This window comes from Durio zibethinus, chromosome 6 (genome assembly GCF_047325235.1).
Source record: "Durio zibethinus cultivar Kanyao isolate XHJ-2024 chromosome 6, ASM4732523v1, whole genome shotgun sequence".
Classification (NCBI taxonomy): domain Eukaryota; kingdom Viridiplantae; phylum Streptophyta; class Magnoliopsida; order Malvales; family Malvaceae; genus Durio; species Durio zibethinus.
In genome coordinates, this window is record NC_143167.1 from 31,290,956 (window position 1) to 31,572,011 (window position 281,056).

Genomic DNA, 281,056 nt, shown 5'->3' on the forward strand with positions numbered 1-281,056 from the left:
CTTACAAAAGAAGAATTCTAAGAGAAAAAAATTTTTTAATAGTCAAGTTTGACTCACAGAAAAAAAAATTTTAAGAAGAAAGTGATTTTTAATAGATAAATTTGTATAGTTATACATAGGTGAAGTCTTTTTAAGATTATATATGAGAAAAAAATGCAAAAGAGTTGTAAGATTTTATGAGATAAACATCATATAAGACTATTTAAGATTTACGTTTTATAGGTGTGTATGTTTGAATATTTGTGTGTGAACTAGAAGAGATTTTTCACATAAGTATGGTGCATGAGAGCAGATTAGAGGAGACGGGAAGGGTCTATATAGGTATGACGTATAAATGCATGTGGATATATGTTTGGTTGTATTGAAAGGGTGCACATAGGTATATGCTTGTTTGGATTGAGAATACTCTATAGAACTAGAGAAGATTGAGATGATCTATAGATATTGATTGTTGAGTGGTTGATACGTTTTGATGTATATTTATAATTCTTTATAATTAGTGAACTTATTTCTCATTTGTAGATATAAGTTGATTGGACCGAACCACGTTAAATTGTGTCTCTTATGTGTTTAATTAATTGTTTGATTATGTTTCCATTGGTTTGATTAGGTTGAGACTTTTTTTTGCCTAACAAGTGGTATTATAACTATGGTGATCTCTAATAAGTAGTATTAGAGCTAAAGGTTCAAGATGTAGGAAAAGCTTAAAGTTTAAGACTTTGAAAGAGTTGAAGGTTCAAGACATGAGAAGAGCTAGCAGGTTGAGTCATGAGAAGAGATAAGTTTAGAGGAGCTCAATTTAAGAGAAGAATTCGATTTTAAGTTTTGAGAATTGAGGATTAATTTATGTGAAGCGTGAAAATAAAAAAGAGAAGATAATTATAAGACTTTCATTATTGGTGGAGCTAAGTATATCTAGCATGAAATAGATGATTTGATAAAATTTGAGTTAAGGTGGAGATTATTAGGAATAATGACTCAAATCCCATAAAAGTTTTGTTTGGGATTGGTCAGATATTGCTTGATGGATAAAAAAAACTTGCAGAAGAAGAATTTAAAGAGAAAAAAATTTTTTAATAAGCAAGTTTGACTTGCAAAAGAATAATTCTAAAAGGAAATGGATTTTTAATATATAAATGAAGTTTTTATAGGGTTAGGTATGAGAAACAGATGTAATAGAGTTATAGGATTTTATGAGATAGATACCACCTAAGTCTATTTAAGATTTACGTCTTATAGATATGAACGTTTGAATGTTTGTAAGTAGATTAAAGGAGATTGAGAAGGTGTACATAAGTATGGTGCATGGGAGTGAACTAGAGGAGATTGAAAGTGTCCACATAAGTATGATGTATGGGTACATATGGGTATGTATTTGGTTGTATTGAAATGATACACATGAACATGTGCTTGTTTGTGTTAAGAATACTCCATAGGATTAGAGGAGATTGAGAGGGTCTATGGGTATTGATTGTTGAGTGATTGATACATTTTGATATATGTTTGTAATTTTTCACAACTAGTGAATCTTGTTTCTTATCCGTGGATGTAGATTAATTAGACCGAACCATGTTAAATTATTATCTTTTGTGTGTTTGATTAATTATTTTATTATGCTTTCGTTCGCTTGATTGGGTTAGGATTTTTTTGCTCAACAAATGGTATTATAACTACGGTGATCTCTAACACAACCCAAGTCAAGCAAAATTTTTCCTAATTTTAGCATATAAAGTGCAAACAATTGTTACATGAAAGCTTTTAGGATATTGAAAAATCAAAGGGTAACCCGTAACCATCATATTGAAGTTTTGAAAATTATATGTAACTGCATTGGCAAATCATTAAAAAATATTTCGGAAGTCGATTTGGTTGATCCACTTGTCCCAAGCTTCACTCTCGCATTCACGTCCCTCCACAAGCAAACGCTAGTGCTAGACAAACACAAAAAGGCCATCGTATAAAGTTCAAACACACCATGAATATTAAAATGTTGTCTTGAACAGTTACCCAATACTCTCATTTTTAACCTTAATTCCAATCAGATTGGACAACCCCTAATTCATTTTCAAATCAAATTTTCATTTAGATATGGCAGGCTTTCTATAGAGTTGACGCCCACCCACCCTTGTATGAAGAGCATTGCTACATTTCTGATAGCAGTAGCTAGTAGTATTAGTAGTGGCTGCTTCTATTTTAAATTCCCTAGATCATCTAAAGACTAAAAATTGTGTGTCACGGATAAACACAACAATCCAAAACTATAGACAAAAGAATTGTTCAAAAATTTCTTCTGACTATTAGTTATCTAGCCAGATGGTTGCTATATGTACTTGCCTTGACACTCTTGCTCGAAATCATTTATGACAAGCCCTCTAGCAACGATGGAAGGTTTCACTACATATTTTCAGCTCTCTTCTATTCTTATTGTTTTCTTAACCATGCTTACAAGATCTGTTGTCATGGCGTCGCCACCGTCTGTCAAAGCAACTTATTGGCCTTCGTGGACGACAACTTTCCCACCATCCGCCACAGGTACATCCTTGTTTACTCATATTTACTATGCTTTTCTTATGCCAAGCAACGTCACCTATAAATTTGAAATCTCAAGTCCAACAGCACTTCTCCTGTCAAATTTTACTGCCACCCTCCACCACAAGAATCCGCCGGCAAAAACTTTTTTCTCTATTGGTGGCGGAGGTGCTGATCCTCTTGTTTTTTCCCGCATGGCTTCAGAGAGAAAGTCACCTAAAGCTTTTATAACTTCAGCTATCGAGGTTTGCATGAAAATTTGGTTTTGATGGGATGGACCTTGTCTGGGAATTCCCTAAAAGCCCAAAAGACATGCAAGATTTGGGCCTTTTATTTATGGAATGGCAGCGAGCTATCAACTATGAGGCTAAGCCCACCCACCTAACGCCTCTACTTCTCACGGCGGCTGTTTACTTCTCAGTCGACTGTTTCTTCGATGAAGTCTACCGCAAATTCCCGGTAAGCTATATTAATCAAAATTTGGATTGGGTTAGTGCAATGTGCTTGGATTTACTTGGTGGATGGGATACTTCGAAGTCAGGAGCCCATGCAGCACTTTATGACCCAAACAGTAATGTGGCACGAGCTATGGGCGTAGGTCATGGATCAAAGCTGGGGCTCCTAGGAGCAAGTTGGTAACGGGGCTGCCACTTTATGGAGGACTCGGCTGCTAAAGGACCGAAATTTTCATGAGATTGGATCGGCTGCAGTAGCTGTAGGCCCAGGAGACCATGGGGTGCTGACATTTGTCCAGGTAGAGAAGTTCAACAAGAAGAATGGTGCCAAGGTAAAACATGACATGGATGCTATTTCAACATATGCTTATGTTGGTTCAACCTGGGTTGGGTATGATGATGCAATATCAGCAACGTTGAAGATTGGGTTTGCTCAGGCCCTTGGAATTCTTATTTGAGTAATTTGGAAAATGTTTTGATCATTAAGGCTCCGGTTACGGAAATGAGCTTCTAGAAAAAAAAATTTATTTTCAATGAAATTAATTTTCAGAAAAGAAATTAGTTTTCTCAATTTGGTAAACTTTTTGAAGTTATTTTCCCATGGTATTTCAATGAAAAATACCCAAAAATTTGTAATTTCGTCATGTCCAAAATTTCTTAATCCAGATTCAAGCTAATCAAATGTTAAATTTCATATATATATATATATATATATATATATATTGTTTTGGAAGCGGCGGAAAACCACCCATATTTTGGAAGAACTCGTCCACTCCTTTGGTTTTGGTTCAGGGTTGGTAACTTGACGGGTCTACTTAACGAAAATTGATGTTGTTTAGTAACTTCCTTAACTTGATAGCTTGCTTTTAGATAGCTTCCATAATAGAATATTGTTGCAAAGGGAAAAGCCCCAATGAAATAGAGTAAGAGAGTTTGTTTATTTAGAAATCACAATGAAATAGATATATATTCATATCTGGATTTATTTAATATTTATAATATTTAAATTCGTTTAAATAAGTATTATCCGTTTAAATATCTAAATTTATTAAAATATTTTTTTATTTAACATTTTTGTTAAAATATAAAATAAAATTTTAATTTAAAATTTAAATTAACTCTTAATTAATAATAAATAAAAATTATTTTTTAAGGTCCAAAACTTTTTACAAATAATCAAGTATAGAATTTTATATATTTTACATATATAAAAGAATAATTGATTCAGATATTTATTACTATTTATTAAAATTTAAACAAATTTATATATTAGATATTAAGAGATATTATCTATATCTATTTAAATATATCATGAAAAATAAATAGTCAAATTCATTAATTATTTATTTATAATTATCAAAATCCGACATAAATGAATAAAATAATAAATATCTATTCATTTACTATCTATGGTCACGCCCTTATTTACTTGCTTTTTTGTGTTTGGTTTTATGAGCTAATTGCTTTCAGGTAACATAAAGAGAGAGAAATCAAATGAAAAACGAAGAATAACATAAAGGGAAAGGAAGGTAAAAAAAATGAATTTGTTACTTTCGGTAATTCAAAGGAGACAGTTGCTAAAAAAGGGGAAAGAAGTTAACGGTTGACTGCTTGCTGGGTTTGGGTTGGGGTGTCGAGTTCATGACGGCTTGCAGTTGTTGGGTTCGAGTGTTGATGTGTTTTGTAAATTGTCTTTCGCCCAAGAGAAACGGAAGACAATTTTTGTGTTTTATCTTATGATTTTTTATTAATCGAAAGGTTTTTTTTGTTGCCTTTGTTAAATTAAGTCATCCAAAAAATTAAAATTAAAAAAATAAATTTGAGAAAATTATTTTTATGATTATCAAACGAAACCTAATTGAATTAAATTAAAATTGATATTTTTAATTGAAAAAATGTCCAAATTTTAGTTCTTGAACATTTAGACTAAATAAAATGGCTGACTATTCAACCAGTTAACTTATCTCAGACGTGAAAATTAAAGTGCACGTGTCATGTGGGGTGTACATTTGTCTTTATGCTTCTCTGTATTTTGTCAACAAACTTTACTTTTAATAGATCTAAATTCTAGTAGAAATCATCACCCCTGCAAGTTTCCTCCATGGCACATAAGTTTATCATAGTTTTTCTCCATATTTTTCTCTCTATAGTATTGCATCCGTCAATAGCACAAACCTGGATGCAAGCTGGTTACTGGTATTCAGGTAGTGAATTCTCCATTTCTGATATAAATTCTGCTCTCTTTACTCACCTTATTTGCGCCTTTGCAAACTTGAATTCCTCCTCCTATCAGCTCTCTATTTCGTATTCTGATGAGCAATACTTCTCCGTTTTCACTAACACTGTCAAACAGAAAAACCCATCAATAACCACGCTTCTATCCATAGGGGGTGGAAGTGCAAACCATTCGATCATACTTTCAATGGTAAGCAATTCCTCCCACAGGAAATCTTTCATTGATTCCTCAATAAAAACAGCTAGGCTATATGGTTTCCAGGGCTTAGACTTTAGCTGGGTTTCAGCCAACACCAGCTCTGATATGAGCAATATGGCTATTCTCTTTGAAGAATGGCGAGCTGCAATTGATTCAGAGGAGAGAAATTCTAGCCAGTCTGAGTTGATATTGACTGCAGCAGTTCCGTACTCGCGGTATTCACAGTCCTCAACTTATCCAGTTGAGGCATTGAAGAGAAACTTGAATTGGTTACATGTTATGGCTTATGACTTCTATAGTCCAACGTGGGAGAACTTTACAAGGGCTCATGCAGCTCTGTATGACCCAGCCAGTAATTTTAATACAGATTTTGGTATAGAGTCATGGATTAATGGAGGATTACCAGCCAGTAAGTTGGTTTTGGGCTTCCCTTTCTATGGCTATGCATGGACACTTGTGGACCCCAAGGATAACATCATTGGCGCACCAGCATCAGGACCAGCTATTTCAGAAGATGGGGATTTGATGTACAAGGACATCAGGAATTACATTCAAAGATATGGAGCCAATTCAGTGTATAATGGTACTTATGTAGTGAATTACTGCACTGTTGGAGCGACTTGGATTGGTTTTGATGATGTTGAGGTTGTCAAAATTAAAGTTTCCTATGCCAAGGAAAAGAAGTTGCTGGGTTACTTTGTTTGGCAAGTTTCCCATGATGACAACTGGATGCTTTCGCAAGCTGGTATGAAACGGATGCTTCACTCTTTCCAACCAATAAAATTTTCTTCTGCATAAGTATTAAGAATTCTATGTCTTGATAAGAAAGGAAAATAATATTGTTGAGCAGGGCATATACTAGAAATTTATCCAAAAAGTTAGCGAAAAAGTCTGGACAATGGATTAGTCCTTTCATAGGTTTTCCTTGAGATTTAGGATTTCTTAGGTCATTGTTTCTTTAATTCTTTGGCATATGAATGGGTGGGCTCACCAAGCCAGCATGATAAGGATAAAAAAATGAGTGAATTAAGAAAGATATAATCTAAAGAAGCCAAGACATAAACATCTTACAAATGACAATGTTTTCAAAGAATATTCTTGATATACCTTCTATATTTTTTTTGTCAGCATCTGGTTCTGCCAATGGTGATAATCCACAAAAGAAAGGGCGGTTAGTGCTGATTAGTATTTTGATTCCAATTGTTGTGCTCTTGCTTTTGGTTGGCGCGTTGGCATACTACTTGTTAAGGGTAAAGAGAAAGAGGAAAGGTAAATCTTTTGAGTTGGAACTTATCAGCATCATTGCCTAGGGAAATTTCATTTTATTGACACTTTTTTCTCATTTTTAGATCCCATTTCAAATGCAATTAACCAAAAGCTTTTTCATCATAGTCTTTTTTGTTTGGTTGATAGAGATGGTGCACGTATCTAAATATTCCAAGTCCAAAGCAAATCAGATGACAGCTGCTGTAGATTTTAATAGCAATGTTCCTAATCTGGTGGTCTATAGTTTCTCTGATATCGAGGTGGCTACTGATAGGTTCTCACGTGAAAATAAGCTGGGAGAGGGTGGATATGGTCCTGTTTACAAGGTAATGCGCTACACTAATTATCTAGCTAATTGGTGTAAAGTTTGGAATTCATATTGCATTTTGCCAGGACACTACCTATATGGGTCGAGACATGGGGCACTAACAATAATTGCTCATTTAATTGTTAGGGTGTATTATCAGATGGACAAGAAATAGCAGTAAAAAAACTCTCAAGGACATCTGCACAAGGATTTGAGGAGTTTAAAAATGAGGTTATGCTAACAGCAAAACTACAGCATGTAAATCTTGTTCAAGTTTTGGGATTCTGCGTTGATAGAGAAGAACATATGCTGGTCTATGAATATATGCCAAACAAGAGTTTGGACTACTACCTTTATGGTTGGCAGTTAACCTATCTTGCGTCCTATGACAATACATAAGCATTTTTTTGTTGATGATTAGCATTGAAATCTATGTGATCTTTGTTTTTTCTTTTGTTTATTTATTTTGGTTCAGAATGATTGTTTGTTTCATTGACTGCTCATAATCCACTGAGATGCATTGCAGACCCCATAAAACGATTCATGTTGGATTGGAAAAAGCGTGTCGATATCATTGAAGGGGTTACTCAAGGGCTTCTATATCTTCAAGAATACTCCAGATTGACAATTATTCACAGAGACATGAAAGCTAGCAACATTTTATTAGATGAAAACATGAAACCTAAGATATCAGATTTTGGCATGGCTAGAATTTTCACCAAAGATGGAGTTGAAGCAAACACAAACAGAATCGTGGGCACATAGTAAGTGCATTATTCAAATCATAGCTATTAATTTCATCTAATCATAAACTAGTGCTAAGCACTATTAGCCAATTTGTTGCAGTGGTTATGTTCCTCCTGAATATGTTAAGAACGGTTTATACTCCATCAAATCGGATGTGTATAGTTTTGGAGTCCTACTTCTTCAAATCATAAGTGGAAAGAGGAATGCACATTCATACGGGCTCCATGAAAATTTAAGTCTTCTCGATTTCGTAAGTTTCATTGCTAACATATCTCAACACCCTTTCTATTATATTGTGAAATTATTGGATTTTTCATTTAAATTAATCTCAGGCATATGAGCTATGGAGAGAGGGCAAAGGCATGGAATTTGTGGATCCCTCACTGGATGACACAAGTACATCCTATAAGTTATTGAGATGCATGCAAATAGCTCTATTGTGTGTGCAGGAAAGCGCAAATGACAGGCCTACCATGTTGGAAGTCTATTCAATGCTTACAAATGAAACTACACCAGTGGCCACTCCGAAGAGACCTGCTTTCTCAACTAAAAGCAATGAAGGTGTTGAGCAAAAAAATTCTCACTTGCAGCGAGAAATATATTCCATCGATAATTCACCGATTACAGAAATGGTCGTTCGTTGACACAGGTCACACTACAAGAAAATTGAAGATTAGTGACAATTTTGTAACAGTATTTCACTTACAAACGTCGCTAGCTTTTATGTTTTTATAAAACTTAAGTCATTTATTATCAAAACGACACTAAATATTCAAATAGTAGCGTTTCTACTTATAAACTCTACTAAAGACTTGATATTAACGACGTTTATGGACTAAAACGACTTGAATAATACTATTTTAAAATTTTGAATGAATACTAAAGACGTTTTTGACAGACAACGTCTTGAATAATTTTTTCATAAAAAAAAATATACGATTATTGAAGGTTTTTTATACAAAAGACACCTTTAATAATTTCATGAAAAAATTTCACAAGATTATTGAAGGCGTTTTTCTTCAAAAACGTTTTCAATAAATATTCTATCAAAATTTAAGGATCATACAGTTGTTAACCATAGAGTGATAGGTTTGATCCCTCCTTTTAACCTTTTTTTGGTTTTTGAATGGATTATTTGTAATTAATTATTCTAGGCGTTTTCTAGGCAAAAACGTCTTCACAAATCGTTTTAAAAAATTTTGGAAAGGGAATATTGAAGTCAGTTTTGACAGAAAAACGCCTTTAATAATCCATAAAAATAATATGAAACAGATTCTTGAAAGCGTTTTTGATCAAAAACGTCTTTAATAATCTAATCAATAAATTTTCATGAGCAATTAATGAAGGTAATTTTAGTCAAAAACGCTTTTAATAATTCATACAGAAAAGTTTGAGCGGATTCTTGAAAGCGTTTTTGGCGTAAAACACCTTTAATAATCCACACAATAAATTTTTAAGTTGGATTATTAAAGGCGATTTTGGTCAAAAACGCCTTCAATAACATTTTGTTAAAGATTATTCAAGGCGTTTTCTTGCTAAAAACGCCTTCAGTAATCTCATCAAAAAAACTTTGGTTTAATTATATATGTGAAGTCAGTTGTAGGTTTATACTCATAAAACATTTGAAGTCAGTTATAGGTTTATATCCAAAAAATATTTGGTTTATATATGTGATACTACGAATTACATTTTGAAATTTATATTATGAACATTGTTGTGTTTCAATAAATTGACCACACATCTAAATTTAAAATTGATAACGTTGTCATATTAATATATTTTTCTCAAATAATCGTACTCAATATATGTTTATTCATATAAAACAATATATAGCAATAATATTAAATCAATACCCCAATCTACAAACTTAAATTATCCATTCAACATGCCATGTTAAATACATTATAATAAATGATCTTCATATATTTACATTCAACCAGCAATGTCCAACCTTAAGGTTTATCAATAAATGATAATATATACTCACATCATTCTTTACAGACTTCATCAAATTCTTTTACCGTGAAGCTTTCTTTACTCTCCCACTAAAAAAAAAATCAAAAGTAAATGTTAATAAATGAGAACATAATTTAGCTTTTTATTTTTTTGAAGATATAATAACTTTATAAAATTTATACTAACCTTGAATGGTGTGATCATAAAATCATATAAAACTATCTTCCGTATAAAATGAAGGACATAATATCCACATTCAGTATTTTCAGGTTAACGAAATACCTGAAAATTAAATTGAGTGGGTTTAACAAATATTTATCAACACAATCTCAACATAAAAGAATAAATTTCATATTTACCGATAATGACATCCATTTTTTCTTTGCCTTCTTATTGAATGCATATATTACCCTAAATTGAAAAGAAAAAATTTACTTAATACATAAATAAAATTGCTTATGAAGAAATAGAAGATATATAATATAATAACATGTAATACCTCTTTATAAAAGTTTAAATTTCGGAGTTAGGCATCGCCGTTGGATTAGCTGAATTAAGTAAGTATGGCGTTAAGAATTTGGTGTCAATCACAATAAGCACCCAATTACGACTACAAAATAATAAGAATGATATACTCAAATTAGGTATCATATCAAAATTGGATAAGGTTGAAATAATTATTTGTATGAATATAACTTATTGTGCATTATACGAGAGCAAATAATAATCAGCTGATTTTTTCATGCATTCAATCACATGAGTAGCATGAAAAGTGACATGTCACTTTGCTCAATAATGAAGTTAGGGTCAATGAATCTAAATTTATGGGTCAACTGTCTCGCATTGAACTCTCTATATAGAAAGTTACGCGATAACAATCAATAATACTAGTTAGTATTACATCATAATATAGATTAATACATATTAAGTATGCATATTTGTGTTTATAAGCTAACCTCATATAAGAAATAATATCAACAGCTGATATTTCATCCAGTTCACAAAATTTTTTAACCTCATCCATATTAATGTAAGAAAATGATGGTTTATCAAATAATCCTTCCTCAGACTCAATGGTTATACAGTTTTCTTTGGATAAATGATTGAGCAAATAATTAGATAACTCATGTATGGTACCCTGAGCAAGGGTTCATACTTTGAGTCTCAACATCCTGCTACAATATATAATGAAATATAAGTATTAAAATTAAATCAATAAATATAATAAATTAATTAATATTAAACTTATTAATAAAATCATACTTCATAGCTGGTAACAGAAGTTGGGTTTCTTACTTGACTTGTAACGGAAGCTTGTCTTACGTGGACGATGCTATTCGATTAGCTTACAGGCATGCGATGCTGCATTGTTGCTAACATAACCTCCAAAGTAATGACTCTTTGCTGTTGGTCATTGATGCGTTGCTCCTAATCATCAAGTCATTGTTATTGTTGCTCAATAATTGCTTCATATTGTGCATTTATCATTCACTAAGTTTTTGGTTGATTACTAAAAAACTTTAATGGCAACACAAATTTACCAATCCCACAAACTTGACGAGGTATTTCTTTAGCTTTCAATGGTAAAGACAATGGATCTTCGCCATATTGGGTTGCAAGTTCATCGGATTTAACTTTGATAGCATAATTATCCTGAAAAACAATAATAAGATGGGCTGTAATAACAAATCTATATAAGCTAGTATAGAGTCATGCATACAACCACAATGCCAATCATACATGATATTAAACAAGTAGTTATACATACAATCTTTTTAGCCATTTCTTCAGTTACTTCATCTGCAAATGATCCATCATTCATCAAATATCTTTGTTTCCAAATATCCTATCTAGAAACTTTAGTTCTAGAGCTCATTGATTCTTATTAAATTATTATAATATAAGAATCAGAATCTATGAAATGAATGTTCATAAATATTCATTAATAAGTATAAAACAAGTGTGTGAATACTTACAAGCTCATACTTCACATTTGCATATCCCTTTCTTGCTGTCCGATGGTGATATATTTGTTTGGTGCTGTCCGATGGTGATATATTTGTTTGGCCCAAATGTTTCGTTGGTTTTCTTTGATTTTTTACAAAAAAAGAAATTACATCAATCACATATGAAGATGTTGAATATATTGTATAAAATCTTATAAATAATTTTTTTGTTAATGGGTTTACGTACTGAAAAATCTTTTGATAGTCGATCTAGAATAAAATTTATCCAATCTTTAACACTTATTATATATGCATATGACATAGGTGGAATAGCCAATACATTACCTTGATCAGCGAGTTGTAAAATATATTGGGTTGTCAATATGCTTTTAAAGTTTTTGAATGCTTTTTCAGTAGATTGTAACACAATTTTTTTATAATCAATTGGGATGTCAAACCGTTCCTAAATACTTTAACACAATTAGTATGAACACATTAAATTTCAATTAAATGATTATTTAACAAATTTTATAAAATAGTTGAATAAACATACCACAACCGATTGCCATATATCATCTTTTAGATCATCAAGAACTCGTCATCAATTGGTGTACATAATTGAAATGCTACTACGAACTACGGCACCAATATGAATAGCCAACTTGACAACTCTTTCAAACACAGGCTGTCCACTTTGATTGAAGTCAATTTGAATTTTTGTGTCACTCATTTTAATTTATTTATTTCATCTCCTTTCTTTTCTTTTTTGGTCTACAAGTGTCTTATGCATGTTCAGTAAAATGATAATTATATTGTTCGGAGTCTATAATACTTACGATTTTAATCATAACTATACGAAATATACTAAAATGACTGTCTAAATTTAACACTATACGTAATTAAATACAATCAAAACCATATTACCTACAGAATCACCATTCAGTAAACCAATCAGCAATGTGTTCAGAAACACCATTCAATAAACCATTTAGAAACACCATTCAAAAAACCATTCAAAAATACCATTTAGCAAACCATTTCGTAAACCATTAAGCAAACCATTCAGCATACCAATATCGTACAATACCATTCAACAAAATAATATCACACAATACCATTCAGTAAACCATAATATTTAAAAATAACTATACATAAATAGCATACATTCAATGACAGGTGCTTGGATGACTATGGTTACGGTGAAATGAATAAAAATATATATGCATTTATAAATAGTAAAGAACTGGAAAAAAATCTCTATCAAATAATATAAATAATATAGTATACAAAAAAATAAAGACATATCGGTAAACAGAAATGTGCGCATCGTTGAGTTGTTGAAGGTCAGTGGTGACGATAAAGATAAAAAAACTAAAAGTCTGATATAAATGTGTTTATGGGTTTGGTTTAATTGATTATTACAGCTTTTAATCATTCTCTGTACTAGCAGTTTGTGATTTCAATATTCAAGACAAGGGAATGAATATAAAAATTATAAGTGAAGGCATTTTTCTGGAAAAAAATACCTTCAATAATTCTCTTAAAATTTTTACTAGGAGATTATTGAAGGCATTTCTTACTAAAAGACACCTTTAATAATCTCAAAAAAAAAAATTCAAAGAAAATTATTAAAGCATTTTTCGTAAAAAAATGTCTTCAATAATTCAGTATAAAAATTATTAAAGGCATTTTTAGTATAAAATCGCCTTGACTAATATTCCCGTGATAAGAATGGAGGGAATTTATTAAAGGCATATTATGCAAAAAATATCATCAATAAATTCCTTGAAAAAATTAGAGCAAATTAGTGAAGGCATTTTTTTTCAAAAAAATACCTTCAATAATCTGATTAAAATTATTGAAGGCGTTTTATACTAAAAGACACGTTTAATTATCCCAAATAATTTTTTAAAGAAAATTAGTAAAGGCATTTTCCTTAAAAAAATACTTTCAATAATTTTGTACAAAAAATATTGAAGGTGCATGATGCTAAAAACACCTCCAATAATTTTGTATTAACAAAATGAGTGAATTATTGAAGGCATATTTTACAGAAAACACCTTCAATAAATTCTTTCAAAAAATTATAATGAATTAGTAAAGATATTTTTTGTGGAATAAACACCTTCAGTAATGCCTTCAATAAATTTCTTCAAAAATTATAATGAATTAGTGAATGCGTTTTTCTATAATAAACACCTTGAATAACCACTTAAAATTTTAGTAGTGAAATATTGAAAGCGTTTTCTACTAAAAGATGCATTTAATTATCCTAAACAATTTTTAAAAAGAAATTATTGAAGGAGTATAATGCAAAAAATGCCTTCAATAAATTCTTTCAAAAGTTAGAACGAATTAGTGATGGCATTTTTTTGGAATAAACGCATTCAATAACCCTTTTAAAATTTTAGTAGTGCAATATTGAAAGAATTTTCTACTAGAAGACACCTTTAATAATCTAAAATAATTTTTATAAGAAAATTATTGAAGGCGTTTTCTCTCAAAAAACATCTTTAATAATTATGTACAAAAATTATTGAAGGCGTATAATGCAATAAACCCCTTCAATAAATTCTTTAAAAAATTATAATGAATTAGTGAAAGTGTTTTTCTAGAATAAACTTTTTCAATAAGCCACTTAAAATTTAAACAGTGGAATATTGAAAGCATTTTTTACTAAAAGACGCCTTTGATAATCTCAAATAATTTTTTTTTAAAAATTATTGAAGGCGTTTTTTTCAAAAAAGATCTTCAATAATTATGTAAACAAATTATTGTAGGCGTATAATAAAGGAAATTGTTGAAAGCATTTTTAGTAAAAAACTGCCTTTACTGATATTCATTGATAAAAATGAAAGAAATTATTGAAGACGTATTATGTAAAAAATATCTTTAATAAATAAACCACAAAAATTAAAAAAAATTAGTGAAGACGTTTTTCGTGTATAAACGTCTTTAATAATCCCCTTAAAATTTTATTACAAGAATATTGAAGGTGCCTATAATATACCCAAAAAATATTTAAGAGAAAATTATTGAAGGCGTTTTTATTAGTAAATGGCTTCAATAATTCGGTCTAATTAAATTATCCCCAAACTTAGTGCATCCAATCACCAACTTCAAACTTCATCTTTATTATTCTACTATTTTTTTTTCAGACCAATTACAATTTACTTTCTTTTTCCTTTGTCTTTTAGCATTTGAGCTTTCTCTTTTAGAACCTATTTCGACTATTCATTAGTTATTTACTTTAGCTGTTGCTTCATTCTACTGTTCTTTTAGCTTTTGCAATTCGAGATATTCTTTTTAGTTTAAAAATTTTCTCCAAAAACCCATCTTCCTTAAATACCTATTTGGAACTCATCATCCACTTTCCTTTCCCTTTCCCTTTCATTTTTTTCTTTTTTTAGGTTTTCTCTGAACCTGTTTTACCTTATTATGGAACCACAACTACAAATATTCTAGGATAGTTAAGAAAATACTTCACAACAAAAAGTTCTGGTCTTCTTTAAGTACTTGTCTTGTTATTATCTTTTGTTTGAAACATAGTAAACTTAAGTATTTTACATGTTCGTTTTCATATAAATTATTTATCTACATTTGGTCTGATAATGTAGTAAGTACTAAATGGATAAAAGTTGGATGCAAAAATCAAGATTAAGTCAAGAGTACAGAGAAAGAGTGAATTTTTTTTTTTAATTTTACATTTGAGAATACAAGTGAAGATAATATGATATTATGCTCATATGTGAAGTGTGCTAATATTAATTGATAAATGCGTGAAGTTATTTTCGAACATTTAATTTGTATTGGATTTGTCTCTGGATAGATTAATTGGTATTTTCATGAAGAGTCTGTACTTTCAAGATCTTTCACTAAAGTTCATTCAACTTCAAGGGCTCCTCAATCCTAATATGATCTTTTTATAATATATGACATTAAAGGTATGTTATGAGATGTTTTTAATATTCATAACCAACATTTTCGTAATTCGTTTCTCTAAAATAATGGATTTAATCAATCTAATGTTGAAACGAATGAATATGGTGAACTTGGGATAGGTGTAGGTGACCAATAACCTAGAAAAAAAGCATCAAAGTTTTATAAGTTACTTGAAGATATGAATGAAAAATTTTATGAGAGATCGAAACATTCAAGGTTATCTTTCTGTGTTCATTTTTTTTTACTTTAAATACTTATGTGGATGGATGAGAAACTCTCTAACTTTATTATTAGAGTTTATAAAAAAAATATTTATTTTGACAAAAATCTCTGAATCTTGTAAGGAATCAAAGAAAATAATCAAGGGTTTGGGTCTCGGATATGAAAAAATTCATAGTTGTCCCAATGACTGCATGTTGTGTTAGGGTGATAGAAAAAATCAAGAATTTTATCATTTGTGTGGTATTGCTCGTTGGGTAGATAAAAACCCCGATGAATGGTTAAATGAGGATGGTGATGAAATCTACATAAAAAAAAAAAGTCTGTAAGGTTTTATGCTATTTTTCATTAATACCAAGACTTCAATGACTCTTCATGTCTTTCAAAACTGTAGATTCAATGAGGTGACGTTATAAGAGGCAGATGGATAATGGATCATTGAGGCATCCTGCAGATTCTTTGGCATGAAAATAATTTCATTTTAGGTTTTTCAGACTTTGCGTCTGATCCTCGAAATGTTATGCTTGGACTGGCATCTGATGGATTTAAATCATTTAAAATGATGAGTACTTCTTATAGTACTTGGCTAGTTATATTGATTCTTTAGAATTTACCACCATAGATTGCTATGAAGCAACAATCATTTATCTTATCTATGATAATTTTCACAGAAAAAAAAGAGATACTAATTTATAACTTTGTATAGTAGAATGAAATAATGAAAGTGTTTTATGCTTTAAGTTGATAATATTTGTATTTCTACCATATACGTAATTATTTTTTATGATAAAAAATAGAACATATTAGGATTGGTAGCAGAAAGCAACAAAAATATAGCTACACAAATTGATCAAAAAGTTTTGCAAAAAAGTAAAAAGAAATAGTAAGTTTATAATTTTAAACTTATTCTAATGAATGAACTTTTTGTGCTGTTAAAAAGTAAATATGTACATTAACAATTATTGTTCTATTTTAATAGTTTTAATAGTTTCAATACATGATATTAAACTTATCAAAAGTATTGAACTTAATTGCCACGGTTGATATGTATGAAAAAATTATTGTTTATGTCTATTTAGGTAAAAATACAATACTGTTGTTATTATTCTATTTTAATAGTTTGGATAGCTTCAATACTTGATATAAACTTGTCTGATTAATTGAATTTGATTTCTATGGTTGATATGTATGAAAAAGTTATCGTTTATATCTATTTGAGACTATTTTTGCCTTTAAAAGAAAAAAATACAAATTAAACTTTTAGATGGCTTTGACCAGTTTGGATGGCTTCAATCCATGAGGTGTAAACTTGTCTAAATAATTGAATTTAGTAACCATGATCGATATCTGTGAAAGACCAAAATGCTTTTATTGTTTGCGTCTGTTTAAGACTATTGTGTTGTTAAGGGGTCAAAATAAAATTTTACAATTATATTATATTTTAACAATTTAGATAGATTAAATACATAATAGTAAAATTATTCAAAAATTTTTAACTTGATTGACAAGCTTGATATACATGAATAAGTTACAGTTGATATGTATTTAACAATAACATATGTTTTTATATAGGAGATTGAGATGGGATAAAAAATTAGACGTGTGAAACTTTTTTACTTAACACACACAAAAAAATACAGATCTTACATGAATGTCAAAACACAAAAAATTGTGGTAATTTGTAATATGTATTTTAATAGAAAGTAAATATTTACTCTTTTTAACATATTGTCAATTAATCATTAAACTTTATAGTTGTATATGACTAATTTACAGGAGAAAACGAAAGTGAAAATGATTGCTGAAATTGAAGTAGCAGCTGATGGTTTTGTTAACATGCAAGAATTAAAAAAATCATATATTCATAAAAGTTGCTGAAAAAAAGAGGCATGGACGGGTCTGAAGCCTTGGATTGGGTCCAACACCATCTATCTATTATGGATATAGCTTTCAGCAATTTATATTCTCAGCAAGTCAGTCTTCGCGAGATATTTTGATATTGAGAGAAGAGTTGCAAACTATACTATAATGTTTTCAGCAAATGAAAGCAGAAAGAGAACAAGAGTATGCCAAAATTGAGGAAAACGTGTTAGAATGGAGCAAGAGTGTGCAAAATTTTCGTAGTTGTATAATCAATTCGATCATCTTACGAATTTTGTGCAATAATAATTTTCAAAAACTAATCTCGGTGGTCTACCAACTCAAGTATTATATTTAGTAAATATTTATATAATAAAGCTTATTATGAAGTGTTAAAAATTATATAGTATTATTCAGTAGGTTCTTGAACATACTAGTGACCAAGGTGAAAAAATTCTTTCATTAAATGGTAGTTTTTCAAATCCATGTAGTCATCAATTTCATACATTTTAATTTTTTTTGTTAATGTATTAAAAAAATTTGAATGTTATTATACTAATTATTAAACTTTGTGTTAATTATATGCATATTTGAATGTAATTAAGTATTTATTAATTTCAGTTTTCAAATTTAAGTTCGTTTTTATTTATTTTAACATTTCTTATTAATGAAAATAATAAATATTAACAGAATATTTTTAAAAAAAATTAAAATTTCTTAATTTTGCAGCGTTCACATTCTGAAACACCACTAAATGAATAATTTAATGGTGTTTTACCATACCATAAAATGCCACTAAATGTAGCGGTATTCTTATCAAAAAACACCACCAAATTAACGATATTTTTTTGATAAAAATATCACTAAATTAGCAGCGTTTTAAAGATACGAATGCCATTAAAATAGTAGTATTTTTTATATACAAATGCCACTAATACAGCGATATTTTATCATATAAATGTTACTATATTAGTGACGTTTTTATGATAAAAACACTACTAAATTAGAGGTATTTCAAATATACGAATGCCGTTAAAATAACGGTAATTTTCACATATAAACGCTACTAATATAATTGAATTTTATAGAAAACGTCGTTATTTTTTTCGACGCATGTATAGCTGGTACTCTGACTGACATTTTTTACAAATGCTGTAAATCTTTTAGTGGCATTTATAAATACCACTAAATGTTAAAAAAATATCACTAAAAACCTAAACCCCTATGATGTTACTAAAAAAATTTGTAATTTCTAAAATCAATAATATTATTATTTTTCACGCCATATTTATAAGGAATAGTTAAGAAAATAAATGAAAAAATTATTTTTAATAAAAATAAATAATACAAGAAGATTCAAAATTATAATTTAATTTTTTTTTTAAACTTTTCATACAATTAATTTTAAAATTATAGGATATAATTTGACATTATTGTTACATATTTTCATGAGATAAAAATTTCATAGCACGGATAGCTTATCATGCTCACAAACGTTTAATTAAAAAAAAATTATATTACATTATATTATATTATATTATATTTTATATATATATATATATATATTTACACACACACGTTAGGGTTCATCGTACTTATCGTGTTGTGTGCGCATCATCGGGCATTAAATGGAAAAAAAAGGTGTGCTTGCATCCGAGCCCTTGTCTGTTTAATCTGCATAGACTTCAAGGCACCTCTAACTTGAGGCTCGGTTAGTCCAAGTACAGCTCATAAATTGCCCGACTGGGCAGCGGTTTAAGTCTCGTTTACATTTCGCCGTATTTTGATTAGATGTGATTAAATTTATCGTAATATTAATTAAATTTAAATATTAATTTTAATAAAATTAAATTAAAATAATTTTTTTATTAAAATTTTTTAAACATAATTATAATAATTTTTTAATTTTAATTATAATAAAAAATTTTTATTTTTTTTAATTTAATCACAATCAATCCACCGTCCAAAAAAAACTTAAACCGAGTCCTTTCCACTCGGGCCGACAGCATTTAAACTGGTAATCTGCACTCCGCAGAATCCGCTAACTCAATCCCGCTCAGGTCAAAATCAAAGAAAAAGTCAAAGAACTTTGCAATTGCATTATTGACTTGTATTTCAGACTTTTGAGGTTGAAAAACGACGTGCAAACGAATATTGACGAGACATGAAAACACTGTTTGCTGAAAGAAACATATCAAACACGTTACGGGAGGGACTTCTCTTCCTGCCCCAACTCTCAAAAACGTCTACCCAGTGGTTTGAGGAGTTCAAGAATGAAGTTATGCTCACAGCAAAATTACAGCATGTAAATCTTGTTAAGAGTTTTGGGATTCTTCATAGATAAAGAAGAACATGTGCTGATATAAGAGTGCATGCCGAATAAGAGCCTGGACTGCTTGCTTTTTGGTCTGCCCTGATCTATTTTGCGTCAAATACAATAACTGATGAGTCAATATTGATTGGCAATTTGCATTGAAAATCATGTGCATTAGCTTGCAACTTGTGTTTTAAGTTAGATTCTTTGAATGGTTATTTAACTGATTGAGTATAACCTGTTATGATGTAGACCCCCTTAGAAAGCTTTTATTGGACTGGAGAAAACCGTGTTGAGATCATTTAAAGGGCTCTCTATCTCTCAAGAATACTTTAGCAACATTTTGCCGGACGCTGATATGAAGCCTAAAATATCAGATTTTGGTATGACAAGAATTTTAGCAAAATAAGGACTTGAAGCAAACACAAGTGGTATTGTTGGGCATAGTAAGTGCCAAGTCCATTCAAAACAAAGCTATTTGACAGTTGACCATTCAAAACAAGAACATTGTTAGTAAATGCTGAACCATTAAATTTTTTGACTAGTCAATTAATGCAGTGGTAACGTTCCTCTTGAATGTGTTGGAGAGAATAAAACATTACAGGAAGTTTTATAAATAGAATTCATAAAATTTATTATTAAAAATAAGTAAATAAAAATTTTAATAAAAAATTTGATTCAATAGATTGATAAAATTTAACGTGAAAATCAATAATATATAAAAAATTATTAAAAATATTATTTATAATTTAAATTTTATTAATATTTATTCGACAATTAAAATTCTATCAATATTTTTATTAAAAATATATATTTAATAAATATATCAAAATTTAATATTTTTATTAAAAATATCTATTTAATAAATACATCAAAATTTATAAAAAAAAATTTTTAATTTTGCACGTTTGATTTATGTGATAAGATATTTCTATCTATTAGTTTTGATTTTTTATTTTAATTCTTATTTACTAAGTTCTTATAAGGAAGTTCACAAACTTTATCTATAAAGTTTCGTTTATATATGGTACTCTCTCAAATCTGATATGTACCCATTTGAGGTTCTACTTTTGTAAGTTATAAGTGGAAAGAGGAATGCCATTGTATATGGGCTGGATAAATGTTTTAAGTCTGCTTGATTTTGTAAGTTTTATTGATTACATCTTCTTCTTCTTCTTCTTCTTTTTTTTTTTTGGGTTCAAGGGAGGGCGTAGCACTTATAAGGGGGAAAGATGAGGAGATCCAGCCTGTAGACCAAGAGGCGAAGGACTTGATTGCATCTATTTTTATACTAACATTGTGGTGAATGAATATATTCTGTATTTCTGTTAATTGAGCTGCAAGTTTCATGATATATGTCATGATTTGAGGCGTATGACCTGCCTGGAATTTATGGATCCCTCATTGGATGACAGAACTTCAGCCTGCAAACTCATGAGATGCATTCAAATAGCTGTACTGTGTGTCCAGGAAAATGCAAATGACAGGCCCTACTATGTTGGATGTCTCTTCAATGCTGAAAAATGAAAACACACAAATGGCGACTCCAAAGAGGCCTGCTTTCTCGGCAAAATGCAATGACGATGAGGAAAAGAGATCTGCATTGTAGGTAGAAATATGTTCAGTTGATGATTCTACACTTTCAGAAGTGGTTGCTGGGTGAGAGTTTAGGCTTTGCATGTGAAATTCATTAATAGAATTTGTTCCACAGTTCCAGTCTCTTTTCTCCTCAAAGGACTATGGTTTACACAGTTCGTCCAACTTGATAGATTAAAAAGGTTATGCCATCAATAACAATAAGACATTTTTGGCTATAGAGGGTTGAACAACACCATTCAAACCAATGATCTGGGTTCCATTTTTCTTTTTGGTGGAGGTGCTAAACTGCTAATAAGCAAGCTTATGCTTCCATGGTAGCTGGGCTGCTTCTCGTAAATCTTTTGGGCCAGAGACCTTGGGTTTTCATTTTCCAGACTGTTCCAACTTCCAAAAAAAACAACAGACCTTTCATGAATAATCGGCTTGAAAATAGAGCCCTAATGCCCAAGCATGAAACAAATTTTCTTTTCACTTTCAGCGTTTGGAAAAACTTACATGAAATTTCATTAGTAAAATTCGTAAAATTTTTTATTGAAAATAAATAAATTAAAATTAATAGATTAAAAGATTTTATTATATAAATCAACGTATAAATTTTAAAATTTTTTGAAATATTTATTAAATAAATATTTTAATAAAAATATTAATAAATTTTTATAGTTAAATAAATATCGATCAAATTTAAATTATAATTAATATTTTAAATAATATTTTATATATTATTATTTTTATAATAAATTTTATTAATTTATTAATTTAAATTTTTTATCAAAATTTTTATTTATTTATTTTTAATAAAAAATTTCACGAACTCCACTTATATAACTTCATATAGGTTTTATCCTCCATTTTTTACCGTTGTAAGCCAAAAGCCAATTACAAATGTTCAGACAGTAGAGGGTATGCTTTGGAACCAAGCAACGATCTTCATGTAGACTTGGAATGGAAAGCTTCATTAGTCAGTAGCCAATTCGGAAATTGGTAAGCCTTGAAAATGGCCGTTTCCGAACTGTTTTCCACGTTTATTTTCTATTTTCATCTAAGGTGAAGGGTTACACGAAACTTGATCCAATATGAAACCGAAGGCACATTGGTTTCTTATCAAATGGTTAAGAAATTCGATCCTGATCAATAAAAATCACAGCCTCTAGCATCTTTTTTTTTTTCCTTTCTCTCACGTACCATTCATCAAAACAGATGGGCAAAAGGCTTATTCCATCATAGGTTTTTCAGAGGTTTCAAACCCTTTAGTTTTGATTTGAGTTTCCACATGCTGCAAGTACCCATTACTCTAAGGGAAGAGAGAAAATAGGAACAATAAATTGCATAAAGAGGATTTTTTGTGATTTGAACGTAGGCCGGTTAAGTGTTTTAAGGGCTAGAGAAAGGGACCCAAGTGGTGGCACCTGTCAAATGGAATAGACAGCTATCCCTACCTAAAGTCTATCTGTATGAAAAGCTCTCTTTGGCTTCTAAAATTCAACTTAGTAACTCTTAAATCAGAGATTGGAAGACATTAACAAAAGTCTTTTTGAACACTTCCATTTTTCTGCAATACTCGACAGACATGTCCCGTGAAATTGCCATAAAAAATCTTCAATACATACCGTATATTGTCGGCCAACGACTGTCGCCAAAAGAATATTATTTTTCTTACGTAATCTACATGTAGTCAAGAGACATGTGCATCTTGCTTAACAAATTATAAAAACGTGTACTTTCTACTTTCTTGGCAAGACCTTGCTTCTTTCGATGGCTTCTAAACCCATCTTCTAAACCCATCTACTGTAATATCTAACTCAAATAATAATTGAGCTAGATTAATATAAAAATTTATTAATTTATTATGATATTATTTAATTAAAAAAATTAAAATATTATATAAAAAAGTTTAGTTATCGTGAAATAAAAAAATATATAGTTTTTTTTTCTCGTTTTTCTTAAGATTGGAGAGTATAAAAATCAAATATAAAATTCAAAATCAAATATAAAATTCAAAATCAAAAACTACAATCAAATTAATCTTCTAAAAATAAGTATATACTATCTTTTTGTTTAAGAGATATACCATATTGAATATTGGCCGCTATTATTTATGGTTGAAGTTCTAAGAGAAAAATCAAGAAAAATTATAAAATCTTTTATTAATCTTTATGATTTATTTGAGTAAATTATTGGGCTTTGTTTATTTCATGTTTTTAAGATTTATTGATGATTATTGAATGGAGTTTAAAAGCTGAAAATAGGGATTTAAGATTTTAAAGATTGAAGTAGAAATTTTATTTTTAGATGAAATGTTATGATCTATAATAGTGAATAAAATAAAATTTTATACTAATGAATAAATTATTGCTATGATTATTATATATCGTTGGAAAGCATGTTGAATATATTTTCTAATGAAATAAACGAAAGTCGAATCCAAGTTTTTTACGAAGAGTTGTCTAATTTTTACTTAAGGATATGCAGGCTGTAAGGTAACAGCATCAGAGTTGAATTTTAAAATTTGTCTTAATTTTTATACAAGGATTTACATATTAAGCCATATATGTTTGAAAAGCTAATTGAGTCCACTTTCCAACAAAAGAAGCAGAATCGAATTTGGAGTTTCCTATGAATAAATATGTAATTTTTATTAGAAGGTATACAGGCTGTCTGGCAATAGCATCTGATGTAGATTTCAAAAATTATTATAATTAATTCACAAGGAATCACGAGATGGTTAATATATGATTAGAAAGCTTATCGAGTCTAGTTTCTAAAACATTAAAAAGATTTTAATTTTAAGTTTGATATCTTGAGATATGATCGTTTTAATGAAAGTAGCATAGGCTACCGGAATTAGTTACTTGAGTTATTTCTTGTTTAACTTAGTTGTTTTAGTATAAGTGGTCTCAAATGAGTTGATTAATTACTATAATGTTGAAATGATTTTAAATAGGGCATTAATTATTTTGGGAGAAAAACTAAATGGTGAAAACGAAATGAGGCAAGTAGAATCTCATACACTTTGCTTGTTTTTTAATATATATAAGTAAGTTTTTAAATGAATAATGTTTTATTTCATTATTTTCAATGTATGAAAATAAGATCAAGCATATGATTATTTTGTATTTTTTTATGTAAATGCTGGATCACTCTAATGAATAAAATAAGAAAATGATTTATATTTAAAGAACGATTTTATAATAGCTACGCTTTTACAATTTTTGAAAAATGAGATCATCGACACCAGAATTAGTTTTATAATCTTAACTAACGGGTAATAGTAGTTTGCAAAGATATGATCATACGACTCTGGCTAACGGGTAATAGTAGTTAACGTAAGTGTCAGGTCCTGGAGTGAAGTCAAGAATCTCACATAAGCTGTGTACTAGACTTAGCTATGGAATACAAGGGTTCACACATTTTCTTTCTTATAAGGCGCCTTTTATGGGATAAAATCGTGAGGTCAGAGGGGTCAGAACGAAAAATACCTCACAAAGAAGTGAACCATGACTGATAAACTGATCTGAAAAGTTAGATGAATGGATACCCAGGTCCTAGAGTCACATAGGCTTGGAGGCTGAGTTTCAACTCGTAACAAGTGAAATCAAAGCCAGCTCTGGGAGTACTAGCGATGTGCCACCAAGGATGGTGGGCCTCCATTGGAGTGAAAGAGAATGTTACGATCATAGAGTGAAGTCAAAAATCCTACATCGACTATGTACTAGAGTTAGCTATGAAATATAAGGGTTCATACATTTCTCTCCTTATGAGGTACCTTTTATAAGACAAAACCATGAGGCCAAAGGGGTCAAAGCGGACAATACCTCAAAAGAGTATGAACCGTGACTGGTAAACTGATCTGAAACATAGGATGAGTGGATACCCGAGTTCTGAAGTCGCGCGGGCCTGGAGTTTGAGTTTCAGCTCGTGACATAAAACCTTGGCTAACGAGTTATAATAGTTAGCAATGATCACGATGATGAAATTATCGATACAGCCAATGTCATGAGTTATAGCAATGATCATAACTAACGATAAATGAATGATAATGATGATTTATGATGATGATGATTTACGATAATTTTTAATAATTGATCCATGATTTGGTTTGATTATGATATTCAAATGATAAAGTATTTTGCAATGATTTATAAATTGACATGTTTTTATATTGATTTATGATCGATGAAATGTTTGATAGAAAGATGATTTTTAAAATATTTTGATATTATAATTTGATGAATGTTTTGAATAGTTTATATAATATGTATGAAAAAAATACTTAATTCGATAAGGTGTATGAGCCTATACTTATTGAGCTGTGGTTTGCTCATTCACGTTTTACTTTTTCTTTTCAAACGATTGAAATAATAGGTTTGCTTAGTCTTAAGAGAGCTAGAGGATCAAATTAAAAAAATTACTTGGGCATTGGAGATATTGTTGGTCAATAAGATCTTATGAAACGATTTTGTATTTTTATATGGCTGGTATTTAGATATATAGAGATGCATCATTGTTAGATTAAATATATGTATTTTACTTGACAGACTATATCAGTTTATTGAAGAATTTTAGAATGATTAAGAAAAAAATTTCGTATTACTTTAAGGTTTTACTTCAAGATAATATGGTAGTGTTGCGTTTTGGTCTGAGGCATGACATCTACCTCCTTCTTCCCCTCATGTTTCTCTCGTTCAAACTGCAATGCTCAAGCTCACAAACATAGATCAAAGCTGGTTACTGGGATTCTTCTACTAACTTTTTTATTTTTGATATAAATTCTGCTATTTTCACTCATCTTTTTTACGCTTTTACTTTTATAAATTCTACTTCCTACCAATTTCAAATCAACTCCTCAAATGAACAACCCTTCTCTAACTTCACCAACATTCTAAAACTAAAAAATGCATCGATTACTACACTTCTATCCATTTTGGTTGGAAAAAGTGAGTCAACAACCTTTTCTTTGATGATTAATCAAACTTCCAATAAAAAATCTTTCATTAAATCTTTCGTAAAAATAGCCAGGCTTTATGGCTTTCATGGCCTGGACCTTTGTGGGGTTGTCCTTAGAAATAGCACCAACATGACCAGTTTGAGAGCTTTTTTGGATGAATGGCAAGCTGAGGTAGCTTTTGAGTTAAGAAACTCTGGTAAGACATAGTTGCTATTAACTATGTCGGCTCAAAGCATGCCAACTGTCAACTTAATGAGTTATCCTATTGATTCTACAAAGAAAAACCTAGATTGGGTAAATATTATAGCATATGACTACTATGTGCCAACAGTTGAAGCTTTACTAGTGTTCATGTCGCTTTATATGATCCGTTGAGTAGGACTAACACTGATGTGTTACACCTGAAGCAATAATCACAACAATATAGAAGTAATAGACAACAATCAATAATAAAAAAATGTAAGAAAAATAAAGCACACTAAGATTTACGTGGAAAACCCTCCAGTGTAGAAGGAAAAAATCATGGACCACCAGAAAAATCTTCACTATCAAATAATAGGTATACAAAGTTCTTCTCTAGCTAAAACTAGAGCTAAACAATAACTAGAGAAATAATTGAAGAAATTTCACCAAATAAGTGACTCAATAAATACACATTGGATTTGTTTCTAGAGAGCTTCAAACCCGATCTTCACCTTTCAGAATGTAGAACTTTGAATCATAAACCTCCTGATAAAGTACCAACTCAATCAAACCACAAATCGACTTTTGTTTAACCAACTCTCTCTTCTCTTTTTTCTCTCTGCTTTTTTTGGCTTTTCTTCTTTCTCTACTTGGTTTTTTACACACCTTTAAAACAGTTTCACTTTTTTTTCATTAAGTAGCTAGGGCTCTGTGTAAAATGAAAGATTAAGGCCCATGGCCTTTACTTGATCCAAAATCACTTACATGAGGCTGGACCCTATTTTTCTAACAATCTCCCTTTTCAACCTCATTAGGAGGAGATTCATCACCATAGTAGTTTCATTTGAAACTTACCTTGGCCAAGGAATTCATTCCGACCAAGTTACTACAAAATTCAAGTTTTTTCCTAAGAAGTATCTTAATCAACATATCTACTACATTCTTATCAGTATGAACTTTTTAACAACATCTGCTGTTCTTCAATTACTGAACATAACCAATGTATCTAACATCAATGTGTTTTGTTCTAGCATGGTACATGGTATTCTTACTCAAATCTAAAGCACTCTGACTATCATAAAATATCACATACTCTTTTTGATTCAACCTCAATTCAAGAAAAAAATATTGCATCCAAAGCATTCTTTACATACTTTGATTGTTGCAATATACTCAGCCTCTGTAGTTAATAAAGCAACACACTTCTGTAACTTAGATTACCAAGATACAGCTCTTTCTGTAAAAGTGAATAAATACCCTGAAGTAGATTTCTTACTATCAAGATCACCTGTCATGTCAACATCAGTAAATCCTTTTAGAACTGGTTGTGAAACTCCATAAGTCAAGCATAATTTTTGAGGTACCCCTCAAATATCTAAAAATTCATTTCACTACTTTTCAGTGAATTTTTTTCGGATTAGAAAAAAATCTGCTCACTACACTAACTGCATGAGCAATGTTAGGTATTGTATAAGCCATAAGATACATTAAAGAACTGACTACGAAAGAATAAAGAATATTAGACATAGCTAGTTGCTCTTCCTTAAACACTGTATAAGATTTCTTATTTAGATGAAAATGGTTGGCAAGTGGACTGCTAATTGAATTGGTATGTTGCATGTTGAATCTACCAAGCACTCGTTCAACATACTTTTCCTATGACAACCACAGCTTTCCAGCTCTTCTATCTTGGATAATTTTCATACCAAGAATCTGCTTTGCTGGACCTAAATCTTTCATATCAAAAGACTTAGATAATTATTCTTTCAACCTACAAATCATACTAGCATCTTATCCTATAATCAACATATCATTAAAATATAATAATAGGATAATGAAGTTACCATTAAAAAATTATTTAATATACACACAAGAATCCGTTGCTGTTTTTTTATAGCTATGACTCACCATAAAAGAATCAAACTTCTTGTACCACTGTCACGGAGCTTGTTTCAAGCCATACAAGCTTTTTTTTTAATTTACAAACTAAGTGCTCTTTTTCTTTCACTTCAAAACCCTCAGGTTGATTCATATAAATGTCTTCCTACAAATCACCATGTAAAAATATACTTTTAACATCAAGTTGCTCAAACTCAAGATTCAAACTAGCTGCTAATCTCAGTACCACTCGAATAGAACTCATCTTTACAACTGGAGTAAAAATCTCATCAAAATCGATGCCTGATTTCTGAGAAAAACTTTTTACTATCAATCGAGCTTTGTACATCACTAGTTTGTTACCATCTTTTTTTCAACTTGAACATCCATTTATTTTTTAATGACCTCTTCTCTTTTGAAAGCTTAACAAGATAATAAGTACCATTATTTCGTAATGATTTCATCTCTTCTTTCATTACTTTTAACCAGTGCTCTCTATCCGAAGTAGCCTGCACATCTTGAAAGCTTTTTAGCTCTATTTTACTAGTAACTAAAATAAAATATGAACTTGGATACCTGATAGATGACTTTCGCTCTTTAGTAGATCTCCTAGGCTGAGACTCTATATCACTTGATGTCGAAGGTAGCTCCCCTTGTTCAACATTCTCATGTAGAGAAGATTGCTTTTTCTACTCAAAATTAATTACATCTGACTCATCACCAACTGTGACTGGCTCATTCATATCCCTAAATTTTGTTTCTTGCTCATTTCCACCATCTGTGACTTTTTCTTGTAAAATCTCTGTCGATGTTGAAATATCACACTCAACAGTAACCCGTGTAGTCTTTTCATTTTTCTCAAAGTCTGCTATAGTTTTTTTTTCATGAAGACCACATCTCTGCTTCTGACTATCTTTCTCTTTACTGGATCTCATACCCTGTAGTCAAATTTTTCATCACTATATCTTACAAACACACACTGTGTGGCTTTACTGTCAAGCTTTGATCTCTGCTCTTTCGACACATACATGAATGCTTTACACCTAAAAACTTTCAAGTAAGAGTATGAAGTATCTTTCCCTGTCCACACTCTTTCTGAAATATCAAAGTCTAAAGAAACTGATAGTGACTTGTTAAGTAAGTAATAAGCTGTGTTGACTGTTTCACTTCAGAATGGCTTTGGTAATTTTGCCATCCTCAACATACATCTGACTTTTTTCATAATGGTATAATTCATTCTTTCAGCTATATCATTATGTTACGGTGTTTCAAATTCTATCATCTCATGCCTGATCCCATGTTTTGAACAATACTCTTCAAAGCCTTTAGATGTGTATTTTTCATCATTATCAGTTCGAATACACTTGAAAGGTAACCCTGTCATCTTTTCAACCATGGCATAAAATTTTTGAAAATACTGCAGTACTTGACTTTTGTATTTTAACATATATACCCAAGTCTTACGTGAAGTATCATCAATAAAAGTATAAAATATCTACTACTACCTAATGACTCAATCTTAATGAGACCACATACGTCAGAATAAATTATTTCCAATCTATTTTCTTTTTTCTAAGAACTTTTACGAAAAAAAACTTTATGATGCTTACCAAACAAATAATAATCACATGAATCGAGAAATATACCTTTGGTCAAGGGAATAAGAGACTACTTTGCCAAAACCTGTAACCTTTTTTCACTCATGTGTGCCAGCTTCCTATGCCACAAGTTTGCTGAAGCATCATCTTCAATGGCATTTACTTGGTTACCGTTCAATTGTATCCATCTTTTATACATTGTGCAGTATAATTTTTCTCTTGCAACTACCATAGATCCTTTGAGAAGCTTTCACTGTCCATTCTTTTATCGACTTTCATATCCCTCTTTATCAAAGATATTAATAACAAGCAAGTTCATTCTCATATCTAAAATATGTCTGACATCCCTCAAAGTCAACATGTAGCATGTATTCGTTTGTACAACAATATCATCAATCCCAATAATCTACGACACACTCTTGTTTTCCATCTTAGTACAACCAAAGTCTCCTGCTTTATAAGTTGTAAACAATTCTCTCTTAGGAATATAATGATATACCGATCCTGTGTGAACTATCCACTCAATGTCGGGATCACTAACATGATTACAATCACCATATGTACAAATCAAAGTAATTGAATCACTATTTAAACTCACTGCTATAACATTACCATCATCTGAACTCTTATCTTTCTCATATTTTCGCTCTTACTTCAAGATTTTACAGTTTTATTTTATATGACATGCCTTACCATAATAGAAATACTTCACTTTACCTCTAGACTTGAATCTATGTTTAGACTTACCACGGCCTTTTGAGTCCTGACCTCTGTCAATGTTTCTATCCCTGTTCTCTGTGATCAGAGCTTGATTTTCAGGGTCTATATCTTTTCGTCTTGCTTCTTCAATAAGTATATTATCCTTTACCATCTCCAATGTCACCTTATAATCAGGAGCTAAATTAAGAACAGTCACAACTAGAGTATTCAGTTGTTTGGCAATGAACTCAAAAGAAATAACACCTTCATTTCATCATCCATCTTAAGCACCATAGTAGTCATCCGATTAAATATATCTTAAAAATTACTCAAGTGCTCTGTAACAGATCGTCCATCCCTGTACTGTAAAGTTGTAAGCTTTTTAACAAGCATAACTTTATTCATACATGTTTTTCTCTCATACAATGCTGTCAATTTTTTTCAAACAATGCGAGCATCTGACTTCTGCGCTACATGATGGAACATGCTGATATCAACCCATTTTTTTATTGTAGCCAGTATTTTTCTACCTAGTTTTTTCCAACTTTCATATTTCATATCTGCGAGTTTAGTCGAATCACCCAATACTGGCTCATACAAATCTTTGCAATATAGATGATCCTCTATCATAGGCTTCCAAATTGAATAATTCGATGCTGTTAATTTTATCATGGAACATGTATCACGCTCCATGATCTCAAACAAAATTTACTTCTATCTTGGGTTGCTTTTGTATTGATGTCTTAAAATAACCATCGCTCTGATATCACTTGTTACTCCTGAAGTAATAATCACAACAATACAGAAGCAATAGACAACAATCAATAATAAAAAAACGTAAGAAAAATAAAGCACACCAAGATTTATGTGAAAAACCCTCAAGTGTAGAGGGAAAACATCACGGACCACCAAAAAAATTTTCACTATCAAATAATAGGTATACAAAGTTTTTTTCTACCTAAAACTAGAGCTAAACAACAACTAGAGAAACAATTGGAGAAATCTCACCAAATAAGTGACTCAACAAATACACATTGGATTTGTTCCTAGAGAGCTTCAAATCCGATCTTCACCGTTCAGAATGTAGAACTCTGAATCATAAACCTCCTGACAAGATTTCAACTCAATCGGACCATGGATTGACTTCCGTTCAACCAACTCTCTCTTCTCTTTTTTCTCTGCTTTTTTTGACTTTTTTTTCTCTACTTGGTTTTCGACACACCCTTAAAACAACCCCACCTCTTTTTTATTAAGTAGCTAGGGCTCTATGTAAAATAAAAGATTAAAGCTCATGACTTTTACTTGATCCAAAATCACTTACATGAGATTGGACCCCATTTTCTTAACATAATAATAGTATAAAGGAATGGTTACACAAAGGATTTTCTGCTGACAAACTAGTTTTAGGTTTGCCTTACCATGGCTTTGCATGGACACTTGTTAAATCTGGTGACAATGACATTGGTTCACCAGCTTCAGGGCCGGCTGTCATAATTGATGGTTCAATGGGCTTTAAGTCAATCAAATCATTCATTCAAAATTACGGTTATGGCGTTGAATCTTTGTATAATTCTACTTATGTGGTCAATTTTTGCAAAATTGGATCGATTTGGATCAATTTTGATGATGTGGAAGCCATTAAAGCTAAGGTTTCTTATGCCGAGGCGAGGGGGCTACTCGGTTACAATGCCTTTCAACTCTCCAATGACGATAATTGGGTGCTTTCTCAAGCTGGTAAGATGGTTATCTCCCTTTAATTCTGCGGGTTCTTTAGTTTTTTCTGTTTCATAGTTAAACCCTTTTTGAAAACAGGACTTGTAATAGTCAAAATCATTTCCTATCTGAAAGATATTTGAACTTAAACCAGTTTCTTTTACTCAAATTCCAACTAAGAGAGATACAATTCCACACTAGAAAAGAATCATACAACTGACACCAAATTAATAAAAAGATGTGGAAATGGAACATCATACCCTTTCGTTTTTCTTTCTAATTGTTTATTCGATTCCTTGACAAGACTGAAATTTCAAACATTGGCTTGAAAAAAATCTGTCTATTAACATCATTTACCTCAGTTGTTATATTCTGACTTTTGGGGCTTTCTCATGTAGTAAGCTGTTTCTTTTTTTGCTTCCACACAGAAAAATGCTATTGACTTAGGCCTTTCAATGTTCACAGCTTATGGAATAGGCACCAGTCACCGGGCAAAGCATCAATTATTGGTTATTGTTATGGTTACAATTGCAGCAGCGATTCTACTGATGTGGACTATCATTTGTTACCTGCAAACAAAAATATTCAAGTCACAAGGTAACTGATTGGACATTTTGAGAATTTGCAGTGATTAGAGGTGATAATCATAAATTAATTCCACAAGGTTTTGGCTGCAGGAGTTTTGGGTACTGTGAAAAAATCATCATCCTCGATAATAAACAAAATATCAGCTGAGGGAGAGCATGACAATGGTGCTCCTCATCTCCAAGTTTTCAGCTTTACTAGCATTAAAGCAGCCACAAATAACTTTTCAGATGAGAATAAGCTGGGGGAGGGTGGATATGGACCTGTCTACAAGGTAATACTATATATTAGTCTATATTCTTATACAAAATCTGAACATGGGTATTGGAAAAGTATCTTCATCTCTAATATTGTTATGTTCTAGACATGAAATTGAGATGACCAGGCAGATTCAGCCGTGGTTGAGGATTTGCTGCATTCTGCTTACCAGCAAGAGATTCTGAAATTCGAAGGACATCCAAAACAATGAAACTAGTCTTTTATTATTTACAAAATAATTTTTAATCAAACATTTGATTGGTTTTAAAGCCACAAACAGGCACAGAGTTATTGAAAAATACTACCAACCATACTAACGTGGACTATGACAGGGTAAGTTACCGAAGGGGCAGGAAATAGCAGTGAAGAGGCTTTCCAAACTTCTAATCAAGGGCTTGAGGAATTCAAAAATGAGGTCACACTTACGGCACAGCTTCAACATGTGAATCTAGTTCGAGTTGTTGGAATTTGTACCGAGAGAGAAGAAAAAATGCTGATTTATGAGTTCATGCCAAACAAAAGCTTGGATTTCTACCTCTATGGTAAGCAATACTTAATTTATTCTACCTAGTATGATTGTTAAGTACATTTCTATGGCATGTTATTCCATATTAATGTTTGGATTGACTTATCCTAAACTTTTAAGCCAAAAAGATTAAAATTGTTCATAAATTTAATTGATGCAGATCCTGTCAAAAAGCATCTCTTAGATTGGAGAAAACGTATTTCAATAATTGAAAGTGTTGCTCAAGGGATTCTATATCTCCAAGAATACTCAAATTTCACAATAATTCATCATGATATAAAGGCTAGCAACATTTTATTAGATGATGATATGAACCCAAAAATATCGGATTTTGGTATGGCAAGATTTTTCAAAAAGGACGAACTTGAAGCAAACACCAGCAGAATTGTTGGGACATAGTAAGTGAACCAGGTGCTCTCAAATGATACATATCATATCTTTTTCTTCCTTTGCCCTACATCCTTATTATTGTTATCAATTAATTCATTAAATGCAGTGGCTATGTTCCTCCAGAATATGTTAAGAAAGGAATATACTCTATGAAGTATGATGTTTATAGTTTTGGAGTTCTACTTCTGCAAATTGTAAGTGGGAAGAGGAATTCCAGTCTCTATGGCCGCAATGAATACTTGAATCTTCTTGAATATGTAAGTTACTTCGTCACACCCACTTTTTCCTCTTTGTAGTACAAATATGCTAAAATGGACAACATTGAACAATTTCAGTCGTACGAATTGTGGAAACAAGGTCGAGGGGCTGAGTTTTTTGATGCTTCACTGGATGATTCATCTTTGTCTTGTAAGCTCATTAGATGCATGCAAGTAGCACTGCTATGCGTGCAGGAAAACCCTGCAGATAGACCATCCATGGTGGAAGTTTTTAGACTCCTGAAGAATGAAACTACTGCAGCAATCTCTACCCCTAAGCAGCCTGCATTTTCAGTTACAAGAGATGAAGAGGAGGAAAGTAAAGACATTGGCAAGAAGAAAGTTCTTTCAGTCAATGATGCAACGATGACCCAAGTGGTACCTCGATGATTGACAGTATAGGCATGCATTTGGGAAACATAATGTAGAAGAATTATGGTTTACCATTCTTTTTATCATGCAAACGTGTAAAGATATTAATGAATCTATGACTTTCTTGGGAATTTTTTAAACACAATAAGCTATGTATAGCTTTCTTGGAAAATTGGATGGCTTGGAGGGATCGATTGAATTTCAAGGAAAGAAATTGAATAACTGCATGGCTAATTAATTATTTGGATGCATAAAACTAGTGTTTATATATATTTGGTTATGGCAAAAACATTCAAATTAATGTTAAAAAGTGTATTGCACACTAAATTCTTTCTGTTTTAAGCTACCTACAAAGGGTCTAAAACCCAGACCACGTAAAAGTTGCAACCAAATTTTGTATGTTCAAGCCTCATAAAATCATGAACTATCTTTATATTCATCTTGGAGCTCCTTGTTGTCCCCACCTCACAGGCCCATGCCCAACCCAAGTCAAGCAGAATATTTCCTAATTTTAGCATATTAAGTACAAACAATTGTTATATGAAAGCTTTCGGGATATTGAAAAATCAAAGGGTAACCCGTAACCATCGTAGTGAAGTTTTGAAAATTATGTATAACTGCATTGGCAAATCATTAAAAGATATTTCGGAAGTCGATTTTGCTGATCCACTTGTCCCAAGCTTCACTCTCGCATTCATGTCCCGCCACAAGCAAACGCTAGTGCTAGACAAACACAAAATGCCGTCATATAAAGCTCAAACACACCATGAGTATTAAAACGTTGTCTTGAACAGTTACCCAATACTCTCATTTTTAACCTTAATGCCAATCAGATTGGACAACCCCTAATTCATTTTTAAATCAAAATTTCAATTAGATATGTCAGGCTTTCTAGAGAGTTGACGCCCACCCACCATGATACGAAGAGCATTGTCACATTTTTTATAGCAGTAGCTAGTAGTATTAGTACTGGCTGCTTCTATTTTAAATTCCCTAGATCATCTAAAGACTAAAAATTATGTGTCATGGATAAACACAACCATCCAAAACTATAGACAAAAGAATTGTTCAAAATTTTCTTCTGACTATTAGTTATCTAGCCAGATGATTGCTATATGTACTTTCTCGACACTCTTGCTCGAAATCATTTATGACAAGCCCTCTAGCAACGACGGAAGGTTTCACCACATTTTCAGCTCTCTTCTATTCTTTTGTTTTCTTAACCATGCTTACAAGATCTGTTGTCATGGCGTCGCTACCGTCTGTCAAAGCAGCTTATTGGCCTTCGTGGACGACAACTTTCCCACCATCAGCCTTAGATACATCCTTGTTTACTCATATTTACTATGCTTTTCTCATGCAAAGCAACGTCACCTATAAATTTGAAATCTCAAGTCCAACAGCACTTCTTCTGTCGAATTTTACTGCCACCCTCCACCACAAGAATCCGCCGGCAAAAACCCTTTTCTCTATTGGTGGCGGTGGTGCTGATCCTCTTGTTTTTTCCCGCATGGCTTCAGAGGGAAAGTCGCGTAAAGCTTTTATAACTTCAGCTATCGAGGTTGCACGAAAATTTGGTTTTGATGCGATGGACCTAGACTGGGAATTCCCTAAAAGCCCAAAAGATATGCAAGATTTAGGCCTTTTATTTATGGAATGGCGGCGAGCTATCAACTATGAGGCTAGGGCCACCCACCGAACTCCTCTACTTCTCACGGCGGCTGCTTACTTCTCAGTCGACTTTTTCTTGGATGAAGTCTACATTTCTATGGCATGTTATTCCATATTAATGTTTGGATTAAATTATCCTAAACTTTTAAGTAAAAAAGACTAAAATTGTTCATAAATTTAATTGATTAAGATCATGTTAAAAAGCATCTCTTAGATTGGAGAAGACGTATTTCAATAATTGATTGTGTTACTCTAGGACTTCTATATCACCAAGAATACTCAAATTTCACAATAATTCATCGTGACATAAAGGCTAGCAACATTTTATTAGATGATGATATGAACCCAAAAATATCGGATTTTGGTATGGCAAGATTTTTCAAAAAGGATGAACTTGAAGCAAACACCAGCAGAATTGTTGGGACATAGTAAGTGAACCAGGTGCTCTCAAATGATACATATCTTTTTCTTCCTTTGCCCTGCATCCATATTTATTGTTATTAATTAATTCTTTAAATGCAGTGGCTATGTTCCTCCAGAATACGTTAAGAAAGGAATATACTCTATGAAGTATGATGTTTATAGTTTTGGTGTTCTACTTCTGCAAATTATAAGTGGGAAGAGAAATTCCAGTCTCTATGGCTGCAATGAAAACTTGAATCTTCTTGAATATGTAAGTTATTTTGTCACACCCACTTTTTCCTCTTTGTAGTACAAATATGCTAAAAATGTACAACATTGAACAATTTCAGGCGTACGAATTGTGGAAACAAGGTCGAGGGGCTGAGTTTTTTGATGCATCACTAGATGATTCATCTTCGTCTTGTAAGCTCATTAGATGCATGCAAGTAGGACTGCTATGCGTGCAGGAAAACCCTGCAGATAGACCATCCATGGTGGAAGTTTTTAGACTCCTAAAGAATGAAACTACCACAGCAATCTCTACCCCTAAGCAGCCTGCATTTTCAGTTACAAGAGATGAAAGGGAGGAAAGTAAAGACATTGGCAAGAGGAAAGTTTTTTCTGTCAATGATGCAACGATAACCCAAATGGTACCTCGACGATTGACAGTGTAGGTATGCATTTGGGAAACATAATGTAGAAGAATTATGGTTTACCATTCTTTTAATCATGCAAACGTGTAAAGATATTAATGAATCTATGACTTTCTTGGGAATTTTTTAAACACAATAAGCTATGTATGGCTTTCTTGGAAAATTGGATGGCTTGGAGGGATCGATTGAATTTCAAGGAAAGAAATTGAATAACCGCATGGCTAATTAATTATTTGGATGCATAAAACTAGTGTTTATATATATTTGGTTATCGCAAACACGTTCAAAGTAATGCTAAAAAGTGTACTGTATACTAAATTCTTTCTGTTTTAAGCTACAGGGTATAAAACCCAGACCACGTAGAAGTTGGAACCAAATTTTGTATGTTCAAGCCTTATAAAATTATGAACTATCTTTATATTCATCTTGCAGCTCCTTGTTGCCCCCAACTCATCAAGCTCAGGCCCATGCCCAACCCAAGTCAAGCAGAATTTTTCCTAATTTTAGCATATAAAGTACACACAATTGTTATATGAAAGCTTTCAGGATATTGAAAAATCAAAGCGTAACCCGTAATCATCATATTGAAGTTCTGAAAATTATTTATAACTGCATTGGCAAATCATTAAAAGATATTTCGGAAGTCGGTTTGGTTTATCCACTTGTCCCAAGCGTCACTCTCGCATTCATCTCCCTCCACAAGCAAACGCTAGTGCTAGACAAACACAAAAGGCCATCATATAAAGTTCAAACACACCATGAGTATTAAAATGTTTTCTTGAAAAGTTACCCAATACTCTCATTTTTAACCTTAACTCCAATCAGATTGGACAACCCCTAATTCATTTTCAAATCAAATTTTCAATTAGATATGTCAGGCTTTCTAGAGAGTTGATGCCCACCCACCATTGTATGAAGAGCATTGCCACATTTCTGATAGCAGTAGCTAGTAGTGTTAGTACTGGCCGCTTCTGTTTTGAATTCCCTAGATCATCTAAAGACTAAAAATTATGTGTTATGGATAAACACAACCATCCAAAACTATAAACAAAAGAATTGTTCAAAATGTTCTTCTGACTATTAATTATCTAGCCAGATGATTGCTATATGTACTTTCTTCGACACTCTTGCTCAAAATCATTTCATACGAGCCCTCTAGCAACGATGGAAGGTTTTCACCACATGTTTTCGGTTCTCTTCTATTCTTATTGTTTTCTTAACCATGCTTACAAGATCTGTTGTCATGGCGTCGTCACCGTCTGTCAAAGCAGCTTATTGGCCTACGTGGACGACAACTTTCCCACCATCAGCCATAGCTACATCCTTGTTTACTCATATTTACTATGCTTTTCTCATGCCAAGCAACGTCACCTATAAATTTGAGATCTCAAGTCCAACAGCATTTCTCCTGTCAAATTTTACTGCCACCCTCCACCACAAGAATCCGCCGGCAAAAACCCTTTTCTCTATTGGTGGTGGAGGTGCTGATCCTCATGTTTTTTCCCGCATGGCTCCGAGGGAAAGTCGCGTAAAGCTTTTATAACTTCAGCTGTCGAGGTTGCACGAAAATTTGGTTTTGATGGGATGGACCTAGACTGGGAATTCCCTAAAAGCCGAAAAACATGCAAGATTTGGGCCTTTTATTTATGGAATGGCGGCGAGCTATCAACTATGAGGCTAAGGCCACCCATCGAACTCCTCTACTTCTCACAGCGGCAGTTTACTTCTCAGTCGACTTTTTCTTGGATGAAGTCTACCGCATGTACCCAGTGCGCTATATTAATCAAAATTGGGATTGGGTTAGTGCAATGTGCTTCGGTTTTTATGGTGGATGGAACACTTCGAAGACAGAGCCCATGCAGCACTTTATAACCCAAACAGTAATGTGATTACCAGTTATGGGCTTTGGTCATGGATCAGAGCTGGGTTGCATAGGAGCAATTGGTAACGGGGCTGCCACTTTATGGAAGGACTAGGCTGCTAAAGGACCCAAATTTTAATGAGATTGGATCGGCTGCAGTTCTGTAGGCCCAGGGACCATGGGGTGCTGACATTTGTCCAGGTAGAGAAGTTCAACAAGAAGAATGGTGCCAAGGTAAAACATGACATGGATACTGTATCAACATATTCTTATGTTGGTTCAACCTGGGTTGGCTATGACGATGCAAAATCAGCAACATTGAAGATTGGGTTCGGTCAGGCCCTTGGAATTCGTGGCTATTTCTTTTGGGCCTTTAGCTTCGACACGGAGTGGAAAATCTCGAGACAAGGTAATATATGATATTTATATACAGTAGATAAATTCGATAACCTGATGATTTGGTTAATTGACATATAACTTGACGTGGTTTATGTTTTTGCAACTTCAAGAGCGTGGGCTCTTGGTGAACGAAGATTGAAGCTTCTTTGATCTCTGTATTTGACTAGTATTACTATCAGGTAAAGAGATTTATAAATGTCGGTTGACGATTTTGATTTCAGTTATGCGGATAAAAATGGAAATTATTCTTTATCTTTTTTTTTCTGTTGCCTTTCACAACTACGTTATCCTGAAAATCATACTTTATATAATAAACCAACGATAATTGATCAATCGTGTTGAAAAGTACTTCTAATTAAAACTTTGAGTTCTCCAATTATTTCGATCAAGAAACAGGATTGAAAGTTTATATATCCTTTTTCATGACATGCACTTGCATGTCTAAGGAATTGAAAATTACAAACCAATGATAGTTGACATGCATAATTGACAAATCAAATTTATTTGCAACACATGCAATCAAGCATAAAAGGAAGGAAAGTGGGAAAAAAAAAAAGGAAAAGAAACAGTTTGAGTTCCAAATGAATAATGCTCCGTGAAAGCTCCAGATGAAATTGTGAATATTTCATCAGACTTACGATGTCAGGTGCTACTAGTGTGATCCTTTCCATGCATTTGGTGCTTCCGAACACATACAACATAAACAAAATTAGACTACAAGTAAATTGAATCTCCAAATAAAATTTTAGTTTGAGGCCCATATCTATGCTTTGAATGTTGATTATGTTAAAAAAAAAAAAAAAGTAGAAAATTTACAATATTTTGAAATTCGGTACTTGAATCTGTGTCGAAAATATGGAAACTGCCCGAGTTGAGAACGTACCAATTGTTGAAAGGGTCCAATTCATGTCATATCCAAGGGCCCAGAAGAAATAACCACCAAGGCGATGAGCCATGCCATACTCAACCTTCTTTGCCACTAATTTTGGCCCATCACAACCAATCCAATCTGTTCTTAAGTATGATTATTCTGATACAGTATCCCTATCATACACTACATGGGCCTGATGTCCAGCATTGTAAGTTACAATGTCCTTGCAGAACAATATTCCATTATCTCCAGGCCCAACTCAAACAGCAGGTACTCCAACACCATGGTTTTTTGGGTCCTTCAATTTCCATGTTCCTCCATAAAGTGGCATTCCCATAACCAGCTTCTTGGGAGGGACTCCAACCTCGATCCAGGATGATATACCATAGCTTGTGCTAATATTGCTAGATTTGTCATATAGCAGAGCATGCTCACCAGTTACAGAAGTGTCCCAACTTCCATGATAATCAAAGCACATAGGATTCACAAAATCAAGATATTTTGCAATCGCGTCACCAGGGTATGTCCTAGGCAGATCAAAGAAAAACCTGGAAGCAAAATAAACAGCAACGCTTAAAAGAAGGGGAGGCTTGCCTGAGTCGGAAACCTCGCTCTTAACAGCCTGACGCCACTCGTTAAAGAGCTTTGAGAGGTTTGACATGTTATCTGGGTTGTTAGGAAATTCCAAGTCAATGTCAAGGCCATCAAAACCATTTTTTCTGGCTGTAGCAATAGTGGATTTGATGAAAGCAGCACGATTATGAGGGTTACTAACCATAGTGGAGAAAGTACCGGTGCCAGATGGCTTTTGCTGGAGGCTTTTTGGCCTGAAGGGTGGCTGTAAAGTTTCCCATCCATTGATCATCAGGTTGGGTGATGGACAAGTGGTAAGTAGAGGCATCAATGCTAATAAAGGCATAAAACACATGTGTGAAGTACTTGGTAGGGATTGAGGAGGGAGGGAGACTATAAGCTAGCCATGAGGGTCGATAGCCACCTTTAATTCCATGGTAGGAATAAGGTGGAGGACTAGGATACGCTTGGGGTGGTGGAGATGGGGGGATATTGGCAGGCTCAGGCCCCCGTGTACTCCACCCAATTAGTTTCGTTGGTCTTGGTCTAGACTTCTGCTAGTAATTACGAGTCAACAAAGTAGGAAATGAAGCAGTAGAGAATGAGATATTTGTACTAAGAATTGAGACAATGGCCGAGAAGAATGAAGCTACTTTTTGCTTGGCCATCTTTAGGATATTGTAACGATTACAAGGTAGGAGTTTCCTGATTTTTTCAATTGATTTCTTCAATCAACTAAAGGAGTATATACTGCTTATATAGAGCATGTGACAGTAGAATAACTAAGCTATGGCTTTATCGATTTACTTGATTGCTTTGCTCCTGTGTTTGTAGTTTTCTGTTAGGATAACTTGGGAGAAACTTTGAATTTTAGTGATCAATATGTTGTTTCCTAGGTTTGCTGTGGGCCGGCTTTCTTGTCAATTTTGTCAAAGTGATCCTACAAATTTGAAAGAGTTGATCAATGGACGAAGAAGTTGATAACTGATTAAATTTTCTCATTATCGATTGTTTAGGTTCATTCTTAAGTTTTTTTTTTTTTTTTTGGGCGAATCAATAAATCCATTAACATAGATATGGAATACATAGAGTAACAAACAGAAAACACTCGGTGACAAGCAGGAATTCAGAAAACCAGCCGCAAACAGCTCAGTAGTTGTATGAAAGAAACAAAAGCGAGCCTTCCAATGGTCTAGCATAATTCGATGCAATGACGTAATAAGTTCCAACATCAGCAGCTTGAGGCTTGAGAGTGATCCATCTTTCGCCTTTGTACGAAGTAATTAAACAAGGCAAAGCGAAGCTGAAATTTTAGTTGATTCTTCTTTGTTTTCCATGCTATTCGAAGCTCAAGAATGATCTTCTTGGATAGGATTAATGCAATCAACTATTGTTTTCTTAAAAGTCCTAACTCATGCACAAACTATGGAATCAACATGACTTTAATTCATTAATACTTTAGTTAGCTTGGTCTGGTACTCTGCAATTGTGATTTTGACTTTTGCGTTTTCTTTTGCTAGAAGTTATGTTGAGCTTCACAAATTTGCTGGAAACAGGCCACCACCTTGCTGATATGTTTGCATAGGCGTAAGAGGCTAAGCTGTTACTGGATTTACTTAAAGCAGAAGCTCTTTCTGATGTTTTTAAAGGTAGGTAGATAATAACATTGCAATCCAGAATGAAACTGTGGTGAGAAAAGATGGTTTAATGCTATATTTATAGAACTATCCTTCATTAGGTAACACATCTTTTTTCTGCTTAAAATAGCTTTAACAGGGAAAAGGAAAAGGACACTTAATATTGATGAATGCAGAATGTATAAACCATCTCCGGACAACAAAATTACAATTTTAACCTGGGAAAAGGTTCAGCAAAAATCAGTTTAATTAGTTATGATATGAGCCAGCTCCATGGTTACTGGTTAGGTTTCCACGAGGTCCTGCTGACGGATGAATAAAAATGAATTTGATCATTCCTTTAATACTTTCACGAGAATAAAATCTGACCAAATCCACAAGAGAGAGAGATATCATTTACCGTATGAAATCAGCAATCTGCAAGACATACGAAAGATGCCAACACTAGCTATGCTTTTCTCTCATCCATTCTACGGAAATGGTGGGGGAAGTTCAGAGGCGTCAGCTTTTGCTTCCATGGCAAGCCAAGCTAGTACCCGAAAATCACTCATGATTCCTTCTTAAGTTTAGCAAGATCTTATGGCTTCCGTCGCCATGACCTTGATTGGAAGCATTCATTCACAGCTAAGGATTTAAATTACGATAACAATCATATTTTTTATCGCGTTGTGTTTGTCATGATTATAAATATAACGAAGATCTTTATGGTCATTATGGTTATCGCAATTATTAATTTTTTTTAATTTTACTTAACTTGTTATAAAACATAATAATTTTAATTATTAATCATAAAAACTCTTATTTATGATTTTTAAAGTAATTTATATCATATCATACGTTTTATTTATTTAATAAAAAATATTTATAGTAAAATATTCATATTTAAAAAATTATTCATATGATAATTAAAAAATAATAAGAGATAAATAAAGATATAAAAAATAAATAATCATAATGAATGATATATTTAATTATTTAATTATCTTACTTATTAAATTATTATCGAACTATATTGTATATAAATCAACTAACAAGTGATTAGACATCATAAATTAAACAAGAGTATTACTATTTATAAGCTAAAAAAGTTACTTTTTATGAACCTACAATAAATCAAATTTGGTAGTTTCCTTGGTGAGAGTAATTATCAACAACAATAGATTTAAGTCTACTTTCTCTGTCTCTTGATTAAATTGCATAGACCCACACAACTTCTTATCCCTTCACTTTGCATTCAATAAAATTTTTTCTAGACCTTCATCTTCATTTTCATCTCTCAGCTCTCTTTTTTTTTTTTTTGTGCTATTTGCTTGTCTTCTTTAACCTCAAGTTTCACTCTCGTCTCTTGTCTCTCATTTTAAGTCCTAACAACTCCTAGCAATGCACCATAACTCAGTTCAATCTCAAACACACAAAATTACAATAAATTTTGAAACTTAGAAAAAAAGTAATTTGAATACTGAATTAATTATTTACCTTAAATTACTTGTGTTTGATCTTGATTAAAGTTGAATTTGAAAGAATTGATATCTTTGAAAGTTTAAGTTTTATGGGTTTTTTTTCCTAAATTTGTGAATTAATGTTTATTTTTCGGCTTGTTGTTTTTATTTTAAGTTTTTAACTAGAATCAAATAAAAATTTTTTTTTTGAATTTTTGAATGAAAAATAGAATAATGGACAATTGCGAATCACTATTGCCGTTGTCCAACATTACATAGCAATTTACAATTGTGATATATCGCTATTGATGAGATTTAAATTCTCTTTTATTTTTTCTTCAATAGCGATGACGGATGATAACGTTATGGTGAAATAGTGGCTGTTATATCGTTATCCGACCACGACTAAAATGAACAACTTGGGTTTGCTTCTCAATGAATCGAAAGCTGCTGTGGATAATGAATCCACCAGCACTGGTAACACAAAATTGCTTCTATCTACAGCACTTTTCCACAACTCAGATTATTTTGCTCTGAATTATCCAATCCAGGCGATAGAAAACAGGTTGGATTGGATCAATGTGATGGCATATGATTTTTACGGTCCTAGATGGTCCAATGTAACCGGTCCTCCTGCAGCATTATACAATCCTGGAACTCAAGTCAGTGGGGATTATGGGATCAGAACATGGATACAAGCAGGGATTCCATCGAATAAACTAGTACTCGGATTTCCCTTTTACGGCTATGCCTGGCAGCTTGTAGATGCAAATAACCATGGATTTTTTGCACCTACTAGTGGACCAGCTATATCAGCAGATGGAGACTTGGGTTACGGTCAGATCAAGAATTTTATTTCCCAGAACAGCACCACAGAAGTTTACTACAGTAGTTTCAAATTATTGCTACTCTGGCACGACATGGATTGGTTATGACGATACGGAAAGCGTTACAGCCAAGGTTTCATATGCTAAAGAAAATGGTTTGCTTGGTTACTTCGCATGGCATGTTGGTGCAGATGACGATTGGACTCTTTCACAAGCAGGTTAGTAAACGACTAATTTTAATCAGACCTGGCTAATATTTTCTGAAACCATATCCACACTTTGAAGGTGATTAATCCCCCACGTACTGGGGGTGCATGGGCTACCCTAATCATTGAGACCACGCTTTAAATTGAAAGGATCTATTTGTATTTTTTGATTTCATGGTTTGTTGGATGAATTATTTTCAGTTTAATGTTTCGTAATTAGTTCTAATCCTAACGATCCTCTTCTTTGTTTTTATGTGTCAGCATCGCAAACATGGGGATCATGGACGCTAATGGCCTGTCAATGAAGTAAATTAGTGACAGATTTATACGAGTTTATGAATAAAATGATCCTCCTTCTGATTTATGTCATTTGGAATGATGCTGCCCCAAATAAGAATGATGTTAAATATTTTCGATTGCTAATAAAATATATATAGTATAATAGACAAAGCTTGAATAAACTAGTTCCTTATTAATATGTCTAATGCATTTTTATCCTATTGACTATTGTATTTTGAATGGTGAGTCTTAATAAATAAACTTACTAGCTTTAAAGGTATATATATAAATATATATATATATCAACATGTTAAATGAAGTTAATTTCCACCTCTTGCAATATCTTTATTATTCAAATATTCAACCTTGATAAATTTAGTACCAAGAAAAAAGTTACAAGAAATGATCTTTGGTTTAAAAAATCCTATGGATAATTAGAGACGGTTGAAGATATAGTATGATGGTACATAAATTTCCTTCAAGTAGTATCACATAAATTTAACAAAATTTTTAAATATTTAATCAAAGTTATTATCATAGTTAATTTCTATTGTCTTTCTCACAAAAGAATTATTATTAAATATAAAATTAAAAGCTAAGTTCAGGATTTAACATTTAGATCAAATCTTAATTAAAAATATAATATTTAATTTGATTAAAATAAGGATAAAACATTTAAAATATTGCGTAAATAAGATTTTTATTTTATTTTTACGGGGAATGGATTATATTCGTTGTTTAATAGTGTGAAACATTAAAATATTTTGCTGATCTGTTATTTTTGCACATGTGACATGACAGGTATTAAAAAAAAAAAACCTTAACTCTTTTCTTTCCTCTCTACTCTCCCATACTACTTTCTGCAGAATCAATAATAATCTGGAGATTCAAAAGCAACATCTTTTTATTTTCTTTCCGTCTTTATTTTTCTTTTTCAATTTATAATCAATTTTTAAAAATTAACAAAAATGATAATTCTCAAATATAAAATATCAAAATTAAAAATTAAAAAAAAAACAATTTGAGAAAGAAAAAAATAGCCAAAAATTTCCCTCTTACGTGGATTGTGTTGGGAAGAACCGAAGGATACAGGTGTAAGCTTTCAAATGTGTATCTTTTTGCCAGCTGTCATAAATTTTTTATGAGTTAGCTATCAAATGTGTACTTTTTTACCAGCTGTAACATTTTTTTTCCGGCTGTTCTAATAAACAAAGTTAATCACGCGTGTATATCAGTCATTAAAAAATTTTATTTGAGTAATTTGGAAAAAGTTTGATCATTAAGGCTCCGGTTACGGAAATGAGCTTCTAGAAAAAAAAAATTATTTTCAATGAAATTGATTTTCAGAAATAAAGAAAATAGTTTTCTTAGTTTGGTAAACTTTTTGAAGCTATTTTCCCATGGTGTCTCAATGAAAAATATCCAAAACTTTAAAATTTCATATGTCCAAAATTTCATAATCCAGATTCAAACTAACCAAATATTTGATTTCATATATATATATATATATATATATTGTTTTGGATGCGACGGATAACCACCCATATTTTGGAAGAACTTGTCCACTCCTCTGGTTTTGGTTCAGGATTGGTAACTTGATGGGTCTACTTAACGAAAGTTACTGTTGCTTAGCAACTTCCTCTGTAACTTGGTAGCTTGCTTTTAGATAGCTTCCATAATAGAATATTGTTGGAAAGGGAAAAGCCTCAGGAAGAGTGAGAGAGTTTGTTTATTTACGAATCACAATGGAATGGATATATGTTGTTTTTGAGATAATCATATCTAAATCTGTTTAATATTTTTAATACTTGAATTTGTTTAAATATTTATTTGATTTTAATATCATTATTTAAATCCAAATTTGTTTAAATATTTGAATATGTTAAAATATTTTTTAATTTAAATTTTTTGTTAAAATATAAAACAAATAAAAATTTAATTTAAAATTTAATTTTAATTTTAATTAATAATAAATAAAAATTATTTTTTAAAATTTGAAAATTTTTACCAAAATAAAATTTTATATATTTTACATATATAAAAGGATATCGAATTCGAATATCTATTATTATTCATTAAAATTTAAATAGATTCAAATTTTAAATATTTAAGTATACTAACTGTATCTACTTTAATTCTATCATGAATAATAAATTTTTTATCTGAATCAATTAATTATATATTTATAATTATCAGAATCTTACATAAATAGATAAAATAATAATAAATATCTGTTTATTTACCATCTATTGCCATCCTTATGTTTACTTACTCTTTTAGATAAAGAGTGAGAAATCAAAGGGAAAAGAAAGATAACATAAAGGGAAAGGAAGGTAAAAAATGGACTGGTTACATTCTGTAATTCAAAGGAGGCAGTTGCTAAAAATGGGGAAAGACGGTAACGGTTGACTGCTTGTTGGGTTTGGGGTGGAGTCTCACAGCTTGCCGGTGTTGATGTGTTTTGCAAATTGTGTTTCACCCAAAAGAAACGGAAGACAATTTTTGTGTTTTATCTTACGATTTTTAATTAATCGAAAGTTTTTTTTTTTTTGTTGATTTTGTTAAATTAAGTCATCCAAAAAATGGAAATTAAAAAAAATAGATTTTCGAAAATTATTTTTATGATTATCAAACGAAGTCTAATTGAATTAAATTAAAAATAACATTTTTAATTAAAAAAATGTCCAAATTTTAGTTCTTGAACATTTGACTAAATAAAATGGCTGACTATTTAATCAGTCAACTTATTTCAGACGTGAAAATTAAAATGCATGTGTCATATGTGATGTACAATTGTCTTTATACTTCACTGTATTTTGTCAACAAATTTTACTTTTAATAGATCTAAATTCTAGTAGAAATCATCACCCCTGCAAGTTTCCTCCATGGCACCTAAGTTTATTATAGTTTTTCTCCATATTTTTCTCTCTTTAGTATTGCATCCGTCAATAGCACAAACCTGGATGCAAGCTGGTTACTGGGATTCAGGTAGTGAATTCCCCATTTCTGATATAAATTCTGCTCTCTTTACTCACCTTATTTGCGCTTTTGCAAACCTGAATTCCTCCTCCTATCAGCTCTCTTTTTCGTCTTATGATCAGCGATACTTCTCTGTTTTCACTAATACTGTCAAACAGAAAAACCCATCAATAACCACGCTTCTATCCATAGGGGGTGGAAGTGCAAACCATTCGATCATACTTTCAATGGTAAGCAATTCCTCCCACAGGAAATCTTTCATTGATTCCTCAATAAAAACAGCTAGGCTTTATGGTTTCCAGGGCTTGGACTTTTGCTGGCTTTCAGCCAACACCAGCTCTGATATGAGCAATATGGCTGTTCTCTTTGAAGAATGGCGAGCTGCAATTGATTCAGAGGCGAGAAATTCTAGCCAATCTGAGTTGATATTGACTGCAGTAGTTCTATTCTCGTGGTATTCACAGTCCTCAACTTTTCCAGTAGATTCATTGAAGAGAAACTTGAATTGGTTACATGTTATGGCTTATAACTTCTATACTCCAAAGAGGGAGAACTTTACAAGGGCTCATGCAGCTCTGTATGACCCAGCCAGTACTTTTAATATAGATTTTGGTATAGAGTCATGGATTAGTGGAGGATTACCAGCCAGTATGTTGGTTTTGGGCTTGCCTCTCTATGGCTATGCATGGACACTTGTGGACCCCAAGGATAACACCATTGGCGCACCAGCATCAGGACCAGCTATTTCAGAACATGGGGGTTTGACGTACAAGGACATCACGAATTATATTCAAAGATATGGAGCCAATTCAGCGTATAATGGTACTTATGTAGTGAATTACTGCACTGTTGGAGCGACCTGGATTGGTTTTGATGATGTTGAGGTTGTCAAAATTAAAGTTTCCTATGCCAAGGAAAAGAAATTGCTGGGTTACTTTGTTTGGCAAGTTCCCTATGATGACAACTGGATGCTTTCCCAAGCTGGTATGAAACGGATGCTTCACTCTTTCCATCCAATTCAATTTTCTTCTGCATAAGTATTAATAATTCTATGTCTTGATAAGAAAGGAAAATAATATTGTTGAACAGGGCATATACTAGAAATTTATCCAAAAAGTTAGCCAAAAAGTCTGGACAATGGATTACTCCCTTTCAAAGGTTTTCCTTGAGATTTAGGATTTCTCAGGTCATTTTTTCTTTAATTCTTTGGCACATAGAAAATATTTGAATGGATGGGCTGGCATGATAAGGACAAAAAAATGAGTGAATTAAGAAAGATATAATCCAAAGAAGCCAAGACATAAACATCTTACAAAAGAAAATGTTTTAAAGAATCTTCTTGATGTACCTTCTATATTTTTCTTGTCAGCATCTGCTTCTGCCAACGCTGATATTCCACAAAAGAAAGGGCGGTTATTGCTGATTACTATTTTGATTCCAATTGTTGTGCTCTTGCTTTCGGTTGGCGCGTTGGCATACCACTTGTTAAGGGTAACGAGAAAGAGGGAAGGTAAATCTTTTGAGTTGAAACTTATCAGCATCATTGCCTAGGCAAATTTCATTTTATAGACAATTTTTTCTCATTTTTAGATCCCATCTGAAATGCAATTAACCAAAAGATTTTTAATCATACTCTTTTTTGGTTGGTTGATAGAGATGGTGCACGTAGCTAAAAATTCCAAGTCCAAAGCAAATCAGATAGCAGCTGCTGTAGGTTTTAATCGCAATGTTCCTAATCTGATGGTCTATCGTTTCTCTGATATTGAGGTGGCTACTGATAGGTTCTCATTTGAAAATAAGCTGGGAGAGGGTGGATATGGTCCTGTTTACAAGGTAATGCACTACACTAATTATCTAGCTAATTGGGGTAAAGTTTTGGAATTCATATTTAATTTTGCCAGAACACTACCTATATGGATCGAGACATGGAGCACTAACAATAATTGCTCATTTAATTGTTAGGGTGTATTATCAGATGGACAAGAAATAGCAGTAAAAAAACTCTCAAGGACATCTGCACAAGGATTTGAGGAGTTTAAAAATGAGGTTATGCTCACAGCAAAACTACAGCATGTAAATCTTGTTCAAGTTTTGGGATTCTGCGTTGATAGAGAAGAACATATGCTGGTCTATGAATATATGCCAAACAAGAGTTTGGACTACTACCTTTATGGTTGGCAGTTAACCTATCTTACGTCCTATGACAATACATTAGCATTTTTTGTTGATGATTAGCATCGAAATCTATGTGATCTTTGTTTTTCCTTTTGTGTTTTGTTTATTTATTTTGGTTCACAAAGATTGTTTGTTTCATTGACTGCTCATAATCCGCTGAGATGCAGACCCCATAAAACGATTCATGTTGGATTGGAGAAAGCGTGTCGATATCATTGAAGGGGTTACTCAAGGGCTTCTATATCTTCAAGAATACTCCAGATTGACAATTATTCATAGAGACTTGAAAGCTAGCAACATTTTATTAGATGAAGACATGAAACCTAAGATATCAGATTTTGGCATGGCTAGAATTTTCACCAAAGATGGAGTTGAAGCAAACACAAACCGAATCGTGGGCACATAGTAAGTGCATTATTCAAATCAAAGATATTAATTTCATATAATCATAAACTAATGCTAAACACTATTAGCCAATTTGTTGCAGTGGTTATGTTCCTCCTGAATATGTTAAGAAGGGTTTGTACTCCATCAAATCGGATGTGTACAGTTTCGGGGTCCTACTTCTTCAAATCATAAGTGGAAAGAGGAATGCACATTCATACGGGCTCCATGAGAATTTAAGTCTTCTCGATTTCGTAAGTTTCATTGCTAACATATCTCAACACCCTTTCTATTATATTGTGAAATTATTGGATTTTTCATTTAAATGAATCTCAGGTATATGAGCTATGGAGAGAGGGCAAAGGCATGGAATTTGCGGATCCCTTGCTGGAAGACACAAGTACATCCTATAAGTTATTGAGATGCATGCAAATAGCTCTATTGTGTGTCCAGGAAAGCGCAAATGACAGGCCTACCATGTTGGAAGTCTCTTCAATGCTTAGAAATGAAACTGCACCAGTGGCCACTCCGAAGAGACCTGCTTTCTCAACTAAAAGCAATGAAGATGATGAGCAAAAGAAATCTCACTTGCAGCAAGAAATATGTTCCATCGATAATTCACCAATTACAGAAGTGGTCGTTCGATGACATAGGTTACTTAAAAAATTGTTCTAAAAAAGTTTGTAATTTCTAAAACCAATAATATTATTATTTTTCACGTCACATTTATACGGGATAGTTAAGAAAATAAATAAATAAATATTTTTAATAAAAATAAATAACATAAAAAATTTAAAATTATAATTTAATATGTTTTTTTTTAATTTTCATATAATTAATTTTAAAACTATAAGATATTAAACTTAGTTTGACGTTGTTGTATATTTTCATTGGATAAACATTTCATAGCACGGATAGCGCATCATGCTCACAAACGTCTAATTTAAAAAAAAAAAAAAAAACATATATATATATTATATATACACGTCAGTGTTCATCGCTCGTATCGTTTTGTGTGCATAATGGGGTATTAGAGGGAAAAAAAGGTGTGGCTTGCATCCGAGCCCTTATCTGTTAATCTGCACAGACTTTAAGGCACCTCTGACTTGAGGCTTGGTTAGTCCAAGTACAGGTCATGGATTGTCTGACTGGGCAGCAGTTTAAGTCTATGAGTCTTGGGGTCGTTTCTACTCGGGCCGACAGCATTTAAACTGGTGGTTTGCAGTCCGCAGAATCCGCTAACTCAATCCCGCTCACGTCAAAATCAAAGAAAAAGTCAAAGAACTTTGCTATTGCATTATTGATTTGTATTTCAGGCTTTTAAGGCTGAAAAACCAAATGCAAACGAATATTGACGAGACATGAAAACACTGTTTGCTGAGAGAAACACAACAAACAAGCACGTACGTACGGTAGGGACTTCTCTCCCTGCCCCAACTCTCAAAAACGTCTACCCAGTGGTTTGAGGAGTTCAAGAATGAAGTTATGCTCACAGCAAAATTACAGAATGTAAATCTTGTTAAGAGTTTTGGGATTCTTCATAGGTAAAGAAGAACATGTGCTGATATAAGAGTGCATGCCGAATAAGAGCCTGGACTACTTCCCTTTTGGTCTGCCCTGAACTATTTTGCGTCAAATACAATAACTGATGAGTCGATATTGATTGGCACTTTGCATTGAAAATCATATGCATTAGCTTGCAACTTGTGTTTTAAGTTAGATTATTTGAATGGGTATTTAGCTGATTGAGTATAACCTGTTGTGATGTAGACCACCTTAGAAAGCTTTTATTGGACTGGAGAAAACCGTGTTGAGATCATTTAAAGGGCTTTTTATCTCTCGAGAATACTCTAGCAACATTTTGCTGGACGCTGGTATGCCTAAGATATCAGATTTTGGTACGGTACGAATTTTCGCAAAATAAGGACTTGAAGCAAACACAAGTCCTATTGTTGGGCATAGGAAGTACCAAATACATTCAAAGCAAAGCTATTTGACAGTTGACACAAGAAGATTGTTAGTAAATACTGAACCATTAAACATTTTTTGACTTGTCCAATTAATGCAGTGGTAACGTTCCTCTTGAATATGTTGGAGAGAATAAAACTTTACAAGAAGTTTTATAAATAGAATTCATGAAGTTTTTATTAAAAATAAGTAAATAAAAATTTTAATAAAAAATTTGATCCGATAAATTAATAGAATTTAATGTGAAGGTTAATAATATATAAAAAATTATTAAAACTATTATTTATAATTCAAATTTAAATAATACTTATTTGGCAGTTAAAATTTTATTAATATTTTTATTAAAAATATTTATTTAATAAATATATCAAAATTTATAAAAAAAATTTTAAATTTTGCACGTTTAATCTACCTATAAGATATTTCAATCTATCTATTTTGATTTTTTATTTTAGTTCTTGTTTACTAAGTTCTTATAAGGAAGTTCACAAACTCTATCTATAAAACTTCGTTTATATATAGTACTCTCTCAAATCTGATATGTATGCATTTGAGGTTCTACTTTTGCAAGTTATAAGTGGAAAGAGGAATGCCATTGTATATGGCCTGGATAAAGTTTTAAGTCTGTTAGATTTTGTAAGTTTTATTGATTACATCTTTTTTTTTTTTTGGGTACAAGGGAGGGCATACACTTATAAGGGGGAAAGGTGAGGAGATCCAGCCAGTAGACCAAGAGGCGAAGGACTTGATTACATCTATTTTTATACTAACATTGTGGTGAATGAATATATTCTGTTTTTCTGTTAATTGAGCTGCAAGTTTCATGATATATGTCATGATTTCAGGCGTATGACCTGCCTGGAATTTATGGATCCCTCATTGGATGACAGAACTTCAGCCTGCAAACTCATAAGATGCATTCAAATAGCTGTGCTGTTTGTCCAGGAAAATGCAAATGACAGGCCTACCATGTTGGATGTCTCTTCAATGCTGAAAAATGAAAACACACAAATGGCGACTCCAAAGAGGCCTGCTTTCTCGACAAAATGCAATGACGATGAGGAAAAGAGATCTGCATTGTAGATAGAAATATGATCAGTTAATGATTCTACAATTTCAGAAGTGGTCGCTGGGCGAGAGTTTAGGCTTTGCATGTGAAAATTCATTAATAGAATTTGTTCCACAGTTCCAGTCTCTTTTCTCCTCAAAGGACTATGGTTTACACAGTTCGTCCAACTTGATAGATTAAAAAGGTTATGCCATCAATAACAATAAGACATTTTTGGCTATAGAGGGTTGAACAACACCATTCAAACCAATGATCTGGGTTCAATTTTTTTTTTTTTTTTTGGTGGAGGTGCTAAACTACTAATAAGCAAGCTTATGCTTCCATGGTAGCTAGGCTGGTTTTCGTAAATCTTTTGGGCCAGACATCTTGGGTTTTCACTTTTCAGACTGTTCCAACTTCCAAATAAAACAACGGACCTCTCGTGAATATTCGGCTTGCAAATAGAGCCCAACTGCCCAAGCTTGAAACAAATTTTCTTTTTTCACTTCCTGGAAAAACTTATATTAAATTTTATAAGTAACGTTCGTAAATTTTTTATTAAAAATAAATAATTAAAAATTAAAATTAAAAATCGAATTTGATAAACTAAAAGATCTCAGTATATAAATCAAAGGTATAAAATTTTAAAATTTTGAAAAATTTTGATATATTTATTAAATAGATATTTTTAGTAAAAATATTAATAAAAATTTTATTATTAAATAAATATTGATCAAATTTGAATTAGAATCAATATTTTAATAAAATTTTTTATGTATTTTTGGTCTTCATAATAAATTTTATTGATTTATTGATTTAAATTTTATTTATTTATTTTTAATAAAAAATTTCACGAACTATGTAACTTCGTATAAGTTTTATCCTCCATTTTTTGCCGTTGTAACCCAAAAGCCAATTGCAAATGGTCAGACAGTAGAGGGTATGCTTTGAGCCAAACAATAATGCTTCATGTAGACTTGGAATGGAAAGCTTCATTAGTCAGTCTTTTCTGTTTCATGATATAAATTCTGTTCTTTTCACTCATCCTTTTTGCGCTTTTGCTTTTATAAATTCTACTTCCTACCAGCTTCAAATCAACTCCTCAAATGAACAACCCTTCTCTAACTTCACCAACATTCTAAAACTCAAAAATCCATCGATTACTACACTTTTATCCATTTTGGTTGGAAAAAGTGAGTCGACAACATTTTCTTTGATGATTAATCACACTTCCAACAGAAAATCTTTCATTGAATCTTCCGTAAAAACAGCCAGGCTTTATGGCTTTCATGGCCTGGACCTTTTTGGGGTTGTGCCTAGGAATATTACCAACATGACCAGTTTGGGAAATTTTTTGGATGAGTGGCGAGCTGAGGTAGCTTCTGAGTCAAGAAACTCTGGTAAGACACAGTTGCTGTTAACTATGTTGGCTCAAAGCATGCCAATTGTCAACTCAGTGAGTTATCCTATTGATTCTACAAAGAAAAACCTGGATTGGGTAAATATTATAGCATATGACTACTATGTGCCAACAGTTGACAGCTTTACTGGTGTTCATGCCGCTTTATATGGTCCGTTGAGCAGGACTAACACTGATGATGGTATAAAGGAATGGTTACACCGAGCATTTTCTGCTGACAAGCTAGTTTTAGGTTTGCCTTACCATGGCTTTGCATGGACACTTGTTAAATCTGGTGACAATGACATTGGTTCACCAGCTTCAGGGCCGGCTGTCACAATTGATGGTTCAATGGGCTTTAAGTCAATCAAATCATTCATTCAAAATTACGGTTATGGCGTTGAATCTGTGTATAATTCTACTTATGTGGTCAATTTTTGCAAAATTGGATCGATTTGGATCAATTTTGATGATGTGGAAGCCATTAAAGCTAAGGTTTCTTATGCCAAGGCGAAGGGGCTACTCGGTTACAATGCCTTTCAACTATCCAATGACGATAATTGGGTGCTTTCTAAAGCTGGTAAGATGGTTATCTCCCTTTAATTTTGTGGGTTCTCTAGTCTTTTCTGTTTCATATTTAAACCCTTTTTGAAAACAGGACTTGTAATAGTCAAAATCATTTCCTATCTGAAAGATATTTGAACTTAAACCAGTTTCTTTTTCTCAAATTCCAACTAAGAGAGATACAATTCCACACCAGAAAAGAATCATACAACTGACACCAAATTAATAAAAATATGTGGAAATGGAACATCATACCCTTTCATTTTTCTTTCTAATTGTTTATTCAATTTCTTGACAAAACTGAATTTTTAAACATTGGCTTGAAAAAAATCTGTATATTAACATCATTTTACCTCAGTTGTTATATTCTGACTTTTGGGGCTTTCTCATGTAGTGAGCTGTTTCTTTTTTCACTTCCACACAGAAAAAAGCTATTGACTTGGGCCTTTCAATGTTCACAGCTTATGGAATAGGCACCAGTCACCGGGCAAAGCATCAATTATTGGTTATTGTTCTGGTTATAATTGCAGCAGCGATTCTCCTGATGTGGACTATCATTTGTTACCTGCAAACAAAAATATTCAAGTCACAAGGTAACTGATTGGACATTTTGAGAATTTGCAGTGATTAGAGGTGATAATCATAAATTAATTCCACAAGGTTTTGGCTGCAGGAGTTTTGGGTACTGTGAAAAAATCATCATCCTGGATAATAAACAAAATATCAGCTGAGGGAGAGCATGACAATGGTGCTCCTTATCTCCAAGTTTTCAGTTTTACTAGCATTAAAGCAGCCACAAATAACTTTTCAAATGAGAATAAGCTGGGGGAGGGTGGATATGGACCTGTCTACAAGGTAATACTATATATTTGTCTATTTTCTTATACAAAATCTAAACATGGGTATTGGAAAAGTATCTTCATCTCTAATATTGTTATGTTCTAGACATGAAATTGAGATGACCAGGCAGATTCAGCCGTGGTTGAGGATTTGCTGCATTCTGCTTACCAGCAAGAGATTCTGAAATTCGAAGGACATCCAAAACAATGAAACTAAATTTTTAATCAAACATTTGATTGGTTTTAAAGCCACAAACAGGCACAGAGTTATTGAAAAATACTACCAACCATACTAACGTGGACTATGACAGGATAAGTTACCGAAGGGGCAGGAAATAGCAGTGAAGAGGCTTTCCAAAACTTCTAATCAAGGGCTTGAGGAATTCAAAAATGAGGTCACACTTACGGCACAGCTTCAACATGTGAATCTAGTTCGAGTTGTTGGAATTTGTACCGAGACAGAAGAAAAAATGCTGATTTATGCGTTCATGCCAAACAAAAGCTTGGATTTCTACCTCTATGGTAAGCAATACTTAATTTATTCTACCTAGTATGATTGTTAAGTACATTTCTATGTCATGTTATTCCATATTAATGTTTGGATTGACTTATCCTAAACTTTTAAGCAAAAAAGACTAAAATTGTTCATAAATTTAATTGATGCAGATCCTGTTAAAAAGTATCTCTTAGATTGGAGAAGACGTATTTTAATAATTGAAGGTGTTACTCAAGGGATTCTATGTCTCCAAGAATACTCAAATTTCACAATAATTCATCATGATATAAAGGCTAGCAACATTTTATTAGATGATGATATGAACCCAAAAATATTGGATTTTGGTATGGCAAGATTTTTCAAAAAGGACGAACTTGAAGCAAACACCAGCAGAATTGTTGGGACATAGAAAGTGAAACAGGTGTTCTCAAATGATACATATCATATCTTTTTCTTCCTTTGCCCTACATCCGTATTATTGTTATTAATTAATTCATTAAATGCAGTGGCTATGTTCCTCCAGAATATGTTAAGAAAAGAATATACTCTATGAAGTATGATGTTTGTAGTTTTGGAGTTCTACTTCTGCAAATTGTAAGTGGGAAGAGGAATTCCAGTCTCTATGGCCGCAGTGAAAACTTGAATCTTCTTGAATATGTAAGTTTCTTCGTCACACCCACTTTTTCATATTTGTAGTACAAATATGCTAAAAATGTACAACATTGAACAATTTCAGTCGTACGAATTGTGGAAACAAGGTCGAGGGGCTGAGTTTTTTGATGCTTCACTGGATGATTCATCTTTGTCTTGTAAGCTCATTAGATGCATGCAAGTAGCACTGCTATGCGTGCAGGAAAACCCTGCAGATAGACCATCCATGGTGGAAGTTTTTAGACTCCTGAAGAATGAAACTACTGCAGCAATCTCTACCCCTAAGCAGCCTGCATTTTCAGTTACAAGAGATGAAGAGGAGGAAAGTAAAGACATTGGCAAGAAGAAAGTTTTTTCAGTCAATGATGCAACGATGACCCAAGTGGTACCTCGATGATTGACAGTATAGGCATGCATTTGGGCAACATAATTTAGAAGAATTATGGTTTACCATTCTTTTAATCATGCAAACGTGTAAAGATATTAATGAATCTATGACTTTCTTGGGAATTTTTTAAACACAATAAGCTATGTATAGCTTTCTTGGAAAATTGGATGGCTTGGAGGGATCGATTGAATTTCAAGGAAAGAAATTGAATAACTGCATGGCTAATTAATTATTTGGATGCATAAAACTAGTGTTTATATATATTTGGTTATGGCAAAAACATTCAAATTAATGTTAAAAAGTGTATTGCACACTAAATTCTTTCTGTTTTAAGCTACCTAAAAAGGGTCTAAAACCCAGACCACGTAAAAGTTGCAACCAAATTTTGTATGTTCAAGCCTCATAAAATCATGAACTATCTTTATATTCATCTTGGAGCTCCTTGTTGTTCCCACCTCACAGGCCCATGCCCAACCCAAGTCAAGCAGAATATTTCCTAATTTTAGCATATTAAGTACAAACAATTGTTATATGAAAGCTTTCGGGATATTGAAAAATCAAAGGGTAATCCGTAACCATCATAGTGAAGTTTTGAAAATTATGTATAACTGCATTGGCAAATCATTAAAAGATATTTCGGAAGTCGATTTTGCTGATCCACTTGTCCCAAGCTTCACTCTCGCATTCATGTCCCTCCACAAGCAAACGCTAGTGCTAGACAAACACAAAATACCGTCATATAAAGCTCAAACACACCATGAGTATTAAAACGTTGTCTTGAACAGTTACCCAATACTCTCATTTTTAACCTTAATGCCAATCAGATTGGACAACCCCTAATTCATTTTTAAATCAAAATTTCAATTAGATATGTCAGGCTTTCTAGAGAGTTGACGCCCACCCACCATGATACGAAGAGCATTGTCACATTTCTGATAGCAGTAGCTAGTAGTATTAGTACTGGCTGCTTCTATTTTAAATTCCCTAGATCATCTAAAGACTAAAAATTATGTGTCATGGACAAACACAACCATCCAAAACTATAGACAAAAGAATTGTTCAAAATTTTCTTCTGACTATTAGTTATCTAGCGAGATGATTGCTATATGTACTTTCTCGACACTCTTGCTCGAAATCATTTATGACAAGCCCTCTAGCAACGACGGAAGGTTTCACCACATATTTTCAGCTCTCTTCTATTCTTATTGTTTTCTTAACCATGCTTACAAGATCTGTCGTCATGGCGTCGCCACCGTCTGTCAAAGCAGCTTATTGGCCTTCGTGGACGACAACTTTCCCACCATCAGCCATAGATATATCCTTGTTTACTCATATTTACTATGCTTTTCTCATGCCAAGCAACGTCACCTATAAATTTGAAATCTCAAGTCCAACAGCACTTCTTCTGTCGAATTTTACTGCCACCCTCCACCACAAGAATCCGCCGGCAAAAACCCTTTTCTCTATTGGTGGCGGTGGTGCTGATACTCTTGTTTTTCCCCGCATGGCTTCAGAGGGAAAGTCGCGTAAAGCTTTTATAACTTCAGCTATCGAGGTTGCAGAAAATTTGGTTTTGATGGGATGGACCTAGACTGGGAATTCCCTAAAAGCCCAAAAGATATGCAAGATTTAGGCCTTTTTATTTATGGAATGGCGGCGAGCTATCAACTATGAGGCTAAGGCCACCCACCGAACTCCTCTACTTCTAACGGCGGCTGCTTACTTCTCAGTCGACTTTTTCTTGGATGAAGTCTACCGCATATACCCAGTAAGCTATATTAATCAACATTTGGATTGGGTTAGTGCAATATGCTATGATTTTCATGGTGGATGGAACACTTAGAAGACAGGAGCCCACGCAACACTTTATGACCCAAACAGTAACGTGAGTACTAGTTATGGCCTTAGGTCATGGATCAAAGCTGGGGTGCATAGGAGCAAGTTAGTAATGGGGCTGCCACTTTATGGGAGGACTTGGCTGCTAAAGGACCCAAATTTTCATGAGATTGGATCGGCTGCAGTTGCTGTAGGCCCAGGAGACCATGGGTTGCTGACATTTGTCCAGGTAGAGAAGTTCAACAAGAAGAATGGAGCCAGGGTAAAACATGACCTGGATACTGTATCAACATATTCTTATGTTGGTTCAACGTGGGTTGGGTATGACGATGCAATATCAGCAACATTGAAGATTGGGTTCGCTCAGGCCCTTGGAATTCGTGGTTATTTCTTTTGGGCTCTTAGCTTCGACAGGGAGTGGAAAATCTCTGGACAAGTTAATATGATATTTATATACAGTAGATAAATTCAATAGCCTGATGATTTGGTTAATTGGCATATAACTTGATGCGGTTTATGTCTTTGCAGCTTCGGGAGCGTGGGTTCTTGGTGAATGAAGATTGAAGCTTCTTTGGTCTCTGATTTGACTAGTACTACTACCAGGTAAAGAGATTTGTAAATGCCGGTTGAAGATATTGGTTTGAGTTATATAGATAAAAATGAAAATTCTTCTTTTATATATATATATATATATATATATTTGCCTTTCAAAACTACCTTATCCTGGAAATCATACTTTATATAATAAAAACAACGATAATTGATCAATCTTGATGAATAGTGTTGAAAAGTACTTCTAACTCAAACTTTGAATTCTTCAATTATTTCAATCAAGAAACAGGATTGAAAATTTATATATCCTTTTTCATGACATGCACTTGCGTGTCTAAGGATTGAAAATTACAAACCAATGATAGTTGACATGCATAATTGACAAATCAAATTTATTTGCAACACACGCAATCAAGCATAAAAGAAGGGAAAGTGGGAAAAAAAAGAAAAAGAAAAAGAAACAGTTTGAGTTCCAAATGAATAATGCTCCATGAAAGCTCCAGATGAAATTGTGAATATTTATCGGACTTACGATTTCAGGTGCTACTGGCGTGTTCCTTCCCGTGCATCTGATGCTGCCAAACACATACAACATAAACAGAATTAGACTAGAAGTAAATTGAATCTCCTAACAAAATTTTAGTTTGAGGCCTATATATATGCTTTGAACGTTGATTATATTCGAATATTCAAAAAAAAAAGTAGAAAATTTAGCATATTTTGGAATCGGATAATTGAATCTGTGTCGAAAATATGGAAACTGCCCGAGTTGAGAACGTACCAATTACTGAAAGGGCCTAATTCATGTCATATCCAAGGGCCCAGAAGAAATAACCACCAAGGTGATGAGCCTTGGCATACTCAACCTTCCTTGCCACTGATTTTGGCCCATCATAACCAATCCAATCTGTTCCTCAGTATTAATATTCTAATACGGTATCCCTGTCATACACTACATGGCCATGATGTCCAGCATTGTAAGTTACAATATCCTTGTAAAACAATATGCCATTATCTGCAGGCCCAACTCCAACAGTAGGTGCTCCAATCCCATGGCTTTTTGGGTCCTTCAATTTCCATGTTCTTTATAAAGTGGCATTCCCATAACGAGCTTCTTTGGAGGGACTCCAACCTCAATCCAGGATGATATACCATAGCTTGTGCTAATATTGCTAGAATTGTTCATATAGCAGAGCATGCTCACCAGTGACAGAAGTGTCCCAACTTCCATGATAATCAAAGCACATAGGATTCACAAAATCAAGATATTTTGCAATATTGTCACCAGGGTATGTCCTAGGCAGATCAAAGAAAAACCTGGAAGCAAAATAAACAGCAGCGCTTAAAAGAAGGGAAGGCTTGCCTGAGTCGGAAGCCTCACTCTCAACAGCCTGACGCCAGTCTTTAAAGAACTTTGAGAGGTTTGACATGTCATCTGGGTTGTTAGGAAATTCCCAGTCAATGTCAAGGCCATCAAAACCATATTTTCTGGCTGTAGCAATAGTGGATTTGATGAAAGCAGCACGATTATGAAGGTTACTAACCATAGTGGAGAAAGTACCAGTGCCAGAATTGGCTCCTCCAATGGATAGCAAGGCTTTTGCTGGTGGCTTTTTTGGCCTGAAGGATGGCTGTAAAGTTTCCCATCCATTGATCATCAGGTTTGGTGATGGACAAGTGGTATGTAGAGGCATCAATGCCAATAAAGGCATAAAACACGTGTGAAGTACTTGGTAGGGGTTGATGAGGGAGGGAGATTATAAGCTAGCCATGAGGGCCAATAGCCGCCTTTAATTCCATGGTAAGAATAAGGTGGAGGACTAGGAGACGCTTGGGGTGATGGAGATGGGGGGATATTGGCAGGCTCAGGGCCCGGTGTACTCCACCCAATTAGTTTCGTTGGTCTTGGTCTAGACATCTGCCAGTAATTACGAGTCAACAAAGTAGGAAATGAAGCAGTAGAGAATGAGATATTTGCACCAAGAATTAAGACAATGGCCAAGAAGACTGAAGCTAATTTTTGCTTGGCCATCTTAGGATATTGTGACGATTACAAGCTAGGAGTTTTCTAATTTTTTCAATTGATAGAACCAAAGGAGTATATGCTGCTTATATAGAGCATGTGACAGTAGAATAACTAAGCTATGGTTTTATCGATTTACTTGATTGCTTTGCTCCTGTGTTTGTAGTTTTCTATTATGATAAGTAGGGAGAAACTTCGAATTTTAGTGATCAATATGTTGTTTCCTAGGTTTGCTGTAGGCCGGCTTTCTTGTTAATTTTGTCAAAGTGATCCTACAAATTTGAAAGAGTTGATCAATGGAGGAAGAAGTTGATAACTGATTCAATTTTCTCATTATCGATTGTTTAGGTCCACTCTTAAGTATTTTATTTTTGGGCAAATCAATAAATCCATTAACATAGATATGGAATACATAAGTTAAACAGAAAACACTTAGATATGGAATACATAGAGTTACAAACAGAAAACACTCTGTGACAAGCAGGAATTCAGAAAATCAGCTGCAAACAGCTCAGCAGTTGTAAGAAAGAAACAAAACCGAGCCTTCCGATGGTCTAACATAATTCAATGCAATGACGTAATAAGTTCCAACATCACTAGCTTTAGACTTGAGAGTGATACATCTTTCGCCTTTGTAAGAAGTAATTAAACAAGGCAAAGCGACGCTGAAATTTTAGTTGATTCTTCTTTGTTTTCCATGCTGTTCGAAGCTCAAGAATGATCTCCTTTGGTAGGATTAATGCAATTTCAACTAGTGTTTTCTTAAAGGTCCTAACTCATGCACAAACTATGGATTCAACTGTGACTTTAATTCATTAATACTTTAGTTAGCTTGGTCTGGTACTCTGCAATTGTGATTTTGACTTTTGTATTTTCTTTTGCTAGAAGTTATGTTGAGCTTTGCGAATTTGCTGGCAACAGGCCACCACCTTGCTGATATGTTTGCATAGGTGTAAGAGGCTAAACTGTCACTGGATTTACCTAAAGCAGAAGCTCTTTCTGATGTTTTTAAAGGTGAGTAGATAATAACATTGCAATCCAGAATGAAACTGTGGTGAGAAAAGATGGTTTAATGCCATATTTATAGAACCATCCTTCATTAGGTAACGCATCTTTTTTCTGCTTAAAATAGCTTTAACAGGGAAAAGAAAAAGGAAACTTAATATTGATGAATGCAGAATGTATAAACCATCTCCGGACAACAAATTTGCAATTTTAACCTGGGAAAAGGTTCAGCAAAAATCAGTTTAATCAGTTATAATATGAGCCAGCTCCATGGTCACTGGTTAGGTTTCTGCAAGGTCCTGCTGACGGGTGAATAAAAATGAATTTGATCATTCCTTTAATACTTTCAAGAGAATAAAATCTGACCAAATCCACAGAGAGAGAGATACCATTTACCGTATGAAATCAGCAATCTGCAAGACATACGAAAGATGCCAACACTAGCTATGCTTTTCTCTCCTCCATTCTACAAAATTATCGAGGATCAAGGGCCAAGCTTGGCTTGCATCATAATTTTCGAGATCTGGAAAACTAATCTGCCAGCAAAGCTTCAAAGTTATTATAGATGCCTCAGATTGGGGGGGGGGGGGGGGAAAGAAAAATGGAAAATTATGCTTTTTCATCAAATATCATACATAGTTCAGTTCTATCAATGCAATACTATAAATTAGCACTTTCGTCAACCATCACCAAACATATCTAGGATGAATTTTTTATCCCTTTACATGTCATTTCTTATTTTCTTTGTTTTTCTTCTTTCTTTCCTTCAGCAGCCAACACTAAATTTCAATGCAGAGGGAAAGAAACACTCATGTTAATCAGTTTTGGGGGAAAATAATAATTGCAGACTTCTACATTTTTTTTTTTTCAAAAGGCTCACCTCTTTGCAAAAACGTAGAAAATTATTCCACTGGTCTAAATTTATTACTTTGTAATCACTCTGGACCTGCCAGAAAATCAAGTCCAAGCATCAAAAGCATGTCATGAAACACATGCTCTGATAATAAACAGTGCATATGATCAGCATTTATTTTGCTAAAGATGAAAGAATAACAGCCTCATAAACAAAATTGCCTACCTACCTTTAGATACTCAATTAGTAAATCTACCTGAGGACGAAATTGTGCCCCTAGAACAAGATTTAACAGTTCACAGATGCTTTCAATGTCCACGCTCTTTTGCTTCTCCTCTGAGTCAGTTGATCAATATCAGCTTTTTATTAAAAGAACAAATTACTATAAAAGAGAAGCTAGGCATTGCGAAAAAAGAAAGGCTCCTTTCATTCAATTACAATTAAAGGGCAAACCTGTCAGGCAGTATCGGAATGCATAGGAATAGAAATCCTCATAATTCGATGGCTTCCCCACCTTTTTTTCATATATAAAAAAGTGATAAATTCAGTGCTACCACTTAATTGCTTACTTATAAACCATAAAATAATTTTACAATGATTGCAATAACTGTTACAGCAGATACAAATACCTCATTCTCCAGTTCAGGAAGCGCCTTTTTCAGTTTGCTAAGTGAATCAACCCCTAATGCTTTCAGGCCAGTTCGCCACTCATCCTGATTCAGTGCAAAAGAAGAAAAAAGGCAGTCATTCATCTAAGGTCGGTTCATTTTTTCTACTATGGCATCCATTGAAAGCAGCATGTCATATAAGTATCGCTTCAGCTTACCTGGGTGAAATAGCCCTGCTTTTCAGCTTTTAATTTCCTGATATAAGCAGAACACGTGTTGTTAGGAAAAACTCACAACAAAGAATGGGCCCAGTCTTATAACCACAGAATATAGCATACCAAGCAAGCATCAATATCCTCACATCAGTGTAGTCCACTCCGAGATCTGAACAGAGAGATTCAATACCATCTGGACTGCTCAAGCAAAAATAAGAGTGTTACAAAAGGATATGCATGCAATCCTCTAAAAACCTGTGCGCCCGCTGGGGATTATGTTAACTTTTTCAGACAAAATAGATTCCTGAGGACGTATGGCCACCTCCAAAATGATCAGAATTGGTTTTAACATGCAGATAAGGAAAAGAACCATAGCTCTTTTTCTTCTCAAGGGAACTCATTACTTTTTGACCCAATGGAAATGTAGGTAAAAATCCTTACAACTAAAAGTTGTTCTTAGCAAGTAAGTACCTTGATATGAAATATAAACTACAAAATGCTGAGACATTATGTTCAAACAATTTAATAAGGTTCATGAGCTTTCATTGGCATTATGTTCAAACCACAACTTAGAACAAACAAGAAATGAAATGTAACACCTGTAAGAATCAAAAGCTCAGACAGATTCTTGACCTTGAAAAATGATAACAGCATGACATGGATAAATATAATGAATTTATTTGGCTTTTTCTTCTTTTGTATCTAAAAGAAACCAATCACCATTGGCAATAGCTAGAGTGAAACATGACATCATACAGTAACTCTGTACTCTACAAATATAAAACTTGTAGACGGAATATACTCACTCAATCATGCCTAATGAACTATTTGCATATGAATCGAACAAGCGATCTATTTTTTCCATCCCCTTTGTTTTAGCTTTACTTGAGACTGGAAAAGAAAATTAGCATTATCGAATTAGAATACCAGGCACTTCACGGAAAAACCACAAAGGTTTAGTTGAATAATAACAAGAACATTTGGAACAAAAATTCTTCCAGCCTAATCAACCGAGGAGAACCACCATTATCATTATTTTATCTATTTAACAAACATTCAGTTCACATTGAAATATGATTCAGAATGCCGATTCCAATAGTTTTCGGAAGTAAACATCAGGCAATCGTTTCACTACCAATATTGCCAATATTATAGGAATCAACGTTGTCAGGATGCTACTTTACGGAGACCACATAATGGTATCCACACCACCAAATGTAGAAGTATGAAAAGACAAATCTTAACGACAACAGGAACCCGAGCCTAAGTCGGGTTTATATTAGGTCATTGTACTCTATTTAGAACTATCCTAAACGGAAAAAAAAAAAAAAAAAAGCAAGGTCCTTTTCTCCTTTTTAATATCTTCTACCTATGTCTTCACTCCTTGCATAACTTCAGGTCTAATGCTAACAGACTCCTTTTTGATGTAACAATCTCCCAAACACATCAATAATGCTATTTTCCCTAATTTACCGTGAAGGATTAAACCAGGAACATCAATTTTAATATTAATTCGTTAAAGGGAATATTACTAAATTTCAGTGGAGACGTAGAAATAAGTAGCAATTACATTCAGCCACGAAACCCAGTAACTATGATCAATAACCCAACAATGCCAAGATAATAATCAATCACAATGATTAAAGAATAGCCGAATCATATGACCGTACGATTTTTCAATTTAATATATTCTCTTTTCCCGCGGTTTCTGAGAAACCAATCAGACTAGAATAAATAGTCATTTCACAGTCGAACAAACCAAAAGTAAGAAACCTAACGCTAATGACAGTAAAGAACTCTCCATCAGAACTAAAATTAATCAGACTTGTGCAATTCTCGCTTAAATTCTTTCACTTTCTTTAGTCCTTTCTTTTTCCCGCGCTTCTCGTTTACCAAACAGATGCAAATCTTTTTTTTCAAGAAAAAAGAAAAAGAAAAAGAAAGAGAATGTAAGAAAGGGAAAGGGAAAGGAGGTACCAGAACGACCGTCGGATGATGTGACGGATGAGGAGGTGGGTGGGGCCGATTTTCGCTTAGATGCGCGAGGAGGCATTGTGTTAAAAGAGATTGTAACAGAGGAGCAACCACAACCGCTTGATTTGCTGACCAATTGACTAAGTTGGAAAAACCCAGAACCCTAGATCCAATAATACTAGAGAGAGAGAGAGAGAGAGAGATTATTGGAATAGAATGCGAGACTGAAGAGTAGTGTTGGGAGAAAGATGCTTCGCTTTTCTACTGTTTATATAAGTGAGAGAGAGAGAGATTGAGAAAATCGAGTCTGAATGGTGCAGGAACCGAAGTTCCATAGAAAGGCCGTTCTTTATTTTTTTTGGTTCATCGACGCGAACATCCGCGCATGGAGGGCGTGTGCTACAAGGATCACGACGAATTACGATGGGTTGTAATCTTTAATCCGCATTGGAATCTATTGTAGACTGCTAGGCCCATTGGGTGTAAAATCCATTCCTTCGTTAATTCTTCTTCTTCTTCATCTTCATCTTTTTTGGTATAAACGATGGCTAAAAGGCCCAACTAAACTCTAATACTATGTTTGGATTGAAATAAGGGGAAAAAAAATAAAAAAAGTAATTGAAGTAGAAAAATATTTTTTTATTTAAATAAATTTTTAATTTTAAAAAAATGGATGAAAACTCAATAAATTTTGATTTTTCGTGTAATATTCATTTTTTTAATACTCCAAATTAAAGAAAAAGCTAAGGAAATGAAAGTTGAAAAAACTTTATTTTTATAAAAAAACTATTGTATTTATCTTTTTATAAATACTAAAAATCTAATAAAAAAACCTAACCACATTACAATCTTATTGTAATTTTTTTAAAGCTATCTATTTTTTCAAGTAAGTTTCACATATTTTTTCTAATATAAAAGATTTTTATAAATTTTGAGTAATTAATTTTGATGAATAATTGAATATGAATAAATATATTTTTAAGGTTTACAAGATGCAATGGCAAAAAAATCTATCGTTGCATATTTGTAAAATATTTATCTATTTTACTTGATTAAAAATCATTGATATAACAATAATTGTAAGGTTATACAATATAACAAACTTATCATAGTCTAAAAATGTTTTAAAATCACAAGTAATGAAATATTATAATTATAAAAAATTATTATAAATATGATAATAAAAAAAGAGTAATGCAATTTGAGATATAAATTAAATCAATCTCTTGAGGTAATTTGCATCATTTTGATAGTAAGAATTAATGCATAGAGATTTTATTACACGTCGTCTTCTAAAATATAAAAACTCAATCATACATGTGCAAGTTAAAATATACAAATTTAATCGAAATTGACATTTTGTTTATCATATTAACAACAAAATTTTTTGAATTCTTAAAAAAAATAAAAGAATAACATTTAAAAGAAATAATTTAAATTTTGAAAAGTGGATAATCATAAAAAGTAAGGGAATCCAAAAATATGATTTCCAAAGGTAACCATTGATCCATTAAGGTTCCTAACTAAAATGGGTTTTTGAAGTTGAAAACCATACAAATTAATAACTCGATAGTTTAAAGCCTCTTACGTTTGTTTCATAAACAAACACGTTTTGCACTTCACTTTATTAATATATCTTAACATATCACAGTTAAAATATGAGATTTTAATTTGAAAAATTTTCAATCGAATTTTGAAATGAAAAAGATTGGATTTAGAGGACATGATATGATTTATATTAATTACATGTATAAATAAAATAAAGTTATCAATAAGAGTATGATATGAAGAAAAATGAAAAATAAAACTATGATGGATTTGTTCTTACTTTAAGATTGTTAAGCATCAATAATTTAAGATTCTTTCTTGTTTACATTATATGGTATAAGCAATAAATGAAAAAAAATACAAACGTTAACAAAAACAAATTAAATTAAAAAAATTTAATCCCATTTTATAACTCTATATAATATTCAATATATACGACATAATAACCTTACTTGTTATTTGTGAATGAAAAGGTTCATTAATAATAATAATAAAGAAATCATATACTATTAATTGGAGGAGGCCCAGACAATGAATAGAAGCGATCCACATGGATCACAACAAGGGCAAGTTTTGGGCCGAATATCACCTACAAATAGTCCACATTTTTGAATTCATAGTCCACTAAAGGCCCAACAAAGTAAACCCTACAATCACACTTCAGCACAGATTTATTAGGTTTGAGCGCTTACCGGCTTCAAAGCTTGTACTCCGCAGCTTCAAGACCCTAGCGCCGGATCTCCTCCCAACAGCCAAAAATGGTAATCTTCCTCCTTTCTTTCCCTTCTTCCATAGATAATAGTTGAGGCATTGGTTTCTAGCTTGACTTGCTTTAGTTCTTTTTCATTTTCCTTCTGCAAAAATGGTTGGCTATCTCTGTTTATATGTAAACAAAGTTGAGTTTTGAAAGGTAGTTCTATGATATTTTGAATGGTTTATCTTGACATGGCAGCCTTCACACAAGAGCTTGAAGATCAAGAAGAAGCTGGCCAAGAAGATGAGGCAGAACAGGCCAATTCCTTACTGGATCCGCATGCGCACCGACAACACCATCCGGTCAATATGTTCTCCATTTTTTTTTGCTTAAATATGTTTATAAGTTTTTGTTTTTGTTTCATTTTTAAGGTTTTTTTAAAGCATTTATTGATGGGTTTTTTCCAATTTTTGTTTTTGGGTTGCAGGTACAATGCAAAACGTCGGCACTGGCGCCGCACCAAGCTAGGGTTCTAAGCTCGATGGGCCTATTTGGTTTCAAGCTTTGTTTTTATTTTTCTAAGTTTATTTGCAGACATTTTGTTGTGGGATTTAACATTGAGAACTACTGAGGGTTTCTTTTATTAGAGATTTTGATGAGATTGTTGGTAGTATTTCCGGTCATAGTTGCAACTTTGTTTTAGCTAATATTTGATTTTATATTAAACTTTTAGTTCCTTATTATCTCATCTTCATTTGAGTGTTAGGTGTTGAATTCGGCTATGTTGTTTGCTTTAACTCATCTTGATATGTTAAGCTATTCTCACCTGGATGATCTCTATTGTGCTTGAGAGTGACTTTTTTTGAGTTTATTTAAAGCTGAACCTTTGCGGTATCATGAATTAATGAACTTGAAATTCTTAGGTAATAATGATATTGTTTAAGCCAGATTTTTGAGTGACATGCCTTGATGCATTCAATTCTGGAGAGCAGTGTGCTCATGTGCTAGTGAAAAAACTTATGGCCAAGACTGACTATCAGAGACAATATAAAGATTAGGAAATTGGTTTAGAATAGGAAGAGAAATGTTGATTTCTGGTGTGCATTACTGGCTTTTCTATTTAAGATTATCATGAAGTTTGTTTGGAAGGGCAAATGCTATGTTGTTTCTAGACGAGAGCACTTAAGTAGCTTGAAATGGAGTATCCTTTTGAGGGAACTATTTATCTTTGATTAGGGAGGTTTGCATTTTATGAGGCTGCAGGACATGAGTCCAGATCTCTCGTAGAAGTCAATTGTGCAAATGAAGTCAGTGAATAACAGTTTATGGTGGTATTTGCCGGGGGAATGGAGAGTTTGTAAACTTGGATAAGTAATGAATTGGACCTAGAGAGGTAGATGACATTGCAAGTAATAATCATTAGGAGTAATAATCATTAGGGGTGAGTAATTGATCAGGTTCGGTTGGATTGATTTGAAAAAATCAATAATTGATTTAATCAATTTTTATTTAACAAATAATCAAACTATTCGAAAATTTTTAAATAACGATTATAATTGAATTGATTAAAATCGGTTCGGTTTGATCAATTCGATTAAATTATCAATTTTTTTTTATTTTTTTATTATAAATAATTATTTAATTATAAATTTAATTTAATAAAATTTAAATTTAAATATCATTCAAATTAAATCATTAAAAAATTTAATAAATTTAATAATATTTTATTAAAAAAATATTTATCTTAATTTTTTATTTTTATTTATTAAAAAATTGATTAATTTGATTTGATCGATTATCAATTTTAAAAATTAAAAATCAATTGAATTAATTAATTTAATCGATCTAAAAATTTGATTATAATCAAAATTAAATAAATTGAATTGAATCAGTCGAATTCATTCGATTTTCATTAGATTTTGCATGATGCTCATGATTGATAGCTGGTGGGTTAAAAATGAGATGGTTAGAAAACTTGTTAACGTGTGTGTTAGGACATAGTGGTTTTAAGTATCAGATTGAACTTATAAATTAAAAGTAATTTATTGAATCAGTTAGTTAGTTCAAAGCATCGTTATATTTCCTGAAGCTTAGCTTCTGTGGACAATGAAGGATTAGGGTCATGTGGTATGATCTTTTAAGGCTTAATGGTATCGGTTTCTGGATGAGCAATGCGGCATCTGTCTCGAGTTGAACTGATAAGTTTGTCCTAAAATGAGATGTTATCCTCTCAAAAGGGCAAAAAAAAAAAGAGAATTTGGGCGGGTGGCACTTGTTTTTGACACAAACCAAAGAAAACCTTTTACAAAAGAGTACGGACAAGTCAATACTGTAATATAAAGGCTGTCAGATGATCTAATGAAACAGTTAACTGCAACTAAAAGACTGGGACTTGTGGCAAGCCACGGAGATCCGAAGAAACCAGCTCGAATTCAATGTCGTTACTGTCTTCCTCTCATTTTCTTTCAAAAGTTGGTTATAGAAACAATACATCTCAAGCCAAAAGATTGCTGTCTCTTTCAAGAACAGAACAACTAATCTCCTCTTCTCTTTCATTTTCCTCTGTCTCGGCACCGCACCATCCAGGTCTTATGGAGGACGGGATAGCCTGAGGGGCAGCTAGCACAAAAACCGAAGGAAGAAGGAGCTCAAAGATCAACTCCTGTGATCAAGAGTTTCTTCCTTTTTCTTTTAAACAAAGTACGGGTTTGTTACTTCATTTGGATTGTCCGTAGCCATGTCTTCCGACGATGACATTTCTTTGGAGCAGATCAAGAACGAGACTATTGATCTTGTAAGCATTTGAAAATTTTTTTTCCCTGTTAGCTTTCCATTTCTGTTGGTTCTTGGTGCTTTTTGTTCCTAAATATGTTGAAAATTAAAAATAAAAACTAGAAGTACCGTGTTCTGTGTGTGTTTATATACGAGCGAATCCCTATGGAGGAGGTTTTTGAGCAGCTGAAATGTACGAGAGAAGGTTTGACAACAGCAGAAGGACCACATCTTTGGCCATAAAAAGCTCTAAGAGAAAAAAGAGAACAATTTCTTAAGTTCTTGGGCTTTATGTGGAATCCTCTGTCGTGGGTGATGTAGGCTGCTGCTATCATGGCCATTGTTTTGGCCAATGAAGGAGGCAAGCCTCCAGACTGGCAAGACTTCGTTGGTATTGTTGCTTTGCTTATCATTAACTCAACCATCAGTTTCGTTGAGGAAAACAACGCTGGCAATGCAGCAGCTGCTTTGATGGCTGGTCTTGCACCCAAAACTAAGGTATACTTGTTTGTTCATTTTCGTACATGTTCATTGCTTCTTTGGAGTCCCTTTTCCAGGTTCTATCAACATCATGGTTCACTTTGTAGGTGTTGAAAGATGGAAAATGGGGTGGACAAGATGCAGCAATTTTGGCACCAGGAGATGTAATTATTGTCAAATTGGGAGACATCATTCCCACGGATGCTTGTCGCTTGGAGGGTGATGCACTCATGATTGATCCATCTGCTCTCACTGGTGAATCCCTGCCTGTTACCAAGAATCCAGTTGATGAGGTCTTCTCTGGATCCACCTGCAAACAAGATGAGATTGAGGCCGTTGTCATTGCCACTGGTGTCCATACCTTCTTTGGCAAGGCTGCTCACCTTGTTGACAGCACCAACAATGTTGGTCACTTCCAAAAGGTACTGTAATTGTGTTTGTTTCAATATGATAGCACAAAATGATCATGTTTATATTATGTAATAACCCACTGCTTCATGTTCCTTAATGGCACAGGTGTTGACAGCCATTGGTAACTTCCTGTATCTGCTCAATTGCTGTGGGAATAATCATTGAGATCATAGTTATGTACACAATCCAGCACAGGAGGTACAGAGATGGTATTGACAACCTGTTGGTGCTTCTTATCGGAGGTATCCCAATTGTCTGTGACAATGGCTATTGGCTCTCACCGCTTGTTGCAGCAAGGAGCCATCACCAAGAGGATGACTGCCATTGAAGAAATGGCAGGGATGGATGTTCTGTGCAGAGATAAGACTGGGACTCTCACCCTCAACAAGCTAACAGTAGACAAGAGTCTCATTGAGGTTGGTTATGAGCACTTTTGCATTGTTTCACGGGCATAAACTTGGTATTTATTTATGAGTATATTTATATCTACAGGTGTTCATAAGTGGTATGGACAACGACACCCTTGTGCTGCTTGCTGCAAGTGTCATGGGTCGAGACTTAAGCTCCGAACCCACGTGGCTCCGGGACCCGGACATTCATCCTTCCGGCGTCCCGAATCAGCCTGACCGCTATGGTTCACACCCTTGTGAGGTATTGTCCGCTCCGGCCCCCTTAGCCTCACGGTTTTGTCCTACAAAAGGTGCCTCATAAGACAGAGATGGTGTGAACCCTTTTATACCCCAGTGACCCTCCTATTATGTTCGATGTGGGATTCAGGACTCCCCCTTAGGTCCGTGATATTCTCTCGCACCCAACCTCGTGACGACTCCCCCTTAGGTCCGTGACATTCTTTCGCACCTAACCTCGTGACGCCCTCGCCCTCGTCACGGAGGCTGACCACCCTGCCTACCTCCCTTGAGGTGCTTGGCGTGGATCGAACGGTTTAGGGCTGGCTCTGATACCACTTGTCACAGGTCGAGACTTAAGCTCCGAACCCGTGCGGCTCCGGGACCCGGACATTCATCCTTCCGGCGTCCCGAATCAGCCTGACCGCCATGGTTCACACCCTTGTAAGGTATTGTCCGCTTCAGCCCCCTTAGCCTCACGATTTTGTCCTACAAAAGGCGTCTCATAAGAGGGAGATGGTGTGAACCCTTTTATACCCCAGTGACCCTCCTATTATGTTCGATGTGGGATTCAGGACTCCCCTTTAGGTCCGTGATATTCTCCCGCACCCAACCTCGTGACGCCCTCGCCCTCGTCACGGAGGCTGACCACCCTGCCTGCCTCCCTTGAGGCCTCGTCACGGAGGCTGACCACCCTGCCTGCCTCCCTTGAGGTGCTTGGTGTGGATCGAACGGTTTAGGGCTGGCTCTGATACCACTTGTCACAGGTCGAGACTTAAGCTTCGAACCCGCGCGGCTCCGGGACTCGGACATTCATCCTTCCGGCGTCCCGAATCAGCCTGACCGCCATGGTTCACACCCTTGTGAGGTATTGTCCGCTTCGGCCCCCTTAGCCTCACGGTTTTGTCCTACAAAAGGTGCCTCATAAGACGGAGATGGTGTGAACCCTTTTATACCCCAGTGACCTTCCTATTATGTTCGATGTGGGATTCAGGACTCCCCCTTATGTCCGTGACACAAGGGCTTCCAGGGTTGAAAACCAGGATGCCATTGATGCTTCAATTGTAGGGATGTTGGGTGACCCCAAAGAGGTATCTGATACAGCCCACATTTCGATCATACAGGCTAGAATAATAGAGTTATTGAATGAGTTATTGACAGCAATGGTGAGTGGCATTGTTGCAGCAAGGGTGCTTCTGAGCAAGTAAGATACTACATCAACTGAACTGCCATGGTAGTTCATTTTGAATCTCCAAGTAATCACTAGTGACATAAATGTGGCTTCTCAATCCAAAATCTAATGTTGGTTGGCACCATCATTGAGCTTTGCAGGCTCACTGGAGACTTGAAGAAAAAAGCGCATGATGTCATTGGCAGCTTTGCTGACCGTGGCCTTCGGTCCTTGGGAGTTGCTAAACAGGTGGATGACCCTAATGCTAATATACTTGCATGATTTCATGAGTGTCTAATAAGATTGATCACTTTTCAACCAATTATTCTGTCTTTGCACAGACAATTCCAGAGAAGACAAAAGAGAGCGTTGGAGGACCCTGAGAGTTTGTGGGTCTCTTGCCTCTCTCTGATCCTCCAAGGCATGATAGTGCTGAGACTATTCGACGGGCCCTTGACTTTGGTGTCAATGTTAAGATGATCACTGGTGATCAGCTTGCCATTGGAAAAGAGACTGGTCGCAGACTTGGCATGGGCACTAACATGTATCCTTTTTCCTCCCTCCTTGGCCAGAGTAAGGATGAGGCTATTGCTGCCATACCTGTTGATAAGCTCATTGAAGAAGGCTGATGGATATGCCGGAGTCTTCCCTGGTAATTAGATAATCATCTCGAGTCTCAAATTTACTAAGAACACCAACGATATTCATAGTAGATTTAATGTGTTAGGATGTGTTAGGAAGGCCTATTACTTAATTACTCTAAATTTGTTGTATGCAGAGCACAAGTACGAGATTGTTAAAAGGCTCCAAGATAGGAAGCACATCTGTGGCATGACAGGAGACGGTATCAACGATGCCCCAGCACTTAAGAAGGCGGATATTGGTATTGCGGTGGCTGATGCAACTGACGCTGCCAGGGGCACCTCAGACATAGTCTTGACTGAGCCAGGATTGAGTGCGTTTGTAAGCGCAGTGTTGACAAGCAGAGCCATCTTCCAGAGGATGAAGAACTACACAATCTATGCTGTTTCCATCACAATACGTATTGTGATGGGATTCCTGCTTGTTGCTCTCATCTGGGAGTTTGACTTCTCGCCATTTATGGTCTTGATCATTTCCATCCTCAATGATGGAACCATCATGACTATCTCTAAGGACAGGGTCAAGCCATCGCCTATGCCTGACTCATGGAAGCTGAAGGAAATCTTCGCCACTGGCATTGTCCTTGGTGCCTACATGGCTTTGGTGACCGTGCTATTTTTCCGGCTTGCTCACGACACTGACTTCTTCACCATGCGTGAATTACGCTGACCAGAAATCAACCAAATTAATGATTCCATTTAGAAGGAAAAAAAAAAAACATTGTCTTTCATTTTTGCAGAAGAAGTTTGGCGTGAAGCCAATTAATGATAATATGAATGAGCTTACTTCAGCTCTGTACCTCAAGTGAGTATCATCAGTCAAGCCCTCATCTTTGTGACAAGGTCAAGGAGCTGGTGTCACGGCCTGGGCGGGCGCACCAGGCACATCAGGCAGACCAACAGGTGAGCCAGAGGTTCAGGCCCGTAGATCAGGTGTGCTGACGGGTATCTGTGCGCAAAGCCTAGCAAATGAGCTCAAAACGCCCGCCCGACTTGCAGGCCAGCCCATGAGACCAAGGCCTGGCATACAAGCTGCCCGTACCACATCCAGAAAGGCCCAAGGTGCTGGACAAGCAAGGGAAGCTTCTGAAACCAGGCAGGATCAGCATCAGCATCCTGGTAGATTTGGTTGACCCTGAAAATCAGGAGCCAGCATCCTGATTGATTGTAATCCCATGATTTTAGCCTTTATTCTAGGGATTTGCCATTAAGTTGTAGCTGGAGCCTCAACTATAAATAGAGGACTGCTCCACCCTCATTTGTACACCATCAAACACTTCTGTTTCAGTGAATACAAGAGCATTTCTAGAATTCTGTCTTCTTGTCCTGTTTCTCTTTAACTTGTGTAATCAGCCATTCTCATTGTTCTAGTGCCCGCACGCTTGTGTTTTAGGCTGACTTAGGCATAAAGGAGGAGATTCCAAGCCTAAGGCCGCACGGATTCTGAGTCTAAGGTCGAAGCCCGTGATAGTTGGTATCAGAGCAAGTTCGATTCTGCGTGTTTGTGTTGTGCAGGTTAGATCGTGATTGAGGAGATGGCATCCCAAAGTGACGTTGCTAGCCAACAACCAGAGGCCCAGGAGCATGGCTGGGGAAGAGGCAAGAAAGCCAATTCTAGAGATATTTGGTCTACCATGGACGGTAGGCTGGCCAAGGTGGAGGTGACCATTGGCGACATGGGAGAGAAGCTTGAGGAAGTCGAGACTCACATTGTATCGTTAGACTCCATGGGGGAGGAGATCCAAAGTGGGCTGGAAGCTACCCTCAATAGAAGCCTAGATGCGATCACCCAAAAGAACCAGACCTTGGAGGCTGAAGTGCAGACCTTGCACGATGGCATGGAGGCCATGTGCCAGCGGATGAAGGAGCTTGCCAGTGAGCTCGTTGTTTGCAAGACTGCCATTGGGAATGGCATGTTTGCTGGAGTGTCCAAATCCAGATTGGATGTCCCCAAGCCTAAGGAGTTCAAGGGGACTAGGGTGGCCAAGGAAGTAGACAACTACCTTTGGCGTATGGAGCAGTACTTTCAGGCCATGGGCATGCAAGACGAGGTGATAAAGGTAAGCACCGCTGCTATGTATCTCACTGATGTAGCCTTATTGTGGTGGAGGCGTAGGTATGATGATGTCAGGCATGGGAGCGCTAAGATTAGAACCTAGGCAGAGTTCCAAAAGGAGCTCAGAGAACAATTTTACCCGGAGTATGCCAATGATGAGGCGCGAGCAAAGTTACGCAGGCTGAGCCAGCAAGGGGACATAAGGGAGTATGTCCAAAAATTCTCTGAACTAATGCTACAAATCTCGGATCTAGGCGAGAATGACGCCTTCTTTACTTTCATGGATGGGCTGAAGCCGTGGGTGAAGCATGAGCTACAAAGGAGAGGAGTTCATGACTTGGCTAAAACCATGACTACTGTCGAGGCCTTGATAGAGTTCAAGCCTCTGAACAAGTTCGAGTCTACCAAGCCCAAGGGTAAGGGCAGGGACGATAGGGACCAGAAGAAGCAGTCCAAGGGGAAGGACCGTGATCGAGAGTCCAAGGATGAAGACCGAGACCGTTCAACTAAGGATGGCGAGAGGAAGCCACCAGCAGTCAAGTGGAAAGCAAAAGGGGACCGAGAACCACTAGCATGCTACCTATGTGGAGGACGCCACATAGCGCGTAATTACCCACAGAAGGGCAAGCTGGCTGCTGTAGACAAGGAGTCTGACGAGGAGCCAGAGTCAGGGGCAGTAAAGCGTGGGTCGTTGGTGCTCAATGCTGTCTAGAGTAAGGGGAGCCGCAAGCCAAAGGGCTTGATATTTGCAGATCTGATGGTTGCGGGTCAGAAGGTGAGCGTACTGGTGGACACAGATGCTTCACATCTTTTTATTTCAGGTGATAGAGCCCAGAAACTCGGACTAAAAGTGCAGAAAGGGACTGGTACCATTAAAACAGTGAACTCCAAGGAAGTTCCAGTCATTAGAATAGCACGGGGAGTGGAGTTGCAGCTTGGAGACTGGAAAGGCAAGGAGACCATAGAGGTAATACCCCTTGACGACTATGAGTTTGTGATTGGGTTGGATTTTCTTGTTCGGATTAACGCCCTCCTTGTGTCTTTTACCGATTGTGTTTGTATCTTGGATGCACGGTACCAATGCCTAGTACCATTAAGGAGAGGGTCTGGAGTTGGGTCACGGGTGGTGTCAGCCATCCAATTTGCCAAGGCGGTAAGCAGACAGGAAGACACCTTCTTGGCAGCCCTGAAATATGATGAGCCAAGGGAGAAGGAGACCGAGTCACCCTTGGAGGTGCTAAAGGTGCTGAAGACCTTTAGTGATGTGATGCCCGCAAAGCTGCCTAGCAAGCTACCACCTAAGAGGGAGGTGGACCACAAGATCGAGCTGGTGTTCGAGGTCAAGCCATTAGCCAGAGCCCCTTACCGAATGTCTCCACCAGAGTTGAAGGAGTTGAGGAAGCAGCTCAAATAGTTAGTTGATGCTCCCTTCATCAGGCCATCGAAAGCACCCTATGGTGCACCGGTTCTATTCCAGCGCAAGCATGATGGGTCGTTGCGGCTGTGCATAGACTACCCGGCTTTGAACAAGTTGACCATCAAGAACAAATACCCCATCCCACTTATTGCGAACTTGTTCGATCAACTTGGGAGCGCAAGGTGGTTTACCAAGCTGGATTTAAGGTCAGGCTACTATCAAGTCAGGATCGCGGAGGGAGATGAGCAAAAGACAACATGTGTCACTCGGTATGATTCGTATGAGTTCTTGGTGATGCCTTTCGGACTCACGAACGCCCCAGCAACATTCTGCACCCTTATGAACAATATACTTCAGTCATTCCTTGATCGATTTGTTGTGGTTTATTTGGATGACATTGTGATCTACAGCCAGACTTTGAGAGAGCATGTAGACCACTTGAGACAGGTGTTCGAGGTGTTACGGGCGCACAAGCTATTTGTCAAGAGGGAGAAGTGCTTATTCGCCCAGCAGGAGATCCCGTTCCTAGGCCACATAGTGGGAGGTGGCAGGATACGCATGGATGAAGGCAAGATAGACGCCATCCTGGAGTGGCAACCACCAGCCAAGGTCACTGAGTTGAGATCGTTCCTTGGGCTGGTTAACTACTACAGGCGCTTCATCAAGGGTCATTCGTTGACTGACTTGCTCAAGAAAGGGAGAGCATGGGAGTGAAGTGCAGAGTGCTAGGAAACCTTTGACAGGTTGAAGCGGGCTGTGATCGAGGAGCCAGTCTTGGCCTTGCCAGACCATGCCAAGCTGTATGAGGTGCATACGGATGCATCAGACTTTGCCATAAGAGGCGTGTTGATGCAAGAGGGACGTCCAATCGCGTTTGAGAGCAAGAAGCTAAACGAGATTGAATGCAAGTACACGGTCTAAGAGAATGAGATGACTGCAGTGGTGCACTGCTTGTGCACTTGATGCCATTACCTGTTGGGGTCGAGGTTCGTGGTGAGGACGGACAATGTGGCAACCAGCTACTTCCAGACGCAGAAGAAGCTGTCCCCCAAACAGGCGAGATGGTAAGATTTTCTTACGGAATTTGATTTTCAGATAGAGTACAAGCCGGGGCGGGCGAACCTAGTGGCAGACGCCCTGAGCATGAAGGCTAACCTTGCTGCCATTAGCCAACCAGAGGGGTCACTGGTGCCGCGCATCAATGAGGGACTTACGCATGATCCTACAGCCAAGGCTCTGATGAAGTACGCCCAGCAAGGTAAGACTAGGCGATTTTGTTTGCAGGATGGTTTGCTGTACACCAGGGGCAGTAGGTTGTTTGTACCGCAGCACGGGAAGCTCCGCAAGAAAGTTTTACAAGAGTGTCATGATTCAAGGTGGGCTGGACACCCAGGAGTGAGCCGCACCTTGGCGCTAATCGAGGATCGGTACTACTGGCCGCACATGAGGGACGATGTAGAGGTCTATGTGAAGACTTGTCTTGTGTGCCAACAGGACAAGGTGGAGCTCAAGAAACCAGGGGGTCTCTTGGAGTCATTGCCAGTGCCAGAACGACCATGGAAGAGTGTTTCTCTGGACTTTATAGTCGATCTACCCAAAGCAGACGGGTTTGGAAGCATAATGGTAGTGGTGGATAGGTTTTCCAAGTATGGAATTTTCATTCCAGCAACCAAGGAGTGCCCAGCCGATGAGGCAGCTCGATTGTTCCTGAAGAACATGGTGAAGTACTGGAGAGTGCCGAAGACCATTGTTAGTGACCGGGACGGGCGTTTCACGGGCAGGTTCTAAATTGAGTTGTTCAAGCTGTTGGGGTCAGACTTGAACTTTTCCTCCAGCATGCATCCGCAGACCGATGGGCAGACAGAACGAGTGAATGGATTATTGAAAGTCTACCTCTGGCACTATGTGAGTGCCACACAAAGGGACTGGCCAAAGCTGCTAGATATTGCACAGTTTTCCTACAACTTGCAAAGGAACGAGGCAACGAACCAGAGCCCATTTGAGGTTGTGACAGGGCAACAACCACTAACACCCGGTTCGATTGCTGCAGGTTATATAGGGCCGAATCCAGCAGCATACAAGTTTGCCAAGGCATGGCAGGAGCAAACTGACTTGGCCAGAGTTTGTCTACACAAGGCGGCCAAGAGGTCGAAGAAGTGGGCAGACCAGCATAGGCGAGACGTGCAGTTCCAGGTTGGAGACTTGGTGTTAGTGAAGCTGTATCCCATTGTGCGCCACAAGGGGCTGCACAAAGGCCTAGTCCGGAGGTATGAGGGACCTTTCCGAGTAGTCAAGAGAGTAGGCAAGGTTGCCTACAAGCTGGATATGCCACCCAAGCCGAGGGTACACCCGGTGTTCCATGTGAGCATGCTCAAGCCGTTCCATGAGGATGAGGGAGATCCAGGACGGGCAGAGTCAAAGCGTGCGCCATTGGGAGCAAGGGCCTCATATGAGAAAGAGGTCCACAGCATCATAGATGATCGAAAGGTGAGACGGAAGAACTATCAGCCAAGACATGAGTACTTGGTGCGCTGGAAGGGACTTCCAGACAGTGAGGCGAGCTGGGAACCAGCAGAGGACTTATGGCAGTTCGGGGACCAGATCAGGCAGTACCATGCAGAAGACGCAACGAGAGCGTTGCGCAATCAGGTGGGGGAGAATGTCACGCCCTGGGCGGGCGCGCCAGGCACATCAGGCAGACCAACAGGCGAGCCAGAGGTTCAGGCCCGCAGACTAGGCGTGCTAGCGGGTATCTGTGCGCAAAGCCTAGCAAACGAGCTCAGAATGCTCGCTCGACTTGCAAGCCAGCCCATGAGACCAAGGCCTGGCATACAAGCTGCCCGCACCACATCCAGAAGGGCCCAAGGTGCTGGACACGCAAGGGAAGCTTCTGGAACCAGGCAGGATCAACATCAGCATCCTGACAGATTTGGTTGACCCTGAAAATCAGGAGCCAACATCCTGATTGATTGTAATCCCATGATTTTAGCCTTTATTCTAGGGATTTGCCATTAAGTTGTAGCTGAAGCCTCAACTATAAATAGAGGGTTGCTCCACCCTCATTTGTACACCATCAAACACTTCTGTTTCAGTGAATACAAGAGCATTTCCAAAATTCTGTCTTCTTGTCCTGTTTCTCTTTAACTTGCGTAATCAGCCCTTCCAATTGTTCTAGTGCCTGCACGCTTGTGTTTTAGGCTAACTTAGGCATAAAGGAGGAGATTCCAAGCCTAAGGCCGCACGGATTCTGAGTCTAAAGTCAGAGCCCGTGACACTGATCCTATGTTGAGCACCCTGGTCTCTTGCTTCTTGTAGCCTTCATTGCAGCACAGCCGGTCAGCATAGATATATTTCTAAGTTTCACTTCTATGCAATGATTATATTCATATTATTTGCAAGTTTGTTCAAAACTATAACAACTTTTCTTACTTGTTCAATAAGGTGGCTACTCTCATTGCTGTCTGTGGAGAGTGGCGCTTCGCCAGGATCCAAGGCATTGGATGGGGATGGGCAGGTGTTATCTGAGTCTTCAGCGTAATTACGTACATCCCTCTTGATATCCTCAAGTTCATCATCCGTTACTCTTTGAGTGGCAAGGCCTGGGATAACCTTCTTCAGAACAAGGTCAAACATATTCTTATTAAGACATTTTGAGCTGATTCTAAGCATCTTTTTCGCTATATATTGCTTGACTAAATTTCTTTTGTTGTTTCCAATAATCAATTTAGACCGCATTCACAACAAAGAAGGACTGCGGCAAGGGAGAGTGGGAGGCACAATGGGAGCAAATCAACGTACTCTCCACGGCCTTTCACCCCAAGAAACCAGGTCGAATGAAAAGAGCTACAGCCAGTTGTCAGAAACAGCTGAGCAGGCTAAGAAGCGAGCTGAGATTGCAAGGTAAACTGTCCAAAACCCTGATTCCTCAGCATCCATTATTGAGAAGCATGCATGCTTATATTATTTTTTCCTTTTTCATAGGAGCTCCACATTCTCAAGGATCACGTTGATTCAGTGGTGAAGTTGAAGGGGCTAGACACTGATACCACCCAGCAGCACTACACAGCATAAATTCAAGGCTGGAACATATTTAATGGTGGAGTATAGCGAAACGTGGTAGAGAAGAGATTAAAACGTTGGAAGAAGCGATTTTCATCTGAATTTGGGATTTTAATTCAGATGAATCATACAATTATTGAGTTCAAATTTTAACCTATATAATTTTTTTCTCTAATTAGATTCAAATGACGGTATTTGTTTTTATAACAAAGGAAACTTTCAATATGATCTTTTTCATTAAATGAAAATAGGAAGAAAAAGAACAACAAAACATCCTTCATCATTTTGGTTTTGCTGTAACATTTTCCTTGGAGAAGACTATTCATAAATAGCAATGTCGTCATGTAAAGTTACAATAGATTTTTTTTTTTTCAGAATTTAGGTTAGATTTCTAAGATATTCAAAGAACTTAAACATTTAAATTATTCACTAATCATAACATATTTTTAGAACTTAAGCTTTTTTCACATTAAAACATTTATAAAATACGTTGTCTGCATCAAACTTTTTCCAAAACCAAATAAAAAAAAAAGAAAAGAAAGGTAAAACTAAAAATAGTCTATTATCCAAGCATGAAGCCCGGAAGTCAAATCTCAGAACCTGTCCTCTAAATTTTATGGGCTTATGGCCCATTTATCATTTCATGTTAACCAATTTCCCACACTTTCCAAAGCGTAGAAAAATCAACGGCCAGAGACCTGCCACGCAGTAATTCAATATCTTTGCAGCCAAGATTATTTCCCGCCCAAACTCCCCACTCATCATACATACACCTAAATATATCGTAAAAGACCACGGAAAAAAATTTTAATAACCTTTAAAAAACCTCTCTTTTCCTCTCTTCTTCACTGCTATCAAATCTTTTTCTCTCATGGCGTCTCAGAATTTGACGGAGTATGAACGTAGAAGACTTGAGAATATAAAGAGAAATGCTGAAATGGTGGCCGCCCTCAAGATCCACTCCAAAGCCACCGCACTTTCCGCCACTACCAAACGCCAAAGGTATATCTATCTTCGTTTTCATCTATTTTTGCTACAATAATTTGATACTGTCTTTTTAAATATGATTGCTTTGCAGGGCTAAAACGTATAAAGTGAGTCCAGTGAAGAAACCCAAGACGGAGACCCCAATTGTAATCCGACGATCATTAAGAACAAGAGGCATGCCACCAGATACAAAGGGTTTGGCTGATGATTTTTGTGAAAATTTTGAAAAAACCCCAAAATCTGTTAGCCCTTTAAAGCCCCAATCGCCGCGTGTTTTGGGTCCTATTAGTATGAGAGATGCTTTTAGTGGAGATGAAATGGAGTCCAATCAAGTGCTGGTTGAGACAATTTTGAGTATTGCAAAGAAGACCCAAGTTGGTGTTTCAGCTAAGGAAGAGTTTGCTGGTGTTAAGGATGCTAAAGAGGAGAATTTGAGTGATTTTAATGAAAAAGGAAAACCGGTATCTTGCGAAAGAGAGGTTTTGGAATGTCCAGTTAAGGAAGAGAAACTTAAAGAAGAGTTGAATGAAAATTTGAGTGGAAAAAGCAAGCTGGTTTCTTGTGGCTTAGTTGAGGGTGTGGTTAAAAGTGAGTATTTGGATGGTTCAGTTAAGATTGAGAAGATTGATCCCTGGCTTGAATCAATGGATTTGAAACCAGAGAATGTAGCACGGCTTTTGCCTGGAAGGATTATGGTGGTTAAGTTTTTCCCTTGCAGCAGTATGAGGATGATTGCAGCGGGGAACAAATTTGGGAATATTGCATTTTGGAATGTGGATTGTGAGGATGAACAAGAAGATGGGATATATCTTTATCGCCCACATACTGCTCCTGTTTCTGGGATTTTGATTCAGCAATATTCAATGTCAAAGGTACTTTGAGTTTCAAAAGTTGTACTGCATTAATATTCATTAATATTCATAATTACTCTCATAAATTTTGAAGATACAGAATTTATGATTTCAGGTTTACAATTTGTTTAGGGTAAATACATATATAATGTTTTCTCTATATTTATTGCATTTGAGTGCAGATCTTTACTAGCTGCTATGATGGTTTTATTCGACTAATGGATGCTGAGAAGGAAGTGTTTGATCTAGTGCATTCCTGTGATGATAATATATTTTGCCTCTCTCAACAGCCTAATAATTTCACAAGCTTATATTTTGGTGAGGGCCGTGGAGGATTGAACATCTGGGATATTCGGACGGGGAAGTCCAGCAAAACCTGGATGTTGCATGAAGACAGGATCAACACCATAGACTTCAACTCACAGAACTCCAACATTATGGCAACCAGTTCCACGGATGGAACTGCTTGCATTTGGGATTTAAGGAGTATGAGTGCACATAAAACCAAAACCTTAAAGACTGTGAGCCATAGTAGGGCTGTTCATTCTGCTTACTTCTCACCCTCTGGAAGCTCTCTTGCAACAACTAGGTATTAAGTTTTTTCTGAGCCTAAACCCTTTTTGGTGATTTTCAGGGTAAAAGTATATTGATGCTTAAATTTCATTCCACGTTTGAGCATCCAGTTTTAGCACTTTGCTAAGAGTCAGTCTTTATTTTACTGATACTTTTTGTTTCAAACTTATTTGTAGAATTTGTCTTCAACACTGATGAATGCTTTGCAGGACGAACTTTATTATATGTCAAATAAAGATTAACTTGAATGGATGTTCTTCTGTGTTGAGACATAGCTTCTATTCCTTTGAGCATGTCTTTTGTGGTAGGTGGTTCATAGATGCTACCTTGTGCATTAATTGATGTCCTACTTTTGGCATATACATGTAGAAACTCTCTAATATGTCTTCAAGATGGAATTCATTGCTAAAATTGGTTATTTTTACTGGATGACTGGAGAATTTGTTCTGGTTGTATGGTAGCTTCTACGATTAACTTACCGAAAGTAGTATTTAATTTGATCCTGGTCCCTGTTGGACTAATATATTTTTTTTCTTTTCATGTAGTTTTGACAACAAGATTGGTATAATAAGTGGAGTCACTTTCGAGGGCATTTCTATGATATACCATGATAATTGGACAGGAAGGTGGCTTTCTTCTTTCAGGTAGGCTTTTGCCTGTCTGTTATGTACTACTATTTTCTTCTCAAATAATCTGCTTGATATTCTGTTGTGTAGTTGACAACTTGACGCCATATCTTGCATTCATAAGGTTGAGTTTTAATTTTATATCGTATCATCTTTTTCCGTAAGCAGAGCAATATGGGGGTGGGATGATTCATACATCTTCATTGGCAACATGAAAAGGGGTGTTGATGTCATCTCTCCTGCTCAAAGAAGAACCGTTATGACTTTACAGAGTCCAGAAATGTCTGCAATTCCCTGCAGATTTGATTCACACCCTCATGAAGTTGGGATGTTAGCAGGAGCCACCAGTGGGGGTCAAGTTTATATGTGGACACCAAGACAAGAATACTGATTCTGAGGAATGAGCTTTTGCACTTATTAGCTAATGTTAACATGTATGATTTTGTTATTGACAATTATATGAAGCAGGGCAATGTATTCTACTTCTGGAAATCCAAAACAGTAAGGATTGGATTGATTTTGGCTTGGCAGAAGGGTTTTAGAAAAGTGGTGTATGAATGAGATGTTAAGTGGGTTATTGACTTGATTCAAGCTGTCGATATAAATATGCATCTCCTTAGTTGTATTATTGGAATTCTGGAACTTGTAAGTCATGACTAATTTTTTCAGTGTGTTTCATTCAGCTGATGCATGGGGTTGGGGAAAAACAAAGGCAAAGCCTATGCAAGTTGTTACAAGCAGAAATATGCGGTGATGCTCATTGTTATAAACAGAACCTCAAATTCTTTTTTTCTATTAATCTATGATGCTCTTTTACTCTTTCAAGAGTGATTCACTTTCGTTGATCAAATTATGTTCGAAAAGCCAGCCAACACAGAATTATACCAAAAGTGACATTCAATTATTGTTTTTTATTCCATGAGGTTAGTTCAGAAGGGATTATTTGTTCATTACAAAAGAGCACGGCCTCAGCCGTCAACTTACCCAGCCAACCATGATACAACAAACCTCTCGAACCAAGCCCTCCCAGTAACCAATATTTACATTTAAGATTATCACCTAAAAAATTGTTGACACATCCCAAAAGCGGAAGGGATCCATTAGGAGTGAGAGGCGGCATTGCCCTCAAACCTGCCCTTGCTCCTGCAAAAGTCCAGCTCGTTATCCCTGGATAAACAGCAGATGCCTTAGGTAGAAGCTGTTGAAGAGCATTGGAAGCTTCATCTGTTGAGACACTTGGTGAAGAATTTCTTGACTTCCATTCCCATGTTGAACCCATATACAAACTACGGTTCCCTTGGATAGCAAGCCATGCATCTGACAATATTGAGGGTCCATGGTCCGGGTAATATTCCCTGAAGAACATTATTCTAAATTTTGGTGAATAAACCCAAAGAGAGAAGAATAGGCCATTCGGAGACCAGATGGCTAGAAAACTTTTGGTCTGCATTCATTATTCCCCAATGGGGTTAGGGGTAGGGTTTATAAAAGCAAGAGGAAACTAGAGTTATCATTTGTTATGCCATGCTTAGATCCCCTAATTTAATACATATCTCACTCTTAGAGGCATTTCGATGCATTGACTATATCAAACTTTTTGAACTCAGAACATCTTGCTTTAGGTGAAGACTTCGTTCCACATTTCATATCTTAAACTGTTGCCTGAATTACCAGTCTTCTAGTTTTGTAGTGCAAGCAAGAAGAAGTCTTACCCTATATTATCAGGCAGTCGCAGGTGCAAAATAACACCTCTACATGTCCTCAAAGGAAGCCTCCCTGCAAGCTCTGGAAGCAAGTCAGCTTTGGCACCTAGGCATATTATCACAGCATCATATTCCCCTAAAGGACAAACACAAGCATAAATTAATTAAGAAAGAAACACAGCCATCCCAAAAATCAACATAATGACTCTCCTGTTAAGCCTAAAAAGCTTCCACAGCTCTTTCTTCCCAATCTCCCTCCCTTTTTTTTTTTTTGGCTTAGGCAGAATCTTTAAATATATAAGCAAGTCCACCAGAGGATGAACTTTTTTTTTTTGACAAGTTTTGAGATCACCACTTCTAACAACTAACAAGCACACCCTACTAGAAAAAAGTAAAGTTGATAACAATGTTATAGGTGGTACCTTCTAATTCACGGAGTTCATGAACAGATTTCTTCTGCAAACATAGCTTTTTCTCTCCAAAGCCAGAAGCAGATAATTCTTTCACTAAATTTTGACACGCTAAGAAGAGTGCCTGATAAGGTAACCAAAAAAGAAGGAAATTACCAAAAACTAAACACATAGATTAAATTGAAACAACATCAGTGGCCTAGTTCTTCTTACCTTGAGATAACACTGAGAATTCACATTTACAGCCCCAGGCATGTAAAAAGCTAAGTTAAAAGGCATATGTAAAGGGGGTACAAGCTTTAGGGCAGTGTCCTTATCAATGATCTCTATTCTGCAATTGGCAAGGCAGTTCTGAGCATTCTGATTTCATCAAGCAAAAAAAAGGGCCAATATTAGCATGAAAATCGATGTCATATCTTAAACAATTAAGGCTGCATTAAGAGGGATTGAGGAATTACATCATTCAATACATTCAAAGTCTTCATGTTGGTGGCCGGTCTTAGAATGCCCCTGTGAGCACAGATTGCACCAGAAGCACAACAAAAATGTATATAAAATTAATTTGAGATTGCACCATAAAATATGCGCTTAGGCAATCAATGAAGATGAAATGCCATTAAAAGGGTAAAGATATTAAAAATGGAGGATAAAAATTAGACATTTGCATGTGAAATAAAGGAAAGCAAGCATATTTAAGAGACCAAAAACAAACCTTCTCCGGACTATAAACCCACCAAAATCTTGACCATATTCTCCATTTTCAGAATCCAATTCCTCGGAGCTAACGGCTTGTTCTGCAATGCTTAAGAGCTTTAGACATTCTTTCCAACACTCGGCGCCCCTCCATAGAAGCTTAACTGCCAGCATATTCACCGATAAGCTCAACAGGGGAAAAATTTTTTTGAAAACATGGGGGGAAAAAGTTAGGTTTTTTTTTTTATTATTTTTATTTTTATTAATAGCATAAAGGATTAGCATACATTGAAAGAAGTTGATGGAAAACCTTTAGGAGAATAGGGGTGAAGGAGTCCTCCAGAGACTCCTGAAGCACCTCCTCCAATACCCATTTCATCATACAAGTCAATTTGCAGATGCAAATCCTTAGGACTCTCCTGCAAAGCAGTGTCGACAAGAATCAAAAAATTCAAATGAAACCCATTAACAGTAATGATAAAAGATTTTGAATTTCAAAGCGAAGGGGGTACCTTGAGTAAATGCCATGCAACAGAGAGGCCAGCAAAACCAGCACCAAGAACTGCATATCTGCATTCATAAAGAAAATAACAACGTTGACGTTAGAACTTAACTGTAAATATGAATTTAAGGGAAGAGTGGAGGAGGTTAAGGAACCTGAGAGGACGTTGGGAGAGAGAAGAAAGGAGTGGGGAAGTGAGTTTTCCAGAGTGGGTTAAGAGAAGCATCTGTTGTTGAGGGGTTACCAGGTTAGGGTTTAAAGATACTGATTGCCCTATGGCTATGGGGGGGATTTGCAGAGGAGAGTAACGGAATAAGCCTCTCCTTCTACGTCTTTCAAATTGATTGTGGGGTTCAAGTTCAACGCTGTAGAATAAGAAACGGGAAAAATAATATTTATTTTAAGAGCGCGGAGATGAGAGTTTGAGACTGCCGGTGTTTCATTTCATTGGACTTTTAGACTTTCTGTTTTTTTTTTGGGTTGTCTTTGTTGTGGTAGTAATAATATAAAGAAATACTACTAGAAAATCAATACTATTATTACTACTTTGGAGATTTAAAATATTTCTACGTCATTTTTCAATGTTAATTGTTAAACATAAAGTTTGGACTTAGAATAATTTCCATTCCAAACTTGAAGGTTTAGCTGTTAGCCTTTCCTCATCTTTTTTTCTGGTAGGAATTAATTTGTACATTTTTTGGCTTAAGGCTTAGTAAGTGATTAAAAAGTAAAAAAAATTAATTTTTTAATTAAAATTTTAATATTTTACCATCAAATCACAGAATTATAAATTACTAACCGCACACTTTATTAGTAAGATTTTTGTATAATTGTCCCAAGATTTTGGTAAAGTTCATTGGGATTAGTATTATAGACGAAATTAACAATGACAAGCAAACAAACAGGAAAATGACTTCAGCACTAAATTTGGATGTTGGGTTGAGTGGTTTGAAAATCAAGACGGGCTTTTCATCACTCACAAAGGTTTGCCGTAACCGATACAGTGATGGATTTGATTTGTAAAGACTTTCATATCAACTAAAATAGCTAAGTAACATTCCAAGATTGGAATTGAAACGACACATTAAGACCCTCGGACGAGAAAAGCCAAACCTCAGTTGCGGTATAATACAACTTTTTGTTAGCAAAGAACATAAAGGTAGTACAATTGATGCTTGCGGTACCGATTGAAGCCAGATAAAATCAGGCTCAGCTACCTGCTCCTAATCAGTGAAGACCTGATAAATTGCTTGAAAATAATGGGTGATAGTGCAGTAGTTTATACTTTACGAACAATAATACGCCTTTCTCGTTGGTATTCAACTTCACCTCTCTGGTGCATAATTAAAATGGCTCTTCTTACCTGCCAAATATAACAAAATATTACAAATACAAAACTCCAAAGAAAATCAGCTAGTATGTTGAATGAGATATTGAACAAATACACAATATGGTTGAATTGACTAAAATTATCATATTTTTTACTAATATTTACTAAGATACTAAAATTAAGTCCAACCAAATTTTGAGGGTACTCCAAAAGCATAATGTCAAGATTAAGTACGACAGGAGTAGTGGGAACGTTAGGCATCTTATAGAAAAGGTCAATGAGTCTGTATTTAAGTCACTACTTACCATTGATTCATTCATCCCCATTCTAGTAAGATCATCAATCAACCTTCTTTCTGATATGCGATTTCCAATTCCCAATCTTCTCTTTATCTGGTTTTCTGCTTGCTATATAATCAAAATTTTGGTAACTTTGAGAAAAAACACAACATGACAAAAAGTTCTGCAATAACGTAGAAGGAAAGGTACTAATGTCTACAAACCTTTATGTCATTGGCAATATCAGGAGTGATATGAATGTGTTGGTTTATTCCAGAACGTGCTGCATCCATTGTGGAAACTTTAAAAAGTCTTAGTGCTTCAGCTACATCACCTTCAGTGGCAACATGTGACCTAAAATACATTTCCAGTTTGCTGTTAAAAGTGGCAAATTTTAATAATAGTTTATATCAGAATAGGCCGCTAGATTTTAATTTAGTTATCGTAATAGTCACTGAGTCTGGATGAGTTAACTTCCAGTTTGAAATTTAATTTTATGCATTCAAAACTCAAATTGATTTGGTACAACCAACACTTACAATTTCATTTTTGCAAGAGCCTCGCTTAACCTTATGATGGCCTCCAGCTGCCTCACAGTGATGGGGATTGCGGCAGCCTCTCCTGTCTCATTTGCTTGCTGCCTCATTCCCTACAAGAATAACCAATGTTGATGACTAATTTTAGTTAGCATATTAAAAAAATCTTGAGATTATTTTAAAATCAATTTCAAACAATTTCTGGTGTTAATGGGCAGCAAGGGCTCCTTTGTTAGTTTAATACGGGCTCAAACTCATGAAGAAAATACTCATTTATGGCTAAAGTTTGGGAATACCCTTCTGATATCTACATAATCACTCTGGAGTTTAGCACATGCAGATTCTGATAGGCGAGGGTGGCATTCTGTTCGACAATATTGTATATACCTGTAAAATTTGACTAAATTTAGCAGCAGATACAAGGTAGCATAGACATTGGATACGGTCCAGTAACTTCACTTTAATATCAAAAATAGAAAGTGACTTCACTTTACATATACCTTTTCAGCCAGTTCTCTTCTCTAGAAGCTCTACTATCATTGGAGGCTGTCTGAGCAGATGCATGAACTTTTATGATATGACTTGCTATAATCTGCAAAAGGAGAATGGAAGTTTAAAGCCCATTTGTACAGGCATTTGGAAGTCATGTTAAAACTGTAAGTGAGTGCTTTCTTTTTGCCCTTGCAGCATTAAAACAGAAGAATTAGTGTTTAGTGATCAAGAAATAAAACTGTCTGACAACCAATTCTCAGCTGAAACAATGCCATTGAGGGGGGGAAATGTAAGATAAGAAAAATAAACTAGACTACCTTGTCTTGGTCATACATCCTGATATCTTTGACAATGAAGATCAAGTCAAATCTTGAAAGAATTGTAGTCTGCAAATCAATATTATCTTGTGCCGTCTGCAAGGCGAATATATTCCTTTCAGTTGCTTCATAAGAATAGCAAGCATAAATTGGAGAAATTGACAAAATAGGAACAGAAAGTGCAGCTGCAGACCTTAAGATCATCATAACGTCCTGAAGGAGGATTAGCAGCTGCAAGCACTGAAGTTCTGGAATTGAGAACAGTTGTTATTCCTGCTTTGGCAATAGATATTGTCTGTTGCTCCATAGCTTCATGAATAGCAACCCTAGGCAATACGAAGCAAAACTCCATAAGCATCATACATAGTGAGGCCTTACAAGTTTCACCACTAATTTACCTTACCTATCCTCTGGTCTCATCTTATCAAACTCATCAATACATACAACACCTCCATCTGCCAAAACCATGGCTCCTCCTTCAAGATAAAACTCCCGCTGGCATTGCATAGATACATGAATCAATGTGAGAAACTCTTCCATATGGAAGGGCAGACGAAACTAACAATTCAGCAGGAAACTTTTCTCAAAAATAAAGTAACCAGTTAAACAAAATTATCTCCACATATGCCGAAGCATATCAAGAACTTACAGAGCTACCATCTCGAATAACTGAAGCTGTAAGACCAGCAGCTGACGAGCCCTTTCCAGAAGTATAAACAGCAATGGGAGCTGTCTTCTCGACGAACTTGAGAAACTTTATGTGATAACCATAAAATTAGCACCAACTTGTGTGAGAAGCATTAGAAATTATATTATGAAATAGCTTGAACTAGAGAATCCAGAGAAAATGCCCTAAAACTAAATGGATAACAACTGACACTGGGCTCAAGGAGACAGCAAAGCAACCAGCAGTGGATTTCAGCAACCTCAACCAACCAAAAAAAACATGTAACTAACCTGTGACTTGGCAGTAGATGGATCACCAAGAAGCAACACATTAATATCACCTCTTAACTTCACCCCATCCGGCAAATTCTACAAGTTCGTGAAAGACGATTATGATGGCAGTAGATTGAAGGAATATTTAATTATAGAAGTTAAGGTATGAAACTTACTTTCCTGGCTCCTCCAAAAAGAAGACAAGCAACAGCCTTCTTGACATCATCGTGACCAAATATAGAGGGAGCAATCTTGGAGCATATGACTTCATATGTATCTTGATTTGAGGCGAATTTTTTGAATTCTTCTACCTGCAAATGATCATTTTAAATAGCGATGATGATGAAAAAAGGAATCCATCGTAACTTAATTTTAGCACTTGTGCAGAATACTACAAGACAAGCAAGTTAAATAATCAACTCAAACAAAAAATAAGCATGCTCGCTCAGGAACATATGGATAGGACTATCATGCACACAGTTGATACAAACCCACAAAGCATGATGCAAAGGGAAAGGAAGCAGTAAAGTGGCGATGCAACTTCTTAAGTAAACAACATTCGTGATCACTTTGATGTTTACCTCTTCCTGTGCGAAAGTAACAGGTCCTCGAGAACTGGCTTCATTTGTCTCTTCCATTCCCACTATCCTGATATAAGGCTGTCTAACTGCAACTGCTCCTTTATGGCTGCATAAAATCAGATCAAATTAGAATTCCAATCAGAAGAGAAAGATGAGAGTCAAAATACAGTAAGCATTCAACTCCATGCATAAAGACTTACTTTGTTGATGAATTGGCAGCTTGAAAGATACTATAAATCCCCATTATTGTCAATCTTGTACCAGGTACAATGGTTTGAACCAAATGACGGTCCACTGAAAGCAACATATTTCTAGGAAGTTCCCCAGTAGGTACATCCTTCAAATTTAACATAAACACATCAGCAAATAAATTTCATAACTAGTTAATATTTCTACTAAAATCAAGACCCTTACCTCTGGATTTTCCTGCAGTTTCAGGGTTTGTTGGTCAACATACTTGCTCCTATCAGGGACCACAAGCCAGGGATCAATAGGGCAAGGTTCTTCCCCAGGCTACAGACATTCCGTAACTTCTATCAGAGATTTGACTTGAAATTAGTAATATTCGAAAAAGCAACAACAAACTGTAGTAATGAATAAACCTGGGGTATATGGTCACATGATCGTGGAACAATTGCCCCACCAAGACCTGGACGGCAGGGAACTGTCCTTGGACTTTTACAGTTCTTACAGATTAATTGCACATAAGTTGCTTTTGCCTTAACCCTTGAAGCAGCAATGGTAATTCCCGATATCTTAACTAATTTTGATATATATTGAGCCTAGGAAAAGGGGAAATAAAGGGTCAAAACTGTAAGTAACCGTTCTTTTCAAACCAATGGATCAAACGTATTCCAAAAAATTACCCCCAGTGAGCGCATAGAAACTGGATCCTCCTTTGATTTAAGCAAAATCTGAACCTCGCCTGTCAGTGGCTCCACCATTTCACCTGAATCTCCCGCTACTTTCATCTTCAAACCCGCCAAAACCTCCGCAGCCGCTGTCTCAAACTGCATCGATTGTTGAGAACCAAAAATCTTATGCTAAAAGAATCTATTTCGATAGAATTAATAGTAAGATTTGTAAAAATGTTTTTACCAGAGGTAAGTAATCGGAGGGAGAGGAGCGAAGGAGGGAAGGGAGATCGGAATCGAAGGAGAGAAGGTCTTCGAGATGGACCACTAGGAATTTAGGGTTGTTGACGAGGTTTTCTCTGTATGGGAACAAGTTCTTCTCCTTCTCGAAGTTTCTGATGAACTCCTTGAATTTTAGGAGGATGGAATGGCGACTCGCGGTGGCGGATGAGGCGGCGGCTTCCACTTCCGAGGAGGCTTCCGTGAACTGCGCCTGGTTGCTGTAGTACACCGCTCCTTCGTCCCATCCAGACATTTTCTTATTTTTCTTTGATTATCTTCTCTCTCTCTCTCTCTCACTGAAATGAAGAAGCGTTCTCTCTGGGGCGATTGTTTTTCCTCTATGGTCTACGCTAATGATAAGCGGGATTCTTTTGGGCGGGAAGGGGATGGAGTTTTGGCGGGGAAAATGGCCTCGCAGGTGCGTGAGACACTCGTGATTGCGGATTGGATTGGGTTAAGTGAATCTGATGGGTTTAAATGGTGGCCCGTCCTCTTATACCAAGCTACGAGGCCCAAATGAAAAAAGAAAGCCCAATAAAATAAAGGACACATGTCAAGCAGATTATTTAGATTAACTCCACCTTTAAAAAATTATAACAATTTAAAATTGACGAGTGAATTTATTTAATTAAAACCATTTCATTTAATTATAAATATATATATTTTTATGATCATATATTTGATCATTTAGAAGATGGTCAAATTTCGTGATGCATTTGTTAAAAAAATTTTTGACAGCCATATATATATATATATATATGTATAGAGAGAGAGAGAGAGAGAGAGAGAGAGAAACATCATCCAACATAAAACAAATTAGACGACCAAAGTCTAAATTTTATCCCTTTACTGTCTCAATATCCAACGGTTTTAGCTTTCTACCCCAATTTTAATATTAAAAATCAAATCAAGGAAATTAGTAACAATGTTAAACTTTTTTAATTAGATTCGGTTGCATGACACAGAAATAGAATTTTTTGGCTACATGACACACGTTAGCACAAAATATAGTTATTATTGTTTAATTTAAGTAAAATATGATTTATTTTGGTCAAAAAAATTAATCTAACTAAGCATGCAAGGTCATCACCAAAATGCCATATCGTATATGCAAGTTAAAAGCAAATTTTTAATGCCGTTATTAATTATCCTTTAACTCGACTTCTAATGAAAGTGTAAGAATGAACATTAAAATTGGAATAAGAATGACTAAAACCATTGAATTGGAATAGTAAAATTGACTAAATTCAAGCTACCATCTAAAACTACATCTGCAGGGGAAGATCTTCAACATGCCTGGCAATGAGGTTAAGTCTGTCAAGTAATCTACTGTAAGTATCCTTCATGTTTCAAGTACCAGAGTGCGCCTTCCGCTGCATGCTCTGCTGCAGCCTTCTTTGTGGTTCTAGGACTGCCAAAGCACTCCAAGATCATATCTGGGGCTTCTTCCATTTCAAGAATTACCCTGTAAATGAATCTGCAAAAGATTTTGAATATAGAATTTGAGAAAAACTATCCATCAAGGAAAGGGGAAATAATGTGAACTTCCCAGCTTTCATTCAATCCTAAACGAGACTTTTGAGCTCTAACAATTAACATTTGGAATACCATATAGGTCATGTACTTACGATCTCAAATGGCTTGGTCCTTCCTCTTTGCAACATTCGAACAAAGGGGGTTTCCAACAATTGATAGTACAAATTTCATATAACTGTGATCTGGCAGTCCGTTTATGTGATTCACCTGAGAAATTAAGAGACGAATAAGATAACTGCTCCACACTGACTACTCAAAAAAAAAAAATGTTACTATTACAGACCTCTGGATAGCAAGTCAATCCCACAATTAGGATCCACTATGGAGATATTGGGGAGCGGCCCTTTGATTTCAATATTTGATGACGTCCATCCTGCTTTGACTTCAAAAGAATGCAGAGGTCTGGTAACAGGTGAGATGCAAGGTGGACAGATAGTAGTTGCCTTATTAATGGAATAGGTTTCGGGGTTGAAATCATTCACAATAGATTGCTGCAATTTCATGTTTTCAAATCCATTAGTATAAGGATCAGCAACATCAATTGGTTTTTCATCAAATCCAATCAGTTTGGCTTCCATCTTGCAGCTTCCCTTTAAAACTTCCTCTAAGGACTTTGACTTGGGTGCATAACCTAGATCCTGTACATTCAAAGACAATGAGGCCCCGGGATTAAGTTGCATATTCACAATCATTCTGTCTATCAACGAGCAATAAAAGGCAAGCTTCATAAGTTTGGCGTGTACCCCCACTAAGATTGCACTATAAACAGTATAAAATTCTAAAATGAGTCAAATATAAGTAAAAACCCAAAAGCATTATATTTTAATGGTGTCAAGAAGAGGGAATAGAAAAGCATGCAGAGCACCTTGTACCTTTAACTTTACATATATTTGATGTGAAGCAGTTCTGATAGCATCTTTTTTGTTAGGGTTGATTGCAGAAACAGCTACCAGAACATCTCCTGCATTTACTTTTGCATCCACTGAAAAGTTTCTGCCACTTTTAGATGTTGGAAACTTCAGATCCCAGTTACGAAACTGGCAAAGTTCCTGTAATTCCCTGATAGGATTGAGCTGCACACTTGAAAGGCTCTTGATTGGATCCAAAAGGGATAGCATTATCTTCCAAACATGGTTCAAGTTGAACCCTGTATCAAGGAGAATAGCACCGAAACAAGACTCTACCAAGTCACCAAGAGCCTGGATCAATACATTAAAGCTATTAAATTAAGACTATTCAGAATATCTATTCCACCAGACCCTCATAAATCAAATTAAAAATTAAAAAAAAATTCCACCACCAATATCTTCATCCTCAAATGAGACAACAGGATGAAATATATCAGTTGCAAAGAATAAGATTTGCTTCGATCAGGATCTTGAATTCCACCAAACCCTCATGATTTAAATTTAAAAAAAATCAAAATCAACCACATATATATATATATTCTTCTACACATAAGACAATAGGCATGAAGGTATATCAGTTACATGCTTTAATCAGAATATCGAGTTCCACCTAACCCTCATAACTTGAATTAAAAAATAAATAAAAATCCACAACTCATATATATTCTTCAACAAATGAGATAATAGACATGAAAAATAAATCAGTTGCAAAGAAGCATGAAATTAGAGGGAAGCATATGATCTTAAGAAATAAATCAGGAGATTATATCTTTTGACTTTTATGCAAGGGAAGGAGCTTTGCATTAGTAAAATTCATTATATAAAGAGTGGCTAAAATTCATTATATCTTACAGGTTATATAGGGGAAAAAGAAAAAAGTATGCATGAGTGCATAAGATAACAGTTAATAATTGCTACCTTTGGACATTTTGGCCCTTCAAACAATCCCCTTTCTGGTGATGATGTAATGAAGTCAACATATTTTTCTATGGCCTCGTTGAGGGGACAAGATTCATGGATAAGAAATTTGTGTAAGGATCTATCTACTGCAACATTGGCAAAGGACTTGTTGTTCACTGACACTGATCTCAAATCAGTCAACTGACCAGGCTTCAACTTTGGATAGACCGAAAAAAGATATGATGTGATTAAATAATCCAAGACAGCATCTCCGAGAAACTCCAATCTCTGGAAAAATATCAAAGTATTATTAATTGTAGCATCAGAAAATAGAATGGTATAAAAACTGACAAGTCAGGTGAAAGATATGAAACATAAAGAACAAACCAGTCTAATTCCTTTAAGTAAAAAAGCAGAAATAATGCAGACCTGGTAGCAGCCTCCCCCATGCGTATTATGAGAAGGATGCACAAATGCCTGAAGAAGTAGACCCTTGTGAAGAAATTGATAACCCAACAAATTTTCAAGAGCTCTGGTATCCACTTTAGAACAAAGTGGCATGAACCTCTTGCTTGCAGCACAAACATTATTAACTTGAGAACCTTGGAAGTCCATGTGTATGCCAATCCATCTAAGAAATGCAGTTGCAGCTTGGAAGCCACTATCAACTATAAATGCTCCTACAAGAGCCTCAACCACATCAGCAATTGTTTTCCTATGTAGCCAATGGTGATTTCTACTGCATCTGACTTCACTATTTGCATGATCTACTTGATAACTATATTGCGAATGAATAGTTTCTTCAGTTTCTTTGGTACAAATTAGTGGGCAGGGATGGCCCAAAGCAAAGAACTGGCAAGGATCAAAAGGTTGATCGCGTATATAAACCTGAAAATAATTGGAAATACCTTATCATAAATATTTATTATTTATCTTAAAGCACCAAATATACATTAGACATGTTAAATCTTCTTAGGTTCAAATTATTCATTCCAAATGGCATTAACATGAAGCATTTGACTATGACCAAAACTCCTCAAACAGCCAACAATTCAAAAATGGTGAAACATCAGCAGGGAGGGAGGAAGGGAGATGATGGGTCTAACCAAACACAGTGTTTTAGCTTAATCGTTTTTATAAATACTCCATTTGTCTATAATTTTCTATGTCTACAGGTCTAGGATCATTTATCCATGCTGGACAAGTGACATATGAACATGCACCCTAGCATTTAATGCAATTAGTTCACCTTTGTTACCAGTGAAAAATCACAGACCGCAATCATAAAAATGTTTTATGTTTGAAAAGCTATGTTGAACAACTAGTAAACTTCATTCAAAATATAACTATTACACTAACCAGAACAAAAATCAAAACTTTTGCATGATGAAGATCACATTCTAAAACACAATCAAACCTGCAAATTACTCCTTGTTGCTAGCTTGAACAAATTAGAATTATTTACAGCATTAGACCTTCTCCTAGTCAGCTGCCCTTCATCAAGTGCATCATGTAAAAGAAAAAGATGGCGGCCTACAGCAAACTTGAGGAAGGCATCACCGAGTGTTTCAAGCCTTTCAAGAGAAAAACGCTCTTGGCACTTCTCTGTAGTGAGTGCTTCTAGGACCTAACATCATTTCAAACTGTTAGTAGTAGATAAGATTCATGCATATGCTAGCGTTTCATGATTGAATGATTAGACTAGCACAGTAACTAACTTAATGTCTGCTTAACCAAAAGCACTATTGATAATATCATATGCAGTTAGGCCTTACCCTATTGGCTGTAACTTCAGCTCCCTTGGGGAATGACACAGAAAAAACATGCCTCAATTCAATCGCCACAAGCAAGTTCTCCAAGCGGTGCATAATTGATGGTAACAAAGAAAGTGAACTTCCAATATCTTTGGAGAAGCCTATTATTTTCAACTGACAAAGCTCAGGAGGCAAATCAATGAAGTACTCATCCAATTCTTGTGATTCTGTTTATGACAAAGAAACAGCCATAAGAAATGAGAGAGACAGAGAGAGAATCAACTAGAAAACATTTTTTCATTTGTTTGATTTGCTGATAAAGAAAATGAGACTGGATTGGGGGGCAGGGCAAAACCCAGACTGTCCAACTGCAACCAACCCATAGTTTTCTAAATTGTAGAGTGGCTTAAGCCTTTTAAGTCCTCACTCTAACTGCCTTCTTTTCTTGAGCAACATGCCAAATTGATACTAAAAAGGTGCGGATATTACATATTAACATTTTAACATTAGTTATACAAGTACATTTCTGGAGGCCATTCTGCCAATTATAAATCAATAACTCCATCAGTCCACAAGTGCTAAAGCAGACTACAGAATGGCCAGCATTCTACTTACAAAGCCAGTTATAAAGTGTTTTATTGTTGCAATAGCCTGATTCTACCTACTAGCTAGTAATCCTGAAGTATAGGATCAGAAAAGAAAGATTACAGCTTTGTTTCTCACCATCATGTTAGAACTCATTGTCTCAATCCATTGACCAAACTTGTGCATTTCTCATTTCCAAAAAAATCCAGTTCAAGATATCTCTTTTACATCAAATAAGCTACATGGATTGTAAGCTACTTCAAATCTGGTAGGTTTCTTGTTTTCTAGTCTTTTCTCAATGAAGACGATGACAGGTCAAAAAAGAAAAGGACACTCAAGGACCAAAAAAACTTTGGTTCCCAAAAACAAATAATTAACTAAATCACGTATTACATGTCAATTACACGCAATGTAGCACTAATCAATCAATAATGAACTATAAATCTTGTAAACCCTGTTATGAAATAATAATGCATTCTGACGAAAACAAATTGCAATATACCCATGAAGATAGTGGCCAGGCCCTGAATCTTATATTTAGAACACAGATAAATCCAGTACAACAAACAACATACTTAGCAAAAAGGGAACAATAACAAGAAATGAAACCAAAGCAAACAAAAAGCTACCTGAATCCTCCGGTTTTCGGTTGTGTAGCAAATTGTGCAATTTAAAAAGTGGCTTTGCATGCAGAAGAGGTTGTTCAGGATGCTTAAGATGAATGTCAGACCTGATTGACAACATTAATGTTAAAACTCCCTCAATTGAATACTAGATAAAAACTATCTAGAACAACTTGGTGAACATAACCTTCCCATTAGAAATCAAACTAATTTCTGATAATGCTGATAACAGTAGTGAATCAAGAGTTGAGATACCAACATTTTTAAGTGCTCCACATGGCTTAAAGTGCCTGAGTCTCTATACAGGCTGTAACCGTTTTTTTCACCAACAATGTTAGCAATAAAGTAAAATGCCTTCTTGTGTGGAGCATACACCAAACTATTCTCAACGTCTCTTATACTCTTACAACCATTGGCAAGTTGTAAGCAAGCATCTGAACGGAAGTTTTCATTCTTTACAGCTTCTGCAGGAGTCTTAAAAAGTGGAGATGACAAACATCTTTGCACAATCCTCCAGTCCACTGTCACTTTATTCTCGCTATTGTGCAAAATAACAGGGAGCAATAAATAGAATGTTGAGGAGCTTGATGCAAGAAATTCATTGTTTCCTAAAGGAACAAATTCAGAAAGAAGTTTTGATCTGTCAAGGATGACCTTTAAGAACATTTCTTGAAAATGCTGCGCCTGCATGATCTGCTTATGTAGGTATAGACAGTGAATTTTGGTAAGTAAGTTCATTAGAACAAACTCTACAGAACACAATGTTCTCACCTCTTCCCTCTTAAATTCTGCAACTCCTGATGGGATAAGCTTTGTCATCACTGATCTACGGCGAGCTAGGTGAAGATCCAGCTCCATTCTCTCAGCCTCCTTAGGGAGAGGAGACTTGACAAAGAGACCAAACTTTTTATAGCTCCTATCCTCAGGATCTGGAATAAATTTTATATAATAAGAATTAAGGAGGACATAGCTTTCCAAGTTAGTCCATGGTTCTTTAAGCGCAGCAGGAACAAGCATCTCATGTAGTTCACCTCGTGAATCATCATCTGCCAACAGACAAAATCAAATTTTGTTGAGAATAAAGACAACCAAAAGTGATTAATCCTATACCAATCACCCCAACCTCCAACCAAAAAGAAAAAGACAACAAAGTTGCTCTGCATCAACCTTCAGAACTCCCAGAATAAGAAGACACCAGCACTGTTTCCTCCTCAAGAACACTGTTTTGCAAAGGCAAGAGATGGTCACTCAATGCTCCCAATTTATGCAATTCTTCAATTGCTTTTAGACAAGCATCTTTTTTAGCAGCATCCACTGAAGATTGAGGTGTACTGGCAATTTCATTTATTGGAGCATTGGAAGGTAAGATTATATTGCAGATTGTTCCTCCTGTATCATCAAAATAAAAGAAGCTTGGCTTGGGATCAAAGTACCTGAAAATAGATTCATGTATGTAATCTAAATGAGTAAAAGAATTTCCACACAGAAACATATGAAGCGGACATCATAAGTTTAAAAGCAGGTAAGAATGAAAAAGTTGGAAGGGCATACTCATCATGGGGTAGTTTTGAGCAGTAATGGTGAAGTAGAGAGATGCTATATCCTGAACTGATGGAAGCACCGGATGTATCAACTTTATACATTCTTTCCTCAAGATCAATAAAAACCTCAGTAGATGTTCTGAAAGTAATTTCCATATTCATACGATCTTCATCTTTCTTGAAATTTTTAATCAAATTTAGTTCCCTCTCATTCCCACTGCAAAGTCAAGAGAAAGAAAACTTTTTTTTCCCAATAACGGAAAGAGAACCAAATGGACAGACCTTCAAATAGCATATACTTTTATGAAAAGCACCTGTTCACCAGAAATGCATACTCAGACATAGGCATTCTTGCACGACCTCTCGATTGGATAAAACTTGCAACAGTTTCTGGAAGGTCAAAACGTATCACAAGGCAGCATGTCTGAATATCAAGTCCTTCTTCACCCACTTTAGTTGCAACCAAAAGATTCAACTGCCAAATCAGTATTCAAGGAATCAAGAATAAATAACTGACCACAAACCGCCAATAGCAATACATACACAAGGTTTTCCGGTGCAGATAACAGACATCCTCTCAATACTACTTCAAGGCAACTTAATGTGCAAACAGCTTCAAGGTGTCAGCTGCTTGATGCACCATATTAGTTTGAAGTTGCTTTGGCACTGGGGGTAACCAAGTTCAAGATGCAACATTAAGTTCCTTTTCAATAGTTTTTTTTTTATAGTTTAGTTTGCTTCTATGGGCTACAGTAGCTATAAACTGCTAAGGCATACGGATGATAACTTTGCAAGATATGAATGGAAAAACTTTCAGGTTATTATCAAATGACAAATGATTTTGTTACTTTATAGTCATAAATGTTTGTACGATAAGAATAGAAAGAGCATGCCCCGGATAACAGTGGAGAAGAACAGGCAACAGAAGTTACGAGATGTCCATCCATCTGCTGGAGGTAAGAATAGATCGATGTAGTAAGAAAAGAAGTCAAATTAATAAGAGTATTTACATAGCTACAATTAGTTTTCCATTTCAAAAGTTTCCCTAATTGGTTCAGTCTATGCAATAGACAAGCAGACATTGCTGTAGGCAATAGCAGTTTCTATACTTCTGTTTATCCCCTAATAGGGACTTTTACCCTCTAAAGATCCCATAATTCTATTAAGACTACAACCAATTATAACTACATGTTCAAGCTACAAGAATAAAGACCAAATGGAGGAGCTTCTGTCTTATAACAACTCTGAAAAACTAGGAAATTCACTTCCTTTAGCAAACATTAATAGTAATGATAAGTACAAGCAATCTGCCCCACATTATGCCCAAACCATGAACTGAGCCAGTCAGCTAAGAAACAAAGATACAAATAACAATTTAACGATGTACTAATTCCCATGGCATGAGAGGGGGCAGGGTGGAGGAGGAATATTAACACTAGCAGAAAAGGATTACCTCTCCAGTTCGGAACTTCTCAAGAATGTTTTTCATTGTCTTCCGTGACATACTTTTAAGTCCAGAATGGACTCCCACAAGAAAATGGCACTTCCAAGAAGATAGGAACTTAAGCTTTTGCAGTATGTATGACAAGGATCTTGCAGTAACAATCCTATTCACAAAAATTATACATTTCATATTTGGCATACATTTCATATTTGGCTGTAACCTGGAAAAGGAATTATAAAAATTAGTGAGAGAAATGGGTATATAATATAGATTACTTGTTAGTTAAATAATGAGAAAAGCAAAAATGCTTAAAGGCATGAAAAACACAATGGTAGAGTTTGTTTGTAAGAAACCAGACAGAAAGAAATGAGACATGGTGTGCACACAAAGTTAGTGTGAAGAGCAATCATTGCATTTAGGCTGACCGCAAATGGCTGCTCCCCTCAAAATCTAAATAAATTACCATCACACATCATGCATTAAGTCCCTTCTCTTACCTCCTAGTGCTGGAAGAACTGCATACGTTATAATATGCAAATAAACAGTTTTATTTACTAAGTAGTATAACTATTGAAATGATCTGATAGAGCATCATGCATTAAGTCCCTTCTCTTACCTCCTAGTGCTGGAAGAACTGCATACGTTATAATATGCAAATAAACAGTTTTATTTACTAAGTAGTATAACTATTGAAATGATCTGATAGAGTTTCCATGCAATATATCTAACAAATAACCAAAAATCACTATACATGCTTGAATACAAACCTGAAGGTGGAAAGAATTCCAGTAAGGCGTAAAAGCTTTTTCGAGAAAAATGGTTCCTTCAAAATCTCTACGTCAGATAAATCATGTGCAGTCCCATCTACGATATTAGCAACAAAGGTAATGGCTGAGATTCTTACTCAAGTTGACTGAAACAATTAGCAGAGCATAAAAGTTCAAAAATCTAACAAGAATCTCCATTAACCAACAACTAATCCACAAATGACTAGAACTTTAATGCATACAATGAAGTAGTAAATAGTATGCAACCTTCAAGAAATAGAGACAGCAGGTAGAATTAAGTTGAAGCTACAACCAGAAAGTCCCTAAACAAATTACCATATCTCTCCTGCATAACCAAACTTTGATGAACACAATAAAATTGTGTATACAACCACCAAGAAACTAGACAATAGCTAGAATGAAGTTGAAGCTACAATTTAAAATGACTGAACAGATTATATACCTCTCCTACAATCGGAGGCAAAAATATCAGCAGCCTGAGCAAGATATCGGTCACACACAGAGTCGTCGCTTAAAATTCCTTCATCTTCTACCAATTCATTCCTCTCAGAGTTATTACCAGTCAAAAGAAGTTGGCAAGCCTACAAAATGCAGGGGGAAAAAAGAATAAATCAGAATTTCCCCTTGGATGCTTTAACCAGCAATTATCTGCAAGTCTGCATCGGGCTAGAATTAATACAAATTAAATAAAAATTGCCCTATAAACAAACTATTTCAACTTTCTCATCTGGTAACAGATAAGGAGATAAGCCAAAAAAAACCTCTAAATAGTCACTGCTTAGTGCCCTACACAAAATGCAAGTAATGAGTAACGACCTATGAATAAAAAATACAACTTATCAAAACAAAACTCTAGTGAATAGTGTAGACACCTATCTGTGTTCAAGGTCAACTGGTGTTATTATTATTATTATTATTATTATTATTATTATTATTATTATGAATCGAATGTTATATTCTACCCAGTATTTGCCAACATGAATTGGCAGAGGACAGACTTTGTGAATATTGCTCAGAACTACTAGAAAACGGTTGCAGAATATGAAATAAAAGCCAAAGTAACATTAGCAGTAGATGGCAGAATATTTTATTGCAAAGGAAAGGCTGTCAACTGCCAAATAACAAAAACAAGAAATTCATTTATTTTGCAAGGTCTTACCTGTAATGCTCCCCAAAGTCCAAGATTTTCCAAGCAAAAGATTATATTATCATGCATTCTGTTGAGCAGCTTTTTAGTGTTCCTGACAGATTGAAAATCACCATTCTTCCTGCCAAGCGCTGATATGCACTGTTCTTTCCACAAAGAAACAGAAAAAATTAAAGCTTCTTTCAAGATAATGAAGTTCAAGAAAGTGCAACGTGTCACTGCAACATACCTGGCGCTTAATCTCCTCAAGTTTACTACAATAAATCACGTAGGAACTAGAAGGACCAAAATTGACAGGACCATAATCATATACTCTAACAACAGGAGATGCTATGAAGCTTTCCAGTTCCTCCTTATCTCCAACTGAATAGACCTACAATTTATGGCATGAGAAATATTAGAAAATTGACTACTATGAGCATCTAGATCAATAAAAAAATAGCATTTAAGAAAAAAATCCCCCCCCTGCATTTTGATTATAACCAAAAAATATTTCTTAAAAAAAATTCCTCATTGACAAGGCAACCACTGTTTTCTACGTCTCCAAAGATCTATGGTGGAACAGTCACACGGAGCAAGGAGTGGAGAATGAGAGTGATAATGATGACAATGACAACTACGAATGTTGATTAACATTACTCCCCTTAGCCAAAATTACAGTGGTTGCCTGAATCTTTAAAACAGTCATAGTAGCAGTACCGACCACAATGACTCAAGATAAGATATTTCTTTACTTATTCAGCCCACGGTAAATCAATCCATATGCAGCGGAAGATAAAAAGCATATGAAACATAAAAATTAAAGCTTCTTTACTTATTCCGCTCACAGTAAATTAGGATTGCTGCATCTACCTCACCATACAAGGTTGTAGCAAAAATGTTAATTCAGGCAAATTAAGTCTCGTCAAAACTTGAAAATATCCTTTGTGTATTATACAATGAACTAAGAACTTAGATCATTCAACCTAAGCAGTTCTACAAGGAGACTGATTAAACCCAATTGTGAAGAGGGCCAAACACATGTTTGATCCACCACATAGAAGAAACGGATGGTTCTCCTATAGTTAAATATACATAAGTCCAGACCAAGTACATAGCGATTGGTTAGACTCCAGTTGAGAAAGTAGAGAGCCCATTAGATCTCCTGGACCTCCTCGGCTCACTAAATCAAGATGCACTATGACCTGCCATTACTCCAGCTTATGATAGTTTGGAAAGGGTTGACTAAACCAAAGTCCTCAATTCAGGCTAAGAGGACTACCACTTCACAAGCTATAGAAGACCACAACATCTACAATTAGCATTACAAGAACTTAAATATATAAACTAAGAACAGTATCTTCATAAATGGATGCTCCATGTGTGCTAATATAACAAGGAAACCTTTAGGCACCCAACAGCTTTCTATGAACTACAGAAACTATTCTTTGGGTGTTTCATTCATCATGCAAGGATTACGATTGACCTTGAGAATAGCTAGTTAGATCGCTATCTTCAACCATAATTAGGTTTTAGAAGGAAAATAAAAGACTGCATAAAACCAGATTATATCACAAAAGTGAAAGTTTCCAAGACTCACCTTAGCATCAAGCAAGTTTTCAAGACTGTTGATGCTTTTTGGCAAATTTACTCGACTAGAAGCATCTGAAAGTGTAAGATATACGCACCAAGGTTTAAGGTTATTGTAAAAGCAACTATTAACATATGTGATATCAGCTATATAACTAGAACAGCCTGTCAGTCAAGTGGAAGATTTATCATTGGAGAGCACTAAAAGATGCAATATCATCCAAAATATTCATATCATAAAAACTTAAGGATAACATGTAGGAAGTTGGAATCTTAGTTTTTCAAATTCATATTCTTCCACCTTTACACATAACACATTCTCAAAACACTTTTCATCGGTCATATTTCCCATGGGAATCAAAATTTTGCACAAAAAAAAAATGAAGTGATAAAGTCATATAGTTAATCCATGTAAGAACTCAACTTTTGATACAAAAGAAATGCAATTTTTCATTACCTTTACCAACAACGGGAGATGCCGTCATGCCAAATATACGAGGAAGCATTGATGCAGTAGCTTTGTCATAAAAAACCTACATGATTGTCAAGGTAATCTATGAAAATCAAACTACATCAACAGATGGAAACTAATGTACGTATCATTGAGAGTACAAAGATGAATTTGTGTAGCACTTTACTTTCATGATTTCTGCATAAGGGTGATTGCTTTTAATTTGAGCATGATGACACTCGTCAAATATCAGAAGAGCAATTAAATCCATCCTGATGAAGCAGTGGTATAAGCTACGAAGTAGTATTTGAGGAGTCATAACAAGAACCTGTACTAAAACAATCAGCATGAATAGAAATATAAGCCAAGGATGACGCAAAACCACAAGGATCCATAATCCCTAGTAAAACATAACATCCTCTATAAGGGGGAAAAAAGAAAGAAAAATTAACACCAAGAACATATTTAGTGAAGTGGAATAAATTTAATTTGGTAAACTTCATAAGACATGTCTCTTTCAAGTTATACTTTCTATATATGGATCTTTGATCTCATGACACTACTGATGGGAAACAGGAATGCCAATAATGATGCATAAATTTTCATTCAATGAAAATCTTTTTCATCTTTCTATATTTGAAAGAGTCCATCATAGGATGTCAAACAAAAGGTGGATAAATATTAACATTGGGTCAAGCAAAGAACATAATCACCTCATATTGTTCAATCTCTCTTTCCCAGTCATGATGGTTCTTCAAGTGCCTGCAGTTTCCACAATAAGTCCCAACCTTGAAATCAAGAGAATCTTCTATAACCCGACCTTGCTACAAAACATAGCAGATTTGATTCAAAACCATGCATGGTCTACTCTGCATAGAATCTATAATCGACAATTCACATTCGTTCTAAATCCCAAACTCAGCCAAAACAATATTACAAACTTAATCATTTCTGAAGATTGAGTACTAAGTCAGAAAATCATAAAAAGTAGCCCACCTGCTGAACAAGAGCTACTGTGGGTGCAAGAAAAATGCATATCCTTTTCTGGGGTTTCCGTATCAGATGACCAAGCTCATAAATAAGGAGCACTGCAATATGGGTCTTCCCACAGCCAGTCCCCAAATATACTATTATGTTCTCTTCCATGGCTTTCTTGCACAACTCCAATTGATACCTTAAATAAAAACATAAAACCCAATGTAATTTTTAAATAATAAATAAAATAAAACTAAAGAACAAGGTTGAGCTTCCAACAGCATGTTGGAAATAAAACCTCAATAAACAGTTAAAAAGGTCGTTATTGGTTCTTTTACTTGGCTTTCAATATTTTTGAGACAGAAACAACTAAAAAGGTTTTCTATTTCTCATGCTTTCCCTCCAAACCCTTCCCCCCCCCCCCCCCTCTCAAGCCAAACAAACAGCTCTCTTTTCATTTAACTAACTCACACAAAGCAATCAGAAACAAGCAAAGCAAGGCAAACCCACAATGCAAAAAACGAAATAAATATACATAAATATTTACATGCACCAAAAAAAAAAAAAGGTGAAAAAGGGACTCACTTTCTAGCTATCTTTCGTGGGTCTTTCTCTTTCTTTTCCACCTTTGCTCCATCTTCTTCGCTGATTTCAACGATCGGCGAGGGTATAGCAGAGGTATTAGCTTTAGCGGCAACGGACGGCTCGGCCCTGTCGGGGGACAACTTGCCGTCAGGCATCGATGAGGGAATTCTTGCCTCACCGGTGACAAGACTGTTAAAAAAGGCTTTTTTTCCTGTGTCTCCACTTTCCAGCGTTAGTAAATACTAAAAACCTTCTTTGATTGGACAATGGAAGACGAAATCCTATTTGGTTTACGAAGGTGAGCGGTATGTTAGGATTTTTTTTTTTCATGAATCGTTGGAAGTCAATAGAAAGTCAAATCTCACAACTCATAGTCTTTTTTTGTTTTAAACATTACTACAGTAGTACAAAAATTAAAATTAAAAAAAAAAGATCAGTATAGCTAAGGTATTGAATTTCTTCCATGCTAAATCATTAATGACCCAAATAAGGATTTTTTTTTTTCCCAAGTAAATTCGAATGTTCTTTACCCGTATCAGATTCTCTAGATGGTTGTCCACGTGAATTGGTGTCGGTAGATTCTGTAAGTTGCGTAAGAATTAGCTGTATAATTTTTAGTTATAATATTTAAATGGTGAATTGTTTTTTTTTTTTCATGGTTATGCCTAGTTTGTTTATATTAATTTATTAAAAAAACTTTCAAATAAAATTTTAAAATTTATTTAATAAATGAGTAAAATTCGAACATATTTATATATTCGTATGTTTTATAATTTTAGTTGATGATAATATTAATTAATATATTTATAAAATTGTTTATAAACTACTTAAAATTTTATTTAAAGCAACTTTGGCTACCGTTTGATTATAAGAAACTAATAGTATAATTATAAATTTTTTTACCAAAATAATTACAGTTTTTAGTGATTTTTTAATATAACTTTTAAAGTTTGATTCTGTAAAATTAAATAATTATTGACTGTTCATTCTATACAAATTTCTTAATCACAGTTCTTCTTAGATCATTAATACTCTACTCCTCCTCGATATGATGACACCATTTTCGTCACCATTTTCATTACAAAAAAAAACTATAATTGCTTCATCCTAATTTTAAGCATGAGTATATTTTATGAATATATATATTCGGGATAACAAATTGTTTCATTAGAAAATAAATTAATTATCCACAACTAGTCCAAAAGGGGAAATAAAGACCAGAAACAAGATGAAGATAACATCAAATTATACGAGATCGGAACACGAGATTAAAGCACTCTTCAAGACAGATTGGAGTATCTATCAATGAAATGAAGACGGTAAAGATTTGTTTTTGTTGTAATGATCTGTTCTGTCGTCAACGTGTTAAATCTTAAAAACACAATGGCCCAAAAAAAAAATCTTAAAACACAAAAAGGTTTGAGTCTGGGCCATTGAGAAATATATTAAAAGATCTATAATGAAAAGATATGTGTTTGGGCCTTTGCCCTTTGGGTTACTCTAAACAAAAGAGCTGGCAAAAATTAATCGCCGTTGCCGGGGATCGAACCCGGGTCACCCGCGTGACAGGCGGGAATACTTACCACTATACTACAACGACTTTATGCCAAGTGCCGACCAAAATATGTTATTGGAGTACAAAAAAAAAAAAAAGCAAGTGAAGAGCGGACCGTCATGGTGATGCCCAACCCCAAGCTTGCCTCTACCTCCAACAGCACCGTGAAACCCACCGAACTATGCCGCCGGACTCTCCAACCTCCTCACTCTCAAAGGCTACAGTCCTCTTTGGTGGCCCACCACTACCACTCATCCAACTCCCCAATCTCTCCTCTCCACTATCACCTTCCCTTCTCGCGCATGCTAGTGACAACGTACTTGCTTTCTTGACATATGGTATATAATCATGTAATCTCTAAAATGCCACTTCATTCAAATTATTTGTAAAATTTTAGCACATTTATCAATTGTTTTTATATGAACGTTTAGCATTATATAAAGATTAAATTCATTAAATTGTGCCATAAACAGGAAAACTATCCACCTGAAAAACAAGATAATGGCAGTTGTTTTTCCGATATGACAATAACTATAGATATTCATCGATATAAACAAGCTAGCAACCAAATCAAAATACAAATAATTTATCTTAAACAAATAAAAAAAACTATTTACTACAGTATATATGTATCCGTTGATGTCCTTCCACCGTGATGTGAAGCAAATATTGCAACTCTTCTTCTTCAAAAGTACTATTATTTGCCTTGCGGCTTCAACCCTGATAGAAGCTTCAACGCATCTTCCATAGAAGGTCGGTCAGCTGCCCTGCTTCTGGTGCAAAGCAGAGCAACGTCAAGAACCAGATTTATTTCCTCTTGCAAAGAATTGATGGAACCAGCTTCATTGTCATTGTATATTTCTCTCAAAAGAATATCCCTTGGTTTGGTCTGTATGTTTGGTCCAGCATTTGTCAGCCTACCATTAGTTAATATTTCCAGAATGATCTCCCCAAAGTTGTGTATGTCCATGTATAGTTCCTCTTTGATTGCGTCATTGAATTGACCTGTTTCAAATGTTAAATAAGAATTCAAGAACAAAAAGAAAAAGAATTAACAGAAATTGAGCCATCGCTTAAAATCAGGTTCTTAATTAGGATAACGTCTTTTTACAACATCGAATTCTTGGAATGATGTCTTTTCAAGCAAGAATTTGTTTCATAAACTCTCTAGAGAATGCTCATAGGGGAATAATAGTAACTTTTAATGGATAATAGTAACTTTTAATGGTCTAGGTGTAGTTTTGAAAGCAAAATTTTCTAGGTTTTTCTTTTTTTTTTTAATCATAGGCAAAAAAGTATGTTACAGTTTGTTCAGACATTGTCTTGGCTTTGAACATCTAAGGACTTTTAACTTAAAAAGTTAATTTTGTTTGTTTGAAATGGCAAGATTTTGAATAAAGGAATCCATGGAAAGTGAATAGATGATTTGTACCTGTTCCCAATCTGGAAGTTGTAGCTGGAACTGTACCTTTGATCAACTGTATCAGATATTTGAACCCAAAATCTGCTAGACGGGGTTCGAAATTATCATCAAAGACTACGTTATTTGACTTCAAATCTCCATGAGAAATTGCAGGATTACAGTCATGGTGAAGGAAGCAAAGTCCCTTGGCAATTCCAATTATAATTCTGTACTTGGTTGCCCAATCTCTTTGCATTCTCACCTTCTCAGCCAAATTTCCGTTAGGCAAGTAGTCATACAGCAGATAAGCCAAATGCTTGTTGTAGCAGAAACCAAGTAGTCGGGCCAAATTCCTGTGCCTTGCATTTCCCATTTGTGTTATAAATTCTGAGGCAACCTTGATTCTCTTTGGCTCCCATTCTATCTTTTTCACCAAAACTGTTATTCCAGTGGGTAGCACTGCTTTGCAAACTGCAGCTGATAGAGGTGGCAATTCTTCCATGGAATCAGTAGAATTAAAACTCCTCAAAATGTCATTTACTGTAAACTGTGGGAGTCCTATAAACGAGTTCATTATCCATTGGCCTCTGCTGCCTTTGCGGAGGTAAATTAGCCAGAAAACTGATAACACAATGAGTATGACTACTCCTGCACAGAGTAACAGAACTAACCTAAGCTTTCCTGTGCTTTTGCTTCCCAAGATTGCTATTGAACCTGAACATGATTTAAGAGGTGCTCCACATAGCTCTGGATTTCCAACATATGCACTTCTACCCATTGATTGCAGCACCTTTTCTGAGGGAATGACACCAGAGATATCATTGAATGATACATTCAGAAGTACTAAGTTTGAAGACTTGCCAAACGCTGCGGGCATTGAACCGCTGAAATGATTACGTGACAAATCCACAATACTTAGAGCAGGAAGACTAGCAAGCTCCTCAGGTATATGACCAATTAACTGATTGCTAGCTAAATTAAGCGTCTCAAGTGCCTGGCAATTGGAAATACTTTTTGGGACAGCTCCAGACAAATTGTTCATCTGCAGTTCAACAACCAGAATGGATTTGCACGATCTGAATGGAGGTAGATTCCCAGAGATGTTACATGATGATGCAGAGAAATTTTGAAGAAGTGGCAAAGACCATGTTGGTTCTGGGATCATTCCCCCTAGTTCTGGATTATTAGAGACATTAAAATACTGAAGCTTTGAAGCTTGAGAAATACCTGAGGGAATTCCGCCAGTAAACGTGTTCCTGGACAGGTCTATGTATGTGATATCAGAAGGATGGCTGAACTTCAAAGGAATTTCACCTGAGAATGAATTATCCTCAAGTCGAAGGCGAACAAGCGAAGAACAATTGGATAGAGGTGAAAGACTGCCTGTAAACTTGTTAGAAAACAGGATTAATTTAAATAGCTCACCACCTGCACAAATATCAGGTGGAATGCTGCCAATGAAACTGTTTGTTGAAACATCCAACCATCTAAGTTTTGAGCTCCTGCCCAAGTTTTCTGGAAGTGATCCAGTGAAGAAATTGTTCCATATAAACAGAGTATCCAATGATGGAAGTTCAGCTATGCCTTCTGGGACAGTGCCATTCATTTCATTGTACATAAGACTGAGCAGTCTTAGATTCTTCAATTCTGCAAAGCTCTCAGGAATAGGGCCACAAATAAAGTTATCGGAGAGATCCAAGTTGGTGAGAGGCACGATTCTGCTAAACTCCAATGGAATCAATCCAGTGAGCTGGTTTCTGAAGAGAAAAAGTGACTGAAGCTTGGTGAGATTGGAGAGTTGCCTGGGTATTGAGCCAGAGAGATTTGCACCGGCAATATCAAGATACTGAAGCTCACTCATGTTTCCCAACTGCCATGGGATGTTACCTTCATAAGAGTTGTAGCCAATCTCCATATGTGCCACTGTTTTGAGATTACCCAGTTCCGTTGGTATATTCCCAGAGAGGAAATTCCCTGCTAAGTGAAGAAATTCCAGGCTCTTGAAAAACCCATAGGCGGATGGGATTGGTCCATTGAAGTAACTACCAGCTAAATTGAGCACCTTCAGAAATTCAAGCTCGGAAAGCTCAACAGGCAATGGCCCTGAGAAGCTGTTGCTAAAAGCATCAAAAACAACCAAGTTTCGAAGACCGGTGATTCCTCCTGGGAAGTGGCCAGAAAAACGGTTTCTGCTCATATCTAAGCTTCTTAGATTGGTGAGGTTGAAGATTTCAACAGGAAGTTCTCCAGAGAATGAGTTTTGACTGATGTTGAGATCAACAAGCTCAGTGAAGACACTGAATTGCTTTCCAAGTAACTTACCTGTAAGATTCTTCATTGAAAGATTTAAACCAATAACAATGCTGGAGTTTTTATCACATTTGACACCAGACCAAGAACATGCATATACTTTCCCTGAAGGATTTCCTCCAGGGGGCACTAACCAATCATCCAGACCGTTAAAATCATCAATAATCTCTGATTTTAAGCTCAATAGAGCATCTGAATAAGGATCAGCAGCTAATACCACTGCAATTAACATGGAAGAGAAGAGAAGACTGAAGTGCGTCCATAGGAAAATCTCCATTTGGAACTCGCAGTAAAGAAGGAAGAGAGACAAACTAAAACCACAAAGAACGAAAAAAAAAAGGTCAGTCACCTCGCTGCAAGCTGTGTTTCTGTGTTTTTAAGATGAGCTTGATGCATGGGAAATGGGGAAAGGACGCATGAAAGAGGGGAATGACGTATAATGATTAGTTGATATGAGAATGTTATTGGGTTGCTCTTGTGGGCAAGGTGGGGCCTTGCGGTCGAAAGTTTATTTGGATGGTGTTTGCCATTACGGAATAAAGCTTACCTATCTTTGAGCCATCTTTTTCTTACTTTTCACTGGAGAGAATCCTATATATTATCAGCAGTGTTTTAATTTGAATTAGTATATCAGAGTGGGGCATCATTGAAATCATCATATTCATTGTTTAGTCATAGAAATAAGAAAAGAGTTTTGCATAGACTTTTATAGTTGAAGCAAAATTGCATAATCATATATAAAGTTGAATCAGTTAGACACTTATTTGGCAATTAAGACGAAAGCTGTTATAAACCATTTTTTGGACCGTTAATGATTATAGTTTGTTTGAATTATTTTATCACAACCATGGTGAAAATTGTATGTGGATAAAGACTGAGAAAGCAAATGATCATTATAGGTAGATATAGTAGGTCTATTGATGGAAAATGAAAATAATTTGGTGTTTATGGGGTAAGAAAAAATGGAAAAAGGGGAATGAAAAATCTTTTCTTTTGGTGGTTTAGGAGTGAATTTCGATTCATGGGTTGATTGGGGAGGGGAGGATGCAATAACTTGATGCATTAAACTTCAACTTTGTAGCTGCACCCTGGTCGATTTCTCCCAAAACTGACATTTGCTCTAAAAGGAAAATGAAAGCCGTTCCTGCATATTTGAACTGTTACAACAATTGGACCAAGTAAGAATGACATTCTTTACTTTAATACTCTTTTATAATCCCTTTTTCTTATTCATTATTTTCACCGGCATGCACAGAAATCCCCCACCGGTTGTGAAACTTCCATGCAAGTAATAAATTCTAGTTCTATCCCAAGACAATTACAGTTCATAATCAAAATAGAAAATATGCATTTTTCTGAAATGAAAGAAATGAATACCAAGCAATATCGAATGGGTTACAACTCTTTATTGGATTGATTTCAACTTGTATGCCATGCCGGCAGGGACAAGATAAAGATCTTTGCCAGGATTTTCATTTATCATGTTGTTGAATTGACAGCAGCAGGTGCGGAGAAGGTAAAGAGTAAAGACAAGGGTTGTGATAAAAGCCACACCATTTCCCTTGATTTATGATGGCTTAGCCTTTTGTGTCTTTGAAGGAAGTAAAAAAGGTCCGTCCTTGACATGTGTGTTGCTTGGCAGTGACTGCTCAGGTTACTGGTCCACATGCGATCCAATGATTATACAACGAAAGAAAAAAGAATCCCTCGAGGGAAGTAGCCTTGGGGGTCTTTTATGATTAAAAGAAGCTTAAAGTACGAGTAACCCTAAACCTGATCAATCCATCAAACCGTCAAATTCTCTGTATCAACGACTCAATTTTATGGTAAAAGTCAAACATTTTCTCAACAGTAATTTTGACCCCACGATCTTGAATTTTTGTTCATCTAACTATGGACCGACAATCAGGCTTAGGTAGCTTGGATTGCATGATTTTGACCGCATAATCTTTGTTCTCAACCGCAGTTTGCTTTTTAATCACTCATTTACACCAGGGAGCGTGAATATTTGTACATGGAAACATCATTCTGTAATTACATACATATATATATATGCATCTTCCCTACCAAGGAAAGTGGGGCACGTGAATAAATATGCAAGTAGGCAAACAGTGGGGAAAACTTTGCTAGTTTTTTTTTTTTTTTTAAGCTAGGGTTTTAAAATTGGAAGTAAGAACAAGAGTACAGACTCAGTAGCAAAAAGATGTCGAAGCTCATGTCCATATTCATTATGGAAGACAGTGCAAGGCCTTGAACACTTGGAAACCACCCCACTTTACGAGAGGCAGATCGCAGAGGCAGCAACTGCAGAATTTCACAGTGGCCCGTGATTGTGTGAAGAGCCCCAGTTGCGTGTTATAATTAGGTTTCAATTAATGGGGGTGATAAAAAATCTGCTACTGTGAAAGCTATTCTGAACTCTGCAAAACCAAATGCAATACTCCAGAGAGCTTTCATGTGCCATTAAAAGCCTAACTATATTATTACTTCCCATCTTTCTATGAGTTTCATCCAAAGCATTCTTATAGCCTCTTAATAACAGCTTTTAACTGATTATACTGTAATTATGTCGTTTTAGAAAGTTTATTTTATTTTATTTCTAGTCCTTGAAAGAGGATTAACTTTGAGCAAATCCCAAGCCAAAAAAAAAAAAAGGGCTCAAGAGGTAAATTTCGTAAAGATTACATTTAACTCACACGAGGGGGATCAAGATTGAAGGTCGATCAACTACTGTGCGTTAATAGCTATACCCCGTTCGGTAATCAGAGTTGGATGTAAAAAGGAATTCCAAAGAATTCCCCCCTGACAAGATCGAAAAAGACCATGCACCGACTGCATGGCCGTGTGATGTGGGAGGAACACATCTTTTTAGGGAAAAAAATGAACTTGAATTGGATTCCCACTCAAGTAGTCAAAAGTGGTGGAGCTTAATTAGGTTCATATATGATTTTATATCTTAATCTGATCATACGAAAAAGTGCCACTAAACATTTTTACCAACTAATTGAGCATCTCCTCTTTCTTAAAGGTAGGGCACCCAAGTAATTAAATTTAAAAAATGATTATTGCTAGCCTTGAACTTGGGTATGCCTATGCGTTGAGTGAAGGGCAATTTTGAGTTTCCAGGGTTCCTTTATTGAGAAGCTGGGGAACATTTGGTCAAAAATAGGTGGTGCTGAAACTAATGAGCCAAGCACAACGGATGGATATCAATAAGAAGAAAACATCAATAAATAAAATGTTTAAAGAACAGTATGGCAAAGAGAGTGAGTGGAGCTAGTAAAGTGGTTGAAGAAAGCGACACATCTTTAATTTCCACTACCTTTTATAAGAATTCTCTAATAAATTTGTCCGTTTCTTGTAGGACCCAAAACCATGCAATTTGCAAATCAAAGTTGTTCTACTCTTATGGAGAAACACCCCTAACCTAAAATCGACTGTATTCCTCCCAGAACAGAATAATTTGGATCCCTAGTGTTTAGGACTTTGAGAGATTAATTTAAAACAGATATCAAAGAAGCCAGCACCACTAACTCAATGGGAAAAGATTAAAAGTAGCATTAAGTGGTAAAAATTAAATTAAACTCCACGAAAGGATATTTTATTCATAACTTGAATATTAGGACTGTTGATTCATACCAGTGTCATATATTCTGGGTGCGGCATGATTCCTGAAGGATTTGGTTGAACTTGAACCCAGACGTTAGAATGTTCTCCAGATAAGAATCTCTTATGCCCAAATTGTATGTTAGCTAGCTGAAAGGTGGAAAATTCATTTCTGTTCCATAACCAGTTCAATGAATCCTAAAGAAGAAACAGTAAGTGAGAAAAAAGTAGTGCATCTAACACGCCTACTTAGCTGAAACCTGATAAAGAGAATTGAAAGATAAAATTAATTGGAAAGATACAAGAAAAAAAAAACCATTTCTCAACAAATTATTATAGCAAATGATTTTGGACAAAAAGATTACAATAAACCCAATGCCCCTTCAATAGAAGTCCCAAGTGACAATGTGCTATTTATACCGGAAGGTGTCCCAAACTCTGGGAAACTTTTATGTACAAAATATATGATTGTTCTTCACCCAATATGATCTTTTTGAAGCATAATCACAAGCGACTTCTTTAGCCACTTCATTTACGCAATATGACAGACCAAATATGAACCCAACGCTAGTCCCCACAAATCACGTAAACTGCATAATCAGAAGATACAAAACTTGGGATAAAATATGGCACTAAAATTTGGAAGCCAACTCATCAATAGTCTTACACTATAATCCGCAGGAAACATTTAAAAACGGGGCCTACTTATAGTGATGGCAACCTTGGAGCACAAGATACTTAAGCATCGGCATAAGAAAAGTGGAAAAACTCAAACATCCAGTGGTACAGCAGATTCAAGCCTCACACGGTTCAGTCGAACGGTGCCCAGAATGTACTCAGGCAATTCTGCCTCTTCCTTTGCCTGCAGATGGACGATGTCAATATCTAGGTTTCAGACGTGATTTTTAAGGGAAAAATTTGGAACAATTCAATTTTATACAGCACTTCAGATATCTAGTGTGAATTTCTATAGTACTTTAATCATTGTGTAACTAAACATGATTAATGAATTTCAAAATCCCAATGAGGATATTGCTCAAAGTATAATTAGTTGACTATGAAGAAATATAGTGAAATTTTGTTCAGAGTGAAAAGAGGATTTCCTAAACCTAAACATACTGCTAATCAGCAGCCAAAATTCTGGGAGTTTTCTTCTTAATTGGTTGTCTACGAGGATACTATGGGTAGAAAAACCGAGAGAAGACTAAAATTATAGATACTAAAATTGTTCATTTTGGACCCGAGGCTTAGCTTAATTGGTTCATGAAGCCATCATTAAAAAGTGGCATCCAACATATCTAAAGTTTAAATTTCAGTACTTGCAATCGCTTCCCTTTTTTTCAGTACGACCTCCTTTGTACAAAAAAAAAAAGTTCATTTACGTATGTTGCAGCTGCAACAAGACCTAACTGGAAAAAAGAATAAATCCAAAAAAGTTTGCGCATTTCAAAACTGTACCACAGTGAAGCACAAATTGTACGAATAAAATGCTTGCAAACAACAATATAAAAAAACCACACAACCTAGAGCTAAAATGCTCGAGGAACTATAGTATCAAGTTAGACAAGCAAAAAAAATACATAAGAAAAGAGCTGTTTCGGATTGCTTTTTGTTTTCTGTTTTTGTTCCCAAACACATTTTAAATTCTTCCCTTTGTATGAGAACAGAATTTCCAGCAGAAATAGTTCTCAAGCATGCCCCAAAGTTTCATAATTGATCCAAACAGCAAATGCACAAAATTCGCTTGACATCGCATGATAATAACCATAAAAAGTCCCAACCATTTACAAGCTCAGGTCTATGCCAAAGCCAAAACTCCAGATTAGAAGACAGTACTTTCACAGATTAACGGCACAAAAAGGGTACTAACCTCAATTAATATTGCAAGATCTACTACTAAGCTCGTGACGTATCCAAGGACAAGGCCAATAACACTTCTTGCTACAGATGATGACCCAATGTCCACGTCAATCTGCAAAATAGAAGATTCAGCAACAGTATCATCAAGATCAGAAAGACTTCATCTAACTAGTCAATAAAACTTCATAACAGTGTAGGATTGCAAGTCAACTTTGGAAATTGCAAGAATAGGCATTAACTATAAATATAGAAATATATTAGATATCATTGCGGTATATATCACTGCAGTGGAACTTCTAAGATTATAGAGATATCTAAAGACTTTAGATCCTGATACCACAAAGGCTTCAAGATTATAATAAAATCTGCAGACTTGGTCTTCCGGTAAAGGGCAGCAAATATGGGATTCCAAGTTCTCACTTGATCCCATCCAGTTGATGGAAGCTCAATTAAACCATGAAATACTGTGTTTTCGTATATTTGTAGTTTCTGGATAAAATGCATCAATTTCATAACTAATCTAAATTGTAGATGCAGCAATCACTAGCTTGCCTACTGACGAAAGGAAATTAGCAAAAACTTAGGTTGCATTACCTCCAGAAAGTTGTCTTGCCTGAAATATTTGCAGGTAACAGCTTTCCCAAGTAGGCAAGCTTTTGTTCCGACTGCACGCTTGACCATCCAATACCCCTGTGTGCATTTGAAAACAAATGAGCTTTCAATAGCATTAGAACAAATAGATAAAAGCCAGTTAAGATGTTTACAATATAGCATTTTTTACCTCAACAATGCTCGGTATCAGTTTAAATCTTGCATCACGAAACATATCCGTTCCATCCACAAACTTTCCCAATAAAGAATTTTTATTCACAGGCCTTTCAGCAGCATAGTAGAGGACCAAACTATAGTTTGGTTTTGCAGGAACCTGAAAGAGAGACACTAAAACACATATCCTCTTTGACAGACCAAAATGAAACTTGTTGCAACCAAAAAAAGAATTCCATAAAATTCTCCCCATGCTACAATTATTCCCATTGTTATCCTTCGAAATCAGTATGCTTGGGAGAAAATTAGGAACTAGAAGCAAATCTAAAGGCCAGAGGTGATCTTCGTTGACCATCTACAACAATAAAATTTGTTCAAAATTTTCCACTTTTGTGTTAATATTATCCACTAAATACATGCCTATTTCAGGATTAGCATTTCTTTAAATGAGCTCAACATTTTTGTTTAGAAACTATGGCCAAAGCAGCATTACTCCTACCTGACACGATCTTAAATGTCAGACACTCAAGCCTATATGTCCCAAGCAAACAACTTTCTGCTTTTAATAATTCGTTTTCTGCAGGAGTAAGCTTTTAACATAGAATAATGTTCATAACTATCTCATACCATTGTAGGAAAGGGTTTAATAAAAAATCCCAGTATATAACAGGTTTTTTGTCCAAAAATATGTGCAGATAGAGGAGGTTGACATGCATCCACAGGCGTACCTCAAGATTAATCACAAGGATAAATGGAAGCTTTTTCCCTGCATCTGACTGAAAATGAAAAATAGCAGTTAGGTCATAACTCATAAAGCTGTTTTTCAATTATGCAAAGTCATGCATGATAGCTCAAATATTTGCAAATTAACTCTTTCCATCCAGAAAGGAACTTTTTCTGTCCAGTGTGACAGAGAATATGACAGTGTGTTATTTATATGTAAAACAGAAATGTCCAACACATTAGGAATACAAAGATGCGAGAATAGATAGTTTGGCAGTCCCAAAACAAATTCTAGTCCCTAACAGCTTGTAGGAGTAGCAAACTATTTGCTAATGGATATTATGTATAAACAGTCAGTTCATTCTCAAATTAAAAATTTGCAAACTGAAAGAAAAATCTTAAATCTACAAATCTGCCAGGCATTTTGATAGCTTTTTAGTTAAGTCTCATAAAGTCATAATATATAGAAGATGATTGCAGTTGAGATGAGGAGCTGCAGTGGCTGTGTGGGTGTATAAGAAACAGATGGTTCGGGAAATATGAGGTTAGTGAAATCAAGGACAAGACAAAGGAGATATGTTGAAAGAGGGAAAGGGCCTTGTTTATTATTGTTAGACAAAGAAATATTAATGGTTCAAGAAAATAAAAATTGAAGAAATTAACACTGCATAGATCACCAGAAAAACTGAAAACTTTAAGGCTTTCCAAAGTCAGTTCTAAAATTGGTTCATCCAGTCTAAAAGGCTAATCAAGTTTGAGAAAAATTAAGAAAACACCTCAACTGAATGCACCTTCTCCTTTTTATTCCGGCTCAGAACTGTCATGAAGTAAATGAAATAAAGAGTAACAGGCATAGTCATTCTTTTAATTATCAAACATAAACAAGGCTAAAGAAGGTTTTCAAGGAACACGAATATACATCTCATAAGTAAAACCTACAAAATATATAAGATTTTACTTGGAATAAAAGTTGTGAAACCCTGAAAACTACTGGTTCCATTTATGGATTTTAGCACTCAAATTTGAGAATCTAAAATGCACAGATTAAGAAGGATTCAGTAAAGTTATATTAGTATGATTAATCTACACAATGATTGTTGAAAGTAAATGAAAAAATAAAAACCAAAAGCCACCAATCAATGCAGCAAATTTGCTAAGAATGAAGCAACTTCACATGATGGTAATACACACTTGGAAAGGAATGGGAACAAAGTATGAAACCTAATATAATACCTGAACTAGACATCTCGGATGCAATGCAATTTTATCTGTGGCTTTATCGACTTTTAACCAGTCAACAGCTATGAGCTTGAGAAGGGGATCAGCACCCATTACCTGTGAAAAGGTTTATACCATTACTTAATTGATTCTCTGCAGAACCAATATCAGCAAGAGCAAGGAATGCGAGACACGCATCAAAGATATACAAAAACCACAGGAGGAGGGCTGTTGGATACAAAATGGAAAGAAAATTTTCATCATAGGAAAAGCCATACTTTCTCATTTGTATTTAGAGCTGCAGATTGTACAACAGAAAGCACATGAAGCCAAAATAATTACAGTTTAAAAGCAATCAAAGAGGTCATACATTAAGAAAGCAAAAATTAATAATGGATCAAAATATGATAATAATTCAAACAAAGCACATGAAACTACTGAACTAAACAAGAGGGTCTCAATTTTGAAACCAAACAAAGAATACAACAGTAAGACAGTAAATAACACTAATGCATACACATGTAAATCTCAGTCAATTAATCAATTTAGAAACCAGACCTGCCAAGATTAGGTAAAGGAAACTAAATCACACCAATCACTAACAGACTTAATAAGAACTGGCAAACAGAAGAATAGGTATCAACTCAGGATGAGAACAGAATGAATGAGTAGAGCTAGATACCAAGCAGACACCAATTGCCATTCCAATTTGAATCTCATTTTTCCAAAATAATATACCAGAAAATCTTTATTTCATTCTTTGATGATGTAAGATGATGAGATAAGACTGCACTCAAACCAAATAAAACAACAAGGACAAATACATATCAAATGATTTTCAAGAAAAGAAAAACCTCACCTTGGCACTATCTTTTAAGTAAGTCTTTCCTCTTATCATAAATCCTCTACCACCAGGAGAAGTCCAACAATTTGAGTCAGCCTCATCCTTTGCTTTGTGGAGGGAACCATTGAATTGACTTGCATCAACATGGACAGGAGGTTCACTAGGATCCAATTCCTTATTTGCATCTGGAGCTGCATCCGCAGTGACCTAATACTTAGTATACTTAATAGCTCACAGCAGAATTAGGGATAAGAGATTGTTTAGGCTATAATTGCTTGTTACTGACACAACCAAAAATGAAACCAGGATGCATAAATCAATAGCAACAGATTGTGAGATAAAATCTTCCTTTTTTAAATAAAATGTAAAAGCAGATCGATCTTTCCCAATACAAATTCTAAGAAAAGAAAGAACCTGAAGCTCGCTTCAAAGCTAAGCTTGAGATGGCCCAAGATACATTCTTCAGCTTAATTTTCTTTTCCTGATAAAGTTGAGAGAAAACCATCAATAATACAGGTTTTCAAGAAAACAATCAATAATTGGGTTACATAAATCCACAAATAGTGCAAAAAATTTTAACTCTTCTTTTTGGAGGAAGGAGAGGGACTTGTGTTTTTCAATGAGGCGAAGAGGAAAAGGATTACCTTCTGGTCTGCACCATCATCACTCTCTTCATCTTCTGATGATGAAGAAGAATCACCACCAATTGCATCATAGAATTCATCCTGAACTTCTACATCCTCAAACTCGCCACTGGAAGTTGAAACATCAGAAAGTTTTGATTGGACAACCATGGAGGAAGATTCACATTTGAGTAATGGATTTGCTCCAATATATTCTTTTAAACCTGAAACAGATTTACAAGGAAACATAACTAACACTGCAATGCCCATGGTATATATGATACCAATGACAAAACCCTGAAGGTTTGGATTCATCTTTTAATATTTCTTGAAATTTTGTCATTTATGTTCTCATAGTTGCCAGCAATCTATGTCTGTGTGTAATGTCTCCTTTCTAGTCACACTGTCAGAAAGTCAAGCAATGTATACTCATCATAAACCTATAAATTGGTTGAGACAAAAAAAAAATCCAGTCAAATACAATCAATCCCAGCAGAGATAAATGAAAGAGGTCCATCCCGCCTTGATCATGAATTTCCTAGGGATAGAAAGAATAGTTGCGGATATTGGAGATCAGTGAAGTTAGGTTGTCTTAGCTTATCAAGTCTCTAAAATGCACAAATTTCTGAAAGCCCACCCGTCTAACAGAGATCTCAGGCCTGATTTGCTGAGACAACATTATGCTAGATGTCTCTACGCCATTAATTGTTAGTATCAGATCATAAGTCAGATAATAAGAACTTGATTAGATAACTCAACCTGCTACTTGCGATAATAAAGCATATGGGATGGTCTTTTCAAACTTCGAGCAGCTATTTTTCTTCCATCGACACCATCCAGCAGTATGAATCTCCAACATATGTGTTACAAGGCATTTTGCAGTGTTTGAACCCATGGGTGCATTTAAACTTCTAATCTCCCAAGTAGATGCTGCCATCCATAGATATATACATATACATATACATTACTAACAGATATAAAAAAGATTTATAACAAGATGTCTCTTTCCTTAAGAAACCTATGTAAGAGTCATCTCGCAGTCCTCAGCGATAACCACTACCTTAAGAATAACTGAGTTGCCACAGAATGGAAACTTGACCTCTAAAAGCAGCATTAGCTGCTTGAATAGAAAATATAAAGATAAATCATATTTATGGACCAATCAATCCCTTCAAAATTTTAAGTATGCGTCTCATGTTAAATGCACAATGCATTCAAGCTATAGAGATTATAAATGCTTCAGACAGAAAATACTCTTCCAACTAAGAATACAGATTCTTACGATTAATTGTTGTACGTTGGTATCCAGATCTTGGAGGTCGCTTCCTATGTACAGCTGGAAATTGCAAAATTGCTGCCAAAAAATATATCATATGTGAGCAAAGAGGAGGCAAGAAGCATGTTGGTTTTCATATAAATAAACTAAAAATGTTATAAGCAATTCTCTCACTGTATTCGCCATCCTGGCCTCGAAACCATTGCCTAGAGAATACAAAATCTCTCTTGGATTGCCATCTAGAAAATATGTAACATGACAAATAAACGTAAGCCAATGACAAAAGAGACAATATTGATTCATGCCAATTTGACAAGCTGATGATTAACTGAGGAACCTAATATTGTTCAACATCAAATTATCCTTTATAATGAGAAAATAAGTTTTGAGGATATATCAAACCAATCAGAAGTACAAACTTTGGAGGAGCTTGATAAAAGTCACTTGAAATCTTTACTACACATGCACTACACATTGTTGGCAAATGGTTCCTCAAAGAGAATAACAAGTAATCCATTCTGAAAAAACCTACCGAGTAAGATATTTTGGATCATAAGTTCCATAGACAACGTCATAGTGTCCATCATAAGAATCTACTAGCTCCAAGTCACCGGTCAACATATCCCACCTGTGAATATAGTCAGTACAGAAACTAAACTTGCATTAATGGGAAATATGAAATCAAGGGACATAGGTGGAACAACTTACTCATATCTCTTATGGCGGTCCAGATTTAAGATTACTTCAAAAACAGTATCTGCACTTGCATCTATAAGAGCAATAGCTTTCACAAGAGCACCTTTTCCGCTCTACAAATAATTCAAAGAACATTTAAACAAGAGCTTGAGTCATTTATGAACAGAAATTGCAAAACTTTGATATTGTTTAGGAACATAAGGAAAATTGTGTTCAATAATAATTTAAGGTGAAAGAAAGCTGCAGCAAAGAACACAGACACTGAGATATTTTAGACCTACAAGTTCAACAAGAAATATCTGAAAACTGCATGTTTGGCATTGGACTAAGATTTAACTGTTATACTGGTAATGTAAAGTTGCTTTATATGTGATATGTTCCTGTACACATTTTCTCAACAAAGTGAATTGGATAAGGCTAAAATTCCAATAAGCACGTGGGAAATTCTATCATGTCCTAAATAAAAAATAAAAGAAACAATAAGTTATGATCATATAAATACCTTTGAATCAGCCACATCCTCAAAGATTCTAATACCTGAAACCAAACAGAAAGCAAATTATCAGATGGTTATAGAAAAAATGTTTCTTCATTAGGACCATTCCATATTCTTCGCATATTGAGAGACTCATAACATATCTTTACAAACAACGAAATCTTTCATTTACACACCATAGAGAGAGGAAAATTTCAAATCTTATTTCAACATGCTCAGAAACCAGCCCAATCACGTGATAAAGCTAGAGAAGTTCTGACAAAATAGAATTGTTTAAAGGACATATTGATTGTTGTAAACCATTGACGGCGAGTAAGAGAAATACATCATTACAGTTCTTTCCAGTTTTGCATGGATTATGTCTGCTTTGGTTTTATATATCATTGCACCAATCCAAAAAGTTCAATTCCATCGGTATTCTTTACACTTTATCTTGCCATTTTTCTTTTGGATTAATGCATTTAGTTTAACCAAAAAAGTATAAGAAGGATACCATTGATTGTACGAACACATTTCCATTCATGTGCTTCAATTGCATCTCCAAACTCCCCATCAAAATATCCCTCTGATGTAACATTACCACCCAAGTTTGAGGTTTGCCACAAAAGCATCTCCGGACCTATGAACAAAGAAAATAAATGAGAACTGAAAATTTTAGTCTGCAATATAAATTATTATATTAAGTTTAAAATTCATTAACATATATTTATTAGAAACATAAAATGTTATTGTATTAAAATAACTAAAAAAAAACTCAAGGAAGAAAATGTTTTTGGAAAGAAAAGGCCCTTTATATCAGTTAATTCCTAAATTTAATTTTTTATACTAGCATATTTTTCTGCTTGAATATGATAGAATAATGTTTTTTCAATCTCTCCAAATGATCAATTATCTACAAAAGTTCTGTTCAAGGTTGTTCTCTGCGCTTCACATGACAAAAGTGCTCAACATGCCACCTCTGAAAGGCTGAAACTCCTAACACCAAGGTATACTCAAATTTAAGAAATCATTCTCTTGATTTTCAATTTGTCACAAGGTTAACTTTCTCAGAACTGTCCAATTGACTTAACTAGGGATGCACACTTAATTTTTTATCCCCTTCATTTATGATGGGAAAGTTCCATCAAGACTCAGCTAAAATATACCGAACAAGAAATGGAGATGATGAGATGCAGCATTCACTTTATCTTAAGACTCAAGCATGAAGCATTAGCTTACCGTGTTTCAAGGGAAATTTTACTGGTATTATCTAAAGGCACACATAATAAACTGCATTTTAAATGTTTTCACGTAATAATTTATGTGAGGAACCATGCTAATTACAATATATTAAGAGGTTACATTATACCACAAAGTGGACAAAAGAATCTTCTTTGAATATTAAAAGTTTCTGAAAAAGACAAACCAACCAAACTTCTTTTTGAACCTAAAAAGATGCAATGCCTCAAAATCATAATGAAGGCAAAGACCAACTCACCTTGCCCAATTCTTATAAGCTTTTTTAGTCCATGGGCATACCGCCTTACTCGAGGTCGATGGCCTTCCAAATCAATACTTCAGAATAAAACAGGTAGAATAATTTATTTTTCTTTCAGAAAAAAAAGGGGCAAAACAAAGTATAATATGTACAAGCATGTAGAGATCAACTTGATTTTGTTGCAAGTAGCTACTAACTACTATACCTTCTAGTTCAGCTACAGAGTCAAAATAAACATATGTATGAAAATGAAATCGCCAGCCAATATACCAAAACCAAAATTTTTTACTCAAGTTACGTCAAAGGACTATGTAGTTATACTTATACTGCATTTATTCCTCTGACAGCTAAGTATTATTCCATTCTTAGACTCTTCTGCACCTATCAATGGAATTTTCCCCTCAATCTTCATTAATACAATCAGTTACCCATAAAATTTGTCTAAAATCAGTCTTTAATTATTAGCAAACTCAAGTAAGACAGCTATAGCTAGATAGTCGAGGAAAAACAGCTTACTCAGCCTCCATGCTTAATTTGTTTCTGGTACTACCTCCTCTTAAAAGCTCATATTCAGCCTGTCAAAATAGGTAGATACGTGAATACATAAGAAAAAATAATGAGACAACAAGTTCTTACCTTCTAACCAAGAAAGCAACTGCATATATGAATCAAACCAATTTAACTGACTTCTCTGTACCTGTTGCTTTGCATGGTCAAATGCCTCCATCCATTTCCGAGCTTCTCCAGCTGTGGAACAGGCAATCTTGAAGCAGAAAAAACTATGTTAGCCATGAGCCACCTCTATGCACAAGACTACGTAACCAATAATTAGAAAGAAAAGTGACTCAAAGAGCTAAATGTTTGCAGCGAAAAGTGCGAGGTTGCCATTTGCCCTATGCTATGGAGTAGGCATCATTGCAGAACCAACAAAGTGCATCATGGATTCACTATATGACATGAAGGATTTACATCCATGACTTTAAAGAAAAAAATAAAAATATGGCTTAGATTACTGAAACAATGACAAATATGGGAGAAAGAAAATCATGATTTTAGAGCAAATTATATTCCCAAAGACAGGTATGAGAGGTTTTCCTTTTGACTGTTGTACGAGATTGGGGGACATTATCTCTTTTTGAGCAGCATGGCTCAAAGATGGATTATTGCCATACCCAATGGCGGTTTGAAGTTGAAAAAGAACAAAGTGATTCTGCTTGTCAGCTTCAACCAGTAGCAAAAAGCTTTCTAAGTGATTCAGTTACACTTTAAGACATAAAAATAAAGCCAGCCAAAAAGGTGACAGATAAGTCCATCAGGCTCTATTTTACTAGAATGCTCATAGAAATAGTAGGCCAGATAAGTCAATCAGGTTCTATTTTACTAGAATGCTCATAGAAATAGTAGGCCAGATAAGTCAATCAGGTATTTTCTTGTTATAATCACATCTTCCCCTTCAATATTACATACTAGGCCACAGGAAGTACTTATAAACCTTCTCATGCAGTTACTGAAGCCAACCACAGCATTTAATATCTTTTGACATGCTTCAAAATTAATTGTAGGGAGAGGTTAAAAAAGTGACCCAAGACAAGCATGCTATCACCCAAAACATTGGCATAACTTATAAACCACAATTCCCAACAACTCAACAAACTCAAAGATTATGCATACCAACAGAATGTCATATGTCATGTGCAATAAATGCCGGTATCTAGCGATCATTATCAATTCAATTGTGTGAAACAAACTTACTTCTCCTTTCTTGGACTCACCCAATCGATTGTAAAACTGTATAACATAGAGATCCTACAAATGGTTAACAAAAGAAAACCATCAAGCGCAACATCATGCTTCATCACTGATTGACCATAAAAACATTAAAATAACCAATCAAGAAGCAAACCATGAAGTGATCTAACTAAAAAAAATTGTGAATAACAACTATAAACAAATAAAATGACAATTAAAACAGGCTTACCCCATTACTGAAGTTTCGACGCCCTAACTCTTCCACCATCAGTGTAGGTCCTATGACACCCTTCCTAATAGGTCTCTGGACAAGGTAACAAATTAGCAACCAAGAGTACATAAACAATTAAATTTGAAGAGTGGTCTGACCCACATAACTTAAGTAATTGTTACTTCATGCACATTGGCAAGAGATAGCAATGAAAAACATGCAATAGAATTAAAAAATTTTCCATATATAATATTGTATTTGAAGATATCTCATACATCACCATTATAATAAATAAATACAGGATCTCCTTTTAAATGTGGTTAGAAATAAAACAACATTGAATTTGAACTTTGTAATTGGAGACCTATGTGAGTTTCGACTTTCTCATAATAGATAACAGTTCTACTGTCAAAGGCCCCAAAGTAGAGTAAGAGGACTCTACAAGCCAAATTTAATAGTAATGTAATGGCAAGTTAAATTCTATAAACTGAAATCCAAACTTCTAAAGAACACAATAGTGAAGCCATGTTAGTTAAATTATGTAACCATTAAAAAGGTCACAAATTAACAAGAATAATAAGAAATGCAATTTATTTCCACTTTTGAGAGAATTGCTGCGTCTTGCTGAATATTGTTTTACGAATTTTAATCAGCTTTCTACAAACTCCAAAGCACCAAGCCTTCTAAGAATCAGAAGGATGCCCTAGAAGCAAATAAATTAATTCCTGAGAAAAAGTTACACATTCTCCCTCCTCTTTCATTTTTATATTTAATTTATTACTTGATTCTTATCCAAGAAAACAAATATTAACATCTAAAGGAATCAGCACCATTCATAAAGGTTATATAGACTTTGCCAAACAGAAATGTGTTTAACCTTCTTTTCTCTTCATGTGATTTATGCTAAATTAGCTAAAAGGCAGCCTTGTATATTATAAACTCACTCTACCAATTCAACCAAATTTTGGAAATAGATCAAATATTTGGACCCCAAACTCAATAACCTCAATCTTCATCTCTCTACTTAATTTTAATCCATTCATTAAACCACCGAAATTACAAGGAAAACTACCTAAATAAATTTTTCAATTGTCAATAATTAATATACTACAAGAGCTCAAGAATCCATAAAACGAAACAAATCAAAATTTCAACATACTCAATTTGAAAAGGAAAAAAAATCCCCCGGCGTATCCATGATCACAAGCTGCAATAAATTCAAAACAAAAAGAAGAAGAAGAAAAAGAAAAAGTGACGTTACTAACAATGCCAGGGTTCTCGTGAGGATCTCTTCTATACATCTCAACGTATTTGCCCCTTATAAAGAGAAATCGAAGATGGCAATACTCGTGGCCAATCGAGTTGACTCCTATATGATATACCCACCCGAAATATTCAAAAATCCCCTTCTCATCCCCGCCATAGCTGAAGCTTCGGCTATGCCTATGTTTATGACCGCCGCTATTGTCGTTGTTATTATTGTTATTGATGTTGCTATTGTCATTGCTGCTGCTTCCGGTGCTGCCGTCGGACACTTCTTTCTCGTTTCCTCCCTCGCCTCCCGCCTTCTTCAACGCCGTCGTTGTTTCCATATCGCAAATTTTCCGTCACAATGAAACAAAAATCAATTTGGATTTAATTTAAATTGATTATAATAGTTTTGGTTTGATTTGATTGATAGCGAATCTAAAGAGAAAGATAAGCAGAGAGAGGAATGGTGAAGGAAGGAGAAGGGGAATATTTTTGTTTTGGCCAACTTTTTTTTTCTTCTATGGACGCCTTTGTAATATGGTATCTATTTTGCTGGTTTTTTATTTTGAGTCAATTGAAAAAGTGTAAGCAGGGGGTGAATTCGACAAAGATAGTCAACATTGGTGAGAAAAAATCGTAACCGTTTTTTTTTTATGAGAGGTAGATCTTTTCGGTAAAAATCTTACAGGTTTTTTTTTTGTTTTATGTGGCGAAATCTCGTTCAACAATTTGTCCGTCGGTAATGCAGTCGAACTCACAGAAAACGACCTTTAACGAACTTTTCAACAAACGCTTTATCCTTTACATTTACATTACCGTTTTTTTTTTAGGTATTCTTATTCTTAAATTATATATATATATATAAAAACTTTAATGAAATAACATGAGAATTTAGTATGAATTTTTTGGTTGGTAATAAATAATTTGATCGAGTCTACTTAATTTATAAACAAAAAATACAGCTCAATTAATTTTATTCTTTTATCAATTTCTATGCATTATTTGTTTGGCCAATAGTGATAATGATAAAAAAAATTAAAAATTAATTCAAAAAAATAATTTTTTATTTAATTCAAATTAAATTCAAAAATTTTAATTTTTTATTCAATTCAATTTAAATTCAAATATTAAATATATATTAATTTTGAATTGAATTTCAAATCGAGAAGTAAAAAAAAAAAATTAACCGAATCAAATTATATATTTTATTGATTTTTATATATTTTTAAAATTTTTATAAAATAAAATAATTATTTTATACTTAAATTTATTTAAATATATTAAAATTTATGTTAAAATAATAATAATAATAATTTAAAAAACCGATAAATTATATCAGTTAAATTAAATTAAATTCAAATAATATAAAAATTCGATTTGAATTTGAATTAAATTTTATATAATTATGCATAATTATATGTATTTTTCAAAGAGTTGAAAGGGGAGAGTAGAAGTATCATCCGTGAATAATGCATCTTTTTATAAAAGGAAAGTGATGTTAGAACAAAACCGTATGACAAAGTCAGATATATAATATTTTGACCATTAAGAGCTAATAATGGGAAACCACAAAATGCATGACTGAGAAAGCTTATATTTTAGAGTTGATGCTCCAACGAAATGATCAGAAGCAATTCATCGAAATGGGCCAGCTGGTGAACATGTGCTCTACTCACCAAAATTCTCACTCACGCAGCCATGCATGTGAGCCTCTTTATATTAGTTTGCTTTTTGTATTAATCATGAACCGACTTCCCTTGCCTGGGACAATGGTGCATTTGTGTACATGTAAAACCAGCCAGACCAACTGTATTTCGACTTCCACCCCGGTTGCTCTAATGGAAAATACTTTAGTTGTACAAGCTGAAATAGGTGAATGATTCATCTGAATAATTCTTCTTCAGCAAATGTGGGATGTACTCTTTTTGTACTATCATTGCACAATATGGCAACAAATCATCGTAACCGTGAAGTTTGGTATATCACCAGATTAAGAGTCAATTTAATTGGACAATGAGATTAATTTTAATGAGATTAAAAATAGTGATAAATATGAAATTAATTATTGTAATGGTAGATTATAATTTATGATAAAAATATGTATTTATATGTAAATATAATAATAGCGATGAGATGAATTTTAATAAGATAAACAATGATTATTAAAGACATTAATTTTAAAATTTACATGTAATAAAATTTAAATTATTTAATTTATAAAAATTAATAAATAATAAAAATTTTTAAAAAATATTTTTATGATAAATAATAATTTGTTAATAAATAAAAAATAACAATAATATATTAAATAGATTTTTATTATATCAAATTAGAATTATTTTATACAAATTTTTAAAATTAAAATAAAAAAAGAAAGAGAATAAACCAAATTAAAAGAATAAAAAGACTATAAAAAATCAATTGTGTGTTTATTGGCTGAACTTAAAACCTCCAATAAAAAAACCTTATTTTCACACCTCAAATTATTAGTGAGTAATAGGTTTATTCGATTTAAAAAAATTAATAATTAATTTAATTAATTTTCATTTAACAAATAATCGAATGATCGAATATTTTTAAATAACCAAACAGATTAAAATGATTCGGTTTGATTAAATAACTGATTTTTTAATCATTTTTTTATTATGAATAATTATTTAATCATAAATTTAATTCAATAAAACTCAAACTCAAGTATCATTTAACTAAATAATTAAATGATTTAATAATTTCAACAATATTTTATCAAAAAAATAAATAAAAATATTTATCTCAAATTTTTTTATTTTTACTTATTAAAAAGTTGATTAATTCGATTAATTCGATTATCAAATTTAAAAATAAAAAATTAATCAAATTAATTAATTTAATCGATTTAAAATTTTAATTATAACTTAAATTAAATAAAATAAACCGATTCAAACAATTTAATCAATTTAAATCTACTTTTATTCACTCTTACCTCAAATTGTACATATAAATGGATATTCGTGCATTGAGCACGATGTTCAAAATAAATGCAGCCTCACTATAAGTACATTTGAATCGAAATGCAGCCTAAGAATAACTAGAAAGAGACAAAACGTCGTAAGGACAAGACATGAACTAACATGGACAAAAATACCAATGATGACGGGTTGTTGGCTAAACTAACAAGAAGATAAAAATTTATGAACAGAGGTATAGCTGGGGAAATGAGATGCTTCATTTTAAATGGCTTCCCTAATATCAAGTGAACAGGATCCAAAGGTGACCGCTCGTGTAACCGTAAGCAGCATCTCTATTTTAGACAAAACAGAGCATATTACAAGCCTGACTGGGTTTTGGTTTCCACTAAGACTCGAAATGTGTTATTTTCATAGGCTTAGAAATTTAGAGGATTTCATATTTCTATATATACCTCTAATAATCATTTTATTTTGGTTCAAGCATTAAAATTTTAATGATGCAATGATATTTTGCGGTTTATATTGTACGGTGGATTGTTAAAACTAGAGATTTGGACGGCTTTTGCTTCTATGAGTGAAGGCAATAACTAAGGTTGGTATTATATATTTTTTGAAAACAATTTTTTTTTCTTTTAAATTGTGTTGTTCTGTAACAAAAAAAAAAAAAATCATATCCAATTTTGTATAGATCCCGAAGCTAAGCACAGGTCATTTTTCTGGTTATATTAAAATTTATCAAAAATTAAATCAAATATTATAAAAATTATATACAAGTTATCTAAATTAAATAAAAATAACCTAAATTAATATAAAGGATATCAATATTAAATTAAAGGTTTCCAAATTTTTTATATCAAAAGTCACAAAAATTATATAAAAAGTAATCAAAATTACCAAACTTAAAATAAAAAGTTATTAAAATTAAATTAAAGATTGTCAAAATTATATCAATAATTATTTAAATTATTTTAAAATTTATCAAAATTATGTCGAATGTTATTAAATTTATACTGTAAATTACTAAATTTGTACAAAAGATTACCAAAATTGTGTTGAAAGTTATCAATTTTGCACCAAAATTTTTAAAAATTTATTAAAAATTACCAAAATTGTACAAAATATTTTCACTTACCAAAATTGAATTGAAGTTACAAAATGATATCGAAGATTGTTAATATTGTTTTGAAGGTTATCAAAATTATTATATCAAAGATTAAAAAATTTTTAAAAATTATTAAAATTATATCAAATTTTATCAAAATTAAATTGATGCTTACCAAAGCTCTATTAAGTGTTATCAAAATTAAATAAGAAGGTTGTCAAAATTATATCATCGGTTATCAAAATTATTATATCAAATGTTATTATAATTATTTCAAAGGTAACAAAATTAATTCAATGGTTATTAAAATTATTTCAAAGATTATTATAATTAAATTAAAAACATCATTAGTGTTAATCAAATTGTAGATATCTTGTTTTGTCCGAAAATATTTTTTCAGAATCAGGGTTCAATTGTAATTGAGAGATTTTTTAAATTTAATTCAAAAATCAATTAGCATTAAAAATGATATGAATAGATTGTTGGGATTAAAAAGATTATGCAGAAACTCTTGAGAGAAAAAAAAGATATGTTTGTTTAGCAACCAAAATATTTTAGGTCTTAGGTTTGATTTGTTTAGATTTTCTAATATTAAGATTTTGTATTTTTGGGTTTAAATTTTCGTAGGGTTTTGTATTACAGTGATTTATGGGTTTAAATTTCTAGATAATTTGTTGGATTTTCAAAAAATTCTTATTAACATTTGGGATTTATTCGTTAATTTTTGAAAATTAGTTAGAGATAAGACAAAAGAATAACTACTTTAAAAAGAAATACATACTTAAATAATTATGAAAAAAAGTTGAGTGGTGTGGCTTTTATATTTTCCTAATACAATGCCATTTTTGATAAATCAAGATTTGCACGCGGATCCGATGACTAGTGTGTTGACTCGTGCTTTGATTCAATCCGATCACAGGTTTTTTTTTTCATTTTATTTTTTATTTTATGATTTTATTTTATTTTTAACCTTTTTTTTTGTTTTATTTAAAAAAAAGAGTTATTATGTCACTTTTATTTATGAAAGTAAAAAAAAAAAGAAAAATGGTTCAATAAAAAAATATTTTTTTTTCAAATAAGAATTAAAAAACTATTTCAAACAAAAAAAATATATTTATAAAATAAATTTGTGAAATCTACCAAACAATTGAAAAATTTTATAACTTAATTTTTAAAATAATAAAATAAGTAAATTTTATTTTCTAAACTATTCCAAGATTATTTCAAAGTAAGTCCCACAAAATTATTTGGAGATTTACTTTTTTTTGAATAAAATACTTTAATGAATCGGATGACGGATCTTTTTATAATCGGATACTAATATCTATGAATACTTATTATGTGAGAAAATTATCTTAAATTGTTACCAAACTATTGGGATAGTTTTAAAATTAATTTTTAATATTAAATTATTTGGTAAATCATGAAAATGATTAAGGCTTTGATAATTTAAAATCAAGCTGGTACCATCTTTTGAATGGACGTTGTAGGAAGTTACAACATTTTTTATGCGTAACCGATTCCTGAACCTAATATATATTTTCACATATTAAAATTGTTTCAGGCCACCAATCACACATAAACAAAAAAGATTAGTAGTGACTCATTTTCATTAATATCTAACGATAAGATCAACGGATCTATACGTTATGACATAAATAAATTTAACACTGTTAATAATTAAAATGATATTAACAAATTCTTACACTAAGAGAACTCAATTTTATGAATGGAGAAATTAAAATATGTTTCAGGTGACCAATCACATCTAAATAAAAAAAATTGATAGCGATTCATTTTCATCAATATCTAACGGTAAAATCAACAGATCTATACGTTATGACATAAATAAATTTAACACTGTTAATAATTGAAATGATATTAACAAATTCTTACACTAAGAGAACTCAATTTTATGAATGGAGAAATTAAATCTCAAAAATTTAGTTGAATATAAAAATATAGGGACTAATCATAAAATTTGAGGATCTGAAAAAAAAAAAATCCTTTAAGCGGTATTTGATTGGGTTTCTACTTTCAATATCAAAGAGGCTTAAAGTGCTGGGCCTACTCCAAGGTTACAGGAATGGAGTGGACCGCTAGCATCTGAAGGCCATAAACCCATATTTCTTAATATTTTCCCCTGAACCGAAATCAAGGTCTAGTTTGGCCCGAAAAGAAAATCAAGGTCTAGTAAATACCGTATTTAAAAATTATAAAAAATAGGAAAGATAAAAATACATGTGAAATACGGGAAGAAATAGAGAGGCAAAGCATTATATCGCCGTCAAAGAATTTTGATTATTTTAAAGTTGCGCGCCATAAAACAAATCGGAACCTCCCTCTCTTTCTCTGCTACTGAATTCAAAAACTCTCTCTTAAAAGCTCGAAAGAAGCAATGACGAATTCACCATTTCAGGCTGATACACTGTCGCTTCCTCCGCCTGCTGCAGAAGCTGAATCTCACCTCTCTTCTCTCGTCCTTGGTGCATTATCTTTCTCACTTTCTTTTTCTCTTCTTTGAACAAATCGTTACTTTCCTTTCGCTTCTAATTTCAAGCTACATTGAATATTAGCTGTCATTATCTGACTTCTAATTTAAATTATCGCATGTTTGAAAATTTCGTGTTGAAGAAATGCATTTCGTTACTATTACCTGACTAATTCAAATTGTATAAGAAACATTGTGAAACGTGAGGATCTTGGCTTGAATCAGTTTTTAATTGCAAAATTCATAGTTAATTTATTGAGATCGCTTGTCATCCTCTTATTTTTTGCGGATTTTTGGATACTTACGAGGATTATAAGATGAACAGACAACTTTCATTTTTATAAATAAGTGCCTATAAAGGTTTTTATAAAGTTATTTTCTAAGATCATGTAATTTTCCATATATTTATCTATCTCACAATAATATTAGGTAATTTTCATTTAATTAATGCAGATATGTCGCAGCATGTTCAGATGGCTATGGAGAATATGCTTAAGATGATAAAGTAAGTGAATCATTCTTTGCAAATTCTAACTTCATCTGGTGAATAATGGTGATGTGGAACTAATTTTGGAAACTTTATTAATTATTTTTCTTTATTTATCTAAACTTCGTCCTTATTGCCAAAATTACACAGAAATGATTAGCGTATTGTTATGTATAACCACTTTCTTCTTTTTCTTGTTCTCTGAATTCTTGTTGTATCATTTTGGTCCTTTGCACTATCAATTCATTTTTGTTTGGCTGAGAAACTGTGTTTTCAAGAATGGTTACTAGCTCACTTTGTTTTCTTGTTTTAGTTTGTTTTGTCTCCTTAGCCTAGAATGCTGCTATATTTTCTGGTAGTGAAACAGTTTCTTCTGTGGTACAAATGCTTTTGGAGAAATATTCTCTCTATTAGTTACCTTGTGCTGCTAATAAACTCACAAATCATGACTTTTATATCACTTTTCCAATGCTTATTTATTCACTTATAATGCTGCAATAAGTTTAAAGCAAACAATATATATTTGTTAAACACATACAACCATGTTTTTCCTTCCCCAGGATTGCGCAATCTTTAATTTTAGGATCCAGCATTTCTTTACTTCCTCACTCTTTCCTTAGCCATTTTGTTTATAATCTGGGAAACAGGTGTAATCAAATTATTAGCTTGTCACAAACACCATATTTCTCCTAACAATTATGTTATGTTTACTTTTTAATAACAATTCTGCAGTGAAATTGATCAAAACTCTTTGGGAATAATGGAAGAGATAGAGAAGTGCAAAGGCTCTGCCCTAGAAAGGAAGAAGGTGTTGGAGGAAGAGAATGGACGGCTTCAGAAAGCTGCATACACTGTTTTGGACATGCTGAATAACAGAGACTGAAAACTGTAAGCTCTATAGTTTCCAGCACCTCCTTTCCATTATCCTTATGGAGAACCTAATAACTGAAAATGGGTTAATATTGGGGCATAAATAAATCCTACCCTACCAATGGCTAAATATTGTGGACAATTGACATACACACATCCACTCATATGCAGGTGCAGCTGTATTGGAAATATTTCTTTCTTTAGAAATATCATGCACCATACCTTCTTATGCATTTAGAGTCATCACTTAAACAGATCAATGTATGGATAACTGATCAAATATTACTTTAACATTTAAGCAATGAATAAGTGATCATTCTCTCTCAGAGCATCTAGTTCTTCAACTTCTGAGCCATCAGCCATAAGAATAGTGCTGCCTCTCTTTCCGAATTTCTTCTCTACATTAACCAAATATAACCAAATTCAGTATCCTGCATTAATGCACACTTTGGCCTCCTTTTTTTCATTCATAAATTTATATTAGTGTATTCAAGAACACGCTGTTTTCCTCTTAAGTAAGTTTATTAACTTTCCAATCGTGTAAATTAATGAAATTAATTTTGTTAGAATTGTTCTCCTGTATGTTAAGTTTTTTATTCTATCTTGTTGTGATGTGAAATGAAAGTCTCTTCTATTTGTTTAATAGGCTTAGTTTCAAGTTTGAGGTCTCAAGATCAAATCTTTCAACATTGTGTCACCAACTTGATTACCTTCTCTTAGGAAGGAGTTTTAGTTGGGATATACCTTTCTGTTTGTTCAGTTGATTGCATTTTTCCCCATTAGCATGTCATGTGGAAGTTAGAAAACAAATATTAGCATTTTGAGATACCTGCTAGACTGAAGAGGTCTTCAATTGAGTCAGGCAAATATATGAGCTTTCCCAATCTGTCACTAGATTTTGTTCCTTCGGTTGGATGATGCCCATGGATTATCACCCGGATGGTGCTTGCACTTAGTGAAGGACTGGAAGTGTCTGGTGTTCCTGCAAAATGGTAGAATTAATAAGTTGCAAATGTCTACAGAATGTTATGCATCTTATTAAAAGAACATATATCTGGATTTATTTGACAAAATCGTTTGGTTAGGCATAGCATGCTGTGCAATCCATGAGCTTGAGATTTTAGGTTGACTAAATGGAGAAAACTAATGTCATCATCACTTCAAGACAATCATTTCTGGATATGGAGTTCTATCATCCAAGATAGATGATAGACTCACCCTTTTCCCCTCTTTAAAACACCAGATTGGCCCATGTGCTCAAATATGTTATATGTCAAAACACAAAACAACGCAACATGATGTATATAGGGAAAACAAGTTAATGTTTACTTTAACATAGTTTATTATATGATGATAACCTGTTGCTGCTAATATAAGTTATAGCAATTATCAGTTTGGTATGGTTCTCTGGTTGGGCATCCACACTTTATGTGGGCTTATGGAGCACACATATAATCTGGATGTTATATGCTTGAAATTTCCTTCGTCTATTAGATATCAATAATGAAGCAGCTTTGGTTTTACCTTCAGGATTTGCATCTTTGGAATCCATTGTTTCCCTGTTTTGTTGCTCCTCATTTTGTGCAATAGGCTGCAAAGAACATAATAGAATCTAATCTGCTTATCAAACAATAATGGTCTAGATTTTTCATAAACATGCTCTTTTATTCTGTATCTTCCTTATTAGCATAATTCTCTAATCGGTTCAATTTCAGGATTGAAACATACCTGGATAGTCTGGTCTGCCTCTGCCAGCAATTCTGTTAAGAAAGGTATTTCCTGTAGCATGTCTTCTTTTAATCCTCTAAGGTACTGAGAATAAAGGAGTAAGAGTAAAGAAGCGCCCTTGAATTTTTGGTTAAAGTAACAAAATACTTATGGATGAAGAGTGTGTATTGTCCATGAATTGATTTTGATGCTTCCTCGCTTATTTTTTGCCCAAACCAATTATGGAACTGCTTATTCAAACTTAAATCTCTTTTATATGCTCTTATCTAATAAATTTTCCAACAGCTTTAGGTCCCATGTGGATGATTTCCCATAAAAAATTTGCTTTCACTTATAGATCATGTCTTTTCATCCCTTTATTATTCTTTTTTTTCCCCCGTGAGTGTAGAACTGACCATAGAGTGCCTATTTATGGAAATGATCAAACCTGCATAAAATTGGCAATAATAATCTTTCCATCTTCACTCTGTGGTTGCACCATTTGTTTGAAATGGTGATGACTTATTCGAATAACCTGGGAGAGCCTCTTAGTTCTCACTGTGAAAGGTTGGGGGATATTGAAAATTACCCCAATTTCTCCTGCCATATCTGCGGCTCCTAGTTTTGACAAAAACTTGAAAAGGAAAGACAGCAACTTAGTTTAAGAAAAAAAATGAAAAGAAAGAAGCTTTAATTTAACATTACAGGTATGACATCTGTTTTGGCTTTTTCACTGTAATATTTTCCTCTGAAGGTTGAAATTATACACTTGTAGCAACAGATATACCTGCTCCATTCCATTCTTGTATGTCAGCACATCCTGCATTTTCAGAGAGTTTAGAGTCTGTATCTGAGGTTAAATAGAAGGCATAAACATTTGACAAAGAATGGTGCTATACCACTGCTCCTGATACTAGAATGTAGAAGTCTGTGGGTATCTCATTTTGTAAAATGATTTCAACCTTTGGAGGAAAATATTCTGCTTTTATCTCTGACACCTGCAAGAAGAAAATACCATGAAAAGGTGCTGTATGATAGTTATTTATAGCAATTAAAGTTTTGTTCTAACATTGTATTTCTATAGTAAGGTTGCCAGTTTTTGATCACCATTATTTTTTGGGTGATTTCATACTGAAAATCCAATGTGATATATTGGAATGTAATTTTGCTAGTTTGAAGGATATTTTTTTTTTCCATTTTAGGTGCATGAGGCACCCAAACCACAGACCAAAGGGGAGGTTCCCGATTTGAATCCTCCCATGTAACTACATATAAAAAAAATGGAAATAATGGTACCAGCTGAGAAACAAGGTCATCAGAGACTCCTTCGAATAGGTAGGCTTTTTCAACAGTATTGCGGAAGAGGTGCTGGGCAATGCTGGATCTTATTGCCTTGGGTAGGTCCTGTAGCACTTCTTCTTGCTGTAACTCTGCTGTCTTGAACTTGAGTTGCATGTGTGCCAGCATTTGTTCTCTCAACCCTTCTGGCAGCCGATTTTTGCTTGCATAACGCAATAATTCATTGATGGCATCTCTCTGTCAAAAAATGAATCATGATCCTAGTTTGTGGTCTATTTGATATATTTGGATTAAAACCCAAATGTAAAGCAGCAGTTTAGCATCACGTAAGTCTGAAATGTAGGAGTAGAATTCGACCAGCATAGAGCTACCTGAATCTCTATTCTGAAGGAGCTAAAATCATGTCAACCTAAACAGCATTAGTATTAGACTGTGATATTGTTTTCTGGTTCATCAAGTGCTTTATATTCTGCTAATCTTGTAGTATGATATTGTTGCCTATGGGATGGAAGATGTACTTTACAAATGAAAGGAGGGAAGAAGAGAATCACATGGGCAAATGTCCTGACTGCAGCATGGACAATGAGAGTTGTCATGTTACCAATTATGTAGGCAGTGAGGCCAATGTTGAATAGCATATAAAGCATGTTAAATATCTTCTCTCCTGTATTAACTGCATGCAAGTCTCCATAGCCAACAGTAGTGAGAGTGACAATTGACCAGTAAATGGAATATGTGTAGCCTAGCCAGATACTTCTGTGCTTAAAATCTTCAACCACTTCTCCGATCCATGTATCATCTGGTGTTTTGTGTTGTGCAGCCAGCCAGTAATAGAAGCAACCAGCTGAGTGCAATGCAAATACCGTAACCTGCCATTGAGTAAAATGAAATTGACTTGTAAATGTCCGGTTAGGGGGAGAAGTAGAAAAGCAGGAGTAGCAAAATAATGCTCACACAGATTAATTTAAGGAGTCTTGTCCAAAAGTAGCTAAAGCGTGTGTCCTTTTCTAACCTATCAAAAAGGAGTTAAAATCAGATAAGATATTATTATACGAGAGAGAGAAATGAGGTTTGCTTTAAAGAATGCATATAGTTGTCTAAATTAGACATGACTTTACCTTTTGAAGAGTTCAGAAACACGCCAGAGACGCCAGAGACGAAGCAAGTTGAGGAAGCCGAAGATTTCACCAGTGTGCCATTTGCCAGCGAAGATCCTGTATATGAATTGTAATGGCAGAGTCGATGCTACATCCATAAAGAACCAAGACTTCGTTACATATCTGTAGAATCACAATTTTCTGATATTAGAACACTATTTTTGCAACATTCAAACTCATAAATTTTTAGGCTAAGAGTGAGTTTAGAAAATTTGCTTGTTGGGTCAATTAGGCAGTTTCAGCCTTTTAATTTTGGGTTTCAACCTCACAAGGCCCATTTGTTTGATGGACCATGGCGCATGAATTTTCCCAAACCTTGGCCATTCTACTTGAATGATGTTAAAAAAAAGTGATGAGCTATCGAGGGTAAAATTTTAACGTACCGCAACGCGATTTTCTTATGATCATCAACGAGGAGATAGGTTGATTTATCCAGGTACGCCACAAAGAAAGTTAACATGATATCGATGGCAAAGAAAACATCAACCACAAAATCAATGATCAAGAGTGCCCCTTTGGCTGCTTTTCTGAAAGCTAACTCGAAAATAGATGCCCATGTCGAGTATAACACTAGCGCTACCAAAAAGGTTTGCCACAATCTGCACGCATTGCGTAACTATATTAACAAAGGCACCTTATTTTCTTTTAGAAGATTTCGAAAACATAATCGTTGGCTTTTTTCTTATTGTTAAATTGAATATTATTCCTTTCAATGTAAAAAATTTTAAATTATAAAAATAGGTCAAGTTGAAGTCGAAATGATAAACAAAGTCTAATGTATAATATCATAACCTTTGATAAATCAAGAGTCTTTTTCTGCATAATAAATATGATTTTTAGATTAAAAATATAGATTGTGCACATTTTTTCATTATTCACTTACCAAGGAGTGAGAGGAGGATCTCAAAGAAGGATAAATTTTAGATAAAATTTGTAGGTGAAATTCATTAAAATTTTTAATAAAAAATTTAAATCGATAAATTAATAAAATTCAATGAGAGATCAATAATATATTTATTAAAAATGTAACTTGTAATTCACATTTAATTAGTGCTTGTAAAAATTCAATTAAAATTTTTACTAAAAATAATTATTTAAAAAATATAATAAAATTTATGTAAATTTTTTAAAATTTTACATACTTTATCTATATATTAAGAACTTTTAATCTACCAATCTTGATTTTCAATTTTAATATTTATTTAACAATTTTTAATAAAAATTTCACAAATTTTATTTGAAAAATTAAGTCTAAATCTTTCACTCCCAAAAAACTCCATAATGATTTTAGTCAACGAAAAAAATCTCAATTTTCAGGAAGCCTTAGTCATACAAGGGCATGTGCAAAAATCTTGACTTGGAAACTCCTTTAATTGCACCATTTATGCTAGCTGTCAAGGTAATCTGTAGAAAATGCAAAATAAAGTAAAAGCAGAAACCTGAGTCATGAATTAATTGTCTTTTCACATGTTTTTACGCTAGACCTAGCTAACAATTGATTAATTATTTTGTTCTTTATCTCTCCTTGATTTAAACAATGAAAGTTGTGAAAACAAGGAGAAACATGAATTGCACCGAAAAAAAAAAATCATTTGGAAAAACACGAAAACAACAAGTTGCAGACTAAGACAACAGAGAAGAAAAGAAACTCACCGGTATCTACGATCATAAGGAGCAATAACATATTTCTTAAGGTTCAGGTATCCTTCATCAACAACTGTTCCAAATGCCGGCAAGAGACTACTGGAAACGGTGGCCAAATTCTTCATTTCACCGCTTGATCGTCTCCGAAAAAGTAAGGGTAACGGTGGCGACCCCGCTTCTGCCATTGCGACGACCGTTAGAATGAGAGAGCGAACTAACTAGCTAGCTTGTTTTATTTGTTTATTTAAGGGGCAAGTATTGGCCTCTCACAGGAGGAAGAAAAGTCCTTACGCTGATTAGAATATTGTGGAGAAGGTGGCAATGAGCTTTCAGCCTTTGAAATTCATATTTATAGTTCAAATTGACATAGAAAAAATAAAAAACTGACATACTGACGAATTGAGTACTCTTGAAATTTGAAATCTTATTTGAAATTAATTGTTTACTCTTATTTTTTTGTTAATAAAATATGAGGCGATTGCATTATCAGTTTAAAACCCGTAAGACTGAAGACAATTATGAACAATTTGGGCCATTTGATAAGAGCGAAAGTCCTAAAACAATCAATCCAAGATGATCGTTGAAAATCTATACACGGATAATCTAGTATATATAATTGTTTGGTAAACAATTTCCTCTTCTCTCTCTTCTTAGCGTTAATGCTCGCATGTAACAGAAAATTAAGCTAAAAAGCTTTATCATATTATAATATTAATTTTAAGCTTGTGATATTTAAAATATAATTGTCATTTAAAATGAAGTATTATGTTCACTTAATTTTAAGGGGACATAAAAATAATTAATTAGATAAAGTTTTACGTTTAAAAATATCAATGATGTAAATAAAATTTGATATTAATTAAATAAAGTTACATGCTTAAAAATATCAATAATGTTTAAAATTAATGTTATGGGTTTATTTAGATACAAACAAGAGATTAAGAATTTATTTAAGTGTAAATTAAAAATTAAAAATTTATTTAAATGTAATAAAATATAAAATTTATCTAAATAACTCGATAAAATTTAAGTATTTTTTTTTATTATTTCAGCCGCTTAAAAAATACACCATTTGCACATCAAAATCGTATACTGACAAATCCTGAAATAAGAAAACAAAAATATTTTATGTATCCCTTCATTAAAGTGCCTTGATAGCCAAAGGGAAAAGAAATTCAAAGAGGATCTTAAATTGGGTGGTAAAAAAAGTGCAAGGTTGATAATTTCTATAAACAATAAAAAATCATAATCAACAATATATTTTTGAAATTGGCCAAAAAAAAAAACACAACAAAATTTTGAAGACAACAAGTCAAACACTTCATAACCCAAATTAAATCTGATTAATAGTTGGGTTTGACACAGGACGCATCATACCCAAACATCAATGATTAGTTTTTGCCAAACGGGCCGATAGGTTTGATTAACCCAAATCAAATCAACTTAGTAGTTTTTTTTGGGCCAAACCTAGTAGTTGGATTAGACCTATATTTTTTGCGGAAGCTTTAGAGACTCAACAAGTTTTGGTAGGTCCAATAGATCCCGTTCCAGCTTCAAATATCTTTTTTCGACAGTCAAAGGACGCTTCATCTCAATTGGATGGTCAATTTTGACCGTTGGTTTAGCCCGAGAACTTTTCGGGACCCGAATCAAATCGAATCCCTGGTTTCACGGTGTTCAAGCTTCACTTCTACAAAAAGCAGAAACCGAGTCCAGTTTACTTCCTTGTTCGTTTTCCCGGCAATCGAACACCCAATTCTCAATCTGGAAAAAAACCCCAATCATGAAAAAATCAGTTGATCAATCATAAGTTTTCATGAAATAAATATCCAAAATCTAAACACCGACTTAGTTTCGATACCCATTTTTATGGACAAAGAAACTGAACTCCTCTCGCGCCTAGCCGCGAACCATCTCCACCTTGCTCAATTCGAGCCGTTGCGAGCCACGCTTCTCGCTCTACGAACGAAAAACCCGGACCTTGCTCTGGCAATTCTTCAAACGATTGTCGCCAACTCGGCTCGGTTCGAGAACATTGCCTGGTCACCTTCGTGTCCATCGCCAGCTCTTCTAACGTATCTTTCCACTCTCGAACTCTTGCAGTTTAACGATCCTACTTCGATATGGAGCTTTGATCCCGAAACACTGCGGCTGCGTGCGGAATTTTTGTTGCTAGTTCAAGTTTTGATCGATAAGGTGTTGGCTAGTTTGAGAAGAGATGTTGATTTGGAAAAGATTGAAAAAGAGAAGGAAAGTGAGAGTGAGGGTTTTGAGGAAGAGAAACCTGAGTTGTTGGATAAAAGCGAGGATTTGAAAGAGGGAAACGGTGAATTGGGAGATTGCGTTAGGGTTTTAGACAGGCTTTTGGAATTGGGAATGAGGAGGTTGAGACCGGATGTGGTCGTGGAAGGTGGTGATGGTGGGGAGGAGAATAAGGCGGTTTCAGAGAATGTCTTGATTGAGGAAGCAGAAATGGTTTGTTTGAGGAAGGTGGTTATGGATTGCGCAGATGTTTTCGATGTCTTATGTGGGAATATTCAGCGGCAATTGAAAGGATTGGAGGGCGTTGATTTGGGGATGGCTATAACGGTAAGAAGAGCGGAGAAGGTGAGAGTGGATTCATTCGATGAGGAACATAAGAGGGTTCTTAGTTTGATACAAAAGAGTGTTCAGTTAGCCCATTTGGATGCTATCAAGGAATGTGTGAAGGATGGGGATATTGAAGGGGCGGTTTCTCGTATTCGTTTCCTTCACCTTGATTATGGACTGGAGGAGGTTGAGTATCGGTATGTACATTTATTGCTAAAATGAGTCTCAATTTTACTGTTTCAGTGCAATGTAGTTGCACCTTTACGATGCTTAGCTTATGATAACTAGTCATTGTTAGATAAGAAGGAAAAAGTTAGATCCAATTATGATGGCTACCGTAGGTATGTGCTTTTGTTTTACTTCTTTTGGTTTCAGCAAGTATAGTAAAACAAATGTAGCTAAGAGCTTTGATTAACTCCCCTCTTTTTCTGCTTGGGGTAAACTACATAGACAGGACCTGTCTTGCATTCTCCTTGACAAACATTTTAGATCTTCCGTGCACTTTGAATCCTATCATGCTTGGTTTGATTTATCGGTTTAATCTAAGTTCTAGGTATAGTTCCCTAGTTTTATCTCTTTTCTGGTTTCAAAGACCTGTATTTGGCATTGGTAAAATTTCGTCAATTCTAGGTATTTATTTATATTTCCTTTGATATTTCTAATAGCACACTGCTGCAAGATCTGCTCAAGAGGGTTTTATCAGAAAAGGAAAGATTTGGAGGGTCCTGGCATTTCACAGAAGAAAAGTTGTTACAGATTTATGGAGAAGCTCTGTCATCTAGTTGCAGGCATCTTGTTCAAATGATTCAAGTATTACCTTCTTTTCTTTTCTTCTAACATTAATGATTCCCCAAATTCCATTTGCTATTTTAAAGTTGAGAGGATTCAATACTGGTAAAATCCTTGTAGATTGCGTAAAATTCTTTGTACAAGCCATGCTGGCTTGCTTATTTGAGGTCTGTTTTGGAGATGCCATAACCTGGTTATATTAGAGTAGTTTGGCCAGTTTCATGTCATCATGTTTGGTGAGAATTCTAACTCTCACTACTTTATTAAATAAATTCCTTGGGACACCTCAAAATTGAAAAATGTCATTTCATTTTGTTTCACATTTAATAAAATTAATTGGTTTTGGTGTGTTTTCTAAAGCCTTCAAGTGGTTTTGGCTAGCTTTCATATGATTCTTTTTGGTTCTTGTGATGTTAATGTCAGCTAAAATGCAATGCAATTTTTAGATAAACTAATTGCTGCTTTAGTAAAAAAAAAATCTAGTTCTAATAGTTAAATCCTTTCCTTATTGTAACCTTTGTTCTTGTGTTTTACCATATTTTCTTGCAGGTTATTCACAATGAGTTGCTTTTTGAAGAGATTGAGATGTATAGAGCTCTTGATAACAACCAAATTCCACCACCTCTTGAGCATTTTCAGAAGTATTTAGTGGAATTGAAACCTGATGCAGATTTAAATAATAAGCATTTGCCCTTGAATATGGCAGCAAGTTCTTGCACGAGAGACATGTTCCATTATGCCCGCATTTCTAGGTTACATATACTAGAGTGCGTGATGAATACAGCTTTGTCTGCCATCAAAAGGGAGCGCATTCAAGAAGCAGCAAATGTACGTGTCTTTTTATTTTTAAGTTAATACATCGGCCCAAAAAAAAACAAAATTCCCTTCATTATTATATAAGTTACTTGTTTCCTTTGCCAATCTTGAATATCAGGCATTTTTTTAATATGATTGGTTTATGATGTTGTAGGTTCTTGTACTATTCCCTCGGCTTCGGCCCCTAGTAGCTGCTATGGGTTGGGATTTGCTGTCTGGTAAAACAGTGTTGAGGCGGAACTTAATGCAATTGCTTTGGACAAGTAAATCACAAGTGTTTCGGCTGGAAGAATCTTCTCTTTATGGGAACCAGTCAGATGAGGTAATTAATGTTTTCGAACTTTCATGATATTGTAGTTGAATATTCTATTGATAAGAAATGAGAATTTTATACTGTATATATTCTTTATATTTTTGACAGGTATCTTGTGTGGAACATCTCTGTGATCAATTATGCTATCACCTTGATATTGCCTCTTTTGTTGCTTGTGTCAATTCTGGTCAACCATGGAGTTCAAAGTTCTCATTACTATTGTCTGGAGATGAAAACATATTATCTGGAAGTGAAGATGCTCAGTTAGACACATTTGTTGAAAATTTTGTGTTGGAAAGACTTTCTGTTCAAACTCCCCTCCGGGTAAGGCTCCATAGCCGCTTTACTGAGTACAACTATTTTCACAATACTAATAGCAGTAAAGCTGTGTCTGGTGCAATGTTAGGCACTGCTTTTAAATCAAATATGGAAGCACAAAAAGTAACTAAATGGACCAGAATATGCATTTGACTACCCCCGAAACACTCAGACACACATCATCACTATAAATAACAATGACACACAACATGTGGTTTTACCATCCGATAAAAATAATTTGCATGTTCTGAGAATCTAAGTAGTTATTAGAAACGTATTCACATCTGACACATTGCTGATAGTCTGTATGCGTGTATAAACGGTTACACATTTTTATTAAATATATCTTTTTCTTTTGAGGTTCATTAATTTTCTCTGGAACTTTGCTTGGTCTATGTTTGCATGGTTTTACCTCATTCCTTCTACCAATAAAGACTTATCACTAATCAAAGACTTAAAAGAGGAGGATAACTAACTGTTTGTCTATAATAACCATGATGCTATATGATCAACAGTGAAAGCACTAACAGAATACATCCGATGGATGATCAAAAATAATATGCATGTTCTGAGAATCTAAATAGTCATTAGAAATGTATTCACATCTGATAAATTTCTGATTACGTGTATGCTGCTATAAATAGTTGTACATTTTTGTTAAATATATCTTTTTCTTTTGTGGTCGGTGAATATTCTCTTGAACTTCGTTTGGTCTATGTTGCATGATTTTACTAATTCCTTCTACCACTAATGACTTATTAGTAATCAAGGACTTAAAAGAGGTGGATAACTAACTTTTTGTCAATAAAAACCATGGTGCTATATGATCAACAGTGAAAGCATCAACAGAATACCTCCGATTTAAAATTTATTAATGGGAACTCCTACTTCTGTTGATTTCAAATCAATGCGTCATTGCTGGTCAAAGAAAATGATGAAATGAACTCATTAAATGCTTAAATTTTGTATGTGTTGGCGAAAATAATTTCTGTATGAAGTATATTGAGTATTTGACAAGTCTATTCTTTGGTATTTGAAGAGTTAATTTGACATTCAGTGAACAACCTGCTTATCTTCTTGAGTGTGTATTGCTAACATGTAAAGGATGTTGTTTATAGAAGCATGTACGTGAAATTTTGCTAGTTGTAAGTTGTAAACGGTGTTTTCTCCTTTTATTGTGCTATTAAGTTGTAACTAGATTTCTTTTCTCTAGGTACTGTTTGATGTTGTTCCAGGCATAAAATATCAGGATGCCATTGAATTGATTAGCATGCAGCCAATTGCTTCAACCATTGAGGCCTGGAAAAGGTATTTACACTGAGTGATTTCACTCATTATTTTTGTCACACTTGTGATATATGCTATTCCCAAGGCTTGATTTAATTTTGAAAGGCTGGTTGGCTGTCTCTAGAAGTTTGAACTATGATGGTAGGCATTCCAGAATCAAAATTTGTTTCTCGTTTGTACTATGATGGATGCTGTTGTTTCTTCAGGGAGTTTGTTTTTGTTCGTAAAGTTTTGTGTTTATTTGCTCTAGCCTTTAGATCAGAATAATATTACTTTCTGTGAAATTATTAGCTGAATATGTGTTTTACATAGGCAGATAGTATTATTTAATCTACCCTTGTAAAAGAGTTAAAGCATTAAGAATGAATGTTGTTGAAACTAACATGTTATGCTAACAGATTATAATGTTTCATTGGCACACCAATGATTTTTTTTTTTTTTTTTACATCAGCACAAATGAAACTTAATTTGGTCTTTGTATTGGATCACTATGCTGCCAATTGTATTGGTGTAGTCTTGATGCCAGACTGGTGGTATATGATGAGGTTGTAAAACATTTTTCTGATGTAATGTGTTCTATAGTAAGAGTTTTACCATTTACTTGACATTTTTGTCCAATAAATTCAAGAGATCTCTACGTCACTGGATTTTTGAAAGGGTTATGACTTTTTATCTAAAAAATTTTACATGTAATTTCAACTGTCTGCCTAAAGATACTGCTATATACTGCTTGCATCTTTTAACTTAAGGTTAGTACAATAATTGGATGTTTAAACTATTGCCCTTAAACTGTCAGCATATAAAATTTAAAACTAGGCCTATATTGCCGCCTCATATGCATGCTGTGCTTCAATATATAGCAGATAACGTTATTACTGACTGCTATTTATAACATTTTTATGCACATTTTATTTTTTCTGGTATCACTTATAAAAAAGATTTTTTTCCCATTGGGATGCTTTTTTTAATTTACATTTCCTTAATGCGGTAGGATGCAAGATATTGAACTTATGCACATGCGTTATGCTTTGGAATCAACTGTTCTTGCACTAGGAGCAATGGAAAGAAGCATGACTGGTGAGAAAGAGACTTATCAAGTGGCACTATATCATTTGCAAGACCTAAAGAACCATTTGGCGGCCATAAAAAATATTCCACGCAAGGTAATCTGTTACAGTGCATTTTTCGAGGAGTTTTTGTTTTCTTATGGGTGTTTATGCTGTGCTTTTATTCATTGATGAAAATTGCAAGTTGTCTTTGAAAAATAGGATTGTAAATTATAGAAATGTTTTCAGATTGTTTTACATACATCAAACTCCTTTTCTAGTAGCTCAATTATATTTAGCAAATATTTTAGGTTATTCTTTAAGTTTTTTATATGTCGGTCATTTTTGGTTGTATTTGAATTCTCTTAGTTTCCCAGTAGTGCTGTTAGATTTCCGATTTTAGTTTCCTGTTAATTTTTTCCAAAATTGACCTAATGCTTATTTTATTCACATGCAGATACTGATGGTGAATGTTATAATTTCGCTTTTACATATGGATGATATCTCTCTCAATTTGACACATTGTGTCTCTCCAGGGAGACTTTTTGAACCGTCTGCTGAATGGGGTTGGGAACATATTGATGTAACTACATATGAAAGTGGAAACAAAATGGTTATATCTTTCACAGGGTTGCTACTTGATATAGTACGTCATAGTCTTCCATCAAGCATAACCGAGGAGGAGCATGCATCCAATGATGGTTTAAGCATGTCTGGAAGGCAGGCGTTGGAGTGGAGAATCTCTATGGGTAAACGTTTTGTTGAGGATTGGGAATGGCGATTATCAATTTTGCAGCGTCTTCTCCCATTATCTGAACGGCCATGGAATTGGAAGGAGGCATTGACTATATTACGAGCTGCCCCATCAAAGCTACTTAACCTGTAAGCTTGATGATTACACTTTTGAATCAATTTGACAATTTCAACTAAGCAAAATAAAAAATTGTTGTAGGAAATGTGTTTCTCATTAACATGGCAGGGTCATGTGATATGGACCTGTTAATCAAGTTTGCTTATTCTATATGGCAAAATTTCTGTTGGAATTGGTAATCACCATCATTGATTGCTGGGGAAATACCTCAAATTGCTTTTTAATAGCTTTCAAGTTAAAAATGGCATCTCAGTATGATGTAGCAAGCTGCTAGCATAGGGATTACTTGAGTTGGGTACTTTTGTTGAACCAATACTTGTGGATATAGAGATTAAATTTCCTTTATTATCGTAATAATTCATAGAAACATTCTTATTAAATCTCCTTTGGACATGTAAGGTAAAATATGGCTAGTAGAAAATTATGACATGATATAAATTAGAGTAGGAGTTGAAGTAGGAAAGTGGAGGTAATTCATTAAAGCATACTTCTTATATTTATGATCAATCATGCTTTTGGATGTGAAAATATTTATTTTCCTTTGTAGTTATAAATATCAAGGTTCTCTTATTTATTTATTCTTGTCAGTTGTATGCAAAGAGCAAAATATGAAATTGGAGAAGAGGCAGTTCGTCGGTTTTCATTATCTGCAGAAGACAGAGCTACCCTTGAATTAGCTGAGTGGGTAGATAATGCATTTGGAAAAGTGCATGTAAGTGCCAGAATAGTTACCAAATAAATTCTTGAAATATGCCTTCACGCTGTTTTTTTCCGCGGTACCCTTAATAACTTTAGGATTTTTTTATGGTACTTATGAATTGTTCTCCCTGCTTTTCTGGAAAGTTTCTCACCTAATGCACTTGTGGAGGGTAATCTTCTTGGAATTAGTTTGAGTTACATGTCATTTCACAATGTTCTATGTATATCAGGCTGTGGGTTTTTTTTTATTTTTTTTATTTTTATTTGAAGTAGGTTCAAGTGATGTCAGAACAAAATGCTGGATATTTCCCTTGTTAGAATGATTGAGGGATGAACTTTTTGTAATCCAATATGGTTTTGGCATACTAAGTCTGGTTCGAGAATAGGTGATGAGAATAACTGGGTTTGTCCCAGTGATTCATGCGTCCTTTTAGAGGCATTTTCCAGCATGGCATAGGTTCAAACCCTGCCTCCAGGAAAGGTCCAAGAGGCTTTCTGACCCAATCAAACTACCCAAAAAAAAAGTGTTGTTCATTAGAAAGTAAATCATACTCTTTTAAGCTCTTTTTCTTTGAAATAATTTGTTATATTCTTTCATAATGATTGCATTTGGAATGTTCCTAGGTTTTGGGCTACAAATATGACTTGGGAAGGCAGAGTCTATGTTGTGAAATCCTATTCAACTTTCTTGGTTATAGGTCATCAAATAAGAGGTTTCATGTGTGTGTTTCCTAGCAACGTGGTTGTTTCCTCCTCTGGTTGACCATGATATGAATATGCTATATGATTATTTGAGATCTTGACATTGTAGGCTTCCAGTATTTTAAGTGGTGATTATGATATCATTAAAATGTTCTTAGGAAAATAAAGTGATGTGAGACATGGAGGTGATGAACTAAGAATGTTTTTAAAATTTTCTATTAGAGTTAGAGGGTTTTTGGGGAAATCGTGGAAAATATTCTCTTTTAGAGGGTTTTGGGGTGGGGGGGTGTGCATGGTAGGCTCAGTTTAAAGTTAACCCTGAATTGATTTAATGATTTCCAGAGTTTTTAGGAGTTGTTTCAAATTTGATGATTTTGTTTCCATAGATGGAATTTTGGGATTGGTCTCTCCTTAAAGTTTTGATTGTTAGTTGTTGTAAGCAACTTATTACCATCTCCTATTCCCTAATATGGATTGAGTCAGTTCTTAGATTTTCTATATATTCTCTTGGGAATGAAGATTCTATTTGGTTTCTATTGAGTGAAAGTCCAATCTGCACTTACATTAAGATCCATTTGTCATGCTATTTGATTTTAGTTTCATTTAATGAGGTCCGGATCCTTACCAATTTGAGATATGTGGTTATTTGCCTTTCTATCATACATTTTTTTTTTTAAGATTGTGCCTGAGATATTGAAGTGAACTAGACTAGTCTTTTGACTTCAATAATACTGATAACAAACTTATGCGTGACTGATTGTCTGATTTGATACTTGATGAGTCTGCTTCTTCCTAGAAAAGCACCAGGCATGGTGTTGCCCTCTTTGAGGTGGCAGAGAAATTGGTGACCTTGTATTGCTATTAGATTACTGCAATTGTTGCAAATTGAATAAGAGATAGAGGTCAGTTGTTGATACGACTTAATCTTTGTTTTTGTGGTGCACAGTTCTTGGGTTTTTTGTGGCCCTTCCCCTACCTGGTATATCACCCCTGTGATGAACTCCCTAGCTCATGTATGTGATTGGTGCAGGTGGAAAATGCAGTGTCTCGTGCAGCTGATGAGACTTCTTCAGTACAGGATCTGGATTTTTCTTTGTTGCGCTCTCAATTAGGTCCTCTAGCTGCCGTAAGTGCTTACTTTGTTAACTCTTTCTTCCCCCTTTTCATATCTCCAGTTTGGAAAATATTAGATCTTTTCCTTTGTCCTGCAGATTCTTCTGTGCATTGATGTTGCTGCAACTTCAGCAAGGTCCACCAATATGTCTCAACAGCTTCTAGATCAGGCAATTCTCAGTTTTCTATGAACTTAAAACTGTGTTTGTTACAGTCAAGTGGTATCTTTTCCATTAATATTGGTGATTTAGTATTATTGCTGTAATGTCTAGTTGGCCATATTAATTATAAAGTTTTTGTTGTTATCGTTATATGAAATTTCGTGGAACTACCTTTTCTCCTCGTCTAGTTCTTTTGGCAATTTCCTTATAGCGTTGAGTGATGACCAAAACAACATTCTTTTACCATCAATTTGACTATGTTTAACAGAAAGCATATGTCATGCTCTTCTCAATGAAAATCTTTTGTTATGCATCAAATCTAAAAGCAATTGGCCATAGGAGGAGAGCTCAAATTGCATATAAGCCCACAACATATCTGAAACTAAACCGATGTCAGATCACCACTTAATACTACCTCTAATTCACAGGCCCTACAGAATAATTGAGAGGAATGAGCCTGTGATTTGGAATACAAGAGAAGAGCAGCAAACAACTGCAGCTCTAATAACATGTTAAACTTCCAACCTGATCCCAATTAGTAGTACATGGATGGGTCAACTTGAACTAAGGCCATGGAAAACCTCAAACTAAACTAATGTGGGATTTAGGATAACATCATTTAATATGTTCTGATATTAAGTATGGCTTATTAAGTGAGATTTGAGTGTGAAACATAACAACAATCTGTTTCATCATTCTTCATGATCTTAATGTTCTTGCTGGGGGAGGGGGGGGGGGACACTTGTGGGCTCTAAATTTCCTTTCTACTTCTAATCTAGTGAGATTATCTTATATCAGTTGATGTGTTTAGTTTTGTGGCATGTTTGTATTGACGGTTGACTCTATTCATCTTCAGGCTCAAGTTATGTTATCTGAGATATATCCAGGAGGTACTCCAAAGGTGGGTTCCACTTACTGGGATCGGATCCATGAAGTTGGAGTTATTTCTGTATTACGACGTGTCCTCAAACGACTGTATGAGTTCTTAGAACAGGTAAGCATTTTAATTTTCTTGATTGCTCATTTTTTGCTTGCATTTACCTCTTGTCTCCCTTTCCCCTCTCTCATCTTCTAGGTGAACTAGAAAACAAATAATCAACTGCTCTTTGAACATTGCCTTCTTTTTTCCTTCACACAAGTTGTATGGATAGTGCTTTATCTATTCCACTTTGGAAAACTTCTCGTATAATGCATATGGTGTGCTTTTCTTGGTAGATAATTGCTGGATTTCTGATTCGTCTGTGCGACCTTTCTTCCAGGATAGTCCTCCAGTTCTTCAGGCCATTCTGACAGGGGAGATCTCAATTTCATCAGCTAAGGACTCTCATCGACAGGGACAAAGAGAACGTGCTCTTGCACTGCTACATCAGATGATTGAAGATGCTCATATGGGCAAGCGACAGTTTCTTAGTGGTATATATTCTTTTTTAGTTCTTTAGGGAAAAGGGATCCTACATGCTATTTTGCTGGTGGTGCTGTTATTTTGATTTGCTGCAGTAAATGTGTTCCCGTGGTTCTCATGTGTCCTTGTTCTGTGAAACTGTAGGTAAACTTCACAATCTAGCGAGAGCTATCACCGATGAAGAAATGGAAATAAATTTTACTAAGGGGGAAGGACCGGGTAGTGATCGGAAAGTACAGTCCAATCTTGACAAGGATGGGGTTCTTGGGCTTGGTTTAAAAGCTGTCAAACAGACATCATTAACTTCCATGGCTGGAGAGAGTAGTGTGCAGCCTGTTGGTTATGATATGAAGGATACTGGGAAGAGACTATTTGGTCCTTTAAGTGCAAAACCCACAACCTATTTATCACAATTTATTCTTCATATTGCTGCAATTGGTGACATAGTGGATGGAACAGATACAACTCATGATTTTAACTTTTTCTCACTTGTATATGAGTGGCCTAAAGATGTAAGAATTTTTTGTCCCTGCTTCCTAGACTATTTTCCTGAAACACAGTGTGTTGCCGTGCTTTTTTATGATTTCTTGTCATGGTGTTAATAGCTTTCTTCTTTTTATCTGGATGGAATACCATAGTTAAGGGTCCTCCAGTTTATATTATTTATTTTGATTTGAGATGAATGCAAGGAAATTTGGGGAATGATATTCCATTGTACCCAAGAAATGGCAAGAGAGAAAATGACACCCTTAACTAATTAGCTTGATTTCTTTTCTACATACAAAAGTATTCATTGTTTACCATTTTGCTTTTCAGCTTTTAACTCGTTTGGTCTTTGACCGAGGCAGCACTGATGCAGCTGGCAAAGTAGCAGAGATTATGTCTGCTGACTTTGTTCATGAAGTGATTTCAGCATGTGTACCTCCAGTTTATCCTCCGCGGTCTGGTCATGGATGGGCATGTATTCCTGTCATTCCCACATGTCCCCATAGTTGTTCAGAAAATAAAGTACTTTCTCCTTCTGCTAAAGAAGCTAAGCCTAGCTGTTATAGTCGTTCCTCTGTAACACCTGGAATCCCTCTGTATCCTCTACAATTGGATATAGTTAAACATTTGGTTAAAATATCTCCTGTCAGGGCTGTCTTGGCATGTGTTTTTGGAAGCAGTATGTTATACAATGGCAGTGACTCTACTATATCTAGCTCCTTGAATGATGATTTAATGCAGGCGCCTGATGCTGATCGGTTGTTTTATGAGTTTGCTCTTGATCAATCTGAAAGGTTCCATGCATGCCTTGCCGAATGTTAATGCACTTGTATCTCATTTGCTTCATAACTTTGTTTAATTTTCACTTTTCTGAAACAGGTTCCCAACTTTGAATAGATGGATACAAATGCAGACTAACCTTCATAGGGTTTCTGAATTTGCTGTGACAGCTATGCAAAGAGCTGACGATGGCAAGGTTAAACCTGAAACAAGAACTGTTATTAAGAGACTGCGTGAATCTGACAGTGACACTGAGTCTGAAGTTGATGAAATTGTCAGTAATTCTAACATCTCAGCATCGTTGGACCTCAATGTTAAAGACAGCCCTCCTCCAGACCCATGGCATGATTGCTTAAAACCTGAAACAGCTGAAGTTGATAGTACAGTTTTTCTTTCTTTTGGTTTGGAGAATGAAGATCCATATGAGAAAGCTGTAGAACGGTACTATCCTTTTTTTTTTTTTTTCTATGTATTTTGTCCAAAGTTTTGACAGTTAATATATTACTTTTCAGTTGCATATGAATGTTAACTTTTACAAGTATCACCATATGAGGTTTCAGTTTTGGCACAAACCTTACACCCTTATTTCAGGATCAAAGAATTGAGTTAGTGGTGGTTATGAATGGTATTTATCATTTATTGTGAGTGGAGTGTCATGCTAATCATCTTTTCCCTCTTTTAGATTGATTGATGAAGGAAAACTAACGGATGCTCTTGCACTTTCTGATCGCTTTCTACGTAATGGAGCCTCAGACTGGTTGCTTCAACTACTAATAGAACGTGGAGAAGAAAGCCATTCGACCTCGGGACAACCTCAAGGTTATGGAGGACATGGCATCTGGAGCAATAGTTGGCAGTATTGCCTGAGGTTGAAGGATAAACAACTGGCAGCTGGACTTGCCCTCAAGTATGTGCAAGCTCTGATCTTTTTTCTCTGCCGAAATGATGCATGCTTAATTTAATTGCAATAAGTGATGATTTTGCAGTTTGAGGGTACACAGAAGGGCTAAAAAGAATGCTTTATTTTTCTCCATGATATCTGATACCTAAGATCTTTAAAATTGGACTTTTTGCTACCTTGTGTGGTACGGTGGTAGGCCAGAAACATGTATGTTTTTGTCACTTTATGGTAATGGCAACTTACTTTTGTAGCCTGATTAATCTTATCCAGGCACACTTTCCTTTGATTTAGGTTTTTTTTTTCCTTTTTATGTTGTTTCATGTCACTTAATTTCAAAATTTAAAATCACCGAACCTCTTTTTGTGTAGGAGTAGGACAGCCGGGAAAAGTGTTAAAGGAATTGTTTGTGGGTCTTGATGAGGCAAGAACAGACTAGTCTATGTGGGTGTCAAAAGAAGGTGGCTGTTCCAGGATGTTTGAGTGCTAGAATGTATCTCCCTTCTCAACATCCAGCCGCCAACAAAACCCAGCTGCTTATTTTCTAGAAGATCCTTAGAAACAAGACTGCACTAAATAAGAGCGTTGACAAAGTATCCTTGTGGGCCTACAATGAAAGGAATTGTGTATAGCTAACGTTAGTCTTTTAAGTGTTATTATTCTCAAGCCTGTTTTAGCCACTGGCAATGCAGAGCTGTTGACAAAGTATCCTTGTGGGCCTACAATGAAAGGGATTGAGTATAGCTAATGTTTGTCTTTAAGTGTTATTATTCTTAAGCCTGTTTTAGCCACCGGCAATGCTTAAGTTGCAATTCATCGAAGATTTATAACATGCCTGGACTTGTGGGCTCCCTCAAATTTCAATTTCTTTTCCCAGGTACATGCACAGATGGGAACTTGATGCTGCCTTGGATGTTCTAACTATGTGCTGCTGCCACCTGCCTCAAAGTGATCCAGTTAGGAATGAGGTTCAGATTTGATTAGTAATTTGCTTTGTTTTTTTCTTGATGCTGGAACTTTTGTGCTTGTTTCCTCCTGTAGAAGCTGATTAATATGATTTCTTTGCTTTGTTGCATTAATAACTGGGAAAATGATGTATTCTTTGGGTTATGCAGGTCTTGCAAAGGAGACAAGCTTTGCAGAGGTACAGCCACATATTAAGTGTAGATCATCACCATGGAAGCTGGCAAGAGGTTGTATTCTTTTCAGTGCCTGGAACTAAATGAAAAGTGGTAATCCTCTTTCATGCTTGACTCTAACTTACAATTCTTATGCTTCTTTCCTTTCCTGAAAATTTCAGGTTGAAGCTGAGTGTAAGCAAGATCCTGAAGGCTTAGCACTGAGATTAGCTGGGAGAGGAGCTGTTTCTGCTGCTTTAGAAGTTGCTGAAAGTGCTGGATTATCAGCAGAATTGCGGAGAGAACTTCAGGGCCGGCAGCTTGTGAAGCTTCTCACAGCGGATCCTTTGAATGGTGGAGGTCCTGCGGAAGCTTCACGTTTTTTATCATCATTACGTGACTCCAATGATGCTCTACCGGTTGCTATGGGTGCAATGCAGCTATTACCTAACCTACGGTCAAAGCAACTTCTGGTAATTAATTGTTTTCATCAGCCTCTTTTTGGGGATCTGACTGTCCTGTAAGTTACACTCATTGAGTTTGAAAAAAATTGTAAATGATTCATTTGTGTCCTTTTGTGAAGGTTCACTTCTTCTTGAAGCGACGAGATGGGAATCTGTCAGATGTTGAGGTTTCTCGACTTAACTCATGGGCTTTAGGTCTTCGTGTTCTGGCTTCCTTGCCATTGCCATGGCAGCAACGATGTTCTTCCTTGCATGAGCACCCACATTTAATATTGGAGGTTCTGCTGATGAGGAAACAACTACAATCGGCTTCTATGGTATTGAACTTAAAAAACTTTTTCAATGCCTTTTCTAGCTTTTTATTTCAAATAACATTTAGTAGTTTCTAAATAAGACCATTCATGATCACATGAGAGGTTGACTAATGGTTCCTGGTTCCTTATGTATCTGGTGAGCAAAGATTATGTCACTTCCTTTTTGTTTATTCTTTCACTTTTCACTTTTTCTTTTCCTATGAACTTGTTTTTAGCTTATACTCCTCATCATATGGATCCTGAATCCTATCTTTTGTCATCTATCTGACAGATCCTTAAAGAGTTTCCTTCATTGAGAGACAACAGTGTAATTATATTGTATGCTGCTAAAGCGATTGCTGTCAGTATTAGTTCTCCAATTCGGGAGCCACGAATATCTGTTTCTGTTACAAGGCCAAAACCAAAAACAAGATTGAGTGTACCTACGAGGTCATCCTTCACTAGTAGTTTAAGCAACTTGCAAAAGGAGGCTCGTAGAGCTTTCTCTTGGACTCCACGTAATACTGGGGACAAGACTGCCCCCAAAGATGTTTATCGGAAAAGAAAGAATTTTGGTTTGTCACCTTCTGAAAGAGTTGCTTGGGAGGCAATGGCTGGGATTCAAGAGGAACGTGTATCATCATATGCAGATGGGCAAGAGAGGTTTCCTTCTGTCTCAATTGCTGAGGAATGGATGCTAACGGGTGATGCTGGTAAAGATGAAGTTGTTCGAGTATCTCACAGATATGAAAGTTCCCCTGACATTATCCTCTTCAAGGTGTGGTAATGGAACAGGCAAATATGTTTTAATTAATGTGGCTGAACTGTGCGTGTCCAATCTCTATTGGTTGCTAGCTTGAGAATTGTGGTACAAATCCTGGTAGAAGTGCTGCTAGGAATGTTTGTGCTATCACATTGTGGGATCTGTTGGATCAGGTCTCTATCATTGAGTATTTCTGAAAGAAATTTTCTATGAATGCCTGTTAAGAGCAAAATTTATGTCAGGCTTTTGTTTTAAATAAACTAGACTAGTATTTAGTATTTCTAGGCTTTTAGAATGCTTGGAGATAGTGTTGAAATATAAGTACATGTGGCACTTGTTTTTAATGTTCTAATCAATGTACCTTTTTATCTGCTGATTCTTCTTTTCCCTTGTTCCTAGGCTCTGCTTTCCTTATGTTCTGATGAGTTTGTGTCTGCCAAAAGTGCCCTAGACTTATGTGTTAATCAGATGAAGACTGTTTTGGGCTCTCAGCAGTTGCCTGAGAATGCTTCAATGGAAACAATTGGCCGAGCATATCATGCCACTGAGACATTTGTGCAGGTATTTGGCCATCCTGAGCCCTTCAACTGCCAATAGCTAGAAGTAGTTGCTTTCCTGATTGTGATTATTCTGTGTTTTAAATGCTACCACCAGCCAAAGCAATGGTGCATGCTTTTTGTTTTAACTTGCATGCACAGCACAGATAATTATCCAAGTTTGTTATCAATCTTGTCTTATTTTGCATGTGCAGGGACTAATATATGCTAAATCGCTGCTGAGAAAACTTACTGGGGGCAACGATTTGTCCAGTAATTCTGAAAGAAGCAGGGATACTGATGACGCATCTTCTGATGCTGGTAGCTCAAGTGTGGGTAGTCAATCCACAGATGAGTTATCTGAAGCGCTGTCTCAAGCAGATGTTTGGCTGGGACGTGCTGAGCTTCTTCAAAGCCTTCTGGGATCTGGAATAGCTGCTTCCCTTGATGATATTGCTGACAAGGAGTCATCTGCCCGTCTCCGTGATAGATTGATTGTTGAAGAACGGTACAGCATGGCTGTGTATACTTGCAGGAAGTGTAAGGTAACCATTTTGTGCAGAGATTCTAGTAATTAATTTTACCGTTCTGTTTGGATGTCTTGGGGTTATGAATACTTGTATGTCTCTCAGATTGATGTATTTCCTGTGTGGAATGCATGGGGACATGCTTTAATTCGGATGGAGCACTATGCACAAGCTCGTGTAAAGTTCAAGTATGTTTAGATGTATTTAAATATTATTATCTAGTAAGCAAGAAGAATATAAGTACTACTCTGGATTCATGTAATGCTGAATTTGATGTTCTTTCACTTATTTTATGGCCCAGGCAAGCTCTTCAATTGTACAAGGGTGATCCTGCACCAGTCATTGTAGAGATCATTAATACAATCGAGGGAGGTCCACCTGTGGATGTGTCAGCTGTTCGTTCCATGTAAGATGTCATGCAACTTGAGTCACAATTTCTAACAAGCAAGAAGTTGATTGCTACTGTCCAAAAATTTTAACATGAGGCAGGTTTAATAATTGAATGATGGCACCTCTGGATCTTTCTGAGGCTCCTACTACCATGCCTATGAAAGTTATATTTTAGCTATTGAGAACCTTAGCATGTAAAAAGAAAAAGTGAGTGGAAACATTTGGTTGTTTATGATGTAATGGAATCTTCTAATGCAATTTATGCTGCAGGTATGAACATTTGGCCAAAAGTGCACCGACAATCTTGGATGATTCTCTTTCTGCTGATTCATATCTCAATGTCCTGTACATGCCATCTACCTTCCCTCGTTCAGAGAGATCTAGGCGGTCTCAAGAATCCACAAATAGTAATTCTCCATACGGTCCTGACTTTGAAGATGGACCACGTAGTAACTTGGACAGTGCTCGTTACATTGAGTGTGTTAACTATTTGCAAGAAGTAAGCTGAACTCTTTATTCTTCCTACATGCTTGGTTGTTTGTTGCATGTTAAAGTTGTTAGCACTTTAACTTCTATCTCTGATTATTTTTCTATTCAATTATGTTCCTCTTTCCATAAATTTCCATACACCTGAACCTGAAGGTTCATGCTGAAAGTTCTATGATAGATGCTATAGTTAAAATATATAAAGAAGAAATTTGTCATATTCAAGTTGCTTTCCTTTTGTGTCAACTCAGTAATTACTTGCAGTTCAATTGCAGTTTGTTTGTCAACTAGGCTCACTTTACAGTTCTTGAAACCTGCATGTCCATTGCTATAAATTATGTTATTCATTCTTCATTCTTTGCAATAGTAAATTCATGTTACTTTAGATATTTCCCATTCCAGTGATAAGTTCTTTGATGTGATTGTCTTTCCTTTGTCTTTGTAGTATGCTCGTCAGCATTTGCTTGGATTTATGTTTAAACATGGTCACTTCAATGATGCTTGCTTTTTATTCTTTCCTCCTGATGCTGTTCCTCCACCTGCTCAACCTTCAACAATGGGACTAGTAACTTCATCCTCTTCCCCCCAAAGATCAGATCCTTTGGCAACTGATTATGGGACCATTGATGATTTGTGTGACTTGTGCATTGGCTATGGTGCTATGCCAGTTCTGGAGGAAGTGATTTCAACAAGGATTTCAGTTGCAAAGGAAAAGGATGCATTGATAAATCAATATACAGCTGCTGCCCTTGGTCGTATTTGCACATATTGTGAAACTCATAGGCATTTTAATTATCTATACAAATTTCAGGTAACTAGAACCACCTTTTTTTTTTCTTTAATTAATGCTGCTGAAAAGTCTGGATCTCAGGCCATCATTCCAATGCATGTGCTACCTGCTAAGATTGGCGTGCGTGGAGGGCACTTGGGGATGGGGTTGCTAACAATTTATACTTAGCAAGAAGATTTTTCTTGAGTGTGCTTTGCAGTCTTCCCATGTAAAACTCTTTTATCATCTTGGTGTTGTTGATGGAGTAGACTGAACAATTTTCAAGGATATTCTTCCCCTTCCTTGGACTTTATTGTATTTATCATTGCCAATATGGTGATGGTAAATAAAGGGAATAAACAACTACTGATATTGGATGGATTACAAGTTGTATATGTGATGTTTTTTAAGCGCATGCTTTTACTCTTTTCTGGTTTGGTGTGAAATATAGCATGAATAGCTGCTCTAGTGGCTGCAATAGCTATAACCGGAGGATCATCATTTGATAGCTGACACCTCCTTCCCTCTCTCTTTTAAAAAAAAAATAGTTCCTGAATATATGCTAGACCATTTTATATTTTCTACCGTTAAGCAGAGTTTGTTGTTGCTTTTCTTAAATTTATTTGATGGTTCAGGTAATCAAGAAGGACCATGTTGCAGCTGGACTCTGTTGTATCCAGTTATTTATGAATTCTTGTTCTCAAGAGGAAGCTATCAGACATTTGGAACATGCTAAGGTAGCTGTTCATTATAAACACATCTTTTTCCTGTATTTCAGAGTTCTGAAATGCCTAGTTGTTTGTAAGAGAATGCACTAGAAAACCAATGATAGACTTGATTGATGTTTGAAAAAAGTATGATTCAGAAAAGCTACATGTACTGTAGATTGATGTTTCAAAAAGCATAATTATCCCCCCAAAAAAAAAAAGGGGAAAGATGCTCCAAAAAGTACACTATGATAGCAATATACTTAATGTTAAAAATGTACGAATTATCAACCATGTAGATATCTTAGGTGTTAGTAAGGCTAGTTCTACGTACAAAATCACATGAAACTGAATATCTTCTAAATGCTCTGCTGCTGCTTGTCCTTCCATTTGTTAAAGATGCATTTTGATGAGGGCTTATCAGCACGATACAAAGGTGGAGAATCTACCAAGCTTGTCACAAAGGGTGTCAGAGGAAAAACTGCCTCTGAGAAGCTTACAGAAGAAGGGCTTGTCAAGTTTTCAGCTAGAGTGTCAATTCAGGTAATGACGTATCCAGAAAAGATATTCTGCTTGTAGTAAAGGTATTAAGGCTTTTGCTTCTTGGAAAGAATTTGATGCGCATATTCTTGATTAATAAAAAGATTAGTTCCCACAGTGAAGAAAAAGTTTCCAAGTAAATTTTGAAATTGTGGGACAAACAATAGAATCCTCCATAAATACGGACAAGGAGATGGTGTGGTATTCACATGTTTATAGGTGTATCAGTGACTGGTATTTTTGCTGAAAGTCTGAATGCACATATCACTACCTTGTGTTGTACTGAAAACCCATCTCAGCCCACACCAAAACGTTTGAAATATAGAATATGAAAACCAATGTGAAATGAAGTTTATGCTGTAAATTTATGAATGCGGACAAAGAATCTTTTTCCAGATATCAAACTTGTGTTTTGAATGCATGAATAAGTCCTTGCAACATCCATAAAGTTGCCATCTGCTGCAAGACTAGTTTCTGTTGTAGTTTTATGTTTAATAATTGAGATGCAGTTCTAAATAGTTGTCTAATGTTGCTCTTATGGTTTTTAGACAATCCTTCGTGCAACACTCTGTATGAACGTGTGAAAGTAACATATTTGTTGCCATCTAAGTAGCTTCGATGTATTTGATTAAAACTGGATGTTGATTAAATAATGTATTTGATTAAAACTGGATTTCAAAGAATAAATTTGAGCTCCAATTGATTTCATTTAATGTCACTCTTATTGTTATATCTCAACTTTAATTCATATTTGTTGGGCTTTGCAGGTGGAAGTTGTGAAAACCTTTAATGACTCAGATGGACGACAGTGGAGACATTCACTTTTTGGAAATCCAAATGATCTAGAAACCTTCAGGTTTTGTCATCTTTAATTATGTTTAGACATCAGAGTAGTAAAAAGATTTTTCTGATGTTTCCACTTGTTGGAATAGTTGGTCAACAACTAGGCAACCATGATTAGCTCCTGATGTAATTGGGACGCCACAGTAGTTATGTATTATTTATTAGGAATGAGAAAATACAGTTAGTTTAAATATATTATCAGATCACCACTGTATATTAATTGAAGCTTTTATTAGCATCTTTTTGAAGAAATTTTAAGTTAAAAAATAATGCATAAAGAGAAGAGGCTTTTGTAATCTTTATTATGATTTGGATAAAAATTTAATTCAACATTTAGTAATTAGAAATTTGTGAAAGAATTGCTAACAGTGGTGGAACATCTGTTGTCAACATGTAATGCTGAAGTTAATCAAGTCTCAATGAAACTTTTGTAGTTGCTGGTATCCATCTGATAAGTTGGTTACTATATTAATTACACTCATCGAGTATCCACATGAGGATGCTATATCCTGCTTAGAATTCTATGGTTCTGACTGTTTTGCTCTCTGTGTATGGATCCATTGTCAGTGGGGCGCACCTTGACAATTTAATGACAATGTTGACTGGTTTGTTGTGCTTGCTGCCTTTTAGGAGGAGGTGCGAGATTGCTGAAACTCTTGTTGAGAGGAACTTTGATTTGGCATTCCAAGTTATATATGAATTTAATCTTCCAGGTGGTGACATATTTGTTTCCTTTTTGTCAAGTTCTTAAAGATTTAAGTTAATGTGGCTGTGCTTTAACATTTGAAGTGTTCTCAATGCCTTGCAGCTGTTGACATATATGCGGGTGTTGCTGCATCACTTGCTGAAAGAAAAAAGGGCAGCCAGTTGACCGAATTTTTCAGAAACATTAAAGGAACAATTGACGATGATGATTGGGACCAGGTAACTGCTTTCTTTTGGTGTGATGTAGTCAATATATTTGTACTTAACAGAGGGCTAACACCTTTGGAAGGTATATTCTGATAGTTTTGAGTGGATCCTTACCAAAAGAAAATTTTTAATTGAATACAATGTTAGACTTTGTTAAGTTTTATGCAATGAGCTCAATAATTAAGAACTTTGTGCATGGACACCAACGGCTATAGTTACACATCAAAGGCACAAAAGTGCATTTATGAACAAACTCTCTTTCTCTTACCAATTAACTTGTGCTGATGCTGTAAAGTGAAACTTTAGGTGAAGAGGGTTCTACTAGCATCTCTTGGTCTACAAGTCACTGAGACGAACTTGCTTGGACTGCATATACTCTATACAGTCGAAAATATTAAATAAACTTGCCAAGGCGTCAAAGCATGCTCTGTTTATTTGTATTCTTGATTCATTAAATGGTTGCATGTTAGCTTCTTTGTCTGAGTTCAGCTAATAACTTGTATGTTTTATTAAATAGTCTACCTGAAACAAAGATGCCATCCAGTCCATTAAATGGAACAAGTTTAATCAGATTGAGCTCAATGATGATTGTTTTCAGTATATTTGATACTTTTCTCGTTAAAATGAAATAAGCAATCAAGTGAAGCAGCCAGAGTATAGACTCCCCCTATTTAGAGCAAGATTCCTTTGTTTCACAAATGACTAATCTTGTACTTTTGGAATTTTGTAGGTATTAGGGGCTGCTATTAATGTGTATGCTAACAGACACAAGGAACGCCCTGACCGACTCATAGACATGCTAACCAGCAGTCATAGGTAAGTTGTTTGGATTATTTCTGTATTTCATAGTTTTTATTTTCATGTTTTTCTTTTAGGAACAATAGGTTATACATGGTAGATATTCATTTAGGTAAAGCTACTGTTTTCGGTCCTTGGATGGGTGAACTAGCTAGCTAGGTAGTCTAACTATAAAAAATTCTAAAAGTTGACTGCTCTAAGGACATTTACCTGACAATCCAATCTTTTACTACTGAGCTAGTCAATCTGTATTTTTGGAATAGATTCATGAATGCTATATATATCCAACTAGTCCTGTTTTCTATCTCCTTCACTTGAAAGAATAAAGCCTGTTTGGCTCATGAATTTAAGTGATCAGTTGAATGGGGTGAGGGCAACCTGATACCAAAATCCATTCAGGTTATGTCCTTAGACCAAGTGTACCATTTAGGGAAATGCATGCAAATTGTGGCTGAAAAATGCCATAGGTTTTACAGGTTACTTGTCACAAGTTTATCAAGATGAAATCTGACTTAGTTGATAGATGGTGAATACTTACAGTGTGTGCCTCACTCCTATTATTTTTTGCTGTTATATTGATAACTTTTTCTCGCAGCAACTACTGAGCAATAGAAGACTTCGAATTGGGGATTAGCCATTGAATGGGACAAGGATTCATCTTTAGTTATTTTTCAGTAAAATTTGAAATATTCATATTTGCATTTTCTGCTGCAAGTTTTGGTGAATATGTTTTATAGTTTGCGTTTAGCAGCCTTTTGATTACATTATTTATGTTTATATCAGTTTCTAAAACACGATCATATACTTTTATGCCTTCTGTGTGTGCTTCTGTTCTTAACTCATTTTTGCAGGAAGGTGCTGGCATGTGTTGTTTGTGGCCGCCTAAAAAGTGCCTTCCAGATTGCTTCTCGAAGTGGAAGTGTGGCTGATGTCCAGTATGTTGCACATCAGGTTGTTCTTCTTAGCTTTTTTCCAGTGTCCAATTTATGAGTCATAGTTCTTTGGAGTTAAACTGTGATAATTCTTCAGCTGATTTCCCAGTGGTATCCTGTGCCCCCTTCATGTGGCAAAGGCAAAAAAGAAGTTTAGCTTAATGAACGCCTTAATCTAATTACCTAGAAGAGTCACTCAATTATTACCAGCCGGAGTGTGGTTCATAGTTCTGCCCGCTGGATAACTGAAAGCATGAAAGTACTTCCTTGAGACCTTGACTAGAAACATCACTTTACTTTTGAAAGCACCGAGTTAATTGAGGTTTTATCTTTATCCTGCTTCTAGTTAAAAGCAAAGCATAAGACCTCAACCAGTTAACACGTAATGTGCCTTGGCTACCTGAATTTTATGAGATGATACACTCTCTCCCTTTGTCAATCCAGAATGATACTATTTAAGAGTAGAATAAAACTTTTTGTGCATACAATTCATAAAGGCTAGTCGTGCTATGTAATCTTAATTTCCTATTAGATTGAATGCTTTTAGGCACGCCAGCTAATGAGAAATTTGTGTTGTTCTCCAATTACCTTTCAGGCTTTACATGCGAATGCTCTTCCGGTCCTTGATCTGTGTAAACAATGGCTATCTCAGTACATGTAACTTGTTGCTAGAGAAAGGTTCTGTTCTGCTACTTCATGTCGACATGGTTGCTAACTTGTCTTCCCTACTGCAAGAATTTGAATTCACAATTCATGGCCTCACTTTGAAGGGGATGGTTACAGAACAGAAATCACTTGATGCGAGCAGTAGCTGACTTGGAAACGTCTACAGTTGAAGACATGCAATTTAATTTTTTTTTTTGTATATTAGAAAAAAAGATCTTTTAACTTTTGATTTTTGACACATTTTACAGTCCAGTTATTACAACGGACGGCTCCACCAAATGGCCCATGGGCTATAAGTAAATTGAGTTGACTAGGCCCGTGAGTGGGTTTGACTTGTATTGGGTCGTGAACATGAATTTTAAGTTTGGCATAAAAATGTTATTATTTTAATAAGCAATATATTTTTTATTAAATTTTATTTTAAAAACTATATTTAAAACTATTAATATAAAATATTTATTTTTTAATAATAAACATAATTTGAATAGGCGAATTGGATTGAGTCGTACTCAAAACCAAACTTGAGTTTTACAAGGTATCAACGGGCCTAACCTGCCCATAGACGCCCGTTTTACTCCTTACTCATAAACGGCAAGTGAAGCTAGAAATTATTATTTTCAAAAATGTCTGTTGGATAGGTTGCAGAAACGACACCGCTTGTGCAAAAGTAGCTAATTTGCAAGGTGGCATGCAAAACGTTGCGTTTGGTGTAATGGAATATCAGAAGAGAGGCTAGGGCCTAGAGACTAGAGTCCGAGAGTAATCATGACCGGGTAAATTTTGAAAAGACAGTCCAAGAAAAAATTAAACCTTACCACGCAATGACGTTAAAATCCATTTAGGCGGGAAAATCCCAAAATTTTACCCTCCCTTGCTCTTTCAATAACGTCAAGCCTGTCCCTCTAACGAGCCATTGCTTCTGTGAATCTTTAATCTTCGTTTTCTCTCTCTAGGAATGGTCGTTGATCGCCGAAAACCGACTACGTTACCGAGAAAAGTCGTTGGCGAAGCAATGCTATCGGTGGAAGGCAAGGAAACCCGAAATGACCCAGTCCTGATTTTGGACAATTCGTCTTGCCAGTCGGAGGTCAAGAAGCTACGTGGCAGATGGGAACTCGCCTCGGTTCTCAACTTCCTTAATGTAAAAGCGATCCTTCGTTTTCTTTTTCTTTTTCTTTTTTTTTCAGAAATGCAACATTTCACCGTAGATCATGACATGAGGGAACAGAGTTAGTGTTTGAAAATGATGGTGCGTTTTGACAGGTTTTTGAGCCTGTGATCGGGAATGATTTGAAGTTAACAGTGGAAGAGATCGAGTTAGGGCTTGTTAAACCTAATGCCTCAATTGCTGCTCTTCATATCAAACTTTTGAAGGTTCCGTTATTCTTCTTATCATTTGATATACTGAGATTAATAAGTTAATTTTCATATTAAACTCTTGTTTTAACGCTTGTCCTAAAACATTATTTGATGCTATGAATCTAATATATGATTACATTGAGGCTTGAGCCTTACGGAAATATTTTACTGTAGCATTAAAAGCTTGATTGTGGTAATGCCTTTGGAACTAACTGATTAACTTACGTAATAGATTTGCTTTTGTTTGCAATTGTGAAGCTATTGATTTACTCTCTGATTTTGTCAGATTATTGTTCTTATAAATAGTTTCTTGTTTGGGGGTTTTATCTCTTTAAGATGTCTTATATGGAATTGTTTGTTGGCAGGGGACACCACCTGTGAGTAAATTGTTGAATCGTTCAGATGCATGGGTGACTGCACTTTGCAAGAAACTTGCAATGTGGTGGCCATGGGTGAGGCAAAATTTTGCTATTGAATATGCCCGCCTTTACAGTAGCCTGGATGTCTTTGTGAGTTTTTTACTCATTCGTCTTATTTTCTATTGCCACAGGTTGCTGAAGGAGAGATTCCACTCACTGCTTGCAATGGGTATTAATGACAATATTCTCATTGTTTTAACGAATAAATTCACACTTTATCATTGATGCCAAGTCAAACTTTTTAATGAGGTTGTATTGCTTTGTCACTTTGTTGTTTTGCAGAGGGGAGATATCCAGATACAAAGAACTTGACCCAATAAGTCGCTTGCTGCTCCTAAAAGCACTCTGTGAAATTCGGGCAGATGTAATTTATCATCCCTTTGAATTCTGTGTTGCTTTAACTGAAATTGTTGATTTTATGTCTCTTTCTGTCATCATGTTCTTCCATGCAGTATTTAGAGTGGTTTGTTTGTAACATCCCATAATCAATGTCCAATTTTGTTTAAGCAAAGAAAGTTTCGAGATGAATGTTATGTTGGTTGTGGTAATTCTATTCCATTTTAACTTTTGTTTAATGGATTCTATTATTCTACAGCAACTTGATGCAGTGTCATATATTAATGATACTCTGAAAAGTAGTAAGGAAATTTCTTGCTTCCGAAAAAAGAAGTTAGGGGGGAATGGAAATGTTTCATACTGGTAAGTGTTTACCCCCGGTTCTGGATTTTGTAAAATCTGTTGTGTGATTGGTACTGATAAATTCTCTTTTTTTATTGTAGGTATGATGGAAATACAGTTTTTGGTTATAGATTATACAGGGAAGTAAACAGGACTGAGCCTCAAACAAAAGCAAAGGGGAAAGCATGTTTAACATTACCAACTGTCAGTTATCACTGGGAAACACTTGCAGTGGATTTCGAGGGATTCTGTGAAGTTGTGGTAAGTTCACATGTCACAATATTTGTTTGTTCTCTCAACATGAAATGTTAAGTCCCTTTTGCTTTCTTGCTGTAAATTGTAGGATAAACTCTTGGCTAGCAAGATTGCAGCAGAAGTTGCTATTGGCAAGACTATTAATAATGATATCATTCCTGTTGTGGAGAAATTTAAAAAGGTAAGGTTGACAAGTCTTCTTTTATCCTCTGGTATAATCTTTGTGTAGCACACTTTTCATGTGCTTCTGTTTTATTTGTTGTATCCCTTGGTAACCTCACTAACTTTATCGTCTTGTATAGAAGAATGACAGGGCACTGAAACAGAAGAAAAGGCAAGAGATGCTCCTGAATGGCTTGAGAAGGTCCTATGATACTGGGATTACCCGTTCATGTCGCAATCGTAGGCCAATCAGTTACACATTTGGTACGATGGAAACTTCTCTCCTACAATTGTTATAATCCAATGATTTGTCATAGTTGCTCCATAAATTTCAACTTTTAACTATAAACCTATGTAAGTGGTTCTATTTTTGTTTAGTTTAAATGCATCATTACAGCATGTAGACTGGAAAGGCCAAGTTGATAACTTCACTTGCATGTTGGGTGATTGGAAATGATGAAAGTCCTAACATGTGTTTAGATATAGTTGTTTTAAGTAGAATTTATGTTCTACCAATGTTATAAAAGGAAAAACAAAGGCTTTTAGTTCCCATCCTCTGTAAACTTAAAGACTTAGGCTGGTCAATCAGATGCAGTCAAGTCTTGCTATTGTTCTGCTCTAATTTTGCTCCAGATTAGTTCACTAATGTTAGTCCTGCTACTGTAGCATTTTTTTTTTTTTATCAAATTCATATTGGTTGACTTATGATGGGTTTATAATTATGCAGATGAATATGACCGTGCTATTGACGAGGCTATAGAACTAACAAAGTAAGATTTGTTTAACCTAGTTACATTGATTGTTTATCTTCATCCTCTTAACTATCTTTATTGATTTAATCATTTGCACTTCAAAGATGTACTTTTTTGTATGTGCATAAATATCCTTTACTAATTATCACATGAAATTGTTATATATATTAGTAGATTCATTGTGGAAAAGTACGTATCAGGTCTTTTCTGTCTGGGTTAATAAGATATGTACTCTCATTTTTATTCTACTTCTGTAAAATTTGCAAATAATAGGTTCTATAAACACAAGAACTGATTTATTTATTTTGTTGGGAGAACTGTTAAACTGCGGTTAGTCGGCACTAATGTCTGCTGCCCTTTTCTGGACTTGTGTTATTTGCTCAATGTATGCTTGTTTGTGTATGGTTGTGGTTCCAGTTCAACTGAAATTACTATTAAAAATTTACATTTACTTCTAATTCAACTGAAATAGCCCTTCAGAATTACCTCTTCAGAAGGGAGGTTACACGATACGGCCAATTTGGTCCAAGTGTTTCTCTTTGATGGTTTAACCATTTATTGGTTGTGACTTCAATTTCTGATACAGGAGAAGGAAGACCGATGAGGATCAAAGGCATGGACAGAAGCTTGCAAGACAAACGTTTGCCTCCAATGAAGGGTCAGATGTGGAGGGCTCAGTCTCTAAAGGCAGTTCATACGGGAAAGATAACTCTACGGGTAGTGACACTGAAGATGACAAGCTTCAAGAAGCTGGTAGTGATGGTAATGAGGATGATGATGACTATAGTAACAGAAAGGATGCTGATGACTACAACGGTAGCAATTCAGGCAATTCTGCAGATGAAGAGGAAATTTTGGTTGATGAAAACCCTGAGAAAGAAATGTCGATGGGATCACGCAGGAGTAAGAGATTGGCTGGATATGCGATCCGTCCTGCTATGGGAACTGGAAACATGGGCACAAAGAATAGGTTGAGGCAAAGGCCAGTCATTAACTCTGCCCTTGACACTGTTGTGCCTGATTCAGAGGATGATATCTTGTTAGATCATACAAACAGCGGGGGATCAGGAACTGAAAACTTGCCAAGAGATGCTGTTCTAGTTGAGGTCAGTGACAGCTAAAAGTTTCATAATTAACCAAGTATTTAAGTCAGGGGACAACGGATATAATCAAAGTGGTTCTCCTTCAAACACTTTTTGTAGCAGCAAGGATGTTCTTTTTTATCTTTGGGAAGTGGCAAGCGTTGTCCATATTGGTTTTGGGATGTAATTTATGAGAACGATGGTTCTTGAATTTAGTTCAACCCCATTTCACTTGCCAAGCATCCTTTTGAAACTTTTCGCATTTGTAAGAAAAATTGCTCAAATGAAAATTTCCCAGAAACGTGGTTGACTGGTATGAAACGGATAGTCTATCCTATTCTATTCTACTAGCTCTATGTAGTTTGGCACTTAGGCTATCCAATCGCATACTTTATCTTCTAAGCCTCTCTTCTGTCGAAATCAATCCTATACTATTCGTCTAGCTTCGTCTGGGGTTTTGCCCATTTAATTGACTTTATTTTTTATTTTGTTTGTTCAACAAAACAAGTCAGGATGGCCGAGTGGTCTAAGGCGCCAGACTCAAGTTCTGGTCCTCGAAAGAGGGCGTGGGTTCAAATCCCACTTCTGACATTTTCTTAAATCTGACTTTAGTTAGGTTCGAAGCTCAAAACGCACACAATTTTTGTTGTTGGCCCATTGATGAATGAAAGAGGCTCAAAAGTCAAAACATCCTTTCAATCCACCACAAACCGAAGCCCAAAATTTGACCCAAATGTCATATCCACATCAAAACATAGCCGCCCAATTATAGCCTTAGCATACCCAATTTCTTTCCTTGGTCTTTGGTGGTCTCAAAATTTTTTATGGTTCCGGCTCTGCTTATATTAATTTCAACAGACAACAGCCATTTTTCTGAAACGAAGATCTATTGTCAACATGGCAACAAGCACCAGAGAAAGTCGGCGTAGGAAAATCCTTGAAAGAGGATCCGACCGCTTGGCTTTTATTACGGGTCAAGTCCAAAACCTGCCTCCTCAATCTCATGACCAAACCGACAGCAACCCTCCTCCGCCGTTGGTTCCCCACGGCCAAGATCCACCACCCAACTTCTCAAGTCAACCCGCAGGTAGTCTTCTTCTTCTCCCTCCCTCTATTCCAATTTAAATAACTTTTCAAGGGCTGTTTCAGTCTATCATGTCTTGATAATTAGAGGGGTCAATTAAGGATAAAGGTTTAGTTGAATCCTTGCAATTGAATTACAAAGGTAGAAAATTTCTGCATTTGGGAAAGTTAGTGGAAGTGTCATCCCAGGCTTAACTTTTTGAGTTCTTAAAAGCTTTCGACTTGCTCGTTGTATGCGCCATTAAATATTCTTCGTGGTGTCAACCAATTCACTGAAATAACGAACAAAAGCTTGAAAGATACTAATACCAAAGGTTTTGTTGATAGATTCCATGTTTCTTTTGAATTTTTATTCATATGCAGTTTCTCCTGATGTCCATGAGAAAGCATCTAGTCCTGTATTGCTAAAACATGATCTTAGTTTTGATGCTGATCAGAGTCAGACCAGTGCATATAATGGTGGAATTGGTGAGGGATCGATATCGCACAGAGGCGGGATAGGCATTGAGCCTTCAAAAGATCCTGCCTTGGATGCAAGTGGTGAAGTAAATCCATTGCCGGTTCCATTGGATGATCAAAGTTCATTTATTTCTACTTCAGGGGTGGCTCAGCATTCAGAAACACGGGCACGACAACATAACTTTTTCACCCATAGGCAAATAAGTTCTGCTATTGATGCATCTGAGAACACACGCCTCTTATGTTCCGTAATTATGGCTATTTTAGTTGTATTGTCACATTTGGGATTTCCTCTTCTAGAAAACAGATTCTTGTGGAGCATTATTAGCTTTAGGCCTCTTTACTTCATTTTACTGACCGATTTAACAGTGGTGATTGCACGACTACTTTTTCATGATCATGGAGGTTCTGGAAGAGCTATTAGCGAAGAGAACAAGAACGCTTCCACAGATGACTATAATTGGGCTGAGCAATTAAGCAAGACTTTGGAGGTAGGATTGGTAGCGAAGAAGGTGATTGATGCAGTATTAATGGATTGCAGCGTATACTTAACAATTGTCATCTGTTGCCTTTCCTTCACATAGCAATTCAGCAAGCATATTTCTGTTGATTAGTTTCAGGATGTGTTAAGCATTATTTTGTATGTTTTTGGCTCCCATTTGAACTTTTCAAAGCTAAATAGATCAAGAATTGTATTCTTTGGTGTACTTGGAAGTTATGTTCTTGTATTTCAAAACTATTTTCAATGAAGTATTGGTTTGCATTTTTGTAATTCTCACACTGTAATTGTATGTTATCTGAACTAATTTACGGATACCGGGATTTGGAGTCCTGCTATAAGATAAGGCTCTTGTTCTGTTTTCATGCTGAATAATATCCTTTTGTTTTTCACAATGCAAATTATTAACCCATACCCACTTCCCTGGCTTTAGACCGTCAAGTAAGACAATTACAAGATGTGGAATATGAACAAAATCCATGCGTATGAAATATACCCAGAATGAAAAGTTACTTGAAGCACATGATTTTATTACAAAAACCACCATTTCGTCTTGAAGAAATCATTCTTCGAAACATGGGCATCATTTTTTCTTCAATTCCGCTAGGCTCACGCAATTATGCAACATGGGTACCGAAAGGTTTTTCACTGAATAAAGGGACTTAACTGAAACGCAGTTTTGCAGGGTAATCAATGACCCCATTGTTGTTTCCCATTTGGAGTAAGAGGCAGAGATTAGCCAATCTCTTAAGGTGTTGTTCAAAGAACTCATTGCTTGATCAAGGGGTTCAGGTTGATGCAGCTACTTTGAAAACGGGGTTTGGTTTTGACTTGATGTTGAGCAGTGATCTTATAGATATGTAAGCAAAATGTGGTGTAATGGACACGGCTTCTCTCGTGTTTGACAGAGTGACTGAGAGAAATGTGATTCTTAGACAGCGATCTTCTGTGGCCATTTACAAAATGGTAATGCCAGAGCAACCTTGACACTTTCTGTCAGATGGCAATTTCATGTTTTAAACCAAATGAGTTTACTTTTTCCACGAATTTAAAGCTTGTGGGATTTTGAATGTTATTGAGATTGGAATGCAGATTCATAGTATGTGTGTAATATCTGGCTTCGAATGTGCCCCTGTGGTGGGGAATTCAATAGTTGATATGTACTCAAAAGAAGGACCAAGGAAGCAGCGACGATGTTTAATGTTTTGTCAGTTAGGAATCTAATAAGTTGGAATACAATGATAGCGTGTTATACACTTGCAGGCCAGGGTAAGAAAGCTTTAGTTTTGTTCCTTAAGAGTGCAAGAAAATGAAGAGATCCCGGATGAGTATGCAATAACAACCATGTTGAAAGTTTATCGTGCTCTAGGTAAGATAAGGGAAGGATCGGTGATTTATGGTTTTTTTTATCACTAATGGACTTCCATGTCCAGCTAAGGCAGCCATCGTGGGTTCTCTTATTGATTTGTGTGTGAAATGTGGGAACTTGATTGAGGTTCGAAGTTTGTTTAATCAGATTGGAGAGAAGAATGTCATATCTTGGAGTGCATTAATTCTGTGGTATGCCCAAGAAGGGAACTTGGCAGAGACCATTGAGTTGTTTAGGCAGCTTCAAAACAGCAGCAAGAAAGTGAATGGGTTTGTTCTGTCAAGTATGATGGCCGTGTTTGCTGATTTTGCACCCGTGGAGCAAGGCAAGCAAATGCATGCCTATACTGTTAAGTTTCCTTCTGGTTTAGAGGTACTGTGTCCAATTCAATTGTGGATATGTATCTCAAATGCGGAATGCTAGATGAGGCAGAAAGACTATTCAAAGAAATGTGGTTTCTTGGACAGTTTTGATCACTGGCTATGGAAAACATGGTCTTGGCAAAGAGACATTTCGTTTCTTTAACAAAATGCAAATAGATAATATTGAGCCTGGCGTGGTGACTTATTTGGCTATACCTCTCAGCATGTTGTCATTCTGAACTCATCAAGGAAGGTGAGGAATATTTCTTACAGCTGCGCCGTAATCGATGGGTCAAACCTGGTATAGTGCATTATACATGCTTGGTTGATCTTCTCGGTCGAGATGGACGCTTGAAAGAAACCACGAACCTCATAGAAAGCATGCCTTTAAAGGCAAACGTAGGGATTTGGCAAACGTTGCTTAGTGCTTGTAGAGTACATGGAGACCGGCATCTGGTGAAGGAAATAGGCAAAAGTCTTTTAAAATTGGATGGCGACAACCCTGTCAACTACGTGATGATTTCAAATATTTCCGCTGAGGCTGGCTATTGGGACGACTAAGAGGAAGTTAGAGAATTAGCCAAAGCAAAGGGGTCGGGAAGGACACAGAACGTAGTTGGGTGGACATTGACAAGGAGGTCAACTTTTTCTATCATAGGGAAAATTCAAGTCCTGCAGGGGACGGAGAAAAGGTTGAAACAAGAATTGGGTTATGCTCATAGGGTGAAATTTGCATCGCGTTATATATAGATGGGGAGTCGACAGAAGAGAGCTTGTCAGTTCACGGTGAGAACTTGGCAATTGGATTTTAAAGGTAGTTTCCGTGGTAAGAGATTCAAGGATGGCTTGTGTTCTTGCAGAGATTATTGGTAATGCTGTTTTGGCATGCTTCGCCCTAATTCTATAAAAAGATGGGGATATCAACACAAGGACATCACAACAAAATATGCAACTTCTATATTCTGATAAACCAACATGGTATACAAACATAGGAATCTCAAAATTTGTGGCCTTCGCCATTGTCTCCCACAGATATCCAAGCACTTTGAAACCATTTATTTACTATTTCCACTTAGCTTGGATTCTTAAAAAAAGGATGATTTAGAGCCTGACGTGCAGTGAGACGTTCAGATGGCTCATATTTCAACAAACCTTCCAACAGGTCTGCAAATGAATATCTTGATCTCTCTGCATGTGATACCATATTCTGAAATAAAAAGCAAGCTTTAATAAGATAAAGGAAAAGTACATATCAAAGCAGACATATGAAAGGAAATCTGACCTTCAGTCGATCAAGCTTCTTAACAGCTCTAATACTCTCCCTAGATACTGCTCCTTCAGGCCAATTTAGTCTAGAGCCTCGTCGAAAATACTTTTCAGCACCCCGGCTGTATAAAACCCAAAATAGGGTGAGCATGCAGTTATAATCAGTTGATTATGAGATTAAAAGTAAGCTCATAACTTACTTAGCCCTTCGAATCATATGCTCAGGAAGAGGTCCTAATACCCTCTCCATCATTGCCAAATGCTCCAAGTTCTCATGGGTTTGAAATAATGCTTCACCCTGCAGATAATTTAAACAGTGTAAGATCCTGTATTCCACATATTAAAAAAAAGCTAAATGCGTCTGAAAAAGTGCAGGACTGACAGTGCATAGTTCAATAAGTATACAACCAACACTCCAGAGATCACATGGATAACTCCAACCTAGACCTGCATCAATGTATTTTAAAATGTGTCACAACAACAGATAGCACACGTGACTGGTGTCAGTAATTTATGCAGAAACAAGCTAGGTAAAAAGGAACCAACAGAAAATCGAAAATCAAATTAAAGATCCAGATTAGCAGGACCAATAAAACATAACCAAAGACATGACATTAAAAAGGGAAGGACTCATGAAATTTCCAGTTATTATTTTCAGGGAAACCATGTTATTAGTCATTCTAATATTGTTGCTCTTAGATTCTATGATGTGGTCCTCGAATAGGCTTCTTTGAGCCCAATTGGCGCCTGGAAATATATCATTCAAAAGTGAATCTCTTTTACCTATCCCTGAAAAGTGGGGGAAAAGAACAGAAGAGAGACTATTCAATGCCTTTCTGAACTTGGAATAGAACACAACACTGAGCAAACACAGGGAAATCACATTCTCACTTTCCAACACAATGATTGGTTACCTAGAATAATCTCAGGGGCTCTGTAATGCCTTGTGGAAACAATGGAGCTATGATTCTGATTATCAAATGCAGTACTACCAAAATCAATCAGCTTAATGGCACTTGACTTTGGCAAGCACCTGAAATGCATTTCATCTGAAGAACTCCTCTGTACCATTCCAACCATTTTTTATTGTTATAACCGAGTTTGTAGCCCATATGTATAAAGGCATAAATTGTCAATTATACATGGCCAAATACCTTGCAGCCAGGAAGCTTTACATATTCAGAAGATACAAGAAGAATATTTTCTGGCTTCAGGTCAGTGTGGATTAAGAGCAAATCATGCATATCTGCCATATATATTTAAAGCATAGAAAGATGTTAAACATAAGGGATACAATAACTAACCCAATGCTACCCCTGAACAAACAAGACAGGCCTAAAAAAACAGAAAAGGTAGATTAGTTAGAAAAGGAAAGATGATAAAACAGGAGCCAAGGACAATCCACACACATGCTACAGATTCCAAAAGCTGACGTCCAAATTCCCGAACAAGATCCACAGGAAAAGGGCAGTATTTATTTCTCTTTAGAAAATCAAATAAACTGGGTCCAAGCTTCTCAAACACCTGGTAACACCATTAAAATGCATCCACAGGAAGGTTTTTGTTTAGTCCCAATTACATGAATTAAGTCCACAAAGACAAAATATAATCAAGGCATCATAACAGATTCAACTATCTCATCCAATTACAGCATAAAGCTCAGGATTTCAACTAATTTGTCTAAAAAAGAATCACAACAAACTGAGAAGGAATGAAGCATCTTGCATTCTAAGACAACAAGCAACTTCAACATTACAGCCACTTCTTTCATAACAACATGTTAAGCTAACCTCTTACTTAAAATAAGGTTGCCAATAACATAATTTCTTTGAAGAAAAAACCGACTGAAAAGAAACACAAAATGGTTAAAAGAAGGTTCATTGAATACTTACAATACAAATGTGATTGCGGTAATCAAACCAATTGCGAATCTGTACACAGCTGCAAAAGATAACCAAAGTGTCTGTAGGCACAAATGAAACAAGAAGCAATATCCGTAAACTGAAAAAACTGAAAACACGAAGGCACGTACCGTGAGATGCCTTTATCATTCTTAGCAAGATGTTGCAGTATATCAACTTCAATCATTGCTGCATCACGGTATTTACGTATGCTTCTAACTACCTTAATCGCAACATACTCTCGTGTTTGACGGTCCCAACATTCCAAAACTCGGCCAAATGTGCCTACAACACTAGCAATTTTTGCTGAAATGTGCCACAACCAGAATCACAAAAATTAAAAGATCCAACAGCAGAGCACTTTGACAGCTAACCTTCACCCATCTTACTAAGTATTTTATCTGTCAAAACATTAATTACACAAATAATTAATCATTATAATATAAGCAAAAGTAAAAAGTGAAAATTGAGGTTGGAACAACCAAAAAAAAAAAAAAGCTTACATCTTGGAGTGAGATTTTCGCCGAGGTTAAAGACGTAATGGCCTTCGTGATCATCATCCCTCTTGGGCGGCGAGGAACGCCGAGCCGTCACCAGAGCTCGTTGCGCCTACAAACCAATTCCCACCCCAAAAAGGTCAGATTTTTATTTCATACCCAAGTAAACTACTTTAGCCCTTCAGATTGGCTTTCTCCTTACTGCTGTGGCTGTACCCTAACCCTAATTTTTTTTTTTTAATATGAGGAACCAACCTCTGGCCCAGATGGTGCGACGTCCCACCCAAGACGAGGCCGTTTCCTGGTTCGCGCCTTCTCCATCTCTTCCACTTCAATAACCATCGTTAACTTGTAGCAATCGATCCTTCTATATATCTGCAACAAAAAATCTACAAACTTCTAAGAGATAAGTTTTTGCCACCACGAAAACAATCGGAGATCTTTCCGAGAAAAACTTCCTTTTTAAGACAGAATGCTAGCCGGTTAGGGTTTTTCTAATATGATCGAATTGGGTGTTTTTTTTTTTTTTTTTTTTTTGCGCGAATTTGGTGATTGCAATACGTTTATTTATGTAATTATTATTCCGTTGCTTGCTTCCCTCTCTGTATGTCGGTTAGCGGTAACTGTTTAGGTAACTTTTGGACCGGTTGGGTCCGTTGGGCCCAATTGGAAATTTTTATTTTATGCTTTACGGGTTACGTCCTCTGTTTAGAATTTTCCTTTTGGGCTTTGTCTTTGGAGGCTTCTGAAACATGACAACAGGCTGATACCGTCGCGACAAATTCCCAAGGTTGGTCCATTGGTCCATATCCCATTCCTATACTATCAACATAATGAGCTAAGCATGGTTGGCTTCATGAAAGAACTAAAAAAAATTGAAAGCCGAAACCATCAGCGCACGGTTCCTGGACCAATAATCCCAAATATTGATTAGAGAAGAGAGATTACTCATTTTAAGCACACAAACCAGCAACAAAAACAAAAAAAAAGAGCATTCCCACAACGGGCCGCCTTTATATGGTCAATACAGCCCTCAATAATTCAACTGATTCTCATTGATTTGCTTCCTCAGTTGCTGCATTTGGAACCCAAGACATAAAAGCAAATAGAGATGCAGTCACTGCAGGAAAAGGCTTCGGAGTGGAGCGGCGTTAATACTGCCGATGCCTTTGCTATTGATGACACTAATTTGTTCCAGAAATTGGGTCTCCAAACTTTCATCAACCTCTCCACCAATTTCTACACCAGGTATCTTTCTTTTTTTAACTTGGTTTTTTTTTCAAACAAGATCTTGTTTTTTTTTTTATTGGTTGCCTTGGAAATTAGGGTGTATGATGATGAAGAAGAGTGGTTTCGATCAATATTTGCTAATTCCAAGAAAGAAGAGGCCATTCAGAATCAATATGAATTCTTTGTGCAACGAATGGGAGGACCTGCTCTTTTTTCTCAGAGGAAAGGTTAGCAAAATTTTCGTTTCTTTTGTTTTTAATTGAACTTTTATTCAAATATTTCCACTGGCTTGGGGCTTGTTTTATTAACATTAATTCAAGAATGAGAGACTGAAAGGAAAGATTTCTAGAGTAAATACTGGAATATGAGATTCAATCATTTAACATTAGAAGTAAGTTGAACTCGGCATCGGTTTTATCTAGGTGTTATTCTTGTAAAAGATGTACTGATGATTTTGGAATTACCAGGGTTAGACTGGACAGAAATAGAGTCTACCTACCCTGGTTTGGCCTTTTCAACAGATCTTTTTTGACCAATTTGTGTGCTTAACTGGCTCCACAACCCCCTAGCAAATTGCAACCTTAAACCTTCAGGCTGTTGCATAATCATCTCCTTGAATTTGATTGCAAGACATATGGTGAAGAAAGGGAAAACTGACCATCTATTGTGGGATCATTGCCTTAATTTTACCTCCGTAGTTTGGAAAATTATGTGTATTTGATAGAATTAGAAGCGAGCTTGTTCTTACTCTCTTTAATGGCTAAATACTTATTCTTCCTTTACGTGAGACTAATATACAAGGATAAAGTTTTCCCTATTCATGTTGTCCTTGGGTTAATAAATTAGACAGAATAAAGTTTGAGGCTACTGGAATACAAATTCTTGTTGCCACTTACTAGATGCTAATCATTTGGTAATAAGGCTTCCACCCTTTCGTCTTTCTCTTAACAATTTATTGGACTGGGTATCTTTTCTTGTGATGCCTGGCAGGTCATCCTGCATTGATTGGACGTCATAGACCATTTCCAGTCACACATCAAGCTGCCGAGAGATGGTTACATCATATGGAAAAGGCATTAGCGAGCACCCCTGACATTGATGCTGATTCAAAAGTCAAAATGATGAATTTTTTCAGGCACATAGTTGCTGTTTTTTCATTTTTGTCCTTTCCTTGCTTGTCATCCTATTCTTGTTCAAATTCGTGAGACATTATAATGTGTTTTTCAGGCACACATCATTCTTTCTTGTGGCCGGAGATGAGTTGAAGAATCAAAACCAACAAGTTCCATGTAAGCATGGAGCCAGCAAACCAACTGCAACATAAACTTATTAACAGGAAAACCTTATTCCTTTGCTGGGAGAAACCATGGATATTGGCATTCCTTAACCACTTAACTATGATAGTGTTGTAACTCACACAGCCTTTTTTATATGAATAAATCCTGAATTTTTTACATTACTTTGTTTTATATGTTGATGAAAATATTATTGGTCGTCCATAATTTCATCTTCTTTCTCTGAGCTGAATTCTCATTGTTGCTGTAATAAGTTGGTAGAGAAAATGGAAAAAAATGTAAGTAGAGCCTCTCGGTAAATGGTGATCAATGTTCTAGAATTAATCGTATAACATCTCCTTGCTTGTTAGTCATATCCTTGAAAACTAATGTTGTTGAGTTCATGCTACATGGTAACATGAGTAGCCAAACTAGCTTTTGCGGTTGTAGCATACTATGTTCAAACTTTAGAAACTCAATGGTTAGTCAAGTGTGGTAATCGACATTTTAAAGGCTTCATTGTCTGTTGATGGCTTCCTGTAGTGTTTCAGATTATTGCCCTAGTGATGGACCTAAGGATGAGATGTTTGAGGCCTTATTTGCCAGATAATGTGGTTTCTGTCATTGCTACTGTTTGAATTGAGGATTTTATTAGTGGCAGTTGATCAGTGATGATGGACAATTGACAAAATGAATTCAAATGGAAAAAAATATATGTTGCTAAATGAATTCCAATTTGTTGACTATTACTTATCAAACTTTGTTTTATAATTTGGTTTGATTTTGTAGTAAAGTAGTAATTAGCAAAGCAAGTAACACTTGTACAAACCAACGAAGTAAGACCATTCCCAATGATCTACAGATTAAAGTCTCTATAATGCTCTGAACCATTCATGAACATCACAACAAATAGGATTGAATAAGGAGCTGCGCGGTAGTTACAAAATGAGAATTTGAGAGGAGCTGGGCGGTAGTTACAAATGAGAATTTGAGAGAATATAGAATAATGATATGCAAACAAGAACCAATCCCAATGAAAAGACAGAATAAATTGGATTGGTAAGTAACATCACTCCCAGGCCCCCAAATATAAGACCCAATCTCAGAAAAACTAAAAGTAAATCATGTATTGGTTCTAGCAAATTCATTATATGTAAAATAAGAGATAAATAAATCAAAATGCTTTTCATGATTTTACCAATCTGATCAGGAAATTTTTTTTTATGATACTTTCTTAATGGAATAAAATCCTAATCTATTAGGGGTGAATTGATCTAAGTACAATTGTTATTTCGTTCTTTTTTTTTATTGTTTTTGTTCGGTTTGAAAGGGTATTTTGTTTTTTGAAACTATGTATTTCATTCTAGTCAGCCAATGGTTTGCAACTCTAGATGGGCTTTAATGCTTTTCTCTATGGAAATCGGAACGAGCTTCATGATCTTCCAACTAATGCTGCGGGATGATTTGGAGATTGATAGTCAGGTCAGGCTCCTTGTCCACTAGATGAGAACGTTTTATATATGCATTTAGAGATTTCAAGAGTTCGAGAAATCTATGGCTTCATGTCATGTATTTCTGCGTTCAACTTTGGAACGTGAAGGTGTTTTGTACAGATTAAACGTTGTGATCCTAGTAAATCATCAGCAAAAACTGTTTTCTACCATAAACTTTGTGATTCTAGACTTGTGACAAATCATAAGCATTATTTAATTTTTATTGCTTTTGTTGTTGATGGTTTCTCGGGGAATATGCTATCAATATCGGATAGTGTCATTCCAAGTTTTAACTTCTTAGGAGTTAGGACAGCGATTTTCGCTTCACTTATTTGAGGCTCATCATTTTACATCTTGAATACAAAACTTATGGGGTGGGACTCCAAGTCTCCAACCACGTGAGCAGTGAGCTACATGTCTACCCAATCCAAGTCCCGAGACATTATCTCACCAAAAGAGGTTGAAGCTCGCCCTGGGTCCATCATCGACTAAGCAGACCACAGCCCCAATGTCATGAGCCAACCTTTACATAGGACCATAATCGAGCTTAGGTTGTCATGAGTCAACCTTTGTATAGGGCCATGACCCGGTAAAGGTGTCAAGAGAGAGGGTAGATCTCTTGTGTTAAGGAAAAATATTCTCATTTCAAACATTGTAACGGTTAATGGTAACATATCTATAAAATCTCATTTACTATTTAGAGGGGGTGATTAGTCGACGTATTGTTGGGCTGACTCACTGATTAAGGTATGTGTTAGACCACCGGTTTAGGGCTGCCCCTCTGGCCCCAACGATGGTGGGGAAGTTCTCTATGTACTATTCTCGATATTAATAAAATATTTCTTTTATTTGGAAACCCCGAGTGTTGCCTTGTTATGCTTTCTTAGCTCTTCAATGTGAATGTTTATGATTGTTTAAGCTTGAGATTAACTTGTGGCTTAATGTTACTTGTTCAGATATCGGGCTATCCTTGGTTGACTTGTGTGGAAGCATCCATCCAAGTGCCGCATAGTCTATTGCTTCCTTGAAAAAAGCTTAGCCCGTGACACATGGTATCAGAGCATGGTTGAGAAGTGCTAGAGAATTGAAGAAATGGCCACGAGTGGTGGATTCAATTACCAACAGATAATTGAAGAGTTGGAGGTCGCAGTGGCCACTTTAAAAGCTTATGTGGTGACAAATGATCGACTAAGGGAAATCGAGACAACCCAGCGAGAGTTGTCCGATACTCTACATAGCTTGAGTGAGGAGGTTAGAGATGCCTTGAATGTCCTCCAAAAAGAGTTTGATGAGCTTAGAGCCCAAGTGAGTGTTCTACAACTGGCTATGACTAAATCAAGTTCTAGCTTGACAGAAAGGGGAAAAAAGGCTAAGGTGCCAAAGCCCCGATGCTACGAGAGGGCAAAAAATGCCAAAGAGCTTGGGAACTTTTTGTTTGACATAAAGTAATACTTTTAAGTTGTATGTACTGAATCAGAGGAAGATAAGGTTACAGTGGCATCAATGTACCTTGTAGGGGATGCCAAACTATGATGGTGTTCAAAATTTGTAAATGATGAATGTCCTATTAAAACTTGAGTGGATCTGAAACAGAAATTAAAAAACCAGTTTTTTCCTAAGAATGTGAAGTATATGGCTCGAAGGAAGCTTCGAGAATTGGTATAAACGAGAATAGTGCGAGAGTTTGTGAGGAGCTTTTCTACTCTGATGTTAGATATTAGAGACATGTCCGAAAAAGACAAGATGTTCTACTTCCTTGAAGGCCTCAAACCTTGAGCCATGACGGAATTACAAAGATAAAAGGTGTAAAATGTGGCCACGGCCATGGCTGCAGCTGAACGTCTTCATGATTACAATGATAGCTCTTTAAAATGAAAAAATCTTCCATCAGGTGGCAATAACTCCAACTTTGGGAGTATGGGAAAGATGGCTAAAGTGGACCGACCCTTCAGTGAGGGATCAGACAAAAAGCCCTTTGGTTGAGACAATATCCAACCCAAGGTAAACAATGCAGCAAATTTTAAGCCCAGGCAACTATTAGCTTGTTTCCTATGCAAGGGGTTGTATCGAGTGGTTGAATGCTTACATAAAGGGGCCCTTAATGCTTTGAGAGCCTCATCTCAAGAGTCCATAAAAGTGCCCTAAACAGTCGAAGAAATGGAAAATGAGTCGACCATGATAGGCTCTATACGGTTTCTTAATACCTTTCATACCCAGCTAAATATGATAAAAAAAGAATCGAGTAAAGGCTTGATATATGTGGACCTGGTACTCAATAAGAAGACCACAAGGGCTATAGTAAATACGAGTGTAACCGATACCTTCATCACAACAGATGAAGCAAAAATGTGTAGTTTCAATGTGAGTAAGGACTGTGGGCAAATAAAAACGGTTAACTCACCAGCCTTTGCGATCAGTGAAAGTTCCAAGAATGTGATGACTAAATTGGGGCCATATAAAGGAAAGATAACTTCATAGTTTTCATCATGGATGACTTTGATGTTGTACTTGGATTAGACTTCATGATATTGGCTCAGGTGATACCAATCCCTACCACTAGTTGTCTATTATTCTTATGGAAGCATCCATGTGTGGTGTCGACCACAATCTTATCGAAGAGTAGAAAGAAAATGATTTCAGCATTACAATTCAAGAAAAAGGTAAAAAGATGAGAGCCCTCTTATGTGGCTATACCGATTTACAATGATGGGATAGAGTTGGAATTGATATCCGGTAGCGTGAAAAGGGTGTTGAAAAAATTTGAGAATGTGATGCTAGAGCAATTGCCTAAGATCTTACCTTCTTGAAGATCGGTTAACCATAAAATTAAACTTCTTCTGCTAAGGCCCCATACTGTATAGCTCCATCAGAATTGGCTGAACTAAGGAAACAATTGGGTAAACTTTTATAGACTGAGTTCATTAGGCCTTCAAAAGCACTCTTTGAAGCACCCGTGCTATTTCAGAGGAAACATGATGGAAACCTACAATTATGTGTAGACTACAGGGCCCTGAACAAGGTTACCATAAGAAACAAATATCTAATTCCTCTTATTGCTTATTTGTTTGATCAACTAAGTCAGGCCAAATAGTTTTCCAAATTGGTCTTGAGGTCTGGCTATCATCAGGTCAGGATTGCGAAGAGTGATGAGCCAAAAACCACATGTGTAACACGATATGGTGTATTTGAATTTCTTGTTATGCTTTTTGGACTAACCAATGCTCCTGCCATATTTTGTATCTTGATGAATCAGGTGTTTCATGATTATTTTGACAAGTTTGTGGTCATTTATTTAGATGACAATGGCATATAGCTCCACTTTGGAAGAGCATCAAAACACCTACGCCTGGTGCTTCAAAGATTACAAGACCACCAGTTGTTTATAAAAAAAGAGAAATGTACATTTGCTCAAACACAAATTCATTTTTTAGGCCACATTGTCGAACATGGCCACATTCAAATAAACATGAGAAAAGTTAGGGCTATCAAAGAGTGGACAACACCAAAAAATATTTGTGAACTTTGCTTATTTTTGGGATTGGCCAACTATTATAGAAGATTTATGGAAGGGTACTCCCGCAGAACTACTGCTCTCACAAAACTATTAAAAAAGAAGCATAAGTGGTGTTGGACAAGTGAATGTCAAGAAGCTTTCAAAGGATTGAATGAAGCTATCATGAAAGATCCTGTATTGACTTTTTCCAATGTCGAAAAGCCTTTCGAAGTTCAAACGGATGCATCGAACTTTGCTATTGAGAGAATGTTATTACAAGAACGACACCCAATAACATTTGAAAACAAGAAGTTAAGTGAAGTTGATAGGAGATATACGACTCAAGAGAAATAACTTTTGACAGTGATTCACTGTCTGAGGGCTTGGCGACATTATTTATTGGGGTCACACTTTGTCGTGAAGATGGACAACATAACATTTAGTCATTTCTTCACCCAACCGAGGCTCATAGCAAAACAAGCCAAATGGCAATAATTTTTAGCTGAATTTGATTTTTATTTTAAGCACACAGCTGGAAGAAATAATCAAGTGATTGTTGCACTAAGTAGATGAGTTAAACTGGTAACCCTTAGGAGGATTGCCCAAATGGCAACTAGCAAAGTCACAATAGACATTTGTTAGCTAATTGAAGATAATTTGAGAAAAGACACCCAGGCCGAAGCCATCCTGAAGTTAACAGAAGAAGGGAAGTCTAAGTACTTTTGGTAAAAAAAAAAGGTCTTGTTAACAAAAGGCCCTCAATTGTTTGTATCGAAGGTAGGAGGTCTAAAACAGATGCTGATGAAGGAATGTCATGACACACTATGGGTGGGTCACCCCGGATGGCAACGTACTTTGACTCTATTAAAACAAAGCTATTATTAGCCTCACATACGACAAGATGTGATGGATTACACCAAGACTTATTTTATTTACCAATAGGATAAAGTTGAAAAGAAAAAACCAGCATGCATGCTTAAACCACTACCGGTACCTATTAGACCTTAGAAAGTTTCTCCCTTAACTTCATATCGGGCCTTCCCAAAGTTGGCGATCTTAGATCTCTTTTGGTAATGATTGACCATTTTTCGAAGTATTCTATATTCATTCATACCCAAAAATATTGTACTATGAAAGATACAACACGGTTAATGTTTAAACATGTAATCAAATATTGGGGCTTTCCTCAAAACATTATCAATGATAGGGATCCAAGATTCACGGGATTATTCTGGAGAGAACTTTTCAAGATACCGGAGTCTCAACTCAATATCTCTTCAAGCTACTACCCCCAAATTGATGGTCAAACAGAACAATTCAATAGGTTGTTAGAGGAGTACTTAAGGTACTTTGTACAAGCTAATCAAAAAAATTGACCTTCGTTATTGGACGTCGCTTAACTTTGTTTTAACTCTAATAAGAGTTTTTTCACAAACAAGAGTTCGTTTAAGGTAGTCAATGGACAACTACCTAGACTACCTTATATTTTCATTGAGCAATATGATGGGAAGAATCCGTGAGCCTTCAACCTCAGTAAAGAATGGAGACAAAACATAGAGATTGCACGAGCATACTTGGAAAAGACATCTAAGTGCATGAAGAAGTGGGCAAACAAGGGTCATAGAGAACAGTAATTCAAGGTCGGGGATCTTGTTCTTGTCTGATTAGTACCCGAACAAACCAAGTTTCTGAGAAAGAAAGATCATAGATTAGTACAAAAATATAAGGGTCTAGATCTTTTTCAGAGTGGGGAATGCCTCATATAAAATTGATCCACCAAAATGGATGAAGGTGCACCAATATTCCATGTGACCAACCTAAAATCCTTCCATGCAGATCCCGTAAATGCAAGCCACAGAGAGTCAACCAAGGCCACCATCATCATGAAGCCACCATTAGAACGCATCGTGGAAGAGATTCTAGCGAATAGGGTATCCAAGGTATCTAGAAGAATAATTTGTGAATACTTAATGAAATGGGATGGCTTAGGACTAGAAGAAACCAGTTGGGAAAAAGACCATGACCTCCGAGCATTCTAGTGGAAGATTGAAGAATTTTAGGCCAATAAATCGACGATGACGTCGATAGAATAGGTAGGGGAGGATGTCATGAGCCAACCTTTGTATAGGGCCATGATCGGGCTTAGGTTGTCATAAGCCAACCTTTGTATAGGGCCATGACAGGGTAGAAGTGCCAGGGGAGAAGGTAGATCTCTTATGCTAGGGAAAAATATCTCCATTTCAAACATTGTAACAGCTAGTGATAGCATAGCTATAAAATATCATTTGCTCTTTAGAGGGGGGGAGCAATCGGCATATTATTGGACTGTCTCACTGGTTAAGGTATATGCTAGGCTACCTATCTAGGGTTGCCGCTTTGGCCCCGATGATGGGGGGAAAGTTCTTAATGTACTATTCTTGATATTAATAAAATATTTTTTATTCAAAAACTCTGAGTGTTGCCTTGATGTGCTTTTTTAGCTCTTCAATGTGAATGTCTATAATTGTGTATGCTTGAGATTAACTTGTGGCTTAATGTTGCCTGTTTAGATATCGGGTTATCCTTGACTGATTTGTGTGGAAGCGTTCATCCAAATACCACATGGTCTATTGCTTCCTTGAGAAAAGCTTAGCCCGTGACACCCAAGTTGTGAGTCAATGCAACGTTGTTTACATTTAGCAAAATCTAGATTTGATGGCCACCAAAGGTCAAAGTATAAGCTGGGGCATCCTTGGAATACAATTGCCATATAGTTCAGTATTTTTCTTTTTAATTTTGGGGATTGGAAGCTTCATGATTCGAAAGTGATTACCAATTAATTGATAAATATATTCATTTAGAATGCAAATTAAAATTAAAAGTTCACCTGCTTTTTTTTTTATCTTTGATAACTTAAGATATCTAACTAGTTTCACAGGGAAATAAGAAATCAATGCCAGATTCCAACACTGATTTGTATGGTAAAGAAGCATGATTAATTCTTGCTTGGAGAATCTATGGAAATGAATATAAACATTCCATACTCAAAAATTAGGAATCAAAGTTATGTCACCGTGAAAGGAATCTATTGAGATAAATGTAAACAATCTGTACTCAAATGTTAGTCATCAAAGTTACGCCTTCATGAAAGGAATCCTTTTAAAAGTAGTTAACTGCAATGAATGAATGATCATCTTGCCTCTTTTTTATTAGTTTTTAGATTTGTTATAAGAAAAAAACTAACTAGTTTTGCTTGATTGACTTTAAGGCAAAATTTAGTGGCCGACGATTGGCTCCAAGGGGATCCGCCATCACAGCTGGCTTGGCGGTGTCAATGCCACAGTTTTGAAACCGGTTCTTCTTATTTTTGTCTATTTTTATTTGCTTTTAGCCAAAGGTTTTGGCTTCATTTCTAGAGATTTGGAAACTTGGATGTGTCTGCAAAATCTCTGTTAAACAACGTGCGGCGGTTAAAATTGGTTGAAACTTGTGACGGTGGAACATGCCCAAACATATGATAAGTATGACTATATCCATATAATATAGAAAGAAAAAACCATAATACTGCAAGATTCTCTTTGCTTTTATCATGTTGTCTTCCACTAGTGAATAGTATAATGGAAAGGTCGTGAAGGCTAGCTCTCAAAAGCGTCTTCATCTACTTGTAAATAAAGCAAAGAACAAGTGTAAAAGTTGAAACATTCCATATTTTCCTTTTTGTCTTGTGTTATTCACTTTGCATTAAGATCATAAACAAATGTTAATTCTTTAGTATTACCAAGAACAAGGTAACTGATCAACTAGAAGAACAAAGATCGAGAAACATTCAAACATGCTTCGAAACATAATGTTTCTTGGTTTACTAAGTTGCTAAAGTTTCACCTCGAAGACCAACAAGATATCTTGAAAACCGGCAGCGAGAACTGAAAACTACACATTGGTAGTGCTGCTTCCTAATGATTTTGCATGAGTTTTGGATCAAAACAGGATGGATTTGACTCAAACAATGACATGAATCATTTAAACGTTAATAGGACTGCCTGCATCAGTTTTTTTCTAAGAATTCACAGCCATTCTAATTGTTGACTTCAATCCAATGGCCTTCCAGAGAAAAGATCAGTTCAAACTAATGACTGGAATCAAAATTGAAAGCAGCAACAAGAGGAGAAAAGAAGGGAAAATTGTATACAAAAGCATGAGGTTGAATTCTTATAAAGATCAAACTCAAAAGATAATTAAACACATAGTAAAGCTTTCCTATTCATTTTTAATCACATCAATGCAACAACTCGTTCCTTCTTGAGATCCTGGACGGATCAGCAAACCGAGCTGAAAAAGACCGAGAAAGATTATCAGGTTCTGCCCATTCTGTTCCTTGATCAAAATTTTGTGAGTATTCATATGAGTTATAAGAACCCTGGAATGCAACAGGGGAACCGAAGATTTTCTTCCTTTCTCTACTGAATTTCTTCCAAAACGTTCTCCACTTTGGTTTCGAGTCATCATCTTTGCCCCGTTGGATGTAGCTCCTGCCTAATGTGAATGTTTCTCTGCCTGAATTCTGCCTGTTCCATACTTTGATTTCCATGGCTGAAAATAAAGAAATTTTGAACTTTATCTTCTTTAAACTCACGGTCTAGACTTCGGTGAGAGCGGGATGAGGTTTATGCAAATGCATGCAAGCGATTATATATATATATAAAAGAGGTCAAAGCTTATGAAGAAATTGGGAAAGAGAATTTATAAGTGATGAATCATTATGATATGTATGTTGATGACCCAAGTGGTCAAGCACATTTATCATTTCATCCAAAAAGAACAGCTTATTGATCAAGTGATCTTTGAGAATGTATAAAGCCAATTTAGCTGGCTGCATAAACGGCTTGGCTATCATGAAAAGAATGCTAAAAAGGAAAACAGCTATAGCCAACTTAAGAATAATTCAATGGAAATTCTCAACAAAAAGTCAAAACATAAATCTTGATAAGAATACCAATGGAAAATTTTCGTTTAAATAAGTTCGATGAAATTGGAATCATGAAGAAAAGGTCGACCCGCAATCCTGTGAATAAATGAGGTAGATATTTAGAAATTAATGGAAACTGTACCAAGCTAAAGTGTCACGAGAGTCGATCTCTAAGCTCTAAAATTTGAACATACACTCATTTGATATGTTAGATTAATTTAATTATCATAGTTTATATTTTTATAATGTATTATTTATTTTGATCTTATATTCTCAGATTTTATGTAAGTAGTTCACATTTTTATGAGATATTATCCGCTCTAATTTTTTTGTCTTTGATTCTCTGTCTTCACGATTTTATTTTATAAAAGACATCTCACAAAAAAAAATATATGAACTTTTATATTTCAAGATCAATTTTAATACAGTGAGATTTTTGGCTTTACTCTAAAACTTTGATATTATCTCTCACTCTAATAAAGGCTCACCATATTTGGTGTCACATCACTTGTACCTCAAAGCTAACTCTTATATTACTTGTCGTGATCTGAGACTCAATCTTCAAAGTCATGTGATTTCAAAACTCAAATATGCATTCATCTAATATCTCAGATCAATTTAATTATTATGATTCATATCTTTATAAACTATTATCTATTTAGACTTCTCATAATATTAAAAATTTATCTTATAAAAAATATCTCATAAAAAAAATATAAAATCTTATATCTCAATACTAATTTTAATATACAATCAATATGAAATTTTTAACTGTACTCCATGGCCGTGACAAAGGCTCCAGCCTTGAGAGTAGGGGTGTAAATGATACATTAGTACTCGTAAGCTATTCGGGTTCGATTCGAAGAAAACTCGAATTCGGTTCGATTATTATCGAGTCGAGCTCAAGCTTGAGTAGCTCGATTTATTGATCGAGCCGAATTCGAGTATTCTTATATCTGGCTCGAGTAGCTCGCGAGCCTAATCGAGCTTTTCTATTATATATTTATTTTTATTATTTTATTTATAAAATTACTTTTTTACCCTTAGCTTAAAAAACCCTAAAATTTTATTTTCTTTCTTTCTCTCTTCTCCTTCAGTCTTTCTCCTCGTCTCTCTCACTCACCAACATCCCTACTTGCAGCACATTTTCTTTCCGAATCCCACTCCATTGTCTTTCAAGCTTGTTCCACCCTTTCGAAAGCCCTTTTCTCCTCTCTCTAAAAAGATTGAATAGAACCTGATCTTGAACAGAACCCATTCGACGTTTGCAGCAGCTTCAACAGAACCCATTCGACTTTTGCAGCAGCTTAAACAGAACCTGAACCCATTCGACGTTTGCAGCAACTTCAACAAAACCTGATCTTGAACAGAACCCGATCCCTCAATGAAGCCCTGCTCGTTCCACCCATTCGACGTTTGCAGCAGCTTCAACAGAACCCATTCGACGTTTGCAGTAGCTTTAACAGAACCCGATCTTGAACAGAACCCGATCCCTCAGTGAAGCCCTGCTCGTTCCACCCATTCGACGTTTGCAGTAGCACCCATTCGACGTTTGCAGCAGCTTCAACAGAACTCGATCCCTCAAAGAAGCCATGCTCGTTTCACCCATTCGACGTTTGCAGTAGCACCCATTCGACGTTTGCAGTAGCTTGTACACAACCCGATCTTGAACAGAACCCGATCCCTCAACATAGCCCTTTCTCCTCTCTCTAAAAGGTAAGCTCGTTCCACCCATTCGACATTTACAGTAGCTTGAACAGAACCTGATCCCTCAACGTAGCCTTTTTTCCATGACATACTTTTTGAGTGCCATTTTTTTATTAAATGTTTTTATGTTAGGCTTCCAATTCATGCTAAAAGGTGGTTTAAATAAGAATGCCTTAATTAAATACCTTTATGAATGCCTAAATTAAATACCCTTATGAATATTGTGGGGATGCAGATCGAGAACAACAATGAAATGGGGCAAGGTGTTATAGCTATTTGTTAGTATTGATATTCTCAATTCTGATTTGTTTGTCAAACACTATCATATTATACTTTTATTTTTGTTGCAAACTTGTGAAAAGCAGTATGTTCTTTGTGAAGTTGCATTTAAATACTGAATTTTGTAAACCAAAAGTCTCTATATTATTAGCAAGAAAGTAATTGAATTTGGGCCACTTCAAGACTTGCACAATACGCTTTATCAGTAGAAAAACTTTTGGATGGTTCATATTATTTAACAAAAAAAAAGGTCATTGGCTCTATTGTTTTTAGTCATAATCATAATTTGAGCTTCCATATAGTTCATCACTAATTTATTGGGGACTGTTTAATGTGAATACTTTTCTTCTTTATGCATATTAGATTTGTTAGAATATAACCTGACACTTATTTATAATGAGATTGAGTTAATGTTATATAAATACTAAATAGGCATGTATAATTGTGAAAATTAATAAGAAATATTCATTTTAAGAAATTGATTTTAGAAATTGAAATTATTATCGAAGTAGGTAATCTTAAATTTATTAAAATTCTTACAATATTAGTATATTTTCCCAAAGAATAAAATTTTATACTCTTCCAATAATTTGTTCTCGCAACTTGTTTAGCATGTTTCTGGCAATAAAATTTACCACACATGTTTCTAACAACTTGTTTGCATTATTGTTTGATCCTAAAATTATATTATTGTTTTGATTTGTCTTTTTTTTTTTTTTTTTTTGCTATAGGGAACTAAACATGTCATCAACCACACCGGATATCTCTTCTATACCAGTTCAGCCGACAATAAATTCTTTTACTAGTCGAATTGTGTCAGATGATGGTAATGATTCAATGAATGAAGCTTTAGATGCCACTAATGGTAACACAGATAAAACACCAGTCATTGATGCCAATGATAGAGAATGTGATAATGCTGACCCTGAAGAGTGTGAAAAAAGTAATGAGAAAAAGAGGCAAAAGACATCTGCTGTTTGGTTAGAATTCAAAGAAGTCACTCTTTCTGATGGTTTCAAAAAAGGAAAGTGTGTCCATTGCAAGAAGAAGCTAGCAATAAATACAAGTAAAAGTACAACTCAATTTAAGAGGCATTTGATAAGTTGTGTTAAGAGAAAAATTTTCAGAATCAACAACAAATTATCAACTTTCATCCAGTAAACACATGTGGTGATGTACAGATACTACCAGCTTTCACAGATGGCAAGTTTGATATGGCAAAGATGAGAGAAGCAGCTGCACATTGGATACTTATGCACGAGCATCCTTTTTCGATTATAGAAGAAAAAGATTTTAACATGATGCAAAAACGTGGGATGCCTGAATGGGAAAAGGTATCACGTAATACTATTAAAAAAAATTGCATGCAAGTTTATGAAGCAGAAAAGAAGAAATTAAAGGCATTGTTGAAGACTGTCAACAAGATTAGTTTGACAACAGATTTGTGGAAATCAAGTAATCAAAAGATTGAGTACATGGTTCTTACAGCACACTTTGTAGATTCTAATTAGAGATTGCAAAAGCGTGTTATTAGCTTTGTTCACATACCTCCTCCTCATCGCGGTGTTGAGATTGCTGATTGTATTTTTAAGTGTCTAAAGGAATAGGGAATTGAAAACAAGGTGTTTACACTTTCTGTGGACAATGCTTCAAGCAATGATGTGGCGATTAGAATTCTTAAAGACACTTTTTCAAGAAATAGGATGTTGCTTTGTGGAGGAAAATTATTTCATGTTTGGTGTTGTGCACATATCTTAAATCTCATGGTTCAAGATGGCCTTTCTGAGATTAAGAATGTGATTGGTGATGTTCATGAAAGTGTCAATTTTATTAATCAAAATGAGGCAAGACTTAACTCATTTTCTGATATAGTACAGCAGTTACAGTTATCTAATAAGAAACTCATTCTCGATTGTAAAACACGTTGGAATTTGACATTCGAGATGTTATCGATTGCAATCAAATTCAAAGAAGTGTTTTCGAGACTCAAAGAGCGAGAATCTCATTATGAATGTTGTCCAAGTCATGAAGATTGGGAAAAGGTGGAGAAAGTTTGTGAGATTTTAAAAGTTTTTAATTCAGCCACTAAAATCATCTTTGGAAGTGATTATCCAACTTCAAACCTGTTTCTGAATGAAGTTTATCGTGTGAAAGTGTTGTTGGATAAAATGATGAATGATGAAAATGAATTTGTTCAAGCAATGGTTCGTAAGATGAAGAGTAAATTTGATAAGTATTGGGGAGAATGTAATTTGTTGATGTCTATAGCAGCAATCTTGGATCCAAGGTGCAAAATGAGGGTGATTGAGTTTTGCTTTCCTCGAATGTACCCTGATAGAGAAGCAAAAGAAAATATTGCTAAAGTTCGATATGCCCTTTATGAGATTTATGATGAATATGCTCGTGAGTATCAATTTGGCAATGAGCATAGTGCTGAAACTCAAGTGCATGATAATGGTATTAGTGGTATGAATATAGAAGCTTCTTCTTCTGGTTGGTTTGAATTTGCAAATTATGTAAAATCAGTTGAAACTGCTCAACCACAACAATCTGATTTAGATGTCTACCTAGCTGAGGGCTGTTTTATCTGTGAAGGAGATTCCACTAAGTTTCATGCTTTGGAATGGTGGAAAGCGAGCACTTTGAAGTATCGTATTTTATCCAAGATGGCTCGGGATATACTTGCTATTCCTATCACTACAGTGGCTTCAGAAGCTACCTTTAGTGCAGGAGGTGGAGTTATTGATACTTATCGTGCTTCTTTATCACCCGACATAGTGCAAGCATTACTTTGTGGAGGAGATTGGTGTCGGAATCTTCATGGAGTGAAGAAGAAGAACAAAGTGAGTTTTTTTTTTATTATTTTGTTATTAGGTGACTATCATTGCTTTAATCTAATTTTTAACTATTATTTTCCTTTACTTTATCTATGTAGAAAGAGAAGAAATCAATTGAGATTGCACTCAAAATCCCCTAAAGTGAGGATATCTAATGCTTCTATACAGGTATGAAATATTATTATTAAATACTTTTAATTTGTCACAACATTACTAAAGAAAAATAGGTAGTAGCTAGTCTAGATTGAGCTTTTTGCATTATAATTTACGAACCATAGGTTAACTAATGATAGAAACTCATGTTAAGGTAATTGACAAGATACTGTTTATATTTTTTTGCTCTGATTATAAGACAACTGACAAGATAAAATCTATGTTGATGCTAATGTTAAAAATTTAAAGTTATTGATCATTGTAATAATATTACAATCTTTTTCTTGCATGGGTACTTTTATCGTTATTCTTATTGTTAATTATAATTTCTTTGTTTTGTAATTATTCTTTTGTATAGGTTTATTGAAAAGCAATATGAGCCCAATGTTCATTTGAAGACATAATATTGTGAAGGCAGCATATGTATTGTTGTTGGTTTGTTGTAACTTATTTGTGAACTTATTTGTGAACTTATTTGCTTGGATATTTAATATCTTTCAATTAGGATTTTAATTTCTAAGTTTCATTATGTCTTATATTTGTGTGTTGTATTTGAATCATTTAATGAGACTTTTATTTGCTTAAATTTGGTTGTTGTGTAAGTTATTATTATTATTATTGTTGTTGTTGTTGTTATTGTTGTTGTTGTTGTTGTTATTGTTGTTATTATTGTTGTTGTTGTTATCTTGAAAATATAATATTTATTAGGTTTGATAAAAATTAGTTGTAAAAGATCTCGAGCTCGAGCTCGAGCTCGAATAATCGAATTTTTTTTTAGTATAAAAATCGAGCTTTTTTTTATATATTAATCGAGCTTAATAGAGTGAGCTCGAATAGCTTGAATTCGATCACGAATCGAGTTCGAGCTTGAAAAATAAAATTCGATCGAGCTCGAGCCGAATATCGAACCCCGAGTTGTGAGTCGAGCTCAAGCTCGAACTTCTCATTATTCGACTCGGCTCGACTCGTTTACAGCCCTACTTAAGAGTTTAAAGGTAAGCTACTAGCCTATTATCCAAGTCTGAAACTAGGAAGAGAGGCCCACATTTTCTAGCTTTAAGAGTCAAAAGCTAAACCAACGAAAGTCTTCCTTTGCTAGCGGCGTGCCAGTTTGGTATCAACCATCAAAAGTGCAGATACACGAGTATTTAGAGAGGTGAAGGTGATTGAATTTTTCCAAGGATTTTAATGGTAAGCAATGGCAAGACAATTAAATAGGAATTTGGATTTTGTTACCCTACAAAAAATATACAAAATCTAAAATCAAAATTTAACGTAATTGATTCGTATAGTTATTATCTCTTTTATATAAAAAAATTTCAGATTTCAAATTTAAAAAAGCTGGTTTGTTATGGTAATTGGATTAAGTTTGAAAATTATATTTGATCAGCTATTCAGTTGCTATCGTAGTTAATCAACTACTACTAAAATTATTCTCATTTCAATCCCTTCTCTACTGCAAATTGGCCCCCTACTCTCAGATGCAAAAGCTAATCCCACTATATGTACCAAAGTTTTGTGATTTGCTCAACTTTTCAGATTCCAAATTATGCACTTGGATCTTAAAGCCAGAATCAAAATTAGTAACCTGTCGTCGACCACTTCAACTAACATTCATGAATAAAGAATACTGACTTTGACGTTTGACCGTCCCACCTCTGATAAAGAATCATGCCCATGGAGCCAAATCGCATGGCCAATGATATGACGACCAATCCAGCAGACCTCACAATTTCTTTCCATCATCGAGGAGGTAGATGTTCAGCAGCCGTTAACTGTTGTATGGTGATGTCCTGAATAATCCACATAATCATGTTCATGAGGCAATTTTCAGCATAATTTGGTAACAACGTGGCTTGAACTCTGAATCGAAACAATTAACTCAAAAACTAAACTACTCGTTTAAGAAGAAATAAATCATTAACCATTTCCAAGTCAAATGAAAATTTAGGAAGATTCAAGTATACAACCTAGCGTCAGGGGGATTGTAGGATGAGTTTTACTGCATATGTGTAACCTTCTAACCTTGATAATTTATGGAAGGTTATGCTTCCAAGTGCATAGAACATTAGTCCTTTCAACTTTTTTTTTTTTTTTTGATTGTCACACATCAACCTTCCTGCAGAAAAAAGGAGTGAAAAGGAGCATACAACCAAATTCTTTTGCACATGGATAAATAATATATTGCTACATTGCATTGCCAAGAACTACTGTCAAGCATAAAAACTGCAGTTCACTTAAAGATACAAGTTAATAGGAAATTACTAACAAAACAGAGATGAGTCTATTATAAGGGGGCATTATTTGGTTTTTGTGACTGGGTGACAGTCCTCAACTTCTCATAAGCATCAGAGCAGGCATGAGAATAGTCTGACATAGCCCGGAATAGCTCAGGCAAGCGACTTTTAAGACTTCCCAGAGACTTCTCTCTCACTTGAATGCAATGTTTTTTGTGGGCTTCAACTTCCTCTTCCAACCTCTTTTTCAAGCTCTCAACCGCAAGTTGCCTCTCTGAGACAGGATCCTTTGTATTTGCATCTTCACCTCTTTCTGCATCTATTTCATCTGATGCAGATCTCCGTTGCTTATACTTATGATACCATTCCTCGAATGCCTGGTTCTTGCGCAAAAATTCCTTCCTAGTTTCCTCACATTTTTCTTTTAGCTTCATCTCTTCATCTTGATGAACAATTATGGTTTTTATTACGGCAGCAAATGAGAATATAGCAGATTTAGCGACCTCGTCAGGAAGCCTTTCAAGATAATCGTGCCATGCATGAAGGAGTGCTTGGATTGGAGGATTCTGCTCTCTTGGAGGAGATGAGATTTTCTCTTTCAAGCTGCTTTCTATAGGGATGAGATTTAACTTTAACCAGTTGTTGAGAGCTTGGATGTATTGCTTTTGATGAGTGACAAGCTTATCAAATTGTGAATGCCATTCTTGGACAACATTATGAAGTTGGATGGTGCGCTCATGGTGGTGCTTTGTTGTTTCTTTAGAGGCATAGGCACTGTCAAGAGATTTAAGCTTTTCAACAATCTTGAGCTGGCTATCATGATGTATGCACATACTTGCCCACATTTTAGCCATCCTGCAAATTAGAATGTCAAATTTATGGTCATGATAAATTCACTTCAAGATGCAAGTACTTAAGTGCAACAAAGGTACATAATCAAAACCAGTAAAAGCCATTAGTGAATGGTGAGATGTTTCTTAATTCAATACGTATGAGCAACAAAAACAATTGGGGATGAGCTTATAAAGATGCCAAATACAAAGAAGGTATAATCTCTTCATCAAAGATATTATTAAGCAACATTAGAAGCAATATTCGGCTTTCTAATATTTTTGTAGCAAAACTTACCCATCAACAAGCATAACAAGTTTCGGATACAACTGCTCATCACGTAATCGGTTAACTTCTGACACAGTTGAATCCATGGATTGCATGTCAACTATGTATCTAGTGTGTAAATGACTTACAGCCGCTTTTGTTTTCTCCAATGATTCAGCACTAGCTCCACGTTTTTTCTGCTTGTTTAACCAAGCAACCTTCCTTTTGTACTCGAGCTTCATCAGCTCTCCTTGCTACAACAGTGATCAAATTTTCAAGGCATTCAAAACAACATTAAAAACAAGAGAAATAATAGCATATCAATATTAAAATTAAAATCATCTTTCATTAATATAATACATTTAGCAGAAATCAGCTTTGAATTGATTATAGGGAACTGACTAATGACATGCCTATTATTTACATAGGATATAACTAATCCAAAATTACAAAAGAAAGGTGTTTATCAAGGAAGCACTATAGATTGCCATGGCAAGCAGCTGGCCTTATAAATTTAAACAGAGATAAACAATAACCCAAGTTTAAAATGTACCTTTACTTCATCATAAAGTTTCTTTTCCCATGCTAGCAACTTATCCAGAACAGTGGCATGAGTCTCATTCTCTTCTGAATCAAATTCATCCTTCCCATTTTCACCATTTGTCATACCTCTGAAAGACCTATTCCATGTAATGACACGCATTACCCTTGCAGAATGATCAATATGTCCTACAATCAACAGGATCAGTAACATGATTAATACACGTCCGCTGTATAATACATTAAACATTTGTCATTATAACTGCAATTACTACTTACAAGACAAATTTACGAGCCAAAATTCATAATTTCTGTGAGCTCCATAGACGAATTCTTAAATCCCAAACCAACACGTTGCTTTTTTACTTTTAAATCTAAATGTGCATTTTTCTGCAGTGAGCGTGATGACTTTCACCTTCCCATTAACATAGACTAAAATATTAGTAACTTTAGAATTGTTAACTAGGCACCACCATTTGACCCAAAAAAAAATAGCAGCTTATTATTTATTATTATATATTTTTTTTTGTAAAGAATAAAGTAGAAAGATCTAAGGTCAAGGTCAGATTCCCACATAAAGCTAAAGGACAACAAGATCTAAATGTAAAGCTACCTTACACAAAAAAAGGCCATTAAATCATTCAAAAATACAATTTTTGTTTTCTTTTTCCATATCTAAACAGACTTCAAGGTTCAATCTTTCAGAGAAAACATATCTACAAGTTCCTGGGATGATCAAACACAAAGAATTGCAGACATTTACCATGAAAAAAACTCAAATTGTCACAGCCAAAACTTATTAGCAAATTAACAATCATCCACATAACTTACGACCAAAGCAATACCGAATTAAAAAGAAGTAAATTACCTCGATTATCAGCAAAATTGGAATGATAATGCAACCTTGTAGCCTCCAGCATATTAGAAACCTCCTGAGCACACTCTGAGGCTTTCAAGAAATGATCATCAATATCATTCAAAAGCTGCATCAGATTCACACTAGATACGGCCTTCACCACTCTCCTGAAATCTGCCGGAGCCGTTTTTGAATGCTCAATCTGCACCTGCTGCTTCCCTTTATCATCAACCTCCACTGACATCGCCATCTTCTCCTCCGGCCTCTGCGGCGTCTTTGGCTCAATCTCACAATCAACTCCATTGTGGCCGACAAACCCCACACCACCAACATTTTTCTCTAAAGTATCAACATTTCTATTATCAGCTTCATTATTGTTGTCGTCCAACTGCAAGCTCGGACCCGGCATGTTATCATCGACCAAGAAGAAGTAATCCCAAGCTATGTTTTTAGCTTCAGGCATCGGAGGCAGGTGGTGGCCGACATTGTTGTTCTCCGGAGTCCTCGGTGGGGTTATCTCCTCCCTATGGGGCCCTCGTGAATCTTTTCTCAAATTTTCATTATTACTATTTTCACGCACTTCGTTTTCCTCATGATGATCTTGTTCTTCTTCTTCTTCTTCGTCCTCTTCTTCGTCTTCTTCTTCAATAGCAAGGGAAGAATCAAACTTCTCCCGACTCTTGACAGGCATTGCAGGCATACTGACGGCGCGTTTGATGGGGGCAACTGGACTCGGGGAAAAGTTAGGAAGCGGAGGAGGTGGAGGAAGGTTGTCCATCATTGGAGGCGGTGGAGGCGGTTGAGGAGTGGAGTCAAGAGGAGGGATCTGGTGGTGGTCTTCGGGAGGCTCTTCAGCTTCTCCATGGCCGTAGTCACTCAAGGCGGCGCCAGTGTTCTTCAAGGAAATGGCGTAGCCAGAGTGGCCTGCCGCAAAGGCGTTGCGAGCTACAACCGCATCTTTCATTAAGGTCTTGCGGTCCTTACATCGAGCCACTGATTCTTCGTTATCTATTCTGGACTGGGCGCAACCCATTTGTTGGAAAAAATAAACCTTTAGTTTCCACGAGCTGGGATAGTGAAAACAGAACGTGAGCGATGGTTCGGTTCTCTTTTTCTGATTTTGGTTTTGGGTTTGGAAATGAGTCAGGGATTACGGGTGAGAGAGAAAAAAGAGGGATTGAGATTGGGGGGGACTGAGGTGCAGCATGAAAAGGGTGTGGGATACTGCCAAGCTAGTACAGAGGTGTGTGCACAGAGAAGGCAGGCTGTCCTGGACTGAAGCAGAGGGAAAGAGAGAAGAGTGATGAGAGTGGGGTATCCGTTTGTACTCGCTGTAATTGATTACGAGGTGTGTCCTTGTCTCTCAATTTTTTAGATTAACGGTCACATTTTTTAAAGCTTTACGACGTCGTTCTTATTGCTTGATTATTTGCTTGCAACTGTCATATTTGATGGACGGCTCTCATCACCCATCAGTTTTGGAAGAATCAAACGGTTGTAAATTGCTCTATAATACTCCATCAGTTTTCCTTTTAGGGCTCTATTATTAAAGGGTTCATGCAAAAAAGATAAAAAGAAACAGATCCAAGCAAAAGAGAAGACCCGACAATTTAATAACGAATTATCTACATTGCATTAGGTGTTAGGTAAGCTGAAATTAGATGGATTATTATTATTATTTATGTGGTTCATTCAATCAACCGTCAAAATTGAAAATTTGAAAATTAAAGCCAAGGAATATTTTTGATAAAACTCAATTTAAAGAAACACACATGTACCGGGCACTCTGCAACAAGATGCCATTCGCCAGATGTCTTATATACCACTTATAAGCGAATCTATATTGGAAAATTCTATCCCCAACACCATTCTTTTCAAAGATAAAGGCTCACTTTTGAGCCTTGAAGCCACGGTCATCGTCTTAGAGCACACTTGCTTGCTCTCTTTTTCATAGAATATTCGTTGAAATGGTCTAATGTTGTCTTAATTTTCTTCTTTGCAGATCAAGTCATTGTCAGTGCATATTTAAATAAATAAGCCAATAACAAGATATAACCTTAAAACCGTCGACTTTCTACTGAAAAGTAAACGACGTACAGAATGCATACGGGTAAATTCGTCAGATGCATGCCAATATCATTAAAAACTACATCCCTTCCGCCCTCCATCACCTTTAATTACAAGTGAGCAAAAACTCAAAATCCTATTTGTTGACACTCAACACCCCCATAGCTACCATTTGGAAACTGTCGATATTAGTAAGAATAAATCAGATAATTAAATCCGAAGGTTCCCACTCAATTGGCGTAACTTGTAAGAGTAAGCATTATATTTTAGTTTAATCCCAGCATGTCTGTTGGAATTTCCAAACGCAGGTCAAAAGTGGCGTGGGAACATAACTAGAGCTAGTAAAACCTCTCCTAGCCAAAAAGAGGGCAATGCGAATGGATTATACAAATTGCTATATAAGGAATTAAGCATCACGCTAAAACTGAACCGCAAACATAATTACATCTGCTCTTCCCAAAATTTGCCTGATTACCTAAAAAGACTCGGAGCTCAGGCCTTAATTATGCATATTCCATCTGTTTCAGCATCACCTAGTCTTAGTGCGTCTGAAAACACAGCTAGAATCAAGTTTCCACCAGCTTGAACACTGCAAAATATTTTTCAAAAATAGTTATAAGTATCAAGGATCTCAACCAAAAAAAAAAAAAGAGTAACGTATAAACTTGAGAAACAAAACCAGTGTTATCAAGAGGTTCTGATTGAAGGTTTCAGGACACTCATACTAAGTTTCCAACCAAACAGAACCAATTCACATGCAGCAACAGATTGCCTAAGGACTAACTAAAACGAGATAATAAAGGCAAAAAGTAGGAAAACAGATTAGAGTCATAGAGACCATACCTTCATATCAGAGGTCAGAACAAAAACTCCACATTGGTGGTTTGCTTCAGATAAAGGCTTCCTTTTAATTCAAAAGGAACACACTATACAGAAAAGAAGCAGCCATATCATTTACAAAGAAATGCATGACATGCTTATAACAGAAGTGGGTCGTACTTCGTTTAGAAAGTAATTACCAAAATTAGGGGAAAACAAAATTATCAGTGCTCATCTGGACTTAAAGTTAGCCTTCAGCTTTACGATCTCTTTCCCTTGTCGCTAAAAAAATCCAAAATATCTGGTTTAGCAAACACAAAGCAATAAAAGGCAGGTACACAAATAAAGAATGACAGAAATTTAAGACCTCGAATAACTTCTTCCAGAACTGATTGGATCTTTCTATCATTAAGCACCATTCCAACGCCATATCATATTCAAGTGTGTTAGGCTGGGAAGAATGTGAAGTAGATATCGCTTCTTTCTGGGAAAAAAACCCAGAAACCAATTAACAGAAATAGAAAGGAAAAAGAAACCACCAAATAAGTCAGATTTAATACATCCATGTGGCAGTTGGTGCGTGTAGACAAGCAAGCATGCTAACACCAACACACACCTACAACCTGACAGAGAAAGAGGAGAAAGAGGTACCATCTCCCGTTGGGTTTTGAGTTTATCAACAACGAGATGGCCTGCAAAAGTTGACTGCTTCCTTGGAAAGCAAGGATTTGGCATGCTGGCAACAAGTGGCCTACACAACAAGAAATAAAATTAAATAAAAGCAAAATGCAAGTATCCTCACAGCTCTTAAGGCCAGTTCTGCTTGCAGCAAATTGATCTAAACGTTATGAATAAGATTGATATAGACCATACAATGGACCGGCATAGAGCCATAGAATAACAATGAGGTGTAAACAGGCAAAATACACAACCAAATACAGAATTGAAAGCGGCAAGAAGGGGCTAAAAGAGAGAGCCAATGAAGCAAATGTACTGCAGAAAATGAGATCATATAGCCAGAAGACTTAAAACTAGCTCCTTTTGTATGAGAAAAAGGAAAGCTGATAAAGAATGCTTAGGTCATCAAAAACAACAAGAAGAAAAGAAAGAAAATGCCCAAGTAAGTTGTGACGAGAAACTTTTCAAACCCAACATCTGGGTTGTAAGGGGCATACTAGTACTTGATGCAGCATACTCTAACCGACATGAGTGCTTGCAAACCACAGAATAGCTTGACAATGGCAATTGAACCCACCGATTCAAGATGCATGAGACTAGGGTAATGACTGAGACTACATATGCATGGCACCACTGATTGATAATGATTGCACCATACCTCCGATTTGGTAGCAACAAGCATCCCTCATCCAATTTTCTAATAACCTCCTCTGCTACTTCGCTTGTTTTGAATATAGCAAAAGCCTGACCTACAACATGAACAGACTAATTTCCTTAATGAACAATGTATCAATTGAATGCTGTATTTGAGGGAACCAAAAGAGGTTGCATTTAGTTCTAGATATGGTTTTAAATATTGGTATTTTGATAAACTATGATAGGAAGCAGAAACATGGACAACATGAAGATGATATGACAAAGATGTGATAACACTTCAAAAATCACTTGAGGCAAACAACAATAGCCGTCACCACAACACTCAGGCAAGCCTTACTACTGTCCTTTTTTGATATATCCAGTTTGATAACTCAAAACATTTATGTATCATGTTTTAACGAGGAAAAAAACCAGAGTTCTGTATCAGGACCTCTAGATAAACAAAATATCAGATGATATTTCTAAAATTTTGGCAACTTTTCATTTCATGCTTCAGATAATCAGAGGTATTACTTTTTGATAGTTCCAAGCGGAGGAAAACTGTTTTCTAACACTTTATCAAATTGTCAAAGTTGCATATGGGTACATTTATACCAGAATGTTGGCTAGAATATGCAGTCCGCTGCACCATCTTAGCTCTGCAAGTTTCCTTGAAGACATTCCAAACTATATCCTGCAACATAAAACAATATTCTTCATATGGAAGCAAAAAGAAAAAAAAAAGTACAATGCAAAAAGGTAGGGAGAGGAAAAGAAAAGGAAAACAAAATTATGCATGGAAATATGAAATGATACAAACACAACAACATCATTGTGATTTGATATAGATACTACCTCCACATCCGCTGAAGTGTAAGCTGAATCCAGATTTTGAAACAAGACAAGTGTTCCATGCTCATGTGCATCCTGCATTCTTTCTTCCCAAGGCTGAAACAATGTATGAGGCAATTTACAGACTGTAGACCAATTTTTTCTTAAACGTGACAACATTCAAAGGAAACTGCAGAAACTAATTTAAAAATTTGCAGGAGTGACACAGAAGTACTTACAAGTTCTGCAAACCATTTGCTCCTATCCTGTCGTCATGCATAAACAATAAAATGTAAGAACTAAAAAATATCTCATCTTCACAAGAAATTTTCACATCATGGAGACAAACACAGGGATAACAGGACAGTAGTAAGTACATCCACAAAAGGGGGGGAAGCTGAAACTGCAAGCACGATACTATCCAGGACACAACAAAAATGACTCGAATAAAACTTATTCATCCAAAAAAGAGATTTGCGTAAAAGCAAAAACCAAGGTAGCAGAAACATTCACATGAAACCACACTATTCTGTCATTAAATGTAAAGAGAAATTAAAATTTGAGGGCTAGCGATTTATTTTCTTAAAAAGATTAAAATAGGATCATTTCAGTAGGAGGAAAAATTTTAGGCTCCAATGTGAGGTGAAAAAAGAAAAGATAGGGTTAACAAGATTTATCCATCATCCATATACCATTAGTTTGATAAAACTATTAGTTCACAACAATAGAATATCGATATTAAGATATTTGTATAATAACTCTTAAAATTTTGTTTTCCTTCACAACAATTGAATATCAATATTAAGATATTTGTATAATAACTCTTAAAATTTTGCAAAGTAAATCAAATAAATTCCAATTGATCGGGAAAAAAGAAAAGGAGAAGGCAAACCCAAAATACCACTTACAGAATCAGGCCTCCTAGTAACTTCCAGTGCTTTATCACCAGTTTTTATACCATCATTTGGAGGCCACTCAGGAGATTTGCAATTAGTAGGTTTTGTGAGTTTATCATCAATCTTCAGCTTCTTGGAAGAGTTGTTGGCTGTCCAAAGAGGATCTGTAGCACGTCTTGATTTATCTTCAGAAGCAGTAATGTTTGGCACTAAGGACTTTGAATTATTTCCATCAGAATCACAGTTTGGCTTAAGCACCTTGTTCTTGTTCTTGTCATTGGAGACTTTCACAGAACTATCAATCTTTGCTCTCTTACGCGGCTTCTCATCAAACTCCCCTAACTCCTTAATTGATTTTAATTTTTCATCAACTTTGACTTTATTGACAAAAGACTTACTTACACTACCTATCTTCTCACCAGAGGTGTTTTCCTGTTTAATTAATGACCCTTTTAAGTCTTCATTTTCTTTAACTTTATGGATTGAACCTATCTTATCTCCAGAAGTATTTTCCAGTCTATCATTGCTTCTGGCCAGTTCACCTGACTTTGTAACTACACCAGAAACAGGCTTCTCTCTCTGGGAGAAATTCGGTTTAACTGATGACACTTTTACATCTGAATTCTCTTCAACTTTAACATTTGAAGCAATTTTGCAGTTAAAGCCATTCTCTTGTCCATCATTGGCAGCAAGCTTCTCCACAACCACAAGTTTCTGCTCCTCTTGTCTATCATCTTCAGCAATATGATTCTCAGATGAGTTTAGCTTGGACAAAACCGCCCTTTCATTTGTTTCCATAGCATTTTCACTAGCATGTTTATCATCCGCACTAAAGTTATGAACAGAACAGGGCTTCAGAGAACCCACTTGGTTAAAAATAAATTTAACTGCAACATTTGAGAAACAAAAACAGGAATAATTAATACAAACAGCATCGAAATGGAAATCACAATGAAGGAGCATTACATGATTGAAGAATAATACCATCAATTCCAGCAACTTTGTCATCTATTTTATCCAAGATAATGTGTTGTCCAACATCAAAAGTACGGTAATAAACAAAGTCGGCCATTTGGAGCTCTTCATCTGAAGGTTGTGGATTTCTGCTATCTTTTGAAATGCAAACTACATTGCATTTTCCAGCAATTGCTTCCTAAATTAATGAACAGAAAATTAGTAGCTAAGCAGATGAATATCTGCTAAACACTTTAAAACACAAGACATATCGTAATATTACCAAACTAATTGACAAATTTACATTTTAAAATATATGCCAGCAACTTAAATATTAAACCACTTCTAACATGACACTTGATGCGATACATAAACTGACAAACAATTCCAATCAAAAGTTTAATATCCTTAAGGCTTAAGTGAGTTGGACATAAATTACCATTTTCAAGAATAACAAGATTTGTAAACCAAATCTATTTCCCTTTGTAGCCGAACATGTGTCAAAAGTATCATGAAAGTTAAAAACTCTTAGCATTGACACACAAGTTCCGGTCCAGTAGTGATCTACCTACTTCATGCAAGAAATTTCACAAGATCTTAACAGCTTATCGAAAAGGGGAAATTAACACTTGACTCGTTAAATGAATGGAAAGCCCTTCAGATTCTCATGCTCAAAGTCTTTCCATAATAAAAAGCAGAAGAAAACATAATACAACTGCTGTCAGTCAATACAAAAACTCACCAAGTCAAACTGTAACATTACAAGTCACTGCACAAAAATAAACTACAACTTTTGACTTTCAGAAAATCAAAGATAAAGTACTGAAACAATTTATAAACTTCCAATTACCAAGGGATTAACGTTGGCAAGGCCTACTCCTTCACCAGATGCCAAAAATACTTCATTCGGATGTGTCAATTCAACTACAAGATAATTCGAGATCTCAAAAGGTTGGAAAAACCATAAAACCTTCACTTTCTTGGATTTATCGGGATTCTCCCATATTTTTATAAGTTTCCCCAGATAAGGCAATGGCTCGCCTTCCTTGTGAAGATAAACATTGTCATAAAGAGTGTAGTCGAGGCCATCATAAGTAAACGATTCATAAAACTGAACATCTTTCTTTTTCCCACCAATTCCTCTTTTTTTACCCCACTTAAATTCAAGGTTCTCGATTTCAGTGGCTTCTACCATAATAACAAAACCTGGAAACAAGAAAAATAGCGGATATTTTCAACATGCAAACACAGCATTGCAGAGAAAACAAAAGGAAGGAATCAATATGTACAAATAAATATTTTCCCCAAAATTATTAATTAGGAAAAGATACCGGACGAAAATTTGAATATCAATAAGCTTTGAAAAAAATATATCATCAATGACTGCCAAGAAAACAATTTCTTAATGTATAAAATTATCAGAAACTACAATCCGGGGGAAACCAAAAGCCGCAATAAACCCTAAAATTGATTCCAATGCCGTGAGAAATAGCGACTCAAATCTTCGATAGGGAGAAAGTTTGGAGGGAAATTAACTTACGATTTCAGAAGAGGCAGAGAGTGAGGATAATTTGCTTTAATTTTTACTATTAGAAAAAAGGAAAAACCCTAGCCAAGAGCAACCTTAATGTCCGTCCTCCTTTGCGTCGTTATCCCCGACTTTAATCTTCCGCCTCTTGCTCTAATAACCGTATTTATATGTGTGCTTGTGACCTGTTTCTCCTCACCTTTCCCCTCAGTGCAGTCGGCGACAGCAGTAATAAAGCAGTCCTTTTTTTTCAATAGTATTTTACTTTTATATCGGAGTAAATTTCCTTATTGATCCCGATTCCCGTCTAATTTTTCTAAAATTTTAATTTGGTCACTGAATTTTATTTATCCCAACAAAATACTAAAATTTTATAAATATCTCAAATATAATCACTTTAATAAATTTCATTCAAAATATAAAAAATCGACGTGATTGTGTACATTAACTATCATATCAATTATCATGTTCACATCGTTTATCATAATAAAAAAATATTTTTTTAATTTTCAAAATGTTGAATTTGAAAAAAAATATATAAAATAAAAATAAATCACTCTCCTTTTTTTTTGTTTTTCATCTACTCTTTTCCCTTACCTCGTATTTGGTTTTCGAAATTGAGATTCAATTCTATGTCCATTTCATAATCCTTTCCCATTCTTTTTTGGTTAAAAAATGAGAAGGAAAAAATTTTTTTGACCAATGGTAAATTTCGATCAAAGCCAGCCTTGTTTTTGGCAATTTCACGGAACTTAGAAAACCATAACATCTTTAAAATCCCATTTTACCTTTAATAGTTTTGTGATTTTTCAAAAAAAAAAATGGATCACAAAATCACCAAATTAGATCGATAACAACACTCCATCATGGTTGAAAAATCGTCAAATAACGATTACAATAAACAAGTAACACAAGAAAAAAAAAAAAAAAAAAGGAATTGAAAGAAAGAGGAAGAACGAAAGAAATCATAGGTTTAGATATTAAATTTAGGTTGTTTTTAGAAAAACTAAATGAATATTGATAAAAAGGATATTGAGACAAACATACGGGTGAAATTTAGTGATAATTGGCATTGATATCAAGAGGTTAAGTTCTCCTAAGTACACCATTATATATATATATATATATATATAAAGGATCAAGTTACATAAAAAAAATTTTACACTATTTTACCTATTTTTCTGGTTACTAATTTAAATAGATCTAAAAAATGAGAGATATAAGTAGAAAATAAATGATTTAATCTCATTTATTGGATTTATTAAAATCAATACTTTAAAAAAAAGTATAAAATTAAAAAAATTTATATTGGTGTAAGTTGAACTTTCTTCGTACACACTCTCTTCGTACACACATAGATTTCCAATATGAAAATACAATTTCTTATCAAAATTATAAATATGTTATTTTTTTAAAATAAAAATTTTATTTTTTTACTAACTAATCATTTACTTTTTAAATAATAGTGTGTAAAAATAATATAATTAATTTGTTTGCCAGCACATAACACGGGCTTAAAACTAATATTCGATAAGTTTTACGACTTTTAAAAATCTATTTTAAAAAATTTATATAACTTATCATAAACAATTTTTTGATTAGTTAATTTTTGTAAAAGGAGAGAGTGAAATTTTAAGAAAACTTACAAATAAAAAAAATCTTATAATGTCTTAATTAAATTAAAGATAAAATAATAAATGTAATTTTTTATAAATTTAAAATTTATTTTTTTAATAAATATATATATTTTTGATATTGATAATTAAAAATTTTATAATAGTTATAACTAAATTGAACTATTTGAATAAGTTTTTTCATTTATTTATCATGATAGATTTTTTTATTTAGCATATTAGATTTTGACAAAATTTTGTAATATTCATGTCATAATGTTTAGATTCATAGATTTATAATTAGACACAATCTAAAAAGTCATTATCAATATTTTATTTAGGTGTAATTGATCATTTAAATAAATTTATTATTTAATTAAAGGTTCATAAAAGAATAAGTTTTAATCTACATTTCATAATTCAATTCAAGAATTCGGTTTTGTGTAGAAAAGACTATAGCACCCATCTTAAGATGGTATTATTTAATTTTAAATTATCATAAAATCATAAATTTAATGGTAAATAATTATTAAGTATTTATCAATCTAGTAAAATTTTTAAAAATATATTCTTACTTTAAGAATATTAAAAAATTTTATTTGTTTTCTCAAAGATTCAATCGTTGAAAAAACTTAATCATTTATTTTTATTTTGTTGCAAATATATCTAATTTTTTTATTATTTGAATTTAAATTAAAAAAAATTTATTATCTAAAAATATCTTAAATAATAATCAATTTATGATTATTAAAAATTTCATTATCAAAATTTTATTTTTTATTTTATAAGTTTTATTTGTAAATTTTTGACGATCTATTTAAAATTTTTTTTTATAAGTTTTATAAATTTTTTTGAAAGAAAATAATATGATAATTTCGTTTTTGGCGGTGATGGTTGCCGAATGGGAGTGGGGCCATCGGCTGGTGACTCTCGGTTCTGAGGGAGGGTGGAGATGGGAATAGTTATGAGGTTGTTGATGGTAGCCGTGCAAAATGGGGTTGAACGGTCTCGGTGATGGAGGTAGAGGGTGTCGGCAGCAGGCAGGGGTGGTTGCTGTTGGGTTTATTGCTGGCGGTTTAGGAGTCTGATCTCAGCTGCTTGTGATGGGGATGATCAGTGGGGTTCTGGCTTGTTTGCTGCATTTGTTCTGAAAAGGAAATTAAGAACTTTGGATCCTTGTGGCATGCAAGATGGAAGAAGATCGGGTTTTGGAATGTTTGCTGAATTGGTGTTAGAGGTGAATAGGTGAAATTGGAGGTAAAAAAAAAAACACACATTGCGGAGAATGGTGAAGCAGTTTGGGGAGCGGGAAGATCTGAGAAAGAGTCTCCCACCAAGCTGTAATAAAAATAAAAATGAAATTGGGCTTTAAAACTTAATATGGGCCGTAGAATGGGTGTTTGGATCTAAAAATTTGACTTGGACTTTTATTAGGTCTTGAAATCCAAGTGACTCAAAATTGAATTTTATTGGGATTATGTTCATGCAAAATAATCCAAAAATTATTAATCTAAAACAAATATTAAATGAGCCTAACGCTTAAAATCAAGCCTGGAAATAAAAAAACACTTGAATTCATTCGGATAAAATTAAGTGTCAGCAATTATGTTTTAAATTAAATAGAAAGGAAATGAGATAATATTGGTCCAGTTTCTTTTTATAAATGAGATGATTCCACGCTATCGTTGTCGGTGTCTAGTTTATGTGTTTGTTACTGCTATTATATGGACGTGCTAGTTGCATACGATTATTAGGATACCTCGTGAACTAAAGGCACAAATATTATGCATTTGTTTCTGGCATGGCAAATCTATGTTGCAAGCTCCTTGAAACTATCTCATTTCATCTTTGATCCAGTATTTAATATCTATAGAAGTTCCATTAATTGTTCCCTAAATAATTCTCTGATGCTGCAGGACATTCTTAAGCTTTTTCCTTTTAACCTGTTTTCCACTGTTTCTGCAACGTAAGAGTTTTCATTTATTTCCTGCTGTTTTAAATTCATGTTCTCTAAATTCTACAATGATGGAGCTCCAATAGATGAGGTTTGTGAAGCTTTTCGAGTGGCAAAAGGCATGGTACAAGCCTTACAAGATAATGCTGGAAGGTTTGCACCAATGGTTTCTGTGTTTTTTTAGAGGCTTAGGATGGCACGTCCTAGAAGGCGTGGTAGCAAAGTTCCAAAATCGTGTTTCTTTTGGAGTCAGAGCGGAGATTGTAGAGATAGGTAAATTGTACTTTGGAGTCAGAGAAGAGATAGTAGAGATAGATAAATTGTATTTTCTTTTGGATTTGTCTTGGGTTCTTATAGACTATGTTACTTCAATTCTCCTTTTTAAACATATATATGTTTTGGATGCCATGTACTGACATTGATATTTGGAATGATCATTCATTTATCAGAGTTAAACTTCAACACCTACGTTTTAAGATTATCTGTTTTTGTCTTCTCATTTATTATATGTTTTCTTACGTTATTTTTAATTTTATGTGAAACAGCTTTTATTGTTTGTTTGCTTTGAATTAGTTTTTTCTTTCTAATGCTTTCATGTAAACTGGTGCTTATTTGCAAGCCAGAAGAGATAAAAAGAATTAAGGATTTCTGAATGAAAGCTGGCCACCATTGCAATATGTTTATCTGAAGATAAGAATGGAATGACTCATGCAATTCTTGAAGTTGTGGCTGGTGGAATGGTTTAAACTGTCAGTGACATTAACCGCTGTGTTAGGTGTAGTCTTCTTAATTCTACAGAACCATTTGATGATGTGGTGAAATCAGGTCAGGATTCACTTTGGTGGCTGCGCCACAAAAAATTTCTCAAATGGAATGATGAGACCAAGTTATTTGGTACTATTTCCCTTGGATGTGCAGCTTTTGGCAGTTCCTTATTCCGAGTCACTGGTAAAGTTTGTTTTGTTTATATTGTTGAATTTCAAATAAGTTATTTGATAGTGCTGCAGTTTTCAGCATTGTATCTTTTTTATGAGAACTTTATTTTTGGATCAGATCCCTGAGGGTAGGAATAAAAGGATTTGTGGTGCTCACATCAAGTACATTTATTTGACTTATCTCATAGATTGTGCTGGATTATCTTTCAAGGGCCAGAGAAGGCTTCATGATTGCATCTGATTTACATTTCGTTTATGCAGTAACACCAATCATTGTTCATGTTGAGCCAGATTGGGAAATTTTCATGGATGCTTCTTGGCATTGTCTGCTCTTGAACTGGTGATGTTTGCTTCGTGTACAAAATCTTGATTCTTTAGGGTGCATTTTTCACAGTAAATTTTAGCCTTACTATACGTAATTCCTATTTGTCCTCTCAATAGATGTTTGCCACACTATTGTTGTCAGTGCCTGGAATATGTGTTTATTACTGCTATGACATGTATATGCTAGTATTATATTATTATTGTGATACTTCGTGAGCTAAAGGCTCAAATATTATGCATATGTTTTTGGTATGGCAAATCTATGTTACAAACTCCATAAGCTATCTCATTTCATCTTCAATCCAGTATTTAACGTGTTTAGAAGTTCCATTAATTGTTCCACCCACATGATTCTCCGATTATGCCGATCATTCTTAACCTTTTTCTTTTAATTGGTTACCACTGTTTCTGCAACGTAAGAGTTTTCTTTTATTTCCTGCTGTTTTTAAATTGTCGTTTTCTAAATTCTGCAATGAAGGACGCTCCAGTATGTGAGGTTTGCGAAGCTTTTCGAGTGGCAAAAGGCATGGTACAAGCCTTACAAGAGAATGCTGGAAGGTGTGCATCAATGTGATGGCATGACCTAGAAGGCTTGCTAGCAAAGTTCCAAAATCATGTTTCTTTTGGAGTCAGAGATGCTCACTAGTATTCCGTATGTGAAGTTAAATTCTTTTTTTTTTTTTAATTTTTTCTTGGTTTCTTATAGACTATGTTACTTCAATTCTCCATTTTAAACATATATTTGTTTCAGATGCCTTGGACTGACATTGGTGTTTATAAAGCTGGTTTGCGCACACCTCTAGCAATTGCCGAAGAATCTATTCCTGAGATTGTGAATTTGAATCCTCTTCCCGGACTGCACCAGGTGAATTTTTTTGAGGTTTTTGGTTATATGGCTTCTCTAAGGGTTATGATAATGAGATGCATTATTTTGACTTTCTGAATTTTCTAACCTTTGTCTGACATGTTCTTAATTGGGATTATTCTTTAACATTTATTGTTATGCTTTTCTTTAGGATTCTGGCATAGTTATGTTTTCTTTTTTGAAGTACTTTCCTTTGTTATGGTGAATAGATGCTATGTCACCATTTCTTTCTTCTTTCTATTTCTCTCTCTCTCTCTTTTTTTTTTTTTTTTGCTTTTCTTACTATTTTGCAAGTTTGATGTCATTAGAAAGTTCAGTACATTGACGCATGCAATTGGGAGTGGCAAAGAAGATCAAGATGGTGCATGTAAAATTGTTCTTGATAAAAATGAAGAGGCCTGCCTTCTCTGCTTTTAAATCACTTGGATATAGTGTCCCACGGTTTTCTAGCCTGTAGATGTTGAATGGAAGTCTGGGAGGTCAGGAAGCTGCAACTACCAGTGTTGGGTATGACTCTCCTGGCAGTGTTGGGGTTGAGCAAATAGAGCATGAGCTAACCACACCACTGACAGAAACAAGTAAGAACTTGGAGAAAGTTTCCTGTCAACATGTGCATCTAGTGACAAACATAATAGCATACCTCCTGAGCATTATTTGGAAATTTGGTCAATGTCTTATTTTCCGGTGTATTTGTCATTGGCATTAATTGTGTCTTCTCTAATGGCTTTTATGTCTAATACCGTAAGGCATAATGCAAATAAATTTCTGTAATGAAAGATGGTTTTTATTGCATTTTTCTTTCAAAACTTGAATGTTACTGGTCAAAAGTTACACTTAGCAAGCGACTACACCAATTGATTTTTTTTCTTTCTATATGTGCTTGTAATACGGATATGTAGAAACCCTCAAGGCAAGAAAGCGCTTCTTGTCCAAAATAAAACTAGGAAAGAGTAAAGAAAAATCAAAAGTTCAAAGGCAAGCTGTGAATTCTATTTGTCTGGTATAAGAATTCTTTTTCTTTGCAAGTTTGAGGTGGGGTTTGCGTTTAGGTGGTATACAATCATTGCCTCCTTTTGCTGATAGTCTCTTTTCTACAGGGATATGCTGCTGACACAATAAAAATAGCAATGATAAAAATGTAATCAGTGATTGTTGAAGATAGGGTAGACTCTGGCTCTGCAATTTCAACTAAGTTTCACATGGTTAAGGGCCGCTGCAGAATCCTTCTGCAGATTTCTTTTAGGAATTATTGCCTTTCATTCTTTTTCCCCTTATTATGTTTTCTTCAATGAAGTTCTTCCTACGACTTGGTGTTTTGAGGAAAATAATTGATGAATTAATTAAATCTGGAAATTTGCAGTCATGTTTGCTTGTGATTGCAGCTAAGTTTTTCTTCTAATTTTATCTTAAAATTTATGTTTTGAAATGTACTTGACTGAAAATCCAGGTTACCATTTTCCGGGTGCATGATGAATTAGTAGTGGAAGTTGATCCTTCTGTGATAAAGGAAGCTACATGGCTGCTGCAAATGAGCAGGGAAACTGCTGTCTCTTTTCTAGTTGAGTGCTCACGTATTTTTATAACTTTATGATATTTGGAGGTCTTTTTTTGTTCTTCTTTGTTCCCAGTTCCTTTGCGTGTCAAACTGATTGTTGGAAGGACATGGGGCGCTTTGCAGTCATTTCTTGGCTATCAAATGAATGGAGGAAGCTGTGTTCAAATCTTAGATCAGTGGGAGATGCCCTTGTTCTTGACTTTGGATTACAGTTACAGCAAATATTGATGGAAATGAATTGCATGTTTGTAATGAAGAGTTTTCAAGTCGTGTTCTAAAAGATTTTTAATTTGTGGGAGATTTTCTGATTACCAATGTCTTTGATTACAGGTTAAGGGAAATACATCTCATAGAAGAGGATTGGTTATTTGGTTGAGTGTGCTGCTTGGGTGGAATTGTGCAACAAGAAGCCTTCAATTTTTCTCATGTCATCATCCGGAAGAGGTGTTTTGGAAGGAGCGTCGTTGTGCAATAGACGCTTGAAAAAACAAGAGTGCTGTTGAGCCCACTGATGTAACTTTCTTTAATTGTATTTATGATAAAGTAGCATCTATAAGTTGTCTTAAGCTTTACGTTCAAGCATATAACAGGTGATCTGCAGAGAACAAGAGCATATCATTTGCAACGTAATTTTTGTTTGTTGTTCTGGTACTGCTGCAGGGTGGAAGTTGCTGAGTGTGGTTCTTTAATGGCTGTCCTTTGCAGCCCTGGTGGGATAGAAGTCAGGTTTTGTTATGTTATTTATACAAGTATTTAGCATGATCATTGAATGTCTTGCACACCCTGTTTATCTTATTATCTGCTATCTTAGATGACATGGCTTCAAAGCTCCTATTAAGCATTCTAACTGGTTTGAGCCTTGCTTTCCACCATTTGGTGTCATCGATTTGCTGGGTGATATCTTTTAAATTTCTTGGAAACTGCTTGCTGAATTCACTTTAGGATACTCTAGGGCTGTCATCAGCTTAGCAGGACTGGAAAGATACATTTACTTTTCTGCTTCAGTTGTTTTCCTTGGTTTGCTGGTCTGGAAAATTGTTCTTTTCTGTTGTTTTAGCATCTAAAGAAATCTATTCAACTTTCCTTGTGAATTTTTTGGGGTTGGACTACATGTGTGCACACTTACTCAGGGGTTAACCTTACCGTCCTCTTAAATAGGTTACTAGTACAACCACGTCACCAGCTAGGTTAGCTGTTACCTTCTGTGGGAATGGTATTTGTTCCTTTCTACAGATATTAGTTCCATGCCATAAATGCACAACTATTGTTCAGAAGTGTTGACCAAGTGACCGCTCACTACTTTTGACTACAAGGAGCACTTTACACCACTTTTGCATCTTTCTTTACGTCCCTAAACATTACAGTCCATACATTTCTAATTAATGCTTTGATTTGATTTTTTGTTGCCTTCTCTGTATTTTGATTCAATTCAACTGTTGAAATAACTAGCTTTGTCAGTTTGTCCTCTTGTCCTCTTGTTCTCTAGTCCTCTTGTAGATCTTGAAGGTTGAATTGAAGGCAAAATATGCTGAAGTTCTGATAGTTAATGGTGATGAGTATATAAGGATACCGTTAGAAAGAGTAAGAAAAGATTTGTAGAGATCTATACATTTGTCAGATGATTTTGATGAAATCATAAATTTACTGATGGAAAAGCCGAAGAGAAAGGCAAACTTTGTTGCAACGGACTCAAATGCCCCAAGGGTCTTTCATGCCACATTACTTAGCGGTGATAAAATAATTTATATTTAATAAATTTCGATTTATCTCAATTCAATAAGATTGATTTTTTTTAAAAATAAGAGATTATGTTAAATTTTTTAAAAAAAATTAAGTTTGAGTTAGAGTGGATTTTAAGTTATACCATTCTAACTCATCTTATATATGTATAAAAAATATTTATTTAATTTTATATTTATATGTATTATAATAATAATAAAAAAAGGATCAACTTATGTAGTATAAAATTAAAAAAATTTTACACATTTTTTTAAAATAAAAAAAAAGGATCAACTTATGTAGTATAAAATTAAAAAAATTTTACACATTTTTTTAAACATTGATTTCAATAGATGTAAGTGATGAGAGAGATAAATAAAAAATAAAAAAAATAATTTAATTTCATCTATTGAATATATTAAATCAATAGTTAAAAAAAATGTATTACTCTTTTAGTTTTATATTAAAATTATTTATAATACTTTAATATAAGATATTAACTTAATAAAAATATTATATTTATGTATAATTAAGTTGTAATTTATATTTAAAAAATAATATTTGATGAATATCATATTAAATTAAAATTATTAAAATCAATTGAAGTTTATGAATATATAAATCGAGTTGGATAATAAAAATAATATTTTGATATTGAAATCAAAGGTGAACATTAAGGGATAAGGTCAAGAAAAATTCATCCCGATTCTTTGTCATCTCTAGGAGTGGTTAGGATTGCCAGTTCTGAGCAATTTCATTCAGTTTTGTCTTTTGATTACTTGTTGATACTTACAATTAGTGGATAAGAAGGGTTTAAATTAACTCTGTTGCTTTGAATAAATTGTTTATTGACGTGCATAATCGAAGGACGTCTTTTACTTTCATCGCACTTCTATCTTGCTCACTGTCCTAATTTTTATGTTCTAGTGTGCTGCTCATCTTGAAACAACCTTGAGGTGTGGGATGGATTGAAGGTGCTATTTCACTTGGGCCATTACTTGAACCAGCCAAATTTATGTGATGGTGCTGCTTTGCCATCAGGTTTGACCGCATTCCCTTTCTGACATTTGTGGCCCTTGTTGCTAGTTTTGAGTCCTAGCAAACTTTTAAGTAGCTGTCATACTTAATGGTTAAGAAAGCCTTTAGTTAAAAATGTATGAATAATACGTTATCCAAATGGGCAGTTTTAGATCTTCACCACTTGTGAAATATGGGTTTCCCTGGTTACATCCATGATTCTTCTTTAAATATGGTTCTTCTTTAGATGCGGTAACATGAACTTTTTGTTTTAATAATTTGGTGGTTTATTTTAAAACTTTAAAGTATAGCCTTCTAATCAGTGAATTTCAAGATTCTTGGGAGTGAACCATTCCCCTGCTCAAATCCAGCCCATCTTTATCACTTCATTCGACATCCTCAAGGGTTACATGAATCATTTGGGCAGATGTGTATTTGAAAACGTTGATTGTTTCCTCGAACCAAATTGGCCCTCTTTTTTTTTCCACTAAAAATTTATCATCATTCAAATATTAATGACAAATATCATTGTCATTGAATTGTTTTTTCATTTGGTTATTTGTTGTTAGTACTTTTTGTAGATACCGAATTTTATTTGGATCTATCAAATGAAATTTTATTTTTAAATTTTGTTAAAATTAATAATTAAATATAATATTAAAAAATTAAAATTAATTTTTTTAAAAAAAGTTTATTTAAAAAAAAAAGAGAGAGTTAGGATAGGGATAGGCATGGTGCTGTGCATGGCACTAGCCTGTTCACTTGCCCCTGTCACCATCATTTCGAACCCCATCAGACTCTAAGCTAGTCTCCGACCATACCCTGCCAGCACTATGCCTCATGAAGCCCAGGGAACTCATACTCAGAGCCCCTGCACCTCACCTGTTCGAACTACTTAGAGCCACCGACCTTACTCTGCCATGGCACCCATACCTTGTCAGGCACCTACTCCACTTACCATCCTAGGCGCCTAGCCCCATAAAGCACCCAGTTTCTTCTCTTTCCAAGGCTTTCGGATGCATACCTTCAACCATACACATACCAACACTCACACACCTTAACCTTCAAAGACCCAGCTCCAAAAACCCACGGCTTGACCTCCCTACAACCTTATTCTCAGCCTGTTAGCACCCGCCATACCCTCTCAACCCCCAAACCGAACCAAACCCCATCCTTTTCCTACAAACACACCCTCTAGCCTAATCCCCTTCCAAATCGTTAACCATAAAAAAAAAAGCCCAAAAAAACACACAATCTTCGTCGATTAGGCAAGGAACCATCAATGTCGAGCTACCTGTAAAAACAAAAAAAAAATATCAATTTTGGCTTTATATATATATATAAAGAACATCGAAACTTTAAATCTCGATCTACGTTGATCAAGGTTGTTTCCTGTAAAAAGAAAGATGAATTTGGGCTTAGAGGAATGAAAGGAGTTTTTGGGAAAAGTTTGACATTTTTCGATTACCAGTGACCACTGGCAGCGAACGACGATCGATAGTGCACAGTCGTTTTTTGGGTTTCTGGCTGGCAAAAGTTGAGAGAAAAAAGGAATTTTTTTTTAAGAGAAAAAGGAAATGGGTTAAAAAAAAGAGGTCTTTTATATAATAAACGAAAAAACAAAACGACACTGTTTTAAAATGAGAGGATTCACACGTGTCTGTGACCGGACCTGAAATCCACACAACTTGACCCAGTAACCTGCTTCAACTAGCCTTTAGCCGGTTCAATGGAATTGCTCATCGAACCCCTACTTATCCAATCGAATCGACGTTAACTCGATCATTGACCGGTTCGGTTTAGATATTTTTTTATTTTTATTTTTAATATATTATTTATATCATTTTTAGCTTTATTATTGTTATTTATGCATGTTTAAAAACTTTTAGAATTTATTAGAATAAATATTTGTTGTTTTATAATAATAATAATGATTTCAAAACTTTTGATTCTTTTTAATATTTTTTAAAAGAATAATAATCCAAATGTTAAATAAAAAATAATAAAAAATATATAAAATGATTATAAAAGTATAAGAAAATTTTTTTTACCTAGATGTTGAAGAATATAATCGTATGTTAAATAATGATAATTTCTCATAGATGTTGGAAAATTATTGAAAAATCAATAAATAAATTAATAATATTATTAATAATAGATTGTTATAAAATAAAAATAAACGAAAAATATTAAATTAATTTTAAAAAACTATAAGAACCAAACTTACTTCAAAAATTCATCTAAATGTTAGAGATTATTAGAGATGTTCGTATTTTTTTTTAAACTCTAAAACCCTTCAAATCCTAAAATCGAAATCCTAAATCCTTCAAACCCTAAAATCAACATTCCAAACCATAAAATTGAAACCCTAAACCCTACAAACCATAAAATCAAAATCCTAAACCCTCAAAACCCTAAAATCGAAACCTTAAACACTCAAAACCTTAAAATTAAACCCTTCAAAAGCTTAAAATTAAAATCCTAAAACTCTAAAATCAAAACCTAAACCCAAACCTTAAAATCAAAATCCTAAACCCCAAACCTTAAAAATAAAACCTCAAATCCTAAAATTAAAACCCTAAAACCTTAAACCCTCTAAACCTTAAAATCAAAACCCCAAACCCAAACCTTAAAATCAAAACCCTAAACCCTAAAACTAAAACCTCAAATCCTAAAATTGAAACCCTATAACCCTAAACCTTCTAAACCCTGAAATCAAAACCTTAAACCCTCTAAATCCTAAAAACTAAAAACCCTAAAACCTTGAACCCTTAAATTAAAACCCTAAAATTCTAAAACTTAAAAAATTAAAAACTTTTAAACCTTTAAAACCCTAAACCCAATATCATAAACCTCCAAACCCCCGAAATTTCAAAACCCTAAAATCCAAAACCTAAAACTCTAAATTTTAAAATTTAAAACCTAAAACCTCATATTTGGTACTCAATCCAGAATCATCACCTAAAAGTCACCAAACTTTAAAACCTCAACCCATACCTATGTTCAAAACTATTTTGAAACTTTAAGAATACGTGCGAAAATCTCAAGTGAAGTAATTTATTCTCGAATGTCGCCTAGATGATGGGGTATTTAAAAAATTTTATTTCATTAAGTTTTTCAAGCGAGCCTTTAATTCGCTTTAACTATGAGATGATAACTAATAAATAAAAAGTATAATAATAACATGAGATCTTAAATATAAATAGTCATACCTAAGTTTTGTTTAGATGTTGGAGAGTCAATATGGCCTCATTATATTTAAGAATCCATTTTTGAATTGCATTTCATCACTTTGCATAACATCAATTAGCATATATACGTTATCGTGTTATTGTTGGCACTCGTTTTGCATTTCTCTGTCTTTAATTTTTATTTGCTACTTGATAATACCATCGTTTACTTTCTCATATAAAATGTTTTACAAAAAAAAAATACATATAAATCCTAACCCGACATATCGTGAAATATAAGGCCCAACCTTAGGATAGAGCCATGCTATATTTCTCGAGAAAATTATCTAAAACTAGGACACTATGTATATTCTGTTTTGTCATATACTATACTTGTTTGTTTATTTATTTACTTATTTATTTATTATATTGACTTGTTTAATTCTTTTGTTACCTTTAATTTTGCTGCATGTATCATATAGGTATCACATTTCTTAGGAATGTATTATTTTGGGCCAATCTTCAGCAAGAAAAACTCTCATGAAGCCTATAGTGGTATCATTAGTGTGTAAAAACTACTTAGAGGTTAAGAGCCAATAAAAAAATACTAAAAAAAAAACTATTTAGTAGATGGTCATATATCGATGCTATTATAGTCAGTGTATGTAGATCTCAGTCAAAATGACATGTCAGAATTAGAAGCTATTTGAAAATAGTGAAAAATAAAGAGAAAGGAATTTTTTTTCAAGAAATATAAGATGTGGCACTACTTATGTTCGTAAAGATCAATTAACAGTTGATAAGAGTAATAGTATAATTTTGAGATCCATTTTATCGGTGCTTTGTGTTCAACCAAGAAGTTTTGGCCTCCACGATTAAAGAATATTCATCTTTACTCCATATAGAGTTTGCTAATCAAATCTATTGAAATGAGTAAAATATTACTGGATATAGAAAAAAGTTAGCTAGAATTATGTAAATAGGGGTCGAGAAGATAGACAAGCATAAAAAGAAAAAGAACAAGGTTGAGACTATTTCATCAACTTTTTTATTTAAGCATATAAAGAAGTATATTGATACTGATCAAAGGTTGGATGTGTTTGCTTTGAAGTATATGAATTGATGATATTCTTCAAGGTATTAGGACATATAAAAGCATCAGTTGTTAACTTTTTTTAGTAATTAGATAAAAATATAAACCTTTCATCGATTATTTTAGCAGAGATTATTAGATCACTTAATTTTTATAAAAAAAAAAGAAAGGGACGATTCATAAGATGTGCTCAATTACTTTTTATTTGGCTTGGAAGTCACTTTTGGTAAAAAGAAAAGATATCATTTCGACCATTCTCCATTCATTTTATTCTCATCAAAGAGTTTATCGTTAAAGAATGACAAAGGGATTGGACCAAAGGTCAAAAGATGTCATTTTTTTTTAAAGCTTACTAGTGAGAATATAAATGGAAGGCACCATTGATGCTTCTTATGACCATCTTGTATAGTTATGGAGATGAGTCATAGGTAACCTTATTAGGAATATAGGAGGCAGTGAGTTATGCACCTCTTATGGGTCAAAGATAATAACTTGTGACAATTTATCCCTATGACTCATGGACTTAATTCTCTAGAATTTGATTAATGGGCACCTAGTTATATGAAAAAGGTTTGTGAAGTTGTTAAGGCATAGAAGCAAGTTAAGTAAATAAGCTCGGCTAGATTTATAGATAATATTACAAAAAGTTACCTTGCATAAAAAATGAAAAAGGTTAATGAAATTAGGCTTTTACCAGTTGATGTTTTAGATAAGTTATCCATTCCTATTTTAAGGTCTATATTGTTGACTTTTGAGATCGCTCAATAAGAGTTCGAGATTAAAAAAAAAGTTGGAGAAAAAAAATGGCAATGATGGATCGGGTCAACCAATTGAGATATGATATGATGATAAAAGATGACATAGTATAAAAGTTAATTAAGGAACGAAAGGTATTGAAAAAAGATTTGCAAGACTTCTTTAAAAAAATAAGAGATTGAGGTTGGACATTAGACTTTCAAGAAGACCTAAAAAGGATATGAAAGAATTAAGAAAGATGGTAGAGTATTGGAAGAATATGCTTGAGAAAATAAGAAAATGATATCTGCACTCACCAAAGAATGGCATATATGGAAATACAAGTTTTCAGGAGTTTTTAAAAATGTAACCAAGTGCCAAAAAAAAATGAGATGCTAAAGGCCGAACTAAATAAGGAACAAAATATGAACTTTGATTTACAAAATGAGAAAAAAGCTTTAGAGCAGAAATTAATGAGCTTAGAGCTTTAGTTGACCAATAATCAGAACCACATAGACAAAATTTTGATTGAATGGCAAAAAAAGGAGAATTATTGAGCTTGCACTTGTAACATAAAAGTGGATGCTCCAAAAATGTGAAGAGCGAAAAGCTTAGGGAGATAGTAATACAAAGAGCATTTGCCCGCTCAAATTTACAAGCTGTCCGAAAAACAGGTAATATGGTTAAAAAAATAAAAGCATTGGAATGAGAGATTGTATCGACCCAAGGCTATAATTAGAGATTATTAAATTTTTTATGTAAGGTTAAGGAGCAATATACTCAAATCAAATATTTTTATGGTTTTAATGCAAAGATGATCAGATGGTTTATAAAGATTCTTATGGTTAGTGAAAGTTTCTTTTTATTTCAGTTGATCTAAAACAATATCCCTAATTTGCATTACATTCATTCCATACATACATTTTAATAAAGGAAAATATTAACAACAATAACAATGATATTATATCATGCAATCTAATTCATGTTTAATAAACTAAGGTTCAAGAATAGCGAAGCCAAAGAACCCAAGTCAAGCAATCTTACACAAATATAATACTCGTTCTCAGGCTCAAGTTATGGAGAGAGAGAATGTAGCCAGATTTGAGAGAGTCAAAAGGGCACAAAAAAAAAGAGAAAGAGTGATTGAGATATAGCAAAGTATTAAAACATAGATGGCTGAATTAAGATAGTTATTGTCTAGTTCATTGAAAAGTAAAAGAGTCACTAGTGCATCAAGGACAGGGAAAGATATGGAGACCTATATCTAACCTATGAGGTATTATCCACTTTAATCCGAAGATCTCATGATTTTATCTCACAAAAGGTGCTTTGCAAGTTTAGATTTAAGCTTCTAATAGATATCATTCCTTATCCATACATTCTTCTAATGTGAGATTATGGGTGTTACAAAAAAAGTTAATATGGAAAAGCCATTACACCCTCCAAGATTCACCCTGTCTCAAGCTCAAACTCCTCATGGCATACACATACGACCATCAAGTGTGCAACCATACCCTTATGTCAATCATTCTGCTAGTTAACAATAGATCCACTTGAATAATAACCCAGGATCTATCCCAATTGACCCCATCATGATACTAAATCTAGATGACCTAGTTGAACAAGAGAAGTCTCATGAAATGTCAGAGCCTTTACGAACTCAAAAATACGAAATAAGTATGATTAACTTGAAGAAAAGTTCAAAACAATAGAAGGTAATGATATCTACGGGGTTATTGATGTTAATGAGCTCAGTCTGGTACCTGATTTAGTTATCCTGATAAAATTTAAAACTTTAAAATTTAAGAAATATGACAAAACAAAATGTCCATCTGCTTACCTTACCATATTTTGTTAAAAGATGACATGTTATACTCAGAATGACAAACTCCTGATACATTGTTTCTAAGATAGTTTAATTGGATCAACAGCAAGATGATATGCGTAACTAAATTGGAATCGAATCCATTTATGAAAAAATTTGGCCAAAACTTTCATTGTCCAATATAAGCACGTCCATGATACAACCTCTGATAGGCTATCATTACAAAATATGGAGAAAAAATGAACAAAATTTTTTAAAGAATATACGCATCGGTAGAGAGATACGATGGCTAGGTCCAATCACAACTAATTGAGAAAGAGATAATTGTGCTATTTGTCAACACATTGAAAGTCCCATACTATGATAGGTTGGTGAGAAATGCAACAAAAAATTTTTCTGATATGGTAATTTCAGGAGAAATGATAAGAAACGTCATTAAAAGTGGCAAAATTGAAGGACCCAAAAAGAAAGTAGAAAATCTAAAAAAGAAGAAACATAAGATGCATACAATCACTTACAAAAATTTCTCACATTGTTCTTTTATTTCATATAATCCAAACTTACCATACCCTCCTTATTACCATGCTATTAACCAAATCTCTTAACGACTATATTACTATCAAGCACCCCAACAACCACCACACAGGTCGAGCTTTAGTTCTTAACCATCCAATTGCACCCATGTGCCTTCAATTCGATCATTCACCCAACCAACCCACCAAAACAATAATTAAAGAAACCCACAAAATAATAACAATCAAGAAATACCTTAGTTCGATCTAATTTTCATGTTTTACACTGATTTGTATCATCAATTGTTGAGAGGCCACCTTATTGTTCCTGCTTGTGTGACACCATTAAAACCACTTTACTCGAGTTGGAAGGATCCTAATGCCAAGTGTGATTATCATTATGCTGTTATAAGATACTCTATTGAAAACTATGCGACACTTAAATATAAGGTGCAAGGTTTGATAAATGACGAGCTTTTAACTTTTGATACCAAATTCAAGCCAAGTGTTAGTGAAAACTCTTTGTCAGATCATACCAAAGGAAAGATTAATATTGTGGGTAATGGAAAAGATGTAAAATTCAAAAAATGCGAGGATGAAGTGAAAACCCTTTTTGAACAGATGTATGACTACTTATGTGAAACAGGCATGATTCAACCGTTATTTTTAGATGACAATGAAAGTCATAGAGACCTCGACCTGATTTGCAAGTACCATGAAAGAAAAATTAAACATTCGATCAAAATTTATAAAGCCTTTAGACGAATATTACAGAGCATGATGGATATGGCCATCATTGAGTTTTATGATAAATATGATAAAAACAGTGTGAATACGATGGGTGATAAGCATTCTGACAAGTCTTTTATCTCCAAACCATTCACGGTATACTATAATGAGAAATTGGAGCCCGTAATTGAGAAAGCTATTTTTTTCTTAGGATGCTAATGACTATTTATGTCCCAAGTCCTTTTCTTTACTAGATTGATAAAGTACTCTTGTGGAAATACGACTATGATGTTATAGTGTGAAGACTTGATATGACCTATAATGATTCACGTATGAAGAATACTATAAACATAATAGGCATAGAAGAAATGACTCGAAGTGGCTGACGTTATACTCTCGAGATGTTAGAAAGAGAAAAAAATAGAATAAGAGAGGAAGATATAAATAAAGTCAAGGTTTTCAGCTAGTGGTAAGCCCAAAAGTGCAAATTAACAAACTAGTATCAAAAAAAGAAATCTGTGAATTCTTAAAGGTCATTAAGTACAGTGAGTACAGTATGGTTAACTGACTAAATAAACTATCAGCTCGTATTTTTTTATTGTCATTGCTGTTGAATTTTGAGCCACACAAGAATACTTTGCTGAAAGTGCTTAATCAAACTTATGTCGAACATAATATTTCTGTAGAGAAAGAAGATCACATGGTCAAAAATATTGTAGCTCTAAATTTTATTACTTTTAATGATGATGAGATACCCCCAGAGGGATAAGATAGTGTTAAGGTCTTACACATAACTATTAAGTGCAAAACCTATACCATGGCTAAAGTATTGATTGATAATGTGTTATCTATTAATGTCATACCTTTGACGACATTATCAAAACTACTAGTGGACCCTTCTTACATAAAAAATAAACATATGATTGTAAGAGCTTTTGATAGAGCACGAAGAGAGGTGATTGGCTATATAGAAATTTTGTTACAGATTGGCCCATGTACTTTCAATGTCTCATTTCAGATGAGGGATATAATACCTACATATAGTTGTTTACTCAGAAAACCTTGGATCCATACCATTAAAGCTGTGCCTTTATCGTTACACCTGAAGGTAAAGTTCATTATTGAAAGAAAACAAGTTTGCTTAGATGGTGAAGAAGATTTGTTAGTGACTAAAATCTTAACTATTCTTTATGTTGAAACTATGAAAGAAGTGATCGAATGCTTCTTTAGGGCTTTCGAAGTAACAAATGCTACTTATGTTAGAGAAGGGTCAAAGATACTAATCTCTTGACTATAAAAAATTATAGGTATGGTGATCAAGCAAACTATTAGTAAAAGTTGGCAAGTGAGACAAGATTTGAAAAAGTTTTTATAAGGAATCAAGAAGGTGTCGAGCACAATTGAGAATAAAAAGAGATGAAGTTTGGGTTATAAACTTACTGTCACTGATAGAAGAAGCATGATGCATAAGAAAAGAGAATGGCAAGCCTTAAAAGTCATGAATCAATTGATGAAAGAATGGTATTCCCTTATCTATACAAGACATTTTGCTTCGACGAATATGTCTATCCTGTATCATTGAGGTTGATAAGGGTGAGTCAGCAATAGGATTAGAGAAAGCTTTTTCTTAAGTTTATATTGAAGCAGATGAGAAAGATGTGCAAGATGAAGATATATTCTTTTTTTTCTTTCCTAGTTTAGGAAATCCAAGAATGAATCATCGTTTTTGTTATTCTTAAACTGTTCAAACTTAAGAATCCTAAATGCTTCTACCCAATAGCATGTAGAGATTAAATGTATGGGCTTACTGTCATTACCCTAATAAAATGATGAATATGATGCATTTCAGATATACCATGTTTTTCATTTTTTCTTTTTCATTGGTATTCTCCTTACCTTTGCCAAAATTAGTATATATATATTTTTTGTGATTATACTTATTTTTAGGTATTTTAATAATGAATATTATGGATGACCAAGACAATAATGTTAGGTTTGATTTTAAAAATTCAACTCACATTAGTAAGCTTGATAATAATGTTAATTCAAAAGACTATGATTTACCTCATAATCTATTAAAATGAATAGAGCAAGAAAAGAAAATTATAGAACCCCATTAGGAATCTATCGACTTATTGAACTTTAAGAGATTGTGAGAATAAGAAAAAAGTTAAGATTGGTACTTCACTATCATCGATTGAAAAACAAAAACTAGTAAATTAGTTACAATAATTTGTTGATGTATTTGTATGGTCCTATCAAGATATGCTCGAACTTAGTATAAATGTGGTTGAGCATATATTACCTTTAAAATCAGAGTATCGATTGGTACAATAAAAGTTAAGACACATGAAGCTAAAAATGTTATTGAAGATAAAAGAAAAAGTAAAGAAGTAATTTGATACAGGTTTTTTAGAAGTAGCCAGGTATCCTAAATGGGTAACCAATATAGTCTCAGTTCTTAAAAAAGATGGAAAAATTAGAATATGTGTAGATTATCAAGATTTAAATAGGACTAGTCCAAAGGATAATTTTTTGTTACCACATTGATACCCTTGTGGATAACACTGCTAAGCGCTTAAATTTTTTATTCATGGATGGGTTTTTTGGCTATAACCATATCAAAATAGCTTGTGAAAATATGGAGAAAACTATGTTTGTAACCATATAGGCATATTTTTGCTATAAAGTCATGCCTTTTGGGCTAAAAAATACTGGTGCCATATATCAAAAGGCAATGATCACTCTTTTTTATGATATGATACATAAAGAGATGGATGTATATATTGACGATATGATAGCTAAGTCTTAAAAAGATGAAGATCATGTTACTAATCTCAAAAAACTCTTTAAAAGGTTATAAATATACCAGCTCAAGCTAAATCCAACCAAATGCACCTTTGGTGTTAATTTTGAAAAATTGCTAGGGTTTATAGTTAGTGAAAGAGGTGTAGATATAGACCTTGATAAGAATTAAGCCATTTAAGAGTTGTTAGCACTGCACATGTAGAAATAAGTGAAAGACTTTTTGGGGCGATTAAATCATATTTCTTACTTCATATATCAATTCACTTTGAAATGCAATCTGATCTTTAAGTTACTTTGTAAAAATAATCCTAGTAAATGGGATGAAGAATGCCAAAATGCCTTTGAAAGATTAAAGAGTATTTGATAAGCCCACTAGTATTGGTACCACTGGTTGTAGGAAAGCCATTAATTTTATATTTAATAATGTAAAAAAAATCAATAAGATGTTTATTGGGACAAATGGATGAAACTGGTAAGAAAGAGCATACTATCTACTATTTAAGTAAAAAGTTTATAGAGCATGAGGCTAACTACCCCCAAATAGAAAAAAAATATGCTATGCCCTAGCTTGGATTATATGTAGACTCAGGTAGTACATGCTCTATCATATGACTTAGCTGATATCGAAGTTGGATCCCTTCAAGTGCATTTTTTAGAAACCATCGCTATCAAGCAGAATAGTGAAATGGCAAGTCATGCTCTCAAAATATGATATTATGTATGTGATATAAAAATCCATAAAAAATTATGATAGCTAATTTTCTTGCTGATTAAACTACAGAAGATTACGAGCTTATGAAGTTCAAGTTTTCAGATAAAGACTTAATGATGATCTTATAAGATGAAGACAATGAGCTTGTAAAAAAAATATGAAAAATGTTTTTTGACGGAGCATCCAATATAATAGGGTATGTCATTGAGGTAGTGTTAATATCCTCAAAAAGAAATTATTACTCGGGTACTGCAATGTTAGACTTCAATTGCACAAACAATATTGCTGAATATAAAGCATGTGTCATAGGTTTGTAGATGACCATTGAAAAGAATATTGAAATATTAGAAGTATATGAGGACTCAACCATAGTAATTTATCAACTAAAAAGTGAATGGGAGACTAAGGACTCGAAATTAGTGTTGTACTAAAGGCGCATAACTAGCTTGATAAAACAATTCAAATAGATCCAATTTCAACATGTTCCTTGAGAAAAAAATTAGATTACTGATGCCTTGGCTATTTTGAAAGCAATGTTTAAGTTAAATGATAATATGAGAATCTAGCCCATCAAAGTACAAATGAGATATTCGTCGACCCACTATTCGAATGTAAAAGAGGAGGTAGTGGTATTAGGACATTGTGCATTATATCAAATGCCAAAACTACCCTGAGCAGGCCTCAAAAAATGATAAAAAGGTCATTCAAATATCAGCAGCAAGATTTATGCTTGATGAAAAAATCTTATATAAGAGCCAAGATCAGATTTTGCTAAAGTGTGTAAATGCTGTTAAAGCAAAAAGAATACTTGAAGAAGTACACGAAAGAATTTATGGAACACATATTAATGGGCATATAATAACCAAACAAATTATGAGAGCGGGTTACTACTGGTTTACAATAAAAAATGATTGCATTAGTTATGCCAAAAAGTACCATAAATACCAAATTTATATGGATAAAATTTATTTTCCTCCAGTTTCACTACATATCTTGGCACCATAATGACTTTTCTCTATGTGAAAAATGAATATGATCGGATTTATAACCTTGAAAGTTTCGAATGGGCATCATTTTATCTTTGTAATAACTTATTACTTCACTAAATGGATAAAAATAACTTTATATGCTAGTGTTATACGATCAGTAACATGCAGATTCATAAAGAGAGACATAATATATCGATATAGGCTCTCAAAAAGAATCATCTCAGATAATGCTAGCAACCTAAACAATAAAATGATGAAAGAATTATATGCACAATTCAAGTTGAAGCGTCATCATTCAACACCATATTGCCCAAAAATGAATTGTATAGTAGAAGCTGCGAACAAGAATATTAAAATAATATTAGGAAAAATGACTGATACAGATAGAAACTAGCATAAAAAGTTATCTTTTGCCCTATTTACCTACAAAACATCAATTTGAACCTCCACAGAGGTCATCTTATTTTTTGTAGTGTACAAGATAGAGGCTATACTTCCAATCGAAATGAAAATTCCTTATCTAAGAGTTTTGATGAAGGCAAAATTGAAAGAAGTAGATTGGGTTCAAGACCATTTCGAATAGCTGAATCTTATTAAAGAGAAAAGGCTTTCGGCATTTAGCCATGGATAAATGTACCAAAGAAAAATCATATGAGTACATGACAAGAAGATACAACCCTGATGCTTTTGTGAAGGTGAATTGGTTTTGAAAAGAACTTTGCCACATCAACATGGCAATAAAGGAAAGTGGAGGCCTAATTAGGAGGGTTCATATGCAATAAAAAAGGTATTATCAGGTAAAGCTTTAATCCTTGCAGAAATGGATAATGATAAATTACCAAATCCTATGAATTTGGACACTGTTAAAAAATATTTTGCTTAAAATAAGTAAAAAAAAAAAGAGATGATTCAGATTGAAAACCCAAAAAAAGGGTGGTTTGAACTAGAAAATGGGATTGTTTAAGCTGAAAACCTGAAAAGATGACTTAAATGAAAGTAGAGCTAGGAGAAAATAATTCAAAGAATGAAGGAATGGCACACAACTAGACGAATTGGCACCAAAATTAAAAAAGATGACTTTTGGGGGCAAGTTTTCATTAGTTACAGATATGGGGCAAGGATTGGTTATATGAGATCAAACATAACAAGATTGCAAATGTAACAAGTTTTTGGGAAAAGACCTAGCCCAAGTAGGTCAAGGTCATTCAAATGTTCATTATTTAAAGAACTGATATTTAATTCTTGCAATGCTTTTGAATTACCTATTTTTTGTGTTTTAAAAAGCTTATTTTTATCTTTCTAAACCTAAATACCCAATTGTCGACTAAGTTTCATATTCAATCTTAAGCATGAAATCATTGCATTTGTCATTTAAAATTAAGATAATGACTGATAATATTCATAATAGATCAATGCGTTACTCAAAAAGAAAATGTAAAGATGACGAAAATAACAATACAGGATTAGAAAAAATGAAAAAAATTGATTGATCACTGAAAATAAGAAAAAAAAGGAAGAAAAGATAAAGAAAGAATTCGAAGAAGATTTTAGAGCAACCCAAAGTCAAATGGGTCCATCAAAAGTTGGAGATTCCGAAATAAGAGTAAATAGAAATAATTGGATAAAAATCGAAAGATTCAGAAAAATGAGAATACTAAAAGCAGCTTTTAAAGTCTGAAAGAATCAAACCAATTTCAAAAGTTGAATTAACATGAATAAAAACGCATGATATAATTCATTGATTGCATCTTTATTTTTTTTATTCATCATAATCATTGCATGCATTACATACCTCTTATGATAAGTTGTATTGAAGGTTTCTCTATGAGACATCAAGAAGAATCAACATGTTTTCCATTTTCAAAACAAGGATGATGGTCTTAAAGATGAAATATTACCTCTAGCATGATTCTTAAAATCGAGACTATCAATTTGTGAAGTACCTAATCTTTTATTTTTTGACTCACAGCTCAATCCTGGTCACATTTATTCTTTAACTCATAGTTTAATCTTAGTCATTTTTTATTTTTTGACTCATTGTTCAATCTCAATCATTATTATTTTTTGACTCGCGATATAATCCCAGTTGTTGTTATTCTTTGACTTATAATTCAATATCGATCGTTTTTATTTCTCTAACTCGTAGTTCAATCCTGGTTGTCATTATACTCTGACTCACGATTTAATCTTGGTTATTTTTATTTTTTGATTCATAGTTCAATCCTAGTTGTTGTTATTCTTTGACTCATGGATTAATCATAGTCGTTTTTATTTTTTTGACTCGCGGTTCAATCCCAATCATTATTATTCTTCGACTTGTGGTTTAATTTCGATCGTTTTTATTTTTTAACTTGTGATTTAATCTTGGTCTCCTTATTTTTTGACTCAAGTTCGATCCCGATCATCATTCTTTTTTGACTTATGGTTTAATCTCAATCATTTTTATTTTTTGACTCGTAATTAAATTTCGATTGTCATTATTCTCTGATCGCGGTTCAGTCTTGGTCATTTTTTTTTCTGACTTACGGTTTAATCATAATTGTTATTTTTTGACTCAGTTTAATCTAAGCCATTGTTATTCTCTAACTCACAGTTTAATCCCAGTCGTTTTTATTTTTTGACTCGCGATTCAATCCCGATCTTTTTATTTTCTGACTTATGGTTCAATCTCAGTTATCATTATTCTCTGACTTGCAATTTAATCTTGGTTGTTTTTATTTTCTGACTCGCAGTTTAATCACGGTTGTTTTATATTCTGTCATGGTTCAAACCTGATTGTCATTATTCTCTGACTCGCGATTTAATTTCGATAGTTTTTATTTTTTGACTTTTGGTTCAATCTTGATCGTCTTTATTTAATCTCGATCGTCTTTATTTTTTGACTTACAGTTCAATCCTAGTCTCATTATTCTCTGACTCACATTTCAATCTTGGTCATTTTTATTTTTATTTTTTGCTTTATGGTATCATCTCAGTCGTTCTTTATCACTTGATTTGTAATTCAATATTGAACTTTAAAACATAAAAACAACAACAAAAAAACCTTTGGAGAGTCATTGAGTTAGCTTCGGACAAAATTGTTATATTTGTTTTTGTCTTATTTTTGATTATCAATAACGTACAAAGAAGGGTAACTGTAGACACTGAATTTTATCTGAGTTTATCAGATGAAATCTTATTTTTAAAATTAGTTTAAATTAATAATTAAATGTAATATTAAAAAAAATTAAAATTAAAAAAAAGTTTATTTAAAAAAAAGAGAGAGTTGGGATAGGGATAGGCATGGTGCTGTGTACGGCACCTGCCTGTTCACCTGCCCCTATCGCCACCATTCTCAATCCCATCAGACCCTAAGCCAGTCCTTGGCTATACCTTGCCAGCACCATGCCCCATAAAGCCCATAGAACCTCTATTTAGAGCCCTTACACTTCACCTGCCCAAACTACCTAGAGCCATCGGCTTTGCCATGGCACCCATACCTTACTAGGTACCTATTCCACCTATCATTCTAGGTGCCCAACCCCATAAAACACCTAGCTTCCTCCTCTTTCAAGGCTTTTGGACGCATACCTTCACCCACACACATACCAACACTTGCACACCCCCAACCTTCAAAGACCCAACTCTGAAAACCCATAGCCTGACCTCCTTACAACCTCATCCTAACCTCATCCTCAACTTGTCAGCTTTCATCGCACCCTCGCAATGCCCAAATCGAACAAAGCCTTAACCTTTTCCCACAAACCACACCCCCTAGCCCAATCCCCTTCCAAACCGTTAACCACAAAAAAAATTAAAACAAAAACAAAAAAAATACAGTCATCGCCAATTAGGTAAGGAACCACCAGCATCGAGTTACTTGCAAAAGTAAAAAAAAATATTAGTTTTGGTTTTTATAAAAAAAAGAACACCAAAACTTCAAACCCCAATCTATACTGATTGAGGATATTTCTTGCAAAAAAAAAAAAAAAGGGCGAATTTGGGCTTAGAGAATTGAAAGGAGTTTTTAAGAAAAGTTTGACATTTTTTATCATCGATGACCACTGATGGCAAATGGTGATCGGCAGTGCACAGCTTTCTAAGTTTTTGGCTAGCGAAAGTTGAGAGAAAAAATGAATTTTTTTTGAAAAGAATAAAGAAATGGGTTTAAAAAAAGGTATTTTATATAAAAACAAATAAGCAAAGCGACATTATTTTAAAAGGGAGAAATTCGCAGGTGTCCGTGACTCGACCCGAGATTCACGTAACCTGACTTGATAACCCCCTTCAACCAGCCTTTAGTTTATTCAACCGAATTGTTCGTCGAACCCCTGTCGATCCAATCAAATCAGTGTTGATCGGACTGTTGATCGGTCCGGTTTAAGTTTTTCATTTTTATTTTTATATATTATTTATATCATTTTTAGATTTATTGTTGTTATTTATGCTTGTTTTAAAACTTTTAGAATTTATTAGAATAAATATTTGTTATTTTATAATAATAATAATAATAATAATAATAATAATAATAATAATAATAATAATAACGATGATGATGATGATGATGATAACAACAACAATAATAAAAAAATGATTTAAAAACTTTTGATTCTTTTTAATATTCTTTAAAAGAATATTAGTCCAAGTGTTAAATAAAATAATAATAATAAAAATATATAAAATGATTATAAAAGTAATAAAAATATTTTTTCTACTTAGATATTGGAGAGAATATAATTGTGTTTTAAATAATGATAATTTCGCATAGATGTTGAAAAATTATTGAAAAATCAATAAATAAATTAATATTATTATTAATAATAAAATTGTTATAAAATAAAAAAAACATGAAAAATTTTAAATTAATTTTTGAAAATTATAAGAACCAAACTTGCTTTAAAAATCCATCTAAATGTTGAAGATTTTTAGAGATGTTCGCGTTTTCTTTAAACCATAAAACCCTCCAAACCCTAAAATTGAAAGCCTAAGCCCTTCAAACCTTAAAATTAAATACTAAAATCGAAACTCTAAACACTTCAAACCCTAAAATTAAACCCTTCAAAACTTTTAAATTGAAACCCTAAAACCTAAACCCTAAACCCTTTAAACCCTAAAATCAAAATTCTAAACTCCAAATCTTAAAATCAAAATCATAAACCTTAAACCTTAAAACAAAAACCCTAAATCCTAAAATTGAAACCCTAAAACCTTAAACCTTTTAAACCCTAAAATCGAAACCTTAAAACCTCTAAACCTTAAAAAACTAAAAATTCTAAAATCTTAAACCTTCAAATTAAAACCTTAAAATCTCAAAACTCAAAAAATTAAAAACTTTTAAAACCTTAAAACCTTAAACCCAATACCATAAACCTCAAAAACCCTAAAATCTAAAACCTAAAACTTTAAATTTTAAAATTCAAAACCTAAAACCCCAAAATTGGTACGCAATCCCAAATCATCACCCAAAAGTCACCAAACTTTAAAACCTCAACCCATACCTATGTTCAAAACCATTTTGAAACTCTAAGGATACGTGCAAAAATCTCAGGTAGAGTAATTTGTTCTTGAATATGCCTAGATGATGGGATATTTAGGAAACTTTATTCCATTAAGTTTTTCATGCAAGTCCTTAATTCGCTTTAACAATGAGATGATAACTAATAAATAAAAAATATAATAATAAAATGAGATCTTAAATATAAATAGTCGCACATAAGTTTTGCCTAGATGTTGGAGAGTCAAAATGGTCTCATTATATTTAAGAATCCATTTTTAAGTTGCATTTCATCACCTTACATAACATCCATTAGCATACATACATCATCATGTTATTGTTGGCACTTGTTTTGCATTTCTCTATCTTTAATTTTTATTTGCTACATGATAATACCCTCATTTACTTTCTCTTGTAAAACGTTTTCGAAAAAAAAAAGAAATATGTATTTTAAAATTGTGATATTATAAAATAAAACAAAAATAACATTCCGAAAAAAATAATTCTTGATACTCTATCTAGATGTTGAAAAGTTATTAACAATTATCTTCTACAAATAGTGTGATTTTTATTTTAAGAAATATTATATTAACTTTCAAGCGAAAATAGTTATTTTAAATTTTACTTAGATGTTAGAGAATTTTAAGATAATTCTTTAACTTAAAGATTTTCTCAATATTCCTAAATAAAAAGTTTTAGCAAAATATTATTTTTTAAATGAAAGAAATTAGAATTAAATTTTAAATCAAAACAATTTCATCTAATATAAAAAATAATGCATGATTAATTGATATCAATTTATGAACATTGTAGGAATGTTAATCATTTCTCATACATAATTGACTTTCGAACTTAACCTGATTTTTCGTAGATCAAAATTTATCTTTTTGATAAACTTCAAATTTATTTTTATAATTTTATTACAAAAATAAATTTTTGGATGATCAATCACTCTAAAAAAAATTGATGATAACTATCCATTTTTTTCGATTTTAAAATTTTTTACTTCTAACGATCTCAAAAGGATTACGACACCTCAAGTGATTTTCATAATGGGATGGAACTGTAATAGATTTACCATTTTATCAATAACTAAGTACATGATTCATCTTTCATAACAAAAGTGAACTAGATAGATTGTGCATAACTAAACTCATGGGTTTGAGGTATATTATTATAAAATAAACTGGATATGCTTTAAGCTGTTTTAATGCACACTATACTTAGTTGATGGATGAAATTAAAAGGTCTGAGTCTACTCTTCAAGCTTTTACTTAGGGACCCAAACAATGTGATCCTGAGGAAGGAAATGGCAGATGGGAATGGTTCCTGGCTCAACTTTGAGGACTTGGAAAGCCAAATGCTTTGGGTTCCATGCTGATGTATCCGTGTGGCAGATTGCTACTGCTTTGGCTTTTGTCCCTTCAGCACCCTCCAAAGGAACCATGTAAGCCCTTGTCGTTTCTGATTTGTGGCAATAGAAGACAGCATATGCATAATTCTGCTTATGGCACACTACAGATTTGTCACCTGCCATCTTCTGCACTCCGGCTGCTATTGTGTACTTTTGCATCGTGGTTTGTTTTTCTACCTCTGTAGAGATTGCCTGAGCATTTTTTCCGAGCGTGGAAGTGCTAAAGTCAATCATTGACTCCAGTGAGGTTGCACAATATTTTTCCTCTCCTTGAATCTTTGGCTGTTCACACTCCTTGATTGTGTTCTTCATCATCTCGGCTTCCTCTGATCCAGGTTTCACTGAAAAAATGTTCAAAATTTCTGGCAACTTGTCAGATGAAAATGGTATTTTCTGGGCAATTTGGCGAGGTAAGAAAGTTGCTGTCTCTGTGTTTTGAGTGAAGTGCAGGGTCATTGTAGCTCTGGGATGCAAATCCTTTTCCAGAAAGAAAAGAGCTACATTTGGGTCATCATGGACTTGAGTCTCAGTGGCTGCATACAGGTAATCAAATGGCGATGCTTTAACATTTACTGGCTTTCCCTTGTGTCCTGCGTTTACAGATACTCCACCTTTGCCACCAACATTTACAGTGGTGCCACTCCCCGGCGTTCCTTTCCCTGTATTCACATGTACTCCACCGTTTCCAACATTCACAGAAGTACCCCCCGGCTTTCCCTTCCCAGTGTTTACATTTACTACGCCTTTTCCAACATTCACAGAAGTGCCCCCAGGTTTCCCTTTTCCTGTATTGACGTTTGCACCAGCACCCCCTACATTGACAGAGGTACTTTTATCCTCCAAGTCTGCAAAATCAACATGTGCTAGGGAGCTTAGATGATTTCTTAATAGAACTATGACATGCTAATGACCATTAATACGGCAGTCAACATATTTTTTCATGACAAGTTGATACATTCTATTCTATTTTCTTTCCGGAACAAATTGCAGAACAGAACATACTTTACTCATTCTCTTTTAATAAATTGCAAAGGTATAACATATTTTAGCCCTTCACCTACCAGCATATGCTCCTGATTGCATGATTGTGATTTGTGCATCACTCAACAATCCTATAGGGAATCCAAGGTGTTATCTACTACAGCCCTCAGTTCCCTGAACCTCTCAAGATAAGAGTTTTTTTCTCATAAACCATGGTAGTGGGAGCATGAAACGAACACAGTAGCTTCTTTTCTTGATGACTAAAAATGATTTAAGAGAAGGAAAAGGAATCCTTGGCTATTAAGCACTCACCAGGATGTAGAATAACTTTGACAGCCTTTGGCATTTGAGTATTTGGCAGCATATAGTTCCAATATTGTTCAGGTGAGAGTGCAGCATGGCTTGCTGCCACCGCGAACTGCAACAAACAACAAATAAAGTTAAGGTAAAACTCATTAGTTATTTGAAGTCAATAAACAAGTAATCACATGAAATCCACTAGAAAAGGGAAAAACTTGCAGCTAGGAAAGCAAGAACTGGGGACAGACGAAACTCCATCGAGAACCGACTGTATATTCTATAGAAAGAAAGAACAAGACAAGGTAAAGAGTCTCTGAAAGTTAGGTTTGCATGGAAAGTAGAACGATTATGCTTCACATTTATAAGAAGTGTACTCGAACAACTACTAATGAGCAACACACCATCAGTTTTTTTAAAACCGAAATAATTTCTCCAACTGCCTTTGCTGCACTTAAATGCAGTCTGTGATCATATGGGCTTAGGTGGAGAGAGATGAGAGCGTTGGCGTATTCAATTTGCATTTGCCAAACATAATTGTTTGGGCCACTCGTCACTGGTTATGGCCTTTAAATTGAATGGATCAACAGTTTCGGCAAGGATCTACTTTAATTTTTGTGGACTTTTATGAGATTTCCTAAGCTAACAACTAACTAATTTATGAGGATTTAGTATATATTCTTATCAAGTAATTCCAAATTTAGCATAGGATTCGCCCTTTATATAAGTATTTTTTCAAATAGTAAAACAATGAGCAATAAATGTTACATTGGGGGTTTTTAATATAGTATCATTGTCTTGGGAAAATTTTTGGAGTGGCAGACAGATGGGATTGTGGTCGATAGTTGCCCATCAGTGCCAGGAGATGTCAGATGAAATAGGAGCCACCGGATTTGATATTCATGAATTTTTAAAAAGTTTTTTTTTTATAAAAATAAGTGACGTAAAAATTTTAAAATTATGATTTAATTTGATTTTTTTTAATTTTTAAAATAACCGATTTTAAAATTACGAGATAAAAGATTTAGTTTGGTGTTGTTGTTGAAGGAAAGCTTTGTGAAACCAGAAGATTGATGTGAAAATGCCTTCAAACATTTAAATATTAGTAGCACTTTGAACTATTTTGGAGCTCAATTCAACTAGCATTAAAGATTTGGGACATCACCCCCAAGTTTGGAAGCTGAATTTAATAGGGCAGAGTTATGATCTTCTAGAGAATTGGTTGCTTAGAAAATCTGTTTCATATGTTTAAACACCTAACAACAACCCAACTTATGGTCCTAAGTCCTTAGGTTAGAAGCCATTTTTCTCTTTTTTTTTTTTTTAAATAATTTTCATAGTCTGAGACTCCTCTAATTTTTTTCTTTTAGGCATAGAAGAAACCTACATTGATTTACATGTTTTGAGAAAGTAGATTTGGACCATTATGTTCTTTTGAGTTTATGTCTGGCCAACAAATCTAACTTTCCATACTGCTGAATCCGTAGTAATAGGCCTTAAACTGGGCCTCAATCTAATATGAAAATGAACCAAAGAAGTTTCGACTTTGCATCATTAGCTTAGAAAAGAAAAAGGAAATGTAAAAGTAGATGGCAAAGATGGCTATGTGATTATAGGATTTGACTTAAACGGTGAATTATTTTATAAATAAATAAAAAAAAAGAAGCTTTAAAAAAAAAACCCAATAAATTGTAGTCTTTTTAGGTCAGTTGAAAGTGTGAAGATGTGGGCAAGTTTTAGCCTTGTAGGTTATAGCTTTTAGTTCATATATGCTTTGTCCAGCATCTAACCTAAATTCTAAGTTAAGAACATAGCTATGTGAACATGTGGTTTGGCTGGCCGTCCGTTTAAAATTTGGAAGGGAAAGGTTTGGCAATTGCCTTCGCCTTGCCTTGCTTTTTTTTTTTAAAAACCTTTATGAATCAACATTCAATCCTATCTCTACGGTGGGCTAAGCGCACTATCATCTTTTTTCATCTTTCTCACATGTAAGCCAATTTAGGTGTATCTAAAAACCTCCTTTTTTTTCCCACTAATTTGTCTTTCTATTTTTTTGTCTTTTATTAACACCCTGTTTGTTTCATCACCATTTGCTTTGGTGGGGATTTGTGTCATCCACTCGTTAAAGGAAAAATAAAAATCTTCTTTTTTTTTTTAATCACTGCAATTTGGTGATTAAGCTAAGTCAATATTGCAAGACTGATTTCTTGGCAAACCAACATTGGTGGGGCGGTTTTAAGATGTCAATTTTCTTTGTTGGCTGTAATAATAACTAGAGAGCAGTAAAATTCAGAGTATTGGGAAGAAAATGATTAAAGCAAAGTCATGAATCATGATATAAGTTAATTTTGTGTTAGGGACCAATCCCTTTTTGTTGTTTCTCCGGGCATTTCTGGAAACATTCTGGGGCATTTATGCTCAACCGCACTTTCTTCATTTGAAACTCAATTTCCCATAATATCAAGCACTATCTATGAAAATTAAAACCCTAAAACCATTTCCTTGTTTCGTATATGCCTCACTTAATTTTTTTTTTTATTTTATATGTCATTTGATTTAATTATGATCAAAAGTTCGAATCCTGAAATGCGCAATTCTAATAATTAATTAGTATAATATTACTTACAAGGTAAGTAGTGAACATATATATTTAATCCATACTTTCAAAGTTTAGTATAATTTGCATACATGTGCAATGTGTAAAAGCTTAGTTGTGAACAAGGATTCCCTTTCATTTATTTTTGATAAAAAAAATGTCAATCAAGTTAAGCATGTTAAGAGCATCCAATTGGCCTTGCTAGTTAATTAACATATAAAAAATATTCATTCTAAAGTTTGTGCGGAACCCATATCTCTCAGTATTCAATCTCATACAATTTAACACTTTATATAGAAGTTTTTTTATAGTTACTATAACACACTTATCTTATATCAAGATATTGTGAGGAACTGTTATAATATATGTAAAAATTTAAATTTATATTTGTAATATGTTTTTTATAAAATAAAATTGTGAGATTTTTTAATTAAAATAAATAATTTACAAGTTGGGTGTGGGATTTCACATTAAGGAAAAACTAATTTTTTTTAATAATCTTTTTAAACACAATTTTAATTAAGATAGTTCTAATATTTAATTTATCTTAAGTTGTTTATTAGTTATGTTAGTGGTAGCTTTTCTAAGGAGTTGATAAAGTAATTCTGATGAGGAAAAAAATGCTTACAAGAAAAACAAGGTTCATGAACTACAATCACATTGCAATTATGATAATATATATTAAATGGTTTTAAATCTTTTCATCAAAATGAGAAGGGAATCTTCCAAGTTTAGAAAGAATAACTACTAAAAAATAAAATTGTTTCATATATACAATATACTATATTTTTCTCCATTGCTAAGGTTCCCTAAGTTTAATTAATTCTCAAGATTGTTGCTTATATATATATATATATATATATATATGTGTGTGTGTGTGTGTGTGTATATTATTATTATTATCCTTCAGTTAACTGTTCTTTGGATCGAGAATCTTTATTATTTCATCGAAATTAGCTTTTAATAATAGTGTTCTTTTTATGTAATTTAATACATTAATGTATATTACCATATGATCTTTAGGAATTGCAAATCGAGTTTTGGACAAAGGCACTTTAAATCATAGGAATTTTGCTTTTCTTTTCATTGATTTTGTTTAATCCTTTCTTCTTTTACTTTTCTTGTTTGTATTTTTTTTATGCTCTTCTCATATCAACATGTCTTTATCGAATAGATACATCGACTGTGCACAATGATTTTTGATGGAACCCAAAGTGTTTTTTTGTGTTTTGTTTAAAGAAAAGGCTTTAAAAAGCTCATATTTGAACATATATTTTGAAATTTCTAATTTACCATTAATCTCCAGTTACTCCTATCTATTTAATTTACTTAATGTTCTGTTTGATAAATTAAAAAATTAAGTGCTGAAAAAGTAAGTTCTGAATTTTTTATATTAAATTTGAATTATAAAAACTATTTGATATTTTATTGAAAATTATATGCTGAATATGCATATATTGCTTAAGAACTATAAAATATTGAATTCTGAAATTTTATCATTTTATGTTTTTTCTTTTATTCTCATTACAGATAATAAATAATGTTTTTAGGGGATAATAATTCAAAAAAAAAATAAAGAAAAGAAATTTTATTGAAAATTTTCTGCATTAAGTGGATCTTATTCAACACTTTGATTGAAAAAATTCTTTTAAGTTGATTTTAAAAATGTGTTATCAAATTCATTAAAAAAATTAAGGTTTTGAAAATTTTCATTTCAACGTAATGAAAATTTTCAATGCTTTATCAAATAAGGTCTTAATTTCTCTAGAACCTGCAACCTCTAAAAATCTAACTATTGAGCTAATACTCGAGTGGCTGCACTTTTATATATATTAAATAGGGAGAGAATTGCTATCATATGAGGTGAGAAGAAGCCCATAAAAAAAAAAAAAAACTTAATTTAATGAGCTGAGTTTGTTTTATTAGTAAAAAAGAAAAATTAATGAGCTGAGTTTGTTTTATTAGTTAAAAAAAAAAAAGACCTAAATGTACTTTATTTGATTATTTAGGGCTAAGTTTACAATTTAAATTCTTTAGTGGAAAGAGTATTGTATAATAAATATGATTCGTTTTGCTTTTATTATTACTTAATTTTAAGTAATCTCTTCTTTATCACTTGAGCCAAATACATACCACAAACTAAAAGTTCATAAAAAAATAAATTAAATAGTTGATCAATGAAAGTGTGCAGCTAGATAAAAGGGTAAACCTATGGGCACGACCATTAATTGAATTAATAAAATCCAAAATTGACAATAAAATAGGCATTGAAGAAGAAGAAGAAGACATCTAACTTCTTTGTGTGTAGGTTAAGTGTGTATAAACTATATATTAACCATTACTTTATAACCCTAAAATGTCAACAACGTTAAAGATGAACAAATTAAATTCCTTTGAATCAATATGAAAGGCACCATGCTTGATCTGCTTTCTAAAATCAAAGTTTCATCTTCGAAAAGCCAATCGAAAAAGCAATATGAAGACAAAATTAACTGAGTAAAGAATAACCTTTTCTATTTAATTGTTGAAAGTAATATGTTAGTAGCATGGGTAAAGTTTGGTTTAATATTTCTCCTCTTGTCTTTGCTGCTTTTTTTTTTTTTTTTGAAGAAGCATTAAACGTTTCCTAACTTCACAGTGAAGTTACTGTCATTTGAGACCTTTTCATTGTGCTTAATCACGCTAGACACCACCTTTTTCATTAAAACACAATATTTAATCATGTTTTAGGGTATAACTTTACTTAAGCATATACTTCCAAAGTGTTTTGCTTTACTTTTTTTTTTCTTTCCTATACCCCACTAATTTTCATGATGATTAGATTGTTTGGAATTTATCTATATTTCATTTCACTAATCACTCTAATATTAAAATGCTAATGACAGTTTTAGAGGATCATTATATTTCGCTTTCGGCCTTAATTTTGTCTAATCAAAGTAAATAGTAAAAGATCGTCAACTATGATTATTAGACTATCTTTATAGGTTAAAAATACTTATTTATTTATATATGTGCACGCGAGTCTCCATAGATAATAATGGGCAAAATTATAATTGATTCTTACCATATGATCATATAAACTATTAGGAGCACATGGACTCCATACCTCACAAGCATGTATTATTTTAAAATTTCCCTTTGAAACCGCAATAGTTCAATGCCGATAATTGAAAATAAAATCACCAGTCAAAAGTAGAAGGAAAAACTAATTTGATTGGAGATTCTTTTATTAAAATTTAAGTGTGCATATGCATATTGTAACACTAAGGCTATTGTTGATTTGCTATTTAATTTTTGTACTCGAACTCAACCGACAAATTGAAGTATTGAAGCAAAATCAGAAGGGAAAAATAATATATGCAAAACATCACATAGAAAATGGAAAAGTGAATTAAACTCTCTCTTTTCTTATTGGCATTTAACTTAGAGAGGCTATTTTCTTCCATTTAGCTATTATTGTCTCTCTCTCTCTCTCTCTCTCTCTCTCTCTCTCTTTTTTCTATTTTGGCTTGTTTCTTAAGTATATTGAACGTGTAGCCCTCCAGAAAGGATTAAAAAAAAAAAGATGGGCTGACCAAATTAATATGTTGTTGAATGCATGATGAATTGATGGTTTCGTTTTGTGAAGTCAAAGATTTTAATCTTTCAAGGGAAAACCCATCTTAAAAACAAAGAAATTTCGGTGCTATCTTTTTCTTTTTGTTTGTTTTATAATCATTTTGGCATAGACTTTTTATCATATTCATGTTGTCTTACAGTCATACTGCATTAACCATGCTTCAATTCTTGTTGTTTTTTCATTACTCAATCATATACCCTAAACTCCTTTTTTTTTTTTTTTGATAGATTGACTTTCAAAATGCATAACAATTCGATATCAATAATTTATTTGTCAGTTTTGAGTGAAAATGGAACACCATTTGGCCAAGAGAACAAAGTTAATTCTATTGGAAGGATCAACGATGTGTGTGCTTTTTATTTTATTCGATTTTATTTTGTAAGTGTTTTGTGGGGTTAGCATGATCTTGCTTATGATCCTTCCATTTTGTTGTGTCAATGAAGATTTGTTATTTGTTAGGTTAAACAACTTTATGTTAGCACATCGTACTTAATTTATTTTATACCGCAAAATTATGATGAACTCTGATCCACTTTTAACTAATGGTCTACCGGTAGTATTAAATCATTAATATCTGTTGACTAAAATATTAGACCCGTAAATGATTTCAAATTTCATCATAAACGATAGTGGTGAATTAGGGTTTGTTTATTGGTGAAAAAAATTAGGGCTTGTTTGGAAGCTATTAAGTTGATTAAAATCACATGATGATAGTCATAACGATGGACATGAAATGAATTCGGGTTTAAATTTTATGATTTATATAATCATTTTAAAAAAATTAAATTTAAGTAATCTGAATTTAAATCTTAATATTTATAAATTTTTTTTATTCTTAAGTTACGATCTTATTTATACAAAAAAAAAATGAACATAAAATTTTTAATTAGAGCATTTAGAGATTTGTGGTTATGATTAGATTATATGTGGGTTTATATATAAAATAATATATGCAATTCATGATGACCAACTTAAAAGAAGATAGGCAGGGGTGCCTTTATGGCCATTTAATGTTATTTTAGGCTTCCAAATTCCAATCTTTCTTCTTCTTCTTCTTCCATAGTGTTATGCAACAAAAATACTGTGTGGTTAGCTAAAGTAAGCATAAAGAATTAAAAATAAAAAAATAAAAGCTGACTTTGAGACCATGTCTGTGTGAGAGAGAAAGAGAGTATTGAATGGATGTTTTAAATAATTTATAAGAAGTGAAGTGACGTGAGATAGATCCCCTCAGATCCTTTTTTATATTTGTATATATTTTTTTTGTCATTAAAAGTTTTGGATTACTCAATTTTTAAAATCAAGATAAATCATTAATCCACAAATTTATTAAAAAAAATTTAAATTTTTTAAAAAATTTTTTTGAATTTAAAGATTATCTATTAATACGAAATGACGAAGATTCAAATTTAAATATTTTAATTTAGATCTTAAATCTTAACCACTTATAACAATTTTTATTGACATTTATATTTGCACTTTCTCCACTAATTTTACCCATTTTCCCCCTTCTTTGAAATTATGTTGTCAAAATTAAGAGATGAATTAATGCTCCCTTGAATAAGACTCATACAAATATCCCATATTCCCGCTCCGTAGAAATATATATATATATATATATTTTACTTCACATGCTTAATCGATCAAATATAATTATAATTTTTATTTAAAAATATATAATTTAACGTGCCCTAATTCACACAATTGAATTAAAGGTTATTTTATCGGAGGCCCCAATGATAGGTCTAATTCAAAAAAAGCCCATATTATTGGACAATTTGGGCTTTCGAAACTCTCTTTCATGGGGCCCATCACCCAATGTCAGGATATATTAATATTAAAATCCTTTCTCTATCTAAGGTTTGTCCTGGCTTGGCTCCAAGGCACTAGCGCAAAATGGCTAAAGCTTTGGACCGATGACGCAGATGCATTCCCATTTGAGAGAGACTAAGGAATGGAATGTTACTATATATAGTATCAACTTTTTAATCTCAAATTGCTATCGTCTTTTAGCTGTAAATAAGATACCCTCTTCCTTCTATATGGGAGAATAGGTCTCTGGGCCTCCCTTTCGTCTTCTTGTTTTGTTCTATATAAAAATTGTCATGCACTTTAAACTTTCGGCTCTTCAGCCTTAATTTTTCCATTATATTAATTAATTCCTTAAACTTTTTAGCTAGTTAAGTTTCATATGTTTGCAACATTCGTCCTTTTTTCATACCAATATTAAAATATATAGTATATTACTATATTGTAGCATGCATCTTTGCTTTGGTGATTTCGAATAATTTGATTAAATTTATGGTATGTCGTAAAAAAAATGTATCATTTTTTTATTTATAAAAATCGAATTCGAACTTTGATCTTTAAGCAAAGCAAAGGGATCTTCTTTTCCTTTAAAACCCATTTCTTTTCTGAGGTTGTACGGCCTTCCAGATGATGTTTTAGTTCGTGTAAAACCAAAAACGAAAACCGTGAGCCACGAGTTGATGATTTTCCTTTACTGCTGTTTTATCTTTTTTTCAGAATGTGCCTTTCTTCCAATACTGCTGTAAAGGAAGACTTTGTGTTCTCAGTTGTTTTGTTACCTTGCAGAATTTCCCAAGTCAAGTGACACGTCAGGAGAAACAGCAATGATGTCATGGATATCAACTTTAACATTTAAAGTTGTGAAGATGTCACAATAGAGATGTTGGGGAAAAGGGTCAGCAAACCAGATACAAATCTTCTCCAGGCCTCTAACTCACATATGGTAGCCGCTCACCAAATTATTTGGCAGAGGCTTTCATTTAAGACTCTGATTTATGCTTGCTGCAATGATCAAGTGCCAAGGACTCCATACATGTGTCCTCAGCCCCCTAAGTGGCTTAGAAAATTTCAGAAGCATCTTTCAGGATTGGGACATTTATAAAAGGGTCCAACTCAATCAACAAAACCTGGCCTAATTATAAATACATACAAGATAGAAAACAATTCAGTCAATAATTTGAAAAAGAATCCAATAGTTTATAACTTCTAGTTATTTTCATTTTTTTCCATATAAATCAGCCGGACATGATGAAGTTAACAATTTGTATTTGCTAATTGGCTGATTTTGACAACCGGGGTTTTGGAGAGAAAGCATGCACCTTTAAAGATTGGATTAATAATTATTAATTAATTCTGTGTAAACTTTATTATAATTTTGCTGAAATTGTGATAAAATGAAATTCAGCCATGACTTTTCAATGTATTAATGAGACAACCTTCCAAGTTGTCAAAAATGGAATTTTTGAACCAATTGGAGAGGGAGGATGTTGTGCATACGTAAGGCCGAGAAAAATGAGAAGGACCGGCTGCTGCTGTTTGATTGCATATTTGCATTTTTCAATTACTAGTATTATCTTACCCTTAATTCCTTTATGCGGTGAATCGATGTTTTCGCCACTTCGCAATATTGAATTAAGATATTTTTACGGAAATGCACACGAGTGAGCAGTTGATTCAATGTTTGATAATGAGTGCTTTCCCATGTTCAAAAAATTGGGTTCGGGATTCTCATCTCTAACATTAAAAATAGATTTTTACAGGCTTTCGGGTTTACAACTAAGTAAGTCCAGGAGTGAGATGTTTTGCACAGGACTATCTCAAGCAGAAGTTCAGAGATTCTAGGCCTTACAGGTTTTAAGCTCGGAACTCTTCCTGTACAGATATCCCGGAAAGCCTCTTGTCACTAAGAGATTATCTGATAGAGATTGTGTCCCATTGGTGGAGAGATTCACCTCCAAGATTAACAACTAGGTTGTAAGAAGCTTATCTTATGCAGGCAGATTACAACTCATTCAAACAGTATTATTTGGCTTCAGAATTTCTAGTGCAGGAACTTCGTTCTTCCCAAACAAGCTATCAACAGGATAATGCAGCTACGTGCGAGTTTCTTTGGGAAAGGAAAAGGTCAGCAAAAGGGGACAGAGATAACTGGAGGTATATTTTTATTGCATGGATGGCCATTCTTGACAGAGTTCCCACTAAGAAGCGAATTAAATCCAGGGGGAATGTCTATTCCCATTTGAATGATATGTACATTCCGCAATCAAGAGACCACTTGTTCTTCACTTGACCCTTTACTTAGAAAGTATGGGTGGATTTTCCGCAGCTATGTGTGGTGATCAGGCAAGTTACGGATTGGAGCAATGAATTCCATTGGTGTCAGCAGCGCCTGAAAGGTAAAAGCTTTAAACTCAATGATTTTGAGATTAGCTTGGAGCGCACACATGTATGTTGTGTGGACAGAGAGGAACGGGAGACTGCATGGTAGGAAGATACAAACTACAGATCAACACCTACACAAGATAGTTGAAGCTGTCAGGTTCAGATTGACAGGGCGAAGGAAGATAGCTGCTGATCAAGTCAATCTATCTCGTGAAAAGTGGGGTTTAGAGGAATAGACTTTTGGATGAATTGTACTGGTTTTTTCTTGTTCTGGTAGTATCCTGCCTGTAAACTTGTTGCAGAACTACCTGCTTATCTTTCGGAAAATAAAATTTACTTATCCAAAAAAGGAAAATGCAAAAAAAGAGACAGAACTATGTGTCTGAAAGCAGCAAAGACAGAACCAGCACACTAGGCATTGTTTCCAAGTTTTAACACATTGGTCAAATCAATGACCCAATATTTACACAAACCACTCAAAGTCTTGGAGAATGAATTAGATGCTTATGGTACTCAAAACATAATAATATTATTACAGAAGCATAAAACTACATATGTCAAATGCATGCAATGCATAACAATCAATTTCTTACCAACATCACTCACGATTGTTGAGTTGATCTAACTGATAAGATCCATGAAAGCGCAACATTTTCACCACCATATCTAGCCAACCAACTGCCAGTACGGATGACATAACTTCCCAGTATTTGGGATCATCCCCCACAACCTGCAAGTTAACAAGTTCTTTACCAAAAAGAAAGAAAGAAAGAAGCCGTTTTAGCAGCAGTCCCCTCCTTTTTATGATCTTACCTCATGCCAAAATTGCGGCCTCGATGTCCCTACCTCTCCGTACACAAAGATGTATGACATTTGCGAGGAACCCCGCCCCCATCCCCCCAATCTCTTAATTTGAACCTCCCAACAGGTGACAATTGCATCAAATATTTCTGTTAGGGAACATATACATGCTGCTGGCATTCCCAAATCAACTGCTGCTCCATTTGCTTTTTTGTTCTTCGATATTCTTAATTGAGCTGTGCGTTTTCAATTGAAGGTATCGACGGTTTTAGTCTCTAAATCTTTTAATAATTGTATTTAAGATTTCGATATTAAACCCTGCCTTTTTCATGTATAAAATGGAGAATTTAGTATGTTATAGTTGTTTTCATAAATATTTTTCAGGACTTTGCTGGTTGAAACGTGACGAACTACCAAAACACACCAGAACATGACATCTCAATATTTATTGAAGATGTTGATCGCTCTTGGCTTATATGGGTTTGAACATGAAGCAATCAAAACAAAAGCATGAGATACATATATAAATGCGTCAACTCAACTCTAACTCCAAAACTAATTATAAACATATGAAAAAGGAAAAGCCATGATGAATGTTTTGCCACATCTCATTAATTTTTGTTCTCAATTAATTTCTACTGATGTAACTGCTACACTGGAACTTTCTTTTTTCCTTATTCGGTATATTTTCAGAAGTTTCGATTCCACTCTATCCCTCATAAAACTAAGAAATTAACTAATTAAGGAGTAATAGCCATCACATTTTAGTTTCTATTCTTACTCAAGGACATATAAAATCTTAACTTGATATAAATATATATTTTTTTAATAATTAAATTAAGATGAACTATTCGAACTCATTTTTTTTAATGCATGGGGTAAAATGTGAAGAGAATGACGAACCATATCCAAAAAAAATTTAAGAAAACCATGAAATAGTGAAGTTATAGTTAAAAGCATGGGTATGAACTTTGAAATGAATCAAAGGACAAAGGACAATGCAACAAGTGCTATAATTTCTCGATAGGAGGAGTACGGCTTGGTGAAGTATCCATATATTTCCAATCCGTTTCTCACCTACTCATAGCTTTCAAATTAAATTTCTTGGGTACCAAATGCCCATATTTTCCCATTTTTGTTTCTTATATCAAACAAGAAGAAACCAAAACATAAATAAATGAATGAATTATAATAATAATAATAATAATAATATTCACAGCCTATAATAATGAGAGAAGAATGACACATTCCTGTTAAACATTTATTTCGCCGTGATGATAGGATGACTGGGACAAAGTCAGGTGATCAAACGGTAACTAAGTTTGACTGGATATGTTCAAAAAATTGGAATTTACCTGGTTCGAATTGATTGGATAGTGGGTCAAACTGAACCTTTAATCACATTTTGTAACAATGTGTAGGTGTGTTATCTTCTGTGAGTTTTTTACATCAGTGATTGATTGCAAATTGGAATGTGACAAGACTCAAGTTTGCTAGATGAATTTGCTGGTCTTCAATAATTTTGATTGAATTTTTTTCCTTCTTTCCTTGAAAAATCAATTGTTTGATCTCATGACAAGTATATATATTGTTTGCCTACTTTGCTAACCAGTCCATGGCTATATATGAAACAGTGCCCTACATGCATAGATCTCTTGCTTTTTACTAGTATAAGATAAGATAAGTTTACATTGTATATTTTGAAGATATTGTGGTTAGAATGTTGCTTGCGAATCTGCTTCAATTATCTCAGTGCTCTCATGACCATTGAAACTTCAAAAAAAAAAAAAAAAACTACCAAAAATGTTTGGCAAGAGAAAATTCGTTTTGATGATATAATTAAAGGTAGCTCAAAGTTTGTTAAAATCCATTAACGATTTATTTTCTAAGTGCTTTTCCCAATAATTAAATTCTAGTTGACAAATTAAAAAAAAAAAAAAAAAAAAAACCTTCTCACTTACCAATTGAATTGATCTTGTGAATATAAACCTTTAATTTATATATTATTTATGAAACAGGACTGCACATTTTTTTTCTTGGTTGAAAAAGTTCATTGTTTTCATCGTTGCAAAACGTGTCAGCTAGCAATAATTGAGTGTCAGAAAGTTAAAAAAGAAAAATAATAGTTTATTAAAGTCAAATGAAATATTTGACTTTAGAAGAGACAATGGGAATTAAAATGTAAACCCTAATCATGTGCTCAATTCATAATTTGTACTTTATGACCAATATAATTTTGTTTTTTTGAAATTCTTTAAATCCTTTTTATTTGGCTTAAAAAAATATGTCGAATTATTTGTCTTTTAGTATATTGAAGATCTTCTAATAATTAAGTTTATTTATTCTTTCATGCTCCCTTGATTGAGCGATGGTATAACTGGAATAAAGGTTAATTTAAATGTTTAAGAAAGTACAATAAAGAAATTGAATTCGCTTTCAGAACTTTATTTAACGAAATTATTAGTATATAAAAAATTATAATTATATTCAAATATTATATAAAAAAAATTATATTAATCTAATGAATGAACCAACATTTTAGATAAATTTCATATAAAATTGGATCTAACTTATATATAATAAGATTTTAATATAAAATCTTAAGATTTTAAGATTTTGTTTTGTCATTAGACCTTGGTTTGTTAGGTTTTCAAGTGTTGCAAAAAGTAAAAGAAAATAACAACGGGTAACTTTTTTCTTGTTTATAAAAAGAGAAAACTAAAATTTGGTTGGAGGGACAGTTAGTTATGTGAGCGAAGAGTAAGGAAATGATTACCTTGCAGAGAGGTAGTTAATAACCACCACAGTTTGGGTGGCCCTCTTTTGCGCAAGTATGCCACCCATTTGGGGATTGGGTTCATTTCAATCGACTTCTTTGCTGATATTTTCCAATCATCAGATTTGGATTTGCAGGCTCCCCCTTTGAATTGGTCTGCTGCATCTCTATCTCTCTCTCTCTCTCTTTATTTCCCATGCCTCTTTTTTTAACAACTGTTAATCATTGTACTTTTAACATTTTTGAATCTTTCAACTATTCCATTCCCATGTGTCTAAAAGCTATACATTTACTTTCATTCAACCAAAACTAGCTCCCAACTTTCAATTCAAAATTAATACGAAGAAGACAACCTTTGATTTAATCTCCATCTTGTTTTGAACACTATCTTTGATTTTGGAATAACTGATGAGTTTTCAACTTGAACAAATTTATCATCAAATTCTTTAAATGAAATCCAATCCTTATTGGGATATATAGTGGCTACCAGTCAAACAGATGAAGATCAAAGCTGAAATATACGTACTTTGATGAATGATACATGCATAGCTGAACCAAATGCACATGCATAGAAATCTCACTCTCTTTTGTTTACTTGAAAGAAGGACTTTAATCTAATCTCCCATGATTACAGAGTCGGCCCTAGAATCAGAAAATATCCTAATAGTAATAGTCCAAATTGAAGACGATTGGATGTGGTGGACATCTTGGCTACGATTCACAATCCACCATGCCCCCAACTTGGTCCGGTCCAACCTATGAGTGTCAACCATAATCGAGAATCCTACCAACACTCTTCTACATTATTAATGACTGTTTTAACTTATCCTAATTGGGATCAATTTAAGGATTTTTGTAAAAAAAAAAATGAAGTCCATTCTTTCTTTCTTTCTTTCTTTTTTTTTAACTAATTATATTCACACCCTTCAAGTTTCTGCTATGACAGACAGAGTAACGTCCCAATGGGGTGTTTGAAGTAAATAAATTCTTTTTTTAATAATAAAAATAATAAATGTCCCCACTTAATTTCTTTTTTGGCCTTCTTAAACTTAATTCCCGGCCCTAACAAATATGAACATGATCAATTCTTCACTGAATAAAAGGAATATATATAGAGAGAGTCATAGACATATCACCATCTCTCTCTCCCCCTCTTTCTTTTATTCTTTCGTTCTTCCAATCTCTCTCCCTCTCTCTCTCTCTCTCTTTCAGTGTTGAATGAATGCTGTTTAAGCCCCGAACTTGTTGCTCATCTTCCGCTTAGCCCTTCATTGAACAAATACATAGTGATTCAAACAACTCATTTCAACACAAAGTGGATAAGAACCCTCTTATTCTTAATCCTCTCCAATTTTTAAGGGAGAATTTCCCTATAGAAACCTAATCTCTCTTTAGATAAGAGAGTAAATCTATAACTAAATCTCGGCCTAATCTTCAAAACTTAGTCACTTTCTCCTACAACAACGTACACCACGTTTTTTCCTGTTGAGATAGAATGGTTTCTCTTCAGTTTTGCCTTTTCCCTTTGCTGTTTTGGTTTCCTTTTTTTCCTGTGTAAACTCATCAAAACCTCAACCTGAAAGTTATGCTAGCTGTAGCTATTTAGTTGGTATAGCTACGTATAGCTAATGAAAGGATATAGTGGTATAAAAATTTGTCTCAAATTGCTCTCTGTTCATGGACTGCTTGAGAGAAATAGAAGGAAAACAAGCTCATGATCCCATATTTATTGAGAAGATGAATAAGTTTTCGTCCTCGTCCTCTTCGTCGCCTTGCTTATGCGTTCCAGGGCCACTTATCGTTGGTGCAGGGCCTTCCGGTCTAGCCACAGCCGCTTGTCTGAAAGAGAAAGGTGTTCCAAGTATAGTCCTAGAGAGATCTAACTGCATAGCATCTTTGTGGCAACTCAAGACCTATGATCGTCTACGCCTTCACTTGCCAAAGCAGTTTTGCGAACTTCCCCTGATGGGGTTCCCTAGTGATTTCCCTACCTACCCTACTAAGCAACAATTCGTGGATTACTTGGAAGCATATGCTATGAAGTTTGATATCAAACCACGGTTCAATGAGACGATTTCAAGAGCTGAGTATGATGCGACGCTCGGGTTTTGGCGCGTGAGAAGTGTTGGGGTCAAGGGGAAGGAGATGGAATATGTGTGCCGGTGGTTGGTGGTGGCGACAGGAGAGAATGCGGAGGCGGTGGTGCCGCAGATGGAAGGAATAGGAGAATTTGGTGGGGACATAAGGCATACAAGTTTGTTTAAAAGTGGAGAAGAGTTCAGAGGAAAAAGGGTTTTGGTGGTGGGGTGTGGGAATTCAGGAATGGAGGTGTGTTTGGATCTTTGCAATCATAATGCTAGGCCTTCACTTGTGGTCAGAGATACAGTAAGAATTCTTAACCATGGCGTCTCTCTTTCTCTTTTCCTCTCTTTTCTTTTTTTTTAATTTCTCTTTCTCTCTAAATATTAAAGCAAAAATACACCCACTAAAGGATTTTTATTTTTAATTTTTTGGATTGTTTTATGATAAAGGTCATTGGAATAAAAAAAAAGGTTTTTCTAGCTGTCCACTCAGGTTTTAGAATTCTTGATTAAGGAAAAAGCTAGTTTTTGAACATTGAACAAAGTTTTGAATTTTAGGTTTTTCTCAAATTTCATTATACGTGGGCAAAAACCTGGATGGAATTCCATTTTTTTCTAATTTATTATAAAAAGTGATAAAATAAAAAAGTATTGCTTAGTATCTATATTCAAATAAAACATCATTAAAAAAAATTAAAACATGGTTTTTCATTGTCTAAATTTTCCAAAGGGATTTACATCATAAGCAAAACAAGCTAGTCTAAGATCATGTCATTGACACTTATTTCATTCATGGAATTGCCAGAGTTTGCAGCTTCAAGTTCCAAAGGTTTATTCGATTAAAGACGATCAAAGCAATTTACTATTAAATTTTAGGTACTGGAAAAAAAAAAAGGAAAAAACATATTTGATCTTTCACTTTCTTGGGATTCCCAAGCATGCGCAACATCGTTAAAAAAACTTAGGATCTTATATATGTTGTCGTAATCATGAATCTTCACCCCTTTTTTCCCCTATGATTAACTTTTCCTCTGTAAAAGAATAAAGAAGCGAAGTCCAAAAATATGGAGGAATGGCCTGGACGCTATTAGCCCATACTACACAACAAAGGGGCTCATCGCATCAAGTCTGTCTTTTATGTGTCCTTTCTTTTTTAGTCCATTGAACTTTTTGTTTATGGAACTGAAGGTGCACGTCCTCCCACGAGAGATGCTGGGGAGATCAACTTTCGGGTTGTCCATGTGGCTGCTCAAGTGGCTGCCCATTCGGCTTGTCGACCGTTTCTTGCTGATTGTATCCTGGTTGATGCTCGGTGATACTGCTCGCTTTGGATTGGACCGGCCACGCTTGGGTCCCCTTGAACTCAAGAATCTGTCCGGAAAGACCCCCGTCTTAGATGTTGGCACGCTTGCTAAAATCAAAAGTGGAGACATTAAGGTAGTTGCCTTTCGTCATTGAAATCACATCACTTTTCCATTGGCAAATAACGAACTAGTGTGTTTGATTGATCCTATAATACTGTGTTTCATGCTTTCTTTTTATTGCAAGATAGTTTCGCAATTATTCCCCCTCCATTTTTTATGTTGTAATACATTCCAAAACTTGCAAACTTTCCAATAAAAAAGTTATGGCATTGAGGCTTTATGATGGAGTTCGTAATCATTACGAGTTTTCCTTTTTTTTTTTGGGGGGGGGGGGGGGGGGGTGGGGGTTAGGTATAAAGGGAAATTCTCATATTTTGTTACCAAACAATTTTAAGGTTGCATTTTTTTATATTGATCTATGCATTTTAAATTTTACTCTTACAATGCTTTTTCACAAAAATGAAAAAAAAAAAAAAAGGAAACCTCTTTTACCAACTAAATGAAGTCTTGTGAGTTTTTTAACATTATGAGTTTTAATCATACTTTTGAACTTTTTTAGGGAGTAATTATTGAATTTTAATATTTTCTTTGCATTTGGAAGTTTTCTTGCTATGTTCGAATAAGTTCTAATTAATAGGAGTAGCTCCTACATATATTAAATTTCGAAATTCAGAATTTAGAACTGCTGGTACCGTAGGTATGTCCAAGCATCAAGCGCCTAAAACGACATGCTGTGGAGTTTGTCAATGGCAAAACTGAGAAATTTGATGCAATCATCTTAGCAACTGGTTATAAAAGCAACGTACCCTCTTGGCTAAAGGTTTACACTTTATCTTTCTTTCCCTTTCATTTTTTTATGTTTATTTTATATATTTTCTTGATTCTTAAAGATATATTAAAAATTTCCACAACTTGATATAAAAAAGCTGAAGAAAAGAGAAATTGAAATTGTCAGGAAAGAGAGATGTTCTCAGAGAAAGATGGGTACCCTCGAAGGCCATTCCCTAATGGGTGGAAAGGTGAATGTGGGCTATACGCCGTGGGGTTCACTAAACGTGGATTGCTAGGTACATCAATGGATGCCAAGAGGATAGCAGAAGACATTGAGCGTTATTGGAAAGAGGAAGCAAAACATCGTTTGGCCTTCACTCATTCACTTTTGCAGCAATCATCTTCACCATGATTGATTTTTTTTCTCTTCTTTTTGGGATTTTGAATTAAGATCAGAGATATACAGATTTTTGGTTGAAGAAGATACTACACATGAGCATCGGTGGCTTTTGATTGATGTATTGAATTGCCACAGGCACATCACAGGATCGATGTTGGCCTTCTCCAATTGGTCATGAGGAAAAGAAAGAAAGAAAAAGGGTAAAAAAAGTTTCAAAAAAGGGAGAGAGTTGTCTCAGTGAACCCTTATCTTCTTTGTCAAGATGACACCGGAGCCAGCTGCCAGGCCATGGGAAGGAGGAAGAAAGAAGTTGAATTTCCAAGTGTAAAAAAAAAAAAAAGGTTGGTGTTGTTTGGATTGTGGGTGGACCTCAGACTATCTGCACATCTTGTACATTACCACTTTTCTCTAATTAGGTATGACCCTTTTTTTTCTTTTTTAGAGGGAGAAAAAGAGATTCAGATCAAGATGAAACTGGGTGTTTGGAATTTGTTTTGCAAAGCGATATGATTGTGTTTTTTGAACTATATTTTCCATGTGGGAGATATTGAGAGTCACTACTATAAGTTTTAATTAACAATCTGATTCTGATCTGATGCATGCCCGGCAGCTTCAGTCTTTCCTTTTAGGCTTTTCTTTTTCTTTGTTTAGAGGGTGGGTGTTTTAAGGTGACTTGAGAATTGAGATATTGAAGAAATGACTTCATAATAAAAATGAAATCTTCAATTTGTATAGTGAAGTGATAACTTGTTCTTTGCCTTTTCTGCCTGTTATAGTGAATGCTTCAAACCAAACATTGTTTGAATTGGCTAGCTAGAATCTAGATTATGTTCCTTTTGTTTGTCTCTGGCCGTATCGCTGTCAAAATGATTTCATTCTAAGTAGCGCTTTGGACCACATCACTCACTTTTTATCATAAGCAGGAATGGTAACAGTTCAGGTCAAAATGAATTTTTATTTTCATCAAATTTAATTTGGTTTTATATTTATAATATTTGAATATAATGTGATTCGGTAATTTATTTTTAATACATAAATTTGATCTAATTTGACTCAAAATTAATAAAATATTATTTTTAATGTAAATATAAAATTAAATAAATATATAAATATAAAATTAAATAATTAATTAAAAATAATTTTTTAGATATATATTAGGTTGGATTGGGATGGATTTTTCAAAAATCTAACCCTGTTCTAACCTTAATTTTATTTTATAATTACCCACTCTGATCCAAAATTTGATTTTTAAAAAAATAAAAAATTAATCTTAAGATATCGAATAAAATCAAAATTCATCAAGTATAAATTAAATTACCATCCCTGATCAGAAGTAAAATATGTGTATCTAAAATCGAGCAGAATCTTATCAATTGCTAAGCAACACCAATTTTAATATTTCCTTAATCGGTAATGCAGTAAAATAGTTATTTCACAATAATTTATTTAATTGAAACCTGTGGTTAAATTTGGCCCATAGATGCATATCCTTAATAATTTGTCATTTCATTGTTTGTTTGGCATATGAAGACTGTTAAAAACTGATGAAGAAATTATAAATATTGAAATTTAAAATTTAAATTTATTGAATGTTATTTTTTAAAAATAATTATATAAATTAATCAAATTAAATATCAAATTTTAAAATTATGTTTAATATATATTAATAAACATCATTATTTGAAAATTGTTACATATTCATTATTAAATAATTAAAATTTTTAAATATGTTAAATAAATAAAATATAGTCGACAATGTATGAATCATAATTGTTTTAAATAATTTAATTTTTAATCTATATTTGAACAAAGTAGACAGCTACTAGCACTCCCGCTTTTCCCTGCAAGTTAAGCAAATGATTCAGCAAAAATGAAGGGGATTAATTGATTTTGGAAAATAAAGCGGTAACTGGAAATGGGCAAGCAGATGTGATGGACTGATACATCCCACACCCCCAATATTTTTTAATCTAAAAAGCTACATACAGCTTCCACACCATAACAAGGAAAAAGAGTCGACCTGTATCTGTATGTAACCAATGTTTGGCACCTGGAAAAGTTGAGCTGTTTTGACAATTCAGTTGGATTTGATTGATAGCCTGTCATAAAGTTCATCGAAATAATACATTAAAAAAAAAAAATCTACATGTATCCAAAAGAGGAAATTCAACCCTCTCTTTAAAAAAATTAAACTATTCTGTGTGTTACTATTTTGTAAATTTCAGTTGAATATATTTTATTTACGTTTGTAAATTGTTTTTTCAGTTGAATAAGGGAGATATAATAACAAGTTTTTCCATATACACTCATTTAACAGGGTGAACCTTGATTCTGAAGAAGGTTGGGCGTATCCTTGAAAGATTTTCACTCATGAATTCCTAAATTTTAAAATTCATTTACAAAAAATATATATTTGTATACTATAATTTGTTTATAATTGAGAAAGAGATGATAGAAAAAGACTTGAATGTTAAAACAATAGCCTCAGTTTCCTCTTTGTTTGCCTGGATTGGATAGTCCAGATTCTAGGCCATAGAAACATCGTATTGTTGATGAAATATCGTCTATCTTATTTGGTCAAAGCTGACATGGAATAATTTTATTAGATGGGTTTTAAGGATGATGTGGTAAGAATGTAATACAATTTTCATTTTATATTTGATGTATTAAAATATATAAATTTTATATATTATTAATAAATTAAATTATTTTATTTTATTTTATTTTATTTTATTAATAAATAAATATTAATTTTTAAAATAAATATATAAAAAATTTTATTAGTAAGATATCATCGAGATGATATTATACACTAAAAATACATCTATAATTTTTATGATAGATGGCAAGAATCTTGTCTTGTAATTAAAACAAAATAATCTTTGTTGTACCATCATGAGTATAGATTTGTTAATAATTGAGTGATTTATTGATAAAGTATTAAAATTTTAATTTTAATAATTTAAATTTAAATTTTCATAATTTTAAATATAAAAATTATAATTTTTACAATAAACGTACAAAAAAATTAGGTTAAAAGTAGATTTTGTAAAAGCATAAAAGGGAATGGGAGGGGAATAATAGGTCCCTTTCGTCAAGGAGCCTAATTAGCATGTGTTGGCTAGAATCCAGGTAGATGTTGGTAGGATTAGCTTGGACCACCTGTCCTCTAATTACTTACTGTTCAATTCCAACAATGGACTTGGGTTGGGTCTTTCACATCCACTATTTCTATGCCACAATATCTTTTCTAAATCAACTGTTAAGATCCCAAATTAATAGGAGCAATCGGATCTTAATCACGATATCTTCCTTTTCTTTTATTATTGTCGACAAGACAACGCCATGATTTTTTATTCATCTTTTTTTTTTTTTACTTATATTTTAAGTTTTTTTTTTTTTTTTTTACAAAATAAGGAAGATTTAAAGAAAAATTAAAAAAATATTAAGTGTTGATAATCAGATTTTAATATTGTTGATATTTTAACTCATAAAAAAATGATAAAATATTTAAATCCTAAATATTTATGATATCGTATCAATTTTTCGTATATAAAATATAATTAATAGTACATGAATTTTAATTCTACGTGCTTAATTTGGATATGCATGCAGTATTATGGTGTCAAATCTGACCCAGCTTTAAATCAAGGGCTTGCTTCACACCCTCCTCGCCTCTAATTTTATCAGTTGCATGTCCTCCAACCATTTTAATTTCAAATATATCTCTTTCCTCTAATATTTAAACAATCATTAATTTTTTAGCCCAATAATTTAAATTACAACAGCTTATTTTTTACTAATTAATTTCTTTTCTAAACTTAGCATCAAACAGTACTTTTTCATATGTTTTTTATCTTATGAATATGATGTGGGCCAATTTTCTCCTACCTATAATTTAGTATGAAATGTCTCCATGCATGCATATTTATGCATATGCTTATATATTCCAAGTTTGACATTACTTATGTGCATTCAACATTAAAAAAAAAAAAACAACTCAATTTTTAATTTAATTAATTTATATAATTATTTTTAAAAAATATTATCCAAAATATTTAAAATTTGAATTTCTAACACTTATCGAAATATAATTTCTTTTGAAATAAAAAACTCAATGTCAAAGGGTTTTCTTCTGCAATCTTATTTAAGGTAAGCAAGGGAGAGGATACGGGATTACGGGCAGTGGTATGGCCCATACGATCCCAACTGGACATCTGCATTGGACCCCATTTGGGCCTTTATTACCATCAACTGTCACTTCTCTTGCTCATTATCTCTTGTTCTTTTTCTCTTGCAATTATACAAGGATAATGCTGTGAGGACCCCTTTAACTAAAGCACTACAGACCGCCCTAAAGAGCTTTTCTTAACCTTAATGCTCTAATTTGGTATCTAAATAAATGGTTGATATCAAATGTGAAGATATTAGATTTTCTAATTAAATCATTGATTAAAAATTTTTGTTTTACAATTTCATTTTATTCTCTTTCCCATCTTTCTTTCGTTTCCATAAAAAAATTCGATATTATTTTGTTTCTCAAAACCTTTTTAAAACACTGTGAGGATCAATGCATGAAATTATAATCAGAATTGCTTTTATATGCACTTTTTATAGTGAACAAAATCTTCCATTTCTATGGTTATGTATGATTCTTGTCTTCCAAAGAAATCCTCATTATAATTTTAATGAAGATAGATATATTAGCAACTTTCTACAAATTAACTTAAAAAGTATCAATTATTAGATTAAATGGTGAAACCCAATTCATCGTTATTCCCAAAGCTTGACATAGACGTCTATTAGCTGGCTTTTTTGGTTATTTGACAAAAGGAACTAGCATTTCCCAGCCTATCACATTGATGAAAAATTTTAATTATTACTTAGATTTTTAGGTTATTGAATTATTTTATGTTCACTAAAAATGTCAATTACATATCAATCATAGTCCCACCAAACTAAACCCCAAGAAAGGATGATTCTTACATGCATTCCAACATATATATAGACATACTCTTCAATAAATAATTTAGCAAATTTATCGGCACATATTGACCGACAAAGTACCATACAAAATAAAACCAGAGTTTCAATTGGTTCGTAGAACTATTTTTAAGAGATACATATATATTTTTTTATTTATTCTCATATTATAGTTTCTTTTATAAAAAAGTTTTCTATAGATAATGAAGCAAAGAAAAAACAAAAATGTTGATAATGTTATGAATTTATTTACATATGCGTGATAATGACAGTGTTAAACTACTACTCATTATATTTTAAGAGCAGAAATTTAAGGAAAAATAAAGCATCAACAAGATCAAGAAATAACAAAAAAAATTAGGTTTTGCGAACCAACTAAAGGTATTCTGTTGGATAATTAGACCAACATTAAAGCATCTTTTTAAGGGCAGCCCTTTACTTAACCAACAAGAGTGGTCCTTGTTAAAGTATATCATCCACAAGCTGATGATAAGCAATTTCACTACTTCCTTCCTATGACTGTACCTACACGTCGATCGTGTGTCACATGGTGGGCTAATCAGGACCATCCAATTTTTTTTTTTATTTGATGTGTTAAGCAGACTTAATTAAGTGTGGTCCATTAAAATTGATTATCTGAACGGTTTGATCGATACAATTTTTTTCAAAAAAGGGAAGAGAATTTTAATTCATGATAATTAATGTTTCTGGAATGTCTGTCACCAAAATGCATACAGATAAAGGAAATATAAATAAAAGATATTGCCATATCAATCCTATTGGCTAGACTTGATCCCAAAGTATATATCAATAATATATATATGTTTTGACAAGTAGACAAAAATATATTATTAAAATTGCAATAAATTGAGCAGAAAAAAAAGAGAAAAATATATATAGAATGAATAATTTCTTATTAAAAAAAAGTTATAACTTAAGATAATAGAATGAATTGAATACCATCTTTTAAAAATACTTGCATACGTAAAATTAATTAAATTAAAATTAAAATTTTTATAATAGATAATCATGTCACTGATGTTATGATATTTTGAGGTGTCGCCATCTTCAATTAAATTTTTAGGAGTATTTATCAATAATGAGTTGCGTATTCATCAGGTATTTAACAAAATTGTGCAATTTGTATACATTTTTAAGTGTTATATTCCTTTTTTGTCATGGATTTTATAATTAAATTTCTTCATTATATTTATAACACCAAAATTGACTTATTGGATGAGGGAATTATTCTATTGAACCTATATAATATCTTGGTCTAAGAAGAAAGAGTACTGTTTTAACTAACAAGGAGTTCTTCAATATTAATTGGGTTAAACTCATTTTCCTATAGTTTTATGAGTTTATATTTTATGTAAGAACATAAATAGATGTAAGTTTTGAGTATCAGATGCAACAATCAGAATTTAAATTAAACTTTTAAGTTATAGCTCTTGTATTAATTTGAATCTTGAGGGATATTAAGCTTTATAGAATAAGAGAAAGCTATATATCCACGATCATATCTAAATTTATGGTTTTTTTTTTTATTTAGGAAAAAAAAACTCGAATCATATTTAAATAGTACAATTTACATACATTAATAATTGAATTAGATGTTCAAATATAAATTTATTTTGTTTTTACACGTGTCAAAAAACATGTTAATGATCTTTTCCTAAATATACCTTTCAAAAAAATATATAATGGTTGTTATCAGGTGCAGGTGGAATTTTGACCAGTTCCTATCAAAGAAACTAAACTAAAATTGATCTTTCATGGTTATAGTGCTGGGGGTGGTTGATTAATAGTGGCATCACAGGTATTTCCAAAAGATGTAAAGATTCAAGCATCAGAATGTCAAGTTTGTCATCGAGTTCTATTCACGATTGAGATGGATGATCCATTAGTTTATCATCACAATTCTTATTCTAATATAAAATCTCCACCGCCTTTCATCACTCCTGATATTATATCAACAAGGACAGATAATAGACACATTCATTTGTTGCATTCCCTAGTAATCGCTACAACTATATCATAAAGACAAGAACAATCGACATGGCTCAATCTTTATCTTCTCCGTTTTCCTTTACATAGACAATTATTAAGTACTTTAGAAGTTAATTTATGATCAGTTGTAAAATTCACTTACATTTCTGAATTTCTTGTAAAATTAAGATTTTAATTTCAGCACTTGCATTTTCCTTTGTTTTGAACCCCTTTTTGTACCAAACAATTGTCAAGAGGGATGTAATTAATTTACTGAGATTAATTCTACTTAAACCATTTTAGGATTTTAACAAATCAGATTGAATATATAGTCGTAAACATGAAGTCTAAGTTGAACAGGGCTGTGGCCTGTGGATATGACTGAAGAACTTGGATTTCCATCGCTGGTATTGCCATGGGTTCCGAAGTCTTAGGACAGACTCCTTGCTGTAAAGGGAGAACTTTTTACGTGTCTGAAAAGGGCAAGACGAGCAAGGGCGTGCATATAGATGAAAATGAAAGACTATAATCATATAATTTGAAGAAGATCATGTCGCACTAAGGGAGAGACTGGAGACTAGAGACTAGCTGGAGAGTTCATGCAAAATTATGCTACTCTTTTTCTCTCGCTCTCGGTCATACTCTTTGTTGGATTGGGTTGGGGGAGTTGGGACCGCCACTCTCTCAGATAAGACCATGACCTTTCTAATCTTTCAGTCATAACTAAATCCTCAGTTCACATGCTCTATACAGATTCCAAGATACACTGTTCTTTCTTAATTGGTGAAAACTAGGGAAAAAAAAAAGGTCCTTTGCTCAATCTCAACCCTTATAATTAAAAGTTGAAGAAGCTTATTAATTTCATCGGACACTCTCTCATACTTAGTACAGATTTTTGCTAGTTTGTTCCCTTTTTCTCCTTTATGTCAGTCTCTGAGGTTTCTTTCTTTATGTCAGTGTGCAATGAAGGAGACAGCTAATTCAAAAGGAAAGAGAGAAAGAGGTAGAGGGAAATTGAGGAGAGATGATTTATGTGCTTGGTGAAAGCAAAGCATCAAAACCACTTGCTCACTTTTCCCCCCTCCCTTTGCTCTTTCTCTTTAAAGAATCTAGATAAGTATTGGGTATAACAAGGATTCTTCTCCCGGTGGCTCTATTATCTTGAAGAAGTGCCGCACTCAAAGTTTGCTCCAGTTGCATGCATGTTACTTGCTCATTATTCAGCTTTTTGCACTTTGCAGGATGAAATGGAAAATTCATAAGTCCTCACAGTTTCTTTCTTAACTTAAACGTTCTTTAATTTGGACCATTATATTGCTTCTTCTCTGACTTTCTTTGTGATTGCCTTGTCAATTTTCCATCTAATTCTCATTAATCATGAGTACACTAAGACTCCTCCATTTGTATTTAGACAATGACTCACCATAATTTTTAAAGACATATCAGAAGAAACAAAGTACCCCAATAAAACAAAAGGATTGCAGGCACATCAGTTGTTATATAGAATGGTGAAAACATTCACTAAGCTACCAAATCAATTCATAGTAGAAATATGTTCTTCTTATTTTTGTCCTCACGATCTTGTATAAATCTCCTTACATGAAAAAGGGCAAGTTTAACTAGTGCAATACTGCTTTCTTTCTATGATCCAACTGTGAAGCATTAACTTTTAAAAGAATAATAATGCAGAATGTGATCTGCTAGAAGATCTCCAAAAACATGGAAATTCCATCAGTACTAGTTAATAAGGGCATTGTAAGGGAGCTTTCAGCTTTCCCTTTTTGAAGAAGCAGTCCACGATTGTAGCACGAAATTAGATACATATCATTGCTGGCAAGCAAATCTCACAAAGAAGTAAATAATGATATATGAGCGTGGATCCAATCCAATATATATAACCTTCAGAGTTGGCATATTCGTGTTGTTTCTGAGCTCTGCCTATCTAATGATTCATTATCTAACATTGAAAAGTTTCTGTAATTTTTTCTTTTTTTTTTACGGCGTAGTACTTTGTGCAAGTCTGCACGGGACAATTTGAGTTTTTACGTCGATGTTAAAAAGAATAGCTACGGTAATTTTAGCAAAATTCAAAGGCAATGGAACGGAATGACGGATGAATAAAAGAATCAGATCGGACCAATCGATTGAATCGGTGGCTTGTTTGGTCCAATAAAATATAGTATTAAATTGGGTTTTCATACTGGTAAAAAATATGTAATTATACCAGTTTTATATTAATTATTTTATCATTTTAAAATTATTTGTAATGGGATTTAAACTTTTAACCTCTCTATTATACTATTATTAAGCCAATTGCATTTTTATGTTAATTATTTACTATATTTAATATTAAAATAATGTATTTAATATATATATATATATATATATATATTTACATTGGACTTACTGGTTGAATCTAAAATCGAAATCCTCACTGATTCAACTTTTGATCCGATTTTTTATTCATTGGAAAAGATAACACAAAAGAGATAATATGATAATTTTTTTATCTCATTCTCTAATTACAAATTTCCTTATCTCTCTCTTTAAGGTGGGATGCCAATTACAGCTATGTAGTCCAAGATCCAAAACATAGTGCTAAATTTGCATAAATTTTGCATGCCCAAGAAAAATGTGAACAAACTGAATATAGGGCCATTGAAGTTCAACCAAAGGCCTAGATAAATTTAATTGGGTTAACAACAATTTTAGGGTTATTAGTGGGTTTTCTCTGTAAATGGGCTCAGTAAGAACACCGTTAACATTCTCTTGGAGTCCTGCCAGCGCCTCGGTCCTAAGGCGAACATGACCAAAACCCTAACTTTTTTCATCACTATATAATTACCTTAAGCTAATTTCGTCGAAACTTTTCCCAACGCCCCTCACAATTGTAAGATTTTTGCTGCACAGCAACAGAAGAAATGGTATTATTATTTTGATTTAATTCTCTGAATTGATGTTATTTATGGAGAAACTGAAATTGACTGTAAGTTTGATTTTTTGTTTTTTTGATAGGGAAAAGGAACTGGAAGCTTTGGGAAGAGAAGGAACAAGACACACACTCTTTGCGTTCGATGTGGACGCCGAAGCTTCCATCTCCAGAAGAGCCGTTGCGGTGCTTGTGGCTACCCTGCCAGCCGCATCCGGAAATGTAATTTTTCTTTTGCTTCTTTCCTTTAGATTTTTCGAAATCCGTATATTTTTGTCATTTTTACTCTGTTTTTTGTTGCTTAGCTGAACTTAGATAAGGTCGGCAAGTTAAAGAATTCATGATAATGAGCCCATGGAACTTTTAGTTATCTGTTCGATTTGGATTTAACAGATTATAAACCATTTTCCATGCTGATTCTTTTGATCTTCCATGTCCTTGCTAAAGTTGGTTGAAGCTATATTAAGCCATTTTTTATTGTCATTGCTTGGTTGAAGCTAGCATCTGGGATTGTTGCTGATTTACGTTTTGGTCAATTCTGTCTGTTGAACAGTGGCTTTTATTGGTAGTATCAGCTCGTTTGATTGATTTGTTGAGTTGGCTTGTGTTTTTGGCCTTAGATAACTGGAGTGTGAAGGCTATTAGAAGAAAGACTACCGGGACTGGCCGCATGAGGTACCTCCGTCATGTTCCCCGAAGGTTCAAGACTGGCTTTAGAGAGGGTATTTCACTATTTTTTTATTGAATCATATTTTGTTTGAAATGAAAACGTGTTTGACCGATAGGATGGTAATGGGAATTTCTTGAATTGTTGTCAGGTACTCAAGCAACTCCAAGGAACAAGGCAGCTGTTGCTGCTTCATAAGTTAATTGTTTGTGGTGTTTTGTTTTGAGATTCCTGAATTGACAAACAAGAAGTTTTGTGTTTTTATCAACTGTGTTACTTTTATTTTTCAGGTAATATCTACAAACAAGAAGTTTTGTATTATTATGAATCTTTACATCTTTATTTTGAGTATTGAGCTCATTTTACTACCTCTATCTCTTTGTACCATGTGAGATAGTGATATGCCATCCCCGGATGATCTTATATTACTCAAAATTTTGGTCTCTTACTTAGCATTTTGGGTAGCAACCCAATGTCTAAATGTGTTGCTATTGGCTGCAGATGAGATGATTCGGAGGAGGTTTTATTACTCTTTTTTTTTTTGGGGGGGGGTTGGGGGGGAGAAAAGAGATTTCAATTTGGTTTTTTCTTAGAATATGTTCATTGTAAAATCAATTAGGTTTCAATACTTGAAAGGGGCGTTTGGTTCAAGAGAATCTACAAATTTTCTTCGAAAATCTTGATGGTAGTTATTAGATTTCCATGTTTGATTTTAGGTAATTCGATTACAGGAGAAAGTGACAGATTCTCAATAATACCCAAAATCTCATAATCATAACTCACATATTCTTGTGGTATTTTAGGATTTTGGAAGGGAAAGTTGTATTATTTTTAAATTTGATTTGAATAAAAAATTTTAAAATAGTCATTATTCTTTTAAAAAGCATGTTTTGAAGGGAGAAAAGAGATTTCAATTTGGTTTTTTCTTAGAATATGTTCATTGTAAAATCAATTAGGTTTCAATACTTAAGGGGGTATTTGGTTCAAGAGAACCTACAAATTTTCTTTGAAAATCTTGATGGTAGTTATTAGATTTTCATGTTTGATTCTAGGTAATCCGATTATGGGAGAAAGTGACAGATTCTCAATAATATCTAAAATCTCATAATTATAACTCACATATTCTTGTGGTATTTTAGGATTTTGGAAGGGAAAGTTGTATTATTTTTAAATTTGATTTGAATAAAAAAAATTGAAAATAGTTGTTATTCTTTTGAAAAGCATGTTTCGAAAGGAGAAAAGAGATTTCAATTTGGTTTTTTCTTAGAATATGTTCATTGTAAAATCAATTAGGTTTCAATACTTGAAGGGGGCATTTGGTTCAAAAGAACCTACAAATTTTCTTTGAAAATCTTGATGGTAGTTATTAGATTTTCATGTTTGATTCTAGGTAATCTGATTACGGGAGAAAGTGACAGATTTTTAATAATACTTAAAATTTTAAAATAATAAACTCACATATTCTTGTGGTATTTTAGGATTTTGGAAGGGAAAGTTGTATTATTTTTAAATTTGATTTGAATAAAAAAAAATTGAAAATAGTCATTATTCTTTTGAAAAGCATGTTTCGAAGTGATAACAATTTAGTTGTACTTTTTTTGCTAAAAATTTTTTATTGCAATTAATGGTTTTTGGTGTTAAAAAAGTCTTAAATGATCATCAAATATGATTTTTTTTATTGCAATTTATCATTTAAGGTGTTTTTGTTGAAGAATTGCCATAAATGCCATAAATGATGATCATTTAAGGTGTTTTTCCTCATAAAAACACCTTAAATGATCATTAAATATGATATTTTCTTCTTTAAATGTCTCGATCAATCTTTGACTCAATTATTTAAGGCGTTTGCTCAATTGAAATATTTTAATTGATAATTTTAAAAAAAGTTTTTTATTTTCATTGATCAGAGTGTATGACATGATCTTTTTAAGATAAGTTTGTAAACAAACGATTAAGACGTTTGTATAAAAAAAAATCTTAAATAATTATTATTTGAGGGGTTTTTTCTTACAATCGTCTTAATTGATCCATATAAAATTTTTTTCTCTTTCTATGGTCGTATTTTGATATATGAATGTTTTAATGTCTAATTGTGAAACATAAGAGCTTATAATTTATATATCAAATATGGGGTTTGTATATATTAAACACCTTATTCGATATCTTCATCATGTTTCAAAATCAATATATTTTTCATTTATATTTAAATTGATTTCAGCTTACAACATTTACTTTTTTTTTTGAAAAAATATCAGCTTCCTCATCTGTCATTCAATTTTCGTCATGTTAAGTTTATTTTGGTTTTTTTACACGAAACGATGTGTATACTTTTTTTATTGATTGTGTATAATTGATGTTGCCTTCCATTGAACTTATTTACATTTTTTAGATGTTGTTTATATCTGGATTTAGGTTTATGATATAAACGCCTTATTTTGTGATTAATTTGTTTTAGCTCTTTCCAATCTTCTAATGTTTTTTTTTGTGATTTATATTTTATTTGATGATGTTTGATAGATTTCATCTACCATATTGCAAGATTCGCTTTCCATTATGTTTTTAAATTTAGTGATAATCTATTTTCTAAATAGTTATGGTTGATTTATCATTAAGAAGAAAGATGCAATTGGTTACATTACTTATGATGCATTACCAGATAGAGATTTTGTTGCATGTGTTATGTTTTGATGCTGTAACTTTATTAAGTATTAATGTAAGAAAACAATGTAGACTATCTTATAGTGGAATATCTTATGATATGCTATGTATTAAGGAGTTAAACTTAAATACAATAATCTTTGACAATGATATACAATGTATAGATAATATTATAATAGATAGGAAAGCTTTTGCTTAAAATAGAAAGGCGTTATAGTTATCTAGATATATGTCAATAAAAGAACTAGTAATTAGCTTGATCCACATCATTGCCTATTTTACAAAAAATAAGATTATGAAGCATTAATTGGCCAGATTTGGAGAGACGATTAATGGACAATTTCATTTTATGTTGAATTTTGTTTTAAAATTATACAAGCTGTTGCTTAAAAACCCGAACCCATATCAAAAAATTCAACAGATAATATATGGAAATGGTTTGAAAGTATGTTTGGATGCCTTGAATGGGACATACATCAAAGTCAACGTAAACACAGTTGACAGGCCTAGATACAGAACTAGAAAAAATAAAATTGCTACCAATGTCCTTGGTGTTTGCACCCTAGATATGTAGTTCATATATGTTTTACCTGGATGAGAAGGTTCTGCAGTTGATAGCAGAGTATTAAGGGATGTCATTACATGTAAGAATGGGTTGAAGATCCCACAAGGTATTATTTTTATTATGTTCATGTAATGTTAATGTTGAGACACCTTATTTTTATATTATTAATGTTGTTGAACGTTCTAATAGATAATTAATATTTGTGTGATGCTGGATACATAAATGGGGAAGGATTCGTAGAACCTTGTAGAGGTCAATGATATCATCCTAAGACTGGAAGGTAAGATTTCAACCTTCAACCTTACATGAATACTTCAATATGAAACATTTCTAAGTAAGAAATTTTATCGAAAGATGTTTTAGTATATTGAAAGCTAGATGGACAATTTTAAGAGAGAAGTCATTTTATTCAATTAAGATATAATGTAAAATCATTTTTGTTTGTTACCTTCTTCATAATTTTATTAGGTCTGAAATGGTTTTTAACCCTATTGAAGGAGATGTTGCTGAAGTAAGTATTTTCTAACCAGATGAATAAGAACATCAAGATTTAATTACGCATATTGAGCCATCTAATTTTTAGACTCAGTTTAGAAATAATCTAGCTAATGAGATGTTCACCCATTGATTGCAATCCCAGGGATAATAATATTATAGATATGTTTTGTATTTTATTATTTGTTTATCATTTTTATTATATGTACCATATGGTTGAGTGTAGAATTTACTTTATATCAATGTTGAATATATGTTTACCATATATTTAAGGCATTCTTGATTGTCCAATGCATATTACAATTTGGAGTGCACATTTCTTTACTTTCTTTTCATGTGTATTCGTTTATTTCATTCCCTTTATTGTTTTTTATTTACTATATTGATATTGTTTCATAATGTCTAACTATGTGACTAGAAATTGAACATGTCTTCATCGCGTGCCAATCTATCGCAATCAATTCGAGGTGTCTCCAAAAGAAGATTAGATAGTTCAGGCGTTGGTAACCATTCATAAACTCGATAGGAGGATTTTCATATGGTTTAATGCCTACATTCTTTGGTTGAAGATCTTAGATGGAGAGCGAATAATAAGGCATTTTACGTCGGATATCTAGGTTATATTGAATGAATATTAGAGCAAATCGTCCCTAATTCACAACTTAAAGTCTCCACCTACATCGAATCTAAGGTTAAGCTACTTAAGAAATAATATCACGCAATTTGTGATATAAAAAATTCTAGTGGATTTGGGTGCAATGATCAAGAAAAATATATCATAGCTAAAAAATAAGTATTTGATGAATAGGTTTGGATACTTTTTAAATATTATATTATGGCTTATCTATCTTTTTTACATTTTTTCCCATGAGTTTTTTTATTTTGATTCGTGTTTGCTTTAGCTTATGCCAATCACACCCACATGCTAAAAGGTTAAGAAACAAACATTCCCTATTTTTTGATGATTTTAAAGTGATATTTGGATCTAATAGAGCAATTGATTAACGAGTTAAAATAATAGCTGATGCAGTTGAATAATTGAATGCTAATGGCGATGCTTATTTCTCTTCTAAATTTGATATCAATGTCGAAGGAAATGTAAAGAAAGGATACGATGACGACAAAATTGGTTCTACTGCTCTGAGCAACTCTAAGACAATGTTGTTAGGCAAAAAAGGTTCTAGGAGCGAAGATGGACCAATTGTTAAGTTGGTGCATCTTATTAACAATGTTGGTGCTTCATATGATATGGCTATGAATGTGATGAAAGACATTTTAGCTTACTTCCAAACAGAAGTTAAAAATATGAATAAAAGAAAGTCACTTTTCAATGAAATAATGCAACTCGACAAATTCATACTTGATGAAATACTCGTTGTTGGTGACTATATATTGAAAGAAAATCACAAAGTTGAGTTTTTCTTTATGATGTTGACTGTATTTAGAAGTAATTACATTATGAAACAATTAAATGAATGTAATGCATATTGGCCATCATTCAACTTTCCTCTTCTTGGATACATGTAGATCACACTGTATTTTGTTTACAGATTCATTGTATAATTTTGTAAACATATTTATTTAATTAAGGTAGGAAAGGGGAGATTGTAAATATGCAAATTATGTGGCATGTTAAACGTGGGTTTATTTATAATGGATATCGCATTTGTGTGAATCAAATATATATATATATATTTGTGATATTACGAATTTTATTTTTGTATTTAAATTACAAACATCTTAATATTTCAATATTATGCCACAATTTGGATTTATAACTCATAACGTTGGCGTTTAAAAATATATTTCATAGATTAGTGCTTATCATTGTACGTGTCTTTATATAGCATGATTGATATAAAACAAATATATAACAATAATGATGGATTGATGCCCCAATCGAAAATTAAAAAATACCCAACCAAAATGTCGTACAAAAATACCTAAACCAATTTAATGCATATATTTATAATGAATCAACATTCTCCAACCTTAAAAATAATACCATTGAAAGATAATACTAATTTTGAATGGTGTGCTCATAAAATCATATAAAACTATTTTCCTTATAAAATGAAAGACATAATATCCACATTTGATAACTCCTGGTTGACGATGTACTTAAAAAGTAACATTTGGGTTTAGGAAACAAATATCTAAACAAACTCAGTATAAAAGAATTTATTTCACGTTTACCTATAACGATACACAATTTATCTTTACTTTTTATCAACTGCAATCATTCTCCTAAATTGAATAAAAAAATAATAGTAAATACAAAAATACAACTAATTATGAAAAAACACAATATAATCTAATTATCTCTAATTAATACCTCTTTATTAAATTATTAATATCAGGGTTAAGCATTGTCGTTGGTTGAATAGAGTTAAATAAGTATGGCATCAGAAATTAGTATCCACTATAATAAGCTACCAATGACGCTTGTAAAATAAAAGGCATGATATACAAATATTAGGCATTATATTATATGTAAAGGTTTGAATTTTAATTGGACGAATAAAACTTACATAGCATTATAAGGCACCAAAAAATAATTGATCGATTTTTGCATGTATTGACCCACATGATGACCCCGAATAAGGATAGTGCCACTCTCTTGATTAATCACATTTGAGTCAATGAATTTGAATTTATGGATCATTTGTCTCGCTTTGATATCTCTATACAAAAAGCTACAAAATAATAATCAATAGTATCAATTAGTAATACACCATAATATAGAATAATATATGTCATAACGTCTAGATCCGGAGATATATCGCTAGACATTGACTTTTAAGAGTTACCACCAATCTTTTTTATCTAGGTGCGATTGGCCACCTAAAAAATCTGTCCTTTCAGGGAACACCTAAGTTTAAGGGTCCCTAAAAGAATAGGTTCAGGTCTACTAACCAGAACAGGGTTCGGGAGTTCGGTTACGTGTGAGGAAAGTTATAGCACCCTCACAACGCCCATCAAAAGATGGTACCAGCATAATTTTATGTTATCCAATAAGCTTTAAAATTTTATCAAGTAATTAACTATCGGGAATTATTCTCAATTGACTCTAATACTTTTAGCAGAAAATTGAAAAAGTTCCCTCACCTCAAGAGTATGCAAGAAAACTATTGTTTCCCTTACAGAGGCTCCATCGTCGGATTATTTAAAGAAAAAATCAAAATCAAAATCAAAATGAAAAGAAAGAAAAAAATGATTGTTTTTTTTTGTGTAGGGAAAATTGATACTTTCAACTTTTCTCCAAAAATATTTTTTGGAAACTTTGATAACTTTTCCTCAAAAATCTTTTTTTGAAATTTATTTTTAAGAAAAATTGATACTTTCAACTTTCCCCAAAAACTTTTTTTTTTGAAATTTTATTTTGAGGAAAATTGATACTTTCAACTTTTCCTCAAAAATTTTTTTTTAACTTTAATTTCGAGGAAAATTGATACTTTCAACTTTTCCCAAAAAAAATTTTTTTTTCGAAAATTTATTTTTAAGGAAAATTGATACTTTCAACTTTTTCCCAAAAATATTTTTTTGAAACTTTGATTTTCAAAAAAAATTGATACTTTCAACTTTTCC

At 34.2% G+C, this 281,056-nt stretch overlaps 24 protein-coding genes, 1 long non-coding RNA gene, 2 other non-coding genes and 12 pseudogenes across 76 annotated transcripts; 25 read left to right on the forward strand and 14 right to left on the reverse strand.

Moving 5' to 3' along the window:
- Positions 1-1,813: 1,813 nt before the first annotated feature.
- Positions 1,814-3,442, forward strand: LOC111284452 (class V chitinase CHIT5b pseudogene; annotated as a pseudogene).
- A 1,603-nt stretch (positions 3,443-5,045) lies between these two features.
- LOC111285038 (cysteine-rich receptor-like protein kinase 10) lies at positions 5,046-8,517 on the forward strand. Of its 5 annotated transcripts, none has more exons than XM_089762897.1 (7): positions 5,046-6,163; positions 6,547-6,687; positions 6,811-7,010; positions 7,139-7,349; positions 7,518-7,755; positions 7,838-7,988; positions 8,188-8,517. In XM_089762897.1, the coding sequence occupies exons 1-7, from the start codon at positions 5,086-5,088 to the stop codon at positions 8,380-8,382; spliced, it is 2,214 nt and encodes a 737-aa protein (XP_089619023.1). In that variant the 5' UTR covers positions 5,046-5,085; the 3' UTR covers positions 8,383-8,517. The 5 variants fall into 5 exon arrangements, with proteins under 5 accessions (XP_089619023.1, XP_089619022.1, XP_022729992.1 ...); XM_089762896.1 differs by having other exon boundaries at positions 5,049-6,163; positions 8,071-8,517; XM_022874257.2 differs by having other exon boundaries at positions 5,050-6,163; positions 6,832-7,010; positions 8,071-8,517.
- Positions 8,518-25,861: 17,344 nt separating this feature from the next.
- On the forward strand, positions 25,862-27,248 carry LOC149518570 (class V chitinase-like; annotated as a pseudogene).
- A 4,607-nt stretch (positions 27,249-31,855) lies between these two features.
- On the forward strand, positions 31,856-35,199 carry LOC111285039 (cysteine-rich receptor-like protein kinase 10). 2 transcript variants are annotated; one of them, XR_016343074.1, is made up of 5 exons: positions 31,856-32,611; positions 33,056-33,187; positions 33,268-33,449; positions 33,766-33,975; positions 34,120-34,254. XR_016343074.1 is itself a non-coding variant. In XM_022874259.2 (4 exons), the coding sequence occupies exons 1-4, from the start codon at positions 33,924-33,926 to the stop codon at positions 34,994-34,996; spliced, it is 753 nt and encodes a 250-aa protein (XP_022729994.1). In that variant the 5' UTR covers positions 33,308-33,923; the 3' UTR covers positions 34,997-35,199. The 2 variants fall into 2 exon arrangements, 1 of the variants encoding a protein (XP_022729994.1); XM_022874259.2 differs by lacking the exons at positions 31,856-32,611; positions 33,056-33,187 and adding exons at positions 34,456-34,606; positions 34,685-35,199 and having other exon boundaries at positions 33,308-33,975; positions 34,120-34,357.
- Positions 35,200-36,086: 887 nt separating this feature from the next.
- LOC149518571 (class V chitinase CHIT5b pseudogene) lies at positions 36,087-36,911 on the forward strand (annotated as a pseudogene).
- Positions 36,842-37,725, forward strand: LOC149518572 (cysteine-rich receptor-like protein kinase 10 pseudogene; annotated as a pseudogene). The gene is made up of 3 exons (XR_016342593.1): positions 36,842-37,077; positions 37,172-37,322; positions 37,402-37,725. The product of XR_016342593.1 is annotated as a cysteine-rich receptor-like protein kinase 10 pseudogene (transcript).
- Positions 37,726-37,846: 121 nt separating this feature from the next.
- LOC149518573 (class V chitinase CHIT5b-like) lies at positions 37,847-40,047 on the forward strand (annotated as a pseudogene).
- A 942-nt stretch (positions 40,048-40,989) lies between these two features.
- Positions 40,990-41,736, reverse strand: LOC149518574 (class V chitinase CHIT5 pseudogene; annotated as a pseudogene).
- A 1,425-nt stretch (positions 41,737-43,161) lies between these two features.
- Positions 43,162-45,903, forward strand: LOC111284453 (class V chitinase-like; annotated as a pseudogene). The gene is made up of 3 exons (XR_016343073.1): positions 43,162-43,663; positions 44,881-45,529; positions 45,779-45,903. The product of XR_016343073.1 is annotated as a class V chitinase-like (transcript).
- Positions 45,904-48,161: 2,258 nt separating this feature from the next.
- Positions 48,162-52,057, forward strand: LOC149518575 (receptor-like serine/threonine-protein kinase SD1-6). Of its 3 annotated transcripts, XM_089762900.1 has the most exons (7): positions 48,162-49,759; positions 50,145-50,285; positions 50,430-50,608; positions 50,738-50,948; positions 51,118-51,355; positions 51,438-51,588; positions 51,671-52,057. In XM_089762900.1, exons 1-7 carry the CDS (start codon positions 48,682-48,684, stop codon positions 51,980-51,982), a joined length of 2,310 nt encoding a protein of 769 aa, XP_089619026.1. In that variant the 5' UTR covers positions 48,162-48,681; the 3' UTR covers positions 51,983-52,057. The 3 variants fall into 3 exon arrangements, with proteins under 3 accessions (XP_089619026.1, XP_089619028.1, XP_089619029.1); XM_089762902.1 differs by lacking the exons at positions 51,438-51,588; positions 51,671-52,057 and having other exon boundaries at positions 48,673-49,759; positions 50,738-50,821; positions 51,118-51,260; XM_089762903.1 differs by lacking the exons at positions 48,162-49,759; positions 50,145-50,285; positions 50,430-50,608 and having other exon boundaries at positions 50,743-50,821.
- A 3,204-nt stretch (positions 52,058-55,261) lies between these two features.
- On the forward strand, positions 55,262-58,696 carry LOC111285627 (uncharacterized). Its single transcript, XM_022875161.2, has 7 exons — positions 55,262-56,329; positions 56,775-56,906; positions 56,987-57,168; positions 57,464-57,674; positions 57,819-58,056; positions 58,155-58,305; positions 58,385-58,696. The coding sequence occupies exons 1-7, from the start codon at positions 55,333-55,335 to the stop codon at positions 58,694-58,696; spliced, it is 2,223 nt and encodes a 740-aa protein (XP_022730896.2). The 5' UTR covers positions 55,262-55,332.
- Positions 58,697-59,794: 1,098 nt separating this feature from the next.
- LOC111286445 (class V chitinase CHIT5b pseudogene) lies at positions 59,795-61,149 on the forward strand (annotated as a pseudogene).
- A 128-nt stretch (positions 61,150-61,277) lies between these two features.
- LOC111286133 (class V chitinase CHIT5a pseudogene) lies at positions 61,278-64,005 on the reverse strand (annotated as a pseudogene). The gene is made up of 2 exons (XR_016343084.1): positions 61,857-64,005; positions 61,278-61,650 (listed from the first exon to the last, which is right to left on the reverse strand). The product of XR_016343084.1 is annotated as a class V chitinase CHIT5a pseudogene (transcript).
- Positions 64,006-64,231: 226 nt separating this feature from the next.
- On the reverse strand, positions 64,232-68,173 carry LOC111286134 (uncharacterized). 16 transcript variants are annotated; one of them, XR_016343083.1, is made up of 10 exons: positions 67,757-68,173; positions 66,586-66,670; positions 65,903-65,977; positions 65,783-65,819; positions 65,586-65,669; positions 65,410-65,470; positions 65,186-65,292; positions 64,984-65,049; positions 64,500-64,634; positions 64,232-64,318 (listed from the first exon to the last, which is right to left on the reverse strand). XR_016343083.1 is itself a non-coding variant. In XM_089762906.1 (10 exons), the coding sequence occupies exons 1-9, from the start codon at positions 67,830-67,832 to the stop codon at positions 64,544-64,546; spliced, it is 687 nt and encodes a 228-aa protein (XP_089619032.1). In that variant the 5' UTR covers positions 67,833-68,173; the 3' UTR covers positions 64,232-64,318; positions 64,500-64,543. The 16 variants fall into 16 exon arrangements, 7 of the variants coding, with proteins under 7 accessions (XP_089619032.1, XP_089619030.1, XP_089619031.1 ...); XR_016343078.1 differs by having other exon boundaries at positions 64,232-64,402; XR_016343080.1 differs by having other exon boundaries at positions 64,232-64,405.
- Positions 68,174-69,832: 1,659 nt separating this feature from the next.
- LOC111285497 (uncharacterized) lies at positions 69,833-70,736 on the forward strand. Its single transcript, XM_022874980.2, has 4 exons — positions 69,833-69,867; positions 69,932-70,062; positions 70,254-70,357; positions 70,483-70,736. The coding sequence occupies exons 1-4, from the start codon at positions 69,833-69,835 to the stop codon at positions 70,624-70,626; spliced, it is 414 nt and encodes a 137-aa protein (XP_022730715.2). The 3' UTR covers positions 70,627-70,736.
- Positions 70,737-72,732: 1,996 nt separating this feature from the next.
- Positions 72,733-77,407, forward strand: LOC111285722 (ATPase 8, plasma membrane-type-like; annotated as a pseudogene). Its single transcript, XR_016342594.1, has 10 exons — positions 72,733-72,789; positions 73,089-73,265; positions 73,355-73,669; positions 73,764-74,074; positions 74,151-74,196; positions 75,302-75,375; positions 75,414-75,488; positions 75,600-75,704; positions 75,797-76,107; positions 76,234-77,407. The product of XR_016342594.1 is annotated as an ATPase 8, plasma membrane-type-like (transcript).
- Positions 77,408-84,433: 7,026 nt separating this feature from the next.
- On the forward strand, positions 84,434-87,250 carry LOC111286014 (uncharacterized). The gene is made up of 5 exons (XM_022875770.2): positions 84,434-84,630; positions 84,707-85,487; positions 85,649-86,055; positions 86,585-86,683; positions 86,834-87,250. Exons 1-5 carry the CDS (start codon positions 84,500-84,502, stop codon positions 87,054-87,056), a joined length of 1,641 nt encoding a protein of 546 aa, XP_022731505.1. The 5' UTR covers positions 84,434-84,499; the 3' UTR covers positions 87,057-87,250.
- Positions 87,251-87,556: 306 nt separating this feature from the next.
- Positions 87,557-90,338, reverse strand: LOC111286016 (FAD-dependent oxidoreductase family protein). The gene is made up of 9 exons (XM_022875773.2): positions 90,129-90,338; positions 89,984-90,041; positions 89,782-89,890; positions 89,491-89,635; positions 89,237-89,288; positions 88,992-89,138; positions 88,791-88,902; positions 88,378-88,504; positions 87,557-88,020 (listed from the first exon to the last, which is right to left on the reverse strand). The coding sequence occupies exons 1-9, from the start codon at positions 90,197-90,199 to the stop codon at positions 87,567-87,569; spliced, it is 1,275 nt and encodes a 424-aa protein (XP_022731508.1). The 5' UTR covers positions 90,200-90,338; the 3' UTR covers positions 87,557-87,566.
- Positions 90,339-90,873: 535 nt separating this feature from the next.
- LOC111286242 (DNA replication licensing factor MCM5-like) lies at positions 90,874-95,911 on the reverse strand. Its single transcript, XM_022876116.2, has 18 exons — positions 95,545-95,911; positions 95,313-95,456; positions 95,049-95,228; positions 94,861-94,959; positions 94,647-94,783; positions 94,447-94,552; positions 94,042-94,176; positions 93,884-93,961; positions 93,576-93,680; positions 93,330-93,421; positions 93,120-93,252; positions 92,927-93,022; positions 92,618-92,709; positions 92,414-92,504; positions 92,121-92,230; positions 91,806-91,935; positions 91,609-91,710; positions 90,874-91,336 (listed from the first exon to the last, which is right to left on the reverse strand). Exons 1-18 carry the CDS (start codon positions 95,833-95,835, stop codon positions 91,253-91,255), a joined length of 2,205 nt encoding a protein of 734 aa, XP_022731851.2. The 5' UTR covers positions 95,836-95,911; the 3' UTR covers positions 90,874-91,252.
- A 780-nt stretch (positions 95,912-96,691) lies between these two features.
- Positions 96,692-110,688, reverse strand: DCL4 (dicer-like 4). Of its 7 annotated transcripts, none has more exons than XM_022873350.2 (25): positions 110,389-110,688; positions 109,825-110,002; positions 109,542-109,652; positions 109,016-109,156; positions 108,835-108,910; positions 108,388-108,452; positions 107,038-107,181; positions 106,821-106,949; positions 106,104-106,242; positions 105,641-105,737; positions 104,883-105,093; positions 103,744-103,904; positions 103,440-103,646; positions 103,056-103,321; positions 102,660-102,934; positions 102,148-102,581; positions 101,895-101,995; positions 100,702-100,907; positions 100,344-100,553; positions 99,356-99,814; positions 98,945-99,214; positions 97,991-98,317; positions 97,402-97,756; positions 97,211-97,325; positions 96,692-97,059 (listed from the first exon to the last, which is right to left on the reverse strand). In XM_022873350.2, the coding sequence occupies exons 1-25, from the start codon at positions 110,541-110,543 to the stop codon at positions 96,909-96,911; spliced, it is 4,983 nt and encodes a 1,660-aa protein (XP_022729085.2). In that variant the 5' UTR covers positions 110,544-110,688; the 3' UTR covers positions 96,692-96,908. The 7 variants fall into 7 exon arrangements, with proteins under 7 accessions (XP_022729085.2, XP_089619038.1, XP_089619037.1 ...); XM_089762912.1 differs by having other exon boundaries at positions 109,016-109,161; XM_089762911.1 differs by having other exon boundaries at positions 102,148-102,934; positions 109,542-109,590.
- A 1,228-nt stretch (positions 110,689-111,916) lies between these two features.
- Positions 111,917-111,988, reverse strand: TRNAD-GUC (transfer RNA aspartic acid (anticodon GUC)). Its single transcript has one exon. It is a non-coding gene; the product is annotated as a tRNA-Asp (tRNA).
- Positions 111,989-112,348: 360 nt separating this feature from the next.
- LOC111284761 (uncharacterized) lies at positions 112,349-116,002 on the reverse strand. Its single transcript, XM_022873677.2, has 2 exons — positions 113,376-116,002; positions 112,349-112,948 (listed from the first exon to the last, which is right to left on the reverse strand). The coding sequence occupies exons 1-2, from the start codon at positions 115,930-115,932 to the stop codon at positions 112,641-112,643; spliced, it is 2,865 nt and encodes a 954-aa protein (XP_022729412.2). The 5' UTR covers positions 115,933-116,002; the 3' UTR covers positions 112,349-112,640.
- Positions 116,003-119,542: 3,540 nt separating this feature from the next.
- LOC111284762 (protein ENHANCED DISEASE RESISTANCE 2-like) lies at positions 119,543-133,021 on the reverse strand. Of its 3 annotated transcripts, XM_022873678.2 has the most exons (22): positions 132,465-133,021; positions 131,218-131,292; positions 130,992-131,045; positions 129,937-130,002; positions 129,756-129,814; positions 129,240-129,316; positions 128,256-128,381; positions 127,769-127,803; positions 127,279-127,379; positions 127,103-127,198; positions 126,745-126,809; positions 126,577-126,648; positions 126,054-126,224; positions 125,316-125,518; positions 125,086-125,152; positions 124,687-124,862; positions 123,843-123,944; positions 122,615-122,662; positions 121,903-122,046; positions 121,716-121,811; positions 121,132-121,233; positions 119,543-120,123 (listed from the first exon to the last, which is right to left on the reverse strand). In XM_022873678.2, exons 1-22 carry the CDS (start codon positions 132,789-132,791, stop codon positions 120,031-120,033), a joined length of 2,355 nt encoding a protein of 784 aa, XP_022729413.1. In that variant the 5' UTR covers positions 132,792-133,021; the 3' UTR covers positions 119,543-120,030. The 3 variants fall into 3 exon arrangements, with proteins under 3 accessions (XP_022729413.1, XP_022729417.1, XP_022729415.1); XM_022873682.2 differs by lacking the exon at positions 126,054-126,224 and having other exon boundaries at positions 132,465-133,001; XM_022873680.2 differs by lacking the exon at positions 122,615-122,662 and having other exon boundaries at positions 132,465-132,981.
- Positions 133,022-138,846: 5,825 nt separating this feature from the next.
- LOC111285320 (uncharacterized) lies at positions 138,847-142,193 on the forward strand. The gene is made up of 4 exons (XM_022874699.2): positions 138,847-138,986; positions 139,445-139,496; positions 140,211-140,366; positions 142,064-142,193. The coding sequence occupies exons 1-3, from the start codon at positions 138,899-138,901 to the stop codon at positions 140,359-140,361; spliced, it is 291 nt and encodes a 96-aa protein (XP_022730434.2). The 5' UTR covers positions 138,847-138,898; the 3' UTR covers positions 140,362-140,366; positions 142,064-142,193.
- On the reverse strand, positions 138,903-146,479 carry KAT3 (potassium channel protein). Of its 2 annotated transcripts, none has more exons than XM_089762914.1 (13): positions 146,165-146,479; positions 144,895-145,110; positions 144,473-144,634; positions 144,309-144,366; positions 143,906-144,223; positions 143,352-143,591; positions 142,955-143,053; positions 142,843-142,875; positions 142,504-142,689; positions 142,077-142,160; positions 141,873-141,939; positions 141,178-141,330; positions 138,903-139,060 (listed from the first exon to the last, which is right to left on the reverse strand). In XM_089762914.1, exons 1-13 carry the CDS (start codon positions 146,338-146,340, stop codon positions 139,056-139,058), a joined length of 1,797 nt encoding a protein of 598 aa, XP_089619040.1. In that variant the 5' UTR covers positions 146,341-146,479; the 3' UTR covers positions 138,903-139,055. The 2 variants fall into 2 exon arrangements, with proteins under 2 accessions (XP_089619040.1, XP_022730435.2); XM_022874700.2 differs by lacking the exon at positions 138,903-139,060 and adding an exon at positions 140,358-140,746 and having other exon boundaries at positions 146,165-146,477.
- Positions 146,480-147,882: 1,403 nt separating this feature from the next.
- On the forward strand, positions 147,883-171,587 carry LOC111284627 (zinc finger FYVE domain protein). 11 transcript variants are annotated; one of them, XR_002689556.2, is made up of 36 exons: positions 147,883-148,941; positions 149,410-149,554; positions 150,083-150,361; positions 150,504-150,671; positions 150,771-150,986; positions 152,194-152,288; positions 153,259-153,430; positions 153,771-154,195; positions 154,773-154,896; positions 156,616-156,711; positions 156,797-156,868; positions 157,716-157,853; positions 158,119-158,272; positions 158,406-158,773; positions 159,078-159,541; positions 159,627-159,968; positions 160,210-160,434; positions 161,303-161,393; positions 161,541-161,618; positions 161,726-162,016; positions 162,127-162,324; positions 162,593-163,078; positions 163,463-163,624; positions 163,815-164,144; positions 164,232-164,314; positions 164,428-164,532; positions 164,787-165,015; positions 165,448-165,813; positions 166,407-166,508; positions 166,878-167,021; positions 167,786-167,874; positions 168,492-168,574; positions 168,670-168,785; positions 169,504-169,589; positions 170,427-170,522; positions 171,099-171,587. XR_002689556.2 is itself a non-coding variant. In XM_089762920.1 (36 exons), the coding sequence occupies exons 1-36, from the start codon at positions 148,025-148,027 to the stop codon at positions 171,162-171,164; spliced, it is 7,608 nt and encodes a 2,535-aa protein (XP_089619046.1). In that variant the 5' UTR covers positions 147,883-148,024; the 3' UTR covers positions 171,165-171,587. The 11 variants fall into 11 exon arrangements, 8 of the variants coding, with proteins under 8 accessions (XP_089619046.1, XP_022729137.1, XP_089619043.1 ...); XR_016343086.1 differs by having other exon boundaries at positions 165,569-165,813; positions 170,423-170,522; XR_016343085.1 differs by having other exon boundaries at positions 168,429-168,577; positions 171,099-171,236.
- Positions 171,588-171,705: 118 nt separating this feature from the next.
- LOC111286712 (DDT domain-containing protein DDR4) lies at positions 171,706-176,223 on the forward strand. Of its 2 annotated transcripts, none has more exons than XM_089762922.1 (11): positions 171,706-172,310; positions 172,433-172,543; positions 172,894-172,980; positions 173,079-173,116; positions 173,230-173,311; positions 173,543-173,646; positions 173,727-173,886; positions 173,969-174,061; positions 174,183-174,306; positions 174,770-174,812; positions 175,381-176,223. In XM_089762922.1, the coding sequence occupies exons 1-11, from the start codon at positions 172,125-172,127 to the stop codon at positions 175,913-175,915; spliced, it is 1,563 nt and encodes a 520-aa protein (XP_089619048.1). In that variant the 5' UTR covers positions 171,706-172,124; the 3' UTR covers positions 175,916-176,223. The 2 variants fall into 2 exon arrangements, with proteins under 2 accessions (XP_089619048.1, XP_022732588.1); XM_022876853.2 differs by having other exon boundaries at positions 174,186-174,306.
- A 160-nt stretch (positions 176,224-176,383) lies between these two features.
- TRNAL-CAA (transfer RNA leucine (anticodon CAA)) lies at positions 176,384-176,467 on the forward strand. Its single transcript has one exon. It is a non-coding gene; the product is annotated as a tRNA-Leu (tRNA).
- Positions 176,468-176,689: 222 nt separating this feature from the next.
- Positions 176,690-178,190, forward strand: LOC111286714 (uncharacterized). Its single transcript, XM_022876857.2, has 2 exons — positions 176,690-176,963; positions 177,323-178,190. Exons 1-2 carry the CDS (start codon positions 176,774-176,776, stop codon positions 178,000-178,002), a joined length of 870 nt encoding a protein of 289 aa, XP_022732592.1. The 5' UTR covers positions 176,690-176,773; the 3' UTR covers positions 178,003-178,190.
- Positions 178,191-178,285: 95 nt separating this feature from the next.
- Positions 178,286-180,460, forward strand: LOC111286711 (putative pentatricopeptide repeat-containing protein At3g15130 pseudogene; annotated as a pseudogene).
- A 122-nt stretch (positions 180,461-180,582) lies between these two features.
- AME3 (Protein kinase superfamily protein) lies at positions 180,583-183,853 on the reverse strand. Of its 3 annotated transcripts, XM_022876856.2 has the most exons (12): positions 183,568-183,853; positions 183,319-183,424; positions 183,190-183,216; positions 182,947-183,100; positions 182,807-182,855; positions 182,324-182,438; positions 182,069-182,160; positions 181,829-181,976; positions 181,297-181,361; positions 181,115-181,212; positions 180,931-181,036; positions 180,583-180,855 (listed from the first exon to the last, which is right to left on the reverse strand). In XM_022876856.2, the coding sequence occupies exons 1-12, from the start codon at positions 183,652-183,654 to the stop codon at positions 180,721-180,723; spliced, it is 1,182 nt and encodes a 393-aa protein (XP_022732591.1). In that variant the 5' UTR covers positions 183,655-183,853; the 3' UTR covers positions 180,583-180,720. The 3 variants fall into 3 exon arrangements, with proteins under 3 accessions (XP_022732591.1, XP_089619050.1, XP_089619049.1); XM_089762924.1 differs by lacking the exons at positions 181,829-181,976; positions 182,069-182,160; positions 182,324-182,438 and adding an exon at positions 182,219-182,249; XM_089762923.1 differs by lacking the exons at positions 181,829-181,976; positions 182,069-182,160.
- Positions 183,854-184,198: 345 nt separating this feature from the next.
- Positions 184,199-185,996, forward strand: LOC111285216 (group 2 truncated hemoglobin 3-2-like). The gene is made up of 4 exons (XM_022874535.2): positions 184,199-184,560; positions 184,639-184,769; positions 185,533-185,677; positions 185,770-185,996. The coding sequence occupies exons 1-4, from the start codon at positions 184,424-184,426 to the stop codon at positions 185,864-185,866; spliced, it is 510 nt and encodes a 169-aa protein (XP_022730270.2). The 5' UTR covers positions 184,199-184,423; the 3' UTR covers positions 185,867-185,996.
- Positions 185,997-187,020: 1,024 nt separating this feature from the next.
- Positions 187,021-188,847, forward strand: LOC111286320 (uncharacterized). Its single transcript, XM_022876230.2, has 2 exons — positions 187,021-187,298; positions 188,266-188,847. The coding sequence occupies exon 2, from the start codon at positions 188,402-188,404 to the stop codon at positions 188,756-188,758; it is 357 nt and encodes a 118-aa protein (XP_022731965.1). The 5' UTR covers positions 187,021-187,298; positions 188,266-188,401; the 3' UTR covers positions 188,759-188,847.
- A 10,049-nt stretch (positions 188,848-198,896) lies between these two features.
- Positions 198,897-200,710, forward strand: LOC111284455 (zinc finger BED domain-containing protein RICESLEEPER 2-like; annotated as a pseudogene).
- A 2,162-nt stretch (positions 200,711-202,872) lies between these two features.
- LOC111285296 (protein ALTERED PHOSPHATE STARVATION RESPONSE 1-like) lies at positions 202,873-206,793 on the reverse strand. Its single transcript, XM_022874661.2, has 4 exons — positions 205,467-206,793; positions 204,612-204,787; positions 204,089-204,312; positions 202,873-203,815 (listed from the first exon to the last, which is right to left on the reverse strand). Exons 1-4 carry the CDS (start codon positions 206,485-206,487, stop codon positions 203,011-203,013), a joined length of 2,226 nt encoding a protein of 741 aa, XP_022730396.2. The 5' UTR covers positions 206,488-206,793; the 3' UTR covers positions 202,873-203,010.
- A 933-nt stretch (positions 206,794-207,726) lies between these two features.
- Positions 207,727-214,106, reverse strand: LOC111285297 (bromo-adjacent homology (BAH) domain-containing protein). Of its 2 annotated transcripts, none has more exons than XM_022874662.2 (13): positions 213,876-214,106; positions 213,186-213,541; positions 212,366-212,534; positions 211,394-212,268; positions 210,725-210,751; positions 210,510-210,602; positions 210,270-210,348; positions 209,677-209,767; positions 208,992-209,091; positions 208,708-208,824; positions 208,541-208,622; positions 208,365-208,447; positions 207,727-208,110 (listed from the first exon to the last, which is right to left on the reverse strand). In XM_022874662.2, exons 2-11 carry the CDS (start codon positions 213,528-213,530, stop codon positions 208,572-208,574), a joined length of 1,947 nt encoding a protein of 648 aa, XP_022730397.1. In that variant the 5' UTR covers positions 213,531-213,541; positions 213,876-214,106; the 3' UTR covers positions 207,727-208,110; positions 208,365-208,447; positions 208,541-208,571. The 2 variants fall into 2 exon arrangements, with proteins under 2 accessions (XP_022730397.1, XP_089619051.1); XM_089762925.1 differs by having other exon boundaries at positions 209,677-209,762; positions 213,876-214,070.
- A 6,277-nt stretch (positions 214,107-220,383) lies between these two features.
- On the forward strand, positions 220,384-223,802 carry LOC149518576 (uncharacterized). The gene is made up of 3 exons (XR_016343357.1): positions 220,384-221,353; positions 221,440-221,835; positions 223,756-223,802. It is a non-coding gene; the product is annotated as an uncharacterized LOC149518576 (long non-coding RNA).
- Positions 223,803-242,944: 19,142 nt separating this feature from the next.
- On the reverse strand, positions 242,945-245,138 carry LOC111285616 (BURP domain protein RD22). The gene is made up of 3 exons (XM_022875144.2): positions 244,806-245,138; positions 244,599-244,704; positions 242,945-244,150 (listed from the first exon to the last, which is right to left on the reverse strand). Exons 1-3 carry the CDS (start codon positions 244,842-244,844, stop codon positions 243,162-243,164), a joined length of 1,134 nt encoding a protein of 377 aa, XP_022730879.1. The 5' UTR covers positions 244,845-245,138; the 3' UTR covers positions 242,945-243,161.
- Positions 245,139-259,621: 14,483 nt separating this feature from the next.
- LOC111285252 (indole-3-pyruvate monooxygenase YUCCA6-like) lies at positions 259,622-263,912 on the forward strand. Its single transcript, XM_022874594.2, has 4 exons — positions 259,622-260,951; positions 261,836-262,084; positions 262,709-262,831; positions 262,967-263,912. The coding sequence occupies exons 1-4, from the start codon at positions 260,244-260,246 to the stop codon at positions 263,192-263,194; spliced, it is 1,308 nt and encodes a 435-aa protein (XP_022730329.1). The 5' UTR covers positions 259,622-260,243; the 3' UTR covers positions 263,195-263,912.
- The last annotated feature ends 17,144 nt before the right edge of the window (positions 263,913-281,056 follow it).

Excerpts from the sequence above, each read along its gene's own strand:
- LOC111285038 (XM_089762896.1), top strand. The coding sequence starts at position 5,086 with ATGGCACATAAGTTTATCATAGTTTTTCTCCATATTTTTCTCTCTATA. Across the intron at positions 7,011-7,138 it reads GATATGGTCCTGTTTACAAG|GGTGTATTATCAGATGGACA; the intron begins GTAATGCGCTAC and ends TTTAATTGTTAG. Across the intron at positions 7,350-7,517 it reads TTTGGACTACTACCTTTATG|ACCCCATAAAACGATTCATG; the intron begins GTTGGCAGTTAA and ends GATGCATTGCAG.
- AME3 (XM_022876856.2), bottom strand. The coding sequence starts at position 183,654 with ATGGTTATTGAAGTGGAAGAGATGGAGAAGGCGCGAACCAGGAAACGG. Across the intron at positions 183,101-183,189 it reads ACTTAGTAAGATGGGTGAAG|GCACATTTGGCCGAGTTTTG; the intron begins GTTAGCTGTCAA and ends CTAGTGTTGTAG. Across the intron at positions 182,161-182,323 it reads GCTTTTGGAATCTGTAGCAT|ATATGCATGATTTGCTCTTA; the intron begins GTGTGTGGATTG and ends TATATATGGCAG.
- DCL4 (XM_022873348.2), bottom strand. The coding sequence starts at position 110,543 with ATGCCTGACGGCAAGTTGTCCCCCGACAGGGCCGAGCCGTCCGTTGCC. Across the intron at positions 108,453-108,834 it reads ATCTCCCGTTGTTGGTAAAG|ATGCTTCTAGTCGAGTAAAT; the intron begins GTAATGAAAAAT and ends TTACACTTTCAG. Across the intron at positions 98,318-98,944 it reads AAGGGCCAAAATGTCCAAAG|GCTCTTGGTGACTTGGTAGA; the intron begins GTAGCAATTATT and ends GTATTGATCCAG.
- LOC111285252 (XM_022874594.2), top strand. The coding sequence starts at position 260,244 with ATGGACTGCTTGAGAGAAATAGAAGGAAAACAAGCTCATGATCCCATA. Across the intron at positions 260,952-261,835 it reads CACTTGTGGTCAGAGATACA|GTGCACGTCCTCCCACGAGA; the intron begins GTAAGAATTCTT and ends ATGGAACTGAAG. Across the intron at positions 262,085-262,708 it reads TCAAAAGTGGAGACATTAAG|GTATGTCCAAGCATCAAGCG; the intron begins GTAGTTGCCTTT and ends CTGGTACCGTAG.
- LOC111285296 (XM_022874661.2), bottom strand. The coding sequence starts at position 206,487 with ATGGGTTGCGCCCAGTCCAGAATAGATAACGAAGAATCAGTGGCTCGA. Across the intron at positions 204,788-205,466 it reads CAATTTTGCTGATAATCGAG|GACATATTGATCATTCTGCA; the intron begins GTAATTTACTTC and ends TGTTGATTGTAG. Across the intron at positions 203,816-204,088 it reads CTTGTTATGCTTGTTGATGG|GATGGCTAAAATGTGGGCAA; the intron begins GTAAGTTTTGCT and ends TCTAATTTGCAG.
- LOC111284627 (XM_089762915.1), top strand. The coding sequence starts at position 148,025 with ATGGACAAAGAAACTGAACTCCTCTCGCGCCTAGCCGCGAACCATCTC. Across the intron at positions 165,016-165,447 it reads GTGTTAACTATTTGCAAGAA|TATGCTCGTCAGCATTTGCT; the intron begins GTAAGCTGAACT and ends TTGTCTTTGTAG. Across the intron at positions 167,022-167,785 it reads CAGCTAGAGTGTCAATTCAG|GTGGAAGTTGTGAAAACCTT; the intron begins GTAATGACGTAT and ends TGGGCTTTGCAG.
- LOC111285039 (XM_022874259.2), top strand. The coding sequence starts at position 33,924 with ATGCTGATTTATGAGTTCATGCCAAACAAAAGCTTGGATTTCTACCTC. Across the intron at positions 34,358-34,455 it reads AGCAGAATTGTTGGGACATA|TGGCTATGTTCCTCCAGAAT; the intron begins GTAAGTGAACCA and ends CATTAAATGCAG. Across the intron at positions 34,607-34,684 it reads ACTTGAATCTTCTTGAATAT|TCGTACGAATTGTGGAAACA; the intron begins GTAAGTTACTTC and ends GAACAATTTCAG.
- LOC111285627 (XM_022875161.2), top strand. The coding sequence starts at position 55,333 with ATGGAAAGCTTCATTAGTCAGTCTTTTCTGTTTCATGATATAAATTCT. Across the intron at positions 56,330-56,774 it reads TTGGGTGCTTTCTAAAGCTG|CTTATGGAATAGGCACCAGT; the intron begins GTAAGATGGTTA and ends CAATGTTCACAG. Across the intron at positions 57,169-57,463 it reads GATATGGACCTGTCTACAAG|GATAAGTTACCGAAGGGGCA; the intron begins GTAATACTATAT and ends GGACTATGACAG.
- LOC111286016 (XM_022875773.2), bottom strand. The coding sequence starts at position 90,199 with ATGCTTCTCTTAACCCACTCTGGAAAACTCACTTCCCCACTCCTTTCT. Across the intron at positions 89,891-89,983 it reads TTGCATGGCATTTACTCAAG|GAGAGTCCTAAGGATTTGCA; the intron begins GTACCCCCTTCG and ends ACTGCTTTGCAG. Across the intron at positions 89,289-89,490 it reads GGGTTTATAGTCCGGAGAAG|GGGCATTCTAAGACCGGCCA; the intron begins GTTTGTTTTTGG and ends CTGTGCTCACAG.
- KAT3 (XM_022874700.2), bottom strand. The coding sequence starts at position 146,340 with ATGGCAGAAGCGGGGTCGCCACCGTTACCCTTACTTTTTCGGAGACGA. Across the intron at positions 145,111-146,164 it reads CCTTATGATCGTAGATACCG|ATTGTGGCAAACCTTTTTGG; the intron begins GTGAGTTTCTTT and ends CAATGCGTGCAG. Across the intron at positions 140,747-141,177 it reads AGACCTCTTCAGTCTAGCAG|AGAAGAAATTCGGAAAGAGA; the intron begins GTATCTCAAAAT and ends TGGTTAATGTAG.
- LOC111286714 (XM_022876857.2), top strand. The coding sequence starts at position 176,774 with ATGGCAACAAGCACCAGAGAAAGTCGGCGTAGGAAAATCCTTGAAAGA. Across the intron at positions 176,964-177,322 it reads CTTCTCAAGTCAACCCGCAG|TTTCTCCTGATGTCCATGAG; the intron begins GTAGTCTTCTTC and ends ATTCATATGCAG.
- LOC111286014 (XM_022875770.2), top strand. The coding sequence starts at position 84,500 with ATGGCGTCTCAGAATTTGACGGAGTATGAACGTAGAAGACTTGAGAAT. Across the intron at positions 86,056-86,584 it reads AGCTCTCTTGCAACAACTAG|TTTTGACAACAAGATTGGTA; the intron begins GTATTAAGTTTT and ends CTTTTCATGTAG. Across the intron at positions 86,684-86,833 it reads AGGTGGCTTTCTTCTTTCAG|AGCAATATGGGGGTGGGATG; the intron begins GTAGGCTTTTGC and ends TTCCGTAAGCAG.
- LOC111285320 (XM_022874699.2), top strand. The coding sequence starts at position 138,899 with ATGACGAATTCACCATTTCAGGCTGATACACTGTCGCTTCCTCCGCCT. Across the intron at positions 138,987-139,444 it reads CCTCTCTTCTCTCGTCCTTG|ATATGTCGCAGCATGTTCAG; the intron begins GTGCATTATCTT and ends TAATTAATGCAG. Across the intron at positions 139,497-140,210 it reads AATATGCTTAAGATGATAAA|TGAAATTGATCAAAACTCTT; the intron begins GTAAGTGAATCA and ends ACAATTCTGCAG.
- LOC111285497 (XM_022874980.2), top strand. The coding sequence starts at position 69,833 with ATGAATAGAAGCGATCCACATGGATCACAACAAGG. Across the intron at positions 70,063-70,253 it reads CCTCCCAACAGCCAAAAATG|CCTTCACACAAGAGCTTGAA; the intron begins GTAATCTTCCTC and ends TTGACATGGCAG. Across the intron at positions 70,358-70,482 it reads CGCACCGACAACACCATCCG|GTACAATGCAAAACGTCGGC; the intron begins GTCAATATGTTC and ends TTTGGGTTGCAG.
- LOC111286242 (XM_022876116.2), bottom strand. The coding sequence starts at position 95,835 with ATGTCTGGATGGGACGAAGGAGCGGTGTACTACAGCAACCAGGCGCAG. Across the intron at positions 93,253-93,329 it reads AAGATGAGACCAGAGGATAG|GGTTGCTATTCATGAAGCTA; the intron begins GTAAGGTAAATT and ends CGTATTGCCTAG. Across the intron at positions 91,337-91,608 it reads TGGGGATGAATGAATCAATG|GTAAGAAGAGCCATTTTAAT; the intron begins GTAAGTAGTGAC and ends TATATTTGGCAG.
- LOC111285297 (XM_022874662.2), bottom strand. The coding sequence starts at position 213,530 with ATGGTAGAAGCCACTGAAATCGAGAACCTTGAATTTAAGTGGGGTAAA. Across the intron at positions 212,535-213,185 it reads TTGCCAACGTTAATCCCTTG|GAAGCAATTGCTGGAAAATG; the intron begins GTAATTGGAAGT and ends TCATTAATTTAG. Across the intron at positions 208,623-208,707 it reads TCTGGAAGAAGTTATTCGAG|CGACAAGGGAAAGAGATCGT; the intron begins GTCTTAAATTTC and ends GGATTTTTTTAG.
- LOC111284761 (XM_022873677.2), bottom strand. The coding sequence starts at position 115,932 with ATGGAGATTTTCCTATGGACGCACTTCAGTCTTCTCTTCTCTTCCATG. Across the intron at positions 112,949-113,375 it reads AACTTCCAGATTGGGAACAG|GTCAATTCAATGACGCAATC; the intron begins GTACAAATCATC and ends CATTTGAAACAG.
- LOC111284762 (XM_022873678.2), bottom strand. The coding sequence starts at position 132,791 with ATGGAAACAACGACGGCGTTGAAGAAGGCGGGAGGCGAGGGAGGAAAC. Across the intron at positions 129,317-129,755 it reads AAATTAAGCATGGAGGCTGA|TATTGATTTGGAAGGCCATC; the intron begins GTAAGCTGTTTT and ends TTTATTCTGAAG. Across the intron at positions 127,380-127,768 it reads AGGATGTGGCTGATTCAAAG|AGCGGAAAAGGTGCTCTTGT; the intron begins GTATTTATATGA and ends AATTATTTGTAG.
- LOC111286134 (XM_089762906.1), bottom strand. The coding sequence starts at position 67,832 with ATGCCTCCTCGCGCATCTAAGCGAAAATCGGCCCCACCCACCTCCTCA. Across the intron at positions 65,471-65,585 it reads TTCCTGAACTGGAGAATGAG|GTGGGGAAGCCATCGAATTA; the intron begins GTATTTGTATCT and ends TATGAAAAAAAG. Across the intron at positions 65,293-65,409 it reads ATTCCGATACTGCCTGACAG|AGGAGAAGCAAAAGAGCGTG; the intron begins GTTTGCCCTTTA and ends CAACTGACTCAG.
- LOC111285216 (XM_022874535.2), top strand. The coding sequence starts at position 184,424 with ATGCAGTCACTGCAGGAAAAGGCTTCGGAGTGGAGCGGCGTTAATACT. Across the intron at positions 184,561-184,638 it reads TCCACCAATTTCTACACCAG|GGTGTATGATGATGAAGAAG; the intron begins GTATCTTTCTTT and ends CTTGGAAATTAG. Across the intron at positions 184,770-185,532 it reads TCTTTTTTCTCAGAGGAAAG|GTCATCCTGCATTGATTGGA; the intron begins GTTAGCAAAATT and ends GATGCCTGGCAG.
- LOC111285616 (XM_022875144.2), bottom strand. The coding sequence starts at position 244,844 with ATGGAGTTTCGTCTGTCCCCAGTTCTTGCTTTCCTAGCT. Across the intron at positions 244,705-244,805 it reads CAGTTCTTGCTTTCCTAGCT|TTCGCGGTGGCAGCAAGCCA; the intron begins GCAAGTTTTTCC and ends TGTTTGTTGCAG. Across the intron at positions 244,151-244,598 it reads CAAAGTTATTCTACATCCTG|ACTTGGAGGATAAAAGTACC; the intron begins GTGAGTGCTTAA and ends TTGATTTTGCAG.
- LOC111286712 (XM_089762922.1), top strand. The coding sequence starts at position 172,125 with ATGGTCGTTGATCGCCGAAAACCGACTACGTTACCGAGAAAAGTCGTT. Across the intron at positions 172,544-172,893 it reads TTCATATCAAACTTTTGAAG|GGGACACCACCTGTGAGTAA; the intron begins GTTCCGTTATTC and ends GTTTGTTGGCAG. Across the intron at positions 174,307-174,769 it reads GCCAATCAGTTACACATTTG|ATGAATATGACCGTGCTATT; the intron begins GTACGATGGAAA and ends ATAATTATGCAG.
- LOC149518575 (XM_089762900.1), top strand. The coding sequence starts at position 48,682 with ATGGCACCTAAGTTTATTATAGTTTTTCTCCATATTTTTCTCTCTTTA. Across the intron at positions 50,286-50,429 it reads GGTAACGAGAAAGAGGGAAG|AGATGGTGCACGTAGCTAAA; the intron begins GTAAATCTTTTG and ends GTTGGTTGATAG. Across the intron at positions 51,356-51,437 it reads AACCGAATCGTGGGCACATA|TGGTTATGTTCCTCCTGAAT; the intron begins GTAAGTGCATTA and ends AATTTGTTGCAG.
- LOC111286320 (XM_022876230.2), top strand. The coding sequence starts at position 188,402 with ATGGCCACGAGTGGTGGATTCAATTACCAACAGATAATTGAAGAGTTG.